The 288,358-nt window shown below is 44.2% G+C and overlaps 2 protein-coding genes across 2 annotated transcripts; both read right to left on the reverse strand.

Annotated features, from left to right (window-relative positions):
• Positions 1–44,445: 44,445 nt before the first annotated feature.
• EXOG (exo/endonuclease G) lies at positions 44,446–63,818 on the reverse strand. The gene is made up of 6 exons (XM_054274254.1): positions 63,662–63,818; positions 62,390–62,539; positions 60,660–60,799; positions 58,859–58,935; positions 55,718–55,832; positions 44,446–45,052 (listed from the first exon to the last, which is right to left on the reverse strand). The coding sequence occupies exons 1-6, from the start codon at positions 63,807–63,809 to the stop codon at positions 44,591–44,593; spliced, it is 1,092 nt and encodes a 363-aa protein (XP_054130229.1). The 5' UTR covers positions 63,810–63,818; the 3' UTR covers positions 44,446–44,590.
• A 9,464-nt stretch (positions 63,819–73,282) lies between these two features.
• ACVR2B (activin A receptor type 2B) lies at positions 73,283–179,810 on the reverse strand. Its single transcript, XM_054273800.1, has 11 exons — positions 179,418–179,810; positions 97,086–97,293; positions 92,962–93,071; positions 90,168–90,319; positions 87,842–87,985; positions 86,613–86,756; positions 85,653–85,801; positions 81,591–81,705; positions 79,836–79,974; positions 77,406–77,536; positions 73,283–74,912 (listed from the first exon to the last, which is right to left on the reverse strand). The coding sequence occupies exons 1-11, from the start codon at positions 179,467–179,469 to the stop codon at positions 74,718–74,720; spliced, it is 1,539 nt and encodes a 512-aa protein (XP_054129775.1). The 5' UTR covers positions 179,470–179,810; the 3' UTR covers positions 73,283–74,717.
• Positions 179,811–288,358: the final 108,548 nt, after the last annotated feature.

A 288,358-nucleotide genomic window follows, 5' to 3' on the forward strand; every position in this document is an offset into this window, starting at 1 on the left:
ATATTATATTATATTATATTATATTATATTATATTATATTATATTATATTATATTATATTATATTATATTATATTATATCATATCATATCATATCATATCATATCATGCTATACTAAAACTATACTAAAGAAAGAGAAAGGATACATCAGAAGTCTTAACAAGAATGAATAATAAAAACTTGTGACTGACTCAGTGAGTCTGACACAGCTGGCTGTGACTGGCCATTAAGAAAAAACAATTCACATGGAGCTAATCAAACATTCACCTGTTGGTCAACAATGTCCAAGCCACATTCTAAAGCAGCAAACACAGGAGCAGCAATGAGATAATTATTGTTTTCATTCCTCTCTGAGGTTTCTTAGCTTCCCAGGAGAAAATCCTGGGCAAAGAGGATTTTTTCAGAAAATATCATGGTGACAGTGAAGCATATCTCTTGCCAGGCTGGTGCCCAAAGTGCTGCTGAGGCATTGCTGAGCAGGCAGCTCTTGTGAGCTCCCACACATCCTCAGCCATGGGCCCACCACTCCCCTTGGCTTATCTCCAGCTCTGAATATCAGATTGGGTAAAGTCACTCCAGTGGAGGTATTTTCCTTTTTTTTTCACCAACACATAGAAGCAAGAAACATTTTACCCTCGAAAATGCTGTGTTTTTCAAGGTGCTGTCCTGAGGTGATTTGGGCATTCCTGGAGCCCTCCCAACAGGTGTGACCAGCAGTGTCCAACAATGTGAGTTGCTGCGAGCAGCCATGGCAGCCCCAGCACCACAGAGGTTGTGCTACAAATTCAGAGTTCCCCTGCCTGAAGCTTTGCTGAATTTTTGAAGAACACCTGAAGTGGAAGCTTGGCTGACCACAAATGCTGACCTAATTAAAGTAAGCACTTCATTAGGAAGTGGGTTTGTCCCTGGGCTTGTCAGATGTTGGGGAAGATGAAACAGGAAGGCCTTATAAATATGATTGTCTGGCAAAAGATTTTGAGAGTATGGAAACTAAGTGAGATTGAAATGAAAGCAAGCTTTGAGATCCCTTAGTTACTCAACAATGGGAAAACAATGGTGTGGCCGGCTGAAGGTAATCCCCTTTTGATGGAACAACACCCTCTGCTTGCAGACAGGCCTGAAGGTCCAAGCAAACCCTACTAGCTTGGCAGAAGGGGCCCAAAGAGGAGTTTTTAGGGTTTAAAATGTAACACAGTATGGTGATGTAATGATTCTTATAGGCTGTATGTAAGTGCTATAGGATTTGTATCTTGTACTAGATTGGTTAGTGAGAATTAGAATATTCAACACAGAAGAAGATTTATTGTATTGTAATGGGAACTTCATGGTCTTAGCTCTTACCCTAACCCTAACCCTTACCTCTTGCCTCTTAGCTCTTGCCTTTTACTCTCTTACCCTTTTACTCTCTTACCCTTTTACTCTCTTATGCTTTTACTCTCTCACCCTCTCACCCTCTCTCCCCCTCTCTTCTCTCGGGCCTGCTCTGAGCTGTGGCTGGCAGCTCCCAGCAGGGCCCTGCACCCAGGCCCTTGACAATAAACCCCAAATTCCAGACCTGGCTGCAGAGATCTCTCATCTCTGTCCATCCTGATGGTGCTACCCCCATCACTCCTACAGTCAGAGGAGTCTGGGACTTGTTCTTTGCTCGGTTCCTGCCTCTACAGTTGTCCACCATCCTCACTTCCCTCTGGCCTCCATATTCCCACTGTCGCAGCGGTTTCCCCATGGAAGGGAAAACAATTTGCCCCATAAAAGTACCACTGACCCCCTCCCCACCCTGCAGCCAAGCCCCACTAGTCTCTCCCAGTCATCATCATCACTCTCTGAAATTCATTCTTACCACTCTAGGGATTTTGAGAGATAGAAATTTTGCTAAAATAACTCCCTAGGCAAAAGGGTTTAGTTCATTTTCTAGAGGGAATGAGTTTAAATTGTGAAATGCTTAAAACCCGAGACTGCTTTTACTTCCACAACACTGAAGGAAAGCAAACTAGAAATCCTGAGATGGATTCACTGAAAAGATAATTTCTGTACAGGAGGTTACTGGGCTCAGATCTGCCTGTGAAGTTTTCCCTTTAAAAAACTCAAAAAGGCTTGAAAGGGGTCAAAGATTTGGACAGGATTTCACAGTGGAAACCTTCAAAACTACAAGGGTAATTAGGATGGCAAAGGCTGGGGTGGGTGCGAGGGTGATGGGGAAGATGTGTGCTGACATCTTTACAAACAATTCCATGGATGAGGGGGTGAGTGTTGACTCTGAAATGGATCTTAATCTTTGGTCTCTACCAACTTCAAGCCACAGGGTTGTTGCAGAACCCTGACAGTTTGACAAAAGGTCTGTAAAAGCCTGAGTTACTGAACTTTGGGGGAAAAGGACATGTTTAAAGGGGAGAATGTGTGGTAGGCTGTACCTTCCTGGTGCCTCAGCAATGGGGAAAGGAAGAGGGACACATGTGGCTGGGAGTTTGGGATAAAAGGAGGCTGCACCCGCCAAAACCCAAGAGAGAAACCCCCACAGATAATGTCTCCTTTTATTCAAATAAAGTAGCAGGACTCCTCTGTCTCCTTTGTGAACGCTGACTTTTCAAAGTGAGATTTTCCATACAAGGGCAAGGTTCCTCTTGAACAAGAAGGCTGGAGCTCCAGGAATCCATCATCCAGCACTAGGGCAGCAGTGGGCTTGTGCAGGGACATGGAGTGGCTGATGAGCTTTGGATAGGACCAAAATCAGCCTGTGTTGCAAAATGTCCCAAGAGAAACGCTCTATAAAAATAATTGCTTTCAATCTCTAACAAAACACATCCCATGTGGGGTGAACCTAAGAGTGCATTGTTCTCCCCCTGTGGGGACACCTGAGTGTTTAAGAGGTTTGGGACCTGGTCCCAGCTGTGCTCCATGAAGGTGGGACGGTCATTCTTTATTCAGGAGAGATGGAGGTGGAAAATAAGCTTTTTACAATGAAAAGAGCTGAGTTGCAAGACTGATCAGAGGAATGTGTGAGGGTGATGAGAATGATACCATGCAAGAAGAATTTGGCTTTAGGACTGGATCCAGAGCAGAAACCTGTGCACTGGTGCTGGAAGAGTGCTGTGTGTTTAGGAAAAATTGGGGGAGGAAAGAATTATTATTAAATTTATTATTTATTATATAGTATATACAATTAAATATTAATTATAATCTGACATAATTATAATATATTGTTAATTAGGCTCGCATATTGGTATATAATATGCAAGTATTTGTTGTAATATTTTATTTATTTGTTTGTTTGTTTATTTATTGTTTAAAATGTTTAGAACAAATTAGGAAAAATCATAGAGAAATGTTGAGGCACTGACTGGAGGAGAGAACCTGGAAGAGGAGACACATGATCTTATTTGGTTCCTGAAGCACTGAGGTACCAAACATGTGCAAGACGACAGAGAGTTCCCATCACTCCTGGAAGTATCCTGTGAACCCCTCAGCATTCAGTAACTTCTTGGCTCAAACTGGGGAACAGCAATTCCCACCCTTCAATGAGAGCAGTGCCATGACTCTGATGGGCAGAAAGGCTGTCTCAGAGATAATTTTGCATTTCTCAGGCCTGTGGCTTTGTCACAGATCCCTTTACACACCACCTGCTGCAGGGTTCTCCTCCCAGATCCTGCTCAGCTCAGAGCTGGGATGTTCAATCAGCTGTTTGAGCACAGCACAAGCAGGGAGTGCATTTCTCCTCTGCTGAAAGCTCAGGAGGACCTCCTAAACTATGTGGGGTAAATTAAACCTTGACTCAGCTCCAGTGGCACAATGAAGCCAAAGCAAGGATGGATTTAATCACAGGATGGTCAGTGTGGAGTGGCAGAAGGGTCTCCCTTTGCTGTCTTTGCCATAATGTGAAATGTGCTGGAGAGGGGAAGCTGCCTCTGGCAGGTTACACCAGAAAGATCCTTGGGGAAGATTTATGTACTCCCTGTTCAGATGGGCACAAACTGCAGCGCCTCTGTAGGCACACACCAACTCCTTTTGTAAGAACAGCAGTTCAGAGCTGTGATATTTTCCCCCTGAGGCTACCAGCAGGAAAGTGTGACGTTCACTGGTTTCCTAAAGCAGCCCTGTTTGTAAACACAAGAGTTTTACCTTGGGACCAGCTCTCCTTGCATTTGGCAGCACGTTTACCCTTGGAGGGCGTTTTGTCACAGGGAGCATCCGGATGAGGCGGATCTGACCCTGGCAAGGCTCGGCTCAGGAGGGCACCAGCAGGAGCAGGGGGCACAGGAAGCACAGGGTATTGGTTTCAGACCTGCAGGCTCCTGCCAAAGGGAGCTGTGAGTGCCCTGCCATGCCACGAGCCGCTGTCATTTCCCAGAAGCGAGGCCGTGCCGTGGGCTCCCCTCGCTAATCCGCGAGGCACATTGCCACGCTGTAGGTTTGTTTTGAGGTGGCGGGCAGGGGGGAGGCAGGGAGGAGATCAAATTATCCTCCTAGGCATGCACACAGGCACATTGCCCCCCTCCTGCCTCTCCAGGAGCAGCTGCCCGCTTTGGGCTCCCATTTAGAGAGCCTCACTAAATGCGACCAGCGGGAGAACGCAGTGGGCGCTTTTCCCCTCTCCAGATCCAGGAGTGCCCCAGGGACAGCACCAAAGAGCTGAACCTGTGAGCAGCTGCCTCTTGTGAAGCCTGCAACGTTTGTGACTCAGCTTCTGACTGCTCAATGCAGGGCAATTCCTCCAGATGGGGAAAAAACCTCCTGGGGCTCCCTGATGCAGGTATCCCATGAGAGGAGCTGTGACCATCAGTCCCAAGGGGCTCCATGGGGACTTGTGGCAGTTTTTCAGACCAGGTGGGCGCTACAACCACCCCCACAGCATTCCCCAGACACATCCAAGCTGACCTTTATCTCACTGAATCCACAGTGCGACCATCACCCTCACCTCAAAGAGAAACCCACCACCATCACCCCCAAAGAGAACCCCAGCACTCTCACCCCAAAGAGAGCCCCACCACCCTCATCCCAAGAGAACTCCACCACCCTCACCCCAAAGAGAACCTCTCCACCCTCATCTCATAGAGAACCCCAAAACCCTCACCCCAAAGAGAACTCCATCACCATCACCCTAAAGAGAACCCCATCACCCGCACCCCAAAGAGAACCCACCACCCTGACCCTAAAGAGAGCCCCACCACCATCACCCTAAATAAAATCCTGGGGAGAACACCAGGGATGTGAACTTGACCTGCTGGTGCTGCTAATGACTATGTGTGTGCAAACACTGCCCTCTGCCTCCTGCAGAAAGGCTTTATTGTTGGGCTGGGGAATCTGATGGGTTTTTAATTTTCATCTCCTATGATTACAGAGATTCCTCCAGCCTGGCTGCATGCCAGCACACAAAATGTTGAGAGCAAAATGCTGGCGTGCCCAGCTTGGCACTGGGAGTGCCAGCCCAAATACTCAGAGCCATGTGGTGAGTGGGCTGTACAATTCTTCAGCCCTACAATAAGGAAAACCTGGAGGTTTTCTCATATGTCTTGTGAAAGGGAGAAATTTGAGCTTGTCTCACCCTTTAGGTTCATATTTTCCAGCATTTTTCTCCTAGGGGAAAAGTTAGGAATGTTTTTGTTGGTTCTAACTAAGTTGAATCTCTAAGGGAAGGTGAAAATAAAATGCCATCAGACCTAAATGCCCAACCAGAGACACCTGACTCTGATTCCCAGAGCACTCCTGGAGGACCAGCAGTGTAGATAAGCACAGCAAAGCCAAAGTTGAGTAGGGGAATGTGGGAGCAGAGCAATGAAATGATGTCTCCCAAAGTGACAGCTGGCCCAGGGCATGTCCAGGAGTCAAATCTGTGCTTCTGTCTGGAGCACAGATGAATCCCCAAGCCTGCTTGGCTGGCAGGCTGTTCTCAGCTGGCCCCAGGAAGGTACATGAGTTGTGTCCCATTGTTGATGCCCCTGGACCTCTGGTGGGGTGCCCACAAATCACCCAAAAGTCATCTCTTCCCTTCACCCCAGGAAGGGCAGCACACACAGAACCTCCCAGGGACTCCCAGCAGAAGGGAAGTTTCACATTTTGGGGTTTCCTTTCGGTTGGCCTTTTATCTGCACCATGTATGGCCCCTGATAGTGTCAGGCTGGAAGAGAAGGCACAGAGGGCAGGGAGGAGCAAACCAAATCCTGAAGAGATGACAATACATGGAGGGTGCACACAAACAGCTCCCAAACCAGCCCATAAGAGGAGCTGGATGTCCCAGGCATGGCCTGTCCTTCCCAAGCCTTTGGTTTCTCCACTGAGGGGGCAGCTCTGCTTCCATTTAATTCTATTTTGTCATGGAGGATATTACAGGGAACTCTCCTCTAAAGAATGCATCCTTTTTTTTTCTTTTTCTTTTTCTTCCCCCCCCCAACCCCCCCCCCCCCCCCCCCCTTTCTGGTCAATAAAACTGCATTTTGACTTTAGGGTGAAGATTTGGATCAATTCTCATTTTCTACAAAATGATTCTCTCTTATACACCAAGGAATAGAATTGAAAATGTAATCTATCTTGTTGAGAGGTAGAGTCAGGGTCATGAAAATTAACCCCCAAGTGCCATTTAGTGTGTCTTTTCACATGCCAGCAAATAGCAAAGAACATCTTTGGATTGCTAAACAGTAATTTAGTAAAAAATACAATCAGTTTTGCCCAGGCCCCTGAAGGAATCCTGCCACCAAGTCACTTTTGCTCCACAGTGTAATAATAACTTAAAACAACCACTTTCAGCCATGATTTGCTAGCAAATACTCTTGCCAGGTGAAAATTGGGATTTGGGTGACTTCATCTCACAGCATTATATTCTAATATTTGGCCATATAAATTGAAGTAGAACTGGACTCGCTTAATTAAACAATTTCACTTTCAGAATCCATAGGATTCAAAATTGAAAAAAATATGGAATAAAATGCTATGAGTGTTCTCATTTAAGGCCAGGAAAATGTGACATTTTAAAATGACTCAGGCTGATGAAGAGAAAATGAGGTGTAGCTGGGCCAACAGAGAAAGCTTTGAGGAGACACTACCATGATATTGCCTTCAGATTTATAATTTAGACTTCATACTGCCAGCAAGGGTACTGGAGGCAGACATTTAATTCATCATGTCACTTGGACAGTTGTTTCTGCTGATCACCAGAGATAAAGCTCATAAAGGAGGCCTGGGCTGGATAAATGGGCAGTGTGATCCACCAGGGTGTGCAAGAAATGTTGGGGTTTGTGCACGAGGAAGGAGGATGCTGAAGTCTTTCTTCACTGAAAGGATGGCCAGGCATTGGAACAGGCTGCCAGGGAAATGGTGGAATCATCATCCCTGGAAATGTTCAGAAAATGTGCAGGTGTGATGCTTGGGGACATGGTTAATGGTGGACCTGGCTGGGCTGGTTTGATGGTTGGACTTGGTGATCTCAGAGGTGTTTTCCAACTTTATTATTCTATGAAACAGGAATGGCTCCTCCTGGTGCAAGGATTTTGTGTCAGCACCAAGACACACTAATGGATCAGCTCTGCAAAAAGCAGCTGGAATCTCATCTGGAATCTCATTTGCCCCCATCAGCCTGACACTCATCTGGGTGTCAGGCTGATGGGGGGAAATTCATTGTGAAATTCATTCTGTGAAATTCATTCAGCAATTGTCTGTCAGGGGTTTGACCCAGCCCTTTATTCTCTTTAAATCGAGGAGGGTCTGCTTTTCATTGCTTTGTGCTTTCCATTTGGACTGATTACTTGAAGCAAGGGGGAAAATGTTACTCAGGAGGTTTCTGGTGATGGATGGCAGCAGTTTATACTTTGTGAATCAGGCTGGTCATGTCTCAAAATGCTGTTTTCAGGATCTGCATGGTGACACAGGGACTGAGATGCACCACAGCAGTGATGTGGGGGACAGGCAGGAAAAAGATTTTTGTTAAAACCTCAAGGCTTCAATTTTCTGGGGAAAAAAAAAAGGAAACAAAAAATGAACAAACAAACAAAACTCAACAAAAGCAATCAAGCAAAAACAACAACAAAGCAAAGAAGCAAAGAAACAAATAAAAACCACCAAAAAACCCACCAGAAGGAAGGAATTTTCTGCAAACAAACTAGCCAAGCTGACAAAGAAAACAGCCTTTGGATTCCATTCAAATGAAGCATAAAGGAGAAAATTTTGAAAGCAGCTCAACCAATTTTTATCCTCAGCTCTGAACTACTTAGAAGGGGTCAGCTCTAAATGACTATTCTTTTATTTGGCACTTAAGTTCCAATAGCACTTGAGAAAGTCCAGGATACCTTTGTTCCAGAGTCTAAAAATGTCAAATAAAAAACCCTCACAAGAGTTTCCAGGCTGAAGGAAAGAAAACATTTAATAACAGGTGCAATGGATTACTGGGAAATAACGAAGTGGTATCTGTCAGCATCGTGGCCATGATACTCGTCCATCAAAGACTTAATTACTACCCAGGGCTCTCTTGCAGCAAGGCAAGTTCAAAGGAGGGCAATGACGGCACTTTACAGATATTTCTAGGTGCCTGTAGGAAAACACAAAATTGCTTGTTCAAAAATTGCATGAGTGACAAGGAGAAGGTGTGGGGCAGGTTAGAGCTGGGAATTAGAGGCAGAAAGAGACAGGAGAGGTCTTAGAAACACAATCTGACTGCTCTGTCTGATGCAAAAGGAAGACAAAAGCAGAGAGGTGTGCCAGCCAACGCAAAGGGATGGTGAAATGCAGAGTAAGACTCTGCTTGCTAAAGGCCAGGGAAAATACTGCTGCAAATTTGGACAATGTAAATTTGGAGAAAACTTTAGCCTTTTAGGTCTGTGGGAGCGTAGGAGAGGTTGTGTCTGCTGGATGGGAGGAAGAACAAACCAGAAAGAACAAGAAACAACCTGTATAGGGAGAGTCTGGAGGGTAGAATAAGTTTCTTATTAAGGGCATTGATAGGAACCCAGTTCATGCTGTCCACAGAGATTTGCCAGGGATGGAGTCAGCAGCTGAGTTTGGATGCCCAAATGCCAGTGAGATAGCTCAGCCCTGAGACTCAGAGGAACACATTTGAGCACCTCCCTGCCTTTTTCTGCCATCTCCACACTCAGCAAGTTCATCTCTGTGGAACCAAACCCAGCAGAGCCGCGAACATGCCCGGGGCAGAGGCACCCGTGGGTGGGAGATGTTTGCACAAAACCACTCACTGTGACACCCATGGGTGACAAGGAGAGGTGTCCCCAGCACAAAGACATCCCCCTCCCCAGGTCCCTGGTGGATGTGGTGTTTTCAGGGACTCTTGCAGGCAGTTTGCTCAGAGCTGGTGTCAGCTCCTCCGCTCCTGCAGCAGCTGCTCGAGTGCTGCTCCAGCACTTCAAAAGGGGCTCTTGGAGAGGCACTGCTGCAGCCACCGAGCAAGCCCTGCTATCTCCCTTCAGGGATAAGATAAGACATCAAAGTGATTGATTCCCAGCTCTCCACGTCAAAGCAGATTGTGGGGGCCGGTGACAGCCCACGCATCCCCCCATCCCGCAGGAGTGTGGCTGCATGTGGGGAAGGCTGTCAGATTCCCAATGGCTTTCCTTTTTTTGTTGGTTTTGTGGTTTTTTCCCCCAAAATTTATCTGTTTCCTGTTGGCAACCAAGCTTAATTTGTGCTTTTGAAAGTATTTTTTTACCTTTAAATAACAATAAGGAACGCCCACGGAAAAATGTCTTGGCGCCCTGACAAGCAGATTTTCAATGGGAAATTGTGACCACCCAGCAGCAAAAAATGATCATTACAGGCACATAATCCATTCTATCAGTCCACCAATCACCACAGCACGAAATGGCCCCATTAACACCCCCCAAGACCTAATCATTCACCTTCCTCTAATACCCTGTCAAATAAACAGCTCATGGAAATGCCTGTTATTTTTGCTGGATGCAAAAGCCTGCCTGCTAGCCAGTGGAAAAATGAAGGAAAGTTGTAGAAAAGAACCATTCCCTGATTTATTTTAAATTTCTTAGCAGATAGATGTTGATGGTCCACTTGAGAAGGAGCTGTCAGGCTGTTTTGCCCTCGCTCTCCACTCTCCTTGTTGCCTAATACCCATGGTATCATCCCTCCTCAGCAGCACTGGGACGAATACGTTTGTCACACTGCAAACCCGAAGAGAATGAGGACATCTCTTATCAGAGCTGAGCCACCCTGAGAAGGTGCTGGCTGATGGGAGATAGGAAGAGGCTTGTTTGAGGGACCTCTGAAAGCTCCTTATAGCCTGCTGTGAGGTATACAGCTCCAGGCTGCCACAGGGTGACTGAGACTCTGTTTAATATGTGAGTTTTTAACAGCAGAAAGGAAAATGCATTGTCCCTACTTCCCCCCAGAGTGACTTCTGGGCTGCCATAAGGACCCAGGTTTGTGGTTCTCCTGGCTGATGGGTATTCTTACCAGGGAGAACTCAGCTTGCTGGGTTGATATGGAGTTTTTAGGGACTCTTGCAGGCTGGTTTGTTCAGTCTGGAGAAGGGGAGACTGAGGGGAGATCTCATAATGGTCTGCAGCTTCCTCATGAGGAGAAGCAGAGGGGCAGGCACAGATCTCTTCTCTCTATGACCAGTGAAGGGACCCAAGGGAACAGCACAAAGTTGTGTCTGGGGGAGTTTAGGTTGGATATTAGGAAAAGATTCTTCACCCAGAGGGTGGTTGGGCACTGAACAGGCTCCCCAGGACAGCGATCACAGCACAAAACATGACAAAGCTCAAGAAGCATTTGAAAAATGCACTCAGGGCACAGGGTGTGAATCTTGGGGTGCCCTGTCAGGGTCAAGAGTTGGACTTGATGAGAGAGACCTTGTGGGTCTCTTCCAGTTCAGCTTATTCTGTAGTTCTGTGCTTGAGTGAAGGTCCCCAGCCAATGATTCTTCCACTTCCTTCACTTGTGAAGTCCCCATTCCTGGGCCCCACACACAGACACATATGAAGACACAAAATTAGGAAACTACTTGGGAAAAATGCAAGTCTTTGTGCAAAGCAGAATATGGAGGTGACTGGACTGGTCCTGGAAAGCTCCCCAGGACAGTGGTCACAGCACAAAACCAGACAGAGCTCAAGAAGCATTTGAAAAATGCTTTCAGGGCACAGGGTGTGAATCTTGGGGTGCCCAGTCAGGGCCAGGAGTTGAACTCAATGTTCCTTGTGGGTCCTTTCCAATTCAGCTTATTCTGTGATTCTGCTCCTTGAGTGAAGGTCTCCAGCCAATGTTTCTTTCACATCCTTCACTTGTGAAGCCCCCATTCCTGGGGCCCACACATAGACACATATGAAGCCACAAAATTTGGAAACTACTTGGGAAAATGCAAGTCTTTGTGCAAAACAGAGTATGGAGGTGAATAGAGTGGTCCTAGAAAGCCAGACTTGAATAAACCCCACTTGTTTTTCATTGAAGAAAAATGCTGTGCTGGGACAACATCAAGCTCCCTAACACATGGTGTGGAGGAACGAGGATGTGCTGCCTGCTGTCCTAAAATCACCTCCTAATGCACAGCAATGACCAAATAAATGTGAGAAATCCAGTCCTGAGGCTGCTGGACTGTCAGAAAAGGGAAGGGAAAATAAAAAAGAAAGAAAGAAGGGTTACAATCAGTTAAGCAGCAGAATTCCTCTCCAAGGAGGCAGTCAGTAAGGCAGGAACACGGGATACAAATAGCCTGGAGGAGCACGCTGGTGGCTTTAGCACTTTTCCATCAGCGCAGAGCCACAGCTCAGCCGCACATGCGGGGTCACTTTCCACTGGGGTTCCTGTGAGAGTCTGTCCAAAATATCCTTCATTTTGCCTCACGATTGTCATGGAGAGAGACCACCGAAAAATTAAAAACCCCTGTTTGCTGAACCAGTGGTGGGGAAAATCATGTGCCTCACTGCTAGCTCACTGTTTCCACAGGTGTTGTTTGCTATACGCCACACTGAGCTCAAAGGGGCTCCCTGCCATTTTTTGCACAATAGCCCTGGAACTTCTCCCCACCTCCCAGCCTGGCTGGTTTGAGCTTTGGGGTGGTCCCTCCTGCAAGAGAAGACCCTTCTCGCCTGTCCTGAACCATCATGACAGAGTAGAGATGGTTAAGTAGAGATGTAAGCCCCTTCATCAAGGGACTGAGACATGAAATCCCTGTGTGAGAAGGCCCCCTCTCACCTTCTTCCAGAGACTGAGACTGACACCCCCAACTTGGGGGAGATTTGCAGTGGGGAGGAAGGAAAACTGCCCAAAGCAAGCACAGATGCAGTTGGTGGGTGATGAAAACAATGGCTCTCACCTGTTGCCTAGCCCGAACTTTGTGTACCCCTAACCAAACACCATTCTTCCCCCTGAAGAACTTTGTTTCGGTTGTGAAATTCATTCCCCTTTCCCCAACGAGAAGAGTACAAATGGGGTCCAGATGAACTGTGCCTTTGAGATCTCCCCGGACGTGACCTGGCGGACTCCATCGGCTGGACCCTGAAGGATAACGCAGCACCACGTTTGGTAGCTGTAACCCACTCCTCTTCTTCCTCCCTCTTTCCCTTATTTTCTCCTTTTTTTCCCCAGTTCCCTCCCCAACGCATTTCTGTTGAGGGTATTTCAATAAAATTGCACTCGTTGATTGTTACTGCAAATCCCCTGTGCCGCATCTGTTTTTTGCACCCTGAGATCACCCTGACGAACCATCGTGACATCCGTTCACTGGGACGGATCGTGACAGCTCCTCCCAATCAACAGCTCAACCAACAGGTGCAGCCTGGTGTTTAAATCTGCTCAGGGCCCGTGGAGAGCTGCCAGGGCAGCAAGGAGAGGAGCGGCGTCGGGTGGCAGCGGAGATGAAAGCGGGGCCAGCGGCACACGGGCCCCAGGGAGGGACAGCGAGGAGCAGAGAGCTCCAGCCCAGCCCCAGCAACACGGGGCTGGATACCCCCTGTAACATGAGTGGGGCATCTGGACACAGCCACAAGAGGTCAAGTATCTGCATCAGAAAGCTGTGGAAACGACAGGAAGTGATTATTAATAGGCATAGCACAGAGCTGAGGACTTGGCAGGTGGTTTTTCACAAGAGGGATGTACCTGCTTTGCCCCTTGGTGCTGTCAGTCAGGCCCTTTCTCTCTGGCAGGAAAGGTCTCTGCTGCAGGAAAAACACAATGGCAGTGCTTGGATGTGTGTCCTGCTCTGCCCCAGCCTTTATGTGAAACCATGGGCAAAGCCTCCTCATGCCATCCCATTTCCCATCCTACATAAGCAAAGGATTGTCACCACATTTCGCGGAGAAAAGCAAGGCACAATTCTTCCCAAGAATATTTCTGGGTTCCATGTTTTCTGAACCTCAGGGAAAGGAAAAACAACTCTTACCTTATTTGCTGGGCCTGTGTTTGTGCCAAAGTAGAATGCAATGTGGAGATTGTTTACCCAGAATTATGGTGTTTTGTTCCTTGGCCTGTCAAGGCCAGGTCTGTGTGTGTGCGTGTGTGTGTGTGTGTGTGTGTGTGTGTGTGTGTGTGTGTCAGGACTGTGAGTGACAGTCACAAGATTCTGTGCAGTGTGTGCAGAGTTGAGTTCTTGGCAGGTTCAGTTTAGATGTAATGTAACATAAAGAATATAGCATAGAATAATATAGTATAATAAAGTAATTAATTAGCCTGCTGATATCGAGTCCTCCTCATCATCCTCTCCCCTTGTCAGTGGTTGCCTGCAAATTCCATAAATTATTATTGATTGTCTCCTCTCTTTCTCTTGTGGCCAAGCTTTGGACTGATGAGGCACATGGGAATCCTGAGGGAGATGGTTTTCAAAGAAGCCCAGGAGCCTTGGGTTATGCTTAAAGCCCTGCCTCACAAATTCTCAGCTGTGTGGGCAAAATCTAATTTTCTTAGCCCCAAAACTGCAGGTATGGGACATGCCTTGGGATAGAGAGGATCTTCCTTGAAGAACCAGACCTCCACTTTTCCAGCAGGCATGAGATCCAGCAGCAGCTTCTGCTTTGGGCTGGGTGTCACACATCACAGGATACACCGGGTCACAAACCAGAATTCTGGTCACCTGTGGAGGTATTTGCAGGGGTCTGAGGAGGAGGGAAGAGACAAGGATCTGACTCCATGTTTCAGAAGGCTTGATTTATTATTTTATGATATATATTATATTAAAACTATACTAAAAGAATAGAACAAAAGATTTAATCAGAAGGCTTGAAAGGAATAGGAAAGGAATGATAACAAAGGCTTGTGACTGAGACAGTCTGGACAGCTGGACTGTGATTGGCCATTAATTAGAAACAACCTGAAGAGACCAATGACAGATGCACCTGTTGCATTCCACAGCAGCAGATAATCAATGTTTGCATTTTGTTCCTGAGGCCTCTCAGCTTCTCAGGAGAAAAAATCCTAAGGAAAGGATTTTTCATAAAATGTGTCTGTGACAGTCACCAGTATCAGGAGTTTCAGAGATTTCATCCAAACCAGGGCAGGATCAAGGCCATTTTCTCTCTCTGGATGAGTGACTTCCCATGCAACAGCCTTGTTTCTGCCAATCCTGTCTTGGTTTGCCTCCCTAATTTGGGTTTCTGCATTTAATCTAGAATTCAGTTACCTGAAATACCCAATTTTACAGTAATTTCCTATCCTGGGAGACACCAGAATGTAACATGTTGGTGCAGAATTCTCCTCAGTAAACAACAATTTGTTTTCAAAATGGTTCAGCTTTCAGAGGAAAGAGGACATGGGACCAATCTCCATCCAGGAGCAGACCTGAGGATGATGCCAGATTTTGGGAAACCCCTGAGGATGATTCCAGATTTGGGCCAAGTTAGTTCTCTAGTCAGAAAAATTCTTTCTCTCTGGGTGTAAGGATGAGAAAGGTGCGGTGTGTGTTCCTTCAAGGGGGTTGGGTGGCAGATGCATCCCTGATGCTTTCTTTGAAACAACTCTTTCTCCTCCACTCTGGTGGAAAAAGAGCTCACAAAACCTGAATTCTCAGGGCACCTTATGTCTCTTGTAGTCTGAAGCCCAGAACTGTTATCCTGATGCACAAAATAATTTGTAGATGCAGAATTATCAGAAAATCCCCCATTTGCTAAGCAATAAATATCATCAGTGCTGCTTTGTTCACTCCAAGAGTCTGCAAAAAAAATAGGCCTAAAAATTTGAAAATGTAGATTACCAGCAAACCTTAAAGGTCATCTTGACACATAAGGTATTTAATGAATTCTGGATTGATCTTTTTCTTAGTTCTTCTGGAATTGGATTATAACGATTGTATTTGCACAGTCTTTTTTTTTTTTTTTTTTTTGGAAACAAAGTGTTTGGTTTCATTAAATAAACTGAGGGTTTTGCTTTGGAAAGTTTAATTGCAACTGAAATATGGATGTAAATGCTGCAATAATCCAGCTCCATTATTGTTTCAGTAATTCAAGTAGTCTGACATACAAGAAAAGAAAGTAAATTCAGCTTTGAATTGAAGGCTATGTAAATTTGGCATTTTTGACTTCAGGGGATATTTATCAGCAGATTATTTTGGGGGAAGTTTATGCAAGTATGACTAGGATTGCATTTTTAAAGAGCTTGTGTACAGACACCAAAATAAATGGTCAGTGCTTGTGATAGTCCAGCCTGAAGATTCTCTAATAGTGTAGGTCCAAGCACTTGAAAAAACTCAGACCCAGGGTTTCCTTATGCAGAGGGCATGGCATTTTAATAAATGCTTACATCTACACAGGAACTATCACTAATTCCAACTTCCAAGAGCTACATTGAAAATGTGCTTATTTAAAATTGCTATTCAGCAGTTCCTTAATTACAGTTTACAAAGCCTGAGTGTGCAGGAACTCCCACTGGAAGACCTGTAATTTTTTGGCAAAGGGCAGAATTGAAGACGTTGGCACTTTTTTTCATGCTCCTGTAAGACAGCCTGGGGAGCTCTCTGCCATTCAGCCTTCCTGGTCCTACACTAAGGCACCAAACCTCTCCAGATTCTGTGTGCAGCTCACTCATTCCCAGCTTAAGGCTGCAGATGTCAGGTAAATAAAAATTCAGGATGAATATTGTAGCGTTTAACCCAGGTTTCCAGGAGGATTTATGTCCTAGCCCAAATTTCAGCTGTTAGTCCTGTAACAAGAGTGAAGCTTCTGAGGCCTTATCTTCTGTTTATCAGTTGAATAATACAGGCTTCTGCATAGCCGGACTAAATGGGATTATAATTGAATGTTTCCTTTCAAAAAGGAAGCATTGAATTGAATGTTTCCTTTAAAAAGTCAATGGCATGGAAACAACAGGGTCAGTGCTCCATCCTCCCAAATGATGGCATGCACGCCCCAAACACATCCATGTGAGCAGTGCAGCTCTGGTGTAATTATCCTTATCATAATATCCTTCTGTAATCTGCATTCAGCTCTCTTTTTTGGGCTATGAGTAGGCACACACTTGGGGAGCAGGCAGGGAATTAGAAATGTTGCAGCTGGTGCCCATCACCTCACCCAAAAAGCCTGGGAACGCTGCAGGAATCACTGGGCACATCCTCATGACCTTCCCTCACCATACAGAGAGGCAAATCAGATGATCACTGTGGTGTCTTCTTGTTTGTGTCCTTGCTAAAATAAAAGTCACCCCGTGGATGGTTCCCAAAGGCAAGGGCTGGCTCCAAAAACCCATGTACTGCACTTTGGATGGGCTTTTGCCTGCCCTGATCTGATTGCAGGAGACAGCTGGCTGTGGATCTGCTTGGGATGGGGCTGTCTTTAAGGGCTGGCCTGGTCTTTGGTCTAAACAGAGGAAAAAATATCCCTCAGAATGAGTTTGAAGGGCTGGGACTGAATGTGAGCCCTGGGCTGGTTCAGAGCAAGCTTCACCCATCCACAAACAGAGCTGTGCCTCAGACTTGGCTCCAGGCACCCTTTGTCTCCCAGTTTCAGCCCTCCCTAGCAGAAGGGGTGGCCTGAGCAGTGGGTTCATGGTGTTGGGGTCCCAGCACAACCTGGATGACCCACCAGAAATGCTTCTGCTCCATCTCCCCTCCATGGATGGGATGGGTATTCCCTGCTCAGCTTCTGCAGGTGGTTCACCGTGGCACCTGCAGCTACAGGGCTCTGTTCCTGAATTTTTCTGCCCTTTTCCATGCCCACAACCCATGTCCCTCCATGTTCCCCTTCTCAGTAATTCCCTGTGCACTGCCCTGGGCCACAGGGCTAATTCTGAGCGTGTTCTGTGTGCTGTAATTCCTGCTGGTTTTCTTTCCTGAGCCCCAAAAGGGACACATCATGTTGTTTCCCCAACCAAAAATGAATTTGCTTTGCCATGCATGCTCTTGGCCCTTTGCTGGGTTTCCTGGCCCCTCTGATGCACTTCTGCAAATCTGTCCCCTTTTCCTACACATCCCCTGGGCTTTCCCCACATCATCCCCTTCACTGTGTCCTGACTTAACAAATTTTGAAGCTCTGCCTCAAACAGGGACATTTTTAAGCTGTGTGAGCACTCTGGAGTTAAATCCCTCTCCAGACTTCCCTTTTATTTTTTTTTCTTGACCCAAAATAAGGATGTCTTTTTCTGGTTAACTCTCAATGTCTGCATCCCTCTTTGCTCCCAGCTACAGCCCAGCCACAGTAACAGAGAGAGGAGAATTCTGTGCAGAGTGAGCAGGAGAGACCAGGGCTGCTGTGCAGCAGCATCTGCTTCTGGGGCCACTGCACACCTCCCCTGCCCCTTCTCACTTGAGCAGAGCTTGCATGGATGACTCAGAGCTAAAAGAGGCCTGTGTCCAGTTCTGTCTGCACAGCAGAAACCAAACCCTGTGTGAAAAATACATGTATTTTATGATTGGCTTTTTGCAAATATTAAAATGAATATAACATGTGTTGTGTTAGAAAGTAATGCTGTATTAATTCTCTTAAGTAGTGTGTTAAATATAGTTTTAAGTTACAAAAAATGTTAAAATAGAAACTATGCTATGTAGGATACTTTTTTTAAAGAAAGGACTCGCAGCGAGATAGCAGCCACAGGGCACCTGAATCTTTCAGAGAAAAAGAATTTATTGCCCCATTATCAGAAGAAATGAACTTCTTCCTGCCTTGAAGGCACTGTTAGGATTCAGAGGAAGTTGACACTGACCAGACAGAATCCTGTATTTGAATGGGATTTATGCATCATGTATGAGATGTATGAATGTGCAACGGGTTATTGTTTTTAATTGTTAGCCCTCTGTTCACATGGGTCCTTTTTGGGGCTCGTGATGCCCAGAAAAAGGTACCCGGACATCTGTAACTCTTTGTCTCTGTTGGCTCATATTGTCCTAATTCAAATTGTCCAAATTGTTATTACTCTAATTATGTTACTATTTTTTAACCATTTTATTACTATTAAACTTTTAAAAATTTTAAAAACAAGTGATTGGCATTTTTCACACCCTGTGCTTGTGGAGCTGGGAACTAAAGAATTCATACCAAGGTCAAAATGCAGTAATCCCTTTCAGATTTACTGCCAATTCAGTGAGGATGGATATCAGCCACTTTCCAGGTCATCAGAGCCTTCTCCAACCATTGCTTTCCAAGCTTTGCTTTCCCAACCTGAGGTCTCAGATATTTTCAAAATATTCCAGTAAGGCAGTTGCAGTTTCTGGGACATCGTTATGCCAGTTTAACCAATATAATGAAAAAAATCTTTAAAAATTATTTTCTTTTTTTTTAATTTTATTTTCCAGCTGAAAATTCTGCTTTTGCCTTTAAAAGAGCAGCAAGTATTAAAATCAGATGTCCTGTAGCCCTCATAGCTCTAGGATGGGCTATTATTGCCCTACCCATGTTACAGCACATCAACCTCAGCCGCATCAAGGCAATTTTTCTCCCTTTCACCTCCAGGCTTGTGCTACCCATGAGCTGATGGAGGGAAATGCAGAAGATGGGGTTTGATTTTGGGGGTTGACTTTGGGGTGAGCTTTTTGGGGGACCATGTGGCTCTTGCTTTTCCACTGAGCAAGGCAAAGCTGTCCCTCCCCATCCCCTCTGGAGCTTGGCTGGCTTGGTGCCCCGATAACCCCAGCAGCTGCCCAGGCTCCTTCAGACAGAGCCTTGGCCCAGCATCCCTCCCCTGGGCTCTCCAGGAAAAGGCTTTTAGAGAGAACATGCTTCCCTTCAACTTCCCCTGGCTCACTCAGCCTTGGAAATTCTCCATTCACAGCTGGCTGTAGCAAAGGTCAGGGTTTTCTGTCGGCTTTTTTTCCTTCCCTCTCTGCAGCCTGGGGAAAAGCAGCAGAACCACAGGTGATGCAATTTGATTAGAAGCTCCTGAGGCTTCAATTAAACGGAATTATTTATCAAATGTCCCAGACATTAGCCCTGGCTCTAGTAACAGCCATGCCAGCACCTCTCCCTCTCTCCTCCAACAGACATTTCCCTTCCCTTCCAAAGGTTCAGTGACATTAAAATAAAATAAAATAAAATAAAATAAAATAAAATTCAATTTTAAAAATTCAATAAATAAAAAACAAAAAATTTAAAAATAAAAAAAATAAACTAAAAAATTTAAAAAATAAAAAATAAAAATTAAAATAAATAAAATAAATAAAACAAAATAAAATAAACCAAAATAAAATGAAATAAAAATAAAATTTTAAAAATTGAAAAAAATTGAAAGTAAAATAAAAAATAAAATTAAAAAATTAAAAAAATTTAAAAATAAGAAATTTAGAAATAAAATAAAATAAAATAAAATAAAATAAAATAAAATAAAATAAATACCTGCCCTCCTTTTCAAAAAGAGGGAAATGGCAATGACAATAACAAACAAGTGAGAGCAGAGCTGGATGCTGGATGCTTTGCATGGCTCTGACTGTGCTGCATCCCTGGGGTGCTGTGATGTCCCCCAAGCCCCTCCAAGGACCATGTGAGACTTGTGAGAGTGGCAGTGCTGCCCACTGCCATTGACCTTTCCTTCATCCTCATCCTCAGCCTGCACAAGCCAGCCAAGCCTTCATCTCTATTAACAAATCAGAGACCCAGGGGGGTGTAAGCTCACTGCCAGGTAAATTTGGGGTGGTGCAGACTGCTCTTAGCACTCATACATTCCCTCAATCCCCTTCCAAGGACTGATGCTCCCTATGCCACCACCAATATCCACCCCATCCTCACTGAGGAGCACCCTGAAGAACCAAGATCTCATGGCTGAGACTGTGTGCACTTCATTTTTTTTTTCATTTTGAAATTTCTCTTTAGTTTTTTTGGTAATTTTTTTTGTTTGGCTGGGGTTTGGGTGTTTTTTTTTTGTTGTTGTTGTTTGGTTTTTTGGGGGTTCTTTTTTGTTTGGGTTTTTTTGGTTTTTTTGGTCTTTGGTTGATGAGAATTTAGGTTTCAGGAGAGCTGGACTCGTGCATATTTCACCTCTGTCACAGCAGCTGGGTTTTATCTGGGGTGAGACCTTGCAGTGAAAGTCAGACTCAGCTCTGCCTTGCTGCTGATGCTCGGAGCCCCAAGTCAATCATCAGGTTATTTTGCAATGTAAGGTAAATCTGCAGTGCCTGGTAATGTGGCAAATGATCTCTGTGTTGCTGAAAGGAAATCAATAAACTGGCTGAGCCTGGAAATTTGTACTTCTCTGGCTTTCACATTTTATCCCATAGGTTCTGTTTGTCTGGTCGAGTTTTTTCCTCTGGGACAAAGTCAGTGTGACAGACATGAAATTTCTGTTTACACTGAGAAACTTTGTTCTTTCCTGTTTTCCTGCCTAAGCAAACTAAACACTTTAAATGTTAGTCATCTCCAGCATGCCTGCCCTGCAGGAATGTTACTTGTGCTATTTGCAGAGAAATGATGCTGAATAAAAGAGCACAACTCATCCCTTGGTATTTTACACTTCCCCTACCCTTGGCTGATTATCAGAGATTTCAGTTCTATTTAGTGCTTCTTCCCAGCTTTGTCCAAATTATTTGTCTTGAGCAATTTTTGTCTTGAAAGCTCGTTGAGTTCAGTCTCCCCTGTGGGAATCCCAGGACTTCCACTCCAGCCAGGAAATGCTGTGAGTGCAGCCTGCTCCAAAGCAAATAAATCAGCCTGCACAAGGAAAAGTGGCAGGAAAAGTCTTCCCTCTAAAATATCATTCACCTCTTGGGCCAAAGTTTAGAACTGCTTCTGTTTGACTTGCAGCAATTTATCAGTTCCCAAATGAAATAACCACACAGTCAGATACAGTCCAAAGCTGTCAGAAAGTGTGGAAAACATGGGGATAAGAAACCCACAGAGTTTTTATGAAGCCTCTACACTTATTTATTTATTCATATGTATAAAGACAAATTTTACAAATATAAAGAAGGTATGGGTTTACCATCTTTAAACAAGAGAGGTCTGAATTTCATTTAATATTTAATTACAAATATCACCCATAAAAGTTCTTTCAAGCACTTGTTTACTAACTGGAGCCCTGTCATGATGCTTTGAAATGATATTCAAAGGGAACCTGTGTTGAAATAAATGAAGTAATACACATGATTAAGATAAACATAGCAATTGTCTGATTAGGTATACAAGTAATGCAATAAATCTCATTTGAAAGTATGTTCTGACTGCCTCCTGAGCTGGGAAGCAATTAAAAATTAAAAAGCAATGAAAAATGCAACTCAAAATGTATCAGGCCAGAATTGTTCTTTAGAAAAAGGGCAAATAAATGTCTCAAGGTTTAGTGGTCACTCCTAAAGAAAGGAGAAGTTCAGGCTTTCTGAGTGGACTCCACTTTTGACAAAACAAGTCATCCTATGTCTGCATTGAATCATAACCTGAAAATAAAGGGCATTTCAAATGTCACAGTGATGTAGCTCTCTGACATGGCTGCGTTTTGCTAAGAAACCTATCTTTAGCTAGATTTCTCTTTAAAGTTTGTACAGGACTCAGCATCCATTTGATGCTCTGCTGCAGCACCATAGAGATAACCTCGATTCTGGCCTTTTTCCACTTGTCTGAGCTGGGCTGCCCAGCCTTAAGTCCATTGTCTGTATGTGGCAATATTCACTTCAAGAAAGGCATTGAGGGGCTGGAGCATGTCCAGAGAAGGGCAGCAGAGCTGGAGAAAGGTCTGGGGATTGAATTCTTGTGAGCAGCAGCTGAGGGAGCTTGTCGGGATCTCCAGCTGCTCAGAGTGACCCCGAGAAGAGCTAGAAAGTCTCTTTTCCCAGCCTGGTGCTCAAAGAAGGAGTCAGAGCTCTTCATTTCTTGGTCTCAAGGTTGTTTATTGTATCTTATCCATAAAAAATTTTCACCTGTCCTGCTGAGGTCCATCCAGCAGGACAGTTCCAGGCACTCTGGGGTGGTGTTATGTCTTTATACTAAAAACTACGTGTACAATATTTACAATCACTTTCCAATACCTATCACGTATGTTAGACAGTGAGCTTCTACTCTAAACCAATCTAAAAGTGCCACTATCACAGCAGAAGATGGAGGCCAAGAAGAAGAAGGAGAAAGGCTGGACATGCCCAGATCCCTCCATCTTGCCTCCTGAACCCCCATACAAAAACCCCCAAAAATCTACTTTTTCACCCCATGATAACTTCACTCTTATTCTACATAAATTATTCTGTGAAATACAGATCCTATTTCTCCTTTTCCTTATTTTTTCTCTGGTCATTCAGACCCATGCAAAGGTCAGTGCAAAATATCACAACCGTGCCCATGCAAGGTCAGTCAATGCCAGCAATGCTGCCTCAAAGTTAATTACCCCCTACTTTTGGGAAGGGGGAGCAAAATTATGAATATAATCCTGAATTTAACAAACACAAAAGAGCATCTAATTATTTTGGTTACATTTTTATCCCCAGACACTTTCTACTTCTGGACAGGATCTGCTCCTCTAGGGCACGAGGTAATTGCTTATTTCCTTGCACACTTCAGTGATGGCTCTGGAGTAGTTAATGATTTATTAGGAGAGCTGGGAATGTTCAGCTGCTCTTGAAGGCAGCCAGCATCGCTGTGCCCAGCACCTCTGATGCTGATAACAGAAAATCCAACAGCCCAGAACCAGGGTCACTAATCAGGAGTGCTGCCAGGCGGTGACACAGTGATGACACAGGCTCTCTGCAGAGATTCCCCTCCTGCCATGAGTCAGGCTTTGGGAAGAAAAGATAATTCTGGTGTTCTGAGGGCTCTCCCACCCCTTGTTTACCTGCTGCAAAAACCTCCTCCAAGCCAGGGGAAGCCCAGCTGCACTGGCACAAAGCCTGTGGTCAGACTGGAGCTCTCCCCAGACTTACAGGTTGTCAAATGAACATTTGCATCAATTTAATTTTCAGTGACTCATGATTGAGTGATTCAGCCCCTCTCTGGACAGCCTTCAAATGGAGCTGACCTTTCTTTCAAAGCTTGACCTCAGGTGGGGGATTTAGGGGAGGAACAGGAGAGTGATTCAAGCACACACACCAGGGTCAGGAGATTTTACCCTGACAAGGTGCAGCTCACAGAGGAAGGGCTGTCACTGCACAGATACCCCCAATTCCTGCTTTCCTGCTGCCTTGGATCCACTAGCATGGACAGGGATACGACACTGCAAGGCAGAACAAGAGTATGGAGAATTAAATGTGGCTGTGAGGTGAGACATACCCCTTGTATGAGACTTACCCTGCTGAACCTCCTTGCCTTGGGGTGTCTGTTTTGCCCAGGACAAGCTGGGACACACTAGTGTTAAACATCAGTATAAGGGAGTCTGGAGAAGTATTTGTGGGGGACACATCAAATCCTCTGAAAGCACAAAGGTCCATCCCTTTTCAACCCCTCCCAGCTACCTGTGTTGCCTCCACACACCTCTCTAGTGCACAGAAATAATGATTTAATGCCCAGAAATAGTGATTTACCACCCAAGCAGTCAGTCAGGGGAGTTTGAAGACCAGTCCCTGTGCAGGGGACTGTGGACCCATCACTGCTGGGGAAGCAGAAGGACCTGCAGCACATGGTTTGAAGGATGCAGAAATCCAGTGTGGGGGTGATTTTTGTGCTTTGAGAGGTGGGGAAGGCAAAGTTCTGAGGGGAGACAAGCACCAGGGCAGGAATCCATTGATATCTGGGTAAGATTTGCCAACCCACCCCTCTGCAGGCATCTCCTGCTCTCACAAAACCAGCAAGGGAGCAAACATCTAAAGTAGGTGGTCAGTCAGTCTGAACTTTCTCTGTTGTCAATACTTGTCCAAAATTGTCAAAATGTGGTTGGACAAGGTTGGGCTCAGCCTGGCATACCCTCCTGAGTGCAGCATGTTACTCTTACCATCGCCAGATAATGGGCCACCAAAACAGATTTTTGAGGATGCCCTGAGCAAAGACTTGTGCAGGTCCAGGTCTACATTTAACCCACAGTGAACATCCTCCACACCCTTCCCTGCCTGTGTCACATATTTTATGTCTACAAAGCTGCAGTATTAAATGGTTTCTCTTTGGCCCCTACATCTTTACACCATCCCAAATGATTCAGAGGGAAACTCAGGTTGGACAGGACCTGCTCCAGTCTTCCTGTGCTCCCCCATTCTGTTTCTTGGAGGGAAATTCAAGGCTTTTAAGGAATAAGGAGGAACGGGTGGATTTAGGAAGTTCCCAGAAGAAGGACTGCCTTGAGCCCACCCCACCAAAGTCAGGTCTCCTGTGCTCCAAAGTGACCCCATTCCAAACACTTCCCTCCATTTCTTCTTGTGTGTTCTCATTCTTCAGCATCCTCCACATCAGAAATCCTCCTTGCTCCACTCAAAAAGTCTTTTGTCTCAGTTCTTTGACTTACACCAGTTTTGGGAGCCACCAACAGCCTCTGTGCTCTGCTGCAGTCAAGAGGGGCACGAGCCTGGTGTGGAACATTCTGTCCTCTCCTGAAGGCCTGTTTTTTGGGAACTCTCTGTTTTCAGAGGTTACTGGCTTGCTCTTATCATGAAAGCTGCCCCTGGCAACACTCGTCCTTCCTTTGTGAGGAAAACATCCCAGGCCTGAAGTTACATAAGTGTCACATGGGTTTAAGGCATTTTTTCCCCTCTCACTCATAAGTGTCAGCCAGAGCTTCTTATCCACAGGCTGGGAGTCCAGGAGCAGTTTGTGTCTCTTTGGCTCCCCTATCTCATCACAGGGCACTTCTCACTTCAGAAATCTCTCTTCCCTTCTCAGGCTGCTCCTCAAGGCAGGAGAAGGACAATCAAGTGATGACTGAAGGGGGGGTCAGCCCAGAAAGTGGCTTGTCAGGGGGTATTTGTGAGCTGGAAAGATGCAGGGTTCTGACCCCTTCACCTCACATTTCACTAGGAGGGGTTTGAACTGGCAGTTTTCCCAAGCATCATCCAAGGGGATACCAAAGAAAGTCCCTGAAAACTGCTGTAAAAACTACACAGCAAGAGCCCCTTTGCTTGGCAAGTGGCTGTGCTCACAAACATGTAGATAAGCATGAAAAACTCTGGAAAACAGAGACAAAAAGCAAGAGAAAGAAAAGTAATCCCAGGCTGCCCTCATATGTGGTATTTTTGGGTCCCCCATGGCAGGAAGGAAATGATGAATCTGATTCCAAGTTCTTAGAAGGCTAATTTATTATTTTATGATATGATGTTATGTTATGTTAATGTTACGATTATATTATATTATATTATATTATATTATATTATATTATATTATATTATATTACATCATATCATGTCATATCATATTATGCTATACTAAAACTATGCTAAAGAATAGAGAAAGGATACGGACAGAAGGCTTAATCAGATACTAATGAAACAACCCATGACTTTCTCCAGAGCCTTGACACAGCTGGCTGTGATTGGTCATTAAGTTAAAACAATTCACATGTTGGATAAACAATCTCCAACCAGATTCCAAAGCAGCAAAACAGGAGAAGCAAATGAGATAATGTTGTTTTCCTTTTTCTCTGAGGCTTCTCAGCTTCCCAGGAGAAGAAATCCTGGCAAAGGGATTTTTCCAGAAAGTATGATACCCATACTCAAGCACTGAGCCAGGCCCAAGCTGCAAAAACCAAGGACATCCTTGTCCTTTGCTCTATTGTGGGAATGTTCCTACAAAAGCATTGCCAGAATCTCCCAGAAACCACAACCTCTCTGGGTGGGAAGCTGTGGTTGGTTCCACACAAGAAGCACAAGACAATCACAAACAGGAGTTAGGCTCAAATGTCTCACAAATTGGACAAGATTGATAAGATGGGAACTGGTCATTCCATTATTTTCCTGACCAAGAATAATTCAATTTATAATGGTTGTGAGCAAGACACTTTTAGAGGGAAGCAAAGGATTTGGGTCAATGCTTCTTGTACCTCTGAAATTCTCCTTGCTGATCTGTAAAACTGTTCCCATGACTCAGCCACAAATTCCAGCCATGGTTTAATACAGGCCTCTTTTTCCTCCTGCCACATGTGCCTGATTCACCTCTTTTAACAGAATCACAGAATCGTTAAGGTTGGAAAAGACCTCCAAATCAAGCCAAATAAAATAAAATTCAGCTAAATACATGCAATGTCACAGAAACACACTTGCTGCCAAGCTAGGAAATACTTTCCAGAGCTGAGATTTTTGTTGTTCTCCCTTTCTCCTATGTGCTTACACATTATGGTTGGCAGAAAAGTTCAATATCTAAAATCAGAGTACCACTGTGGACACTGTGATGTTAATGATTCAGCCAATGCCCTTAATCCTTTAGAAGGGTGTAATGCATTACTTGGTTTTAATTTAAATAAATTTTGCCCTTTTTTTTCTGATCCTTTGATACTTTTCAGTATCTTTACAGCCCGCCACTGGGCTCTTTTGATGTGAACTGATCAGGACTGATGATACAGTCAAAGTATGACATGATGGGTTTCTTCACACCTCAGTCATCCTTATGCTGATAAGAGAAGTTCCAAATCAATTGTGTTACTGTGCATAAAACCCTGTGAAATAAAATATTTTGATAAATAGCTTGTTTTGAGGTTTTATTTGGTTGGGTATTTTTTTGTTGGTTGGTTGGGTTTCTCTACAGGGTACAGGAATATATCTTGTTTAATATAAACTCAAAATGAGGGAATAAATGTAGACCAAAAGCAATTTAGACCTTTGGGGCACCTATGAATAAGGGAGCAGCTGAGCTGAGGCTTTTAGAGCTTGGCTTATGCCAAAATGACTGTCTTTAATGTTTTTCTTTTGGTTTTTCAGTTAAAGTTTCAAGAGATTGAAATTCCCAATTAATTTTACTTCTCCAGAATGCTGTAATGGGTCATTAATACGTGCAGTTTATTAAGCAGGCGATAACAGCATTACAACAGGAAAAGAAGGGAAAAAATCAGTGCAGTAACTCAATCAAGTGGCTCAGCCTGCAAAATGGGGCAAGGGCTTCTGGGTTTCACTGACTCCAGGTTTGACCTTGAGACAGCCCTGTCCATCTGTTCATTCATCTTCAAAATGAGAGGAATCGTGGATTTGTCTTTACAAAGAAGCTGTGGGTCTGCTGGTAGGTAGAACTAGCACTGGGAGATAAAAGAAACAATGGGAAGGATTCCACTGATTGATGAATGGAAAAAGATATTTGCTTTTACAAATAAACTTTAAGTTTGCTGATAAATGAAATTAGACATTGAGAGATGAAAGAAACAATGGGGAAGAAAAACCCCTAAATTCCATAAGAATTAAAAATTAAAAGGGAGGGTTATACATATATATTAGAGGGTTATATAAATATATATATATATATATTATATTATATAAATATATATATTATGCATATATATTAGAGGGTTATATAAATATTAGAGGGAAATCTTTGGTATCAGTCATTTTGGGCAGTCTGTACCTCACAAGTACCTCAGTCAATGGGAAAAGAGAGATGGGAAATGTGGCCAGGAAATTGGGATAGAAGGAGGTTGCATCCTCCAAAAATTCAAGAGATTCCAGGGGAATGCCCCATGGCCTCTCCCTTTATTAGGAGCCAAAAAGGACTCCTCTGCCTCTTTTTTGGACACAAACCTCTGGTGTTTGTGGATTGATTTTCCTAACAATAATGATAAGCTGCATTTTGGACCTGCTGCAAGCTTCCAGTCCTGCCTAGGGAGACCTCAAGGAGGGTTGTACTTATATATTAGAGGGCTATATAAATATTAGAGGGAAATCTTTGGTATCAGGCCTATCAGGGATTCTGTACCTCTCAAGTACCTCAGCCAATGGGGAAAGAGAGAAGGGAAATGTGGCTGGGAAATTGGGATTAAAAGGGAGGCTGCACCTTCCCAAAATTTGAGAGATCCCAGAGCAATGCCCCACGTCCTCTCCGTTTATTAGAATAAAGCCAGATGTCTGTCTCCTTTTTGGACATGACCCTCTAAAATTTGTGGATTAATTTTCCTAACAAAAATGATAACCTGCATTACAGATGTGCTGTAAGCTTCCAGTCCTGCCTAGGGAGACCTGAAGGAGCAGGTAATGAGTGGCACCTTGATGCCCTTCACAAATCGAGTTTGCAGCACAGCTGGCAGGGAAATCCTGTCACCAGAGACACGGCAGCATGCCCATGAAACCACACAAGACCCGCTGTTCCCTCATTTCCATTTCTTTTAGTAAACTTTTCTCATCACCATTGATTGTTCTGCTGGTACGGGGGCAGCAGCCTACCGGCCCTCGATCAATTACCTGAGCAAGCATCACGCCCCATCAGCTGCCTAATTGCATCCCTGAAAGAAATGGTGCTCAGCCCTGTAATGCTCTGCTCAAAGGTAATACACTTGTTATGGGAAGATGCTAATGGTGCTGCACCGTGTTTGGAAACAACACAGCTGTTAAAAACTCATTTGGGAGGAAGACAGTGATGGTAGGTATTGAGAGGAGAAGTGATGGAAAGCCTCTGTGTTTGCTGTTCTAATTGTTTAATGCAGGAAAATGGGCCGAGGTTGTCATCTCTGCCTTTGTTTTAAAGACAGAGTCCACAATGAGAGGGCACACACGGGGAGGAAGGGGCACAGGGGCACTGGCAGGGGCTGGCACTGCCCCATCAGGGTCACCTCACAGCTTTCCCATCAGCAGCAAGTCTGGCTCCACATTTACACCTCTCCGAGGAGATAATTGCACGTTTCATGGCAGGCAGAGCAGTCCCTGATGCTGACTCCTAAATAAAAGTACATCTCAGAAGGCTTTGACACCAGAGGCTGCCAGCTCCATTTGGGTAATCTGCTGAGGGGATTGATGTGTGCACAGGGACAGCAGAAACACTGTGTGCATACTACTTTGGGGCGATCCAGACTGTCTAAATCATGTCTTTGTACATTGGGGTGATCCAAACTTCCTAAATCATGTCTTGCTGCATTGGGATGATCCAATCCCTAAATCAGGTCTTGCTACATTGGGATGATCCAGACTGCCTAAATCACGTCTTGCCATATTGGGATGATCCAGACTGTTGGAGAAGAAAAAACAGGAAAGCTTTATAAATATGATTGTCTGGCAAAAGATTTTGAGAATATGGAAACTATAAGCAAGATTGAAATGAAAGCAAGCTTTGAGATACCTCAGTTACTGAACAACTGGAAAACAATGGTGTAGCTGGCTGAATGTAATTCCCTTTTGATGGAACAACACCCTCTGCTTGCAGCCAGACCCAAGAGTCAGAGCAGACCCTGCCAGCTTGGCAGAAGGGGCCCAAAGAGGAGTTTTTAGGGTTTAAAATGTAACACAGTATGGTAATGTAATGATTCTTATGTTCTGTATGTAAATGCTGTAGGGTTTGTATCTTGTACTAGAATGGTTAGTGAGAATCAGAATATTCAACACAGAAGAAGATTTATTGTATTGTAACGGGAACCTCACACTCTTACCCTTCTACTCTTCCCCTCTTATCCTCTTTCCACCTCTCTTCTCTCAGGCCTGCTCTGAGCTGTGGCTGGCAGCTCCCAGCAGGGCCCTGCACCCAGGCCCTTGACAATAAACTCCAAGTTCCATGACCCAAAAAGATTTATTGTATCACAATGGGAACCTCACTCTCTCATCCTCTTTACCACTCTCTTTACCTCTGTCCCTCTCTCAGGCCTGCTCCGTGGCTGACAGCTCCCAGCAGGGCCCTGCACCCAGGCCCTTTGCAATAAACCCCAAGTTCCAAGCCCTGACTGCAGAGATCTCTCATTTCCATCTGTCCTGACTGTCCTACCCCCATTGCTCCTACACCAGACTGCCTAAATTCCTTGTGCCTTCAGCAGGAGGAGATCTCTGAGGGTTGAAGCCAGGAAGCTGAAGCTGAACCAGCAGAATAGGAGGCGCCAGGCAGAGACAGGTACCTGCATTCCTGCCTTTCCTGGAGCTTGGGTCTCCCGTCAGATATCTTCAGCCACTTTGAACTCCCTTGTGGAAATCAAACAGGAGCTCCTGCTCTCCAAAACACCAGTGAGAAGCCAGGCCCAGCCTGTGCAGGATGTGCCGGCTCTGTGCATCCTGAGGGGTTGTCAGATGGGAGGTTGAGTTTCTAAGCAGCAAGGACAGGGTCAAACCTGCAGCTCCTCAATTCCCTCCTCCCACAGGCTGTGGCTGTGCTAAGACTCAAGCTTTCTCCATGTGCAGCTCTGGAGTTGGAATAGCCAAGATAGATCACTGCCAGGCCAGAGAGATGGAAAATTAGACCATCACCCCATGGAGCAGGCCACACACAGGAGGACAGAGCTGAACCTTGGCCTCTCTTCTCATTGAAAAACTCATTGACTGAGTTTTTCAGTCAGTCTGTCACCTCCAAAGGGAATAAACCAAGCTTAAAGCAGGGATCAGCACCCTCAGAGAAGACTCAGCAGCGCCCAAGGATCACTTGAGCCAGTGTCACACCTCACTTCATACTCAGGATGACTTTCCCTGAAGCCTAAATTTGATTTTCTTTGATGACAAAATATGGCAATTTATTTCTGCTCTTCCTACATAGATATTCCCCACCATCCCAGATTAGAAATTCCTGGCACATTGTGTCTGCTCATTTCCACTTTCTGCTCACCATTTTCTTTAGTCACACCTCTGTAATATTTAGTAAGTCCTCACTGGATGTGACAGCAGTCATATGCCAGAAGCACAGACATGGCATTAGTCATATTTCCTCTGGGCTGGAGTAATGCAATCATGGCTGGGTAATTAAAACTTCCCCATACTAAGGTTTGGCTTCATGCTTTTCCATTTGTATATTTGAAATCTGGTCATTTTTCCCTGCTGATCAGCCCTGTCTGAAGTGGGCAACACCTTTTGAACTGCATGGTGAAGGCAGTGCCAGAACACCAAGGAACTGGGGAAGAACAAATGAAATAAAAACAAAACAAACAAACAAAAAAAAATCAAACCAAACAAAACAAAATAAAAATGTACTTGAAAACAATAAGATAGATGGAAAAATGAGTGAGGGACTATCTGCAAGCCACAAACATCTTGGGCCATTTTCAAGTACCTGTTCAAAGTCACCCCAAAAGTGAAGTGGCAACACAGCTCTACCTCCAGACAGAAAAATTCCCTTTTTTATGAAGAGTCCCCTTGGAAGTAATTGAGAATACTTGTGTGAATAAGGGTTTGTAGGATCACACCTGAAAACCTTTAAGCCATTTGGTAGGAACCTCATCTTATGCATACACAGGTGCAGGAAATAAACACCTAATTCCTGTTGAATTATATGTCACAGCCAAGACCATGTTGGATGTGTTCTGTGCTCCATTAAAAAGAGAGGATTTACTGAACAGCCACTGGAACTGAAAATCTCACCCTGTTTTTGCAGATACAATGTCAAAATCAGAGGGACCCCATGTTTAGGATGAACTCCTCAAGCAGGCCTGTCCTTTGGTGGCTTTAATGCATGGTCAGGTATGTACTAGTAAATTAAATAGTGTGAATACAGAATGGCTTGCATTAATTATTGTGTCTCTTCCTTCCCCCCAGACTGGCTGCACTTATCCACATTTCTCAGGAAGAAGAGCCCCCAGCCCTTGTCATCACCCCACCTATGCCCAGGTGTCCTACACAAGAGTGGCAGATGGCATGGGCCAAGCTTGTAATAGAAACTGTGCTGCCACTTTGCATGGTCCCAGCATGCTCCCTGCTGCCTTGGAGTTCCCAAAATCAGGATTTCCAGCTCAGGCAGCCCCATTGCCTGGGCACAACCCCCTCCAGGGATGCTGGGCACCCTTGGGCAGGGGGTGTCACCATGGGGGGATTTCATGTGCACCAGGTGAACTCTGGCATTTTTTGTCCTGTTTCCACTAAAATGTGGTGGACTTTTGCTGCCAGCTGCCCACAGGTGGCCTCAGGAGGGGCTGGGCAGCTGCTCCTGCTGTGTCCCAGCAGACTCGTGTTGGCAAGCCCTGCCAGGGTGAAAGCAGATCCTTTTGGAGTCTGAGCACACTGAAACCACATCTCTCCTGTCCCTCAGCTTAGAGACAATACCACACTTCCTTTTGTAAGCCCACTCCTTCTTTCCAGCTCCCACGGATCTCTGAAAGGTTGTGAAAGCTGCAATAACAGTCTTTAGCATTAGGTCTCTTTTCTCCTTGTGCTATGTGTTGGACACTGCTCAATAAAACATTTACCTGAAGGGCACACAAACACCCCCTCAGATGCACACACATATATCCTGTGGGTACAAGATCCTTCTAATTGCGGCAGGAAATGTGATGTTTCAGACTGGATGGATGAAGGCACAAACCATCCCTGGTGAGGAATGGTCCTGAGGGGATCAGGAGAGGGAGTGGGCAACGGAGCTGCTCCTTTCCAGCTCAGTGCCAACGTACTGTGGAGCATATTTTCTTAATTTAATTAACAGACCTTCCCTCCCTCACACTACCCACTGCTCAGGAAGCAAATCCAGAGTGGGGAGAGCCTGTGCTGCAGCACAGGTGGGAAGCTCTTGGGTAGCTGTTGATAATTGCTGCCCCGAGATGTGCAGGGTGTCTCTGCTTCGGCCCCCACAGCTGAAGAACGAGTCTGGACTCTTCACTTTTCGGTCTTGAGGTTGTTTATTAATTCTTATCTATAAAATTTTCTTTTTGCCCAGCAGAGGTCTGCTCAACAGGGCAGCCATGAGCACTCTGACCTCCCCTGAGGCAGTGTTGTCTTTTTATACTACAAATTACATATAACATATTTACTCTTAATTCCCAATACCTATCACCTATGTTAGACAGTGCACTTCTACTCTAAACGAATCCCAAAGTGCCAACATCACAGCAGAAAATGGAGAACAAGAAGAAGAAGAAGGAGAAAGGCTGGACACGCCCAGATTCCTCCATCTTGTCCCTATAACCCTCATACCAAAAATCCTAAAATCTACATTTTCACCCTGTGATCATTTTGTTATTACACCATTCAAACCTTTGTGACTTTCATGTCCTCATATAAAGTTGGCAACTTGCTCCAGGGGTCAAAATCAAATCCCCAGGTGTTCTGGGCAGCATGCCAGGGTCTCCGAGCCCCCCAGCAGGGTCCACAGCAACTCTGGACACCTGGAGGGATGCACTGAGTTCCAGCAGGAAGCTGGTTCTGGTTGTGAGAAAGTTCCTCCACTTGTTTGTGCCATGTGCAATTATCTCCTGATTCCAGGCTGTTAAAGAGGCAGGTGGTTCATTGCCACTGACAGACTTGGAGTTCTCATTTAATTCTTTTTTATCTCAAAAGGGAGGAAAACTGTTTCACATTTATTAGAATACAAACATACATCTTCAATACACCACACATAAAGCTGCTTTACTGCCTGTTGCTGTTCACTCCCCCAGGCTGTCACAGCTCCTGCAGGAAAGCTAAAAAATTATGGTGGATTCAGACCTTCACCTCAGTGTCAACCCACATAAAGGCAGTGGAACGCCACTAGTTGAGAGACTCTTCAAATGACACATAGACACACTGACACATGAGCACACAGACAATAAATTATCCATCTCTAATTAAAAAAAAAATCTCATCTCCCCTTTCCTCACAACCAATATTCCCTCTCAGGCACACATTTGCTGCATGGGTTATTTTTTCTGTTTTTCTTCCTTTTCCTGCCTCCTTTCACAGCCTCTGCCATGGGGTGGGAGGTGCTGGGAGCAAGGCTCAGCCCAGGGTGCCCGGTGCCCAGGGCCTGGAGACCCAGCACAGGCTCAGCACTGGTGAGGAGAGCACCAGGAAGGGCTGATTGCTGCCTGCTTAAGTCAGACTCCTCAAGGCTTGAATGTGCCAAAACTGGGACAGTGTTGCCATCACCAATGACACCTTCCTGCAGATAAGATGATTTTTAGAAAGTCTTTCAGGCTGGTGCACCTCCTGACCCTCCTTTGGCAGTGCAAAAAAGGTGAGATTCATCTTGGAGTCACAAATTTCATCCTTCCCTGCCAAGGCCTTGGCTCAGCACATAAAGGAGAGGAGGACTCCCCATGGGGAGGCTCTCCCCATGCAGAAGAAGCATTAGCAGAGTTTGCAATGAGCAAGCTGTGCAGGATCAGGCACCAGGCACAGATGGGCCTCCAGGCATCATTGGGGTGCTCACATGGAAAACAGGAGGCACCATTCCTTGCACTGAGGAAAAACTGAGCATTTCCTTCAGGGACAGCTCAGTGTGAAGTGGGTGTTTAACGCCCAGAGCTGGGAAATGTTTCATGGCTGGCACTGGTGGGCACCTTGTCCTGGGGCTCTCCTTGCCCCAGTGGTAACCATGGCCATCAGGGTGGAGGGGACAGTGTCAGGAGGGACAGGCACTGTGCTCCTCCCATCACCTCCCATTTGGTGACACTTTGGTGACAGCTGGCAGTTTGGTGACAAGATAGGGGGCATCCCATGCAGGGACACAGAGGGGAGTACTGGGATATGGTGCCTTCTTGGGGGTCACATTCACATTTTCTGGAAAAATCCCTTAGCCCAGGATTTTTCTCCTGGGAAGCTGAGAAGCCTCAGAGAAAAAGGAAAACAATTCTTATCTCATTTGTTTCTCCTGTGTTTTGCTCCTTTGGAATGTGGTTGCAGATGGTTTACCCACAGGTGATTGTTTCATTGGATTCTGCTGTGAGTTGTTTTCACTCATCGGCCAATCAGGGCCAAGCTGTGTCAGGACTCTGGAAAGAGTCACAAGTTTTCATTATATCTTTTTAGCATTCTGTAAGTATCCTTTCTGTATTCTTTAGCATAGTATAGTATTCTTTAATATAATATGGTATCATAAAATAATAAATTAGCCTTCTGAGAACATAGAGTCAGATTCATCATTCCTTCCTGCCATGGGGCTCCCAACAAATAGAATACTTGGGCTACCTAAAAACTGAGGCCAGAAAAAATTAAGAGAATTAAAAGTGGTTATATTTATTGAAGGGCCTTCAGGTACATTTTGAAGCCCCCCACCAGGGGCTACGCCCAAAATGGACAACAGGTCACAGGTTTTCATATTTTTATAAGTTTGGTCCATTTGCATATTGGGGGTTAATGTTACAATTACAGCTTCAGGTAATGAAGTCATTTACCCAAATTTTGCTCCCCTCCAATTCACTTTTTTTACATCTCTTGGGGCCTGAGGCAGTGAGGTGTCCTTGATTCCCAGGCCTGGAGAGGAATTGTGTCTGACCAAAATGGGAAAGCAGCAGCTCACACTGGATATGGAGATAGGATTATACATTTAAAAAAATCCTTTAAAGGACTTAAAAAGGACTACAAATAAATGAAAACATAAAAGCTAAAATCCTAAGGCGTCAGATATTTGCCCACAGGACACTGACCATGGCACAGACAAACCTGACTCAGTGGGAAGAGGTATCTGGGTGTGAGTGGCAGCATCATCCTGGAGCAGGTACCAGGCTTTGGGCTCAAGGGATGTCCCTTGGCAGGCTGCCACCACTGCCAGGTGCTTCCCAGCCCCTCCCCATCTTTGCTTCACTGGCATCATGCTTTTCTTTATCCTTGTCATTTCAGTATTACAGTACAGCTGTACTTGAGGTAAAAATTTGTTGTCTTGGCGGAAAGGAAAAAAAAAAGTAATTTACTGTGAAGCACTGGCTGAAAATCATTTTCTGAACCAGTGCACAATTTTAATCAGACGACCATACTGTATCCAATCAAGGGAGGATTTGTGAGGGGGGCAGAGGGGTGTTTCTCTGTGGCCTTCCCCAGAGGACAGTAAATCCAAGCTCTGCTCAGAAAGACGAGACATCTCAGGCTTCACAGCCTGCCCAAACCTAATTTGCACTAGAATTACATGGCCATTACTAATGTATACAGTGACTCAAATTGATTACCTTGCTATTAGTAAGAGCAACACTGCTGGCTTTGGTGATGGCAGCTTCCGACCGAGGGGGAGGACAAAGGGGTGAGAGAAAAGTGAAATTGTGCTTTGTACCTGGGGATGGGGGGATGAGGGGGTGAGGAAGGTCATGCTCCAGGGAGAGTTCAGCATGAAGAAGAATGTGCAAGTGCCTGGAGTTCACATCTTCTGTGCTTGCCACATGTTGCATTATAAAAATATTCACCTGGCCTAATCTTCAAGTCCCTGAAATCTCAGCACATGTAACAGGAGTGTCCCTAACTCAGGACTCCTAAAAACATGGGAAATCCCAGATCTCCCAGGCTTCTCCTGTCCATGTGTGCAGCACTGGGGGTGCTGCTGTGAGGGGGACCCCAGAAATGCCCCTGCACAGCCTCACCCACCTCCTCCCATCACTTACAGCCTCCGTGGGGCACAGACTCACCCCTTGCAGCACCCACAATACTGCATCCTCCCTTGTTGGCCCAGTGGTATCCAAGCATTATGAGCAGTTTAGGGACAGTAGATGCACTTTAGCAGGAGAGTTCCCATCCCTCTTCTTCCTACATCCCCACTAAGGATGTGACCTTCTGAAACTGGGAATGTGGAGTTCAAATCCTCAGTGCAAATCAGGCACAAGGGTGGTTGAATATTGGTATCTAGCCTGTCCTGGACACCAAACACCTGGCAAGGGCTCAGGACAAGTCCAGAAAAAGTGAAAATGTTGCTCTGCTCCCAGTGGGAATTACCCTGATGGCAGCAACAGCAATTTCTTTCCTGAAATCTCCCACACGCCACAGCACAGATCTCACATAACAAAAACACAACCCTGGAGCCAAAACTCCTCTCCCACACAGCCACACACCGATCCCAGCTCCGCACAAACACACATTTTACATCCCCACCCACGGGAATCTCCTCACACTTTAGAACACCTGAAGATTGGAGCAGAGACAAGAGAGGATGGGGAATTTTCCATGCAGGTTTTTGCTGCTTCTGTGCAGCTTTTTCCCTTTAAACTTGCTTGACGTTCCTGGATGCCTGTGACACAGGACAAGGAGTAAGGTGTTGCCTCCTGGGATAACACACACCAAACAATCTCTGCATTTGCTCTTTAACCCTGGCAGAATTTGCAGGGCTCCAAAAATCCCTACAAGCAGTGGGGAAAGGCAACCCTGTCACCAGTATGTCCCCCACCAGTGAGGTCCTGAACTCTCAGTGAGCACTGCTGGATTCTGTGATTAGATTTCCCTCACCTGGAAAGTCAATCTGATGTATTAATAATACAAAAATTCAAGGGCAGTATTGTATTTGTGGGGTCCCTCGTGGCAGAAAGGAATGATGGATCTGACTCCATGTTCTCAGAAGGTGAATTTATTATTTTAAGATACTATATTATATTAAAGAATATTATATTAAATTATACTAAAAGGATACAGAAAGGATATTTATAGAAGGCTAAAAAGATAATAATGAAAACTCCTGACTGTTTCCAGAGTTCTGACACAGCTTGGCACTGATTGGCCATTGAGTCAAAACAACTCACACTATGCAGGGAGATAGAATATAAGTAAATAAAGGTAGTATAGAAAGTAATCTTACCCCCCTAAAGAGTTGCAACTGGGTTAATTATTAAAGATTAGGGGCAGACAGGCCACAACTCTAACCAATGAGAAGAGTGTTACAAAAGAGTGGATTGGTTGGTTGAGGGAAACTGGAGTCAGTTGGCTGCTGTGAGAAGAAGAGTCAGTGCTTAGAGGAGTTGCCTACAAGAAACATCAAGGAGGGATGAAACTCTCGCACTAAGGACAAGACAATATGAAACTTTTGCAATATAATGACAACAATACCAGACACCAATGAAACAATCACCTGTGGGTAAACAACCACATTTCAAAGGAGCAAAACACAGGAGAAGCAAATCAGATAATTATTGCTTTTCTTTTCCTCTGAGGCTTCTCAGCTTCCCAGGAGAAAAATCCTGGGCAAAGGGATTTTTCCAGAAAATGTGAATGCCACAGGGTAGCAGTAGGAGTAGCAATACAGATGTCTTCAAAGTGCCGATAAACCTTTCTCTGGAGCTCCAGCACATCAGAGCTGGAGGTGAGCTGATGCCTGGTGTCAGGGTGATGCTCTGCAGTCCTGCACTTCCCACTGAAGCAACTCAGGTTCAGTCCAAGGGGCCTGCTGAGGGGCACAGTTTGGCCTCCTCCCCTCTAGCAATGCCATCAGTTAGGTCAGCTCTCTCACCACTTTCAAACCTCCCAGTTTTGGCTTACCTTGCACCTTACAATACCCTGTAACCAAATCCAAGCTTAAGCCAGGTTTTACAGCCAGGCTGCCTAATCCTGTGTCACACTGTGGCTCCCCAGGAGGTGACCATAGACACCAGAACAAAGAGTCATGTGGACAGGCATATTATTTTTCCTAATATAGGAAAGAAAAGGAGGCTGGCAGGGATATGGGATGGCCTTTCTCCATGTGGATGCATCCAAGGAAAGGTGGGACAGACTGAGGGCTGAACACCAGCAGCTCAGCATGTGATTCCCTCCCCTGCCCCATCAGAGAGCTTCTAGGGAAAACTTGCATGGCTTTTATTTGTTGTCTTAGGAAATATTTATTCTTGACACAAGCCAAATTTACTTCTGTGATCTGTTTCTTAAGCAGAGTTGGAAGCATTTCCTTCCAGACCTGTTTCCTGCCTCCCTCCCCACCCACTGATGGAGACACTGGGATGGCAGCCATGGTACTCCTCAAATCAACATTATCAGCCCCGTGTTTGTCTCTTGGGAGTGAGTATTTTGGAAATACCACATTGCCACAGCTGTTCATTTTTCTCACAGAAGGTGGGGAACCTGCCCTGTTCGAATGGCGCAATGGGAAGGGCCAGTTGCTCCATTGTAATTTACAATATGGCCAAGTGGGGGGTGTTCAGCACCAAAATCCATCCCAGAGCATCCACACACACGCTCTTCAGTTATTTTAAGCAAACACTCAAAACTCTGGTTCAGTCTTTTCCTCCAAAAGCCATTAATTGCACGGGCAGATGGTTATTAGGAAGTGTGTGAGATCTGGCTGTGCCACTGCTGTGTGGGTGGAGCTGATTAGATGGACCTGTATCAAAAAATAACCAAAAAAAAAAAGATAAAAGAAACATTTAAACATTTCCTACATTTCCTTTGCTGCATGGTGAGAAAAGCTTTTCCCATGTGACTGCAGAAGACAAATCAAAAATAACAGCAAAATTGTTCCTCACCTCTCCACTGAGCTGAGTTATATACAATTCCTTCCCAGCCTCGCTGTTGGGAAATAAATACATGGGCACCAGGATGGGCACAGGAGGTTTCCTTCACCAGGCTGGCAAAGGTTAAACACATAAAGAGACCCAGGTGATGCCAGAGGTGCCACTGTTCTGCAAACTGCCCCAAAAATCCCCTCCACCTGTTCCTCTGCTGTCCTCTGCCTTACCCACCTGGCTGGCCCAGCCTGGGGAAGCATCTTTAGAGCAGCCTCACCATGGAGACCTCCCACCAAAACCAGACAAAGCAAGGTTGCTGTACTTCCACAAGCCCACTGTACCCACCAGCACAGGTGACAAAGGCACCTGGCAGGCAGGAGATTTTCAAATCCTCTGAGGCTGACAGGGCTGTGTCTCCAGTGAGAGCCCCAGGGACAGCATCACTATAGGACATGAAACAACACGAGTGCACACACTGCTGCTCTCAAGGTGAAGAAAAAGGAAAGTTTATTTTCTGACTTCTACATTTATAGTTTTTTAAAAGTAATAGTAGATTGGAGGGTGGAAGTGCCACCTCCCCAATGACACTGGACAAACCAACAGTCCGTCAAATTTTTCTTCTTCTATAAAAGAATGCAAAACAATAAGTTATTTACAGAAAGTGTGTGAGAAAGTTCATTACAGAAATGTAAACATCAGAAAGCTTAGAAAATCTTAAAAAATCAAAGCAACAGGACAGCATGGCTCTAGCTGCCCAGTTTGGCAGGAATTGCACAAACTGGGAGTTTCCACCCAGAAAGGTCAGGGGATCCCAGTCCATGAACCAAATAAAACAAGGCTGTAAAAGCACATCTGCTTGGACTCCTCACTAAACCAGGGGGTGTACTGGAAGAAGCATGGAAACAGATTTCTTGAGGAAAGAAATACTCAGATTTCTTGTTATCTTGTTGTATCTTTTGCCCTTCCAATTGTTCTCAATTGACTGTGGAGTCTGGCATGGAGCAGAAAAAATGTGTTTTCTTTACAGTAGGAAATACAAGATGAGTAATAGCAAAGGGGTGAGGCTTTACACCAATATACATGAGGCTTTACATCCAATATTCATCACCTTATCAAGCAAGAAACTATTTCTCCATAGTTTAATGCAGCACTAGACACAATTAGCAAAAATCCATCTTTAAAACTACAGGACAAATTAAAAATTGCTCTAAATAAACTAACCACACAAAAAGAAAAATGAGAACTTTTAATTCCACCTCCCTCTCTCCCCACCCAATTGTCTTTATAGATGTAAATCAACAGCACTGCAAGACATCAGTGCAGGGTTAAATCCTCAGTTAAATCCTCACCTAGAATGAAATTCATGAAGAAGCATTTCTGGTTATCTTGTTATCTTGTTATCTTGTATCTTCTGCCCTCCCATTGTTGCCTGGTGTATCTAATATACATCACCTTATCAAGCAAGAAACTGTTTCTCTATAGTTTAGTGCAGCACTCGGCACAATTAGCAAAGATCCATCTTTAAAACTACAGGACAAATTGAAAATTTGATTGCTCTGAAATAAACCAACCACACAAAAATTATAAGGAGAACTTTTAATTCCACTCCCCCCGCCACCCAATTGTGTTTATAGAAGTAAATCAACAGCACTGCAAGACATCAGTGCAGGGTTAAATCCTCAGTTAAATCCTTACCCAGAATGAAATTCATGAAGAAGTTGGAGACAAAATTGTCTTTGTAGCAGATACCCAATTTGGTGGGTCAAAGTGAATGCACTCCCAGGCATTACTGTCAAAACCCTTATCTAGGAAAAATCATTAGCTTCATACTGCACTTGATATAATGCTTCAATAGAATGCCTGAACCAGCTCATTTTAAACGGGTATTTCAGTATCACAAAGAGAAATACAGTTATTATGGGCCAGAGACACTCGAGCCATGTCCCCCATCATTTTTGTCTGCCAGGGCTGACACTGTGGAAGGAGTCTGCCCTCAAAAGGCCAAACACTAAAGTGCACAGAGCACAACCCCAAGTCCATGAGCTCAGCAGCAGCTCACCCTGGCCAGCTCATTCCCTTCCCATCTGCCTCTTGTCTCTCATCAGCCCAGCAGGAACAATCAAGAGCAGCCAGCCAGGAGAACACCATGGGTCTGTGGACAGCCTAGCTGTCAACTTTCCCCTGTGATTTGGTTATTTATCTTCTAAAACAAGCATAGAAGAACAGTGGAAGTACAAAAAAACCAAATTTCTCCATTTCCAGGACTCCTGCTGTTCAGCTGCAGCACAGAGGTTTGTTCCCACTGTCACTGTAGATGCAGGTGATTAATTGTGTCACAGGAATGACAGATGGACACAGACACCAGCACAGTTCTCACAGACCTTCAATCAATTATTCAAACAAGTGTGTAAAGCCTCACCCTTTTGCTATTACTCATCTTGTATTTCCTACTGTAAAGAAAGCACATTTTTCTGCTCCATGCCAGACTCCAGAGTTAATTGAGATCAGGAAAGCAGCAGGAGGGGAGCAGGTGAATGTTCTCTTTGGCACAGAGCAGCTCTGGAAGAGGTTTCACGGTTCACCACCTGCTGCTGCCCTCTGAGGGGAGCTGAGGAACACCAACCACGCTCAAACAGGGCTGAAAACGATCCCAGGCCATGCTGTAAGCCACAAGGCATGGAAATTATGGTAACTGGGGCTCCCAGGAATGCAAGGGGGCATGTAAGGCCTGAAGAGGTTCTCTTAGGGAGCAGCTGTCTGCATAGCAGGGCTCCACAGGAATGCACTGAGCGCTTGTGCTGCTGTCACCGAGGTGAGCTGTCAGCAGCAAGGGATGGTACCTGCAGCTCCTCATATGCACCTGAAACTCCTCACGCACACACCTGGAGCTCCTGACACACATCTGGAGCTCCTCATGCACACTTAGAGCTCCTCACACACACCTGGAGCTCCTCACATGCACTTGAAGCTCTTCAGACACACCTGGAGCTCCTCACACATATCTGGAGCTCTTCATGCACACCTGGAGCACCTCATGCACACCTGGAGATCTTCACATGCACCTAAAGCTCTTCAGACACATCTGGAGCGCCTCACACACACTTGGAGCTCCCCACACACACCTGGAGCACCTCATGCACACCTGGAGCTCCTCACACACCCCCTGGAGCTCCTCACACACATCTGGAGCTCCTCACACACACCTGGAGCTCTTTGTGCACACCTGGAGCTTCTCATGCACACCTGGAGCTTCTCATGCACACCTGGAGCTCCTCACACACACCTGGAGCTCTTCAGACACACCTGGAGCTCCTCAGACACGTATGGAGCTCCTCACGCACATCTGGAGCTCCTCACCACACCTGGCACTGTCCCAAGTCAGGTTTTGCTATGGATGGACCCAGATCTGTAGCACTGAGATCTTCTTCAGCAATCCAAGGGCGTGTGAGCACCACAGGGGAGATGTGTACCTCTCACCTGAAGGGTGAGGAGGAAGGTGGAAAGTTGAATTAAAAAAACATAATTTAAATAATGTGGAAAAAGAAAATGCAAAGGGCAGTGGACAGGAACTGTTTCAAAGGGTGACACCATGGCAGTGCCCAAAGGCTGCCTGGACTCCAGTGAAGCACTCACTGGACCACCAAGAGACACATGAACAATTTGGCATTTTGTTATTCCAAGCAACCCCAGCCTTCCAACACCTCCCACATCTGCAAAGGGAAATGTTGCTTCTTGTTTTGTAATTTACTACTTTTGTTACATCTGATAGGATTTACAACCACAATTCTGGGCTAAAATTGAAATGAGCAAACATTTTGTCAGGATTTCACACAACTTCTCTCCAATTCATGTGAGCAGCAGGCTTTTATGATGTCCTTAGCTAGTGACATTTCTCTGGATTTAAATGTCTGGATTTTGAGTACATGCTCTTGGCAAACACAAAAGTGTCGTGGGAACCATGGCTTGCTTTATGAAGTGATCTGCTTTGGGATACTGCAACTGAGCAGAGAAGGAAACCAGAGTTCTGAGAACCTGCAGCTGATGATTCACAGCATCCAAATAATGCTCCTGACTCATCCTTTATGGAAACAGCCCCATTCAGCCAGGCACTACATGACCCTTCTTTCATGTGAAAACTACTGAAGGTGTCTTTATCCAAATGTCTATCAATTCTCACTATCAAAAAAAATTCTAAATATTTCCAGATTTTACTCTTTCTTTCCAGATGTAAGATTTCAGTAACAGTAAGTTGCACAAATAAAGCACGAAACAAATGAAAAAATTCATTTAATCTTCCAAGTAGATGCAAATCCAATAAACATCAGTTGCCACTGAAAAAGAACTGGAAATGCATTTTCAGTCAATATACAAGTTTTGTTGCACAGTTTATAGTCCAAAGGCAGATATCAAGAAAAAAGCCAGTGACTACAACAACCAAAAAGAAAGTAATGCTCACCTCTGAGATCAAACAATATGCAAGAAAACATGTTTATCCAAACTTAGTGGTGAAAATTAAAAATTAAGCTTACATTCATTTGTGAAAACCCAAACTACACTGGTAGGCACTTGATTAAACTTTAGTTCTATTGGAGTTTTCTTGCAAAAATTGCAGAATTATACATGATGAACTAAGTTTGATGCAAATGATACCAATTGTGAGCTCCTGACATGCTGAAGTATCCAAAGCACACAAGATCAGGAGAGGTTTTGGTTAATACAACTAAGGGAAGACCAGATTATGTCTTACATGTCTCTAATAAGAGAGTGTTAAATGAAATACTTTAAAATTAATTTTCAAAATATTCCAGAAAATACAATTGCTTCTACAGCACTGCAGTAGAGAGATTTGTGGGTGGAATTCCATTTAAACACGTTCCAGCTGTACTCCCAAGGTGTCTACTGTCTATTTCTGTGATATTCCTAGAAGGGATTCCACACAAATCCTAAGCCTGACGTGCCAGGTGGAAAATAGCACAAAGCCTTTCCTGGAGGTCCAGTGATCTACTCAGGCCAGAAAAGGCTCATTTACACTTCCCATGTCTAAGCAGTGCAGCAAACCATGTGTTTGCACAAGAATGAGCATTATTCCAAGCCCATCAGATTTCAAATATTTCTTTATTGTTCTCACAACTCCAAAAAGGATGATTCAAAGAGTCCTTGTCTTTGTGTCTGCCTTCAGTTCCCCTTTCCAAAAACCCAAACAACCTCCTGAATACTCAACCAGCTCTCCCCTCTCTAGCTGCTACTGGTTTTTCCTGCAGTAATTCTTCCTCCTTCTTCTTGTAAAGCTTGAGGAGATACTCATCAGGCTCAATTCCTGCCTCCTGCAGCTCTGCCATGGCTTTCTCCAGCCGGCGCAGCGTGCGGGCGCTCTGCACTTTGCGGGCGGTGATGTACAGAGTGAACTCCTTGAAGCCCATCAGTTTGCAGGTATCCACCTCACAGATGTTTTTAACATCTTTGGTCTTGTCCACCTGAGGGAAGAAAACTAAACCTGACATTTTTTCCAGGTCTTCAATGCTGACTTGGAAGTCAGTGAGCTGGTGGCTGAAGCCGATGGGATCGTTTGGCACCACGAAAGCGCCCAGCACCAGGGGCTCTGAGGATGTTCTGCTCCTCCTGGCCAGGATCACCTTGTACAGGTGGGATGGGACAGCCACATCATCCTTTCCAATCACCTGCCAAAAGAAAAGGACTGTTACAGATAAAAAATCACAGCATTGTTTTGCTTGGAAAAGATCGTTAAAATTATCAAGTGCAATCATGAATCCAGCACTGCCAAGCCCACCACTAAACCCTGCCCCTAAGCACCACATCTTCATGTTCCCTCTCTCTGGAGCTCCTCTCCTTTGGGTAACTACAATAACAATAAAAGTTCCTGACCTGACAGTTCCAAACCATGGAGGTTTTAATATACATTTCAAATCAACTCTAAGTTACCATCTGTCACGTATTTTTTTCTCTCTCTATGACCCTCACCCAGGCAGCATTTAAAAGCTACTTTACCTAAGTATGCATTTTTTTGAGGGGATCCAGATACAAAGTACATTCAGTGACTCAGTATCCTCTTGGAAGAGAAGCCTATCCAAAGAAAATGCACCTATTTCTTCCATAAATTACCACAATCCAGCCTCAGTGCTTGTACATGTTGGGTTTTCTCCTGTGTCACTCAGACCAGGATCCAGGGATTTAAGGGCAGCCCCAAGAGTGGAGGATCAGGACTGTTCAAGTCTCACACTTTAAAGTGTATAAAGTCTCTCAGTCTCACCCCACCCTGTGCCAGGGATAACTCTAAGAGAATACACCTATTAATGGCAAATGTAATCTCTCCAGGACTCAAAAACTTATGCTCATGCATGCACTGAATTAAGATTTTTTGTTTCTTTCCTATTGCTGAACTGAATCTGTCATCTTAAGAGAGTGTAACAGGCTCACACATGGAAAAATCTGAGTTTTGCATAACTCTTCTGTAAGTACCCTTCCCAAATCCTTGCTTTTATTCTAATTGCAAAGGAAAAGATCCCTTACAAAAACTACAAAGGCATTTTATTCTGTATATAAAATCCAGCAATTTGGTGCTGTTTCTAGGATTTGCAATACCTGCAAAAGCAAACACTGATTGTTTTGATTTTTTTTTGATAGTTTTTATTAGACACATTTAAAATACTATTTCAGGGAAAGCAGGTATTTACACATTAATTGAAAGTATCAACAGTTCAGACATGCCTTGTCCACTCATGTATTGAGTATAACTCAATCACATAATGAACACTTCCTATGCACACTTTTTTTCTGATTATTCAGCCCTTCTGCAAATGGAAATACATTTTTAAAATTAAATTTTGCCTGTGGCTATTGAACCAAGATTCATGTTGGTCTATTCCAATATTAATTAAATTTGAGTTACAAATTCTTTCAGTGATTTGTGTCCTTTACCTCTGTTGAGAGTTTTTTAAATTACTGGTCCTAAAGTGTTACTGGTTAGACGAAAACCAGAGAAAGTACCTTCAGAAAAAAGGGAAAACTCTGATAAATTTTTTTCATGTTTTGTGCAATAATGTAGTAGAAACATTACTCCTTTTTCTGGAAAACAGATGGTCTTAGATGTCTTTACTTTGTTCTAAAATACAAGGGAGCTCCCTTGCCCTAAATTAGGCTATTTAATAGTTTTGCTGTAGTTTAAACTTTTTTGATTGTTTGGGTTTTTTCAGGGGGTGGGATTTTGTCTGGTTTGTTGTTGTTGTGGGGTGTTTTGGTTTGGCTGGATTGGGTTTTGGTTTTTTGAGGGGGGTTTGGATTATTTGGTTTTTGTTTTCTTACAAAAATTGTCATGGTTATGCCACCAACCTTCTCCCAGGTAATACTCTGCCTAGACATCAGTCACTGAAACTGGTTAAGGAATAAATGCCTTATGCCAAATCTCCTCTCCCTTTCAATGATGACAGATGTGCTGATAAGGAAATGAGAGCTCTTGAGTGTCAAAGCACTTTGCATTTAGCATTCTGTGTATGTGAAACCAGAGCTACACCTCCCCAGGACCAGCACCATAAATAATCAAACCTGACTTGATGCACAGGTAATGCTCAAATGTACTAAAATCAGTGCAACAACACACTGTTGTATCTGGTGAGTTAACACTGAGTTACAAAATAAATGGTGCTGGGAGCTTTAGCCTACTTGAGATCAGTGGCACTGGAGCTGGGGAGTACCTGCAAAATACTGGGGGTGAGAGGGAGGGAGCCAAGAAAATCCCTGAAGGGGAGAGTGAGGAGTTCACATTTCCATATTCACCCAAGGGCACCCAGTGATGACACTGCCAAAGGCTGGGGCTCCTTCTCTGCCCTGGAGCAGGGAGCTTGTAGAGCCTGCACTGCAATCCCACATCCAGCACATTCCTAGGGCAGGGAGGAAGGTGAGGAAGAGGAGGAAGAGGCAGTAGCTTCCTGAGACACGGCAGCAGTGAGGCTAAACCCCAGTCCTCAGCATCTCCCTGGGCCAAAAATCTCCTGACCTGCAGCATCCCTGCCTTTTCCAGGCCTCTCTGCACACTTTTCCCACTACAAATCCATGGATATGCAGCAGGTCCTCCTTAGCTCAGCTCCCTCCTTCTCCACACCTCCCACACACATCCACATCCCAGCATCCTCACTCTGCTGCATAAAAGACCAGAGGAAGGGCGAGCACACAGATGGAGCTGCACAAGGATCTCCAATTAGTGGGGGTACATGGAATATGTAAAACAAACAGGTGAACGCATGTGGAGCGAGCTCAGGGAACTGGGGATTGAGGCTGAGGGCTGAGTGGGTGGATAAAGAGGCTGGGGAATGAATAGAGCTGCACACAAAACACTTAGGTATGAGATGGAAATGCTGAATGCCTCAAGTGGGTGTTAAGGGAAAACAGACCCGGTGCTTATGTAATATTATGCAAATATATATATTCTATGCAAAATCATGCACATTTATGCACAGTACGGGCACCTAGGAAGAGAGAGGAGAAGAAACAGAGAGGACTAGTTCAAAATGAAGGAAGGGCTGGCCTTTTGAGAAATGTAGATCTAAATTCAACTCTGTACCTGTAATAGGCAGGTATGTAATTTATGTACCTTTTCAATTCCATGAAAACTCACTTTTGAGAATTTAAATAATATTCAAGCAGTGCACAGACTTCATACCAACTTCTTTGAACAGCAGCAAACTACTACTGCAATAACTTCACTGAGTGTTCATACTGTTACAGCAGATAAAACCATCTTCAGCTGCCCTGTCAGAGTCCACAGGTGTCCCTTCCTTACTCAAAACAGGGCACAAAAGTTCTATCCCCAGCTAATTCTGCTGGAGAACACTATCAAAGGGCAGTGCCTGATTTCTCTGACAGACTAAATATGCATGACTAAGAATAAATGTCTTTTCCTGCACTTTAACACTTATGTGCACCATGCACAGGATGTATCACCAGTAATTTCTGCAGTGTGACCCAGTCATTTTTGTTAAAAAAGGAGGTAAATGCAGTTCTGGAGCATGGCACAGTATCTCCATCATGACTCCCTGTAATATCCCACACTTTGCTGTTTTATTGGAGTCAATAGAGAAACTGCAGAGAAAAGTTTCCATAGAGTTGCCCCCCCACCAGCTCAACTCCCAGAGAAAGAAGTGTGACACTGCAAAAGTGAAATTTGGAATAGAAGAAAGTGGTAGGAAAAACAAACTCCACAATTCTGTTTCTTATTGCCACCTAGAGGATTTTCCTCCTAAACTTCATCAGCCTCAGTTCCTACCCAGATCTGCACCATGCCATTTATCTCAGTGCTTTGCCTGGCAGAGGCAGAGAGCATATGCTCCTATTGCAACAGGATGGAAAATGGTTCAAGATTATCCATGCACAGATGTTGACTTTGATTTGTGCCTGTCTATCCACAGGCAGCAGATGATCTTTCAGAAATCAAGGCCTGAACCAGCTCTCTGTCCCAGCTGGAGAAGAACTGCAGTTTTTTAAGAGTATCTGTGATTCTAAAAGGGATTTTGTGCTCCAATACAAGCAAGAAAATACAGCAATTGCCTGTTGAAATCACTGCTGTCCCACATGCTTTCACACCATGCTGGTAACAGCCAACAAGGCAAATTTTTGTGCAATCCTTTGAAAATCCCATTTTGCTATTGCTATAAAATTTTGCTTAATCTTCTGAATTTTCAACAGGCTCGTGAAACATGGAAAAAAAAGGCACTCAAGCTAAAAGCCTTCTTTTTATAGCATTAAATGTATTTCTTTCCCATCATTTGGGAAACCAATGTAACATTTCAGATGCTTTGCTGTCTGTATCAGTTCAATGTAAAAATGCGCACTGCCCTAAATTTTTGCAGCTACTTAATCCTTTCATTTTTGTTTTGTTTCTTAAACTGAATTCATATCTCTTAATAATGTAACATTATCATACTGTCATTTTCAGAGCAGTGTTTATTATTTTTCTATCATTACTGACATTGTTACTGACATTCCACAAGTGTGTGTGAATTTGTTCTTGTTCTCAAAGCCCAATTAAATGTGGACAGCTGTCATGAGGGCAGGCCATTAAAATGTGTGCAATTCCTGACATTCAGAGATGTTTACATATCCCTAAAACAACAAATGTGTTTGGTAAGCAGTTGTAAAAGAAACCTAAAGAGCTCACAGGGACAGATAAGGGCAGAACATTTCTTAAACCTGAGAGAATTCAGAGCTTTGATAAATTCAGTCTCACAGCCAAGTCACTGGATGAGGATTTGTCTTAAGCTTGGCTCTCCTCTCAGTTTTGGCCAAATCCTGTTCTTGACTGCACAAAAAACAGAGGAAGCAAATTTGATAATACCTGTGGAGTCCTTAAATATCAAAATAATTAATGAAGACATTTGCTAATGGCATCTAGAGTAAGTTTAAACACCTGGCATTAACTAATGCCACCTTCATGGTGGTAATCAGATAAATTACAAGGCAGTCCCTAAAAATGTCACTTTGGAGTTTATGACATAGAAAACTCCAAGAGCAAGTGAAAAAAGAATATAAGTATACTGGCAGAACAGTTGAGATTATATGAGAAGAAAACAGAGTATTACTATTACTGGAAATTCTAAACACAAACCAATGTTATCAAATTTTAATTTTACACTGGACTTGTTACAACTTCCCAGACTGCCAAAAAATTATCCTCCTCTGCAAGGGTATTAATCATTTTAAAAAGAAAGGGCTCATGAATCCAAAAGTGATATTTTGCCACCTAGTGACTAAAACCTGAAAATCCACTGTGCAGAGAATCAGCAGAAGGGACTAAGGAGCCCTTCATCAGTGAGAACCAGCTCTGGATTGCCAGCTACCCGTGACCCCCTCAGAACCTGGCCAGCAGAAATCACTCTCAATCATGTCTTAACCACCAGCACACACTGCAGAGTCCTTGCATCAGATGGCACCACCATCAAATACTTTAAAATGTCAGCTCCAGAAACTCCCTTGATACTCCAGTAGCTGTTTCTTCACTCTCTGTGAAATTCTAACCTGAGTTTAGAAGTGAGCCACAACTGCAAACAGAACTGTCTGAAAAGAAGCACATCCAGCTCCTGCGACAGAGCCCTTCCCTCTCCACCTGGCAGTAGCAAAATAAACATCACATTAATTTAATCACATTTCATGGAGGACAGAATTCAAGGAATCATTCCTGTCCCCAAGCATGGCACTGACCAGGTCCATCAGATCTTTCACTGTAGATATAACATCATTCCTGCTGATGTGACCCCACCTTTGATAGCCCAGAGCTTTGTTATAATTTGATACTGAATTCTGTACAGAAACAGACTTTCTGGCAGTACAAAAGATTCCATTTACTATCAGTGTGGACTGATTTACTCCAGTGTGACTTTATTTACTCCATCATTGTGACAGCATTAACTGCCTTCACTCAAGTTCCTTCTGGGTTTGTTAGGCAGCACTGACTCTGCCAAGAGTGTTTTCCCCCAATATTTGAGAGAGCTCTGTCAGATGGCACTGAGAAGAACTGAGGGGTGTGAAGGCAGACCTAGCAACACACAGACCAGAAAACACCACAGATAAAAATCATAGTAACAATCTGCACAGCCAAGCACTCCAAAATGCAAATCTAAGTACTTCAGGAAAATTTAATTTGTTATGGCTGGTCTGATTGTTATTGCCAAATCATTTGGCAATCCTAAAAAGGGAAGGAAAAAAAGAAAAGAGATGGCAAAAAAAAAAAAAAAAGACAACTGTTCCTGAAGACAGAGTAATGACATTAAAAGACAGATGCCCCAATCCCTTTTTATTTTTCTACAATGAAGAGGTATGTATATATATCATGTATGTAATAAACTGTATTTACATGATGACAGACTACTGCTGCCACAGAACTCACTTAGATTAACTTAAAAAAGAATCCACCACAGTCCTCAACACCCCTTTTCCTACAACAGCATAACCTCCAGGATGGGTACAGTGCTAAATAAAAGCAATCCAAATTAATCTCTCCTGCACCTTCAGTGTCTGTTCTCCTCCCACCTTGTCCATTCCATTAGTTTGTACCTCACATCTAAATTTAGGGCTGACAGAGCTCGGGTGGTTTCCACCAGCTGATCTAAGACTGAACCCTTTGCATAAAGTTTATGGGACATCTGTGATGGACCCACATCCAGTAGGAACCTCTGCAGCCTTGGGACCACTTGGAGCAGCCAACAAACAAAGAACAGTTCCCAGGTTTATTTCCTCCTTTAACAAGCATTCCCTCCCCTATAGTGCCCTAGTAGGAGACAACCTCTACTAGTTCTGAAAGTTAATTGGGTAAAACCATAAAGTACCACCTCATATTTGAGAGTGCAATTTGTTTCCCAGTTATTTGTCAGACAGAGATGACAACTGTACCTTCTGGAATGGTTATTGTGCCTCTCTGGCCCAGCCTGGTGATCAAATTTAGAAAATTAAACAACAAACACGATGCCAGTATGAACCTCATGTACCAGTAACAAGTACATTAAAATGTCTTTTTCAAACCACAAACAAAATGTTATCTAAACTGTACTTTCATTTGCCAGCCACAGCTAATTCTTCTTAAATTAGCATTCACTAGGATGGCCTTGGGAATGGGGAGGGTGGAGCACTGAGCATGATGTAGTTAATTATTGCAAAATTTGTATTTGAAACTCCAAATCTGCTGACAGAGGAAAATCACTAAAGTGACAGTAACTGGATAGCAGTAATGTATAAAACAAGACAATGTCATTTTGATTTGATCTGGACAAAGATGAAAAACCTGCATCTGCCTCTCCAATGACACAGAACACATTTTTCCTGTTGGCATTCTATTCTACATACATTCTCAAAATATGTTTTTCAGATACCAAGCACCATCATCAATCTACTCTTTGCAAAAAAATCTCCACTGGAGACAGATGAAATGACAGAAAATATCTGAGGATATCACAAGTTAAGACAACAGACAGAACAATGCTGGCATCTAAGGAGTTCAAGGTTAATTCCCTTTCAGGAATTAAAGAGCAAATGGTACCAGAGTCCAAGCAGGAACTGGGAACATGACCAATGCTCTGTTCCTCCTCGACAGTGATCTAAAAATAACCTCTTTGGATGCCTGATGAGAAAAACACCAGCATGTAAAACCACAGATACATATTTCACCACTCTTTTAGCCAAAAACAAGGAAAGTAAGACTGAAGAGAAGATCTGAAACAAATCAATGCAGACACATTCACTGTAGCACTTCAGTGTTTCCTTTTTTTCCTTTTCACAGCTCTGTCTGAGAGAGCAAAACCATTAGAGAGGAGCTGAACCTTAAGAGTGGCACTGGCAGATTACAGGTTGTGAGTTTCAGCACTCTGGTGTTACTGCAGCACTTCTCCTTGAACAGCATGGACAAAAGAAAGGACATCTTCTCACATCAGCTCCTCTGCCCAAACAATGAGGGCTACAAGCCCTTTCAGTCTGAAGTCATTTGTGTGAACTCTACTGAGTTCACTCTGAAAGACAGCTAAGAGATGCCTTCCCTTCACAAGCATTCCTGTTCTTCCTTTAGGGGCAGAATCCCAGACTCCCAAAATCAATGGCAATGACTGCAATTATATCCAAGGTGTCTGTTTGAAAAGAACTTCCCTTCAGTGCTCTGACACTGTGTGTTTCCTCCTCTAAGTGAATGTGTTGATAAAAGAAAAAACAAACAAACAAATAAACCCAACACACTCCTCTATTCTGAAGTCTCTCTTCTCAAAGTACAACTGCAATGCAAAGCACAAAAATTTAAGCCATGAACAAATTTCAAAATAAAAGAACCCCAACATTCTCTGCCTGTATTTACTTAGAGGACTCAAATAATTTAATATTTTAAACAAACAAACAAAACCCCACAAAAACATTATTTTACTTTTCCCACCTGGAGACAGCATTATCTGTACTTAAATGAAAATAAATTTACATAATGAATCTCACTGTAGGAAGCTGAGTAAAAGGATTTATGAATGTGAACAAGGGGTGACACACTGACAGGAACACCATTACTTCACCATTTTCAATCCCACACTGAACTTCAGTTCATAGTAAGACCAAAACTGGTAAAACAATCCTAAAATATCCTAAAATTGTGTTATCATCAAACCCAAAGATGGTGAAGACAAAAGACAAGAACTGAATGAGATCACAAGCACAACACTGTGGGCATTTTGTGCCACTATTATTTCATCACTGTATCCAGGTATCAAGTTATTTTGAATAAAGTCCGTAAGATGAAGTGTCTGCTCTGATTTTTACCTGTGGAATACTAAAATTTACATTTCAAAACCAAGACTGAGAATGACAATCATTTTCCAGAAAATGCAATCTTCCCCTTCTAAGTAAACACTTTCTCTAGAGAAGAATGAGAGAAAGATGAGCAAGATTAAAGTGAAGCCATTGATAGATGCACTTGATAGATGATTTAACTTCTTCCTGGAAATGATTTCCCCTTACAAAATGTTCAAGTCAGCTCAGGATTTTTAATTCTTTGCTATGTAAGATGAATATATTTTGTAAGGATGAAAAATAAATGCAATATCCTGACAGCTACAAGGAAGCAAATCCCAGCAAGCTGTGTGCAAGCCTGGAGAACTCTGTACCATTCTGAGTGACAGGAAGCCAAATGCTCAGCTGAAATTGGTGAGAGGGAACATCTCCCTCCTGCTCCCAGCTGTGTGCTGCCTCAATCTTTCTACAGCAGTAGAAAACTAGCCCAGCAAACCCAGAATGGATGGTTTTGTATTGCACTGGGTTATCAAGCATTTTGTGGCAGGATCTGACAGTCATCAGGGCTGGCAGATAAAAGAAAGGCAGAGGAAGGCCTGGAAAGGAGAAAGGGCAATGGTGAAGTGAGCACCCGTGGGTGGCACAGGATGATTGCCAATCTAAAGCTGGCTTTGCCACAATTGATCATCTGGCACTGGTCATACCCATTAACCATGGCTTATTTATCCACTTGAAAAATGAGCACAGTCTGCACATCCCTCACAAAGATGTGGTGAGAGCTGAAGTTTGGAACTGCCACTAAACACGAAGAAGGTAATTTATTACTACTGCACTTTCATATGCATAACTGCCCCCCAAAAACAGCAAACCCAAATCCAAAGCTGTGATTTTGTGACAGTCAAGGTTTGACATGTTTGGCTGGGACATAAGGGACAGTTTCTCAAGAAGTATAAAGGGAAAAGCAAATGGGAAAAATCATATTCTATCATGACCAAGTTCCAAGTTTAATCAAAAGGAAATCACCTGAGTATTTATAAAGGAGAAACAGTGCCTAACTCTTACTGCTAAACAAGCCAGTGTTGGGAGCTGAACACCTCTCCCTTCTGTGCCTCTCACATCCCTGTGAAAAAAGGATTGTTTCAGCAAGCTCATCCATTGCTCCTCAGAGAACTGGTTGGAAGCTGCATTGCTCACAGGCTAAAGCTGCAGTTGATCCAACTCCTTATTTTCAAGGAAAAGTGCTTCTTTCAAGAGGTGCAAAATGCAGCATTTATTATTTGCATTATGCCAGCTTTCATCTGCAACTGCACATAGCAATAATACCTCACTGCAGTGGGGGCAGAGGATAAAACTCCCTTGAGTATCTTACCATGCTCAAACCTTACAGATGTTTAAACACAATCCTACTAAGAGTAAATTTGGGTGAGCAACAATAAATTCACCTCTCAACTTCATAGCCTGTCCCATCTGTCAGTGATGGTTTCTACAGATTGTGCATGATGAATCTTCAGAGCATTTTAAACAGGTAATAAAAATAGGGGGCTAAAAGAAGGGGAGTATCAGTACCATTGACACTACACAACTTTTAGTAAGAGTGAAGTCTTCCAAGTGACTCTGGCATGCTCAGAATCTCAGAATCTCAGAATCTCAGGCATCCAAGTGATGCCTAGGGTGTAGCAGCATCAACTGCTTGTGAAATTACCAGAGCACTGACACTCCAATATCCTGTAGAGTTTTGAGACCCATCCTACCCTTGCATTCCACAGTTTCTAAAGCACATGAAGAAATTGATTAAATAGATGCCTGTGCATTAGCAAACCCCACTGACTCTGACTGGATAAACAGTTCTACTGCTGACTGCGGACATGAAATAGATCTCTGTAAATAAACAAATTATTTTAAAATTCTGCTTTTTCATGTACAGGTAAGATGAACATTTCTGCTAATCTTGTCCCAACAAGTATTGCACATTTTATACATTTTGCCTATACTAAGATGCCCAACTTTTGTTTAATCAAGTTATGATATCTAATTTAAATAAATAATTACTACTGCCCTACTATCCCAACAACATATATACATACCTGATAAGTAACACTCTTCTTTCCATCACCGTCTGTTTGAGGCAAGGTAAGAGGTCCAGAAACAACCCAAACATCTTCAAATCTCTCCGTCAATTCCCGACAGTACATTTCCATTCTGGAACACATTTGTCAGACAGGGAAAAGTCAGCTGGGAAGATTTAATCTTTGAGACACACTATGAAGGGAAGGGTGAAACACTGACAGGGAGCATTTTTCCAGATTCATCTGAGTGATTCACAAGCCAAAGTAGGTAAAATGTAGGCCCAAGTCCTGCTTCCCATTTGTCCTCTGTAAATAAAGTTCATTTATTCACAGATAGACATGTGTTACTGCACACATCTGAAAATGGTTTCTGCAGCCTTAGCACATGTCTGAATAGCTGAGTTCTCTACTTACTCCCACACTTGACACTAGAAATACACTGTTGGTCGTCACTTGGGATTAGAGAAATAGAATTGTTCCAAGCAGCAAGCTGAAGCATTTTTACTTGGAAAGGTTTTATCATATTATTGGATTTGTGTGTTTATCCCCAAGGAATCAAAGTCCTGCAACACAGTTCTTTCTGAAGTTTCTGTTTGCCATTTCCCCTAACTCTACTGGTTTTCTTTATAGATATAAAACTGTTCCAAAAGAAAGTAGTAACTCCAGAAACACGACCATATTTTTGCTTTTTGAACTGATTCAGTTTACAGCATATAATATTTCTCAAATAAGGGGATTCCTGGATCACATCTGTTTTACAGGAAACAAAATATTAACAAGGCCAGGGTGGATGGGGCTTTGAGAATCTCATCTAGGGGAAGGTGTCTCTGTCCATGGCAATGGGGCTGGAAATAGGTGAAATTTAAGATTCCTTCCAATCCAAATAATTCTATAATTCTATGAATACAGCACATTTTTTATTTAACAGCCCAACTGTTACAGAAATAATATACAGTGAGCAAGCATTGGTCCTCTACAAAGGTAAGAGCTGCATTTCACACAAATGGACAGACAGAATACAAAACATTATCCCAGTTAATCTGGCTGCCTCTGACAGGGGGAGGTTTCACCTCCTTCTCTAATTCCTGTTCCTCACACCTCTCCCTTGGGCCTCTTGAACATTCCTTATCTGTCAACTCTGAACAAAACCAGTAGTTTGTTTATTTTTCTTTTGTGCTGGGTTAGTGAATTAAATCAGCAAGAACAAGCCACACAGATGAGAATGAGCAAGAATGAGCCTTTTCTTCATGCGCTACACTGAAGCACTGACTACAAATGAATTCTTTTCCTACTGTCACCAGGTTTGCTTCCAAGCAGCCCAGCTCCTCAGGCTGTCTCATGGCAGGGAAATACAAACTCCACCTGGAAAGAATAGGAATAAATGCAGCTAGGGAGCAAACTGCTTTTGGTGGTAAGAGGGACAGAGGTCAGATTACAGTGACCATGAAATCAAAACCATGACACTCAAAACAAGACAGGAACAGTTAAATATCAGTTGGAAGAGAATGAGGAATATTAAGGTGGAGATGGAGCACACCACAGAGCCAGTCCAGCAGTTTACTATTAACAGCTTGCTGGATTATAATCCTGCTCTTCCCTTTCCTACTGTTCCCCTTGTCCTACTTCCCCTTGTCTGTCCCAGCTGACCACTCCTAATCCATCTCCCATGCTGGTTCTAGAACTCATCTCATGAGCTGATCCAATTTTGCAATATGACAGAAACATAACCAAGCAAAACAAAATGAGAATCAGTTTTTAACTGGGCTGGCAAATGAAGCTGACTCACCACAGTCAGGCTACTACCAAAGCTGGAACTGGGAATCCAGAAAAAACACAAGGCAGGAGGGCAAACACCACTTTAGAAAACAACAGACACTTCTGACTAAGCTGCATTGTCTGCCTGCACCTCAGAAGAAAAGTCAAGAAGCAAGCAACTAATACAAAAGAAAGTAAGAGAATATTGAAGCTAGGAAACAATGTAACATATGAAATATGGTATCCTTAAAAATATTTATTATTTAAGAAATTACTTACCAAAAAAGAAGTGTCATTGTTGCCTTTTTCATCAATTTAAACTATGGGAACAGGGTGCTGGGGTTGGGGGAAAAGTGGCAATAATTGCTTAAATTGCAGGGTTGATAGTGCCAGAGGAAATTTTCAAACACTCCCCATGATTTCCTGATTAGGCAGAGACCCTGCTTAAGGGAAACAAAGAGGGTTTCCCTACCTTGAATTGATACAAATGCCTAGCTTTGGTATAAGGAAAATTTATGCTCAAATACTTGAGTTATTAAAATAAGAAAAAAACCCTCTAAAAATGTTATGGTCTTTTATTTGTCTATAAAACAGTATAACCTTACTGAATGGCTCATCTGATTTTACACACATTCTTGTAAAACAGGAAAGCAGTGTGCAGATGAATGATGATGCAGTTTTGATGGACTTTTATTATAACACTGTATATAATTTTGCTGACCTTCCCTTGAGTGAACCTTGAGAAATTTATCATTTTCCCCTCCTATTTCTGAGCCTTCACATCTCTAAGTCCTGTGCAAGAAGCACAGGATGAAGGCGACTTTTACTATCTTTGCTCAAAGGGAGGGAAGAATAAAACTCTTACGTGAAGCAAGTTTAAATTTATCAACCACTGCACCTCAAAGTCAATCCAGTCAGGACTCACAAGTGACAGAGCTCCTGCCTGAGTGCTCCTTGGGAGCCAGGGACACCTCAGACCTGAGGAGTGATGGCTCAGTGGGGAGCACTCAGTTCTGCAACTCAAAGGGAACCAACAGCCACACACAGACATGGGAATACTCTCACACTGCTGCTTTGAGGAAGATCTAAGCCCTCTCCTTGCTTCTGCTGGAACTTCCTTAAGGACAGTTAAGCCTGGGACTTTTTATCAGCCAGAAGAAATAATTTTGTCTATTTTAAATAAATGTCCTCAACAGTCTGACTGAATAAAGAACTAATATAGTTGTTATACTGTTCTTTGACTGAGAGGATTGAGCTACCTCTCATTTCAGAGAAATCTACTATGCCCTACAGATAAACTGCTCTAAAATACCTGGATGTGAAGAACCTTTAAAAATAAAGCATTTTTGATTTATGCTGTTGCCTGGTATTTTTCACTTAGTTTACTTACAAGTAATTCCTCACCTGTTCCAAAATCCAGCATTATTTTCATAATTCTGAGGCACAATGTTAGACAGATAAAACGTTTCAGCCATAGCTCTCTGCACAGAGAAAGAAAATAATGTAATGTCACTGAAACAATCATGAGCTGAAGACACATTTTAGCAGTTTGTGGATCAGAATCCCATTTCTAGTTTAGTTTTGACATCTATTAACATAGAAAAACCTAAGTCAGAACACCTACAAAATTATTTAGGATTAAGAAGTGCACAATTGAGGTGAAACCTTGCAAAGTTATCTATTTTTTTTCCTGGCAGAAACAGCATGAGAATGTCCAACTCTAGAGGCACAGGAATTACTATCACCCAGTGTCAGTTTGGTAATGTCTTTGAAAGCAACTAGACATTTTTCATTTTGAAAGGGAAGGACACTTTCAAGCATGCTTTTCATTTATTTGACTGTTTAATGGCTAACTTTTTCTTTCTTCTACAAGAAAAAGTTTTATTAGATATACTCAACAATATTTTACACATATATAATGTACAGGCAATAAAATGATTTATGAGACCATAATGGTCAAACATCCATATATCTGCTTAATTTCATCTTGTAGAAGTGTCATAAACATCTCTGAACAGAAGCTCACATACCTCCAGAGGTGAAGGACCTGGTGATAAATCACAAGACATACACAGGGAAATACAGAGAGAAAAAATTCCAAGATCTTAATCCAGAATTTTCACAGGTCCTGCATTTTTCAATATTTTTCACACACAACTATTGCAAAGTGATGGGACTGATAGGACTCTTTAGGATAATGAGCAAAGTACCTCCATTAATTAGACTGTGAAATTCAATTTTTGCAATCCTATATTTGCAAGACTCTATCACCTCACTGCATTTCAAACCAGGTCCAGGATCTCTGTGCACCAGCAAAAATACCCCAGAAATCACAAATAAATAACAACAAAGACATTTCCAATAGAAATAAAACTACTGATTCTTTCATTTACCACATGCCACTGTGCTGTCACTCCACCCCACTGAATGCTATCTGTCTGGAGAAATACAAATTCAAACTGCTTCTTAATTAACAAATTGCTGCATTAGGCACATTTCACAAGAGGATCCAATAAATTCAAAGCTGCTTTGTGAGTCAGCCAAGGCATTAAGGCATGCTTCTCTTACAGCCTGAATAAATGGCAGGTGAAGACATTTTACAGACTGAAAGAACTATGGCAAAAGGGTCTAATTTACCTCATACACATTGCAAGGAAGGAAAAAGCCTTTTAAATCATCCAGGCAATCCCCTTGCCAATACAGAACGGTGCTTAACAGCCTCTTTGCTTTGCTCAATCTAGCCTTAAATATCTCAGCAGCTGCTGGCCACAATGACATCATTGTCCCTGTCTCCCTTTAACTGAGCTTTGAAACCTTGCAGGGTTTTCTTGGTGAAGGTTATCATCTTCATTTTACAGGTAGACAATGTGACATGCAAGAGGCTGAGAAAATTTGCTTAACACCACACTGTTCAAGACATCACCTCTGCCAAACAAGCTGATGTAGGTGTGATTTAATGAAGAGAGCTATGGCACCAGAGCATGCACCTGATTTAGATGCCTGAAGCAGACTGTGAGAGCATCCCACACTGCTCAGCCAGGAACAGAGCTTGGAACTCCAAATCCAGCCCTGTGCATCAATAATGACATCATGCTCCACCTCAAAACAAAACTGCAAAAGGAACATTGCACATTACTTCTAAAGGGTCTTTTGACCCTTTCCAGCTGAGAAACACAAATTAAAAAGATGGGAGAAAAAGTCCTACTGTTGAAAATTTGTTATCTCCTGCTGGTGCCATGTGTCCTCGTGACCATCCACTGCCAAGGTAGTCCTCATTGACAGCACTGAACATCAGAGGGATGTTTGGGTCTGGTCTGAATTTGCAGTGCCTTCGGTCTGCATCACCTGAATAAAAACACATTAAATGGTCAGATTATCATGACATCATCAAAATCACAAGACAAAAAGTTCAAATTCTGTGATATCTTGCCAGATGATCCATGTTTAAGGATTTACATCCTTTGTAAATCCTTTACATGCTTAAGGATTCAGTACATTAATCTGAATTCTCATCTTACAGGTAATGTTAATCTCTTTCTGCCATGTGTTTTAAATATCTAAGTCCTTACTTACCAATAAAATAGATGGGGTTTTGCATCATGACTTTTCAGTCTTCCCCCAAACAGCTCAAACAAAACAGCTCTGCCTCAAATCTCAATTTGAGTAGCTACAGACATAAATCAGAACTGAATGCCTCAAGATGCTCAATTTCAACTTGAAGTTAGTTGTATCTGATTATTTGGAAAACATTTGAACAATTCAGCTGTTAAGGCCCACTTGAAAGTAAGCCTGAAATTACTGTTTTCTTCTCAGAAAGAAGTGGGATCAATGATGCTACTTAAGGGTTGGTCATAATGTTTTCAAGATCTTGCTTTTAATTTTCAAAGTAATTTGAAGACAGTGATTTAGGTACATTTAGAGAGCTATTGCTTTCATAAAGCATTTTACAATTACATGGTTACCTCCATTAGTAATAATCTGCCTTATAAAAACTGAACTAATGCTATAAACTTAATTTACAATGACTGTATACCACTCATATTTCATTCACCACTGACAGCAGAAAATCACTGAGCCTCTGTCTTGCATAAAGAACAGGGAGAGAGCATGAGAACTGTATCAGAGTAAATAATGGCTGCAGTGAGGAGCTAATGCCCAATCTAGCTCTGAACAATTGATGCCCTTTGCTCAGTTTTTATCTCACAAATGGACATTCTCCTGCCATTCTGAGCAAATCTCTAAGATCTGTACATGAAAAGCTCTGCCTACACTGAAATAAACTGGACCTCAGAACTAACTGCACTGCTAAGGAAGCAAAAGCCATTTTTATGCACTCTGCAGATCCAAATCAAGTAAGGAAAGGTTAATTTTCATTGCTTCATCTTCTCTCCATTCTCTTCCCTCCCTGAGATCACTATAGTACTTTTCTCCCTGACTGCTCCAGGGTCAACCTTCTGTGAGCAGCAAAGCCAATTCAGAGCATCACAAATTTAAGGAGATAAATGTTGCATACAGGTAGAGATATTATTAAAGAAAGCCCTTATAAAATATGGTTTAGGCCCTGCTACTCTAGCTAAGCTAGCAGTTAGCTTGTAACTTTCCATGTGAAAAAATCATAAGAATGAAAGTCAGTTAGCACAACAATCTATTCTGGTAACAGAACCCTTCACACCTGCAAAAACATAAAGTCTGTCCCATGGGAATCAGTGAACAAAATATGTAAACTATACAGGAATAGACAAATTTGATGGACATGTAAAATGCCATTTACTAACCAATGAACTGAGCGGCAAGAAAATTATGAACCAATTAAGAGTTATACACCAGGTCTTGAAAACTGTATAAAAATGAGCAGTAACATTAAAAAGTGGCTCTTCTGCATGAAGAAACTGAGTCCTGTCTGCTTATTACTGCAACAAATAAACACCTACATACCCAGCATCTTTTGTTTGGAAATGTGTTCAATCACCCATCTAGGCACCCGTTTTGCCTGGTCATAAGACAGTGCATGATTTGTGTAACATCTGGTCTCTGTTCCAGCCTCAGGAAATCCATATCTTTCCAGCAGAGCCTCTTCTACTGGTTCTAAGGAAAAAATAAACAGAAAACCATCCAAAGATGAAATGTGATCATAAAGAAGACAGTAAAAAAACCACATCTCAGTGGGTGTAAACTTGCTGTATAGGGAATTACTTGAGTTTAGAGCCATAATTAAGTCCTAAAATATATTAAGAGAGCTATCCAGTGAAACTCTCATCTGTCAAAATAGTTGTGGTTCTCATCATGTTTTAACACGAGAATCTCAGCTCTAGGACTAAGTCATCTATCTACTCTAATGCCTACAGAAGGCAGTAGAAAAGCTATGAGATATTTTCTTTCTACAGAAGGAAAGCTCTCAGATGTGCAGGGACAAATCAGGCAACAGGGAGTTACAGACACAGGAGATCAACACATACATTTCACCCTTTGGAGCTGAAAATCAAGTTCCTCACAAACTGAGATTTACAAGCTGGGCACAAGCAAGTCCTGCCCTCTCTGGGAACGCTTATACTCTGCTGAATAAATGAAAGTTTCACTGAATTTTCATTATTTTTTCAAGCAACAATTTTTTCTCAAGGAGGAATATTTACATCTATCTTACTGTCTTGTTCATTCTCCAGCCATCTGTCCAACAGCAACTCATGTTTTTAGAGCCATTCTTCCTCTGCTTTCCCACAATCCGGTACTTTTAAAGCCTTGAAGCTGCAGAGAAAACCATTCACTCCCTCAGATGCCCCAACCATCCCTCCCCACACCTGAACCCCACCAGACCCCAGACTTGATAAACAAGCCTCAGCTCAGGGCAGGAACAGCTGAAATTTAGTTATGATCTGACACAAAAGTGTGTTTAAAACTAAATATACAATCTTCTCCTGCCACCAGCACTGCCGTGAGCAGGTGTAAAGGGAAGCGCTGTTAATTACAAGCTGCAGCCCAGCATCCCCAGACAACCTCCTCCCACTCAGCCCGACGCAGGCACCAGGGGACCCCGCGATCTCCCGGCACTATTTGGGCATTCCGGGAATGGGGGAAAGAAGGAAAATGCGATTCTGAGGGGAAGGAGAGAGTTTAGGGAAAGTAGCGGCGGTGGGGAGCGCGGCTGCGGGACCCGGGACCGCGCTGAACCGGCCGCTCCCGCCTCGCGTCCCCACTGCCCGCGGCTCTTACCCTGCGCTGGGGCCCGCCCGGGGCCCGGCTCCGGCTGGCTCTGGCTGCGGAGGAGCCGCCATGTAGCCCAGCAGGACGCGGCGGCCCCGGCCGCGGCCCCGCAGACGAAGCCACCGAGGAAGCGGCGGTGGCGGGGCAAGGCCGCCATGGCGGCGGCGGGAAGGGAGGGGAGGGGAGGGAAGGGAAGGGGCGGGCGCGGCCCCGCAGCGCCCCCTCACGGCACAGCCCTGAGGGCGGCATGGCGGCGTTCCGTCGGTCAGGGGGCACCGCGTGAGGGGATGAGGCTGGCGGGGCTTCCCCGATTGCTGTGGAAAAATAAAGTGAGTTCCCTCATGGGGACTGCAGGGACTGTAGTGGCTAAACTGCAGCCGTCGAGCTTGGCTAGGGTTGACCAGCCCGAGCTCCAAGCGCAGAGGTTCACTGACTCATAGGATCATAGAATGGTTTGGGTCAGAAAGGAGCTTTAAAGTCTTTAGCTGGAGAAGAAAAGATCAGCTCCTTTATGAGGAGAGACTACGGGAGCTGGGTGTGTTCCGTCTAGAGAAGACCGAGAGAAGATCTCAATAATACATTTAAGTACTCAAACGTGGGTGCCAAGAGGACAGTGTAGACTCTTTCCTGTGGTGCCCAGCGACTGGATGAGGAGCAATGGCCACAAAGTAAAAGTTTCACCTCAAAGTGAGGAAGAACTTCTTTACACCAAGGGTGGCAGAGCACTGGAACAGGGAGGTCACAGTTTTCCCTCTCTGGAGACATTCCAAACCCACCTGGACACATTCCTGTGTCACCTGCTCCAGGTGATGCTGCCTTGGCAGGAGGGTTGGACTGGGTGATCTCCAGAGAATCCTTCCACCCCAAACAATTCAGTGATTCTGTGATAGTCCAACCCCTCAGCAATGATCAGGGACATTTTCAACCAGACCAGGTTGCTCAGAGCCCCGTCCAAGCTGACCTTGAATGTTTCCAGGGATGGGGCATCCACCACCTCTCTGGGCAACCTGTGCCAGTGCCTCACCACCCTCATTGTAAAATATTTCTTCCTTATATCTAATGTACATCAACCTTCTTTTGGTTTTAAACAATTCCTCCTTGTCCTATCTCAACAGGCCTTGTTAAAAAGTTTGTCTTCATATTTCTTACAAGTCCCCTTTAGGGACTGGAAGGTCACCAGAAGATCTTCTCAGGTCAGTATCTTCTCCAGGCTGAAGACTGTGGTATGGGGTTGGTATTAGTCAATATAGGGCAATGTTATACTGGGCTTCTTTTGAGGAAAACCACCAGCCTGATTATTACTATTTTTCCCTCCTAAATGCCTGATAATGTTCATATTTGCCTCATATCTGTTCAAACTAAGCACTTTCAACCCAGCACCAAGCCAGAGGCAATTTTCTGAAAAATAGGATCAGTTTAGCAACGGAAAACACCAGAATATAAGGATTTCATGGCCACACCATCACTTTACTGCAGGCAGCTTTCCTGGAGAGGTCTCAGTGTGTGGCTTATGGCATCTTCATACCTCATGTGAGGATTACAGACCTCAGTGTGGTGCTATGAGTACAGGGAACTCAGGCTTTTTTTTTAATTTTAATCTTTTTTCTGGTCAAGTTCCCCTGCCTTTGGCTTCTGGCAGTTGCAGCTACATTGCTGGACTGCCTTGATACAGCTTCACATACACATGTTAACCTATGTGAACAGTTCTTTGGTAGGAGTGATAAGCAGTGTCACCACAGTGCTACAAGAGGCAACACACTCAAAAGGGAAATTAAATAATAATAATAATAATAATAGTAGTAGTAGTAGTAGTAGTAGTAGTAGTAGTAGTAGTAGTAGGACAGAGATGTTGTGGATGTCTCATCTCTGGAGGTGTTCAAGGCCAGGTTGGATGGGGCTTGGAGCAACTGGTCTAGTGGAAGGTGTCCCTTAGCAGGGCAGTTGGAACTGGATGATCTTTAAAGTCTCTTCCAACCCAAACCATTCTATGGTTCTGTGAATTTGAGATAACTCCCACTTCTCTTTGGAACTGTTTGCAAGTGGTGGGTAGTAGGGGCAGGCCTCAGCTATGCCTCTGCAGGGACTTTTTAGGGATTTTGGATAGCAGAAATGCCACTGAAATACTAAAAACGCTCATCTATGAAGAAGGAAAACCTCCAGCTAGATGCCAAAGACAAATAACAATGATTTTTAATGTCACACCAACGAGGGAAACAGTTATTTGTAATTTACTGTTTATTTTCATATACAAAAAGATAAACTTGAAATAGTTCTTTCTAGGTTTTTTTTTCTCCTATCTGTTGGGGTGTAGCTGCTTCACACAGGGCAAATACTACATTCATACTGGTTTATTCAGACACCCAGTGCAAAGCTGAAGCAGCAAAACTCCAACTTGGCAGATCTAATTTCAAACTTGAGACTCTTTCTAAAATACCACAGTAAAAAGGAACAAAGATCCACTGCAAATTCATGAACTATGATACAATGTTCTTTCCAAAATGTCTTCATTTCATAACTGCAATACAATGGATGTCTGCATTAGGCCATTTTATACATACATTTTATATATGTATACTTCTGCAGAATATATATATATAAAATGTACATATATGAAAATCAGCACACTTCAATCCAAAAGGGGTTACAGCAACGAGCTTAACTCTCTATACTTTTTTCTTTAACAGGATACTTTAGTATAACTTTTTGTTAACTCAGTAGTACAAGCTATCTCTGTTCTACATTTTTATAGCTACAAGAGTGAAATATAACCTACAACATTTACATTTCACATATCTTGGTATACAAACAGTACTTAGTGAATTTGAGCCAAGGACCAAAAGACTCTTTAAAAATTATTTCACCATCTGATAGAGCTTCCTGTAATTTACACTCAGTCTATTCTGCAATCTTCTAAATCATTTAATCTCATAGTTTGAGTTTAAATCCATTCCAACTGGAAATCCTGGAGAAACAGGTTACTGCAAACTCTTATGTATACTCTATATATACAAGTTAAGTAACACAGCGTAATAAGACTTAGCTATTTTTCCTAAAACTGATATACACATATTCCACTACGCTAGACAAGTCTTAGGATTTTATTTTATTTCCTTAAATAAAGCACAAATTTAGAAGTAGCTGGTAAAACTTACAATAGGATGGTTATAAAATGACAAATGGTTAGGGTGAGATTTCTTCCTGCTGGTGCCAAAACATTTTCTTGTGAGTTTTTGTACTATGCTGTGTTGTTTAACTGTATGCATCTAATGTTACATGCAGAAAGCTCTTTCCACAAGAATTGACATCAAACTGTACTCAAGTCAACTTTACAGTACAAAATTTGCCAAACTTAAGGACGAATGTGAAAATATTAACAGGTGAAAGGTCAGGCTTTCAACTCTACCATGAGGATCATGCAGAATTCATAAGCAGATAGTTTGAACAGATTGACAATGGCATTGTGCAGGCTTATGGCATAGAATTGAGGCCAAAAATGTTACTTAGTTTGCAGTAACCACCTCCTTCAATCCTCACCCACTACGAGATTGATTTTTGCATCATAGTTATTCCATTGGAAGGCCAGCAGCATTGCAAAATACCTCCTCCTCCTCCTGGGAGATTTTAGTACTTTGATTTACCAGAGATAATAATCATCAACCATCAATAGCCATAGAAACATTAGGCAGTCAAGAAAAAAAATAGGGAAATATCATGTTCACTTCCTTTAGTAACAGTAAATTAATTACTATCCATTCATTACCAGTAATTAAATGAATTACTAGTAATGGTAAATTTATTAGTATTTGGAAAGCTACAGGAAAGCTACTATGCTGTCCAAGTAAAATACAGACTAATGTTGTATCAACTACCAGGATACATTTTTTTTAAAAAAACAGACTTTTGGGAGGGCAACACATAAAATAAAATGGTCATTTTAAAAATGGTCCCACTTTTATTTTTTCCTCCAAAAATATAGCCTGAACATAATTCTCTTCAGCAAAGTACCATTAAGAAGTTGCTGTAGTTGAAGGTCTGATTTTATGAGTTGGTATTTGGAAAAGGAAAAGGCCAGACAAGTTCTAGGTCTTGCAAACATATTTTTTGTTATCCACAAAGTTGCCAAGTCCACTTTCCAAAGCTGAGATGCTCCAATCTCCTCCTCCTCTATCATGGCTGGATTTTTGGTTTCAATTGTTTTTTATTTTGGAGTTTATTTTGTTGTTTTAACAGACGTGGCAATGCAGAGATGCCATTGACTACTGAATTAGGATTTTAATTGACTAGGATGGTTACTGGTTAAACTTCAGTTTCTCAAAACACTGGAAATTGAATGAAATATGGCCTTTCTTGTCACAAAAACAGAAGCTATGGAATTTTCCTAGAACATGTTTGAGTTTTGCAATACCAACCTTATTGGAATGTTATAAACTGAGTTTTTGTTTATTTTAACAACTGAAAAGACTAAGAGGCTTCTGCTTCAAAATAGGCCAAAAATGCAGAAGTGGTGTTTTATTCATATAATCTGCCCCTTAAAAATACTGAAATAAAAGGCTAATAAAGGAAGCACTTTTCAGAAAACACTTTTTCTTTGTAGATATCCAGCACAATGCCATTATAGAGCTTCAGAAAAGCCCTTTTGGTTTCAATGTTGGAGTACAAAATAAGTTTTGCTTTTTTCCTTCAGTCCTTGGGGATCACTTTCCATTTACATATATATATCATATATATTATGATACATATGTGTAAACACCCATATAGAGCAAGGTTCCTGTTTGTGTATGTTACAATATTGTAGTATCAAGGAGAATCCAGATAGCAACACTGTTTAACATGAGGTTTGAGGTAATTGGTTCTTGAAATACCTGGATCACAAACTGCATCCAGAAATGACAGCTGGGCAATGAATGAAAAGTGTTTTTTTTTCAGATAGAGATAAAAAAAAATTAAACTAGTAAAAGAAAAATAAAGCTTACAGCAGTTGCTTTTACATGGAAAAATAAAGGCACAACAGAATAGCATTACATTTCAGAACAGCTGGATGGACATAACACAAGTATGATCTCTTTCTGTGGAAGTGTCCTGACAAAAAGCATTGCTGCTTATTCCATAGGCTACTACTTCAGCCAGGGAACTGAGCATCACCCTAAAACGAGGCATGGAAAAGGAAGTCCCATGTAAATAAGGGACCAGGTGTGCTTAGAAAGTGTTCCAGGAACACACACACACACACTTGTGATCACACAGGGTTGGATGGAAACTCTGGTTTCCACAGGGCTGGGACTTCACCAGAACACAGCAGAGGGACTCAGTAGTTGCAGGAGTCTGCTTGAATTAGTGAGCACTAATTGCAAAAGGCACACTGTCAAACCAGCTCCAAGGCAGTGCCATGTGTTGTTTGGTTTAAAGCTTTTTTCAGTACCTCTCACCCACTGACACTGTGCTATCATGGCTGGGAGGACTAAAAAGACTGGAGTGAATTTTAAGTCCAATGGAAAATTAGGTTACATCCCCCTGGCTCCCCCCTTTTTAGAATACCTTGGATTGCTTACACAGATTTGGGAAGCTCTTTCTCTTAGTAGGACTTTAGACATGACAGTGTTCCCTTTCTTTAATGCCTCCAACACAGGCTATTAAATCTGATTTTGGGAGCGCAGAGCACATAGCTGTGTGTTCTGGTGAAGCCTGATTAGTTGTGTCACTTCAGAGAGAAGGAATTTCTAGGAACTGGTTTTATCAGGATTCCACTGGCAACAGCTCCTTACAGATCATACTGTCAGTGCAGCAGACACAGCTGCTGTGAGCGGATACGGCAGCGAGCGGGATCAGCCCGGCTATTTGGCCTCGGTAAATTCTCAACACCCTGACTTCACAACTCACTGCAGCACCACAGCATATGCCAAAAGACACTCTGCCCACACATGGCTACTCGCATGAACACGTGAAAAAACTCCTCCTGGGTTAACTGAAGATGGCCACAGAAAAGCAATAAGCATCTTTAGCAGAAGGGATGTGACATGCAAGATAACCTAAACATATACTCAGTGCTGTCCTCAAAGCATGTCCAAGTACATCCAAACTTGCTCCTCAAACTGTTTTCAGGCTACACTTGTTCTATCCTCTAGACTTTGATGTAGTGCACACTTAATTTAAACATTATATATATATTTCTTTATTTATTTGCTGTGCATACACAGACCTTTCTCCCTTTTCCCTGCAGAAACATATTAGACATTACAAAAATAATTTGTGGTATAAAAGAATTCTCACACAATGTAGAATTTTTGTTTGTATATGTAACTAAAATATATATATATATATTTCCAAAAGTAAAAAAGTCAAAATGTCCTTATTTTCCTCTATTATATAGTCTATTTTATTTACAATGTTACCAAACAATATCCTGTATGTAAAAGTGACAAAAGTTTGTGGGACACTTCCTGCTTAGCAACTTCCCAAGCAGAGTGTGGCTTGAAGAGGACTGCAACAACAGCACTGTCACACCTTATCCCCCAGCACCTTCCTCTGCAGTACAAGTTCCTTCCATGCTTAGTGAAACCAGAATTTTTCCCTGCAAAACAGGGCGAGCTCTGACACTCTGCCTAGGAAGTCTTACAAGAGGAATAAAACATCTCAGTGCTGCAATGTTGAGGGGATCAGGATTCCTAACAGCCAGGCCTGACCCAGCCAGCCTGGAAATGTATGCTTCCACTGAAACCACTGACTTCCAAGTGGGAACAGCAGGGAGTCAGGAGACCCAAGGAAAACATAGGGGAGTTACTGGGGGGCACTCACAGACCTTCTCTTCAAAACAAAGACCTCTGCACTTCCATAGGTGTAACTGTCTAGCACATAAAGATATCCTGTAGGAGAATTTCAGCAGAATAAAAAGTGAGTTACTTTTGTTTTAAATAGAGACTTCTTAATCATCAGGACCAGCTAAAATCCTTAATTATAATGAATAGGGCTGGTACTACTTAACTGATGGTTAGGCTGGTTTATAGCCATCTCTTATAAAATGCCTGTATATTTCAATATAAGCCATATACAATTTCCAACCTTGCTGTATTCATGAAATTTCATCAGTAAGTCACAGCTCTACTATCTCAAAAAAACACTCCAGTTTTAGTTCCTGTGGTATTTCCAGTTTAAAATGCAGAGTCAAATTTTCTGCACCTAGGAAACCATCCCAGCCAGTGCAATAAATTCAAGAAAGGGAGTTCCACCAGAGAGATGGAGAATCCTAGCTCTTAAAGTCAAGGAGAATTTTTACTCAGGATACTCAGTGTTAATATTCACCTATGAACTTCCATATGAGGGAGGGAGGTGACCAATAAAATTCTGCAGCCAAATTTTTGAAGAGCTGTTTCCTCTAAGTCTGAATGGGAAGTGAAATTCAGCACTTGGGAAGTAAAGTAAGAGGTGTTGTCACCATCTTATTCAAGGGAGTGTTAAAAGGAAAAGAGCTGCAGTTGCTTATGACAGCTACACCTATGGATGTGCCCAATTCCTGACTTGGAAAAAGCCTCTGCAGTACCAAACAGAACCAAAATCATGTTGTCAATGAGAGTTCAAATGGATTAGAGGTGAGGAAACTACTTGCTTGACAGCTCAACTGCTGAAAGACCAACAAGTTAATCAGAGCTAGTCTTTGTTAATAAAATAAATAAATACCAGTTTAAGAAACAGCTTTATCCAAATTGGTACACATTAAAAGTTCAGGATTTCCTTCTATGCTGCAATAGCAAGACACACGTACCTACACACATATAAAACTTGTTATCCAGCACACACCCAATTTGGAAATTCTTTTTCCAATCAGTTTCTGAATCCTGCTGACAAGATGATCTATAAGGAACCATTGCACCAGGAAGATGTAACACTTTACAATCAACATTCGGTCAAGGTTTGTACAGGGTCGTGCAGTTCCCCGCAGTAAGATAAGCTACATGTGAGAATTTGTGTTCATGCTTTCTCAAAAGAGAAGATTTCAGACACTGTTTAATAGGCTATTAAAATAATATGGCACTTTCAATAAATACTTTAAAGCTTTTTAAAGAAATCAGGATAAAAAAGCAACTGCTGTAATGAGCCTGTTTTAGCTATAATACGTAACGCTGAAGGAAAAAATCCAGAAGAGCAAACAGATATTAACAGTTAAAAGACAGTACAGCTTTTTTTCTTTCTGCAGCAATAGGAACTGGCCCCCATTCCCTGGGGAAAGGGAGCAAGCCCACCTCAAAACAAGTATTCACTCATTAACTGCTCTACGCTCCACCCCAACCCTTACATCACTTCACTTCTAAGACATAATCACATTTTCATATAAATCTCAGTGCAGAAATGTATTAAACATGAAAAATACCGATCCTGCAAACATTTACAACCACACTTAACATTAAGTGAGTGGCTAATGTCATGACACCAGAAGAGCTACCTACACCCTCAATGCTAAGCATAGGTTTGTTGCAGCATCAGGCCCAAAGGTGCCAATGGCCACCAGGGACATTGGCTGGGTCTAAATGGGATCGTTCTGTCTGGTTTTGTCAAGGTTTTCTCAACAGAAGCACATCAAGAAACAGAAACTTTCAAACCTACACACGGAAACACAGTTACATGTGTGTACATACTAATATGCAATATACATTCAGTAACTTGAAAGAATAGGTTAAGACTTTATTCAGATAGACAAATTAAGGCAATTCTCTTAATGTCTCTTCAAGATAAAGGACCATGTCCTCATTTGTGACCTCTAGGTTTTAAAGCTATACTTTTCAAGAAATATATTTCAATTTTTTTTAAATATTTTCTCCAATTAGCAGGTTTTTTTTCTTAATAAATTATATCTGTGCAAGGGTGCACACTGATAATTTGGCAGTGGAGAGAAGTCCAATTCATTTATATATAATACAGACTTTTTACATTTCCATTACAGGGTGATTAGTTTAGGACTGCATTTTGGCTTAACACAAAGAAAAATTTAGATCTGGCCATCCAATGGACATAACTTTGTCAGTCTAGCAAGACACAAAATTCATGTTATATTCAAAGTAAAAAAAAAAAGAAAAAAAAAAAAAAAAAGAAAAGAAAAAGAAAAAAAAAAAAAAAAAAAAAAAAAGATGTACTGTCCTTTCACTAAAACAGACCAAAAAAAAAAAACCAACATAGAATGGAAACAGCCTTCACAAATAAGAGTGAATAATGCCCAGGTACCTTATATAGGCAGTTATTCCACAACTGTATACAGTTATTTACAATGGTGCTTTATTAAACAAAACAACAAAAAAATGGTAGCACTTCCTAAAAGATTTTGGAACTTTTTTTCTTTTTTTAATTTTTTTAAAACTCCCTTGTCATAAAAGCCAACTTACATTAAAATATACTTACTACAAGACAACACAACTAACAAAATATATAATAAAACTCATACAAGTAGAAAATTCTGAGGTATTTCTGGTTTGAGGTGGTCTGTGGTCATGAAGTTTTTAATTTTTTTTCAGTTTAAACCTCGGAAGCCACATAACGTGTGTGTGTGTATGTTTTGTGTTTGGTTTTTTTTTTTAAGTTTTTTCTTTTTTAAAACATTGCATGTTTTGCAAATTAAAAAAATATTTCAATGTTGAATCAGCAGCATTAGGAACATTCACTGACTAGAGCGAGTTTATGGCATAATAAGAGTAACGGTATTTTTGAATATGCACCACTTTAAGACAAAAGATTTTCATCACAGAGTAAGGAGAAAGCAGCGTCAAAGAAACCAGTGGGAGAGGTGCTGTGGGAATCACTGCTGCTGCTGAGCTGCCTCAGCTCCCTGCAGCCAGGCAGCTCTCAGATGCTACAGGAGCCAGCTGCCACCATTCACTCCCCCAGTCCCAAATTAATAAAGAAAAAAAATTTATATAACCAGCGTTCACCCTTTTCCTCTTTCCACCATCTGCGCCATTAGCTTGGGCTGAAAGATAATCAACCCAAGGCCAAATTGTCTCAGCTGACTCACGCTTAAAATGAGATGCAAAAATTTTCTCATCTTCCAGTATTTTACCAAAGTGCTTCTGAAATCACACTTCCCCACCTGTCCTGATGGCATTGAAAGCATCCTTCCTACTACTACCTGGAACTGAAAAATAAAAGTTATAGTCCTGTTTTGTTCTTTTACCACCCAACCCCAGACTCTGGAGGAAGAAACAAGTGCCTGTCTTCCAACCACTGCCTCTTTAACTCCGCTTTCTCCATACGCTGCAGCCGTAAATACTCTGCCCAGAAATGTCCTTCCCCTCCTCTAATGGTTACCTGAGAAGTAGCTCCATAGCAAATGATGTTTCCCCAAATGCTGCCAAGTCCAACGTCACTCTCCCCACCCCTATTCTACGCTCCCCCCTTCAATTATACCATCAAGAATTAACATTCTCTGCCCAGTTACTTTTTTTTTCCCATGTTACAATGACACCCGTTAGATCCGTAAAAGACACATCTGCTGTTTTTTTCTGAAGCTCACTTCCAAAAAAAAAAAAAAATTAAAAAAATAAAAAAGGAACTGAACCCAAAACCAACATGGGGAAAAAATGCTTTTGAGGAAGGTGTATTCTTTACATAACAGTCTTAAGTTTCCTCCACAGTTTGCAGCATTGCGTTTTCGAAGGTGGTAGGTGGTTTTCCTTTATGTCACAGATGCTCTGCTCAGAAGACAAACTGATAAAGAGAAACCCAGAAAACTGAATAAAATAAAAACAACTGAAGTGAGTTTGTTGAGGTTCTGAGGTACCTGCACCTTTTCTGCATTCATTAGTCGGCACCTGAATGCTTGCTGAAATGTCCATTTTTTTTAATACAGTAGAGCAATGTGCTGGTAAAATTGATCCAATCCAAAAAAATAATAATAATAATAACAATAATAATAAAAAGTCAAGATAAAATAGCAGCTGCATTCATGGGTTTGTTGAATTTTTGTGATTTTGTTTTTTTTTTGTACTTTTTTTTTTCTTTAAACTCTTTTCCTTGTCGTTTTTTTGTTTGTTTGTTTTTAAATCCGCTGAGTCTGGAAAGACAAAAGTGAACCAGGACCCAGCACTCAGATACTAGACTCTTTGGGTGGCAAGTCCACGTTGGTGACGGACGTCACGATGGAGACGAGGCAGTCCGAGGTAGTGCCGTTGACGGATTTGCGGATCTGCGCGATGCGCTCCTCGACGCAGCCGGCCGAGAGCCGCGCCTCCGCGTCGTGGTCCCAGCACTCTTCAATGGTCACGCAGAGCTGCGCCAGGCCCTGCGGACACAACGGCCAGAAAACACCTTCAGTCACCTGCCCTGCCGTGAGCATCATGCAGAATTCAAGAGCAACATCACCTGCCCTACCATGAGCATCATGGAGAATTCAAGAGCAATGTCACCTGCCCTATCGTGAGCATCACACAGAATTCATAAACAACGTCACCTACCCTATCGTGAGCATCAGGCAAAATTCATGAGCAATGTCACCTGCCCTACCGTGGCAATCACGCAGAATTCATGAGCAATGTCACCTGCCCTACCATGAGCATCATGGAGAATTCATGAGCAAGGTCACCTGCCCTATTGTAAGAATCATGTAGAATTCATGAGCAAGGTCACCTGTCCTATCATGACAATCACGCAGAATTCATGAGCAATGTCACCTGCCCTACCATAAGGATCACACAGAATTCATAAACAACTCCACCTGCCCTATCATGAGCATCCTGCAGAATTCATAAGCAATGTCACTGTCCTATCGTGATGATCCTCCAGAATTCATAAGCAATGTCACCTGCCCTACCATGAGCATCATGCAGAATTCATAAACAATGTCACCTGCCCTATCATGAACATCACACAGAATCCATAACCAATGTCACCTGCCCTATCGTGAACATCACACAGAATCCATAACCAATGTCACCTGCCCTATCATGATGATCACGCAGAATTCATAAGCAATGTCACCTGCCCTATCGTGAGCCTCACGCAGAATTCATGAGCAATGTCACCTGCTCTTTCATGAGCATCATGCAGAATTCCTAAGCAGATAGTTGGAACAGATTGACAGTGGCAATGTTACGTGCAGAAGGCTCTTTCCACAAGAATTGACATCAAACTGTACTTGAGTCAACTTTACAGTACAAAATTTGTCAAACTTAAGGACGCATGTGAAAATATAAACAGGTGAAAGATCAGGCTTTCAACTCTACCATGAGGATCATGCAGAATTCATAAGCAGATAGTTTGAACAGATTGACAATGGCATTGTGCAGGCTTATGGCATAGAATTGAGGCCAAAAATGTTACTTATATGTAATTATATAGCTCCTAGCTAGCTCGCGCACTTTTCCTACCCTGATATGCAGAAAGACAAAACACATTCCAAAGGTTCCTGTCCTACCTTGTGTTTTCTTGAGAACCAAGGATGACCTACCCTCCCAAGACACTTTTTCATAAACAAAGTACAACTGTTACCAATGGGGGGCTCCAGAAAAGGTTGGGCCAAGAGGAGGAATTACCTCATCACCTGTGTTTCTAATTGGAGATTCTTGTTAATTATGTTAATCAGCTAAACTTATAAAGATATATTTGCCCTATGTGGGGTGGGCATTTTTCCACATCTGCCTCTGGAGGCCTCCAATCAAAGACCAATCAAAGTTTTTATATTACCTCCTGTGCTAATATTGTCTCAAAAGTGTGTAGTTTTATTTCTATATCTTTAAGGCATCATGGGCACCACCTTGTCAGTGGCTGGAGAAATCCACTCACACAGCCAATGCTCTAAAAAACCCCTACAAGTATTTTTTCCACAGTATGCCAATTACCATGAAATAAGCTTCAAAAATTACTTTAAACATGTGTTTTCATGGTTCTTTTTAAGCATCTGCTTTCTAAGGCTTGGTCACACTCCAGCCCAAAAGTGCTTTTTTTAATATCAAAATAAATCCCAAGATTCACCAGTTGAAGCTTCAAAAGACAACAAATATTAAGATTCCCATGATGAAACTGTGAGAGCTGGCAGCACTGTATCAGTTACTATGAAACCATTTGCTTTGTTTGCAATCACTTCTCTCAATATCCCCAAAAAACCTGAATTCAACAGTGCTTGAAGAACACAGCTCTTATTTGAACCCTCATTTGAAGTGGAACACTTTTTTTAACAATCCACAGCTCTCCCTAACTTCTGGGAAATGAGTTAGTACACCTGAGTCTAGCAAAATCTGTAGCAGTTTGGGAAAAACAGAGGTATTTGACTTCTTACTGAAGCCCAGTGAGATGTCATCATCTCTTATCTTCCCGATCTAAGGAAAATCAGCTCTTTTATTAAAAATGTGAGCCTGAAATGAACTACCTCTGGGAAACCCACACTGCATTTTGCTTCATTGTCTGCTTGCTTTCACATCTAATTAATTTTTCCTCCATAAACTGCTCCAAGTCTTGCATGGTATCTAGCTTGTGAGGAGTCTGTCTCCAGTGGTATGGATGGTTTTCTTTTTCTTAATGAAAGGACTTTATTTTCCATTCTTTCACCATACTAAAGGAGCCCTGCTAAAGCACCACACGCTCCACATTCAGCACTAGCTGATTATGCAGCTTGTTTAGTCTCTAAACACAAGAGATAAAAAGAAAAGGGAGCACAAAGATGTTGAGCAACCCCTCATTCCCCAGAGCTGACTCTGGCTAACACTGGGAATGCATAACCAATCCCTCATTCCCATCACACAGGAAAATGTTTTCCACTGTTAAACCAGGAGGGACGTACGGGATGTTTTAGCCAGTGATCCTTGAACGCGGGGCGCATCTTCTTGTGAACCACCACTTCTTGCAGGTCCTCCAGGGATGGGTGCTGACCTATTTCTTCTTCAAAAGGCAGCATGTATTCATCCACTGGACCTGCAGTGCACACAGAGAATCAGGTTAGGGCAGGAATGGCCTCTGCAGAGCCACGGTGTCCCCATGCATGAGTGAGCTGCAGCTCCGGAGCAACCTCAACCTACAGCAACAAAGGCTGACGTTCACATGTCACTGCAGACAAATGTGATTTACATTCCTCCTGCACAATGGTTTCTGCTGTCCCTGCTGCTTGTCTGGCCGTGCATTTTCCACCTCGCTGAGTTACAAATCCAAACCCTCAGCCAGGCCTCCAGATCTCACCCTTTCCTTGAGGAAGTTTGCCAGGTAATCCGTGATTTATTTAATATAAAGAGCAGATCAGCTCATCCTCCCTACATTTTAACACAACAATTCAACACACAATAACCTAGAGAAAGATTTCAGCATGAGCATAATTTCATTTTAGCGCTGACTAACAAGGTCAAGTATATACAACACATAATTTTTTGCTTTGTGATCTGGTTTGTTCACAGGTTTGACTCAGCCCTGACACACTGGAGCCAGATGCACTTGTCCCAAGTACTGGCTCCTAAGTGGAAAATGATTTCTGAATGCTTTACTTATACCAGTTATGGCTGTGAACTGCCCAGGGCCACGGGAATGAGACAACTGTTATGACAATCAGTGCAGATGCTGGATGATAGCAGCAACTTGTGCTTATTGAAACATCATTTGGCTTTTGGCAATGTGTAGATGCTCTCTCACAAAGAGCAGCCCAGCTTAACTGATGGGCTTCTCAGGGTGCTCCATGGCACCACTTATGGTTTCTCAGTAGCAAAAAATGACCTCTTTTCAGAGCAGAGATACCTCAAAAGGCTCTTTCCAGATTAAAATAAAAGAGCTGACCACTTCATCTGCTCATGAATTGTGACACCAACAGCACAATGTTTACTCTAAAGAATGAAATCATTTAAGTGGCTTATCATTATTCTTGTTCACTCAGTGGCAGTCACTAAACCAAACTGAAAGACTTGCTCCAATCAGGGTCACTTATGACTTTCCTTTTCCTCCAAGAGGAACCCAGGCTGTGGAGGAGCTGCACTGGTGATCTGCAAGCTAAATGTGCTGTTTACACAGCATCACTTCTGAGCTGAAGTGCTGATGAGGCTCAGTGTAACTCCCCATCACCCCAAAGGAAGCCTTCCCTCTGACTCAGTGGTGCTGTGTGTGGCACCTGGGCTATCTCAGCTGCCTGGACTGGCAGGAGATCACAATCATGACAGGAAAAAATGGAAGTGGATATTTGGGGCACCTCAACAGAGAAGGGCAGTTCCTATATGAATGATTTGTGTGCCACTGTTTTACCATACTGTGCTCCCGGCTCCCTGCATTTTACCTCTTAAGACTGTACATTTCTGAAGATGAGACCTTCTGTTACCACACACTTATGGAAGACATTTTAATTATAATCACACTCCTCAGTCCCACTGTAATGCTAACAAAAACATTTCAAGTCTAGGCAAGATGCTGTTGTTTAATGAACTTGATTTTCAGTTCAGAGCACCCATATTTATACAAGAAGAAAACAGTTGGAGGAAGCAGCCTTGCAGCTACTACAATGATGTGACTGCTTCCCTGCCCTGGACATGGCAAGGGTCACTAAAGGACAGATGTGCTGGTTGGACAGCAAAGATGGCCCACTTCACAGCATCATTTTAGGATTAAAAAAAAAGGAGAAAAGAGACACCATGAAATTCATACTTGTAAATCCTTCAGGAGAAAGTGAGATCTTCCAAAGCTGTGAATGAAACAACAAACCTAGCCCACTCCTGAGAGAGGGCTTGATCAGCAAAAATCAAAGATCAATAACTAATGACTTATGACAGCAGGGAAATGGGCTTGCTGACCCAGGAAGCTCCTTCCAGCCCTGTGTTCCTGCTATAAGGTGCTTTCCATGCAGGCTACCCCACTGCCCTGCACAAGCCAGGTGACAGCCAAGTTGGCTGTGTGGCTCTTCTCAGGAGCCCAAGGCATGCCCTGGTCACAGGCAGAAATGTGGAGTGCCACTGAGAGCAGCACAGGGCAGGCTCAGGAGTAAAGGACACCCACCCTAGGGATCTGAACTCTCAGCAATTTGCAAGGTAACCAACATAGTAAAAAGTACTTTGAGGTTGGAGCACTTACAAAGGTTATAATATACAGAGAATAACACCTTATGTTAAAAACAAAGGAAAAACAGGTTAGCTGCTTTTAATAAAAATATGCAATTTTTTTTTTTAAACAGAGATAGGTCCATTCTCTGGACAACTAAACCACATTGAAACAGAACCCTCCCTAGGGAATAAGTCTTTATTCTTACCATCAACTGCTCTACACCTGGAGACTAGCTCCCACAACACCAGTCCCATTGCATACATGTCTATCCTCAGGAAGGCGTCTCGTTGGAAGTTGATTGCTCCCTCCAACACTTCAGGAGCCATGTACCTCCTTGTTCCCACCTGGAGAGAAAAAGCACAGCTCAAGCCACATTGCATTTGGGCCCCTCAGCCTCTGCTGGGTGGAGGTGAGTGACAGCTGGTTTCATTAGCCTGGAGGCCACTGCTGCTAAAGGTGAACCTTGCTCAAAAAACAAGCAAAGGGGAGCTGTTTCTTCTGACACTGATTCTCATTAAGATCACTCCAGTCCAGATAAGCAACATAAAGGAGGGAGCCAAAGTGCAAGGCTACATGTGTGATACTCATTCAGTGCACACTGCAGGTCTGCATCCTGCTGCATGTTGCTCTGGCAGAACACCCTGCGTGAAATTATGTCTTTGGAGACACACAGAACACCCTGAGGTCAAGTCTGGCTTAGTTATCTCAATTGTTGAAAGCTCAATCCTCTTTCACTCAAAAAGTAAAAACTCTCAACAAAAAATTCCAAATCCAAACAAACAACCTCTCAAATAAACAAAAACAGAATCAAAAAAAAACCAGAAAAGGGAAAAAATTATATATCCTGAAATGGTAGGAAAAGGTGTTGTTTTCACAGCCCTAGATAAAACAAGTCTCCTGCATCCACAGAATAGGAAAACATGAACTCTAGCTTGCCATGGTTTGGAAAAGATCTGCTCTTGTTTTGAGGGAATAGGCTTGTAGTGCCTCCATTGTTATGGTTAGTATAGCTTATAAGGTAGGAGAGTAAACAGGACAGCAAAGAAAAAAGCAGCTTTCTTGAGAATTGAAACACTTTTAATAATTTTCTTTAAGGAAATTCTCTTTTTGCTGAGGCAGTGGGGATAGAGTGAAACCATGGAATGATATGCAAAATACTGGAAAAATCAAAAAAAAGGTGACAAAAATGAGGAAAACTGAGTAGGGCTAACCCAGAAGAGTGTTCATTCCTTCTGAGATAAAGGTAAGAAAGGGAGACTACACTGGAGATGGGAATTCAGAAAGCACTGGAGGCACAAAGAGGGGCTGATGGACTTGCTGTCCTGGCATTAGAGCAGAATGAGGGGCTGCTTGCTGCAACAAAAAGGCAGAAAATTAAGAACTCATAAAATTGTAGTATATTGTTTACACAGTGCACAGCCAGCTGTGCCAAAGGTCACCCAAGCAGCCAGCCTGAATTCTTAAAATTAAATCAATAATTTTAGGATTATTAATAGTAGATTTGTGGTATCAGTATTAATATTTAGGAGCTTTAATATTTGTGTTATGGTCTAGAGAAGTGGGATGTGCAGCTGACTCCAAAACTAAACACTTCTAACATTCAGCTGGGCTGTCTTGCCTTGCTTTGTCAAGAAAGGCTGGAGCAGATAATCCTTGAGTCCCTCCCAACATGGTATTCTGTGATTCTATGGATATTTATACCAAAACAATAAAGAGACAATGAGCCCTGTGTCTGAAGGAGGAAGCCACCTGACCCCAGAGCTGGAGAGACCTCACCTGCACAGCAATCAGAAAGTCTGAGCACCCTCCCCACTCACTCAGATTAAAGCAGCTCCCAGAATTTATGTCATGGAAAAAATACATATCTCAAAGAGAATTAAATGCATCTACACAAACCAGCCCTCACTCCAGAGAAGCTATGGCAAGGCCAACTTTTTAAAAAGTTAAAGGTAATGATTACCTGTCCATGAGTGTCCCCTGGAGGCTTTCCAGGTTCAAACCGTACAGCCAGTCCAAAATCAGCTAGCACAGCTGTCAGGTCATTCTTCAGCAAGACATTTTTACTCTTGAAGTCCCTATGGACAAGTCAAGAAGTAAGGGAAGGGTTTATCATGGCATGTGTGTAAATCACACTGCAACACACACATTGTCTATAGCTCAGCAGCTCCCAGTAAATCCCAGCTGCTTTCTTCCTTTCTCCCCTGAGTCCCAGCATGGCCAGTGCTGCAAACTTGGCTGTTCCTCACTGCCCTTGTCCCCAAAACATGACCAAGCAGCCCTGAGCTGACCAGCACAGTCAGGCCAAACTCCACAATGAATTAATCTCAAAATAAAATCTGGTCTGAAGGGGCTCTTTAAATTAGAACAAGCTGTGTAGAAGGGACCATTTCTTGTTCCAAGCACCAGCTCTGGACCCCCATCTTCGGGGCCCTTCTCATTCCCAAGAACAAAACCAAGGCAGGTTAAGGGAGCTCATTACTCTTTATCCTGGTAAGGACATTTGCCCCTATCTACAAAATCAGATCTTTCTGGAAATCAGCAGATGCTGGTGAGACTCCCTCCACCCTGACTACACGCTTCAACAGACTTTTGCCACAGTCATCCATCAGCCTTCTGCTGTAATTGCTGGATTGATCTTCCCTGGAGAATTCAGAGGGTTGGGAAGCAGGCAGGGAAGGGGGTGAGGCCACACAGACACGCTGTCAGGGTCAGAGCAGGCAGCTGACAGGCAGGTGTAAGAGTTTGCAGCAGAGATGGTGGCTCTGTGCTTGAAGGGGACATTTGTGTCAGTGCTGTGCTGCAGCAGGATCATTTCAGGGCAGCTCAGGTAAATCTGCAGGGGCTGGGAAGGATTGGGGGTGGAGGAAGATCACACTGAGATGCCAAACCAGTCGAGCTCTGTTTCCTGGGCTTCCTGCATTTTCATCTGAAAAGGAATGTTTGGCAATCTAATTAAATTACAGACCTTAGACAGCAGATGGCAATTGTCCTGTATGCTCAGCATTATAACTTCCCTATCATCAATTCACTCGGTGACCCTGCTGATTGCAGGACATTGCAGGCCTGCACAAAATAATTAATGAGGGCAGATACAATTGTTCTGCACTAGAGAGACCTGTCAAAATTCTTTGTGAAGAGAGAAGCTGCTGGACCATAGAGAAGGGGCTGCTCCCTGCAGCCTCACATGCCAGAGCATCAGCTCAAAGCACTGCAAGCAAAAATCACCCAGCCCCTGATTCTGAGCTTAAAATAACAGAAGAGAGGATTTATCCTCTCTAAGCTGAGCACAGTGTGATGGGCATTTCTGGCTTGAGGATTAAGATGGGGGAAGTGGGTGTGAAGTTGGAGGGCACTGTGCAGCCAGTGAACCCCAGCAGAAACCAGCCTCCATCAGCTCTAGGGACTGAGTACAGCTTTGCAGAGCCTCCCCAACATTGGTACCCCTCTATTACACAGAAAAACTGCATTTCCCTCTATCTGTCATCCCAGAGACTGCCTGCTTCCATGCCATGGCAGTTTCCCCACAGGCTTAGGAAGCAGCCATCATCTAATGACATGGATAAACGCCTTTGCTCGTTCAGCTTTAGGGGATTATGCCCTCGGGATGGTGCAGATTGTGCACGAGATTTTTGCAAAGCAGTGGCTCGATGAGGACCACACAGAAATCATCAGACAATCTGCCTGAACCATGTGGTTCCAAGGTGAAACAAGATGTAAACCAGCATTACTGTATGAGCATGTGGTGCTGCTCCTCACCTGCAGTGCCCTTCAGGCATGCAACAGTTAACTCCTACATCTTGATACACCATGCAGGGATTTCCCTTTGCAATTCCATTTTTTCCCCCCATTTCCATACATTTCCCCATTTTTCCACGCTTTCCTTCCTTCCTTTCACAAACCACCTCAAACTGGCAAGTCTGAGCTGCAATGCAAATGTACCCAGGCCAGGGAGAGGGACTTAATCCAAGCCATGCCAAGTAGATTTCCCATATGCATTAGACCATCCTAAAATGGTCACTGCCAAAGAAAAGCGGCGTGAAAAGAAGAATTTTTTTAATTTTTTTTCATATAGCACTTCAAACTAGGGAACACAGAACAAGCAGACTATGAATAATGGGTGAGTTAATTCGATTGAGACACTGGAGATTTTATTTGCAGCTTCCACGTGGGGGCACTTTTGCACCAACAAGTGATTCCATAACCTTAATCCTCCTTGTGGTGCCGGGGACCAGAGAGGAGTTGGCTGAACCCCTGCCCAGCAGTGACTGGGGAGTCCCACCTGGCAACCCCAGCATCTCCATCCATGTGCACTGTGGGAAGCCATTCAAAAACACCCCCCGCGGCCCCCTCCCCAGATTTAAAATGCATTTAGTGTTTTCTTTCAAAAATAAAATTTAAAGGATAATCCGAGGGAAATCCCTTGTGTCCTGAAACCCCCTCCTCCACTAGGTATGTGCTAAATTCACACAAATGCTGCATTCTACAGCTTTTATCACTAGCTAAATGGACAGGGACACTAATGAGCACGATCTGTTGCTTTAAAGCCGTTCTATAGCCTTCCTCTGTTCCCCACCCTCAGGAATTTTCATCTATAAACCACTGCCTTTATTCTACAGGGACAAATGTCAGGGACACAGGGGTCAGCTCCAGGAGCAGCACAAAGGCAGCTGCAGGTTCTTTCAAAAGCCTCCAGCTCTCCAAAACTTTCAGGTTTGGGGAGGTGGGGTGTTCTGGGGGCAGGGATACCCTTGCAAAAACAGGGATTATCTTGCCATACATGAAGCCAGGCCTGCTTGATCAGGTACAAATTGCTGCAGCTGGACGTGGGGTTTAAGTCCCTCCTAGATGAAATGCAGGAGTATGGCCATGGATTACAGCCTGTAAATCCCTTCTGGAAATCTCCCCCATCCTGCCCTGCCACAGCAAAGCACTCAGAAGAGATGCTTTAATCTAGGGCAAGCAGCGTGGGACTTTGGAGAAGGGCTGAAGCATGAGGATGGTTTAACCCAGCTGCTTTCTTGCTGTCCCCTCTGCACTGCCACCCAGGGGGGTTGAAGAGAGTGCCAGGAGGTCCCAGGGCAGGGTGGCACCTGCTGTGGTGTCTCTCATAAGCACCCTGGTACGATTTGGGCCTTATAAAACTACAGGGAAAAGTAACTAGGAGCCATTTTCTGCCTTTCCACAGTTTCTCCATTTTTTACCTAATCAAAGGTAAAAAATGATCAAAGGCTCTGTGGGAAGACATATGCTGGAGTTATCAATCCAAATCAGGGGAAAATAGGGTCCAGCTCCTGATACAGCCATTGTGATGGTGTTCACAGGAGTCTCAGGTTGAGGGAAGAGAGAGGATCTGACTCCATGTTTCAGAAGGCTTGATTTATTATTTTATGATATATATTACATTAAAACTATACTAAAAGAATAGAAGAAAGGATTTCTTCAGAAGGCTGGCTAAGAATAGAATAATAAGGAATGATAACAAAGGCTTGTGTCTCAGAGTCTCTGTCTGAGCCAGCTGATTGTGATTGGCCATTAATTACAAACAACCAGGAGACCAATCACAGATGCACCTGTTGCATTCCACAGCAGCAGATAATCAATGTTTACATTTTGTTCCTGAGGCCTCTCAGCTCCTCAGGAGGAAAATCCTAAGGAAAGGATTTTTCATAAAAGATGTCTGCAACACAGCCATAGAAATACACAGATCATAATGTGATGATATTATCAAGCCAAGTCCTTTCAAAGAGTGGTTCTGCAGCAGCAGAATTCCCTTTCCACCAGAAGGGAAGAGTTGATGGAAGAGGGAAGCCCCTACTCTTTGGACATTCACCATCAACCATTACCAACTGTGCTATTCCACAGGCAAGACACTTGCCCCTCAGCATTTTATATGTGGTTGAAAAAATTTCTTGTCTTAGCACAGGATTTGCTGGGTTAAAAGGCCTTTACTTCCTAAAAGCACAACCTCCTCCTCCGTTCAACAGCATCACTTCAAAGACAGTGTCAACAAAAGAGGCTTTACCTGTGTGCTATGGCAGGTTTGTGTCCTTCACCTTTGCACCAGGGGACATCTTCATGAAGGTAGGACAAGCCACGGGCCATTGTTTCTGCAACATGGCAGAGCTCATTCCAGCTGATGATGTTGCCCTTCAGGTAATCTGTCAGAGAACCCTGCAGAACAGGACATTGTCAGTTCTTAATCACAGACCCCTCTATGTGACAGATGTGCCAACTCATCAGTTTAGAGAATGCTTGAAAAATCTGAGCCTTGATTTAATGGTGGGGGGGAATCTCTAATGAAAGGAAAAATAAAAAATAAAAATCAGAAGTGTCCATGAGTTTTCAGCCCTTGACAGCACAGACCTCCTGATGTCTACTTATCTGCCAAGGAAAGGGAGGGAGGTAAAGAAGGGGAAAAATCACCTTTAACCAAAGCAATTCATCCAGCCTCAGCAAGGGGAAAGCCTTCCATGCAAGATGAAGCATTGTATCAGCTGGCTGTGGCAATGATTGACTCAAGAAGACCTTGGATTTACCAGGGGGATAACACTGCTGGCTCAACCCCAGATCTGCACGTTTGTTTTAAGTGTTAGTCATGGTTTATAACTAAAGCAATCCATGAAGGGGCAGATGTGCCCCAAGCCTCAAAAGCAAACATGGAGCCCATCTGCAAGGGCCAAGCTGGATCTGTGAAATCCCTCATGATGCTCATCTATGCACATCAAGAGATGGTGACCATTACAGATGTGAGCTGTGTCCTTTTGTGCCTCTCTCCCTTCCTAAATCCCACTTTTATTAATCCTTTATTTGTGTAGGAAAGCTCAGAAAACTAAAGGTGGGGCATTTGAAGCAGGGGAGCAGGAGCACTTTGCTACCAGAGAATCATGGCCCACCAGGAACACACTGGGGGAATTACAGGGATTATAATCCTGCTGTACCTCCCTCTCTGCCTTCCCAAAATGTACATGCAATGATACATTACCTTGTCATGGAAAGCTGTGATCAGCCAGAGCTCTGTCTCCAGGTTTGTCCCCCTTTTCTCTGCTGCGATAAATTGCAAAAGGTTTTCATGCTTCATGCCAGGAGTGTTGAAAATCTCCCTCTCACTCTGCCAAGATTGCTTATCCTGAAGCAGGGAGAAAGGCACCATCAAAGATCACGCTTCCCTTTAAAGCAAACAGCTCCTTCAGTGCAGTCAGAGCTGCTCACACTACTCTAAAAATCATGCTCCTGTGTTAGGATGTGATGCATCCCTGCAAAAAAAGGCTGTTTTCCCTAAAGAAGAAAGACAAGTTGCTGTCCTCAGTCTCCCCTCTCCAAAATTATCCTCAGCTGTTCCTAGAGAACATGTGTGGGGAGTGAAGAGGAAGCCAAACCCAACCTTACTGAGAAATAATATTTTTCAAGATTTCCTAAGGATACTTGCAAGAAGAAAGCCTGAGCACACAGCACCCAGGATCAGCCTTGCAGTGTAATTGCTGCAATTGCAAAATCTAATCTAGGCTCTATTGAATATTTACTAGTAGGTCACAGCTGGCTTGGACAGAAGATGTGCAGATCTCTTTTGACAACAAATATGAGGTGAAAAAGTAATGAAGGAGACAGCAGAGGAGCACAAAGATGTTTTCTGTAATTTTTGTTTCACTTGACTTTTGATTGCTTTACTCTTTTCATCTGCAGTTCCTAGAGAACCCGGTCAGGAATGTTCAAAGATTTCCTAGAGCAGAAGACAGGAGCTGACAAAAACACTGCAGCACAATCAGCTCTCACAGCACCAGGGCTCTGCCTTTGGAGGCTGTAAATGCTCACTAGGTTTGGATGCAGATTTACAACCCACCCAGGCACGACACACAAAGCCAGGGCTCTGGCCCTTTGTGTGCACTTTGGGCACTGCAGCTGCACCCTGCCTTGCTGGATTTAAACCACACTTTATTTGCATTTGCAGGGAAGTTAACATAGCCTGTAGATTTCAGAATGTGCTTGTTTTTGCCCTTCTTGCAACAAGCACTACTACAGGAAGCATTTGGCAATGAGATAACACAGGGAGAAGTGTAGGAAGGAAGGGTCCTTGAACTTTTTCCCCCAGCAGAAGAGCCCAAATGCATCTTTGTTATGGTCTCAAAATCCATAATCTCTACAGACGCTTAGAGCATCTCAGCACTGGTGGGGAAGCCCCTGGCAAGTAAGAACCTAATGCAGTGTCCCTGTTACCTGAATGGGGAAGATTTTCACTGCTACATAGTCGTTCATCAGCTGAGCCTTCCACACGCAGCCAAAGCGTCCCCTTGCCTTGATCTCCAAGAGCTGCAGGGGCTTTAGGCCAACCAGGGGAGAAGGGGGTGGTGGGCCAGGATCCTGCACAAGAGAAAAAAACACTGTCACCAGCTGAAGCTGGGCTGTAATATAAAGGAGGGAGGAATCGAGATACTGCACATGAGGAAAGAAGTGTGAAGAAATAACATTTATTTAATGAAAGTTATTTAGGTGCACTGTTTGCAGCAAGAACAGCCTGAAATTCCCTGTCTTGCTTGCTCTGTAGGGTATTGGTATAGAGCACATATAACAATCTATACCTCCAAGTGTCACTTTGTGACACTACTGCCTGCCATGCTCTGGGCGAAACCTGAATTCTCCTGTGTTTTCAAAGCAAAAGTTATTTTGAGTGTAAAGCACCAATGTCCTCAAGGCTACCTCCTGCCAAAAGTGGGAACCTTAAGATCTTTGTGACCAGAGAGCCAACTGCATCTAAAACCTCCCACTGCTCTTTATTAGCATGTTCCATGCCACCCCAGCCATGGGCAGTGAACAGGTCTGTCAGCATCACACAGATCACATCTGTTTAAACTCTGCATTGTCCAGGAGAACAATGTGACCCTGTAGGACCTGTGGGGTTGGAGCTCTGTCCTACCTGCTTTCAGATGGGAAAGCTTCACAGAATCATAGAATGGTTTGGGTTGGAAGGGAGCCTTAAAGATCACCCAGTTCCAACACCCCTGCTATGGGCAGGGACAGCTTCCACTAGGCCAGGCTGCTCAGAACCCCATCCAATCCAGCCTTGAACACTGCCAGGGATGGGACAGCCACAGCTTCTCTGGACACCCCGTGCCAGGGCCTCACCCCCTTCACAGGGAAGAATTTTTTCCTGATATCTAATCTAAACCTGTTCTCTTTCAATCTAAACCCATTCCCACTTGTCCTGTCACCATGTGCTCTTGTAAAAAGTCCCCCTTCCCTCCTTCTTGTGGGCTCCCTTCAGGTACTGGAAGGCTGCAATTAGGCCACCCCAAAGCCTCCTGCACCCATTCTCTGAGGGTTCATAAAAACTGAGCTTCATCAGGGAAAGCAGCTTCCCTCCTCTCATAGAGCTGGCAGGAACTTTATCATCTCTTAGATCTCTGAGGCTCTACAAAGTTGGCTGAAATCAGGCAATGGGTTTGGGAGTTTGGGAGGAAGGGCAGCCACCAAGCAGGGCTGCCTAATTCCCTCCCTCAGCTATCTCAGACATGGTGGTAACCCCACCTAAACTCATCAGTCTGACACTTCCATGGAGGCCAACTGTGCTACCAGCTCCAAAAAGCAGCGAAGTGTTGGAACCCAGGAAATTCCTCCAGCTCCCTGGAGGATGTGAGACCCTGTCAGGGGGCTAAGGGACCTTGGCACGGAGCCCAAGACCCCTGTGCCTTTGATTTAGCCCTTGGAAAAAACAATTACCAACCTTATATGAAGAATTACAAGTCAAGAAAGTTTAAGTAGAATGACAGTGAATTTATCACAGGGTGAAAAAAGATTTTTGAGGTTTTTAGAATGGAGGCTCGGGGTCCCAAGATGGAGGAATTTGGGTGTGCCTTATCCTTTTTCCTTCTTCTTCTTGGCCTCCATCTTCTGGGTGATGTTGGCATTTTTAGATTGGTTTAGAGTAGTGCTGTCATTACATTGCAAGGGTTCCATAGAGTTTTGTACCTCCTTGATGTTTCTTGTAGGCAACTCCTCCAGGCACTGACTCTTCCTTGCTCTCACAGCAGCCAACTGACTCCAGTTCCCCTCAACCAACCAATCCACTCTTTTATAACACTCTTCTGATTGGCTACAGCTGTGGCCTGTTAAAATCAGGCCTGCTCCTAATCTTTAATAATAAACCCAGCTGCAACTCTTTAGGCGGTAAGATTACTTTCTATACTACCTTTATTTACTTATATTCTATCCCCCTACAGAGTAGAAACTCACTGTGTAACAGGTGATAGGTATTGGGAAGTTATTGTAAATAATGTACACATAGTTTTTAGTATAAAAAGATAACACCAGTGTGCCTCAACCTGACCTGCCAGACAGACCTCGGCTGGTCGGAGAAAAAATTTTATAGATAAGAAACAATAAACAAGAACTGAAGAGTTCTGACTCCTTCAATCACTGGGCTGGGAAAAGACTTTCTAACGCATCTCAGGGTCACTCTGACCAGCAGAGACTCCGAGAAGAAGAAAAGTTAGGCCACCTGAGAAGAGTTTTGCAAGGCCCAAACCAAGGGGGGAGACTCCCTGACCTCAATGATGTCCACGTGGCCGTAGGGAGGCTTGCGGTGCCGGTACATCCAGAAGGCCAGCAGGATGGCCATGGACAGCACGGCGATGGGCAGCAGCGAGTACACCAGGATGTTCAGCAGCGACGGCGTCGGGGGCGGCGGCTCGTAGATGACTGTGGGAAAAGAGCAGGGTAAGAGAGGGAAAAGGAGCTTCAGGAACGCAGCAGCACTGTCAGCTGCACATCCAGAGGCGACCAAACCCCATGTGTCCCTCCGATCCAAAGATAACTGGCATGTCCCATGATGACAGCCACAAGGTTCGAAATCATCTTTACAGTCTGATTCATACTGATGGACTTGTCACAGACATCTTTTGTGAAAAATCATTTCTTTAGGATTTTTCCCTCTTCTGGGAAGCTGAGGCCCCAGAAGAAGAATGTAAACAATGGTTATCTGCTGCTGTGGAATGCAACAGGTGCACCTGTGATTGGCCCATGTTCCATGTGTACAATTAAGGGCCAATCAAGGACAAGCTCTCTCTGGGACAGAAGCGGAGAGAGCTCCGTTGTTGATTCATTCCTTTTTCTATTCTTAGCATAGCAGCTTCTGAACTTCTCTCTCGATTCCTTTTAGTATAGTCTTAATGTATTATATATCATAAATTAATAAATCCAGCCTTCTGATCATGAAGTCAAGATTCTTGTCTATCTCTTCACCCCTGAGGAACCCTTGCAAGTCTGGTAACAATGGACAAACCTTTTTCCTCTGTGTTTATGGTCTTTAGTCATATTTACACTGGGTGTCAGCAAAGTAAGGCTTCCAATGCTACATGGACCACCTTTGGTGTTGGATGGGATGGCTGGCCAAGCTCTGTCTCCACAGATGAAAAACATCCCCCATGGTAATTGTAAAGGGCTATGACTAGGTGCTAAAAACAGAACTGAGGTACAATTATACCAAGAATCCACCTCTTTGTACACAATGTGATAGGGAGTGACATCTGGAGTTTTGTCTTTGTTTTGTTCAAACCCAAAAATGTCGAATTTGATGCAAAAATCCATTTGTACAGAACCAAGAATTTCCAATTCTTGGGGTTCAAAAGATGCTTCAGGAAGGAATTTGGTCCAAACACCCCATCCATCAGAGGGATTTATAATAAATTGTGAAAGGTGTGGAGGAATGGTTTTCAGTATTGGCCAAGTGTCTACTGGCAAACTGACCAAAGAAGTTGAAAATGTTCAGGTCTTGAATGAGTTAAACAAATGGTATCTAAGCCTGATGCATTGGCTAAGGTTACCCAAATGTTGGGTTTTGGCTGATCAATGGGCAAAACTGCATTGTTGAGGGCAAACATGCCATAAACATGCCATCATTCAACTCTGTGTTCACAGTTCTTGTATGCAAAGCAACAGCATTCACAAGGCTCCATGGTTTTCTCCATAGAAGTAATGTTACTAATGGAGTTACAATGGCCCAAACCACACTTTACAAGCTGAGCCCCCATCTGACCTTTATTTAAGCTAGGTATTTCTTGTTGGGATACATAAAAGCAGAACATTTCCTTCTCTTAACCCTTCTAAATGTATTAAGACAGCACAAAATCCCTTGCAGCATTGCTTTACCTTTCACAGTGATTGACAAGTTGTCAGTTTTTAGTAAAATGCTGCAGGAGCCACAATCAAATGCACTATTCCCACAGTAGTTCTTGTTCCAAATTACATCAGTGCAGTTGAGACACAAACAATGGGAATACTAAATGGAGCCATGTTGCTATGTTGGAGACAGGGAAGGAAAAAATAGCAAGACTTGCCAAATTAAACAAAAAACTGTGAGAGAAAGAATATTTGCTACTAGGTTGCTACGGGTACGTTAATAACAGGAGATAATATAACCCATGTAAACAATTAAAAACCTATCAGGGCAGCCCAGGAAAATCTGATAAAAGTCTATTGGAACATCTCAGTAAATGCAGATAGTTCAAACCAACCTAAGGAAAAGATTCACCTGTTTTAATAGTTTTTATTGAATGATACTTTAAATATTATACGTCTAAAAGAATCGTTGTTTTCCTATTAGCCTCTGAAGAAGGTCCTGCTATTACTTTTCTTCCACGATGCATATCCACAGACTCTGAAAGCTGACACACACCCTTTCCCTTTCAATCCCCAGACCCACAAAACAGAATCAAATGCAAAAATCCCAGATGCTCAAGGTATCTGGAAACTCATGACCTGTGAATTTAATGAGGAAGGTGTTAAACACCTTTAAAGAGTTTGAGGCTCAATCCATGCTCCATAAATCAGTCTGCCCTCTTCCCCTGTGGGATTTTATTTTGTAACATCCCACAGTGAGCTGTCTACCATAAAGAAAACCTAACCTTACTGATGGTATCCAAAGTGTTGGTACAGCCTTAGCCATAGAGTGAAACAAGCAATTCTTAAAGAACTGTAGCAAAAGGATTTCTGACTTCATAACCAAAACATCCAACAACTCAATGTTGATTATGAAGATGAATCAGGGGAGGTTTAGGACACATATCAGGAGAAGGTTCTTCACACCCACAGGGTAGTTGGGCACTGGAACAGGCTCCCCATGGAAGTGGTGACAGCACCAAGCTCAGAGCTCAAGGAGCTTTTGGACAACACTCCCAGGCACAGGGTGTCAATCTTGGGGGTTTCCTATGCAGGGCCAGGAGTTGGACTCGATGATCCTTGTGAGTCCCTCTCAACTCAGGACATTCAATGTTTCTATTAAAGTCCTTGGGAAATGGCTCAAGAGGAAAATCCCCCAGTTCCCCATCCTCTCAATCACTCACCTTCTGGGCCGGTGACTTCAGGCAAGTGGGTAAATTTCTCATTGCAATAGTTGCCCTCGCAGCAGCAGAAAAACACCTGAGGGTTTTCTTCTGTGGCCACGCACTCCTGCCTGTACCAGGGAGGGACAGACATGGAATGAAGGAGAGAGAAAAACATTGTCAGCCAACTCCTGCCTTTGGGAGCCAACCTGCCCCAAATTGTCTTCTCCACACACCTTTTCCTGCAGCTGCACTGCACAGGCCAGCAGTCTCCACTTATGGAGAACAACTTGGCATTCAAAAACCCCAGTGGATAGCAAAGACCCTTGAAAACACTGCAAAGGAAACAAATGCTTCCATATGTACTGAGGGCATTAGATGGTGAGTAATAAATAACAGCTGCTGCTGCTAACAGAATGAGAAGGAGAAAAACGACAGAGAGACGCCTCAGTCCCTGAGCAGTGACTTTCCCACAGCCCATATGAACGCTGCCAGGGCAGAGAAGTATTTGATGATGCAATTAAAGATTGTGCCATAAAGCACACACGACGAGGGCTGAGCTAAGGCTGCTCCCACAGCCTTGAGCATCACCAGCCCTGCACACTCAAAGGGCACCAGAAGCAGCAGCCACAGCCCTGCTGCAGCAGGAGAGAGCTGCAGGTCTGAGGGCATGCAGTGACAGCTCAAGGTAATGGCTTTAACTTGAAGAGGGTCTCTCTTTCAGTTCAAAGCCATTAGGGTTGGATATTGTACCTAATATCCAACCTTAAATCCTCAGGTTTAGGTTGGATATTAGGTATAAATTCTTTATTGTGAGGGTTGTGAGGCACTGGAACAGGTTGTCCAGAGAAGCTGTGGATGCCTTATTCCTGGAAATGTTACAAGGTTAAGTTGGATGGGACTTGGATCATCCTCGGGCCTGTGGAATGTATCCCTTCCCATGGCAGGGGGCTGGAACTACATGATCTTTACAAGTCCCTTCCAACCCTAACCATTTGAGGCTCCTATGATTCTCATTTCATTTCTACAGTTTTTAAGTTTAATTTTCAAGTGCTGTCTCCTCCATAAAAAGCTTATTTCTGCATAAAAACCTTTAAGAAAATCAGGTTGCAGCTCTCATTTTCTGCCTCTGCCTCTTATCCAGGTACTGCTACAGCCTTCCCAGCACTGAGATTTCCTTCCACATTGTGCAAGGCCTTAGGGGACTTCCATGGATCAAACCAACTCCACTTCCCCACATCCTCCCTCTCCCCACAGATCAATGCCAAAGGAGATGTGCAGTGATTTTTGCAGTACTTCACCTGTCATTTCTTTCTGTTTCTTCGATGCTGCTTCCCTTCCCTGCCACCTTTTGCTGTGCTATGCTCTGGTTTTAGTTATTATGCTTGCAGAGCTGCTCTCCACAGAGAACTGTATCAAACTATTTCCTGAAGCCCAGCTAAATTATATGCATAACTTCCTTCCCTCGACCACTTGGAGGAAGTAGCAAAACAATCATAAGCGTTTGACATTATTACTCATTTCTGAACCCATGCCAAGCCTCCCTTTCTGTGTTATCACTGACATACTGCCACGAGAAGAATGGAAAGGGCTCCCTTCAATCCTAGCCCTGGATAGTTTTCAGTGCTTTTCTCCCTTTGTGGGGGAAAAAAATGGCTATAGCCAAACTGTCTTCTCCAAGGTCTCAGCTGGGAAGCACTTGGTTTGTTTTTCAGGCTCTCATTTTTTCAACTTCAAAGCAAAAAAGCAGCCATTTGACTTATTCAAATGAACAAAGATGTTTCAGCAAGTTAAACAGTGTTTCCAGATGCTTTTTTTTGTGAAATCAGATAACAAGCCCTTTGGATTTAACAGCATCAGTGTTGGAGCCTTCAATAGAAAACACATCCTTTGCTAAATCTGTTGGTTAAAAAAATCAAGCTAATGAGTGAAAACAGCCTGCTCCACATCTGCAGTTCATTATCCCTGTCTCTGAGTGAAGCCATCCAGGTATGTATGACATGTTACACTTAGCAAATATTACAGCTGAGGCAGAGGGAGAGAATGACACATTTTTCTGTGGCAGGGAGGGCACGTTTCAGAGAGGTTCACGTGCTCTGCAGGGGAATGTGAGCATGACCTCTCCAGCAGGGCTGTGTAAATAAAGGAGAGCGCACAAGTCGATTTTTAAACACTACTTTTTTCCTATAACCTTAAATGTACATGTGCCACGTTCTTGTTTCCTCAAGATAAAGAACAGAGTAAGGAGCTGTCACCCTCAACGTCCCAACCCTTGCACTCCAAAATTTTTCCACATTCTGGTGACAAAGGAGGCAGCACTTGGCACATCCCAGCACGTGCTGCTCCAAAAGCAGCTGCAGCAGCCAGAACAGGACCATGCCCTGCATCCAGGGACGCAGAACACAGGTGCATCTGCCAAGGATGCTTCCAGAAACTCAGCATTCAAAGGTGCCAGAGACACAAAGGGCACCAGCACAGCACAACTGATCGAAAAAATCATCTTCTTAGCCATTTTTGCCACCTTGGGATGCAGAACTGCCTGCATGGAAGTCTGCCAAGGGCACTCAAGGGAAGAGAAAAAATGAAAAGGACTGCATTTAAAGAGGGTTTGTTCCTTTATATAATTAAAGCTAACCTTTATTCCAAATGTTGCTTTTGATATTTGTACTGTTTTTTAATTCTCAGAAGGGCTTTTAGCTTTGCCCTGGAGCTTGTGGCTTTGAAAAGTCAGGCAATGGAATACTGGCTGCTCAATTCTAGGGCTGCAAAAGGCTGGTGAGGAGCCCTGGAAACTTTTTACCATTGTAACAGAGCAACACATTATGACAGAGTTTAAGAAACACTACATCCCTGCAGAGACACTCAGTGACAATACAAGTGTCACTGGATATGAGAGCAGGCACTGAAAGGAGAAATCTGTTTACAGTAAACACTTCTGCTTGCAAGTAGGAAACTCCAGTGACCTTCTATTCTCAGAAGAATCGGCATTAAGATGACTAATGGGCCAAGGAGGATTGATTTATTGGGAAAGAATAAAAATTTAACTATATATAGAGCCTGGCTACTCAATTGGCAAGGGAATAGGTGTGGTAGGAAAGTAACTTTGGAGCTAATAATAGAACAAAGATGAGGAACAACTTACAGCTGAGATAAGCCAAGACAGCAGGCACAGAAGCAGGGGAAGTGTACAGCACCAAAGGGAGAAAACACTGCAGCCATGGCACAAATCTAGCTCCAGCCTAACCCCACAGCTTAGCAGCTGATCTTCCTAAAACTTTCAGAACGAGACACTAGAAAGAGGCACGACTGAGAATTGCACAAAGGTGAGATCGACCCACATCAGTGTTATACCAAGGGAAATCCTTGAATTTTATGTAGCTAATCCTTATTGAAAAGGCTGGGCTTGGCTTGGTTGTTTGGTCATTGGTTTGGGGTTTTTTTAACAAAAACCCTGAGCTCACAGCTACTCAACATTGTCCTTTTCAACCACAAAACTTCATAGGGCTGTTTTCTTTAGCTGTAATTCTTTTCCCCTTTGTAGAATTGCATCAAGGGAAGTGAGAAAAGACTAGTTAATTTTCCCAGCTATTTAATGAGGCCGGAGCCTTCACACTACAAAACCTCACTCCTTTTCAGCTTGCAACAAGCAGTGACACACAAACTCACATTGCTTTTGCTCCCCACTCTTTCTCCTGGCCCTCCTCTTCACTCAGCCAAAGAACAGTGGAACTTTTTGCAACATCACAAACGTCAGAATATCTCAACCCCTAACCACCCCCAGATATCTGTGCTTTTCTAGACAGCTCCAAATGATTCCAAGTTTTCACTTCTATCACCAAATGCTCCTGGAAGAACATATTGCTCTTCATTTGATGGTACAGGACAGGTTTTTCAAAGAATGCCAGAATTATCAAAGCTTTGCTAGGGGAAAAAACAAACAAAACAAAACACAACACAAAACCCCCGAAAAAAGTGATTTCTGCAGCTTCTATTTAGAAAGTCAAAGCAGATAAGTGACAATTCCGAGAGCTGCTTTTGCCAATTAACTTGGGCTTGCCTTCTTTCCCTCTATGCAAAATATCACAAGCTTTAACACTTAGAGGGTCGATTAAACCTGTGTTTGGATAAACCAGCTGGGTAATTACCTGTCATAGCAGTTGAAGTCATCCAGCCAGCAGCCTTTCTTCACCAGCTCGATGGAGCCTGAGTTGTTTCTCCAGGAGGCGTAGCAGTGCAGCCGCTTGTCCTTCTCCCCCTCGCAGCGCTCCACGCCGCTCTGGTTGGTCTTCTCCAGCTCCCAGTTGGCATTGTAGTAGATGCACTCCCTTGTCTCTGCCTCCCCGTGGCCTGGCCCTGAAAAATCAAGCCCCAAGAACATCCAGGTAAAGTCAGAAATAGGGAATTGTATGGCTCTGTTTTAGGTGATGCATGCATTTGATTCCCTAGGAGCTTCAGCACAGTGTGGAGATTACTCTTCTCCTCTAGGGTGAGGTGGGAGATGGAGAGGTCAGGTTTGCCTAAGCTCATGGCAAAGTCAGGATCCAAGCTGAGACCTTCCCAGATCTCCTCTGGACAATGCTTCAACCCTAGGACCCTAAAACAAGGGATGCCCAAGGCAATGCATGCCCAGGAATGTTTAACCACAGAAACCTTGTTTAGCAAAGACAACGTGCCAGGGTGCTACTTGATGCTGCTGGGATGTCATGCAGTGGAGTTACTATCTCTCTGCACCATTACTTTGGGAAACACCACCTAAAAATGAACAGTTTCTTCCATGGATGTAACTGAGAACAGATAATATTCATCCTGCAGACAGGGCCAGACCAGTGGCCATTCCTCACTTAGATCCTGGTTCAGGCTGACTTGGGTAAGACCCCATATGATAAATGCCATGGTTTTAGCTGCATTTTACACAGCTCATGTTGCCTCTCCACCCAAGCAAGACCTTCAGCCACAGAAAATTCTGTTCCCCAAACAACACTGGCCACCCCAAATGCATCCTTGGCCACCACAAACAAAGGAGTCTCCATAGCCTGAGGGTCTTCTCTCCTTTGGAGCCTTGTACCAAAGGACTGTGGAACTCCTACTGCCCCCAAGGAAACAATTCCCCCATAGCCACTGTGTGGAAGAACTGAAATAGAACTGCAGACACATCCATTAAAACCAGAGTCAAATAAAGGAACACTGATATTTGCAGGTGACCTGTTCTGTCCTAAACCTTAGAAATCCTCTCTTCATCCAGAAATATTCTGCTTTGTGGCATTTTGAGGATTAGTTTAAAAGAAAATGAAGAATGAAACAAACACACGTCTTGTAAGCAGACAAACACAAAAGACACCATGAGCCCTGTACCATGATGATTCTGTAAATCCTGAAATGTCCTGCAGCCATCTCTCCTTGGGATTACCCAACCTAAGGTAAGGTCAGGCCTGGCCATTATTTTGATGGATTGCAATCATGGAAAATGTAGGTGTCTCAATAAAATGTGCTGACAGCTGGGTAGAAAACACAAATAGGTCCCGCAGGATGGTGAAACAAAAGTGCTGTGCTCCCAAAATAGCCAGACCTCTGTGAAGCCTAGAACTAAATTTCTAGCTAAAAAACCACAGTTCTGAATAAACTAGGGGTGGTGGGTCTAACCTGCTCCCAATCCCAACGCCTGGACTCAGCACTGGGTAATTTTCATGGCACAGAGCAAACTCATCACACCAGGAAGATCTCTTTGCAAGCTGCTGAGGTGTTCAATCCTTCAATAACACTTTTTAGGAAGACTGCTTGATCTGCATCGTGGGAGAGACTGCAAGGGAATAAGGGTATGAGAATGTCATAAAGCTGACTCCTGAAACTGGAAATTATATTCAAAGCACACACGAACAAGAGCTCAATTTCAATAGCACCTGTAGGTTTTATCAGCTCTTGCAAAGCTCCATCAGAGTTTTCCTCTGACAAGTTGCTTACAATAATGAAAACAACCTACCAATATCCCTCAACACAGAACAATGTCAATATTGACACTCCTTGTTAAAGCCTTGATATTTGTTCTCTTGATACTTACACCGTGCTTCTTTAGGGCAGATTAAGCATTTTTGCTAAATACTGGTTAAATCAGCGGGAAAACCAAAGAGCTTTCTCTTGTGTGTGGGGGTGGAGGGCAAAATTTTTTTGCTTTTAAAGAAAATAATAAATATCTTAACTGCATAGAATCATAGGATGGTTTGGGTTGGAAAGGATTTTTAAAGGTCATCTAGTCCGATGTCCCTGCAATGAGCAGGGACATCTTCAACTAGAACAGGTTGCTCAAAGCCCCATCCAAACTTGAATACTTCTAGAACCACCACCTCTGTGGACAACCTGGGCTAGAGTTTCACCACCCTCATTGTAATAAGTCATATGGCTTCTAGCTGGTACATGACACCTAATCCTCACTTATCATCTTCTGCTCCACTCCTGGAAATACACTTTGTAATATCATTTTTATCATCCCAAACTGAATATCGCTTTTGATCAAGACAGAAATTTCCTCTCCCTCCCCAACTCCGTCTCCCAGCAATCTGGAAGGTTTAATGAACAATTCCACTGGAAAGCAGCCCCAAAATCTAATCCTAGCTCAGCCACCATCATCTGCAACCTCAGGCAATATTGTGTAGCCTCTGTTTTCCCCACCATAAACGAAAGCCAATGTGATGCACAGAGCCGCAGTGAGATTTGATATTTCCACTGTGCTTTGGAAAGGGAATGTGGAAAAGATGTGAAGCAGGAGCTGTATCAGCTCTGGGACCAGCAAACCAAGGCTGCTAAATCCTGTGTTGAGCCCAGGCTCCCTTCCCCCAAGACAGTTGTCTTTTCTGGAACAAGTTTCAGCTGAAGAGTAAGAGCTGCTTGCAAACACGCAAACCCAACTCTGCAAACAGCGACCGCGCCAGGAAAAAGGCCTTTCCCAGTTTTCCCCCCGCTGTTAAAGTTTAGATGATTTGAATAAAAGCATGCATAAAGTTTGAGATGACTAAATAGATGTATGCTTTCTTTATAACAGCTCCTAAGGATGCTTGCATTAAGGAGACACTTTAAAAACCTGTGTGTTTGTTACCTGCTCTCAGATCTCTTTAAAAGCCATTTGGTAGGATCCTCGCCCCGCTGGGTGCTCACGACTGCAAGAAACCCTTCTGTTTGTACCCAAGATGGTCTCAGCAGGAAGGGGCACGGCTCCAGGTCTGGGTATTAATTTACCTGCTGCTTTAGCTCATCAAGAAACACTCACACCTTGCTCTGTAATGGATCACGCAGAGACCAAAGTTTGCAGCTAACTGCCTGCTCTGCACTCGCTGCGGTAAAACCCTCGCTCAACAGAGGGAGGGGGAGTCAAAACAGGGGCTTGTCCCTTTGAGAGAGAAAGGTGTTGACTAAGACAAGGAAATCTGAGCTTTGCTCATCCATCCCCAGCTGTGTAAATTTTTCTGCCTCCTCTTCCCCCACTGAGCAATGGATAGACCCAAGGCTACCGTAGGTCTGTAAAAAACACTGAGCTGGACATTAGGTAATGGTTTTAAATGAAAAAAATATATAGATTTGACATAAGGATGAAATATTTTTCTCAATGAGGGTGATAAAACACTGGAACAGGCTGCCCAGGGAGGTGGTAGATGCTTCGTCTCTGGAAACATTCATGGTCAGGTTGGACAGAGCTCTGAGCAACCTGGTGTTGTTGAAGATGTCTCAGCTGCAGGGGAGACGGACTAGATGCTCTTTAAAGGTTCCTCCCAGACCAAATCATATTCTATGATTCTACCAAGTGACAAAGGCATGGATAACCATGCCCTGCTTCTCATTTTAAGTTGCAAGAAGAATCAGAGGGTGTTCCCCCAAGATATGTGCAGGAAGCACTTGTCTCCCTCCACTGGACACAGCTGATGCATCAGCACAACAAAGATTTGACTGGGCTGCCCTCTGCCCCCAGCAGTACAACCTGGCTCAAGAGAAGTCTTGTACCAAACCTGAGCATCTGACAGGAGTGACACCATTTATTTTGGCCAAAAGGGCCTTTCCTGAAACAAAAGTCTTTCAGTGCAGTCATAAACCACAGCTTGAGACAGATTAAAGGGGTTGTGTCCCCACTATCCTGCTCTACCCCTCCTTACTCTTCATCTCTCTCATAGCAGCCTTGGTACATAGGAAAGCTCTTGAGTGCCTTCATTTGGTGGCACTGCCTGGTAACATCCTCCTCATGTGGGATGGCAAATAAACACCCCAGAGAACTGCTCAACTTTTGGCAGCGAATCAATGGGACTTGGGTGCAACGAGATATGAAACCTTTGCTAAGCAAGTGTTTGAAGATCGCTGTTGGAACCTGATCTCATTCATTGGGCCCTCATTCCTCTCCTGCCTAAGCCTCTTCCACCAGCCACATTGCAAAATTTGGGGGAAAAAAGTTGCAAAGCAGAAGCATGTATGTGGGGCAGGGGCATGGAAATGGGGCAGGGGCATGGACATGGGGCAGGAGCACAGCATCCCCAGCACTGCATCCCACTCTCAGCCCCAGCTCTCTCCATGGAAAAGAGCCTCGTGCCAGCAGCCAGGCAAAAACAATCAACTTTTTAATATCACCATCCACAAATAGTCATTTAAGCAATAAAGCCTGAAGTCCTGTTTGAAATCAAAGTCTAAGGAAGAATCAGGCTTTGCAGGAGCAGATGGGTTTCTGGCATCCCACTGCATCCACCCAGCGCTTCGGGGATGACGCAGCGCGGCTCGTCCCCGAACAAAAGCTGCACAGAAATACCTTTACACAAAATACCAAGCCCAAATAACTCCCATACATCACACAGGCAGAGGGAGGCTACCCACCATCACCCACTTTTGGGGTGGAAATCAACTTTTTGACCTCAGTCCTGAGGAGCTGTCATTATGCTGATTCCCCTGGGTCAATTTGCTGCTCCAAATGACTGCAGCATCACTGGGTTTCTGCCAAGCAAGACCCCCAACACCCATCTGAGGCACATAATGATGGGAAGAGCAGCTGAAGCACCATGCGACATGGAAAGACCTCTCGCCTCTACTTGGGAGTTACAAGGCACAGAGGGAGCTCATTAAAAAAGATCCTCGTGAACTGAAGGACTTCAGCCTGCTGAGACATGGGACCTCGCTGCTGATCTGAGACTAAACCCTGCTGTCCTAATTTGGAGTCGCTGACAGATCACTGAGGCTGTATCATTATCCAACAGCTTCTAAATTATAGCCAAGATCCAGTGTAGCAACTTCCAGGTCTAGGTGTTAGCAGTTGCCAGGCTCCTTACTCATAATTAGATACATAGGGAGTATCTTCCCCAAGGCTGAAGGCTGCTATAAATCTCAGCTCTTTATCTCTGCCTGTCCCCTTTTGAAAACCTAAAATGAAAGTATATAGGAAAAGATGGGATGTGTCAAAATAGTCTGCATAAACACTGAGTGATTTACCAGACAGTCTGTTTGCCTGACTGTCAAAACCACAGGGCTTTCTATATGAAGCAGTGTATGCAAGTGAAGTTATTTGCAAACACTTCGTTATGTCCCTATATAGCTATTTGTGCATGTAATTTTATAATATAAAACGGCAGAGATTGTGCACTGAATTGGGGTAATTGCCCTCTAATTTGGAGGGTAATTGCATGCAGCAATTAAGCAACTGCGGATGCATTCTTGCACGTGTCATTATGGAAGTCGGGCCCTTTGTTTGAGGTTTGGGTTTGCTTTCAAGAGCTCTCCCTCAAACCATGGCAGGATGAGCAGAGCTGGGGAATCAGGGGCAGCTGGGAGCTCACCTTGCAGGGCAGCATCTGCTGGGATGAGCCACTCACCCCCTTCCCTTTAGGGGATGCTGAACCAGCTGCCTCCAAACCCACAGCTGCATTTTGGCACAGCCTTCAGTGGGGGACCACAATCTCAGCATGTGTGGAGCATCCCAGAGGCACTGGTGGGGAGGGAGAGGCAGGGAAAGAGGGCTGCTGCCTCCCTCTGCCAGACACCTGCCCAGAAATCACGTGCAGGACTGCAAATGAAAGAATTTCAAATAGTTGTTGCTAGAAATTCGAAATCAAGCCAGAATGAAGAAGGCTTGCAACTGGGAATGTTTGGAGAGAGACCACCCAGTTGCATCTCTCCAAAACGAATGTGAGATTTCTAAGCCTTGCTCCAGCACTTATTCCCCAAGCAGGGTGATTTCATTCCTGCTGTACTTACATAATAGGGGCTAAATACATTTTTAGGCAAAGCATCAAACTCCTGATGACATCTGTGGTTAAGCACGTAACTGCACATGAGGATTTGGAGACTTGTTGCTTTTATCCTCCTGTTCTTTCACTCAAGCCTTTAAACAGCAGAGCAGAAACAAGTCCCTGTGACTCTGCAGAGCCTCTTTCTCCAGCCAAAACTTCACCCACCTTTGGGGACCTCAGTGGCAGAGATGCCCCATCCAAGCAGCTGGATGCAGGGATGGTTAATTAGAAGGATTTATTACTGCAAAATGTTTTGGTTCTTAAGCCAGATCAGGTAAATCTGGGCACAGGCAGCACAGAGGAAGCAAAGGTGTGATGCCAAGGGAAGATATTACTTGGAATTCTGTTTTCTGTCAATAGACTTGGCTTATCCCACAGTAAAAGAGCTCCAAGTTTTCGAGTCAATCAATGGCTGTTAATCTATTATCTCAGCATATATTGCCATGGAAACCTGCAATGATGCCATTGACAACTACTCTCGAAAGGACAGGAGGCTTTAAGACATTTTCTTTTAAAATTAAAAAAGGAACTTTAATATTAAGAAATACATCCTCCCTGCTCGCCAGGGATGACAACTCAGGGCTTCTATATTCACACCATGACTCACACTTCACAGCTTCCACGGACATCTGTGTAGCAACCCCTCCCCAAATATATCTCTTTTTTAACTTGGGTTTTCAGTCAGTAAACGATAACAAGAAAATTATTCCAAAGAATTAGATGTTCATTAGAATTTTCATCCCCAAACAGACTGCAAAACCTGTTTTATAAAATGTAAGGAGTGTGTTTTAGGAGTTATTGATACCAGCTCAGGGAAAGCATAGTTTCATTGGTTTCATTTCAATGGTTTCATTCTTCTGAATAATTTCCCTGGTATTTTAAGTCAAACTGAATGGGTAGGACAAGGACCTGGAGAAGGATATGGAGCATCCCAGCTCCTCACAAAGCCACAAAACCAGGCAGACCCTGCAGAGGGAGGATGGAGCTGAGTGAAATGACAGCAATACTCAGCTGAGTGAAATATTGAGTGTCCACACACACATGCATGCACACAGAGCTGATGAGAGTAATCTCCTGGCCCAGAGGGGAGGATCACTCAGGAAAAGGTTTAGTAAATCATTCCTCTGGCCAGGCAGAGGGATCCAACGAGGTTTGGCCAGGTTGCTGGCTGGCCTGGTGTGCAGCAGGACAGAAACATTGCCAGCAGTTAATCAATTTTTGGAAGCAGAGCATTTTTGACTTGAACTCAGAGGGTCACTTCTATATTTTATTTAAAGAAGAGATCATTTTAGTTATCCATTAGAAAAATCCTATTTTGTATCATCTCAGTTAAGGACAAAGCCAAAAATGTAATTACATTTCTCCCTTCACATCACTAACTGTATCTGTCTCCCCCAAAAAGGTTTTAGTTCTTTAATAAAACCATCAGGGAGATCAATCAAAAGCATTTAATGCCGTGGTGCTTTTGCAGTTCATGTTTAAATGCACTTTGGGTCACAAACGAGGCAATTTGGACAGCAGAGCTCAAACCGGATTAGTAATAACACACAAAAAAGGCCTAATTCCTAATTTATTTTTCTTTTTTCTTTTTGTACAGATACATACTCCTCCTCAGCTACACCCAAGAGAATGAAATCAAACTCAAGGCAGCCCTGACAAGCACGAAGTGACAGATCAAAAAGGGCAGTGCTGCTGCCTGTGCATGGCATGGGGTGCAGGAGAAGCTGCAGATCCCATCCAAGCCCCCAGAGCTGCTCCTCTCCAGGTGTGACCAGCCCTGAGGATGCCACCCCAGGCAGCATCTCTGGAATGATGCTCCTCCATCCCCCCTGTTCACTAGAAGACACCTCCAGGCCTCCTTTGCACAGCCTTGCTCCACAGAGGAATTCCATAAAGGAGAAATTATGTTTTCTCCCCCAGACCACGAGTTTCCAAACAGGTATAAAGTTATTAAAATTTTTATATATTTTTTTTCCTTGAGTTTGAGGTGGTGTGCATTTATAAAAGCATTAAGCAGGCCATTTATTTGGCTTGTAACAGCAGTGACTACTCTTTGGCATGAAAAATGGCCCCTTGTGGGCTGAGCACTCTGCACACACAAGCTACCAGCAAAGTGTCTCAGCAGCCAAACTTTGCAGCCTCTGAAACAGAAAATATTAGAGCTTAATTGCAAGATTAAGGTATTTCCAACTGCACTCCTGAAAATCAAACAGAGGACAAGTCTTGACCAGATTCCACAAATCACTAAGTAAAATATGCAGCAAGTTCAGAAATGACATTTAGAACACAATCATTTGTTCTCTCCCATTCTCCTTGGGAGCCAGCATGGGGTGTGCAAAGAGCATGGGAGGAGAAGTGAAATCACAAACGTTCATAAATGTTTTCCCCACACACAGTGAAGTTTTGAAAAGCTTTCAAAGCAAGCCTGGAAAATGAATTTCCTTCCAGGCAGAGGAACGAGAGTAAGGGAGCATTTCCTGGTGGAGTGCAGAGGTTTAAGGAACAGCAATAATCATGTGGTGATGCCTTTCCCAGCTTTGTCACGTGCATCTGCTCCATCCCACTGTCCTCACCATCCTGTGACACTGCCACCAGCAGAAATGCTTTTCAGAGCTCCTGATTTGTAGGGTCTTCTCCAGGGAGGGAGTGATGTGTGCCCAACACAGCACAGCACACCTGGCAAGCCACAGAGAGCTTTGGTACCAGAACAGCAGCACCTCAATTCATAATCTACACAGGGTCCTCTGAGATTTATCAGCAGGGACATTTCAAATATGCTTTAAAATGTGCTGAGTCTACTAAGATTGGGCCCCAAGTGCTTTTCTATTGATTCTGCTTGACATTTCCAAATACCACAATTCCAAATTTAATTCACTGGTAATTGGAAAAACTGTAATGCATGTAAATGGACAAGAAGATGTGGGAAGTCCAAAAGGTCAAGCATCAGGAAAACGTGTCCCCAAGAACTAAATGATGCTTGTTTGTGTTCCTGTCACCCTCTTCTACTTGAATAATCAAAGCTTGGAGCTGAGCAGTTTTCTCAGCAGGATGGAGGAAGAAAGGCAATGAAAACCACAACCAGTCTAAACCATGGAACCGGTTCAAAAATCCCTGTTTAAAACTCCATCACTGACCAGAATCCAAACACACCATAGAGATGAGTCACTTCATCAGCAGATTACATGAGCAAGTGGGAAACTCAAGGAAGAATTAATTTGAAATTGCTCTCCGTAGATAGAATAAGATTATCTCTACCTAGAAATCAGGTTTCTAAGATTTCTGCTACATCAGAGCTTCTCCTTGCCAGCCAGTTGAAGGGGAGGCAGTGACACAGAGAAAATCTTATAGATGTCTAAGTTCAAACCTCAGATCCAGCTTGATGATGGATGGTTGTTGGCAGGTCCAACTGGGGTCTCTTTTTTTCTGACCTGAGGAAACCAAACTTCTCCTTCAGAGGAACCAAGGGCTTCAGTGACAACAAATGGTGCAGGAGCATGCAGGGGATGCTTGCCCAGCCCTTTGCAAAGAGCCCTGAGCGGCAGCAAAGCTTGAGGGTTCACTGTGTTGATGGGGAATCTTTGCCCCTTTTGGGCAAAGACCATTCATACGCTATACAAAATACACTCTGACAAAATCCTCGTATTTCTTCATGTTCTAGAGGATAAACATGCACATTTTAGCTGCCACTCTCACCTGCATTCCCCCCCAGCATCTGAGCAATCACCAATGGTCAGACACCCTGGTGTGTTTCATCTCAAAGGTAAGAGCTGATGGAAGTGCAGTGCATAAAAAAAATCACAATTTATAGCCAGCCTTACACTGATGAAGGACAAGCATCCATTCCCACAACCCAAACAGAGATTCCTCCATCCAGCCCACAGCAGTACATGTGAAAATACTCGATAACTCCTTGGTGCAAGCAACATCTTTTGCATCACACTCTAGACCTTCAGACCATCCAAGGTTTGCAGAAGAAACCACTGATTTTTAAAATGCTCTTTCCCCAGTTTACACTGGTATATGAAGAGTTAACAAGCCAGCAGACTTGTCTCTTTCCCTAAAAGAGAAGGGAGGCAGGAAAAAAAGCAAGTCTCTGGCCCTTGCAATCACAAACTAGCCTTAAGCCCTCCAAAAGGAAGTGAAGACATTCCTAAAATTCTTCAAGGATGAGAAGCAAGTTGCCAGCTAAACCAGAAGTCCATTTCTCCAGTCTTTATGCTCTTAATGGCAAATCCCACATGAGCAATTTTAAGAGCCTCTTTTACAATGGAATTTTCTCCCAAGTGGCTACAGCACATCTAGGACCTGTCTCATGTTTACAGAAATGCACCTTTCTCCTCTGGGTCTACTGAAAAAAGTTGCTGTCAAACGACCTGAGGAAGGAATGCAGCACAACACAATAGCATCGTGCAATTTCCAGTGATTGTTTCTCTTACAATAATGAAAGGCATGCTAGAAATGTCTGGATAACTGCAGTGATTCTCCAAAGAAAAGTTATAAAAGAGACGCTGAAGAGATTTTATGTAAAGGGGCATGGGGGGGAAATAAAGTCACCTATTAACTTTCATTTTATTACATGCATTAAGCAGCATCTAGATCCCACTTTGAAACAAAAATGGTTTTGAGCAGATTGTCCCAGGTAAATGAAATCCTGCCTGTTTCACAGGTGGGAAGCAATAAAATAACTGTGTGCTGTGGGACAGGTCTTTTCCTTCCTGGTTTTCTCAAACCAGAGGAAGACTAAAACACTAAAACACTAAATAACAGCATGCACAGGGAGTGAAAGAATGACTTACCCTCCATCCACATCCAAGCTTTCTGCATGACCTGAGCTCAACAGCTCCAGCCCCAAAACTGGGTACATTCCCTTCCAGTTCAACTTTCTATTTGGATAGCTCCCATGGTCACCAGACCCCAATATTACATTAAAGAGCATAAAGTAATATTCCAAGATTCAGCACAGAACCCTCAATTTCCTGACCCTGGACAGGTGGGGATCTCCACTAGCACCATCTCTGATGCTGCTCCCACATATTTAGATGCTGATGTCTGTGAATAAGGAGATGAGGGTGTCCTTGTCTGGGCACTTTCAGAGACACCATGAATATTTAGAGGGATTTATCACTGGAAATACAATAAGAATCCAAGATAAGAGAAGACTCCAGGAGATCTTACTGCAGCCTTTCAGTGTACAAAGGAGGTTTACAAGAGAGGTGGGAGAAGACTTCTTATCGAGGGCTGTAGTCATAGGACAAGGAGAAATAGTTTTAAAATTAAAGATGTTGAGTATAAATTAAGTAGAAATTCTTTCCTGTGTGGGTGGTAAGGCACTGCAGAGAAAATGCCCCATCCCTGAAAGTGTTCAGGACCACTTTGGATGGGATATGGAACAACTTGGTCAATGGAAGGTGTCCCTACCCATGATGGGGGGTTGGAACAAAAGGATCTTTAAAGGTCCCTTCCAACCCAAATCTTTCAAATTCTCCTCCATAACCTGTTACGAAATCATTTTAGGCTGCAGTCAAACCCTTTCCTTTTGCCTCAAGAGCTTCATCAGCAAGATGCAATAATCACTTGTTTTGCTCCATGTGCTTCAGTTGAGAGATGGGAGAGGAATGTACACACAGAGGACTGGAAGCTGTAGAGACATGAGCAAACTACAGCCCTGAACACATCTTTTCACTGCCTCCCCTTGCTCAGATTTACCTGGAGACACAGGCATGCAAAGTGCCCAGTAAAAAGATACTTTCTGTGACATTACTGAACGCCCCTGCTAATCAGCAGGAACAGAAATGGAAGACATGCCACCAGTAAATTCCATTTTTCACTAAAGAAAATAAAAACTTCCAAGGCAATGTGAGAAGCTTCACAGTGACAGCAGCCAGTTGAGCAATAAAACCACTAATCTCCCCACTAGGTTGGGGCACATGGATCCCAGGGCTCTTCAGCCAATTTCCCTGAACTTTGGTAAGGCGTTGCAGCCATCTGGGAAGAGCAAACAGAACTTTTGATAACTTTTTTGGAAGGTGCAGGACCATCTGTTTCCACACCAACAAGCAGGTGAACACACCTGCCCCAGGCAAGGCAGCAGCACAGATAAAGGAACCCCTGCACCTTTATATCTCTCTTTGGGAACAAAGGAAAGACCAGAGGAAAGTGTCAGCCCAAGCTGTTTGTATGTATTTTCCATGGGGATCATGTCACAGTTCAAGCTTTTCAATATAAATACTTTAGTACAGGATTCACTTTCTTTAATACAATAAGCCCAGGAAAACATAACCTGCTGTTCTGGCTATAGCCTGGGAGCTCTGGTGAGCACTAAGAGATGCACTTTTCTTTGTGCTGAATGAAAACCAGAGGATAAATCTGCTGATCAACCTCCTCCATCTCTATATGGCTTTGCAAGAGTGAGGCAACTGCTGAAGAGTGAAACAAGTAATGAAGGATGGAACAAGTGATAAACAAGTGATGAAGGGTGAACCACTCACAGCTGGTGGATCAGGCTCAAAGCACACCTGGAGAAGGCAGTTCCTCACCCAAAGGGCAGCTGATGTGAGGAACCCCTTCTCAGAATATTTCCCATAATGTTTTAAGAAGAACCATGTTCATTTGCTTGTTCTGCTGTTCCTCCACTGTCACCTTTCAGCAAAAGGAGGAGTCAGACCACCAGGCTGGGTGAGCTTTTGTTCTGGCCTAGTCTGGCCACTGTCCAGCTCCTACACTAAATATCATCAACCTAAAAACATCATTTAAAAATAATTCAAATGCTGAAAGACCCAAGCAGCTACTGACCAACCAAATGCACTATGTCACTGACTGCAACTTTGCTCCTGATTTCCATCCCCACCCATCCAGCCAGCCTGCATTTCTTTTCATGTGGGGATTTGAGAAACCCAATCCCCCTGAACAACTGCCCTGAGCCCAGAAGTGCCATTTGGAGCTGACAGCTGCTGAGAGAAGAACACAAAGCCCTCTTCCTGCCAGAGTCCTTCCCTGATACCCTTGCAACCATTTCCCAATAGACAGAGATTTTGCACAGGCTTTTCATCTCTTTGCTGGTATTTTCCATCTTAACAAGTTTTTAATGTTTCATGTAGCAAGGATGCCCCTGCCATTTAAAGAGGGAAGCATGCAGTAGTAATTATTCATTAAAAACACATCTTAAGTGACCTTTACACTGAAGCAGAGGAAGCCACGTGCCTGCCTGGCTGTATTCTGGCAGGGCCAGGAGTTTCAAAGGGAGCAAATATTTTCATGCAGGATAGCCAGCCTAAGCTATCTTGAAAAGGTGCTTCATTCTTGAGAGAACAAAATCTGTTTAAAACATCTCAGATTAAGTATCCACAAGTCAATATACAGTTCTAAAAATCTAAGTGGAAAGGAGAAGTCACCATAGTGCTTGGTCCAAGCTGGCATCTCACAACCCCCTTTCAGTATAGTGAAAAATTAACATTTTGTTTTCCTTGCTATACAAAATACAATTACTAGACAGGGCAGCTAATGGGGACTAGCTGTCTCACCATGAAATATGAAGAATATTGGTGTTTCTACTGCAAAGTAGATCTACAGATTGAATCAAAATCCAAGGCACACCTACGAGCCTTGCAGCAAGAGCTGGAGCCCTTTGTTTGCAGCAGCTGTTTTAGTGGGATATGCAGGTTAGTTTTGCTCATACAAGCCACACATCCCTAATGCAGCAAAAATATAAAGCCTGGTTTTGCAGAAGGAGGTAATGTAGCTCTTTTATTCCTGGAAGGGGATGAGTCCCATCTCTGGGTTGTATTTCAGGCAGGCATGTAGGAAGCAGAGCATCATACAAGCAAGTGAGAAGCAGAGCCAACACACACACAGAATCCAGGCACCAGAATCATTTGCAAAGCAAAACTAACGTACATCACTTTATGCATGATTACATTTTCAAAAGCAAGAAGTGTTAGGAAATATTTTTGAAGACAGTCAGTAATGTTTGGCAGGAATCGCTGACTCAAGCCCTTGATCCGGCATTTAGCTGATGACTGGAAAACAGCCCTGGCTCTGTTTATTCTTTAGACAAAGTCCAGCTAAAAATGCATCCAGGCTTTAATAATCTGTGTAACAATGACCTCAAAACCCCAAATACAACACTGCATTGCATGCAGGTTTCCCAAGCATTGTCAGGGCTCACACCCAGCTCTCTGCTTTGGATGCACAGTCTCCCAACACAGCATTTTCATCTTCAGACCACTCTTGGAAGTAATGCACTATTTCATTTCCATTTGCATTTCAATATGGCCCCAAGGGCTTTACATACATCTGGTCCTCACTGTGTTAAGATTCTTCCCAAACACCATATTGCCTAAAGATGGTGAGACAAAGGATGTGCTGCATTTTGAGCAACCTCACGCACGGGCTCTCGGCCAGAACAGTGAACAGAGCATCCTGCATCCTACCCTGTTTCACTCTGCAGGTCTCCATGCCAGCTCTGCTTTACAAACAGCAGCAAATGTCACCATCCCAGTTATCTCAGGTGGGGAGAGCCAGAGGAGGAGGCACAGCTCCAAGCTCAAGGTTATGCATCGAGTCGGGAACGAGCCACCAGGAATATTTGACTCATCCATGTCAGAAGATCCCAAACTTTCCATGTTACCTAAACAACAGGAGCCTGAGGGAAAGGCACTATAACAGGACTGCTGTGCACAGCTTGGGAACTACAGATCTCACACACAGGCTGGGAGCTTTTTATCCATCACCTTGCTGTAAATGCTTCCCTCTTTTCCCCCCCACAGCCCAACCCAGCAGCAGTTTTGCTCCCATCACGCATGTCACCTTCAGTGGGAGAGAACTTCATATATTTTTAAGACATTCATATTTTGTACAGCATTATTATTTAGGGTCTGTGAGTTCTTCCAGAGGGTGAAATCCTGCTTTTTTTCTAGACTGAGGAGTATTTTTATCCATGCTTTCGGTGTCTCCCGCCCCAGCGCTGGCCCTAATTCCCCTGGCACACCCACCATCCTGGGGCTGAGCACAGGCAGGGATGATAAATGAGACCAAGTGCCTCAGACCAGCCACGAGGCTGATTAACCCTCTCTTCTCCTCAGAGAGCTCAGGTTGGACACACCAATTTTGCTTGTGGCAGTGGGGAGATTGTTCCTCCTGCCCAGAACAGGGTCAGCATCTGGCTGCTTGTAAGCAGAGAATGCAGACACAGGAGGATCCTCAGATCCATTTTAAAACCATCTCAAAATAGGGTGCTGCCTCTCAGTCGAGCCAGCAGCACCAGCCTTGCCAAGATGCTGAAGCTCTCACTCCTCACATGGGTGTTCACTCCTCCCCAAGCACCCAGCCCTTCCCAGCCTCCAGCTGCTGAGCATCCTTTTGGCACAGGTGTCTCCAGCAAGGAGCAGAACACTCTTACCTCTCCCTCTGGAAAATAAATATATAATTTTTTTTGAAGCAAGGACACATATCAAAGAGCACAGGATGCAGCACAGTGACTCATGCAAGCAGCAAAGTAGAAACTTGGCTGCATCCCTGCCCGCACAGGGCATTCTGCATCTCTTACTATAATTAGTCCTTCAAATGCTAGAGGGGAAAGGAACAAATTCAAAGAGGTTTTACTTCCCAATTATTCACATATTTCCAAATCAAATGGTTGTCTGTCAGAGAGCAACATGCCATTGCCCTAGGATATCAAAATGCAAACTGAAAAGTCTCTCTCCAGGAACAGGATTTGCTTTCATTACATTTATATCACCTAATTCATTTTAAGATTATATATAATTAGTCTCTCCCTCCCTTCCCCACCCCAATCCAATATACTCTCCCAAGCAATTTCAGAACATGCCACACATGCCAATGGCACTTCTAAGGCAGCAGTCTCTTGCCTTTCAAACAATACATGGAATTTTAATTTCTTTTCTTCTAGCATTTTCTTTCTTTGAATTGCCAAATCTTTCAGGTGTGCATCAGTATTTTTATTTTAACTTTTTTCTTTTTGAAGGAAACACCTCTAAGGAACTTTTTATCTTTCCTCATATGCCTTCTGACTGAGATTTCAGTCTGCCATCCCCAATGTTTCACAGCCATTTTCCATCACCATCAGACTCTGTGTGCTACCTTCATTTGAATGTCTCCATTTTCATTTTAAATCCTCCTGATTCCAGCAGGTAAACCTGCAGTAAGGTTTAATTGAGAGAAAGCCAAAGTGCCTGGATCACTTCCCCACCAACACATTATTACAGCATTGCTCCCAGCAAGGATGCAATTTCCCTGAATCATGGAATGGTTTGGGCTGGAAGGGACCTTAAAAATGTTCTCATTCCATTCCCCTGAAATGGGCAGAGACATCTTTCACTAGACAAGGCTGTTAGAGCCCAGTTCAGCCTGGCCTTGAGTACTTCCAGGGGTGTGAACTAGAAAAAAGTGAGAGTGGGTCCCCTGACCCTGTAAAAACTGCCAGCAAACACATGAGGAAAGTCTGGAGACAGGCAAGGGTATCCTGGCCAGCTGTGAATAGAAAATAATTATTTCATTATTGTTAATCTCCTAATAGGGACGGAGGAGGATCTTTCCCCATGAGGGACACAGAGATGGTGTTTGCTGCTGCTTCCTGCTCTGCTGAGATTTCCCTGAATTTAGGGGGAAAATCACAACAACCATCAACCACTTTAGCACAGATGATGTTGGGGCTGGATGAAAAGCATCCCATTTCTACCAGAGGTGAAACAGCACATTATCAAATGCAAGGAGTGTCACTGCTGTCATCCCCAAGCACTTGTTGGGTTTAAATGAGATGAAATCCAATGTTTCCCTACGGCAAGAAGATGCCACAGGGGTGTGATGAGTCCAGGATCCCACAGCATTTTACTGCTTTGCACTTTCAGCCACAGCCCTGTACCTCTTCTCTTCACTCTTCTGAAACAATGGATTTTTGATTTCTTAAGCAACAAAGCAGGGAAATCAGTTTTGAGAGCTTCTTCCATTTGCAAAAGTCAATTTACACAAAAACCCAAAAAGCCAAGGGGTGTTTCACCCAGTTTCCACACAAGTCCTTGACCCTGGGAGGCTGGAACTTGGATCAGCTGTTTGGCACCAGGGCTTTGAGCACCTCTAAATGACCAAGAGAAAAACACCAGAGTTGTTAACTAGGTTAACTCCCAGCTCTAAAGGTAACACCAGAGTGAAGATGAGCTCATTTTATCACAATAAAGGTGAGGACAACCTGAAAGGAAGGAGCTGCTCTGTGCTGAAATAGGGACCAGCACCAGCAGGCAGAGTTGTCTGGATGTATAAACACCCAAAGCAAAAAAAGCATCACAGCCCCCCATGAAAAGAGAGGGCAAGAAAGAAAATAAAAGGAAAAAAATAAAAATAAAAACATGATTATTTAACTTTATCAAGGAGAAAATGTAGCATCCTGCACTGCTGCCAAACAGAGGACCCAGGAGTCTAAAATAACAGTTCTGAGAGTGAGGACATTGGGGACAATGAGCCTGCCTGGCTGCAAAGGCAGGGAGAGGATGAGGAGGCAGCCTGGTGTGGAAACTTCTGCTGTGTGAAGGCCCCCGGAATGCACCTCAATCCCTGTGAGCTGGGAACTCCTCTCCCTGCCCCAGAGTCTGCCCAAGGGGGTCAGGGAGGGGCATTTCTGGTTTGGCATTGTCCACATGGGCAATGAGAGAGGAGGGGGTGATGGAGGGTGAGGCAGCCCAGCTTAGGCACATGAAAAGGGGAAAGTACAGTGATAGCCTACACCCACCATAGATTTATGTGGGGTTTTTAGCCTAATGAGTTCCCAGAAGCACTTTGAAAAATTCCTCATCTCCTCACACGACCCTCAGTGCCAACAAGTCCTGCAGAGCCACCTGTGACAGAGCTGCCTAAGTCAGAGCAGGCTCGTGCCACCACCCCAGAATATGCTGCTTTGCAAGGAATTTTGATTAATCTTGCTGCTTTTTAAACACTGATCAAGATCAGGAGCACCAGCTCCCATTTCTGTTTTTTCAACTGGTTTTACTTCTTATTCTCCAACACTAAAACCACTTGTTCCCCTCACTGCAATTCCCCACTAAGTCCCAGCATCTTATTTCCAGATTTACTCAAGTTTTTTAACAAGCTGCACACCTTTAACTGGGAAGCAATCGTGCTGTTTGTCATCCCTCCCTCCTGGCTGATCCTCAGGTATGACTGACGTATCATCTGCAAGGGATTTTCCACACCATGGGCTCCCTCTTACAGCTGCAGCTGCCTGCAATGGGTTTGTGGCTTGTGCACACATGGAGCTGTTCCAGCAGAGCTGCTCAGGCTCCTGTTCCTTCTCAATACCCACAGGAGAGTGTGTTTATCCTGGAATAACACTGCTTTGTTTCAATTTAACCTCGTGGATATGCTGCAGTGAAATAAATCAGATTAAAAATTAATCTCCACTCCAGATTAGGAATATCTAGATGGATGCAGCCATTTGGGACCGGCTATTTCACATTAAATCCATATCGTGTTTTAATTTCAACAGCTCATCTGACCACATCTGCAGCAGCCACTTCCTGAAAGCTGCAGTGCTGAAAAGCAGGGGAGCTGCTGCAGACAGCTCCTCCATTCAGGAATTAGTAACACTTTAAACCAGGTAGGCAAACAGGGGCTGTGATGAGCCAGAGCATTTCAGCAATGGTCCAAAGAGCTCTGCCCAGTGCAGCATCCACGGAGCTGCTGGCAGCAGCACCAGGCAGGTTTGTGCCACTGGAGGAAAGCCTCACGTGGATGGGATTTCACTGGTGATTTCCCACTGTTGGGGTCTCCAGCTGCTCAGAGTGACCCCAAGAAAAGTTCAAAAGTCTCTTTTCCCAGCCCAGTGCTTGAAGAAGGAGTCAGAGCTCTTCATTTCTCGGTCTCAAGGTTGTTTATTGTATCTTATCTGTAAAATTCCTTCTCCTGTCCTGTCGAGGTCCACTCAGCAAGACAGTCAGAGGCACTCTGCCTGCCCCAGGGGTGGTGTTATCTTTTTATACTAAAAACTATGTGTACAATATTTACAATCACTTTCCAATACCTATCACTTATGTCAGACAGTGAGCTTCTACTCTAAACCAGTCCAAAAGTGCCAACATCACAGCAGAAGATGGAGGCCAAGAAGAAGAAGGAGAAAGGCTGGACATGCCCAGTTCCCTCCATCTTGCCTCCTGAACCCCCATACCAAAAACCCCAAAATCTACTTTTCCACCCCGTGATAACTTCATTAATATTCTACTTAAACTGTCGTGGCTTGCTGATCTTCATACAAGGTTGGTAACTTGCTCCATGGGTCATAATCAAAACCACAGGGGCACCTTGGGCTCTGTGCCAGGGTCTCTGAGCCCCCTGGCAGAGGTCTTGGCTGCTCAGGACAGCCAGAGGGATGTCCTGGGTCCTGACCTGCCACCTTCCCAGAGACTCAAAGCCACTCAAGAACCCAAAGAGCACAGCACTCAGCACAGAGACACCTCCACTGCTTTTTTTTGTTTTAGCACCACAATTTGCTGGTTTGCATCCAAATTCCCATATTCCTGACCCGTCCCCTTCTGCAGAGCATTGCATTGCTCATCATCAAGGAGAGTTTGCAAACCAGAAAGCCACTGCCCTGATTTTATCTGTACTGGAAATCCCTCATGCAGCTCTGGGAATGCCCTCTGTGTCTCCCTGTGCTGGATCTGGATCTTCACTGCTAACAGAGATCACCACGAAGGCAAAACGTGCTGAGACCTGCTGCAGAGCAGGAATTAAAAGTCCTCAGGAATGCTGACTATCTGCTCCCCACAAAATCTTTGCTGCAAAAAAGCTTCAGACAAGAAAGATCAAAGCACATGTGGAAGTCCCCAACGACCTGAGCAGCTCCAGGAGGAGCTCCCAAGCGCCTCAGCAGATATTTCCCTTGGATTCTGGAAGCAGGGCTGAGTCAATATCATGTGCTTTTGGGAAATCCCTCCTCGAAAAGCATCTGCCTAAGGGGTGGCAAGGACAGAGCTCATTGCAGCAGTGCTGGAAATCCAGCAACTTTCTCTTGCTTTTTAGCACACAGGGAAGTCCAATGAATCTGCAAGATGTTTTCTGTTGCACAAGAGGAATCTCAAAGTCAGGGCATCCTCAGTAAGAGATTAAGAAATTACTTTTTTTTTTTCCTTTTCTCTTTTCAGAGGAATCATGTCCATCAGCCAAATGAGCATTTACAGGTATTTTCTTTGGTGCTCATCTCACTATCCTAGGATGGAAGATTCCTTCATTATCACAGAATGAAAGATTTCTATCCCCTAATTCTTATTTCCGTCTTCCGCTTAGAGAGGAAGGACACAACTTCTTCCCACACTATTTTCTCATGCTGGACTAGCAGGAGAGCTCAAGCAGATGGTTTTCAACTCAAGCTCCATGATGCTTTAGGTTTCTTGGTCCTATTCCTTCAGCAGAGCTTTCTGCCACATCATGGGCATCCCTTCAGGACTTGGAATTGATTTACCCATTATCATTTTGCTCCTCATCCAACTGTGCTGTTTCCAGCTCTACTGACTGCTAAGCAATCTTAAAGGCTTAAGTTGCCTCTTATCTTGAAATGGATTTTAAGTACCCAGCACAAAAAAGACAGGTTGTGGGTATCACTTGATCAGAAGATCAAGTTCCTCTGTCCATGCTATGTAGAAGGTTAAATTAGTGCATCACAAACCTTAACACTTACAAAATCTCAAGCCCATCACACTAAACTTCTGCTGGGTAATTCCTTTTGTCATCCCAACTCTTCCCTGAATGGTCAGCCTGTGGCTGAGTATCCCACAGCAAATTCCAAGCACACAGATGCATCATAAATCCTGCTGAAGACAGCATCCCTCCAGCCCTATTTGACCAGGACAGTGGAGTAGGTTTGACTGTTTGCAGTTTAGTCCTGTTTTTAGAATGTGCTTGTTGAAAAGAAAGTGAGAAATGCACATCCCACCCTCCAAAAATGAGATACTCTGAAAAGTGAAGTTCAGGGCTCATTAGAAACAAGCTTCACTTAATCACAAAGCATTCCTCCCAGCTGGCCCTGTAAAATGTCATGGTTAATCCAGCCTCATTGCAAGTGGGTATTTTGTGATAATGCATCAGGTGCAAAGCAGTAATTTCCCTGTGATGAGGCAGAGTTAGGAGGGGCTGCAGCAAAGGCAGCTCCAGCAGAGCAGACCAGGATTTCTTTCCAGTCTATCCCCTTCTGGGGAAGAGGGACACAAGCCACTGATTTCCCACATGGGCATTTCATGGGGCAAAGATCATTCCTTGACTGTTGGACAGGAATGGGCAGACCATGATGAGCCTCTTTGGAGCCCCTGCTCCTGCAGGAGGGATTTCCCAGAGCTGCCTCCTGTGGCACAGATCTGAGCCCACCTCTGCCCTCTCCCCCGGGTAAACCACACCCCACACTCCTGTGCGAACAAGGTAAGATAATGGTAAGATAATGGCACAGAAAGGGAGATGAATAGCTGAGCAATTACATGTATTTTATGTATTATGTGCATTTTTCCTCAACCAAAACAAACCACCTCCATTGTTGCTGGCGGGATGAGTGTGTGCTTTACATTCCCCACTGAACAATTGCTCTGTTTCAAGATGATGGGAGATTCAGAAGGTGAAAGAGATGTGGTCCTCCTGAAAGAGATACTGTCCTTGAAGCAGTGATTGCAATGATGTGTGCCCATGAGAAAACACCTCCCTTAAAAGCACGATCCCAGCTGTAATATACAGTGATAGAACAGGATTTCCATTATAGGGTCAGAGCCCATCTGAGGGTGACACCTCTGTAACTAAAGGCAGAGATTTTCATTTCAGTTTATGTAGGCAGAATCAACCCTCTATTTGAAGGATTTCCCTCCAAAAGCAAAAGATCTGCCAGGTTTCTGGGTGCCTTTAATTACTGCAGCATCTCTGTTCCAAAGCCAAACTGCTCACCCTTTTACCCTAACACACAACAAGAGATTTTCCTTTGTTAACATTAAAACATTCATGCCCATAAGTGTCCATTCTCCGTTTCATTTATAGCACAGTTAAATTGAGAGTCACTGGCCAAACAAAATCAGCAGCCCAGTGTTCAAAGCATGGCCAATCTTCCTGTGTAGTGTGAAATACAGGCAGATCACAAGCAGGTTTTTAAATGCAATCTCCTTCAACTTCCTTTTTTTTTTTTTTTTTTTTTTCCCCATGGAATTAAATCCCTGTGGCAGGTACTGTTAGAAACAAGTCACATTCAGCAATCAGTGGCTGGGTGATGCTCACCCTCAATCCCTAACACAGCTGGACAGGTTTGCCCATCCCAGCTGTGGCAGCTCTGCCAGTGGTGTGCAGGGTGTCTGTCCCACAGCATAAATCACAGAACAAAGAGATTCTCCACTGATTTTTCCTTCCACTGATATTTTCCACCTTTTTTATTGTTTTTTTATAGGATGGTGTCAATATAAAGCACCAAGTCTTTATCAGAAGACATTCTATATTTACAAAGGAACACAGACTGAGCCACAGCAGCCATGGGAGGAATTAATGCAATGGCAGCTCACATCTATCCATACCAGGGCCAAAATAAGCCCAAATAGAAGCAGCACATCTGCTCCCACTATCCTCAGTGTATTCTTCAAACAATGGGAAGAAAAGCCTGGAGAAGCACTGACCCTCACTTCATTCAAAGAGTGCCCCTGCTCAATTCATGAAAGTTTGCCTTTCCTTTTCAAGTGAAAAGGCCAGAAGAATACTTGGGAAACCAAAAGATTTCTTGGGAAGAAAAAAAAAATCATTTTAATTGAGGGATGCTTCAAACCATCAAACCCCATAAACTTGTGTTAAAAGATTTACAGCAAACTAATGTGCTGGAGATTTGATTTTTTTTCCTGGGTTTTTAACAGAGGAAAGCAAATCCAGTTTTTTAACCAATTTTCCACAAAGAGATTTACAACACTAATGTGCTGAAGCATAAACTGATACAGTGACAAACCCCCTTTCTCCTTGAATGTGCTAATAAGGTTGATCCTTTCTCCAAAGCTTTGTTCTTGGGAGGTTTCTGCAATGAGTTCACTTCTTTCACCAGCAGAGCCCTGCTCATGTGGAAATCATCGGGCTGAATGCATTCACTGCTTCATCTGGCCCTCAGCATCAGGTCTCAATTGGGATTTGGGGTGGTGGGCAAAGGACTGGACAGCAATGCAAAAAGGAAAAAAAAAGAAAAAAATAGATAAAGAAAAAGAAAAAAAGAGGGAGGGCTGCTTTTACAATGCAAAGTGGGGCATCATTTAAAATGAGCTGTCTGGGAGTGGGAGCAGCTATCACAGGGCATGGCAGTCCTGGAGTGCAGCTTCCCAGCACCTTTGTGTCAATGAGCAGCAGCATCCACCTGCAGAGTCACCCCAGCTGGCCAGGAGCCCCATCCCATGGCACCCACCTATCAAGGGAGCAATGACCCCACACCATGAGAGTTTAACAACAGAAACACTAATCTGAGGTTACCTGCAGGTGTAAAAGGCCCTACAGCAGAAATTTTAGCCAAATTTAAGAAATCCCACCCCACTGAGACACACAGGGGAGCGGTTTGACTTTTCAAGAGCAGTGAACTGATCAAAGGAAGACAGTGAATTCTCAGGGTCAATACCCATTTTGCCCATTAACACAGCAAACCAGGCACCTTGCTCAAAGAGGGAGTTTTGGTGCCACAGAGTGATTCCTGTAAAAAGCCAGGCTGAGACCCTTCTCCCCAGCCTCCACCTCTGTGCAGCAGCAGATTGCCACACTGAGGAGCGGCCTCAAAGGTGCTCCACCCTGCAGCTCCACCAAACTCATCTCAGCAACCTCCAGGTTTTTGCTTTTCCAGGTAACCTCAAGCAAAGCCAGCAGCCTCCTCCAACTCCTGTTGCAAATAGCTGCCAAGAAGTCCTGCTCCATGGCCACCAGTGGATGCAAACAAAGGTCAACAGGGACTTTGGCTCTTCTAACACCCCAGGACAGCATCACTTTGAAGACAGATGAAGTTTAAAAACAAACAAAATCCCTGCGACTCACAGCTGCTCTCCTCTATCGGGGCCCTGGCCAAGGAAGGATTCCTCCTGCAATATTTTTAGCTGAACACGTGCTGCATTTATTTCTTGAAGACAAGAAATCTCCTCAAGGCTGTGGCAATGAACACATGTGACAAGACATTTAACTCTTTCCCACTAAAGAGACAAATGTGAGGGTAAGTGCACTACCAACATGGGATAACGGGGATTTTCTTTAATACCCCCACAAGTTTCGAAACCTTTTTTTTCTACCCCAAACCAAGAGTACCCCAAACCATCTCCAAACCCCTTTTACTCATCTGAGTGCCCAAGAAGGAAAATGTATATTATACAGTACTTTCCAAGGACTTCACAAGTAGGATCACTGCCATATGAGCAGGACCAACACCTGCTAAAAAATTATCATATGCATGGAGCTGTGATTGCTCTGAGCCCAAGGTACCTGAAAATATTTCCAGTGTTGAAAATTAAGCTGCTCAGGGATGGAGAACAGAGGCTCTGCACCATCCAGCCCACTATTACCTCTGTAAGCTGCTGTAAGGTGCAGGATGTGGTCCATGGGAAGGGACTAAACCCCATTTAGATCCCCACTCCCAGCCAGACTCCTTTATCCAAACTGGACACTATGCCCTAGATATGGTCCTTGGGAAGGGACTAAACCCCATTTAAACCCCCCTGCCCAGCCAGACACCTCTGGCTGGTACCCAAACTAGATACAGTCATTGGGAAGGGACTAAATCCTATTTAAACCCCCCTTCCCAACCATATCCCTCCATCCATAGCTGGCCACTATGGCACCCTGCTCTTGCTGCTGACTGCTGGTTAGAGCAGTATTTATGGCCCAGGTCTTCCTCCATAAAATAAACATAAACGACTTAGCAGCACAAACACGAGCTGGACACGCAAGGCAGAGTATAAATAACCTGCTTACCCTTAAAACCTTTTTCCAGCTCACCTATGCCAAGTGTTTGTGCAGAATCCCTGTCCCAATTTAGAAACCAAATGTATTTCGGAGAGGAGCTGACACCGAGCGTCCCCCGCCTCCAGGCCACGCCGGCGCCGCTGCAGCGAGCCGGGAGCCAGATCCTCCCAGATCATGGTTTCACCTTCCCAGCAGGAAAATACTGCAGGGCAAGGGATGAAATGGAGATGGATGAGGAGTTTTCTGTTTAGACATGACTTCTCCTTCCTTTTAAAGGGGGCTCAGAGCAGGCTGGAAAGGCAAAGCCCAGCCGGAGGTGCTGCGATGCGCAGAAGGGGCAGTGCCAAGCTGCTGGCAGCACCCAGGTGAGCTGGCCAAGGGGGATTTCAGGCTTGGCCCTGAAGGCCGTGGTGTGCGTGCCAGCTGCCTCTCAAGCCCATCATGGGTTCAGATGTAAGCAAGGCTCTTAAGGACAGGAGTTCTGCTAATCTGGGCTCATCTCGCCCAGTGCCACCCTGCTGAACTCCAGGCGTCGACTCCTTGGCACCACAGTGACAGCCTCACCCTCACCTCTTAGCAGGGGCCTTTCAATCTTTTATTTTGTCAGAACCCAAAAAATTCCTCTGACTGCCCTAAACAACTCAAGACCCTGACAAAAAGCTCAAAGACCTTAGCACAGAGTCAAAAACACCTCTGCCTTCAATCTTAGCCCATAGAAGCAATTACCAACTTTGTGCAAAGGGTTACAAGCCACAAAAGTTTGAATCAAATGACATGAATTTATCACCGAGTGAAAAAGCAAAATTTTAAAGTTTCTAGAATGAGAGTTCAAGAAGCAAAATAGAACATCTCCAGTCTTTCTCCTTCTTCTTCTTGTCCTCCATCTTCTGCTGTAATAGTAGCACTTCTAAATTAGTTTAGAGTAGAAACAAACTGTCTAACATAAGTAATAAATATTAAAAAATTATTGTGAATAATGTGCATGTAGTTTTAATATAAAAAAATAACACTGTCCTAAAAGCAGTCAGTGTGCCTCAACTCAACCATCTAAACAGACCTCAGCAAGTCAAAGAAAAAATGTTATAGATAAGAAAAAAATAAACAACCTTAAGAACAAAAGCCAAAAATCCTGTCTTCTTCTTCAGCCTCAAAGCTAAGAAAAAGAGACTTTCTGACACCTCAAAGTTATCTCAACACCAAAAACTTCATCACCTTTCTGTTGTTAGAAGCTGAAAGCAGCAGTCTCTGGCCAGATGTCACAGAAAGAACAGTGCATGGAGTACAGCTGCAGCACCCACCTTCTCCCCACGTGGCTTTTTGGCTGTGAAACGTGGTTCCTGCTCATCTGAGTCAGGAACAGCTCACCCATGAGCTGGCACTGGGCTCCATCACAGAGCCAGCCCAGCTCATCCCCTCCCTGCGCCACCCCAGGGACACAGGGATGACTCCAGGCAGAGCTGATGGAGGGGCAGCACATCCTGGCCTGCCCGGATTTTCATCGCTGGTAGCAAAGGTGGAAGGCCAAACTCAAAGTTTACAGGCTGAAGCTGTGTTTACTCATGCAATAAGAGATGCAGGGGGCGAGATTATCGCAAGATAATCACTCCCTTGATTTGTTATAAAGCAAAGCCAGCTGCTTCTAATTCCTGCATGGTACCAGCTGCTTTCCAGGAACCCACCAGCACAGGAAAAGTTTCAATTGCTTTCCTGCTCAACTGTTTCATTCCAAACTTTGGAAAATTATCACACTGCAAACAGTCCTGTATCCATACCCCAAAAGCTCTCGCTGCTTAAAGGGAATGGATTGCTGCTTAAACATGAAAAAAACCACCCAGTCATACAAAAACTACCCATTCAAGATTCATCTGTGCTCAATTAAAGAACAGAGGAGCAGCTGATGAAAACATTTACAAGCTATTATTAAATTTTACCAGGTGGGGAAGCCAAGAGGAATCCAGATATTCAAATTTTTGCCAGGATTGATTTTTATTTCAGGCACACAAATAAAAAAAAGCAGTTGTAGAAGGCTGTTTTGCCTCAACAGAATTGGTACATGCAGCTATCAATAACCATTGCAAGAAATAAAATATTTGCAAGGAATAAAATACCTGCATAATCAGAAATTCAATGGAAGTCATCTTTCCTGGTACAGGGTGTGCTAAGCACAGGGTACATGGCCTGGCAGAAATTGTTCAAATGGCAAAGTACTCTGGGACTCAAAGTCCAGGGGGACAAATGGGAACAACAGTGGTAAAAGTGATGAAAATGGGGACATCCCAGATGGGTCCAGCATCATCCCCACCTCCCACAATATGGGCATCAGTGGGGAAATCACTGAACCTGCTGCATTCCTTCTCAGTGAGGGAGAATTGGCAATTCCCCAGAAGGAGCAAATCCCCATTTGCCTCATTCCTCAGAGCAGCCCTCAGCGACCAGCTGTGATGCCCATGGGTACCGTGTCCCCAGAGCACTCACGGGGCTGATTGTGTGTTCCCCAACTCTCTGGGGGGCTCCTGCTGGGCATCACTGCTGCCCTTTGAGCCTTGGGACAGTTCCAGCAGCTTTTTGTGGCTGTGGATTCACCCAGGAGGCCACATGAGATTGTGTGAAAGGGACCCTGCACTGCAGAGCTGCTGTGGCAGGGAGCAGGTGAGAGCCATGCCAGCATCCCTGCTCGTGTTTCCCTAGCAACTCCAGCTCCTGCTTCCCTGTGCGCATCCCCTTCCTCTCTCCCAAGTGGGACAAGATTGTCTCCATCATTCAGCCACACAAACCAGAGATGAGGGGAGTTCAGTGAGCCCTGTGTCCATTCAGTACAAATATTGATGGAGGATGAATTGGCACTCAATCTTCTCTCTGCAGGTGCACTAAAACTCCCCTAGAAACACAGGAGGAAGAGAAAAAGTATCTCAGCATCCCACCCAAAGCCTCTGAGCAATTGGTAAAAAAAGGATGAAGATGGAAGACCAAACTCCAGCACAGGCAAATTTGGATGTGCCTGGGCAGGTATCACCTAAACCCAACAATCACACAAGGGGTCCAACATCCTTTAAAAAAACAGATCTAAGGTTCTGACCTGGCCAGATATCAAGGTACTTTAGTATAATAAATATATAATAATAAATTCAAAATAATACTTTTTTTTTTTTTAGGCCTACTACATCTTTGCCAAGCTGGAGAACAGAGCACAGCCAAGGTAGGCACCCCAGACTCCCACCCACCCACCATGCCCTTCCTCTCATTTAACACCAACTCTTCACCAGTCAAACCAGCTCCTGACACTGCTTTTTTGCCTCTCCCTATCATGAAAATCACACTTGGAGTTCAGGCATGAATGCCCAAACTCAGTTGTGGGCATTAACCAGGCTCCATCCATTCAGACCTATCCCACAAGAGAGGAATTTGCTTGAAAAGCAGATATTTAATCACATTCTGCTTCCCCCAGCATTGGGGCTGAAGCAACCCTGGCTGAAGTAGCCAGAGCAATAAAAGCTCAAGTACAGGCACAGTGATATCAGTGGAAAAAAATACCAGATGGGTGGATGGTCTCACCCAAAATACCCCTGTTTGACCAATAAGGGTTTTTGATATAGTTTTGGAATGCATTTTGTCCTGTACAAAAGAACTGACCTGTTTATTTACTCATGCCACAGGTGCAGCTGAAAAAAGCTGGAGGTTTGTGACAATTCTTTTGGACAAATTCTCAGGGAAAGTGGCAGCTCAGGGCTTAATCCTAACCTAGCCAAGTGAGCACCTAAGCAGTTGTTTAAACTGAAACTAAAATATGCTCAGGCTGGTCTAGTGGGAAGTGTCTCTGTCCATGGCAGGGGTGTTGGAAATAGATGATCTTTTAGATCCCTTCCAACCCAAACCATTCTGTTATTCTATGAAGGCACACACTAAAAAAAAAAACCAAACAACAACAAAAACAGAGCAAGAATTGCTACAGGGGGGAGGAGGCTCCCAGTTTTCTCACAAGAAGATATATCAGATTGCAGCTAAAGCTAAACCCACACCACAGGAACACACCTTCATCCCCAATGAAACCAAAACTAATCTTTGATCCCTTGGATTAAAAGAAAAAAATACACCCCAAAAGCCCATCTCTCAATAAATTACTTGATCTCTGGTTATTGCTCCTGCTTTTAGAGAAGAAGAGGATCAAGTTAAATAATTTTGATTAGTTGGCATTAAAAGAAATGTGATTCCCACTGTGATGCTGGGCCATTCAGTGCTCTGTGCTTTGCTGACCAAAAAGCCTTGAGATGTGCTTGACAGTCCACACCCAAAACTCAGATGATTTAGGCTAAAAACCACATGTGATAGAATCCTGTGGCAGAGGAGAAGCTGACAATGAGGCACCTTTGAGTGGAGCTTCTCAGTCTATCTCCTCAATTGCACAAAATCCATTACAACCAGGGATGAAGTCGAAATGCTGTGAATAAACAAAGGTGGGGAAGGCAGCAGCTGTAGGAATCTCAGGATTGCAGCAGCTCTGGGTGCCCCAGCAGGCAGAGGTTTGCTGGAAGGTTTCTGGAGGGCTGGACCCTGGGGCATTGGGGCTTTGCACCCCAAAACCACAGATGGGAGAAAACACCTGGCCAAGATGATGGCAGAGCAAAGCTCTCACAAGCCAGCAGCAGGAACACACAACCTTCAAAATCTCCATCTGTTGAGATGGCACCAGTGTCAAAAGGCTGAGCCGGAAAACAGAGGGGGCAGATGTTGCAGACACATTTCATGAAAAGTCCTTTCCTTAGGATTTTTTCTCCTGAGAAGCTGGGAGGCCTCAGGAACAAAATGCAAACAATGGTTATCTGCTGCTGTGGAATGCAACAGGTGCATCTGTGATTGCTCTCATGTGGTTGTTTCTAATTAATGGCCAATCACAGTCAGCTGGCTCAGACTGTCTGTTATCATTCCTTTGTTATCATTCCTTTGTTATCAAGCCTTTGTTATCATTCCTTCTTTTCTATTCTTAGCCAGCCTTCTGGTGAAATCCTTTCTTCTATTCTTTTAGTATAGTTTTAATATAATATATATCATAAAATAATAAATCAAGCCTTCTGAAACATGGAGTCAGATCCTCTTCTCTTCCCTCATCCTCAGACCCCTGTGAACACGGTCACAGACAGAGATGCAATGCCATCACCAAACATCTCCTTTAGGAAACACCTGGGATAAGAAGAGCTCATGGAAGGAAAGCTCAAGATACAGCAAAGGAATTAGACCTTTTTTTAAAAAAAATAGCTAAAACCTGGAACATCTGTTTTCATCAGGATATAAAAACGTGGATGACAAAGAGCATGTCACTGTTCCATTCCATTTACACACATCCCCCCCAAAGGCTGCCTAACATCTGGTTAATGTCACTAAAAACAACCAATCCAGAACACTCAGACCACATGCTTTAACCCACCTATTCTATAAGCACAGGCCTGTTAGAAATTAATACATGCTGCAACAAGAATAACAAGATGTGCTCCATTGAACAGGGGCCAAAACTGGGACATAGGATGGCTTCAGCCAAAATTTCATGTTCTTGGAGTGAAGTGAGCAGCTTCAACAGCAGAATAAATGAAAAGAGAGGGAAGCTTTGCTTTAGAAGAATCAACATGCTCAACTCTACCCTGCACCCTGCTGCCCCATGGTGAGGGACTCCACTGTAGACAGTGCAACTCCAGCTGCAAGGGATGGCAGGCAAAACAAATTTAAATTGAATTAAAACACTAATGTACCATAACTAGCACTGGCAGTGAATATATGTTTATTTTGTATTCATGTATTCTATTTATGGGTGCGTGTGTGTATACGTGATATTTTAAAAATTCAATAGTAAACCTTTCACTGGCCACAAATCTTTTTTTTTTTTTTCCTTCCACAAAAATGAAGCATTGCCTGGATTAGCTGGCCACAAATCTCTGCAAAGTTTTTATATTTTTCCTTCCTTAAGAACAAAGTGTGGTGCAGGTTTGGAGATGAGCACCATGGATGCAGCACAGCTCCATCACAGTGAATCCAGGGAACACTCTGCATCAGCCTGGACAGATTATATGGGAATATAATTAATCAGGTGACACATCCCACATAAATAACTTATGAGGAGCCTTATGAGGAGAGATGGTAGCCAAAAGGTATCTTAATTCACTCTAATAACGGATTGGGGAGAAAATACAAACACCTGGATGAAGCATCCATCTTTGCACCTCAGCTTAGAGCAATCTGTGCATCTGCCTGGCAAATATTCTTTTGTTTTTCTCTTACCCCCTCAGTCCTTTTTGGAGGTGAAGGGTGGCATTTGCAGTAGTTTTGAGGTAGTACCAAAATGAGTGAGGCAGAATTTCTGGGCAAGATGGGCATTCTGCAATGAGCTGCTGGGATCACACACCCTTGTCCACCAAGGGTGACTCTACAGCACAGCCAAAATCAGGAGAGATGTCATCTACCAGGCAAGCAAAGGAGAAGAGTTTATGAGGAATTTCCAGGAGCAGCAGGTCAGCTATTGAAAGGCAGAATAATCCATAAATCACTCCTACAAAATTAATTGAATTAATGGAATGGCTTTTGAGCACAGTCATCTGACAGTTCTCTCAAAACAGAATATTACACCTTCAAATATTCTCAGCAGTGCACATTAAACAAATTTGAAGTAATTTAATTTATACTCATCAGGGACAGGGCATCAGGGACATCCGCTCAGAATCACAGAATTGTTAAGATTGGGAAGGACCTCTAAGATCAGTCCAGCCATGAACCCAGTCTAAGATCAGTCCAGCCATGAACCCAGCACTGCCAGGTCCACCCATGAGCTGCATCCCCAAGCACCACAACTGCACCTTCCCTTCCAGTGGAGCCTCTCCCTTTTCCCATCTGTGCTATGAGTGTAGAACTCCTTCATGTCTCCTTCCTCTCCCCCTGCAAACTTCTGCTTTGGAGCTGCCACCATGAAGCCACTGAAGTTTCCACCTTCCTGAGGTCACCAATAAGCCTTGAGATGTGCCAACATCCCAACCTTGAGATGTGCATGACACACTTTTATACATACACCATACCCTGGGTGTTTGCACCTCTTCTGCCCTCACTTTAAATAAAGCCAACTCCTTGTGTTGTTGTTTTTCTTCTGTGGAGAGGGTGAAGAGAAACCACCTTGAGGTGGCACATCACTCCTACAGCCCCTCATGGAGGGGCACAGAGCATTTCAGGAGATTCATTAAATCTTCAGCTATTCCATGCAGCAGCTCCAGATTATTTGGTATTTTATGTGACAGAGCACAGGACGCCCTGGCATTGCTCCCACTCTTGGAGCATAACTAACCTCCAAGACTGCTCACACTGTCAGGAGGCTGATTACACGAAATAAAACACTGCTTTTGACTATTAATTAATATTGACTTCACTGCTTGACCTCCGAACATGCTGAAATTTATAGGATCACTCTCCAGGTTTATTAGGGCACTATTAATAATCTGAGGAGTATTTGGAGTCAGGCACCTTAAGGAACTCAAAAGAGCCCTTTGGTATGATGCATAGACATCATCTCAGGCTACTTTTGGCTTGGAAAAAGCATTTGGCTAATTTTCAATTTGTCAAGCGAGCCCCTGACAAGTTGGAAACGTATCACAGAGCGGATCTTTGGGAATCTCCAGCGAGCTTTTTCCCAGCCCTGGCTGGCCACAGCAGCGTGGCACAGGGATATTACAGCAAGCAGGATAATAACCAGATGGAGCAGAGCTCTCATCTAGCCTATTTTGGTAGATCCACTGCAGATGAACCCCATACAAAAGCCAATTAACTCCAACATATCTGACATGTAAGATAGTTTCACACTGAAGTTCTATGTCTTTTTTTTCTTTCTTTTCTTCCATATTTTTCCTCCAATACTGGGCCTCCTTAATATACAACAGTCTGAATGAAACACAAAATTAGCCTTTAAAAATTTCAAAGCAAGCATTCAGGGGTGAAACATTTTTAAGTCCACAGAAAAGTGGAAAGAGTTAACAACTTCTCTGAAAAAAGTGGGTTTCTACAAAAAAACTAAAAACAAACCCAACTCAAACCACAAATCAAAACCATAACCCACCTTGCTATTTTCAAGCTTTTATTTGAAAACTAGAAAGCATATTGGTTTCTTACATGTGTCACGTATGAAATTGATAAGGACTATATTTTTGGGTAGTTTATTCAGTGACAGGGTAGAAACTCATGAGAATCTCCAGAAATCTTACTTCTAAGCCATCTCATTCTTTACAAAAGCCAACATGTTTTTTAGAAGGACCAAATATGTGAATATGAATCTCCAAACATTACAAAGGGTAAATTTAGTCAGCATGCTTTCTTCAAAAAAAAAAAAAAAATAAGCAAAGGATGTGCTGAGGGAACTAGTAGCATCCAGCATTTTATCTTCTAAATCTATTTGTGACTCAGGGATGCTTAAAAGCAGTGGTCCAAGGCCTGTGAGCTGTTAAAAGCACTTTAAATCCTTTAGGCTGCTTTGAAAAATCTCCACGTCTTTGCCACATGTGGATATTTTGCACTGCAGGGCCAGGAATCAATGCAAGCATTTAAACTTCCTTTTGTCAGGAACGACTTAAATGGGGGAGCAGGGAGGCTTGTAAACAAAAACTGCTGACACCTCCTGCCTTATTGCAGGAGAACCATGATGCAGCATTAATTGAAGGAGCACCTTCAATCTGTCAAGTCAAACAACACCCACAGGGGCTGTTCCTGGTTGATGCTGCAGCCGTGCCATTAAATCGGGAATTTTTCATGATACCTCAACGACTGTGACAGCACTCGGGTGTTGCAGACAACTTTTATGAAAAATCCTTTCCTTAGGATTTTCTTCTCCTGAGAAGCTGGGAGGCCTCAGGAACAAAATGTAAACATTGATTATCTGCTGCTGTGGAATGCAACAGGTGCATCTGTGATTGGTCTCATGGGGTTGTTTCTAATTAATGGCAAATCACAATCAGCTGGCTTGGACACAGAGCCTGAGCCACAAACCTTTGTTATCATTCTTTCCTATTCTATTCTTAGCCAGCCTTCTGATGAGAACCTTTTCTTCTATTATTTTAGTATAGTTTTAATATCTATTTTAAGTACTATATATCATAAAACAATAAATCAAGCCTTCTGAAACATGGAGTCAGATCTTTGTCTCTTCCCCAATCCAAGAACCCCTGAGAACACAGTCACACTCAGGTCATCTTGGAAAGATGGAAGGAGCAGCACAGCTGCTGAGCCTGACCATCAGTGACTGAGTGGCTCCTGGGAGTCTCAGTCCACTCGAAGGTTTCTTGCAGATTGGCTGATTGTCACCTCACTCGCAGATTGTCACCTCTGCTGAGCCTGCACGGAGCCTCCAGCCCATGGAAATGGGATTTTCCCCATGGAAATGGGGTTTTCCCCACTGAAATAGGTTTTTCCCCACTGAAACAGGTCCTCTGTCCCAAGAGTGGATGTTCTCCTCCATATCCTCACACCCACATTTGTGTTGGTTCCACCATGATGTTATAGATGGGTAATGAGATGATTGGCTCTCGCAATTAAAAGATAACTATTGTGTGAATATTAAGAGAAGCTTTAGTGATGTATGGTTATGTTATTGTAGTTTAGATGCCCTCTGTTCTCCCCACAGTTCCCTTTCCCCCTGTACTGTTGCCATCACACAGCCTGGGCTGTCCAGGACAGGTACAAAGAAGCTGCACAGGTGTCCCTTGCATGGGGCAGGTGGGAATGGAAAAGCTTTGGGGTGCCTAGGGGGTGAGGCATGGCAACAGCTGATCCCCAATCCAGTTATAAAGCAGTTTGCACTGAAAAATGGCAAAGAAGAGCTGACTGACAGACCTTGGGAAGGGCCAGGGCTGGCTGATGCAACCCCAGGGGTATAAAAGCCTGAGCATCCATCCTGAAGATGAACTGGCCATGGGGCAGTTCCCAGGGCTGCAGCTTTTTCCTTATGTAGCCCTTGTTGTATTTTTGTCAAGGTTTAATAAACCTTTTTAAATTTTCAAAGTGAGCAGTTGCAATGGGACAGCTCAGTTTGCTCACCAGGCACAGAGAAGAGCAGGAACTCAACACCTCATCCCAACACAAAAACCAAACCACTCCTTTCCAGCACTGCAGAGCCATCACAGCCAAAGTGATCAGTCCTGCACAGTGTGCTGAGATGACACCAAATAGCTACAGCAGAAGGGAATATAAGAAAATAAAAAATAGCATCATCAAAGGAACATAAAAACTGGGGAAGGTCTGGGCCACCATATCAGCATGACTGCCCCTGCAGAGCTCAGATCTGGAGGCTGCACTGGTCACCAGTAAACTTCATTGGTGTGAATGAACAATGATGCCAAAATACAAGCCAAAAATTAAATCTAGTTTAAATGGCTGAACTGCTTAAAATCATTTTTAACATGAGCAATCAAGCCTTCCAGCTGCCTCCATGTTGAAACAGGAGAGAAACAGGAAAGAGTAAGCAGCTGTTTGATTTTTCATCTCCTCCCATTCATGCCACCTCTGCTCAGAGGAGATCTCTATTACACTTCATTTAAATGCCAAGTTAGAGACAGGCATCTCCTCCTTCAGTGGAGAAAACAGAAAAACATGCCACAAAATAAAGACTAGCTCATTTAGAACCAAGTTTGCAACTAGCCAGCTCCAAACTGCTAGAAAGAGGCAGGCAGAAGAAAGGCAGGACCCAGCACAAAACCTGTTATCTCAAGGATGTTCTCTGATGGGGAAAACCAGAAACGGGTGGGGTCTGACCCTAAACCCATCAGATACAGCTAAAGCAACCATCAAGCAGCTCATCATCATTAACACCTCACTAATGAAAAGAGTGTTTTTACCTTTCCTTTCAACCCCCCATTCTTCTCCATTTCTTTAGACCATGGCATTTTGCAGCAGGAGCTCCTGCTTGGCATTAGAATTCATTCTCCCTGCTGGCTCATTTTTGGTAAAACCCTGTTAGCATGAACACCTGAATGTGACAGACATTTGCACTCTTCACTCTTGCAACTCAAGGCACAAGACCTCCCGGAACCCTCTCTCAGAGTAAAATTACTGTTTTTTCTTAATTACACCGGTGGCTAATGCAACCCCTGACAGAGAAAAGGTTGAACATTTAATTTGGCAAGGTTCAGTGCCAATCTGCATTAGGGCACAATGATTTAACCTCCACCTCGGTGTAAGTGTGCCTACATCGTTCTCCCAATATCACATAATATCCCTGCCCCACCTGTTTCACTGGGATCCCTCTGCCAGATTTCCCTGGGACCAGCAGCTCTCAGGGAGCCCCAGGGACTCTGTGCAACCCTGTCACAGCAACAGGTATTCTTCCTCACCACCAGTACGCTGTTCTGGATGTCAAAATCAAGACTTCCATTAATTAGAAGGCTAATTACACCTCTAATTAGACTGTACACACCAATACGCGCCTTTGTACAGAGTTGTGGTTTTGGGGTGCAATCTCACACTCCAAAGTTCAAACAGAGGAAGTATACAGTGATGCTTTTGCCGCTGAAATGACCCCACAAACTCCTCTCTATAATTTCCATGCACAGACACATTAGAAAACATAAGTACATAACAATAACTAAGTTGCAATAGAGAAAAGATCACTGGGCATGAAGCATCTTGTTCTTTGCATACTGAACTCACTTGAAATCCTTCAATCCAACCTGAACTCATGCAACCTCATCTCCTAAGACACTTTATACTCATCTAGGATTATCACAGTGGCAATTAATCCTGCACATAACCAGGAGACAATTTCATAAGGCACATGCTGGGTGAGTACATAACTGCTGCTTAAACTATTAAGTTTATTTGTGTGTTTATTTTTCTTATAATTATTCATTCATGCCTGTTATTTATTATTAATAAACCATTAATAATGCATTAGTTTTTAATTATTATTTCTAATTTTTGAGTACCCTGAAAACACTGATACATCACTTCCAGCCTCCCAGTGCAGCTGCAAAGTGTTTTCTGTGCTTACAGGCATGGGGTGGGGGCACTGGAAGACAAAGTGATTTAGGGAGAACCCCAGGGAAAATGAGCAAGAGGGGATCAACCCAAGCATTTCCACATGTCCAGCATGTCTGATGACTGCTTCAGGATGTAGCAAAAGTGGCCACCAATTATGGCTGTAACATCTATAAAACCAATGTGGGCATGGAGTCTTCTAAGAGGAACAAGTTTATTTTTTCATGCCCCTTTTTTCTGGCGTAGCAGAACAGCTGAAACATGAATTTTCTCAAGTCTCATACTTTGTTCTGCCTGTCATTCAAAGGAGCAGTGTGGTTTCAGGCTCTCACCATTGATGCACCCCCTTCCAAGCTGCACCAGGAGATGTGAATCCCTTCTGGGGTGGTGAAACTCAGGTGCATTGCCCCACCTAAAGCAGAAGGTTTTCAGCTCCTAACTATGAGCATTAGGTGCTTAGAGAAAAAATAAATACTCTTATGATGCCAGGTTTTAACTTAAAATACCTCAGTACTGTTAAAAAAAATAAATCAATGTAAAATATAAAATGCAGAGGCATAGTGTCATAATTAGCAAAAGAAGGCTTTGGCCCCAGAAACAACAGTAACTTCCTAACACCCTGATGTGGTGAATCCATGAACTGTGCAAGCCAGGAACGAACCAAAGTCCACAGAGGAAGGCAATCATTGCCAGCAGCCCCCAAAGTGCTCTGGCTGTTTGTTTCTCATGTGGCACCTCCTGCTCTCAACATCTCCTTGGTCGCTATCTCTCGTTTATTAGAGGACAACACTACCCTATCAGCTCCGGTTCCACAAACAAGCCAAGGCCACCCCGAGCAGAGGGAGCTCCCAGGGACCAGGCAGCAAAAAGCCTTGCTTGGCTCAGGCTCCCTAAAGCTGGATGATTTAACTCTGACAGAACTGTGACTATAATAAGGCTATTTGTCACAAAAAAACACCAAAACAACAATAACAAAAAAAAAACCAAAACAAAAAAAACCACCAACACAAAACAAAAACCACAAACAAACAAAAACAACAATAAAAGCCCCCACATAAATAGCATTTTATCACAGAGATAACAGTGTCCCTCTGGATAGCAAGCTCTTGTTGCCAGCAAAGGTGAGGAGCCCTTGGTGATGCCAGGAGCCCCTGGAGGGGTGGTCGGTCCCTCTGCACTCCCTCCTGTCCTGCAGACCTTCACACCAGGAAAGGGGAGAAAGGGCAGAACCACAAACTGATAATATCTATCGGCTTCAAACCATCTCTAAAGCAAAGGGGTGAAAAAAAGCAACATTCAGCATTTTAAATGGGTTATACCAAAGCAGAGCTGCTCAGCACGGGCAAAGCAGAGTGGGACTTCATGTTTCACTCCTGTATTAAGAGAGAGGGTGAGAGGATAAGCCAGGTGAGTAAGGGTTGGGTTTGAGGAATCACCCACCCCTTAGCACTGCCAGGGACATCCAGCTCCTGTGCCATTCCTGGGGGCTGAGCCACCCCACTGTCCTGGCACAGACACATTTGGCCAGGCAGCCACCAATTTCCAGCTACCAACGCACTGCCCTCACCCAAACCCTGTGTTTGCACAAATAAACACAGCAGCACCACTGAAATAGCTCCCCCAGCCCCAATAGGGAGAAAACAGCCCAGGAAAGGGGTCAGACCTGGTCGGGAAGGCGGTGTCCCCATGTCCACTTCTTTACAGACTCTCCACAGTGTCCCTTGCGAGCTCCCAGCTCGGGCTGGCGTTTGATCTCTGACCGGGCTGAGCAAACACCGCCGTGCAGAACAAACTGTTCCCTTCTCCAGAGGGGAAATCCAGCCCTGCACGTCTGGCTTCCATGGGGAGCCCCACAGAGGATCCTGCCCCACCAGGACCTGGGGGTCACAACCTTCACTTGGATCCAAGGAAGGGCTCTGGTGACCTGCTCTGCTCCAATCCCCCCAATGGCATTTCCAGCCAGCAGCTCCCACCCTATTCCATTCCCTCCAGAGGGTCTCACGCTCACTCAGATAAAAAGGCAGAAGAAACTCGAGTGATGCCAGAAGCAGGTGTAAAATGACACCCAAAACCCACCTGACTCCCAACCCAGCACCACTTCACTGGGGATCCTCCTGAGCATCCTTTTTTACTCAGGGATTAAAAGAACTTTTCTTAACCTAGATCCATGATATTTGTTAATTGTGAGGGTCAATCATCACATTACTCATCTATCACACGTGCAACACCCCAGTTCAAACACAGCATTTCCAGACCAGAGAAAAAGGATCTTGCCCCACCAGGACTTGGGGGTCACAACCTTCACTTGGGTCCAAGAAAGGGCTCTGGTGACCTTCTCTGCTCCAATTCCCCTAATGGCATTTCCAGCCAGCAGCTCCCACCCTATTCCTTTCCCTCCAGAGGGTCTCCCTCTGATCCAGCCACCTGAAGAATTTAAGGAGGGGGGGGAAAGCATCCCTGGGTCTCTCAATCCACCCTGCATTTTGCAGCATCTTGCATTTCACAGTGGGAATCAAAGCAGCCCTGACATCACAACAGCACAAAAGAAACTTCACGTTTCACTTCATGTTTCATCCTCCTGCTTGGAGCTCTCTGTCCTGCTCCAAAAGCAGAAATTACAAAATCCCAAACTAAACCTCTGTAAAAGAAATATCAGCAATTCAAATGAGGCTGATTTTTTTTTGTCCTTTTACTCTAGCCACATAAATCAGATAGTGAAAAATAAGACCATGCCACAAAAGACCAATCATAAAAATAGCCCTATTAATTTTCCTCTAAACAGTTCAAATAAATAGAGTGTCATTCCTGCATTTTGAGACTATTCAATTACAGAAGGAAAAGAAAAAATGACCCAGCAATACAATGCAGTTATAGCATTTGAACAGCTATGAAATCAGAAAGAGGGAGATTGATTTATTTTTTTTTAAATTAACACTGCATTACCCACATTGCAGGATGGTCAACACAATTAGCAGGAAGTTCCAAAAAAAAAGGGGGGGAGTGGAAAGGAAGTCCCCAAAATATTTAGGAGAGCAAACCCCACAGTGTATGGCTTTTCTGAGGTTCATTGGGGAAGATCTGAGTTTATTCTGGTGACAAAAACTGTTAAATCATATCAGGACACAGCACAGGGCACCATAAACATCTGATTCTATTGTCTTGCCACACAAGCAATCATTGACTCATCACCATCACTGCTAAAATCCACTGCTGCCATCATCAGCAGATCAGTTGATCCCTAATATCCTGCTCATTTTTTTGCTAATTCATCAGGTTGAAAGTTTTAAGGAAATCTTACCCACTTGAGTAAATCATTAACTGTACCTCTTAAACGTTGTATTGCTTTAGCAAAAATGTTTCTCACTGAGTTTGCAAACAAACTATCATAAGGAGAGGGAAAAGCGAAAAATTTCCTTAATTTCTACTTTTCTCACCTGGTTTTAGTATTTCATAACTCATTGAAATACTCAAGCTTCAGACTAAAATTTAGCAAATTCAAAAAAGGAAATTTTGTGGTAGTTTTATTGGTTTTAAATAGATCCCAAACTCTCCTCATCCTCTTTCCTTCCCACAAACCTGGCAGGCTCTCCCTAGAAAGCTTTTCAGTGGAGCTGAAAGAACTGGACAGAGGCAACTCAGGTTTTCCCCGTTCCAATTCAGTCTTTATTGAAAAAGCATCTCTAAGTGTTGTGATAAAAACTCATTTAATTCAATAGTAACTGCCATTTAATCCATGCTTCTATACAGCACTTAAAGGTGCTTTTTACTCGCCTCTTTAATATATACATAAAGAGAAAAGGAGATAAAAGTCTTCTTTAAAAAAGTCTGATTAAAAATCAGTTATCTAGGCACTGAGGGTAAAAATGTGTTTCTGAAGCATTGATTTTGAGTGTTTTCTTCTAGTTTGCACAGCCTCAGTTGCTACAGTAATCCAAGAAATCATCACCATCCCCTGGATAGGAAGAGCCTCAGGAGCAGGTTTGGGGTTGTGGGCGCTCTTTGGGGTACCCAACCAGCAGCTCAGCCCCAGAGATGATGGGGGACAAGGGAGCAATGTCCCATTCCTTCTGCTGCAGAGGGATCATTCCCAATTCTGAGCTTGGGAGTGCAAATCCACCAGGATCTGGAGCTGTTCGGAGCAGCCCTGGGGCTGGGTCACCCATCCATGTGTGTGGGAGAAACAGCCACTCACTTTTCATAAATTTGGAAAAGTTTATTAAACCTTTTCAAAAACACAACAGAAGACTGAATAGAGAAAATGTTATGGCTCAGGGAGCAAAGGATTTTCCCCACCATGGGCTCACCCACGCAATGGAGGTTTTGCCTTTTAACCCTTTAGCCCCTCCCAAAATTCTGTCCATCCACTCCTTCTTCACTGTGCAGTGGTGGAGATCACTGCCCAAAATCCTGATTGGAGGTCAGCTGTCACCATAGTGACAAAGCCAAACCTCCCAAATGTCCCAGGTGTCCCTTGATAACAACTCAGGGGGTAAAAATCTTTTCTTAACCTATATCCATGATATTTCTCTGTTATTTGTGAGAGTCAATCATTGTATTACTCATCTATCACATGTGCAGTGCCCCAATTCAAACACAGCATTTTCCAGACAAGAGAAAAACGATGTTGCCCCACGAGGACTTGGGGGTCACAACCTTCACTTGGTCCAAGAAAGGGCTCTGGTGACCTTCTCTGCTCAAATTCCCCCAATGGCATTTTCAGCCAGCAGCTCCCACCCTATTCCATTCCCTCCTGAGGGTCTCACTCACACTCAGAGAAAAAGGCAGAAGAAATTCAAGTGATGCCAGAAGCAGGTGTAAAATGACACCCAAAACCCACCTGACTCCCAACCCAGCACCATTTCACTGGGGATCCTCAGAGCATCCTTTTTTACTCAGGGAGTAAAAAAACTTTTCTTAACCTATATCCTTGATATCTGTTTGTTAATCGTGAGGGTCAATCATCATATTACTCATCTATCACACGTGCAACACCCCAGTTCAAATGCACCATTCCCAGACCAGAGAAAAAGCAGAAGAAACTCGAGTGATGACAGAATCACACCGAAAACCAACCTGACTCCCAACCCAGCACCACTTCACTGGGGATCCTCCAGAGCATCCTTTTTCACTCAGGGGGTAAAAAAACTTTTCTTAACCTATATCCATGATATTTGTCTCTTAATTGTGAGAGACAATAATCACATTACTCATCTATCACACGTGCAACACTCCAGTTCAAATGCAACATTTCCAGACCAGAGAAATAGGCAGAAGAAACTCGAGTGATGCTGGAAGCAGGTGTAAAATCACACCCAAAACCTATCTGACTCCCAACCCAGCACCACTTCAGCAGGGATCCTCAGACTTTTCTTAATCTATATCCATGATATTTGTCTGTTAATTGTGAGAGACAATAATCACATTACTCATCTATCATATGTGCAACACCCCACTTCAAATGCAGCATTTCCAGACCAGAGAAAAAGCAGAAGAAACTCAAGTGATGCCAGAAACAGGTGTAAAATCACACCCAAACCTATCTGACTCCCAACCCAGCACCACTTCAGCGGGGATCCTCAGAGCATTCTTTTTAATACGGGAGTAAAAAAACTTTTCTTAACCTATATCCATGATATTTGTTAATTGTGAGAGCCAATCATCACATTACTCATCTATCTCATGTGCAACACCCCAGTTCAAACGCAGCATTTCCAGACCAGAGAAAAAGGCAGAAGAAACTCAAGTCATGACAGACACAGGTGTAAAATCACATCCCAAACCTATCTGACTCCCAGCCCAGCACCACTTCAGCGGGGATCCTCAGAGCATCCTCACGTGCTTCCCAAGGCTCGAGGGACCACAGCTGCCCTCAGCATCCCCAGCCACCCTCTCTGCAGGCAGCCATTCACAAAACCAGAGCCCAACAAAAGACACACACACGCACACACAGAGACATCCACACACACCTCTAACCAGAGAAAGACCATCTTACTCACTGCTCTCTCCTTCCCACGCTACCTCCAAGCACTCATCTGCTGAAGCAATGCGCTGCTTGGCCGGCAGCCAGCTGGAAGCCAAAAGGGGCTTTTCCTTTCCTGCCGCTCAACCTCATTCAGGCACTTCTTGCTTGTACACAAGGCTATTTATAGCTGCTGGCGAGCACCCAGGAGCAACCCAACCGCAGAGCTCCAGCGGTTCCAGCAACAACAACAAAAAAAAATAAATAGGGAGAGAGAAAAAAGAAGAGCCCGAAAATAAATGCGAAAAAAAAAAAACCCAATAATAACAACAAGAAAATAAATTGAAGTGCAGCCGGCTCGCTGTGCCGCTCCTGTGGGTACTGAAGTGGGTGAGAGTGGTGTAAGGGAGAGGGAGAAGCTTGGATGGGCTGGTCTGAGTTAAAAATAAACCCAGCCAAAAAAGCCACGGCAGGGAAGCGTGACCTTTACTACTACTACAGGAGGGAAGCACGCTGCACCCTGCCTGCCTGCCCAGGGAGGGCTGCTGCACAACTTCCAAGGAAAAATGGTGGGGGGAGGAAGGGAGATGGAGAGAAAAAAAATACATGCAGCAAAAAAACCCCAGATACTAAATTAAAAAAAAAAAAAAAGGCATTTTTTTCCTTCAAAAATTATTTGTTTTTCTCACCTCCAAAAAGAAAAATTCTCATTCCTTTGCACACCTCTTTGGAGGGAGTGACTGAAATATGGTTTTGTCAGAGGAGAGAGTGACCCTGAAATATGGTTTTGTGATGGGACAGAGGAAGAACCAGCTTTGTTTCTTGGAGATTTTTATGATAATGACAATTATAGTATTAATAAAAATAATAAATAATATAAATAAAATATATCAATACATAAATATAAATATTTATATATAAGTATAAATAAGTATACTTATATAAGTATAATATATATATTATTTATACTTATATATACTTATATAAGTATATATAAGTATAAATAAAAATAATAAAATATATAATATAGATGCAATATATGCTAAACATTGTAACATATACTATATATATCCTTTATATAGTATATAAATATATATATAGTATATATATCCTATATATAACAAAATATCCTTTATTATTGTTATTGTTGTGGTTGATGCTGTTATTGTTGTTGTTGTTGTTATTACTACTATTACTATTATAAATATTATTATTGCTTTGGAAGGGAAAGGCAGTAGAGAGGCTGCAGTTTCACTCTGAGGCAGAGCAGCTTCTCCTGGGGTTTTGTTCCTCTCTGTTGTGACATCCCTGCAGACAAAACATGCATTGTACAGAGAACACAAAATTTCTTTGATTTTGGGGAAGAGAGGCAGGAACTGGCAATTGTGTGTGCTGAGCAAGTGTGTGCACATGAGAAAAATTAAACACATTATAAACCGGCCATTTAAAAAACATCACACCTCAATAAGGGTGGAAAATGGGGGAACGACCCTGCAGGTCAGCAAACATCAGACCCCCTTCTCCTCCCTCCCACTCCCCCATTTTTTCCTTCCCCCAGATGAAAACACTTTGATTTTGCCAAGACAGGTGTTTCAGATACAGCTTGAAAACTAATTAAATCATATCTGCAGCTTGAAAACTAATTAATCCTTTATTCCCTATTATAACAGATAATTACAATGCATGATAGGAAACAACTTGTCAGGTTTTCTCTTCTAAATCCTCGTATTTCATGGAAAATAAAATGGGGGAAATGGTTAGGGGACCTTCCCATTCTTCTGCAGGCCACCAAGGGAGGCTGCTAAAAGGGTGGATTCTTTTGGATATGGCATAAACAAAAATTAGTTATTGAAAACAGCTTGGAGAATGAAAGATTTTTGGGGTGATTCTTGTTCATATGAGTGTATGGTCAAGAGGCTACCATGAGAGTTGAACCCTCATGCAAACAAACAGCAAATTAAAACAGCTGTAATTAGAATAACAAGTAGGGTAGGGTTCAACATTTGAGATGGACAATACAGATGCTCCTCTCCAACACCTTTTTCTATTCCAGAATCACACAAAGCCAACAATCCAATGCCACCAGGAAGGTGGAAAAACACTCACATCCATCAGCAAAGGCCCCCAGAAACCACCTGTCCCCCCTCAATTTCTCTTAAATGCTCTGCCATCTTTACTCCCACAACGAGGTAAAAAACCCTGATTGTGCTCAAAGTTTCTGTAACCCCTTTGTAAAAAAATGAAGTTTTGCTCTGCCCTTAAAAAAAAAGAGAACTGAATGGATCAAAATCTATTTGATCTAAATTCTCAAAACCATGATTCAAGAAATGATGATTTTGAAGGTATTGATGCACAAACTGTCTATGAAGGGTCTAGGGAAGCAGCAAATAAAAACAAGTCTCTTGATCTATTGCCAATATTATTAAAAGGTGCTCCAAAGATCTGTAAATCCTTAGTAAAATTGTGGATGAGCCCAAAAAACCACATTGGATGAAACCAATGAGGCACTAAAAAAACAAAGTCATTCCAAAAGATGAATAAAATGTTGTGATGTGATTTGCACAGAAAGCAGCGTGCAACAAAAACATTATGGATGGTCATTTTCCACCAAAAACTGAACTAATTCCAGTCTTTTTGCTTCACTTTCGCCTTCTCTCCCACCTGGCTGCTATTCTGCAAAACTTCATGTCCTTGATGCAGCTCCATGTTGTCGTAACACCCCCATTTTGGGAAAGCCACAAAGAACCAATCCTGCTCATCACTCCTTTTGATTTACATCTTGGGTTTGCTTTTTAAATTTGTTTTAGAAACAGACTTTTCTAAGGAACCCAAAAGAGACAAGAACCTTCCAAACTCCCCAGCTCCCCACTAAGTCCCCATGGGCTTCCTCTCCAAACTTCTGCCACTTCCTCCAAGGTCCCCGAGCAGCACTGAAAACCAACTGCTGCCACTTAAAACAACCAGAAGTACAGTCAAGGTTGTTTGCTTTCCAAAGAAACCCTCTGCTGCTCAGGAAAACCTCCAGAACCTTGCATGGCTGGCAGCAGGGAGAGGAATGACACAGGCAATTAGCATCACAGACAAAGATCTTCAGCACGTTCTGGTGCCAAATGCTCTTATCAGAGAGTCCCCAAGCAAGACATCCTCGTCCAGAGATTGATTGAGGCCCTGTGCACCCCTTTTAATGAGGTTAATTAAAAGCTGTGTTACCAGCAGGAGGACTGAAGGGTGTGAAAACAACTCAAAAGGGCCATCTTCCCTCTTCCCTTCCCTTATCCAGCCTGGTTTGCCTCTTTCCACATGGGGATGACCAAAGGTCCCACATCCAACAGTGGTTTTAGACCACACCTCATCCCAGCAAAACATCCCCCACCACCAAGGCATCCAAACTCCTCCTAAAGCAGCCCTAACCATCCAAATCACAGCCTCCCAACCCAAAAAAGGTCAATACATCACCCAAGTTCACAAGTGATGATTTGTCACCAAGAGGATGAATATGTAAATATTCATTTACATGAATATTTGAGGAGGGGAAAGCAGAAAGAAAAGAGGGGAAATGGGTTTTAAATCAACACAATTAATGGGTTTGGTATTTGTTCATATGTTAGATCAGTAGACTCGGAGGCAATTAAGCATCCTTGATATGAGGATGCCCCATGGCAAATCTTACCCAGCTATTCCTGCCATATAAGAGCTTGGGATGGAAGGGAAAGAGGAAAATCCTCCATTTTTTTATTAGTTTTTTTATTATTTTGTGGTAGAAAAAGATATTTCCAAAGTTTGCACAACTCGTTAAGATACTAATTTCAAACTAATTCCTTGCATTTATCACTTTCCCTTAGAAAATGGAATTTTAAGTAACTAAGAAGAAACTAATAGCTGTGTATGAAAGAAGAATATTAGAGAGAAATTCAACTCTGCCTTATTTTGCCTACACTGATTTATTTCCTGTTTTTCACCCCAACCCAAACCAATACTCTTCTAACAATATTTAGTGAAGCCTATAATAGAAAGAAGTGTTTCTTCAAGCATTACATCATCTGAGGACACTTGAACTGACCTTTCATATATATCAGAGCCTATAAGAAAAAAATTCTCATCCCTCCACATACTACTGGCTTCGTTTTCATCACTATTGTCAGTATCTCATGGACCTTTCTACCCATGTGACAAAAACCCCTTCCAAAGCCACTGAAGCATGTCTTTGGGGATGGATTTTAAATATAGCTGAGGTTATCTCCCAGCTTTGATCACTTGAGCACAGCTTTCTCTCCATTTTGGTATTGCTTAATCCCCACCAAAATCCTAAAGCTGTTTTTCACCCAAACACTCATTTCCTACTCTTTCTGTAATTAAGGTTGTAATGGAACAGCCTGGCAGCACTTAATGCTGTTTTTATTAGTGCTGTAATGACTCAAGTTACAAGACAGTGAGCGATTTTCATATTTTTGCAGATGAGGGTGAGGGTCCCCCCCACTGCTGCAGGGTTTCTTGTTCCCCATATTCCTATTCAATGGATCATTTAGATTCCAGGGCAACAAAGGCATTCCTAAGGAAGGCACAGCCCTACAGACTTGCCAATTGAACTATATAGTCTGGGCACAGAGAAAGAATTTTTCAAAACTAATTGCATCACAGCCTTCATTTTTTCTGGTGTCCAATTGGGTCCTGACTCTTTAACAGAGCCCCAGCTCTTTATCCAGTGAATATAAACCCCTTTAAATTGATACCTCTGTTTTTCAGGCACTGACAATACTTGCAAGACACTGACCCAACATCCTGTTGTTATGCTGAAAGCTACTCAGTGGCATTTCTTCTGGTCAGTAGTAACAATATTTTCTTTAAGGAAACTTTGAAGTGGTTTCAGGCAAGTTATAAGACATATTAAAAATGACACGCCATCTGCTTCCCAATGTGATGTTTTGCATTGTGTAACTAAACCAATTTAAGAACTGAAGTCTATTTGACATCTAATTAGTGTGTTTGGTAGCCTGATCACTTGTAGATGTTCTGGAGGGAAAGAAGCACTCTAACAATCTTGATCTTTTTTTTAAAAAAAAAGACAACAATTAAAAATAATTAGTCACAGAACTGCTTTTCCTTCCTAAATATTTCCTTTTTTTCCCATTTAGGAATCAAGACATATGTTTCTGCCATGCTACCCTCTATTTTCGGTAGAATGTAAATCTAACCATCCTTTTTTTGGGCACCACAATCAAGGAGCTTTATCAGTCCTGGAAAAGGAAGAGGAACATTCCCTGGGCTGCAGAATGAAAGGATCAATCAGCACCCAGCACCACATGGTGCCATGCCAGGTCATCCCTTTGCTTGCTCAAGTTAATGGCATTCCCCAGGAAATGCGTGGCCACCTCAGGAGTGATTTATCCTGGCAGGGGAGGACTAGGGGATAGAAGTGGTAGGCACAATCCAAACAGAAACAAAACAGCTCATACCAGAGCATTTAAAATTCAAAGTCTACACTCCAGCTTCCAGGCTGCTGCAGCTTCCTCACAGGCCACTCCAGCACAAGGGGGAAGACTGCAGATAAAAAAATATCAAAGCAGGCCAAACTCAAAATCAGAACGTGTGCCCACCATGGATGGGATGGGGATGTTCTGATTCACCTATCCATTGGGAAGGCACAGGGAGAAATAATTAAAAAGCATTTTACAAGGGACAGCCTGTATGGTAGTCACACCAAGGAGAAATGATGCTTTTTCATGCACGAGTGAATGATGAAACACACACAGCATCTCCAGAAGTGTGTCAAACATGCCTTGCAGAAATCAAAGAAGACAGCTTCCAGTGCTGCAGACTCACTGCATGCTCCAAATGCAGACACACGCCAGAAGACCAGAGAGAAAATTGGATTCCAGCATCAGCCATGAGCAGCAGCACTGCAGAAGCACAGGGCATTGCTCCTCACACCATCCCTCCAAAAAAAAATCCAGAGGCTTTAACCCATGGCAATTGTGTCAGGTACACTCATACCTTGATGGATCAGCTGGGGAAGTTAATGACAACATCTCAAGCCTTTCCCAGGAGCAGCCACGTCCATCCCACCTCTCTTTGGAGACAATCCCATCTGCAGCAGTCTTTGCCCATAACCCACATCTCCTGCAAGACCCAAACCTGCTCGGAGCTATTTTGAACAGGGAGGGAAGATAAATGAGTGAGAATTACAATCAGGCATGGGTAACAGTTGGAGGGAGGTTCAGATCAGGTCACTCCCAGAGGATGTTGTTCCTGGAACAACAGCTTTGTAACCTTCATCACCTCCTACAGTGAAATACGACCACTCTTCTGGCCCATCTTGTTTTCCAAGTTTTATTTTCTATTGTTCTGTACTAAGCAACTGCCTGCCCTTATCAGCACTGCCCTGGTGCCACTTGTTTTCCTGTTACCTTCCCTTGTATCACTCCAGCTTTTCAGCCCTGCCTGGACATGCATTTGGAAGCTGTGATGAGTTCGGTAGCCTGATCTAATTACCGCCTTCCCAAAACCAGTCAGAAAGAAGAAAGAAGGGGAGGAAAAAAAGACCATTTCAGCTAGTTAAACATGCTGCTAACCAAAAAAAAAAAGACTTGGAAGGAGACAGGGGAATTTGCTAACTTTCACTCAGTGGCAGAGCAGGGCTGCTTTCAATGTGCCATATTGACTTACCGCTGCTGGAGGCACAATAAAGGCAGCCCTCGGAGTCAATGCGGGCTCCCGCGGCTCTGTGTAAACTCCGCTTAAAATGTATTTCAAGGAACTTGATCTATTGACATGGCAACTGTGAAAACTTGAGGCCATTTGAAATTTAAATAGCATTTCTACCCCTCTGTAAATGCCAGCCGTGCGGGGTGGGCCCCACGGCCCTTGTGTGGAAAATGCTTTCACTGGAAGACATCTCCCCCAACAGAATGCCTCCAGACACAACTGCTCTCCTCAAAAGCAGCCAGCACAACTGATGGGGACCCTTTTTTGATGCAAATTTATATTATTCTGTTGGGGAACAGCAGGTGTTCAGCCGTGCTTTCCTTTAGAAAAATTAGGACCTTGCTTGCCCCCCCTCCTTCTTGCACTTGGCTCTGGTTAGCTCTCACCTCGGCACACACTTGGGTGCCTCCTGCACTGGGAAGTGCAAATCAGCACTACTGAGGAATGGGACACTGTGTGCTCCCAATCTGTAAACATCACTTTCATCAAACATGGCAAAACCCTGCAGAAGAGCACTCCAAGCCTTCTCACTGTGGTGAGCACACGTCCTCTTCCCAATGGCGTGGCCATCGAGGCCCAGTGTGACACAACGTGAGGTGAAAATACAAGGGAAGCACTCCACAATCAGTATTTGGTTTGACTTATGGAGCTGGGTTACCTGGGGCCTTACCAGCAATTATACTCCATGAGTAACTTAACTCCAGCTTTAGGAAGGAAGGATGTCCTTGCTGAGTATCACAAAGTCATTGTGGTCCTTATAAAATTGCCTGCCCATGCAGAGAGCACAAAGTAGCTACAGGAAGGTGCCAGGAGATGCTTATGTTGTGGAATTAAAGTGGTATCCAAAGGTCTGGAACAGGACAAAGCTCTCAAAGTCATAGGGACCATAAAAATGTGTTGATGCTGTGCTTCAAGACATGGTGGGCCTGGCAATACTGGGTTAATGGTTGGACTCGATGATTTTGAAGGTATTTTCCAGCCTTAAGGATTCTATGATCCCATGGAGGGTTCCTGCCCTTGCCCTCTCTCTGTTCTGCCACCTTGTCATTTGCAATTTAATTTGAGAAGAAACAATGGAAACGGAGAGCAATAGAGATAAGAACAGAAATCCACCAGACACTCAGATAATGTGATCTTACACAGGCACCACCTAAAATTCATCGGGTTTGGAAAGATCCCTTATCATCCTGTGGAATTTTATCTCCAGGATTCTCTGAATTATCTGAGTATATCTAAAGGGCCTTTTTCCTATTGTGTGTGAATACCAACCCTCTGTAGGGTCCTTGGGGTCCCTAAAGAACGATTAGAAGAAAGAAAAGCATCTTCATGGAGCCATTTAAGGAGCACAGGAAAGAGCTGCTGTGGGCACCCACAGCAGAGCCAGATTAATGGATGATTAAGGGCAGAATCATCCAAGTGACATGACAAAGTACCAGGTTCACCTAAGTGACCAGGGATGGAGCTTGAAAGATGAGGAAAAGGCATTTAAAAACAGATTGTGTGATACTGGGGATAGAGGACACGTTGAAGGGGAAAAGGAAAGGCTGGGAGATGTTCAGAGATGTGAGGGATGGCTGGAGTGTTTGTGGGTGGAGAAGAAAGGCCAAAGGAACCTTGCCAAATGCCAAGAGCCTTGACATCAGAGAGTACATACCATTTGTCCATCACTACAACTTACTTTAAAAACTAAAAGTTAAGAAAAAACAACAAAAAAGGTAGAAAATTATGCCTGACATCTTCTAGTCAAGCTTCAACCCAAACCTATTATTTGCAGTTGAAGGCACCTATTAAAAAAGTTACACAACCAATATTTCATCTGACCACTTAGAAAATACTGCCACTTCTGTCTGCTTCAATAATAAAGGAGAAGAGTCATAAACCAAAGTGAACTTATTTCAGCTCTTCAAAGTCAAAACAAATCAGGAAACCTGTGGGAATATTAGGCTAACCTAAAATTCCTAATTTGAGACCCGTTTAGTTAAGCACAGTGCTAAGATAGACATCTGAAGTTATAAAATCACAAGACACCTCCAGCAAATTTGCCACTTTTTATTGGCAATAATGATCACTGTCTCTATTACAGGCTCCAGTTAGGACTCTATTATGCTGGGCTCTTTATAAAATACAATCCACACCATTAAAAATCTACCTGGCTCTCTTACAGCAGTTGGATGATACAAAGAAGAATAGCTAATAAAGATTTGAAAGAAGGTTTGAAAGTCTTCTCTATATTTCTTTCTGTGGAATATTTTAATCAAACAGACCATTACCCAGTGGTTACAGCTGCAATGCTTTTTTTGTATTTTTATATAAGTATATATATAGACATACACATGCACATATAGATATATATAATTTTTTTTCCTTCGTTTTTAAAAAGCTCAGGCAGGTCCTCTTTGGAGCAGAGGATGTAAATAGACAAGCAGAGCCCACAGAAGCAGTCCCAGCAGTTTAGCAGAGATGTAGAACACTGTGAGGAATTCATCCACCAAGAGCTGCTCACAGCACTGACACTGAAGTGACAATCAAACATTCAGTAGTGAGAGCTGAGATATTTTTCCTTTCTTCTCAGCCACAGAATCATAAAGCAAAAGCAGGAACATGCTGATGCAAACTAACTGGTTTTAAACTACACCAAACTTTTAGCTCTTATTTTGCACCAAGCAATCAATTTCCACTCATCCACAGCTCCTCTTGAAACTATTCTTATATCAGCAAGACCATCTCTGTAATGGCACAGCACTTCTCAAATGAGGAAAAAGAAAAGCAAAAAATCTAAGTAAAAAAAAAAAAAAAATTGAGGACATACAAAGGGTTATGCTGCTAATAAATACTCTTTGAGATGCACGGACAAACAGCATTTCCAGTAATACCCTGGCCTGCCAGGAGGATGGCTTCTCCTGTGACCAGCATGCATGCAAAGGATGCAGGAGGAAACCCAGATTGCCAAAGAGAAACCTGGGAAATAAATGCAATACTGAAAGAAGGGTCTTTACAATAAATGCAAGAAAACGTGGGAAAAATACTGGTGTTCCCATCATTTCATATGCCTGGCTAAATATCCTTTAACAAATTAAAAGGGACACGCTGAATCAAAGTCAATGTCAAAGCACAATGCCTGACATTTGTTTTTCAAAAATTAGTTATTGGCAGCATCTAAAATGCACTGTCACACCAGAATTACAGCCATATAATTCACTTTTTAGCTGCTAAGAAAGAAGGGTAACAAAATGTATTGGCCAGTCACACCATGGTTCATATTAACAACATTCCCGACATCTGAAGTTGCTTCATTCTGCCTTTGGCAGAAGTTTGGGGTTTCATTCTTGAAGTTGTATAATAGATACTTTTGATTTGTGACTGAATGGAAGATTATAATCAACCTTGGGACATTCACTCACTCATGGAATAAAGCCACTCATTCCACTATAAATATTTATAATTTTCCCCACATTTGTTAGTATAATTAAAGAGAACGAAATTCAATGCAACAGTTGGGGGAGGGAGGGAAGTAAAACCTGTTATTTACAGTGTCCTCTAAAATTAAATGTATAGACATTAATTGCTTATTACGCACACTGTTATTCAACCAGCACCACACAGAGAAAACCGAGCCAAAGAGAGGAGTCTGCTGCTTGGAAACACCCTGCAATAATTTGTCCCAACCGGTCATTCAGACAGCAACAGGCACAGGGCATCTTGTTCACTTCCATCTGTGCCAATCCACGAGGCCAGGGCAGCAGCACGGTGTCATTTCACACCCCCGTGAGTGGCTCTGCAGCGTCAGGTGCCACCAGCCCGATTTAGGAGTGTTTTGCACCTCTGCATCCCAAGATAAATGCAATTCGCCCTGTTATCGCTGCATTTAAACCACCTACGAGCACCTGGCAGAAGCACAAGGGCACAGAGGTAGGGAAGTGAGGGTTGTTCCAGCTCCATCCTTGCTGCTGCTCCTCTTGGTGGGAAATAAAATAAAGAAACCCAAAAAGTGCACCCATCACCTGGGTACTGGATTTGGGAAGGTAAACAAGCACCTCACCACAAGCCCAGAAATTCAAAGTTTACAGTGCAGTCCCCAAGGAGAAGCTCTGGTTTTCTAAAGGGTCAAATATTTTCACTTAGAGGTTTTTAAAGCTCCTCTTCAGTGAGAAGAAGGGAGATTTTATTCTGGTTCCATCGCCTATTCATTCCCTTCTTTAATAATACATGGTTCTGTTAAAAAGGGCAGAGCACTATTTTTAGACTGTCCCATAACATATAAGAAAGCATCAGCTAGGGGATTTTTATTTTTTTTTTTAAACCTGGCGCTGCAAAGGTTTGGGAGCCTGGAAAAATGGGGCACAGGTAGGAGTTGGTCTCAGGTTGCAGGGGAAGTTTGGCAGGTTGGGTGAGAAAACACAGAAAATGTGTCTAAGCTTTCTTCAACTCTCCTCAAACCTGAGATGTGCCGACAGAAAAGTAGGGAGAGAAAGAAAGAAAACAAAACCACTGAAGTGCTATTGCTTGGAAACCACCTTAATGAAAGCCACTGCAGAGTGCAAGATACTGAACATACCCTGACAGGGAAAACAGGTAAAGAGAATCCACACAGCCACTTCTACCTGCCCTCTGCTACAGAAATAGCTGGATAATAACAATTTCACAGCTCGAGACGTCTGCAGAATCCAACACCTCTCTGAGTCTAAAGACAGAAGGAAAACCCTTCTGGAAGCATCAGCTTTGAGGCAGGAAGATCCTTCTTTACTGCTACTGCAAAGGACAAAGAGCTTATTGGAATTAAGGGATGTCTTAGTCCCTTCTCAATGAAATACTGGCTCTTTTTATTTGCCTTGTTATAAATAGGCTTAGATTTCTTTTCTTTCTCTCCTCTCTTTCAACACGGGAACACTGTGCAGAGTTAGTTTCTAAAGGATGGTGCTTATGAAGAAAAGAAAAAAGGGGAGGAAGGGGAAGGGGAAAAAAGAAGAGATGGAGGGGAAAAAAGGAGGGGAAAAGGGAAAAAAATAAAAGGGAAAAAGTGAAAAAGTATTTTTGCCTTTTAGCAGTGAAACTGAACTCCTGCCTCGGGATTTGATAAGCAAGGCTGAGTTCAACTGATAAAGCCCTGACTCTGGGCACAAATGTAGGACATTCAGACACCAGGCTCCACAGCAGGATCACATCCTAAGCAATACACGTGGAAAAGGTCACTGATCCAACCTTTACTCATTAAATCCTTCCCAGAGCCCAGCAGAGTTTGCTTTCTGGATATAACAGCATCCCTCAAAAATGTGTGAGACCTGAGCCTTAAAGCAGATCTCTCAACCCAAAAAACAAATGCCAAGCCAGAGGCAGCTACATTTGTCAAGGAACATTTTGCTGATATAAACCCAAATGCATTTTAAACCTGCTCTGTTGGATAACTGTGTCCATACAGCACTCCAGGCCTACCTGGATGTATTCTTGTACCATCACACAGAATGTCACTTGTTTCTTGATCACAAAAAGAGTGAGAAGCTAAAAAACAGTCACAGACTGCTTTAAGCTGGAGATTATCTCATCTTTAGAAAGCCCAGTGGCAAATGTGTAAATCAAACAAGGGAAATAAAAACAAACCAAAACCAACCCATGCCTAAAACTTGAATTACTCTTCTCTAGCCCAAATATCTAAAAAAACCACCAACCTACTGTGCACTGTTCACACAGCCAAGCTATCATGAGATTTGTATCCTAATCCCACATTTACTCTTTTCAGGCCATCTTTGATTTTTTAAAGAAATCTCATTCAGTGGGCCCAGACTATATAAAGCATGAAGAGAAGGTTATCACTCACTTCCAGTAAAACCATGAAGTGACTCAACCATGTGCTACCTGTTTGGACCACCAAAGCCCTGTGACTGAGCATCCTGCCCTGTCAGCTGGAGCATTTGGAGGTGTCAGTGCAGTGTCTCTTCCAAGAGCTTGCACAGGTGTCTGCTGAGCCTCTAGCCCAGAAAAGCTCTTTTTAATGAGCTTTTATGAGCAACACCAGTATGTATGAATGAAAAAAAGAGGCTGCTGTGGTCGGCCTAAGATGGGAGTCCAGCTAACCACCAAATTCATGCACAAGGGTGACAGTCAGGGACAGGAGCTCAGCCTCCTGAATTTTTCTGCATCCTCTGCCCCCTCCTCCAGCGCCAGCTGCCGCAGCACAGGGGACGGGAATAGCCCCCCATTAATCACTGCTCGTTTCACAGAGAACAAATACTTCTGCCATGAGAGGCTCCTCTGCAGCCAAGAGAGCCCCACTGTGCCTGTGCTCACCTGCTGAAGAGCAGGAGGAGGGAGCTGTGCCTCTCCCCCTCTCCCAGAGCAGCGAGGGTTCCGTACCCTCGATCCGCTTAAGGGCCATGGGGCTCCTCACCCCCGGGCAGGCTTAGAGAGCCTCAGCAGGAATACGTGCAAAATCCTCATCAGCTGATCAAAAGCTTTGCTTACTACCAGCCCTTACGTAACCGGCAGCATCCTAATTATCCAGCTACACGTAATGAATTTGCCTTGGCTTCACACACTTTCACTGGATACAAAATAAGGAGCGGAGCGACCGACCCCATGGCACTCCACTGGAGGGGTTGGGGAGGGGGAAGTGCTGGGTGAAACCATCCAAATTCTGCAACTAAAACTTTAACCTAGATCAGGACCAGCAAAACCCGAGTATTCCCAGAGGAAAGCCCCATTTACTGCTTGGGGTGGGGTTTTCCAGCACTTTTTGCTCAGCCAGAGATGGAGAAGCAACAGAACAGCTGCAGCAGAGGAGTAGATGGGGCTTTTTTTTTTTTTTTTTTTTTGGTGCAGTTCCCTATTGCACTGTAAGTAATCTCTGCTTTCATCAGCAAGAATGCTTGCAATGACTGCAGAATGCACCCAAATTTTCTCTGTTGGGTCCCTCTACCCTGACTTAACATCTACATTAAACCTATTTTCTTCCCTCAGTTTTCAGCTTTGGTTGTTGTGTTAGGTTTGTTGGTTTTTTTTTTAACTGAAGCTCACTGTACTCTGAGCCTTGCACGTAATGAAGTAAACAGCACCACAATGCATTCCTCAGCACAAGCTGAAGCACTAAATAGCTGCCTGGAGTCTGAGGCCGAAGCAGCTGGGTGTTGGATTACAAACGCCAAACAAACGCCAAGGCATGGCCGTAATATGTGCGATACATCGATGACCTACTGTGCTTAAATAACTCCTTGGAAAGCACGCTGGACACTCAAAATGGCTTTTTACACCTGAGAGAGAGAGAGAGAGAGAGAAGAGAAAGCAATTTGTGCTGATCATGCAGATTTGAAAAGCACAAGGGAAAATTTTAGCAGGTGTAAAAGTTCCCCTGGTGAGAGAGGGGGCAGGGGGAAAATGCAGCCCAGGGAGGGACAGCATTTCATGCTCCTGAAACGTTTCCAAAGGGTGAAATCCCTCCCCAGCGACGCCAAGAGCCAGGCTTTCACTCAGCACAGCCAGGCAGAGGATTTCCGAGGTCGATCTCAGCAATTTGAGCCCCCTCAGGTCCTTGTTTTCCTGCCTGGAGCAGAGCAGGGCTTTCCAAAGCACGTGGAGTCCCCAGCAAAAGTCCCCATCCACGGTGCACATGGCATTTTGAAGCAGTGCAGCAGCATAGCACAGTCCCAGCATAGCACACTTTACCCAAGTCAAGCTCTCCTGGGAGTTTCCTGAGTGCCTTTGGGTTCCAGACAAGGAATGCAGGGTCTCTGACTCCGTGCACAGCACTATGAAATGAGGTGTTTCCATTCAAACAGCAAAATAAACAAAGATAAAGCAGCTAAAGAGTAAAATTTCCCCAAAAAATTTATTTTTATCACAAGGTAACAATTGCATGATAGCTCTACCCCTCTCAAATCATCAGAGAGGCAAAGCAGGAGGGTTCTCACCCACAGGGAGGTCACCTCACCATGTCACCACGAACAAACACTGTGTGTGTCTTATCTCCAGCAAACTTCACAGCACAGGAAGAAGATGAAATTTCTTGCCTTGTCAGCACAACACGCCTACTTGGATGCTGTCACAGCTCCACATCACCTGGCCCTCCCCAAAATCAGAGTATGGCCTAGTTTGAAGATGTTGTTGAAAGCCACGTGGTGTTAGACCATGAGCAGCACTTCAAAACCTGAGTTTGATGCTGCAGAGTCAGCTGTGGGAGTCTGCCCCTCACAGCTGCCACTCTGCAACAAGAAATGAGCTGCCAAATCCCCCAGTATCCCATTTCTGCTAAAGTGCATCAAAATGGAAGAAGTCTTTGGGCAAGCCTGCAAGGACCTGTAGCACTTCCAAGGTGTTCTGTGGAGGGGCAGAGGGGCTGGCATCCACCTCTTCTTTTGGTTTTAGATGCTATGTTCAGTGCAGACAGGAACCTCTCAAACTCCAAAGAGTATTTCAAAGTGGTTCTAAGGACTCAGAACTTCTTTAGTAGCTCAGCAGCAGATGGGATGCAGTCAGCAGCACTTCCCCAGCTCTGTCACCCTCTTGGTCAGCTGGTTGGAGGAAGTTCCAGACTCTTCAACACAACGCTTTAAAGCATTTGGAGATTTTCCCTTTAGGATAACCTGGGGAAAAGGTGCCCCTTTATGTTCAAATATCACAGAAATCCTGGAATGGTTTGGGTTGGAAAGGACCTTAAAGATAATCTATTTCCAATCCCCCCTGCCATGGGCAGGGATATCCTTCCATTAAATCAAGCTGCTCAGATCCCCACCCAAATTGGCCTTCTCTGGGCACCCTGTTCCAGTGCCTTGTCACCCACACAGTGAAGAATTTCTTCCCAATATCCAATCTAAACCTACTCTCTTTCATTTTGAAACCATCCCCCCTTCTCCCATCATTACATGTCCAAAGACCTTCTCCAGATTTCTTGCAGGCCACCTTCAGACACTGAAGGTCATCCAGAGCCTTCCCCAGGCTGAACAATCCCAAATCTCTCAGAATTCCATCAGAGAGATGGAATTGCATCCCTTGCAATCATCTTTGTGTCCCTAAAAGAGCATGGGAGCATGATTAAATCTGGATTCATTCAGCAGATCACCCCAGCAGTGGTGGCAAGGCTGTGTCTGGGCTTTGCTGATCCTGGGCAGAGCAGCTGCCTCCAGCTGAACCTGACAGCAGAAAACAAAGCAAGTGCAGCAAGAAAACAAGAACAAAATTCCTCTCTATGTGTGCCTGATTGAAAACCTGATGGATTAAGAGGCGACTTAAACTGGGAAGGAGAAATATTTAAGGAGTCAAAAAGGACATATGCTTCATAAACAAGAATTTGGCTCCCTCCATTTTTCTTGATGATAATATTCTTCCCAGTGAAAGATGTGAGAATGTAATATAGATGAATGTAATATAGCTAAAAACTAACAAACATCCTAGCCCAAAGAAGAAATACCATCTCATACATTTAATCCCTAGCAAAAAGAAGATAAAACTCCACAGCAGATGCTGCTGGGAGAATTTTTGACAATACATCCAAGAGAAGAGAAACTCAGAAACCTGTGTGGCTGTCCTGTGCTCAGCCCCCATCCAGCCCCCCAGCCCTGCTGGGCAGAGGAGGAGGAGGATGGAGAGCCCTCAGTGCTCAACCCTGCCCTAATTAAGGGTTCAGATAAACTCTTGGGAAGGCACAAAATCTCCAAGACACTGGGCTGGGCCTGAGAGCATTAGAGTGAGGCAGATGTGGAGAGACCACGAGGGGAAACAGAGATGCTCACAAGTGCCAGGATGGATTAGGATCAGCACGGCTGTGCCTGTCCCCAGTGGACCCCTCTGCTCCCCTCTGGGTGTTCTGCTGAGTTATCCCAATCACTGCAAACTTTTCCTCTATTCCCTCTGCTGCTGGGCCACCAGTTGAGTGCAGCAGAGGAAGAATCACCTCACCAGGGGGGTGGAAAAACAAGGAAAACTCTGCTATCAGAAGAGAAGCGGCTCTCTGTGACGGTGGTCACAAGGGTTTTCAGGTGAAGAGGCAAGAATGTTGACTTCATGTTCAGAAGGCTTGATTTATTATTTTATGATATATATATACTACATTATAACTATACTAAAAAGGAATAGAAAGAGAAGTTCTCAGAAGGCTAGCTAAGCTAAGAATAGAAAAGAATGAATAACAAAGCAGCTCTCTCCGACTCTGTCCCAGAGAGAGCTCGGTCCTTGATTGGCCATTAATTATACACATCTAACATGGGCCAATCACAGGTGCACCTGTTGCATTTCACAGCAGCAGATAACCATTGTTTACATTCTTTTTCTGGAGCCTCAGCTTCCCAGAAGGGAAAATCTTAAAGAAAAAAATTTTATGAAAAGATGTCTGCGACAGTTCTTCCCACTCAGTCCCCTCACACACGCCATTGTCTCAGGTCACCAAGTGCCTGATGGAGGCACAAGAACCAGCCATGGAGAAGGAAATCACTGCCCTTTCATGCTGCAGACTTACAGCCCTCTCCTGGTACTGACACAGCTCAAATTTTAATTAAAAAATGCAGGATTGTGCTTATAGCAGAATAAATAGAGGGGGGAAATCACTATGGCGAAATGCTCTTTCTTTTTTTGGGACCCACTATGCGCATGAAACCCTGGCTGGTTTTGCCAACAGCTGGTCCACAACCTGCACAGTATTTCCAGAAGTGTTTCCAGTCCAATCTACTCAATTTAGCTGGAATAACTCACTCATTTCATAACGGCAGCTGGAGAGGTTTGAGCACTGCTGCTTTTAAAGAGGAGAAAATGTCTGGATGATTTTTAGGAATGCAAACAAAACCAAAAAAAAAAAAAAGAAAAAAAAAAAAGAAAGATGCAAATCTTGATTCAGCTGTGATTTCACATTAGATGGCACTCTCAAATGTGATTCTACCAGGACAGCAGCAGCTTTTCCACAGAGGGATTTGTACTAAAAGTACAAAATTTCTTAGAAGGAAAATCCTGACTGCCTCTCCTAAATACACACAAGGGGTATGGGAGAACCACCATGTGCACCCTCCTGATGCATGCAATCCTCCTTGCTGCCCTGGGATGACTGCCCTGAAGATCCCCCATGTTCTTCACCTTCCTGCTGCTTGATTTGTGGAAGCAGACAAACTTCACAACAGCTGTGTTTGCAAGTTACAGGCTTCATTCAAAGATGCACATTTCACCTAAATCAAAATGGATTTCTACTCTGGAAAATTTCCACTCTGTCTCATGGTCCCCACAGCCCCTTGGCCCATCCTGATGTCCATTTGTGTCAGGGTCTCTCGCTGGTCAGAGTGACCCCAAGATGTGTTAGAAAGTCTCTTTTCCTAGCCCAGAAGTCAAAGAAGGAGTCAGAGCACTTCAGTTCTCGGTCTCAAGGTTGTTTATTGTTCCTTATGTATAAAATTCTTTCTCCTGACCTGCTGAGGTCTGTCCAGCAGGACAGTTCCAGGCACTCTGCCTGCCCCAGGGGTGGTGTTATCTTTTTACACTAAAAACTACATGTACAATATTTACAATCACTTTCCAATACCTATCACCTATGTCAGACAGTGAGCTTCTACTCTAAACCAATCTAAAAGTGCCACTATCACAGCAGAAGATGGAGGCCAAGAAGAAGAAGGAGAAAGGCTGGACATGCCCAGATCCCTCCATCTTGCCTCCTGAACCCCCATACCAAAACCCCAAAATCTACTTTTCCACCCCGTGATAACCTCACTGTCATTCTACTCAAACTGTTGTGGCTTGCTGATCTTCATACAAGGTTGGTAATTTGCTCCATGGGTCATAATCAAACCCACAGGTGTTTTGGGCTCCGTGCCAGGGTCTCTGATCCCCCTGGCAGGGGTCTTGGCAGTCCAGGACAGCCCGAGGGATGTTCTGGGTTCCCACACATCTGGTGGGGATGCCTGTGTGGGAGTCCCCCAGGCCACAGCGGTGCCATGGAGAGCTGCTCCTGTCCCACAGCTTGGCTGGTGTGGGCCCACAGACCACACAGAGCCAACGTCTGGGTTACAGTGTGGTTTAAAGGGCACTCAGGATGATCAGGAATGTTGGATGAGATGCAGCTGTAGAAGGGATGTGGGCAGAAAGTGCAATAGCAGAGCACCTGTGGCTGTAGAGCTCCCCTCCCTGAGTCCTCATGGGATGGGGACCATCAGATCTTTCTTCTGGCTGCACCCAGCAGAGAGCACAATGAGAAATGCAACCCCAGCACACCCAGGGGGTGTAGATGGGACAGGGGAGCAGCCAGCTCACCCAGCTGCTGGGTTCTGGGAAATGCAATGAACTGAGAAGCCGCTGCCTTTCCTCCTGGAGACACCGCACGTGCCAATGAAAACTGAGAAAAACACGATCTTTCAGCAGCTCCTGCTCCCAGAGACAGGCATTCCATTGCCTCAAACATCTCTGCACCTGCTCTGCCAGCCCAAGCACCAGGAGCTGGAACAAGGGCAGGGCACTCAACAGCTCCCACGCCAAGGTGGGGCCGCTGGGATGTGCTGCCTGCTGATGGCACAATCCAGACTGTACATCCATGGAAAGCTGGATGGCAGGCTCAGAAACCCTCACCCTGGCACAAACTCCACAGAAAGTTGCCTCAAAGCCAATGCTGTTACACAAAAGCCAAGCAGCAGTTGTAAAGTCCTACCCAGGCTTAAAAATACTAGACCCCATTAAAAAAATAAAAATATTACAGTATGGAGAGGTGATCTATTTTCTGTAACCTCTGGCTGAATGCTTCCTAGGGGAGGGGCTGTTGGAGCACAGGCAGGATGCTCTGGTATCTCCTTCCTCCTGGAAGCACACTGCAAACTTGCAGCTCCTCCATGACAGAGGGCTAAAAAGGGAGCAAGAATCTATTGGTCCCACTTACAAGGGAACATGCAGCACATCGTCCATAAAACCTCAGCAGATGGATCATTAGGGAGGTTTCTGTTTGACAGAATGGATGCACAAGTTTAAGTATACAACACCATCCCAACATGCTCCAAGTCAGGCACCAAACCTGTCAAGGAACCAAACAAACCTAGGAGACCCGTGGAAAAATAAATCTTCACCACAGAGTGAAAAACCCCTCATTTTACATGGCTGTAATTCAACCTGAACATTAATATGCTGTAAGGGTCTAAAGCAGCTCTGAACCAGTCCCGCCACTTCCATTTCAAACCTCCTCTTTTCAAATAAGCAACATGTCAGATGGCATCAGGTCAGCCTCAAATGGGATTTCTCTTCCCCTGCTCTGACTGCCAGCCACTTACCCAGCTCACCTGGAAGGACATGTGCTACAGATCAGCTGAGGTGAAGCCTGGAAGGACACAGGTTATGTTATCTGCAGATGGAAGGTTTGCACACACACACAGTCACCTGCATGTTTTGCAGAACATATTATCTTTGTATTTGAAAAATATTTATGTCAGCCACTGCAACCACTTCAGGAGGAGAAGTTGCAATGTGCTCTGGAGAGGCAAGAACCAAGAAACCACTGCTGGGTTTTGGAGAAATATCCTTGCTACAGAAACTCTCCACAACTGGGTTTTGTCTTTTCTTAGCCAGAGGCAAGGGGGCAAGATTTCCAAAGTTTGGAAAAACAAATATGGGGACAAATATGGGGAGTTAGTTCATCAGTCACTTCCAGAAAGTCTATCTCTTGCACCAAAATCTGATCTGCCTCAGCCCCAGCATCCAGGCCTGGCTAAATGCCACCACAGCTCACAAGAGGGCTGAGCCTCATGCCTTTACAGAGAAGGAAAATTTAGGTAGCTACATCTCATAAAAAGATATCAGCCTGAGACACTTACATAACTTACAAGCTGCTTTTCCCCCTGTATTTCCAGGGGATTTCCAGGTCTGCTCTGGTACCCACAAATGCCCCACTGCCCCTGCATGTTCTCAGCTACACGTCTGACAAGAAACATCAACATCTCCAGGGGACATTCAAAGGGGCATCGGTGCTGAGAATGCTCGGGAACACCTCCCTGTTACTTTATAATCACTGATTCACACCCCAGGGAACCTGCAGTGACCCCCTGGCATGTCCACACCCCAGTGTGTGCCCCCATCATAGTGCCTGAGTGTCCCTTGTCCAGCCCCAGGGGGTGAAAGCCAACATTTCAACAGGAAGGGTTTGGCAGAGGGATAAACAGATGGGTACGAGATGTACACACCATAAAATAATAGAATATAATTGTTTGAATAATAAAAGAATGGAATGGAATGGAATGGAATGGAACAGAACAGAACGGAACAGAACAAAATAGAATAGAATAGAATAGAATAGAATAGAATAGAATAGAATAGAATAGAATAGAATAGAATAGAATAGAATAGTTTGGGCTGGAAAGGACCTTAAAAATCATGCAGTTCCAGCCTCCCCCTTTCCACTGAACCAGGTTGCTCTAAATCACATCCAGCCTGGCCTTGGACACTTCCAGGGGTGGGATCCATGGAGAACCACAGCTTCTCTGGGAAACCTGTGCCAGGGCCTCACCACCCTCACAGTGAAGAGTTTGTTCCTAATATCTAACCTAAATTCCCCATCTTTCAGTTTGAAGCCATTATCCCTTGTCCAATCCCTTCATGCCCTCCCCAGAAGTCCCTCTCCAGCTCCCCTGCAGCCCCTTGAGGTACCCTAAGGTCACACCAAAGTCTTCTCTTTTCCAGGCTGAGCAATCCCAGCTCTCTCAGCCTTTCCCCATAGGAGAAGTGCTCCATCCTTAAATGTTAAGTGCTCCATTTGTCAATGTTAAGTCATGTGATATCAAGATCCGGAGGCAGAAGAGGACAAACAAAAAATAATGGAGGCACTGAGAGGCTGCCTTGTCTCTCTTCCTGCAAATCTTCCCGTTGCTCCACTCCTTCCTCTCCAAATCGTGTCAATGCTCCATGTTCCCCTTCCTTCTCTTCCCTGGGAACTGGACCCTCCAAAGCTCCAAAACTGTGATAACCCAAACAAAACCAACCAAACAAAAACACTAACAAAACCCAGCATTTCCTCCCCCGCCAAAAAAACCCCAACAAACAACAAAGCAAAGAAAAACATCCTTCACAGAACTATTCTTTTTATACATTATCTTTTTTAAACAAACTTTGTACGCCACTAAACCCAAGTATTATTTTAAACACTTATTTTCTGGTGCTACATCAGCTCTGACAAGAAAAAGGAAGTGCTGCTTTTTCCTTTCCTTTTCAGATTCATCTGTGGTAAATAAATAGCAAAAAGCCAGTGAAACAACCTATGAGGGTTTTCTTGCTTTGTTTTGGTTTTGGGGCTTTTTTTTAAGTGCCATTGAAGAAGAAACACCTAAACAAAACCATTACATTCGTGGTGCTGACCACAACACTTTAGGCCCATGAAACCTCAATAAATATTTTTACAATGAAGCCTGCAAGAAGAGATAATACATCAGACATTTATAGGACTTTTATTTCTCTATAAATGTATCATGAAAGTTGAAAATACTGAATTATTATTTCCATTCTAACTTTGAAAAAATTAGAGAAGAAAGGAAAAAAAGATGCCAGAATATTTTACTAAGAGGAGGCTTTTTTGGAAGATCTCTCTCAGGAGCTCCCATCAACTCATTCTTGCTGCTTCTTTGAAGCCACATCAACAATGATAATTTAATTTACAGTCCAGATAAAAGACATTTCCAAAGACACGAGGGGAGGGAGAAGGGGGTTAGTAGGGCATTCCCAGTTTAATTCAGTCCAGCTACCTGCTGCCTGTTTGGGATCTATCTCCTGACAGCTCATCCTCCACCAAGCAAGAGCTGCAGGAGATAACAGTGTCCCAGATACCCAGGGGATGGGGGAGGCAGGAGTGTCACACCAAGGACCCTGCAATGTCTATAAATTGCAGCCAAAATGGATCTAATCACAGCAGGCACTGCAAAAAAAAAAAATGTGGCAAGTGTGATCCTGCTGTGAAGAGGAGATGAGCCCGGGACAGGGGATGCTCCAGCCAGAGGGATCGATTCAGCTCCCCTCCAGGGCTCTTGGAAGACAAGGAAGGGGGAAAGAAACAAGCAAAAAGCATTGTAAGCATGTAAGAATCCACCCACAAACATTTACTGAGGAGACAGATAAATAAAAAGCTTTTATCAGACATGGTTTTAAGGAGAATAGACCAATTGCAAATTGTCACCAGCACCCCAATGGGAGACCCAGAAGATCCCTACATGGTTTGGGTTGAAAGGAACCTTACAGATCATCTCATCCCCAAATGTTTGGGTTGAAAGGAACCTTATAGATCATCCCATTCCAATCCCCTGCCATGGCTGGGACACCTCCCTGGTTACTCCAAGCCCTATCCAGCCTGGCCTTGGACACTTCCAGGGATCCAGGGGCAGCCCCAGCTGCTCTGGGCAATGGAGAGGATTTCAGTCTCAGTGGGGGAAAGAGCAGGGACAGGTTTCTCCAGTTCCAGGTTTCTCCAGTTCCAGGTTTCTCCAGTTCCAGGTAGGTTCCTCCAGCTGTGAGGAGCAACAGGCACTTGGGGAGGGGAAGGGAAGAGTTCATTGCAAACACAGAAGGATTGACAGGATCATCACAGCAGGATGATCTCTGCAGTGATGGAGAGAGGGTCCCTGCCCACAGCCCCCATCCCTCCTCTCCTCTCCTGAACTGTGAAGATTCACTTCAGGACACCCTTCCCTACAGATAAAAATCTGTAAAGATATCTAACCTGTGCCAGAGTCTGGCTTTCCTGTCCAGCACTGCTGATGAGCTCAGCAGCAGTGTCCATAAAAATACCCTGGCAAAATCCCTGCACACATACAAGCAAAAAAATCCACCAGGCTCAGCTGCTTTTGTTCTGGTAAGTGAGGAAACAATTACTGAAGCTGGAACAGACAACTTCTTGTAAAGAGAAAGAAAGGTGGAGAGGACACAAACAAAAAGCAAAACAACCCAAATAATGAGAGAAGGAGGCAAGTTGCACGAGAAGTGATAAAAGAAAAAGGTCAATAAAGGCTCACAAACCAAGCTCATGTGTCATTTGCTGCTGGCCATGTTTCCCATTAGGAGAAACCTGCTGTAAACAGTGTTTCCACCTGTAAACCCTGCATCTGAGCCCTGGGCAAACCAGGATGGACACAGGTGTGAAAAGGAGGTGACCAACATGAGGCAGAGACAACTCCAACACCTTATGCCTGATCCTGCAGGACCAAGAGAGCAGGGTGGTACCATAAAACAACAAAAACACCCATTGTTTGAAGAAAGCAAGCAATGACAGCAAACACTGCCTCTCTCCAGCTGACAAGAGCCAACCTGTCCCTGCAGATATGGTGGCATCAGCTCCTGCCCTGCTCTTCCTTCCCAGGATTTCTCACTACCCCATGAGGAGCTGGATTTTTGCTGCTACATCCCTCAGGGTCATTTAAAAGATGTAAAACATTACCTTTCATTTAAAGAAAAATATTTTCTACCCTCAAGGAAGGGGAAAAGAAATACAGAAAAGCACAAAAACATGATTAACGTGCATTCTTGCACCTGAAACCCCAGAAAACAAAAACAACCTCATTATATTTGTTGCTGTCAGCTTTCAAGTCCCAATATCTAATGCCAAGTCTGCAGGTTTTACTGGAGGGAGGGAGGGGACAGAACAATGAACTCATCACTTCTACCACACTGGAAACAATCTGCTCCTCGGACCTGTCTGTCCAGCGTGGTGATGGAAGGGGGTGAGCAGCAGTATTTCACACTCCCAGACCCATGGTCTACATCCATAATCAGCTCTCCAGCACCTCCACATGCTCCAGGAGAAGATCCAAGCAGATTTATAGGAGGTTGATTCTGGATTACTAGTCCCCAAGGAAATTTTCCTCCCAACGCCCACAAGTCAGAGGTTGATTTATGCCCAACCTATAATAGACTGTATTCCTCAGAGACAACTCCTTGTCTTCAACCCCTCTGCCATTGCTGAAATGGGAGATTTGGCTTGGTTTAACAGCTGTGGAGTTTATAAATACCAAGAGCAGCACTCAATTTAGGCTGGAGACAGTTAAACTGCCTTAGACCAACAGGATGCCACGCAGCAAGGAACAGCAATGAGATGATGGCACATCCATAACCTGAAGTTTTCATTAAAAACTGGCAGCCTGAGGAAGCTCACCCCTCCAGAGCAGAACCATTCAGTTCTCCTCATTACCCAAAGAGCAAATCTTTGCACCAACCAGGGAGTGCAGGGGAGAGCTCCTGAAGAGCACAGGGATCCATTAGGCAGCAACTGGGGAAGTGCCAGCCGGGGGGTTGTAAATGAGGAGGTGCACAGCCCATTCCTGATTCCACCTCAGCATGCATCACACAGTGAGCAGGGAGCCCCTGAAGCAGGTTCAGGGGAAAATAGGGCTCCTGAATAGAAGTTGCTAGATTTAAAAATCCCTGGATAGAGTTTTCTCCATCTGCCAGCACAGCACAGCCTTTTTTCCAGTTTTTGCTTGTTTTTAAAGGTGTAATGTGTTATCTGAGCAGTGCCATGGACTGACTGCAAAACTACTCAGTGTTTGTCACGTCATCATTCCAAACAGAGGTGATGGAAGCCACCAAATTCTACAGTCTCCAAAACCTTGAGAAGGAAGCCCTGCTGAAGCACAGATCTCACTACAATAGCTGACCAAAGTCAGATCTAACTGCAAGTAACAGGACTCCTGAATAGACGTTGCTAGATACCAAAGTCCCTGGATAGAGCTAACAGCACAACACGGCCTCTTTTCCAGTTTTTGCTTGTTTTTTAAAGGTGTAAATGTGTTATCTGAGCAGAGCCACAGCACATACACAGATTGAATGCAAAACAACTCAGTGTTTGTCACATCATCCTTCCAAACAGAGGAGATGGAAGCCACCAAATTCTACAGTCTCCAAAACCTTGAGAAGGAAGCTCTGCTGAAGCACAGATCTAACTATTATAGTTGTGCAAAGTCAGATCTGACTGCCAGTAACTGGGAAAAATCCATTTATCTACCCAACTAGAAAAATATCTGCTGGTTAAAGAAACAGCAGTCGAACAAAGAAATGGCAAGCGTTGGCTATGTTTTACAATGCACAAGTCAGAGCCACAAAAATACGTTCCTGGGAGTGCCAACATCCCAATGAAAACAAATCCCAGAACACAAAAAAAGGGATAAAAGCACAATGCAAACCTCTTTCTTTCCCCCACAATTCTGCCCCGTGATCGTGTGCCACAGAAACAAATCTGGCTTGGGTAGGAGGCTTTTTTCCCACCAAAAAACAATTAAAGCCCTTTTGTTTGTGTTTAAAGCAAAAGCAATGCCAACCAATAATAAATTTTGGTTTTGTGGAGTTTTATGGGGCTTTTTTTTATTGTTTAGGAGCACAAACCAAACTGAGTGGTTGCTGTTTCCAGAATGTCTCCTCACACGTCTCAATGCAAGATGAGGAGGTTGAACATCCTGCTCTCATAACCCTTGTCACAATCAGAAGTTTCAGGGAAAGAAACAGCCCAAAAAAGAGGAAAACCAGCAACTTTTCATTTTTCAGACCCTCTTCCTTCATGGGGTTCACGGAGCAGGAAAAGAAAGGGAAGCCATAACAGGAATGCAGAAAGAGAAGTACATTTAAGAAAAGAAAGCACCAAGATTGATTAGAGTGTTCCTCTGCTTTAATAAAGAGCCTAATGATGTCCAAATTATAGCAAAGCTCAATTGTGTAACCAAGGAGCCAAGATTTCATCCTTGATAAGGACATGGATTTCTGTCTCGCAGGAGAAGCCTGCAGTTCTCTAACAAAGATGACCTTTTATATTGTACCCTTCAAGGCCACAATTAGCTGGAGAAATACTGGACTAACTTGGCAACATGAGTTTTTATACACTGTGCTAATTTTTAGCAGAAACTTGCCAAGACCATTACCATCATCTAACAAGGCAAAAAAAAAAAAAAAAATATGAACCCCCCTGCTCTCCAGATCCAAATTACTTTCCACAATTCAATGTAGTTTTAATTAAGGTGATTAAATTACAGCAAAAAATGATTAAGATGATATCCCACAGCAAACCTCTAAAGGTATAACACCTTAATCCAGAAAAACCTGGCATGCACATACTCATGATAAAGTATTCATGAAAAGCTGGAATTTTACACATGAACCAATTCTACATCACTCAAACAATACCTTGGGAGATATTTGTCACAAGTAAAAAAACAGTGACATCCATCAACAGAGCACAGGTTTTTCTGAGACTGCACAGAAAGAAATCTACGCAGAAAAAAAATTGAAAAGGCTACAATTACTTTGACAATGTTTCTACAGCTCAGAGGAATTTGGGGGTTGAAATAAGTGGTTTCCTTCTCCTTCACAGGGCTCCCAAAATCAATTTTATATATAATTCTTTTCTTTTTTTTATCAGAAGTCAGATAAGATAAGAAGTGCATGTGAAATCAGGTCACTGCAATAATCATGCACATGGTACATTTCCACTATTGTCTGTTAACTATGAGGTTTAAATGAATGAAGCAAAGTCTCAGATCCATATTTCACCAGTAGAAATTATTAATATAAATATAGCGCAGCTCTGGCTTTAACCTTACCATCCAACTGGGCCTATTCTCCTTTGGAGAGGGGTAAACGGTATTAAATGAACAGACAGGGTTCAAAAGGCAGCTACATGGAGGCATGGATTCCATTAAAACCTGGGAAAGGATCCTGAGATGGGAGCCCTGGACATCAGGGAGCTGCTTGTGGTGCTTCAGCACTGGGTAAATTCTACCCTGTGATCTTCAAGGAATGGTAGCTTCAGCATGCCTCTTAAAAAAGCTGTGATGAAAAGAGTGAAAACCAGCAATTTCCAAGTGCAATCTTCTGGAAACCCTGCACGGGGGCAGTGACAGAACATGGTGGGAGAGTTCTGCAAAGAGGAGGCTGCAACCCCAAATTGTGTTAAATTTGTGGCTGAATACACAAGAAGGTACCAGGTAAGGAAATTTGCCTTCACTCTGCCACAAGGACTGACCCATACCAAGGGGTTCTGCAGGATTAACTGTATCAGAATAAAGCCACAAGAAATAGATCCATTCCCAAAATGCAGATCCATTCCCAAAGCACAGATCCATTCCCAAAGCACAGATCCATTCCCAAAATGCAGATCCATTCCCAAAGTGCAGATCCATTCCCAAAGCACAGATCCATTCCCAAAATGCAGATCCATTCCCAAAGTGTGGATGCATTCTCAAAATGCTGATCCATTCCCAAACCACAGATCCATTCCCAAAATGCAGATCCATTCCCAAAGCACAGATCCACTCCCAAAATGCGGATCCATTCCCAAAGCATAGATCCATTCCCAAAATGCAGATCCATTCCCAAAATGCAGATCCATTCCCAAAGCATAGATCCATTCCCAAAATGCAGATCCATTCCCAAAATGCAGATTCATTCCCAAAGCACAGATCAATTCCCAAAGCATAGATCCATTCCCAAAATGCAGATGCATTCTCAAAATGCAGATCCATTCCCAAAGCACAGATCCACTCCCAAAATGCAGATCCATTCCCAAAGCACAGATCAATTCCCAAAGCACAGATCCATTCCCAAAATGCAGACCCATTCCCAAAGTGCTGATCCATTCCCAAAGCATGGATCCATTCCCAAAATGCAGATCCGTTCCCAAAATGCAGATCCATTCCCAAAGCACAGATCCATTCCCAAAATGCAGATGCATTCTCAAAATGCTGATCCATTCCCAAACCACAGATCCATTCCCAAAATGCAGGTCCATTCCCAAAATGCAATCCATTCCCAAAGCACAGATCCATTCCCAAAATGCAGATCCATTCCCAAAGTACAGATCCATTCCCAAAGCACAGATCCATTCCCAAAATGCAGATCCATTCCCAAAATGCAGATTCATTCCCAAAATGCAGATCCATTCCCAAAGCACAGATCCATTCCCAAAGTGCTGCTACACTTTGCATCTGAGACTTCTCTGTGTCCCTTCTCTGAGTCAAGAGACCTCCTAGTTCTCAAGATGGGCAGGGGAGTGGAAATCATTAAAAAGTAAAAGGAAAGAGGAAAAGAAATCTGCATATTGCACTGAGTGGCCATACTAGGGAGCTACTAACACCTGAATCACACGTTCAGGACACAAAGCTCACAAAGAACAAGTGCAATAGAGAAGCCTAATTATTTTATTTCTTTTCTTTTTGGTTTGTTTAATTAATATAGCTCTGAGTGGCCCAGTCACCAGACAGCTGTAACAGATCTGATGAGGGCTGAGCCCCAGCCCAGGTGAGAGGTTTAACTTTATATTTTTCAGAATTAGACAAAGAAAAGTATAAATCTGAAAAAGATAAAATCCCAACATAAATCCTCCACCAAGGCTGCTATGAAATAACTCTTTTGTTTAATTATTATGAGTTGGATAGGCAAACACTGGATCCCGATGGACAGAGAGCAGCTGTTCCTATAACAGAAAGACATTCATCTCCCCTCCTCGGGACCCTGAAATCCCATCAACAATGCCTGCAAAACGACTCTCAGCTCCCCCCTCTCCCACTTTTTTTTGCCTTTCATATCCAGGCCTATTTTTAGCCAACTTTATTTTGTTGCGCCACACTTCAAAGCTGTGCATGTCAGCTCATTCCAAAATCATTTCCGCGTACAAAAAGCTTTGGGGATGTCATCGGAGCAGCTCTGGGTGCAGGAGAAGGGCACGTCCCTCTCCCAGGGTCTCTTCTTTCACCAGGGATTCATTGAGAAGGAGCCCACAGACACAGTTACCCAGACAGATACACTTGCATCTCATTTACCTCTGAGGCTCACAGTTACCTTGGAGGGTTTCTTTTTAGCTGCTACATAATAAGCAGTCGATCCCTACACGATTGCACGGGAAAGGAAATTCTATTACCAATTAAGAGAAGAAAAAAAAATTTTTTTCTCGTGTTTGCTTTTAGCAACACTAACTCTGTCCCATTAGATGACAGCAGAAGCTATGTATCTAGAGGAAACTTTCTACAGCAATAAAAATTAGCTGTTAAAGACTTCCACAGCTATCTAAGGCACAACATAAATGTTAAAATGTATAAAATACCCTCCAGGAACGGGCACATGCAGCCAATCTGCAGCCAATGTGAACAGGCAGAGTGTCAGGGCATCAGAGACAGCAGCCCTGGGGACAGCACATTTGAGTGGCTGGGTGTTTTTTCCTTTCCTTTTTTTTTGTTCTTTTTAGCATCCAGCAAAATCCAGGCTGAACGAGCTTTGTGCCACCAAGCTGCACCCAGGAGAGGGAACACCCAGGGACAGCAAGTGTGCTCATCAGAAGGCTCCATCAGGCATTGCTGGTCCTTATCACAGAGCCAAAGAAGGCTGGAAATTGGGACTGGAGGGACGCTGTGTTGTTTCAAACACTGTAAAAGGTGATTAAAACCTACACAGGAATTCCTTGCTATTACTGAGCCCTTCCACAGGGCCCAGCTTCGTGGTTTCACTTTACAAAGATGCTCCAGGATCTTGAGGAAGATCCTATGGCAGTAAAATAACAGCAATGAGATCAAAATGCTCATTTCCATGAGTTTTGGGTTGTTGGAGGGATTCTTTGGCTTTTTCTGAGTTTGCTGTTTTGAGGGGGGAGGAAGTTACGATTTGTGTTTTGGTTTGGGGTTTTTTAAGACATTTGTCTCTGAAATATTTAAAAGGAAGCCCAGGAGCAGGGATGAGGCAGCTCAGAGTGTCAGGGCACACCCCATGGAGCATTTCCACCTTAGCTTCCATTCAGAGATGGTGCTGCCATGGCTCCAGAACTCTCACCAGACCTGAATTCCACATCTCTGGCAGCAACCAGAGCCAGCACCCCAGGAAGGCAGCACCAAGCATCAAAAAGCACCATCCCATCCTGCTTCAGGCTGTGCTAAGCTTTATCTGCATCCCAGCTCCTTACATAAAAAGGAATTTCATAGCAGGGCACTGTTCCAGGTGTGTCAGCACCAGTGCCTATTGCCCACCACAAAATCTCACTTTTCTGTTGGGTGTTTTCCAGCACAACTACAATAGGTACTTGGAAAAATGCCTTGCCCCAGGTGTAAGAATGTGCTTTAACAGAAGCTTTCCTATAAAACTTAAAATGCCTGATAAGCTGTGGGCGCATGAGAAAGCAAAGGATTATGAGTTCAAACTTTTGTGCACCCAAGAGCTGCCCAATGGCTGCTGCTGGGCTGTAACTGGATACTCTCACCACAGAAACCCAAGGACAACTGAATTTCTCAGCCTGCAAATATACAGGGGAATTTGCATTCTTAACCCATTAATTACCCTCAGGAACTAAAGCGGCCAGAAAAATCCCACTGTTCCCCATACTGAGGAGAAATAAAACCCCAAAACATAAAGATTTGGAGAAAGAAGAGAGCTGGGAGCCTGGAGGTCACATTGCCATGGCTCTGTTGTCCCAAGAGTGAGGACAAGGCTACTGTCGAAGACATCTTCTATGAAAAATCCTTTCCTTAGGATTTTTCCCCCTGAGAAGCTGGGAGGCCTCAGGAACAAAATGTAAACATTGATTATCTGCCGCTGTGGAATGCAACAGGTGCATCTGTGATTGGTCTCATGTGGTTGTTTCTAATTCACGGCCAACCACAGTCAGCTGGCTTGGACAGAGAGCCGAGCCACAAACCTTTGTTATCATTCTTTGCTATTCTATTCTTAGCCAGCCTTATGATGAAATCATTTCTTCTATTCTTTTAGTATAGTTTTAATGTAATATATATAATAAAATAATAAATCAAGCCTTCTGAAACATGAAGTCAGATGCTCATCTCTTCCCCAATCTGAAAAACCCAGTGAGCACCATCACAGGCCACCACCGGGATCACCACAAATCTGCACTTTGCTGAGCAGATGCATCCCAAGCCAAATGCAGTTTCTCTCTGCTGAGCACGGAACTCCTGGAAATCCATGTGGCAATACCCAGGTCTGAAACAAAGCCAATGCCTTCCCATATTTGAGTGCCTACAAAGCTCACTGGCTCTTGCAGAAGCAGTGCCACGGCCTCCTCACAACTTTCCTGTTGCAAAGCTCAGCTTGCTGCCTCAGAGAAAGGCCTGGACATCAACTGTGCAAAGCTCAAATTCCCTCTTTTCCCAGAAGAAGAAAGTACCAGAAGCAAACTGGAGGGGGGAGTTTGCAGACAGCTCAGCCAAACTGCAGCAACAGCCACCAGCCCTCAGAAGCAATCCAGAGACTGCAAAACATAAGAAAAGCACTAAAAGGGCTTTAAAACCTTGCAATATTCTCATTTTCTGAAGTACTTCTTAAAAGTCACAAAAAAGAGATGAGTTTTGATTGAACATTTCTTCACTTCAGACCCATGGCTGCATTCCTCCCTCCCCAGGAATTCAAAGCAGTCAGCAGAGGTAAATTATGTATAAGCAAAATATTCCTAAAAGCCAAATTTCAAAGGTTGCACCCATTACACAAGGCATTTTTAAATAGCTAAATGTCGAAGAAAAGAACAGTTAGCGACCTAGATTGACCATTTGATAGATCAGGCACAAATGGAGCTAACTTTATCCCTCTCATCCACTCAAAGGCTTAGCATCTCACACCTTAGAGAAATAAATTAGGAAGAAGCATTGCATTAGCACTACTGGTACCACACAGAAAATTTCAAGTTCCGCTACCACTAAGAAAACAAGTTCTATAATGGGAAAAAGCTTTAAATAAGAACAAAAAAAAAAAAAACCCCAAAACTGCAGAGGCAGTCACAGCACCTAAGACCCTACAGTGTCAGCTACCATGGAATTTTTAAAATGACAGCCTTTGCTGCTGTGGTTTGGGACTCGTTCAGCACAGGTCTGGGATTTGGGGTTGGTCCAGAAAGTGCCAGACACACACTCATTTCCCCCAGGTTTTGTTTATTTCTCTATAAAACTGACAGCAATACATTCCATTTCCAGCTTTACTGGAGGAGGATTAACTCACCCCCTCTGCTCCCAGGGGCACCTTTTTCCTCTCCCTTTGTCACACAAAAGTACTTATTAGACAGGAGAAGTCCAGTTCAAAATCCACATCTAAATTTGCCTGAGTATCCACTTCAGTGAAAATTAATGGAGCTGAGATTGTAAAGCACTGCATCTTTTCATGTGCTTTATTCTCTTTATTTAAAGAGGAGGCATTCATACACTATACATTACTATGAGACTCAGACAGGAGAAAAAACACCCAAAATGATACTTCTGGTTTAATAAAATTACCAGAACACTCTATTTTTCCCAGCAAATTTAATTCCAGGTGGACAAAAAAGGATAATGAGGTGGAGGGAGCCCCAGTCATGGACCCCAGAGGATGGGGAGCAATTTCCTTGCCCTTGACTTCAAGATCTCAGAGAAGTCACTCCCACCAAGGAATAACTGGTAATTTTTTATATTCCCAGATTAAACAACTAGAGATACAAGTTTCTCTTCTAGAAAACACTTTTAAAGGTTTATTTCAGCTCCTTAATACACCCCAAACCCATCATGAAGGCAAAATTGGTGCTCCAGGCCCAGGCTGGCTCCTGCTCTGCAGCCAGGGCTGTGCCATCCCTGAGCAGAGCTCCCCCAAAGCCCGAAACTGAATCTGAGCTGAAACACACACCAAGGTGGAAATCGTGGAATTATTGATGAGAAACTCATCACTCACATGGGGCATTCACATCCTCCTCCAGCCAGGCACATCAGGCTGCTCCTCCCTCTGTGCTTCTCTTTGCACACCTGTATGAGCCAGTCCCTGCTTGCAGGCAGCCCAGCCTGAGAGAAAAGGATCTCTCCAAGAGTAAAAATGCACCAACCGCCTCCAGCACAGCCATCAGAAGAAAAGAAATTTCAAAAAATCACATAAAATGGACAGAGCACACTCAGGTTTAAGCCAAATTTTACCCCAGACAGAAACATTTCTTCATGCAGATTATTCTTTCAGTACAGGTACGAAATATTGGGTGTGACCTTGGCTGAGCCACTTGGTGATGCAGCAGGAAGAGGTTGCAGACAGAATTTTCTCTCTCTTGGCCCCTCTGCTCAAGGATTTTGGGGCAGGGACCTTCTCTCTACACTTTGCAAAAAGAGGAGCTGTATTTTTCTGAGGCACCTAGACACCAGCAACAGATTTTTTTCGTTAAGTAGCATGATGGACCAATGCCACATGCAATAACCTAACCAGAGTAAAAGATTCAAATAGTGGCAAAACAAGAGGCACTTGTGTGCTGGAGGGAAGCATATTATTATTTTACAGTGTACACTGACAATTGCTGCTCTTTAAGTTTGAATTGAAACTATACCATAGTAAAAGAGGAAGATGACAGAGAGAAAAGAACATGAAACTGGTGAAAAAGACCAACAGTTATATTCAAATCTAAGCATAAAATGTGCTGGGTCTGCAGAATACACAGGCAGAACGTTTCAGAATGTTTCATTTTTAATTTACTTCTTTGCCCCTCTGACTTCAGTGGCTCCAAGAAACCTTACAAAGAAGGCTGGGGGGAAGTGATGTATATTTTTCTAATATACCTTAAAGGAACAAATGACTAATGACATACAAAATCATTTCAGAATGAAGTAATAATGAAGAGAAGAGATTAGACATTAGCTGATCCTCAATGGTTAATGGAGGGGAAAGGGAAGGGGAAGAGTAGAGCTTATACTGGTGAACGCTTCGGCCACAAACACCTCTCTTAAACACATCCAATTTCACTGATGTGAAAATCTCCACATGAAGGAACAGGCGAAAAAGATCTTAAGTGGGAACAGGGTGCAGAATGCCAAGTGCTACACTGAATAATTCAGACCCAGGCAGTGCTATTGGCCAGGCAGGAAAATCACACTCCCCTGCTAGCTTTAAAATCAAAGGCCAAGGAGGGATAAAAGAGAAAGACAACACCTCTTTAAAGCAGAGATTACACTCCGTGGTTCCCATTTCCCGAGTTCCCGCAAGGTTAGGTTGCGGGGTGCTGTGGGGGTGCCAAGGCACAGCACCCCAGTGCCCACCCCACTGCCCACCTCAGGACCTGGGAAACTCAGCCACCTGCCTCGGTGACACTGCTCCTCCTGCCCACTTAGCAAGAAAATGCCAATTCTGCAGCAGGCACCGACCAACCCTGACTGCCCGAGCCGCCTCCATGAGACTTTCCCAGTGCACAAGCACTTCCCCAGTTGCCCGAGGGCACAACCCCATCAGGGCTTTCATTTGGGTCTCGATCACTGCTGGGCTCTAGAAGATTCTCTCCCCTGCCTGCACCCTTCCCAAATTTCAGCCACACTTCTCCAGTACCAGCAGACAGGGCTGGACACGTGGATTTCCAAGGAGACATCAGAGCATCAGTGTCCTTCCCTGCCTGTGTCCTGCAGAGCCTGGAGCAAGGGGTGAGCAAGACACTGTCACAACTTTTAGACGGCTGTCCTGGGTGTGTTTGATAGAAAGGTCATTTCTGTTTACATTTCATGGGGCTTGAAAGGTGCTGTGCTCCTGAAATCCCATTTAATTCTGACTATTCTAGTGCAGCACCACAAGGGCAACTACTTTAACACTAAATTTTAGAAATGTTCCTAAAAGCAGGTCCTGGGACATGACAGCCAAAACATCTTTTGCTAGAAGGCCCCAAAAACTGAGTAACTTTGACTTCTAGTTATTTTATTTTAAAGGTGGCATGGCTTTCTAGGAACAGGCAACTTTGCCTCTGGGCAGAGCACACAAACACAGCCCTGAGAGGTGCCCAGCCTCAAAAAATCTCTGCCATCCACCTCCTTCACCCTTGATAAATAAAGATTAGCATCCCTTAGTTCCTTTTACACCTGCAGGAGGACCCACACCGTGGATAGCACAGCAGCAGGATTTCTGGGCTGGTCCCATCATCCCATCACCAACATTTCAAAAGATTCTCTCTTCCATCTCTACCTATGCAGTGGAGACAGGGAGCTGATCTGCAAAGCAAGGAGTGTGTGCATGGGGAAGGGGAGAATGGTGGGAGGGAGAGAGGAGGATAAAAACAACAACAAAACAGAAAAGAAAAAAAAAAGGGGGGGGGAAGAAAAGCCAGTGAGGTTGGCCTGCTTCTTTCTTCCCTACCATCTATTCAGTGCCAGCAGGGGAGGTCCACAACTGTTGCGTCACAGGGAGCACAAAAAAGCCTGACAAGCGTGTTTTAGCTGATGGAGAGCAGAGTGGACAGGAGGCTGCTGACAGCTCCAGCTCCACCGGCACTGCGAGCCCTCGGCTTTAATCGGCTGCTCCTTCCCATAGCATGGGCTGCTCAAAGGCACCAGCAAAGGCAGAAATTCCAGCCTGTAAATACTTTACTCAACTCCCCAGCTCGGTTAGACCCTCACTCCGGTGCAGGGATCCAGGGTTTTTAATGCAGGAGCCAAAGGGAGGATGCAGGAGATGCTTCCAAACGGACACGGGGGAGCTAAACCACAGGTTGTGCAGGACCTGGAGAGGTGTTTATAAATAATGTCACTAAAAATAATGCACTGATCGCTGGCATCTCTAACACAGCATTTTCTTCTCCACAGAACTCTGACAGTGGCTATGTCGGTGGTGTAATTATCTAGATTTGATAGCGGATTAAAAAAATATATATCCGAAACACCTGTTCAAGAGTTTTTTGTTTTTAAAGGCCATTGCCATTAACCTTGGGCCACGCACTTCATTGTGTTTAATTAGCAAGCTAATGAAGCCAGTTTTATTCCCTTTCTCAAGCACAAGAGGATAAATACAAGACAGTGAAAGAGGAGACCAGATCCATTTCCAGCACAGTTCATTGCTGCATGGCATTACTTAAACTTGCACCAAAATAAAAGTAATGTAATGGCTTGGAAAACATGTTAGCAATGCATTCTGCAAGACAAATCCTTTTACACCTTCTGTTTTTTCTCAAGCTCATCGATTAAAACATGATTTCTGAACATTTGGGCTGCAGAGAATTTGCAAACAAAGGGCTAAAAATAAACATAATGTTTTCCTCAACGAATCCTCAATATTCCAAAAAACTGAGCGTGACAGATTTATTTTTTTTTTTTTAAAGAACAGCGGCCCGTGCTTGCTTTGTTACATCCAGCCAAGGTAGAGATGAGAAGCATCAACAATGGAGGTTAAGTGATTTTCGAAAAGCCCACCACTTTCACAGAGCCCTAACATGTACACACACAAAAGGCAGACTTTGAGCAAAGCCCAGTGCTCTGAATCCCAGCAACACATTCCAACTTTGGGTATCTCAGCTTGTTTTCCTTCTTTTTTTTTTTTTTTTTTGACTCAACAGCTTTAGGAAAAACTGGACAATAAAGATGACGTTGATAAATACTCATAAATATCACAAGAAAGGCTTTAAAAGAGGGAGGGATTTATAGAATGGTTCTAATGCACTGATTTAGTGATTCAAAAGGACCTTTACAAATAAACAGAAGTATATTCATTTTCTGGGGCTTCTTTATTGTATTTTCAGGGGGGGTGAGGAAAAATTCAGCATAGGTATGCCCTGTCAGATTATCTTTTTCATATCATGATACATTTAAGAAGCTTTCAGGGTGTTGTTTTTTATTAGAGCAATTGCTTTTCTCCCCTCCAGCTTAGATTCCAGCCACTCTGCGCACAGAGCCATAGGATCAGGTTAAAAACCAAAACCAAACCAAACAAAAACCCAACGCCATACCCAAAAACAAAACCAAAAACAAAAAAAAAAAAAGAGAAATCCGGAAGCCATCTCTTTTATTGAATCACCCGAGATAAAAGGATTCCAAGATATATGGAAAGAAAATACATTGACCATAAATCTTCTTTATGCACATAATAGAATTTTCCAGCCAGGAGAGCCGTTGTGATGATAGCATCGCCGAGCACCAGGAATGCTGCTGGCACACACACAGCCCCCCCCCCTTCGCTCCCTCCTTCCAAAATACCTGCTCTGCTCAGCGCTGCTATGTAGCACATCCCCCTTCCCAACACATGCAAACAAAGCTGCGTACAAGTGTCCCGGCCATCAGATAAAAAAATCCCGAGCTGCCTTTGCTCGCTAAGAAATTAATTTATTTTATTTTAATTTTTTATTGTCCGCTCCTTTTTTTTTTTTTATTGCCGCTCGCACTCACTTTTGGTGAGACTTAAAAAAAAAAATAAGGAAGCTGTGGCACGGCGGGTAATGGCAGAGGCAGGCGGTGGCAGCGCATATTTAATGGGCACTCGGAACAAAGGAAGCCCGGCTGCAGGAGCGCCCCGGGGCCGGCTCCGCGCCCGCTCCCCCCGCGGCCCCGCCGGGCAGCGCCTTCCCCGGGCCGGGGGATCCGCACCGGGACCCGCACCGGGACCCGCGGGGAAACCCCCCGGGCCCCCACCCGCACCGCGGCGATGCCAAAGCGCCGGGAACTCCGCGGCTGCCCATCGCGGGGCTGCAGCATCGCTGCCTCCCGCACCCTGAGCCCCCCGGCCGCACACAGCCCCCCAGCCCCGGCCCTGACCCTCCGCGTCCCCCCAGCCCCGGCCGGGGATGGAAGGGATTTAAGGATGTAACGAGGCACAGCCCAGAGCCGGGCGGGGGGCTCAGCCCCGGGGGGGTCCTGGTGGCCAGGCAAGAAGGGGGGAGGCAAAATTGCTGCCGCACTGCTTTCTCCTAAGGAAAACGCGGCGGCTATAAAAAAGAATAGGGGAAATATAACAATAACACAAAGAATAATTACAACAAGGAGGGAAAGTGGGGAGCGCGGGGATTTCCAGCGTGCCCGCGTGTTCAGGTGCTCGGGGGTAGCACAGCGGGCTGAGCGCTCCTGCCCCCCCATGGACCGCTCCTGCCCCCCATGGACCGCTCCCGCCGCCCCATGGAGAGCCCGACCCGCGTCCCCCAGCGCTGCCCGCCGTCCCCTCCAACTCCCCCGGCCGCGCTCGGGCTCTGGGCGAACTTCCACCCGCGTCCCCCGGCACGACGCGCACCCCGCGGGATGGAGATGATGAAGTTTGTAGCCCATGTCCGTAAAATAAAGGGGATGATTATTACAAAACAAACACCCTCCTCCGCCCGCAGAGCCTCCTCCGCAGGGATGCTCCCCAGGCACCCCCCGCCGCACACACCCCCTTTTCCCCAACTTTCTCCCCGTTCCCTATGGAGCAGCCAGCCCCCATAGGTTCGTTCTGTGCTAACCCTATGGGATCGCAGCGTCCCGGGGGGAAAAAGGGGGAACGGGGGGGGGGGGTCCCTTTGGGATGAAGGGGGGTCCCCCACACCCTCCCCGAGTTACACAAGCGCAGCCCGGCAGGAGCGGAGCGCACACATGGCCACTACCTGAGAGAGCCCGCAGCATTCCGGAGCGAGCCCGGGTCTCCTCCCGCTGCTCCCAACTTGTGCCCCCCTCCCGCATCATCCTCGGCTTGTCCCCCACGCCCCCGCCCCAGGAGCGAATGCCCATTTTTGCAAAGTTTCCTCGAGATCGCGCCGTGTTTACACTGCCATGAATTCCCACAGGCTGCCTGGAGGGAACAAAAAGCAGCACGGGAAGGCTCGTCCTGCGAGCAGGGAGAAAACGGAGAGGGAGGGAGTGAAAAGAAAAATAAAAATAATAGTAATAATAACAACAATAAAGGAAATGAAGGCGATGCAGCCGTGGGGGGATTCCCCAGCTCGGGTGCTGTGCTTCGGAGGGTGGCTGCAAAGAACCGCACGGCCCATTCAATTCTGCATTTGGAGACGCGACCGAGAGCCCGAGCGGGAGGTAAACACGCCGAGAGGCTCTTACCTGCACAGAAAGTTCCCCAGAGCACGGCGAAAGTCAGCCACGAAGCAAACATAGTCCTTTACTTTTTTTTTTTTTTCCTCCTCGCGTGCACCTCTACCCCAAGGGAAACAAAAATAAAAATAAAAAAGATCGAGCGCGTGAAAAGAGAGGGGGGAGAGAAGCGCGGCTCTGCCTTCCCTCTCGTTCTCAAAAAGAAAAAAAAGAAGAAAAAAAAAATCTTGGGGTAGGGGGTGGGAAAAAAAAAAAGAAAAATTAAAAAAAAAACAACAACAACAAGAAAATCGGATTTAATTCCTCCGCAGTTGCAAAATTTATCCAGTGGAGACGAACAGACCCGGACGGTTCGACCTGCTCCTGCCCGGCCCCACCGTTCGCTCCCAGCTTTCCAAGAGTTTCTTTCCCTGGGCTTTTGTGCTGGGAGCGCGGCGTGCACCACACACCGACTCCCCCTCCTCCTCCTCCTCTTCCCCTTCCCCCTCCTCCTCCTCCTCCTCCTCCCAACCCAGCCCCTCCGGCTCCCCCAGCAGCGCGGGGCGAGCGCGCACACGCCCCCCCCCCCCGCGCAGTTCCCGCGCAGTTCCCGCGCAGCCGCGCGCGGGTTGCGCGCTCCCCCCGTTCCCCCGCGCACACGCGCGCATCCCCCCCCCCCTCCTCCTCCTCCTCCTCCTCGCGCAACCCATGCCGGCAGCGAGCGGGGCGGCGGCGGCGGCAGCGGGACCGTGCGCGGTTCGTACGGACCCCGCATCGCGGGAGGCTGCGGAGCGGCAGGCAAGGGCCGGCGGAGGGGGCGCGGGGTCCGGAGGAGGAGGAGGAGGAGGAAGAGGCGGCGGGGGGCCGCAGCATCGCGGGGCTGCGCGGGGCGGCGGGCGCGGGGGCGCGGCGGGAGGTGCCATGTGCGGGATGGGTAGGAGGGAGAGGGAAATTAATAAAAAAACAAAACCCACAACGTGGAGGAGGAAGGGAAAGGGAGGTTTGATGGGGGTTTGGGGTTTTGTTGTTGTTGTTGTTTTGGGGTTTTGTTTTAATAATTAAAAAAAAAAAAAAAAAAAAAAAAACTGAACCGCGTCCAAAATGGCTTCTAAAAAAAGGGAGAAGCCAGCGCGGAGCCAGCGGGGAAACCCGGATGTTGGATACAAAGGGGCTGGAGGGGGCGGTGCGGCGCGGGGGCTCCGCGGGCTGAGCGGGGAGCGGCGCTGCCCGGCACGGCCGCGCCCGCGGGAGCCCCGGCTGGAGAGGGGATGGGCTCCGGGGATGGGCAGGGGCTGCAGAGGGCGTGTGTGGGTATAGGGCAGATTTAGGGGCATAAGGGGGCAGAGGAGATCAGTGTGGACATGGGCAGGTTTAGGGACAGGGGGAGGGTGTGTGTGGATATGGGCAGGGGGCTGCAGAGGGTGTCCGTGGATACGGACAGGTTTAGGGGCAGGGGGCTTGCGGAGGGTGTGTGTGTATTGGGCAGGTTTAGGGGCATAAGGGGGCAGATGAGATGAGTGTGGATATGGGCAGGTTTAGGGGCAAGGGGTTGCAGGGGGAGAGTGTGTGTGGAGATGGGCAGGTTTAGGGGCGTGGGAAGGGTGTCAGATATGGGCAGGTTTACGGGCAGGGGGCTGGAGAGGGGAGGTTTAGGGGCATAAAGGGGCAGAAGAGATCAGTGTGAATATGGGCAGGTTTAGGGGCATGAGGCAGAGGAGATGAGTGTGGATATGGGCAAGTTTAGGGGCAGGGGCACGGGGAGGGGGTGCATGGATATGGGCAGGTTTAGGGGCAAGGGGCTGCAGATGGTGTCCGTGGATATGGACAGGTTTAGGGGCAGGGGGCTTGCGGTGGGTGTGTGTGGGTATGGGGCAGGTTTAGGAGCAGGGGGCTCCCAAAGGTGTGTGTGGATATGGGCAGGTTTAGGCGCAGGGTGTGTGTTTATATGGGCAGGTTTAGGGCAGGGGGCTGCAGAGGGTGTCCATGGATATGGGCAGGTTTAGGGGCAAGGGGTTGCAGGGGGAGAGTGTGTGTGGAGATGGGCAGGTTTAGGGGCATGGGAAGGGTGTCTGATATGGGCAGGTTTACGGGCAGGGGGCTGGAGAGGAGAGGTTTAGGGGCATAAAGGGGCATAGGAGATCAGTGTGGATATAGGGCAGGTTTAGGGGCATAAAGGGGCAGAAGAGATCAGTGTGAATATGGGCAGGTTTAGGGGCAGGAGGCTGTGGAGGGTGTCCGTGGATATGGGCAGGTTTAGGGGCATAAGGAGGCAAAGGAGATCAGTGTGGATATGCGCAGGTAGGGCAGGGGGCTTCGGAAGAGAGATTTAAGGGCAGAGGATGGGAATGCAGATTTAGGAGCATAAAGAAGCAAAGAGGTGTGTGTGGAGAGGGGCAGAAGGTGGGAGTGCAGATTTAGGAGCATGGGGGGCAGAGGGGTGTGTGTGGAGAGGGGCAGGGCACTGCTGGGAGATGGTATAGGGGTTTGGGAGAGGGTGTAGAGGCAGGAGCTGGAGGGAGAGGTTTAGGGGAAAAGTGTGCAGAGGGTGTGTATAGATAGGGGCAGGTATAGGAACAGAGAGTTGTGAGGGGATGGAGGTTTAGGGGCAGAAGGTGGCTGTGGGGATGCGTGTATTGCAGCAGTTTTAGGGGCAGGGGCTGCAAGTGGAGATTTAGGGCCAGAAGGTGGCAGGGAGTGTGTGTGGATAGGGGCAGGTTTAGGGACATGGGGGTGGCAGGAAGAGACTATGGGGCAGGGAGTGGGGGAAATGCAAATAGTGCAGGGAATGGTGGAGCGGGCTGGTGGGAGAAATTTGGGGGCAGAAGATTTAGGGACAGGACAAGGTGGATGATAGGTGTGGATAGGGGCAGGTTTGCAGACAGGGTGCTGTGGGGAAAAGTTTAGGGGAAAGGGGAGATTCAGGGACAGAACTTGGCAGTGTGGATAGAAGCAGGTTTTGGGGCAAGGGGCTGCAGGGCAGGCGTTCAGGAGAAGGGGGGAGTTTTAGGGGCAGGGAGGACAGGAAGGGAGGTTTAGGGGTAGGGGAGTGGTTGTAGGGAGTGTCTGAAGAGGAAGGTTTAGGGGAACAGGGTGGTGGAAGGTGTGCGTCGATGGAGCAGGTTATGGGGCAGGGATGGCTTAGGGGGTTTAGGGGCAGGGGTTGCAGTGCAAATAGGGCAGGGAATGGTGGATGGGGCTGGGGAGTGAGATTTAGGGACGTGGATCAGGCCAGGGGGTGGCAGAGAGTGTGTGTGGATTGGGACAGGGGGCTGTGGTGAGGTTTAGGGGCAGGAGGCTGCAGGGGATGGGTTTAGGGGCAGGGATGGCAGGACAGAGGCTTTGAGGACAGGGAATGACTGGGGGCATTAGGAGCAGGGAGTGGGGAGAGTGCAAACAGGGGCGGGGGGTGCAGAGGGGGCTATTGGGGAAGGTTTTAAGGGCAGGGGGGATTGGGGTCAGGGAATGGTGGAGGGCAGGGCTGTGGATGGGGTGGAGGGTGGGGTAGCGCGGGGCAAAACCATCTCGTTGTCTTGGAGAAATTCTCTGGCCCCTTGCCTTCCCAGTGGAGAGGGCAGCACAGCCCCCACCAGGCCAGGAATAAACAGTGTCCTTGCAGAATAAACAATCCCCTGCTTCCAGGCAGTGGGAATGTGTGCTCCCTGCTCGTGTGCTGGAGCCCCCTGCACCCCAAGATCCAGCAGGAGCAATGGCTCAGTGTCCAGGGTCCCCAGGGCAGAAGGGACACCTCAGCAGAATCCTTTTTTAGGCCATTTCAGGGTTAATAAGGTTTTCTCCACTGCCAGGATTACAGGAATTGAACGCTCTCCACAATTTTATTTTAATTCTAACTCAATAGTATGGCTATAGGGAGCAGCAAAGGAATCTTAAGGGGAAGGAGGAGGAAGGGGGAGATGCTGAAGTCGGGTCATTCTCAAGACTTTGGGTCTGTGAGGTCCACTGACTCATCAGAGAGAGGAATGTGGCAGGGATGGATGCTGTGCACAGCAGTGAATCCCAGGTCAGCTCCCTCAAATTCACCCGATGGGGACTAAGGCTGAAAATATTCCTAAACTAATTTTCTTTTTCCTCTGGAGGGAGATAAGAGTAAACATGAATCATTCTTCTAAAAGTTTGAAAAGCATTTTGTTCCAAGAAGAAACATGTAATTTTTTTTCCTTCTTCTTCTTACAGTAACAAGTTCACAGAAAACTTCAGGAGGCTTTTACAAAGGCTTGTAAGCACTTTGAAGCTGGAGACTGTTTTTATATACGTACAGCACTTGCGTAACAAGGTCTCAACAGTGAATGGGATGCCAGGGTGCAGTTGCAATAAAGTGATTAATAGTATCATTCATGGTATCATACCTCATTCATAGGTTTCCTGTAAGTTAAGAGGAATACATTGGCAGGAGCACGGGGGTTGTGACTTTAAACACGATACTCTTGTGGGGAAAAGTTACAGCTAGCACATGCACTGAAGGGCAGTGCAATTAGTAAAGCGATGTGAAAGGCTCAAGAAAATAATTTTTAGAGCAAAAGCCCCCAAAGATCAAGTTCTATGGCACAGAAATAGCAAGGTGGATATTGCTACACAGCTGGTGAAACCAAGAACAGAAAATAAGATTGACAAAGGGATGGGTTAGGGGTGATCACTGTTTATTCAGAAACACACAAGTAGGGTTTGGGTTTGTTGCTTTTTAATATGTGCAAAGTGAGGACTGATTTTGTCACCAAAATGTTTGCCGCAAAAATGTTTGTCACCTGCTTGTGGCAAAAATCACTGAGAAGGCCAGGAAAAATGCAAAAGGGAATGGAAAACAGTTGTCAAATGAGAAGTAAATGTCCTGGCTGTGGGCTGCAGCAGCTCAAGATGCATTTGGAGCCTCAAGAGAAGTGACAAGTAATGTGTCAATATTTCCTATAAAACTGCTCATTTCATTTGAAAGCAAATAATGAATCAATATTTCTGTTTATTTCATTTGGGGAATAAGTTGTTAAACAGCTACCACGTGGCTGAAGTATGGAGAAATATGTAGGGTGATAAAATATGACCCAGTGTTTCACTGCACCAGCATCCCCATGGTCAGCTAAAACGAGACATTTAGCTCGGTCCTAGAAAACATCAGCCCTGGGGAGCAGGCAGGGTGAATAACACAGGATCGCTCCCTGCCCGGGCTCAGAGCGCTCCCTGGCCAGCTCTGCTCCTATTTTTAATCCTGGCTGTGCTAAGAAAAGCTCCATTGCACAGCACCTGAATGGCTGCTCTGCAGCAGGGGCTCGGCAGCGCGTCCATCACGCGCCTGTCGTCGCTTTTGAGGAAACGCGCCCAGGGCGTTTCGGATGTTGTCCTGAAGCCACCCGGTGGGACAGGCACAGCCTGGCTCTCCTGCACCAGGGCAGCTCCTGCTGCGTGGCACAGGCACACTGAGCCACCCACCAGAGCTGAAAATCGGGGGATTTTTGCCCAGGGGTTTAGGACACACTGAAGTTTCATTTATTAAACTCCCTCTTGTCGCAGACATCTTTTATGAAAAATCCTTTCCTTAAGATTTTTCCTCCTGAGAAGCTGAGAGGCCTCAAGAACAAAATGTAAACAACAATTATCTGCTGCTGTAGAATGCAACAAGTAGATCTGTAATTAGTCGCATAAAGTTGTTTCTAATTAATAACAAATCACAGTCAGCTGGCTCGGACTCTGTCCGCGACACAAGCCTTTGTTATTCATTCTTTCTTTTTCTATTCTTAGCTAGCCTTCTAATGAAATCCTTTCATCTATTCTTTTAGTATAATTTTAATATAATATATACCATAAAATAATAAATCAAACCTTCTAAAACATAGAATCAAATCCTCGTCTCTTCCCTCATCCTCAAACCCCTGTAAACACAGTCACACCCTCCCATCTCGTTTGCCATGGTGTTTGTGAGGGTCCCCAGGATGAGGTGAGAGTTGAGAATTTCAGAAGGTTGATTTATTATTTTATGATATTATGTTATATTAAAAGAAATTACATACTAAAACTATACTAAACTATAGAGAAAGGATACATCAGCGGGCTAGAAAAGAATGATAATGAAAGCTCATGACTCACTCTTCAGAGTCCGACACAACTGATGGTGATTGGTCATTAGTTAAAAACAATTCACATATTTGGATAAACAATCTCCAGACCACGTTCCAGAGCAGCAAAATATGGAGAATATGAGGCTTCTCATCTTCCCAGGAGAAGAAATCCTGGTGAAGGGATTTCTCAGAAAATATCACGGTGACAGTTTGCGGCGTTTCACAGGGAGGTGTTTACCGCCCAAAAAGCTAAAATTTTTTCTCATCTTGCAACACCAAAGCCCAGGAGTGAGTATTGTCACTGGAGATAATGTTACAGCCTTGGCAAGATGACACTTAAAAACTTCATCAGCCTTCCAAGAATTTCGGAAATAGTGGTGAATAAAGGCAGCAAGTGCTCAGAGCAGGCAGTGCTTGCGAGAAGTGCCCTTACCAGCAGCGCTTTCAAGAGCTGTTTTTTTGTTTTCACTTTTCATTAGAGCTGCACAGCTCAGACTGCTTTTAAATAATTACACTTAACAGTTAAAAAACTCTGCCGTGCTAAAATAAATTTTAGCTGAGGTGGTTTATGCTTTGCAGCCTCATATGACACTCAATCTTTCTCGTGTGACTCCTGTAACAAGTCAAATTCATGTATTTTGATACTGCGCACGTGATTAAGATACTTGGATCACTTAAGCCTGCAGAAAACTGCAGTGCTCGCATGTCATTTATCTTAAAATCCTATTGTAGCACTCATGAAGTGCAATTTCTTCAGTGAATGGAAATTTATACTGACAGAGGTGTTATAAAACATGGAAAATACTGGGAGGAGAGGAACCAGAATTTTCTTTATCTCTTCAAGTGTTCACTAACGGGGATTTATTTTTCAGCTCAGCATTGGTTCATTGCAGGTTACAGAGCCCTGGTGCAATTAAAGGGACCCATTTCCAGACTTCTTAAGCAATATTTACATTGCTTGCAACAGGTGGGAGCTGTGTGCTGTGGCCTCAAGGCAGCAAACTGGTTCACAGGTTTCACTTTCCACATTGGTCCCTAAAGCTACTTGCAGAAAATCACCCCCAGCCTAAAGAAACTCCTGGGATCCCAGCCTCTACCTCCCCATTTTAAAATGCATGGGTAGGAAAAACCAATTTACATTCATAACCTTGAGTAAATAAATTGTCACTTTAACTACACATTTTATTGTAATTAAGTGCTTCCCTGTAATAACCGACCCACACCACGGAGCTGTCTCTTTATATAACAGTAAGGCAAGTTCTCAGCTGTGAGCAGAATTAGCGAGCTTTTAAAAGCCCAGACCAGTTGATACAGCAGGGTGATGTTGCACAGTTCTCAACGTGGAGAAAATGTGGGTTTGCTAAAGAGCTTTGTCCTTATTTTCAACAAAGGCTGTTGCTCTGTGGTCAACAAAATCAAATCTCACTGGTCAAATTTCCCAGTAGGGTTTTTACCCAGTATCAGCCTGGGTAATATCCTCTCTTCCCAGAGGATTTGCCTAACTCCAAAGGGAACACGACTGAGGCAGATTTAGACCTTCCCCAGCTTTCTAAGGACTCGCTCTGTCACCTCTCCATAATGCAGCTACAATTAACTTTGCTGGAATTTCTATATTTGAAGCAGCTTGAAATGAGAGCCTGAACTTCCAGACGTGGATGCAGATAGTCTTTGCTGCTGTCTGTGTGAGCCCTTGGGCTTCACACTAAAAAAGCCCACCCTTGTTGACAAATTTGCCCCTTGCAGTCTGGCTTCAGTGCAGCTAGCAAAAATAGCAAGTGATGCAGCAGACAGAATGGGCCCTAAACTATATTTTTTTGATAGCTTTTCTTAGCTCCAGACTAAAGAGCAAGGCATCAGATGTTGACAAATTAGCAGGGAATATACAGAGCAAAGGGATTTGTTACTGAAATGCCCACAATCCAGCAGTTTCGCTGTCCCCCAGAATTTGAACTTTTTCCTTGGTTTTCAACTCTGTTTTGATTAGAGTGTAAATACCAGCCCCTGGCACATGTCAGCTGGCATCAGAGCCACGTGCCAAAGCTTTGTTCAGGTCGGAGCTTTAGTGTCATTTTACTCATCCATGGATTTTGTTAGGACTTCTGGGGCATAGCTCATTATTTTTACCACTGTAACCAGCAGTTGTTGTATAATTATTCCTCTTTAAATCCAGCAGAGATTGTCTGGCCTTTTGGGTGGGGAACTTAATTGCATGAAGGCTCTGGAGGATGGTTGGTGCTGTGTAGTGACTGTGCTATTGGCACGTTACCTGTCCGCAAAAAGGAGAATCCAGGCTCTAATCCATACCCCCAAGTCATGCCAGCTTGCTGGGTACCAAAGAACACCCACACTCAACTTAGAGACCCCTGTCTTCAGACAAGGAGGATAAGGGACAGCACATGACTAATTCTTCAATGACAGTGAATGTTTAATTGGTAAAGAACTGCATTTTCTATCCTTTTTTTAACACAGGTCACAGGGCCAAAGGACTGCCTGATGTTTGAGGTTCCTTTCAGGTATTTTCTTCATTGAGATACACTGTTCTTAAGGCTACTGTAGTTGCCAGCTTTGTCTTATGCCCTCAAGCACTACTCTGCCTTTTAGTGTTGAGAAACCAATATTCAAATTCCCCTGGAACACCAGGCTGTGCTGCTTTCACAGCTCACAGAGGGCCTTCCCTTAACATCAGGTACAAAAGCTCTGGCTGCTCCAAAGCCAGTGACCAGGAGTCAGGAAAAGCACAGTTTAGATATATATATGTATAGAGAGAGAGAGAGAGAAGCAAACTACAATCCTAAACTTTAGGCGTCTCAGGCTTTTAAGCTCTCTGCCTCAGATTCCCTGTAAAATAACAAATAACAGCATTGATGAGGTGTAGCTCATAAAAAAGTAAATATTTCTAACTTCCTAGAGCATGTTTTGCAGGCAGTTGAAGTCAGTGCAGGTTAAATTTAGTGGAAGGAAGGTATTTCTGCCAGCTGATGGTACGTCACCATTCAAACAGTTTACCGAGTGCCACAGCAGCAAAATTCCTTCTGTTTAAGACTGCCTGGTTGCCTGGCAGGAAAATGTGTTCTCAAATTGGTGTAGTAACACTGGAATCACTTCTTGGTGACAGCCCTGTTGACTGACAGCCTCCAGTAATGGCAATCTATTAATCTCTTGCTCTGTGGCCATAAAGCATTCTGTCCTCCTTCCATTAAAAGCCGAAGGTAAATAAATGCAGGTCCATCATTTTGCTGGCATTCTTGCTGTCTACAAAGCCTCTGCGTGAGAGGGACAAGCAGAAAGGCTGAAGAAAATGTCCCCATCGTTGGCAGGAGGCCAGCCAAGGTGTGACACTGCAGGTGTGGGGCTGCTGAGGTGCCCTGGTCGTTCTGCTTTGCTGCTGACACTGCCTGGGGCAGGGCGAGGTGTGAAACCTGCTCTGGGCTTGGAGAGTGTTTGAGCCAGGTCAGGGCAGCCTGAAGTGCTTTGTGCCTTTGGGTGTTTGCCAGCAGAACCTCTGGGGTTTTGCAGCACCTGAAAAAGAGCCTGGGAATAGAACAACCCTTGAGCCTGCAGGGTGAGGAGAGCCCTGGGACTGCCCCTCAACCTTTTCTGCTTAAATCACCATCCCCTGTGAAAGAGGATGGGAGTTATTCACCCACATAGTGTTCAGGTGTTGGTGTTTTACCTGGAAATGCAATGCAGATCTTTTAAAGCACATATGGTGGCTACAGCAGCCTAGAGCCAAAGCCTGTCATCTCTCCCTCCCTCGCCTTCCTCTCTCCCCAGGTGCTCAGTTGGCAGAAGAATATCTTTCAAATTCCACTGTTTTATTTAAAAAGCTCGACTCAGGCTTTTTAAGCTGGTTGCAATTAAGATTTAACGACAGGAAAGTTCTTACAGAGGTGCCATGTCCCTTTGAAATGGCTTTGCTGAAGAAAATCATCCATATCCCTGCTGCTGCCAGCTGGACTGCACTGCAGGGTTAACTTTCACTGTTACCTGTGGCCTTGTGCCTCCTGACACACTCAAGGCATGTGTGGAAGGACCAATAAAATATGTCCTGGAGTGTTTGGTGTATTTTTAGAGTTTGTCCCAGATTATTGGCCTTTGTCCCAGATTTCAGTGGTTAGGGTATAAGAATGCCCGGTGGGGCTGAGTGCTTCCTGCCTTGCTCTCAGGAAGGCTTTAATCAGGAAAAATACCCTCTCAGAGAAGGCAAATAATTAAGTTTTTGTGGCAAATCCTCTATTGCCATTAGCAGGAGATGATAAACACTCAAGACCACAGTATAAATGGAGCAAGGCAGATGCACCAAGATTGAAAGTGCAACATTATTGTGTTACATGGTATTGAGTAATGAATTGGACGTTATAACAAGGTAGTTTTCCTTTTTTTCCTTTATTGAGAGCAGAGTTGGCTTTTACACTGTGTAAAGTGCCTGTCTTGTGTGGAAATGCTGGAGTCCTGGACAAGGCTTATCCCACATCCTGGCAGTGTGCAGGCAGGGAGATAATGTTGGAAGGGATCTTCACATCCCATCCATCCTCCTCCCTTTGGCAGTGGTTAATTGACCTATGGTATTTCTGGTAAATGCTCATTCAGCCTCTTCCTGCAGTGCTCCAGCCTCCCAGGGCATTAAGAGTTTCACCTGCAGAACTTCTTTCCTCCTGTGTAACCTCAGCCTTTCCTGATGTAATTCAATCCTTACTGACCACATGGGGAACAATTCCTCCTTTTCTCTCTTCTTCAGCTTTTTTACATGGGAAGATTGTCTCTCTTCATCCTGCCAAAACCAAACCATCCAATTATTTTGTCCCTTCCTTGTATTTCTGGTTGTGCAGCATGACCCTCACTCCATCCCTTGGCTGCTTACCCAAATCTCAGGGTCTAAATTTCCTTGCTGAAGTCCTGGACTCCCCATGCCAACATCTCTGTCATCCACTCCTCAGCTCTGAGGGATTCTTCTGGATCCATCCCTCCCAGTTGCATTGCAGATCACTGGGGTGCTGAAGATCTCTCTGATGGACTCATCCAAGCCATTTCTGGCTTTCATGTTCTTCCACCTTGGTCTTGCCTCTTTGCCTGCCTACCAACTTTTTCTTGCCAGGCTGTGTCAGTGCACTTTCTGCATAGGATATACCATGGGTCATAACAAATATGAAGGGTAAAAACCATTCTGTTAAGATCCCAGTAACTGGTCCATCAGTTTGGTAGGGAGGTGAGAGTGACACATTGCCAGTACAGATGCAGAAAAAGTCCTGCTGCACCCAGCCATGCCTATGAGAGCTTGCTTTCCTTCCCAGGATTCAGCTCTTGGACATTTTGGCACGTTATCAGTGATAAATGTATTCACAAGTGAGAGCAGACAGCCCTGCAGGTTGTGATGCCAGGGTATTATTATGGGTTCTTGGCATCAGCACTGCCTCTCTGTGGATTTCAGACAAATGAAACAGAAATATTTTTATAGCCAGCCTCAAGTTTTTATCTATTTGTAGGTGTCTTGATGTTCCCTAAATAGGGATTAGGTCCTTTGGAAGGAAGAATGCATTTTATGTCTTGACTTTCCTGGGCCTTTATGCATCCAGGCCTCTCTTGCTCCCAAAGGCCATTGATATTGTCCTTTATTTTTGCCACTCATTTGTGTTGAGATACAGGCACTGGCAGCTGGGATGCAAACAATCTGTTTTCTATTCTTGTGGCCTATCCATGCTGTGGGATGGTGCACAGACCCTTAATTATTTACCTACATTTGTTCAAATGCTTGCAAGGGGCTGCTAATACCAGGTGAGAAAGGAATTCAATAAAAATGGATGGAGAAATAAGATTTTTTTAAGAAAAACAAGGATAGTTTGAGGCAAGGATGAGGAGGGTGAAGGACATATGGCAGTGGTACTGGTTGGGGTATTCTGCTATCCTGGGTTCCAGCTCAAGATTCTGCAGAATTTCTGAGAGGCTTTGCTTTACTTATCTCTTAAGTCCAGATCAGAATGGGCACAACAGACTTTATCCACAGAAGTAATTAAAATGTTGCACTCCCTGGCAGGGGGAGTTAAAATCAATTTCTCAAATGCAAGATGAAGAGCAATTGGCCAGGCTTCTGCCTTGGGGGAAAAAGATGCAGGACTGTGATGCTTGGGAGCACAGCACAAACCCAGTGCTGCAGAAATCCAGGAGCTCTCCTGGGATGCCTGCTCTGAGGGGCACATTGCAGAAGACATGGGGCAACCTGTCCATTTCACTTGGCAATGGTCCTGGCTCAAGGACAATTTCCACACCTCTAAGCTTATGGCTTAGCTGGGAAAAGCCCAAAGAGGTGCCTGAAGGGTGGCGGGAGGTGTAGAACATATGCCATTGAGGTAAAGCTGAGAGAGAAGTGTGTGGCCTGAAGAGGAGACTGAGCTGAGACAAAACAAGTTGCCAAATACTTGCAAGGCTGATGCAAAGGGGAGTGGCACAATGTGCCCTTGTACCTTCTGCGAATAGGGGAATGATGGGCTTCAGCTGCAGCAGGAGCAGCACAGGTAAAAGATCAGGAAAAATTCCCAGTGTTTTGGATAGTTCAGCTCAGGGATATTCCCAGAGGCTCTCCTGGAACTGGCACTGCAGGAAGTTGTTAGGCAAAGCTCTTGCAGGGATGGTTGAGGTGTTGTTGGTTGTACTGTGATCCCCTTAAAGGGATTTATCCATCTGGGTTTTTTTCCTATTTCTTCCAGTTGCCACTGAAATCATTGGAGTTCAGTTCTTCAGCGTTTGGGAAGTCCTGCCACAATAGCAATCCCCTGTTTGTAATCAAGAGGATTGCAAGAGCAATCAAATGCATATTGAGCTGATGTGCAGCTCCCAGGATTGTGGGGGCACAGAATCAAGCTGAGAAGTGCCTGTGCTATAACTGGAGAAGCTGGTTATTCTAAAGGATAGAAAATCCATCTTTTCTTTCGCAGGGAGATGCTCACGTGAGGAACATCACAGGTTATATTTAGTGTTACAGAGGCACAAGGGAAATCTCATTAGAGCCCAACAACAATGATCAGTTATAAAGGGAACAGGAGCAATTTGTAAGCCCTCAAAAAAATAGTGTGTCTGTGTTCTGCCCTGTCCTCACTGTCAGCTTTCCTGAGAGAAGGGTCTGTGCCTGCCTGCTCAGTTAGCCCTGATACATCACGTTTTATTTGCTGGGAGACTTCAACAATGAGCACCAAATACTCCTGCTCCTATTTTAAACACTTGGAGCTGCAGAACAGAGAAACAAAATGACTTGCACAGAGTCACAGAGCAATTTCATGGCAGGGCACAGACCAGAGTCCAGCTCCCTTGCTCCCAAACCCATGTGCCAGCCTTTCTTTTCACTGACCCTTATTTTAATCACCTTCCAATAAATTCTCTTGGCCCCTTCCAGTTGACTTCCATGGGAGTAATGCCAGGTATCAAATGAAGTCACCCAGAATATCAATGCAAAAGAAGGCAGTATTAGATGCAAAGAAAGAACTGATGGAAGGGGAAAAGCAAATTTTACAAAAAAAGAATAAGAAGGAGTAAGTTCTAGTGCCAGTTCCATAATATCATTCCCCTTTTAATTTGTGCCTGATCAAAATTAAAAAAAAATAGATTGCTAATATTAATAAGTGAAATGAATCTTGAATTTTATAATAGCGGAGGAAATGAAAGGACCAAAGTAATATTGTGTTGTTAACTGAGATTTTAATAATGATTCTGTCCTCAGTTGGTGCATTTATTCCACAGAAAGTAAATCATTAATGAAGAGGAGGGGAAAACAGTTTTGTGGTGATGGATTTTTGAAAGAAAAGTTTAATTTTGCTTAACTTGTAGAAACTCTGAAGTATGCTTGGAGCACTAAACCTAAATACCAACACATCAAAAACAGTTTGTAGAGGGGGGATTCAGCCAAGGGGCTGTCAGTGCCTGAAGTAGGATGGAGAGATGTCCAAGGCTCCATCCCAGGAGAGCTGGGGTGAGGGAAGAGGTGGCTTAGAGATGTTGGGGCTCATCCCACATTTTCTGTGGAGTCTTGCAAGATCTGCTTCCACCATGGACTCAAACCCCTCTCAGTTCTGTGAGAGTATTTGACTTCCCAGGTGAAGAACAAAGCCCTCCAAGGCTGATGTGGCCCCTGCCCACCACTACCTTCAACCACAGCCAAGCAGTCCCCAAAAAAGGGCTCCCTGGAGCAGCAGCCTGTCACTGTCATATTTTCTGAAAAATCCCTTCGCCAGGATTTCTTCTCCTTGGAAGCTGAGAAGCCTCAGAAAAGAATGAAAACAATAATTATCTCATTTGCTTCTCCTGTGTTTGCTGCTTTGGAATGTGGTCTGGAGATCGTTTACCTACAGGTGAATGTTTGATTGGTTTCATGTGAATTGTTATTACTTAATGACCAATCACAGCCAGCTGTGTCAGAATCTGAGGAGTCAGTCATGAGTTTTTTATTATTCATTCTTGTTAAGCCTTCTGTCTGTATCCTTCTTCTCTAGTATAGTTTTAGTATGGCATTGATATGATATGATATGATATGATATGATATGATATGATATGATATAATATAATATAATATAATATTAATATATAAATATATCAGCCTTCTGAGAACATGGAGTCAGATTCCTCATCTCTCACCTCGTCCTGGGGACCCTCACAAACTCAACAGCAGCCCATTTCACACTGAGCCCTCTGGTTTGGAATGTCAAACACAGGGAGGTTCATGGTCACACAATGGTGGAGAAGAAAAGCCCCTCTGTAGCTGAGCTTTGCTGCCTAAGAAAAAGCAAATACAGAACTTCCATCCCTGTGTGTGTGAAGGAGATGGGGGGAAATGCACAATTCCCCAGATTCCTTAATGAGCACAGCACCCCGACGATGAATGTAGAAATTTGCAAATTAAACCACATTTCTGTATCTAAATTATCAAATCAATAAAGAGATGTAAACATTAAACAACATTATATGAGAGCCTGGAGTGTCACCACAAAAAATTAAGACTATGTAATTAAAAGTACAATGCAATTTATTTTTATATTGTTCTTCATTCAAATCAACAAATCTTATTACTTACCCAAAAATGTAAAGCAGGCTGCAAACTAATTCAAAAGATGAAGACAAAGTGGTTATTGAAAAACCTATGTTTCTTGTTCCCTTGCATCTGGCAACAGTCATGATTTAATATTTTAACTACTGTAATAGGTTATACTGCTGAAGAAAAGTGCATTAATTACTATGGGAAACCTAAAGAAATCTAATTAAGAGCAATAAAATCACTCTTATTGACTGGGAAAAATAAAACTACGCAAAGGGAAATGAGGGATGAAAAAACTGACAACGCACAAATACTAATAAATGTCTGCACAGGGTAGGAAACACACTTGTGCTGTTACTGGGGGTGTGGATTTGAATTCTGGCTGGAGGTCACAGTTTGGCTGCAGCTCTCCTCTCACCCACTGGAAGCCCCTTCTAATTAGCTGCAGCTCAGGGAGCTGGGTTTGCTCTGAATGCAGCCCAACATGTCCGAGCAGAGTCAGCCCCACTGGCTGTGCCTGAAAAAACACGCCAGTGTAGGAGATACTGCATTTCTGGGTGTAGTGTGGAGAGATGGAATCATTATCTCAATGGGCGCCAGCCTCCCTGCAAACTCAGAGAGGACACTGTGAGGAAGCAGCCCTGAGTCCCAAATACTCAGCGTGTCCTGCCTGGGGACACCACAGGGAGGAATCAGCATAGGCAAATCAGGATCCATCTTTCAACCAGCCACAGCCCTTTGAAGTCATGTAAAAGGATCCTTTCTGTGTGAAATATCCATCACCTTGTGTGCTCAGCCCCAGTAAAGCCATCTGCTGTCTTCACCATAAGGAAGGTACAGCCCCATCCATGCATCCACAGGCTCCCCAGGGATGCAGGGCTGCTTTGGGAGCAGGTGCATCTTGCATCTTGCCAAACGTGTTAGGAGGTGTTTGTCTGTGTTTTCCAGATGTGAAACTGGATGGGACTGTCTGCTTTTGTCATTGTGAGGATTGGATTCTAGGATTGTGATTTTGAGATTTCATTTCTCATGGTCTCAAGCATTCTTGTGATGGCAAAACTTAATTTCTGCCCACCTTGACTGCTCTCATTCCTGAATCTCACCAATGTCAGAATGTCTCTGGATGTTAAGAAAGGAGAGGATGCCATAGGGTCAACACCTACACTAAACACTTAAACAAAAACATGTGGTTTAATTACTCCAGCTGATATTAGTAGTATTAATGCCTTTTTGATCATATATATTTATTTCATACATAAAATAGACTACAGCAGTTCTCTGGTTCTGGATTCAGTAGCTTGTACATCATTAATATCTGCAATTATGATAAATTAGTAGAATTAACTTTGCACAGTCCTTCCAGAATTGCAACTCTTCATCAAAGGCAAGAGGAATTGTCTGAGGAATAAGGATTTCTCCATTCAATGGGTGCACACTGTGTCAGAGAGGAAGAAACAGAGTGAAATCTTTGCGAGAGATGATGCTATTATGGATGTGTACTTGCACAGAAAGCCAGAAAAAGGGCACTGCAGCACCTCAGCTATATTTTGGAGGTATCACTGACACCCAAAGTTGCACAGTTTTGTGCTCAAAGGTAAGCACGTTCTCCTTTCCCACCTTCGCCCACAGGAAACAAGGTTGCAAAGCAAAAAGCATAGACAGGGGTTGTTTGAGGGAGTTTTGATTGACTGGGGGTTATTTTGCAACACAGAAACATCTGAGCAGCAATGCCTTTTGATTAGCAACGAGTTTTTATGTTGAACCTTGCAAGACACACAAGGATTACTCAGGAAGAGTGTCACACAGACCATGTGCAATTATCTACACAAGGGTTGCAGAAACAGCCTTTAGATGTAAAACAGGAATAAGCAAAGCTTAAATTCACTCTTTGAGAGGAAGATAGAAGGGGTTTTGATGTGGTAGCATCTGAAGGCCATTGTGTTAGGACTTGCCATGCTGTACATGCTCTACTAATCCAGGATCCTTAGTCATCAGGACTTTGTGTAGTCTGTGTGGAGCTCTGCACTGCCAGACACCCAGGGCTGTGCAATCTCAGCTCACACAGTGCTGTGCCTCTGGCCCATGCTTGGAACTGGGGTCTTGGGGTCTGAGGGGCACACAGGGGCTGTGAGCTGTTGCTCAAGGGTGGAATTTTTCAGCTACCTGAGTTTTGGGACTGCCTCTGTGCTGTGGCATCCTTCAGTCCAGCTGTAAATCTCTGTGCACTGTGGGGTACAGGGAGAGCAGCTCCACCAAATGCCTGAGGTGCACCAAGAGCACCAGGGCAAGGGAAGGTTGTGAGGGTGGTGGTGGGATGAGGCTCAACTCATTTTAGGTATTTACAGAGTAGACTTCTAAGTGGGAGCTGCAGCTCTGGGCTTTCCAGGCAGAAATAAGAAGGTTTATTAAGGAGAAATAGGTGGTTTTATTATGCCATTCATCTGCCCTGTTTTAAGCATCTCCTTTAAGAAGAGATGAATCACTGTGGATTCCATCAACAGTATTGACTGGCTCTCCACTGACTCACAAGGGAGCCACAGGTGACCTGCCCAAGGGCAGATTTCTGCTTTATTGGGGTGAACCTGCCGAGAGCTTCGTGCCCGTGGTGTAGGACTTGGCTGCTCTGAGCAGCTCAAACTGTGGCATTTCAGTCAATAACTGCTTCAGCAAGCTCAGTATTTTTGGAGAAACGACACCCCTCAGGAGGAGTTTGCAATGTTAAGTAGATAAAAGGAACAGCAGGTGGGAAACAGAGGTGGCCTGTTTTCAGTAGGAAATGAAGTCTGTGCTTCCTGCTCCTGCACCACATGCTTCAAAACCTGTGTCTCTTTTATAGCAGGTTTTCATATCTTCAAGGAGAGATTAGTTCAGGTGTGAACTCATCATAGTGATGATTAGTTCATGATGACTGCTGTCATCTCCCTCCCAGCTGAAGGGGTCCTGTTGTAGCCATATCTCATTCCCTGTGGCTATTGCTGCCCCTTATCCGCAGAGCATCAGCTGCCTCTGAGGAAGTCTTGGGCCATCAGGAAATAAACTATCTGGGTCACCAAGCAAGACTGTGCCTAAAAGAGAGGAAAACAAACCCATCAGACTGTAGGAGCAAGAAGCAGAAAGGCAGCCCACACGTGTAAGAGTGGCAGCCTCTACAGTGTGGTGTGTGTCCACACGTCGCCGCAGAAGCCATCTCCCTTCGGCTGTGATCGCTCTCGACTGTTTGCAGTCTATGTGCCGTGACGTGCATGGAATATTACTACAGAAATGTGCATTCTTGTTAATAGGTATGGTTTAGGATGATTGTTAGCAGAGCATAAGGCCTTATTGATTGAAAGTGGCATATGGCAAGGATGTATAATGATTCACTTTGGCTGCTAGTTCTAAATCCTATTCACGGGTGGAAAAAAAAAAAACCCCGCTCTCCTTTGCAGTCAGGCTTCATTCTTTCTGCAGCGTGTTTTTCAAACTGGGCTATTTTACAAGTGATCCCTAGGAGAGATTTCCTGCTCTCCTGGGTGTGTGCTCAAAGCTCTTTTCAGTCTTGCAAGGGCAGGTCACAAGAACAAAAGCTGAAGTTATCATATGCCTCCCTTTGAGCAAAAGGTTGTTGCAGTTCTCTCTCTAAAACTCTTTTTCTGGGTATTTTGTGTTTAGGAAAGGTGGTGGACTTGAAAGTCTGATCACAATAAATACCAGGGATAGGTACAAAGCTGGTTTCCAGCAGCATTGCTTGGTGCCTGGTGGGAAAGGGTGTAAATCCTCACCTGCAGCAACAGCCTTGTGGGAATGGTTTTGGTATTTTTTCCAACTGCATTTTTGAAAGCCAAAGATGCCAGTGCCCCAGCAAGCTGCAGGAAAAGTGAGCTCTTCTCTGGATCCAGCTACTCTTCACCAGGGGAAAAAAATGCGTGTTCCTACATGGCATTAGCAAACACGGAGTAATTAACCTGAGGTAAAATCCCAGTGAAGGCAAAGCAGACAAAGTATTAATAAATGTGAACTGACAGAGATAAGCCCTGAGGACCTCATCTATCTTCCCCATGTGCTAGCAGGTCCAAGTGAAGCTGAAGTTGTCTCACCTGGTTTCCTTGTGCAGACTGACAAGGTAAGCACAGACCTTGCACTGGGTAGAGGTGGCACCTTGTGAGTGCTGAGTGCCCCCACCTCCCATCACTGGTGCTTCTGAGGGATCTGTTTAGCCTCAAGAGAGTTGTCCTGAAGGATGACAGCTCAGAGTGGCACTGTCCTGGTGCTCTAGAGCAAACATGGCTGGAAGTGATCCCAGTGCTGACCCCAGCACTCTCACCCATCCCTGCTAGGTCAGTGCAGGTCAGGGTTTGGCCAGGTTGGCTGGGCATTGGAGGAGAAGGTGGTGCCAGCAACTCAGAGCTATCTGGCAACCTTCACTGAACAGGGAAAAGCTGCAGGGACTGATCCTAACGCATTTGGATCAGCTCATACAGGAAGATAACTTACTGACAGAGGAAAAGTGTGTGATCTGTGCCATTCCTACAGGCCTGCAAACCTCCTGACCTTTGTCTGGCTGATGTGCAGTGATATCTGGACACTTTTATTGGCAACAGCACTGAGAGCAATCCAAATGACATTCACTTCACTACTGGAGGCACAGCTCTTGTGTTTCCCCACCAGCAAATAAACAGCAGAGCCTTCATATATGTCTTTTCTGGGAACTGATGCTTTCTAGGAATTGCTTACAAAGAATTAAGTAATCTATTTGATTGTCATCCAGAAATCTTGGGCTTGCTAAATGATCTTGCACAATTCTTTTTATCCAGGAAGATACTCCTTCAAGATGGTCTCAAGGATTTGCCTGTGGTAGGCAAAACAGGGCTCCCTTGAATAAACTAGCTCTGAACAGGAAAATAAATGGAATGTCTTTCATTATACCTGTCACCAGTTTATTTACTCCGTGTCCTCTTTCTGCCATAAAAGTCTTGAGTGATTTCAGCACAGTGAAACATCTGCACTCATTTTCAGAAAATAACAACAACTGCCAATGTATGAAATCACTATTTTCTCAGAACTCCTATTGTTCAGTGTCCGGCCCTTATTGTTCCTCATCTCCTGTGAGTGGTTTACAATCAAATCCGCTTTATTTACAGTGGAAAGCAAAATATGTCAGAGCAAGACAATTGACTATGAGCCCTCAGTCAATAACAGCTTATTTTTGTGCATGCTAAAGTGTAGTCATTTCTTGTGCTCATTGAAACCAGTGGCAAAATTCCCATTTGGAGGTGTCAGTCCAGTCCTGTGCCAGGTGCTGGGCTCCTGCTAAGCTTAAGCTGGTACACCTCACCATGCACCTTCTAAACCTGGATCCAGCACACACAGACCACATTTCCATAGGCTCCATGAGCCATCCTGCACAATTAAAGACTTGTATCAAACAATACTTTAGCATTGTTCAACTGGTTTGCTGCTTAGGGACTTTTGTAAGATACTGAGCTGTCAGCAGACAAATCATCTCTATCCCACAGTGTCTCAGTCTTTACTTTTGGTTTGTGGCCAACATCAACTCCCACTGAAGGCCTTTCTTATACAGTTTTCCAGTGAATGCTTTCCATGGGGTCATCACATCTCAGAGATAAACACTGAAAAGCTGAAGCATGCTATTAAGCTTCTTAAAACATTAGAAAGACAATAATTTTGACAGAAGAGATGTTAATCACACTTCTGTGAAAGCTTTTCATCTTCAAAGCATTTAACCAACATTAATTACATGTAATTGGCTTTTCCAATGTACATCATGCAAAACACACCTTTCATGTCACTTGCTGCTATCTCACCCAGGATTTCTGAGATAAAGCTGTTCCTCTTCAGTGCAGCACAGCTTCCTGAAGCCACCTGAGGCCTCATCTTGCAACTCCCAAAGGGCAGCATTTAAAACAGCACTTGCACAGAATATAAACACCTCAGCTGAATGGTGAGATCTGGGAAGACAAATGAAGCCATCCCACTCAGGTGCTGCAAAGCTGTGTCTCCATTTCCCTGACAGAATCATCTGAGGATCAATGCTGTCCCCATGTCTGGGGATGTCCCTGTCTTCACCAGGCCCATCCAGGCCCCACAGCCACTCTGGTGTCTGCCCCAAACATCCAGGATGCCCTAGGCAGAGCAAGGTGCTCTCTGAACTCCAGCAGCACTGCATCTGGCAGGCCAGAGGGAAAAGAGAAGGGATCTCATTTCCCATGGATATCTTGTGTTCAATCACCTACCCAAAAAGCTGAGAACTTGGGTCCATTCCTTTCATCTCTCAGGGGATGTCTGAAACCCCCATCTCCACCACCCTACCTTGCTTTACTTCCTGACGTTTTCATCAGAACAACTGCTACATTCAGCCACAAACAACTTGAAAAACTTTAGATTTTTATTCCAATTTACAGTGTGTGTGAGACCAAAAAAAACCAACTTCCTTGCCCAATGAACTGTCAGGATTCAACTAGAAAATCCAAGTTCCATGTGTCCTTGGAAGAACTGACTAGTATTCAAGCACCCTGTAGCTCAGGGCTGAAAGAAAAGGATTTTGGAAGCATAAGTCAAAAAACAATAGATTTCACCAAAAAGGATAAATGAAAAAAAAATCCAAGAAAAGAAAAAAAATGTTTACAGGGACTAGATCACAGAGAATTTATTCTGGCTATGAGCACTGGTTCGAGGATAAGGTTCACAACAGGTGAGAAACCAAACCTAAGCACTACCTGGGATCAACAGCATCACTCAGGTCAGGAGATAGGTGAAGGTCTTGATAAGTGTCTTCCCTCTCTTTGGCTGCCTTTCAGAAGGCAATATTGAAGGTGATGTTATGCTTGTTTTCATATTGAGTGTGGAGCCATTTACAAGCTGATTAGCTCCATCACTGTTTATATATGTAGCTAATAGAGCTAAAAAATGTGCTGTTAGTTCAATGGCTCATGAAGGTATGAAAGCTCCACCTGGCAGCCTGGCATTCCTGCATTGCCTTGAAGCAAATAAATGTGCTTTCCCAAAAGTTCAGGACTTTCCTCACTTTTATTCTTAGCTCTCAACTTTTATTCTTAACCCTAGAATAAAGCCCAGAGAATAAAATCCTAGAATAAAACCCTACACAGCCCAGAGAATGAGTTTCCCATGGAGTTGTTTGGGTCTGGGATAATAAGTTACAAGAATTTTGAACTGTCTTGCACATTGAAGGGCACTTCATCCCTCATGAGCACCTGCCAGAGACAGGGAATCCTGCCTGGTGTGGTCAGGATGGACAGAAAATCAGTTGTGCTGTGCTGAGGATTCAAAATGCCCAGGGACCTGACCTCAGATCCCAGAGAGGGAGATTTTTAAAAAAAACATTGAAGTGGCAGGTTCCAGTGCAAGTCACAATTGTGCTCCTGAATCAACAAGATCCTCTAAAAATCCCACAGAGCATCACCTGTGGCTGTTTATTTTGCAGACTTCTTCAGCACCTCATTCTCAAGATTATAACTCAGTTATAGGCCACACAGCTCTGTCAGACTGCTCCCACCCTGGGAGTTAAGTAAATGGTTATATGTGTTATTGGTTCAGAGCTAGGACACTCTCCACCTTGCTGGATTGAGCCCTGTAATCTGTTCATATTTCCTTTTCAACTCCTGCGAGTAACCCCAAGCAGGCTGGCAACACTAAGTGCAAAGTTGCAGGAGACGGCTGTGGCAATTTCTGAATGACAAGAGCATTTAAAAGAAATGTCAAGAGTCCGTGGGCTGCGAGCTTTTATGTTTCAAGGAGAAACAAGAACAAAGGAGGGACAATAAATCAAACAGCAACAGCTTAGCATGCTCCATCTCTGAGAGTTAACCTCTTGAAAGCCACGGCCCGACACAGCCAGGGCCACAATCCTTTGATGGGGTCCATTATTTTGTACAAAGTGATGGGAGCAGCAGGGTGGGCTCCTCCATGCATGCCCAGGGGCCATGCACACTGTGCTTTGCTTGACATGTGCTATGCATTTATGGGTTAACATCAAACATGAGCTGATTTATAATTTTTAATCAAAAAAGGATTATAACCTAATAAATCCTAATAACGTATTCTGTCTGGAGGTTATGTGGTGTAGTCATATAATACACTGGTAGCTTTGCTCTCCTGAGCCTGGAAGATGGTGTAAAGTTTTGGATTTGTCTGCAAACTGTTCTTTGGAAATGCTTAAATGGACCAAGATCCTCCAAGCACCATGGAGTAAATGATGATCCCCTTGGGTGGAGCCTTTCCTGATCTCACAGGGTTTGTTGTACTTGAATGAGACACCCTTGGAAGCTTGCAGCATCTCTGTGTGGTGAGTATCTCCTCTCACTTTCAGAGGCCAAGTATTTATGGCTAAGTGCTAATTATTGGCAGTTAGCTGGTTGAATCTAAGCATTAAATATATCAAACACATCACTGATGTTAGCCAGAGCCCTAAGGAGTCCTCCAGAGGGTGAGGCCTGGTTTGTAAGGGCACAGAATGTTTTGAAGTTTAAAAATTATGACCACACTAGGAAAGACTTAACCCTCCCTACTGAATTTCCTGGGTTTTGGTTCTCCCACCCAGATAGACAGGTATTATCCTGGGGAATCTGTGAGTAAGCCAGACCTGTCAATTATCAGAGGGGATTTCTGAGCCTTCTGTTCCCAAAGAATGATCATCTTCCCTCCCATCCACACTCTGCCTCCCAGCAAAAGGCTGTCCTGGAAGAACATTTACTTCCCAGGAGACCTAATTAACATTACAAGACTAATGGAGACTAAGCATAAAGAATTTTTTAAAAGTCCTTTGACTGCAGAGCCATTTTTAAAGCTGCACCTCCCTTCTCTTTGTTTTCACATAATAGCTAAACCACCACAGTGGGGATAGGGCAGGGGTCAAGAGGTCCAAGGTATTTTCAAGTTAGTTTTAACTATCTTGCTGTTACCTCACGCTCTTCTTCTATGTTTGCACCCATCTGCTGCTTTTTCCAGCCTCCTCCTAAAGCTCCCCTCAGCCAGGGATGTTCTAATTGTGTGAGAGCAAGTGCACGTCCTGATAAACCTCCATGGGTGGTCAGGAGAGAGACCTCAACAGAAACCTTCAGTCTTGCCACATCTTCACCCCTGCTGAAGGATAATGTCACCAGGAGCCTGATCCCAGCCCATGGAAACTCCAAAGGGCTTTGGAGCTATTCCTTTAACACTGGTTTGCTAATTAAGGAAGGATTTCCAAGCCAATCAGATAAAGAAATCCATCAGGATCAACCAAGTCTATGTCCATAGAATTGCTCTCACAAAGGTGTCACAGAATCAGGTTGGGAAAAGACCTCTGAGACCACTGACTACAACTTTTGCCTGACCACCACTGTGTCAACACCCCCAAGGCACTGAGTGCCCTGTCCAGCCATTCCCTGAACAGCCCCAGGGATGTCACTCCACCACTTCCCTGGGCAGCCCATTCCAATGTTTAACAACCCTCACCAAGAAGGAATTTCTCCTCAAATCCAGCTTGAATCTCCCCTGGTGCAGCTTCTTGCTATGTCCTCTCACCCTGTCAAAAATGAGAATGTGGAGCAAGTGTCCTGCGCCAAGAGGAGAGGATATTTCTCAGAGGTGATCCACTCACAACCCTTTGGTTTGAAATCTTTTTCCAATACAGCTGCAGTCTTGCAGATATATATCTGGAAAAGGCAACTTTGTGAGATTTTTTTCCACTAGGCTGTAGTTGAAGCTTCTACTTTCTCCAGGGTTCAGCTAAAACCAGGACTGGGCTGACAGTCCTCAATTACAATCTTTTGTGAAATTCAACTAACAGTGCTTCCCAATAGGCCTTGGACATGGAATTCATACACTTTCATCCTAATTTTACCAAAGCATCCTAAAATACTGCTCCTGCCACACTTTCTGTGTAAAGAGGACACACAAAGAGCTCTTCTGTCTCCCTGGCTCAGAGGAAATGGTTGCCTTCAGTTTTTATTGTACCAGCATTGCCTGTATTCCTCTAATAAAAGCATCTGCCTGGTATTTTCAAAGTCTTCTTTTGGGAAATAACAGCTGTGCTTCCAGTGTTTCACTGAAATTCAGGATGGAAAGGGCTGTCTCTCTCCCCACCTAGGCCCAGGCATCCTCACCATTTTTTCCCTTGCACCGTTTGAAAACATCTCCTGCCCTTCACTTCTTAATGGTTCTGGTACCAAAGCAGTAAGCACAGCTCACAGTGCTGCTCCTGCCAGCCCAGGAGCCAACCAGGCTGTGCACAGATGAGGATGTTAGATCTGAACCCATTTCCTGGGAAAGGGGGATGCCTGTGTGAACAAACAAAAGCTCAGCCAAGTTCTCAAACCAGAAATTTTTCTGAAATCTCTGAGTGAGATTTATCCAAAACTGCATGAAACTCCAGATTTCCAAGAACAGGACTTTTTGGAGCTGGCAGAATCCAGCCCAAATTCCTCCAATTTAAAGATTGCTGCAGTTAGAAATTAAATTTTTTAAAAAATCTTAGTTTAAAGGAAAGTCCAACTGTAGACAAGGAAATGAAAAGCAGAAAAATGTGCCTAATTCAGACAAAGTACTACAGAGAGCAGCCTTGTTCATTGCAGGCGCTCCCCTTCACCAGCATCTTTCTGGGATGTAAAAACTGGAGTTTGGAGAGCAGGTAATTCACAGATCCAACTCAGCTTTTAATTCTGCTTTGCTCTCAGCACATCTTGACCCCAACCCTGGTCCAAAAGGATGGATGGATGTTACTAATGGCTGCATTCAACAGGCAGAGCTCTAATCTCCTCTCCCCTCCAGACAGTCTGGGCTGTATCTGCAGCATCTGACTGTGCCCTTAATAGGCAGCTGGATGAGCCCATCTATTACCACCACAACCCTGAAACCCACGGGCTTTCCAGCCTAAAATGGGGAGCTGCCACAGTTTGGATTACAGGGAGCAAAGGCTGTTTTGGTGGAGCTGCAATAGATTTTTTCTCTGAGGGTGAGATAGCAAGGGAGCCGTGCCACACACACCTATGGCTGCTGTCACCCAGAATGCACAGGCAGCATTTTGGGGAGCTGGAGATGCACTCCTGGGGTGCAAAACAATTCCTGCATTCCTGCTGGGAGAGACACAGAGAGCTGGGAATTCTCAGGGAGGTTCTTTACCTTGGCAAAAGCATCTGCAAGAACTCGTGCTGCAGTTTTGGGTTTACAAAGCCTGAGAGTCTATTGCAGGTCTTAAGGAATTGTTGCCATTTTTTTTTATGAAGGCAAAACACTCATTAAGGACTTCTTTAATTGCACATAAGCCCTGATCTTTGTAGCTCCAATTTTATAAAATTGTGTGCATCTCTCATTGCCTTAACCCATCGGAGGTTACAGAATTGTCCCCAGTTTTTTAAGACCTGATTTTTCAGTTGCGTTTTAGAGTGTCCTGGGACTGTGATGAAAAATGAGCCTTTAGCCTTGCTCATAAAGAAGTGATAATAATTAGAAAATCTCCTGGCCTGTGCAGATTTTATAACTCCATAGATACCACAGTATTAACATTCTGTTTGTCCACCTGTTAGAAGAAACAGATCTGAAGAGTCATAACTCTAAAACAGTGGGTGACAATTTAATGAAAAATTGAGCTCTGCATTTAATTTCCTTTTAAGTTCAGTTGAGCATTCTGTGAGATCAAAGGGGCTTTGTGGCTTGCAAATGATCTATGATATCAGAGAAACAGATTATAACCCAGGCACAGTTTGGTATTTAAGTAAGTATCTGCTTTTAATACCCATGTTTAAAGTAGGCTAATGGAACTAAAGCACAAGGATAATTTCCTATGATACAACTCTATAATCCAGTTTAATATATCAGTTGAACACTAAAAGCATATTTTGAATTTATTTCAGTGCTTTGCCCCCCCCCCCCCCCCCCTCTGGAAAGTATTCTGAGACACCATAAAACATTTTTAACACAACAAAAGGTCCTGCCTTGGTTTGTAAGATTTTGGAGCAGGGACTGCATTTAGGCACTTGTAGAAATTAATCTCTTGGGTTCAGTATATAAAGAACAGATAAACAACAGCAAAACTGCATGTCAGTGAGGAATTACTTTTAGTGTGAGTTCTGGAGTTCTGCTTAGAAGGATTCTATCTTCCCCCTTCACATCCATGCTACATAATTGTGGGCAGTGGGCCTGAAAAAAGATAATAAAAAGAAAGAAAGCTATTTAATGGTTACAGGTGTTTCTGTTTTATTTGGGTTCTTCCTTTTTTTGGTTTTTTTTTTTTTTTTTTGCTTTTTTTTAACAAATCCCTACAACAGCAGATATTCCATATTTTCCTTTTCAGAAATGATCATGCTCCAAATTAATCCTAGCCAGGGGTTTCCCTCCATGACCTAGAGAAGATGCTGCTGCAGACTCTCTTCTGCTGCTTGAACTCTTCTTCCTCCTTACTACCTTAAATTTATGGACAATTCACTCTTGTTTGCTCTCCTGATAGTGCTGTCCTTCAGGCTATCAGGTCTATTCCCCCTCAATATTTACCTTCCTGATGGGCCTGTGTGCCATCCTTATGTACATCTGTCTTTCCCAGGCAGGAGGAGTCACCCCTTGCAGAGCAGTTTGATGTTTCCCTGGTCAGTGGTCCTTCCTGTCTCCATCTGAATCCGTCAGATTTGAACACCAGGGATGAGAACTGTGCACACTGTTCCACAGGAGGCTGCACCAGCCATGTACAGAGGCATTAATGCAGCTGCAGCTTGGCTAGAAATGTCTCCTGATGCATCACAGCCTTGTGTGAGCCTGACATGATGTGGTGGGATGTTGGTAGCTCAGACATCTCATGACGAACCCATGGATCTGGCTCTGCCATCTCAGCAAATCCACAGGATCTTTGATTGTGTCAGGAATTAAAGCAAAGTGCATTCAGGGTTTACAGTTTCACCCCCTTTCTGCTGTTTTAATCTGTGAGGTCATCCAGACATTGCTGTAGGATATCTGGAGCCCCTTCAGGACTGATAATGCCTCTCAACTTGGTGTCACCAACAAATTTCTGTCTCTCCCTTCCACTTTTGGTGCCAAGATCTATCTGTATCTTTTGTCCCCTGAAGAAGTCACTGTTCCACTCAACTGATTAATATCTTTCCTTGCCCTTCTCATAGTCTACTGCTTATTCCTGTTTTTACCAACTAACTCATCATTTTTTATCTGCCGTTGCATAAAAAAAGAGATATTTAGGTGGATGGAGAATGATGATGAAAACTCCAGCCAAACTAGCACCAAATTTGAAGTTAGATCAATTTTACTAATGCCCACAAGGACTAATCTGCTGCACATCTTTGGTCTGGAATATCTCTTGTCCTTTCTCTGAAAACAGCCACAAACCCCCTCGTCTCCCTGATTAGAGGCACATTGGAGATTTTGATTTCCTTCTCAGTGATTTGTAGAGGTGATCATTTTGCTTCTCTTGTGATTAAAGCATCTCTTTGAGGTGGCTCTCAGGCAAGGCTATCATGGCCAGTTTGGGATGCTGTTGATGCTGTGTAGTTCTGCTACTTGCAAGGAACAGGGCTGGTATTTTCAAACCAATTCAGAGAATATGTGAAAAATCAACAGGACCTGAAACTTGGTTCCTCTGCTTTGAAAGTCCAAGTTTACAGCCATAATGCTTTCACATCCCAAATTCTGTTTTTCATATCCCCAGATGAAGGAGGAGGCATCTAATTAATCACAAAAATGCCTGATTTGGTTGTTAAAATAGGTATGTGGTAAATAGATGTAGGGATATTCAGGACACTTGGGGCAAGTCAGTACCATATAAAATCTACTTGTGCTCCTCTGCAGCAGCAAGTGGGAGAAGTTTGACCATTTCTGATGGCACTGGACAGATATCTCCGGGGAACTGAACATGCTTCTTGTGGCTAACTGAAAGAATTTGCCTTGAGGAGCATTATTGGACAAATGGATACAAACCTACTGCAAAACAAAGAATGAAGTTTTGGAAGAAGCTGAAGAATAATGATTTGAGGTCTGCAGAACAATGGGAAGAGATGGGTGCTGGGAACAGGGCAAGAAGGAGAACAAAGGCCTCAGATTGTGTCCCAAAGACTTCTTTAACATCATTGACCCTACTGACTCATTTTTAACTGAGTTCCCTGTTCTGAAACTGGACAGACTGAGGTCAGCATCTTTGCTTGGACAGGAGGAGCAGGAGAAGCACAAGGGAAAGTGTCTTAGGATAAATTAAAATATGGAAGTATCAAAGCTTGGCCATCAGTTGTAGAAGAATAGGATAGGTGCTTCAGTTTTCACCTTATTAACCCAGTTGTTCCACTGGAAAAACAACTCTGCCTTACAGTTAATCTTCAAATAAATATGCTCTTAAAATCCAGTGGGTATTTATCTAATATAGGATAACTGTCTTACTGAAGCTAAATTAAATGCTTTTGGATAAACTTAATTTGGCCTCCTGTTGAAATGGTTTTCTGAATGAGATGGAGAGGAAATGCTTAACTCTTGTTTGGAGTAAGGCTGGTGGCACTCACTGGTGGCCAAGTATTCAAATAGTCTGTTCATGGTCACTGGGGCAGAACTGGGTTTTAACTCCTCACAGGGATGGTCAATCCCTCCTTAAATCTCTTGAGAGACCCTGACCACTACAACACCTGGTGGAACTGAGCTCCACAAACCCGCCACATTTTCCATGGTGACATTTCATCTTGAATTTCCTGCCTTCTGCTCTTTTATTTTGCACTATGCAAAATAAGCCCTGAACATGAGCTCCCTTCCCTTTGGAACCCTCAATCCTCCAGCCCAGCAGGATTTCTGGCTCCCTCCTGCTCCTCCCAGCTCTGCCATCACTGCCTGATGCCTTCCCAGTGGGCCCAGCAGCCCCTCTGCCTGCAGGCTCAGCCACTTTCACACCTCCTGGCTTCCTCTCACCACTCCCCCTCGTTCCCTTGCCACAGGCCTGACAGCAGGAGCTTTTATCACAGCCCTTCTATTTAGCTCCCTTCCACGGTAAACACCACTTATCTTTTCAATCTCTCTCCATATAAGATTTTTTTCCCCCCCAAGTCTCAAATTATTCTTGTCATCCTTATCTGAACATCCTTTAATTCCCTTGGCAGTGACTTATAGCATTCCAGATGAGAGAGAAGCCTTGGTTTTATACCACACTGAAATTTACTCCATCCCATTTCTTACACATCCCAACCTTTTGTTTGCCTCTTTGACAGAAGCTGCACCCGAGCTGAAAACTCCAGTGAGAAGGGTGCAATAATGATTCAGAGATATTTCCTGTTGGTCAGTGCTCTTACTAAGATAATTCATTGTTTCTAAAGCTTTCTGCAAGGGCATCCCCCCTCTGAGCTCATATTTCCAATGCAATATCCCAAATAGCAAGCTGCAAACCATCTCCCATTGCTGTCAGCAGTTCAGGTCCTCCAGGGTGGAGAAGACACCTGAAATTAGTGGCTGCAGAGATAAACATTCATTAGCCCCCACAGAGGACAGGTATAAGTTAACATAGCTCAGGAATTTTTTCCCCTAATTAAAATCTTTGTGATTAGTAGAAGTTTTTGTAAACCTTTTGAAGTCCCTTTAAATTACCCTGCCATCTATCACTGCAGCAGTCTCATGATAGCGCTGCATCTGCAACTGATAAGCATTCTCATATTCCTTGCTGCCCCTTGTATATGGATTGTTTTCCATCCAACAGCAATGGTTTAACTGAAGGATAGCAGGGCAAGGTCTCTCACCTTGATGTGGGTTTATGTGGTGCCTAACAAAGTAAGACCTTGATCCACAGCTAAGCCCACAAAAATAGGGCTGCTAATACTGACTTGTCAGGTGCCTTCGCACTGTCCACTTGCCTATTTCAATTATGACCTTCAGAAATTCTTTATTGCCTATTGCGGACACAGGAGTGATGTTAGCCATAAATTTTACCGCCTTGCTTTCCCATCCTTTTCCTGTATCACTTTTTCTTCTCTTTTAGTTTGTGTCTTCTTGCCTGTCAGTCCTACATTTCAAGTTATTTTGGATTCAAGTGTTCCCTTGTTGAATATATGGTGTAACATGCTATGCACCCTTCCAAAAATAAATATAAATTAATAGTGCCTTTATCACACGAACCAGCCCACTGAAGTTAAGAGAACTCCTGATGGAAAAGCGCTCAAGGTAAATAACAGTAGTAGAATGTGTCCCTAAGAGTTTGTCTTAATTAAAAGTATAACTACACACATTAAAAATTTACAACTGAAAAGGTTATGAATGCGCAATGTTTAATAACAGTAATGCAAAAAGGTGATATTTAGTTTCCAGCACTCGCATGAATGCTCATCCTCTGAATTTAGAAATAACTGTGGCTGTGTGGTTTGATCTGTAATTAAGATTTAATTAATCCCTAAAGCTCAGTTCAACTTAGATTAGACCTATATTGATTTGAAATTCTTTACAGTTGCACTCCTGGTACAGCAAACTCACCTGCTCCTCACGGCGCTGCTCACAGCATCAGCAATGCAATGAAGGGGTCTGTCTGACCTTCAACAAGGGTGCCACCAAAAATCCTAGAGAGAAAGTGTCCACATCAAGGGAAAATCATCCAGCTCCCTTTGTTCTCTATGCCATAATCAGTGATTACTGATATCACTTCTTCCAGAACTTGCTTCTTAGCTCTTGGGGCTGCATGGTAAGAAACACAAACCAATGTTCATCAAAGTTGGTGAGAATTCCTTGATCACAAACACACAGCTGTGGGTCTGACCACGAGTTTATCTTCTCACAGAGGAGGCAAAATCCCCACAATGGCACAAGGCTTTCATTGCCGGTGGTTACCAGAACTGGAGGAGATAAGGGCACACCTGTATGAAGGTAAATTCAACTCTTTCCTGTGAGGGTGGTGAGGACCTGGCAGAGGTTTCCCAGAGAAGCTGTGATTGTGTCATTCCTAGAAATGTCCAAGGCCAGGCTGGACAGGGCTCTGAGTAACCTGGGACAGGGGAACCTGCCCATCCCAGGGGAGCTGGAACTCGATGGTCTTTAAGGTCTCTTCCAACCTAAGTCTTTTATGACCCTATGACTTCCCAAGGCAGAAACAGACCAAAAATCTCCATGCAACCTCTGTTGAAAATCTCACTGATGGAGGGTGAAATCCCCATGGGGACCCTTCACTTGACCATTACAAGAACAAGAAATCTTGAGCCTGTTTTGTGCAAATCCAACTTTTCTGTCTTGAGCAGAGCTGCAGATGACTGTAATATCTTTGCCCAATGGGAGTAAGTCGTTCAGAGCAAACACACCAAGCTGAAGATCTTGACTATGCTAAAAAGAAATGGGGAACAATAAAATGCCTCTCCTGACTTTACAGGAGTCATCCCACAATAAGATCAGGGAATCACAGAAAGGGACTTGTTACCCTGGCTGAGGAATTGGAGAGCAGCTCTCTCCTCAGAGTCTGCAAGAGTTTCTCATCTACCTGCTGGTGGCAGAATTTTGGCCTGAGTCCCTTCTCCCATGCCTAACCTTGCTGCTTCAGACAGAGATGTGCTGAGCTGAAAGGCCACCTGAACCCTCAAAAAATCCTCACACAGACGCTTGCCCTGTGCCTAACAAGCAGCTCTTCTTATCCAGCTTCTGGATGAAACCATCTGTTAAACAGCTCCCCTGATCCACATCAGCTCTACAGGGGCCCTGGAATTGCGACTGCAGTGAACCAAGGCAGCCAGGCTTAAAATGCATTATTAGGAGAATTCATGGAGACTCCATCATATCCAGAGAAATTCTGCTTTCTAGAATTATTTGGTTGAATATTTGTTTTCAGGACCTGCTGGCTACCTATTAGCAGTGCATTACCCTGAAGTGGCACTTCTAAAATAGCAAATTAACCTCCACAGGGCAGACAGCATCCTGCCCACAAGAGAATACCTGGAAAATGAGCAACATTTGTTTTCCATGTAAGACTGCCTGGTAATGAACGGCAGCTTGTTACAGCCGTTACAGACAGAGCAAAAGGGTGTTGGACTCAGGGCTGTTGCAGTGTGGGTTTTTTCCCCTGGGTGCCTCCATATTTTAAAGGAGGCTTCAGAACAAGGTGGGAAAAGTCAGACTCACTGTTCAGTGATGACAGCTGGTGGGTAGGGGTGGCCCAAAGGCAAAATCCTGAGCTCCATCCCCCAGTGTGTAAGGAGGGGAATTTCAAAGGCACCCACCTGAGAGTGTCCTGGCTTTGAAGATGTAGTAACATTCATGTGTCACTGCAATTGCAGGTACAAAACATGGAGTAAGAGTCATGATCCCTCCTGTTTAAATGTTGCTGGCACCCCTGCAGGTGGAGGTGATGGCTTTCTTTCAGTTCCTAGAAATGGGAAATGCTGTGTAAACAAGACTGGAGGCTGCACTGTGCAGGTTCCTGAGGTATGAGCTCTTTGTTTCTGTTCATAAGGAAGGGGCACATCTGCAGAGGTGAAGAACATGAAGACTTCAGCATCTTCCTTAATCCTGCTGGTGATTCTCACAGTGGCTCTGCCTCAGGGAGAACAGGAGAGATGGTTCTAGGGAAATCATACAGACAATATGTACTGCCTGAGTTATAAAAGGAAAATCCTGGTTACTGTAGACAAATGAAAGCAGTGTAGCTTTAGATCAAATGCAGTGTGCCATGCAGTCTGCTGCTGGAGGTACAGAGGGGAAGGTTGGTTGTGGGACAGGGCTGATCTCACCTTCCACCCCAGCACCTTAGCCTGGGCAGGCAGAGAACTACATCCCCAATAACAGGGCAAAATTATTTTTAGATTTATTTTTTTCCCCTTACATAATAAACAGAAGACATTGTTATGGAGGTATCAGCACACACTGCCTTTCAAACTCTCAATCTCAAAAGCCTGTTCAGTTTGGGAGGGTGATTTAATTGTTCACAGCTCAGGTTATCTGAAGTCCTGTAAGGATCAAAGCATTCAAATCTGAAGAGTTTCAGTTTGGGTTTCTTCTATTCCCATGCAGTGTGAAAAGGATGCTTTTACAGCATTTTCAGTTTATGGCTTTAGAGGTCTGTCTGAAACAAGCTGCCCTATTCACAGATATTGCATCTGTGGTAGCTTTCCCTTGATGAAGTGACCTGAAAGATTGGCAATTTCTGCCATGACTCAGGACAGGGGAAACTGGGGTCTGAAAGGGATAATTAGCCTGCAGAGAAGAGCAGGCAGTCTAGGCCTCTAGAAATCTCCAAATTTCTCTTGAAGACAATTGACAGAGCTTCCTTAAAAGCTGTTCAGCAAGATTAAACCCAAACTTTGGTCCCTCAGTTTTGGTACATTTGAGACTAAGATCCCATTAGCCACTGGCTCTGGATGTGGCCTTTAAGGTCTGTACCCCTTCCTGCACCATATGATTCCTGAAGGTCACCTGATATAAACTTTAAATCCAACAGGAACCTTCCCCCTCACCAAAACCACTTCCATACCATCAGCAGAACTCCTGGTTACCTTGAGAGTGTGAAAGCAGCTAAAGATCCCAACGTCACATTCTAATAGCACTCCTAAACCCTGTGCACACTTGACACAGACACTCCATCTTATTTACAGACCTTCAGGAACACACACCTGAAAATCTGGGTGACATCCTTCCAGAAAGATCCCAAAACTTCCACACCTTCCCCTTGATCCTTTGTTGTGCATTCAGTAATCCCATTAACTGGAAAGGGTTATACAGTAGTTCTCTTTGATTATCACAGTGCCCTTTGTCAGATACTGACCTGGGCTATTTCAAGGCCACCTTCCACTGGAAAGGGTTTTGATTCAGTGGAAAGGGTTTTGCTCATACAGTAGTTCTCTTTGATTATCACAGTGCCCTTTGTCAGATACTCATCTGGGCTGTTTTGAGGCCACCTTCGACCACAGAAGAAATCCAGCCTGGAAGAACAGCCTGGGGAGTAGCTGGATCTCCATCCACAGAGGCTTTCCTCTGAACAGATTGCCCTGAATGGACATGGATATTCACTTTCTGTCCTGTTCCAGGTGTTTTCTCTAACATTTCCTATCAAGTCCCCTGCACTTGCCAGAGCAGTTCAGATCAAGAGAGAGGAATTTGTGCAGAAGAGAAGGCACAGTGTCATTTGGCAACTAAAACAGCATTCACAAAAAGAGTCAGCTCCCAAGCACTTTCAGGTGCCACTACCACAAATATCTGTGCTGACCAAAATAGGCTCAGAGGGAACAGAAAAAAAAGGACATCATGGAAGTTCCATTCCCACTTCTGTCTCTGTGCCATTTAAGTCATCAAAACTTTCTCAAAGTGTAATGAAGCTGGGAAAGCAACGAGACAAAAAGCCATTTCTAGGAAAGGAAGACCAAAAAGCTTCCAAAATGACAAATCCCTCATTTTCTTAATTCATTTTCTCCCTGAGAATTTGGAGCTGCAGAACATGTACCCATCGGTGATGAGAGCAAAGGTAATAAACATTGCCATGTAACCTTGGCTGTTCCCTGCAAAATGCAGTTACCCAGAAGCCCAACCACCTAACATAAAAGGAAACTATCCACTTTAATTAGCAGAGCAATCAAAAGACTCTTACACAGGAAAGCATTTATCACCAAATAGAAAATGAATGATACTTTAAAATTAGAATATGCAGAATTCATAGCCAAAGGCACTCAGGGGAAAAAGAGCTTTGCACCAAACCAGACGGGGATTTTTTCTTTGGCTTCAGTCTAATGAACTTTAACAATAGATATCAAATTCTGTCTGGCAGCACATTTTAGCAACGGATCTGATTTTTCAGAACTACTAAGCAAACCTCACCAGTTACAGGAAGAGGAGACCAGCATTCAGAAAACCCTTATTAACCTGCATTCAGATCTCAAACCCAGATCCTTGGAAGTCCAGTTTGTAAAAAAATATTTGCCTATAAATATAGTACAAATAAACAGCACGGAAAATTAATTTTAATTTTTCATGTTGATGAAGATTTCTTTGTGTCCCACTTAAATGCTGTGCAGGAAGAAACCAGGCAACACCACATTTAATTATCAGGAGTTTGGGCAAATCTTGAATTGGAAAATGACAGCAACCTTCTCTTGGTCTTCCTGTACTTAAAAAAACAATTGAAATGCCCAAAAATCAGGGAAGGGCTAGATAAAAATACCTTCCTATCAGCTTGGAAGCTTATAGGGATATTGAAGTATAGAGGACTGGAGATGTTTTGAAAACAGTAGAAGATGCTGCCACTAAGAGGTCAGTCTTCCTAGAAATCATTAAAAAGCAAAAAGCAGACTTTTCCACTGGTTCCATAAATTTTGTCTTGCAAGGGATCTGAAAGCTGTGGGGACTGAGCTTTAGCTCAGCCAAAATGCAGTTCCATACCAAGGCATTTCCATAATTACTGCAAAAAGACGAGTAAGTCAGCCTGCTGCAGGCTTCCAAGTACAGATGGGATTATTTGATTGCAACATTTCAAAATGCACAAGCTTTGGTTCATATCAACACAATTCAGCCATGTTGCCTTAAGTCTGCAAAGTTAGAATCCCACAAATTGCATCCAACAGGAAACTTGGGTAAGGTCTTAATGACAGATTTACTCACAGTAGCTGTTTAGCCATTAAAGAACATAAAGAGATCAAGACAGGGTGTGGGTCCTGTTAAACAGAAGAGAGACAAATCAGGAAGTCAACCCATATTCAGCCTATTTGTTTTTGCTGTCTTCAAAGGCTCTTTAAGAAGGTCTGTGATTTTTACAGACCCACTGGAGTTTTCATGATCTGCGGACTGTAACTTTTAGAACTATGATATACAAAAATCACTTTGTCTAGGGAACGTAATTTTGGGTCCCCAATGTGTTGCTGCAGCTGCATATTCCTCAGTTCTGGCAGCGAGCACGGGATATCTGTGCTTTTGGTTACTGCTGAACTCCCAATTCTTTTTTACCAACCTTTATAAGCAGGCACACACGTGGCTTAGCTGCAGCAGATTTGCTGGATCAGAAAGTGCTAATGCAGAACTGTGTAAACAAGAAATTCACGATCCAACAAGAAGGTCCTTGTGTGAACCCAGCCTCTCTTCACATCTCCACACAACCAAGCCACCCTAATTCCATCTACTTCCAGTTGGTACTTGCCTTTTGCTTTTGGTAACCAGGATGTTCTGCGCTTCAAATACACAATAACCACCAAGATAATTCCTGAAGCTCTGTGCACTAAAGATGTACATTTGTCTGCAGAGATTTCAGAAGCACTTAAAAACCCCTGTATATTACCATGCTGTTTGTGCAAAAAGCCCTCTTAATGCCTAAGTGCCCATGGATGCCAAACTAGCATGGCCAGCACAGAGATGAACAGGATAACCTAAATCATCCCTTGTTACATCCTGGTGGAACAATGACTTCCTTGTGGCCCAGCAGAAGATTTGGAGAGCTTTGTTCAGCTTGCTTGAGAAAAGCGTCTCACCCAGTACCTGCCAGCAGTCATAAGCTATGGAATGGGGAGGATGGTGTCTGGGTAGAGCCTTGCAGAGCAGGTCTGGTGCCATCTGCCAGGAATGGCCTCAGAATTTCTCAGGATGGCAAATCCACCACCATTTTTCTGTTCATGATTTCAATGGAAGTGGAGTTTGGAGGTGGCCTTTTGGGTGGTCATAGCCTATGGCTGATTTCTATTGCTTCCAGATCTAGATTTAAATGCCACAAGCAATTGAGCTGCCACTGGAAATCATTCCATGGTGTAAGAGATTGTCTTGTGAAGAAATTATCTATTGGTATTCTAGGATGGCATTTCATTTGGACCAGACTTCGCCCTCTTTAGATTCTTATGAGCACAATAAAATGGACATGTGAGTAATGGGAGATGCCAGATCTACTTCTGAATGGTCTGGGTTGACTGTGCAGCACCACATTGGTTCTCTGGCTTGAATCAAGCCTCCAGTACCCACAGGAGCATGGAGATCTGCCCAAGCTCATTAGGCCTCCATCTCATTTAGCAATTGCAGTCACTGCTCCAGATTTGGTAGAGGCACTATTTCCAAATTTCTACTCTGCCTTAACAATGTCTCCAAGGTTATCTGTGTAGGACAGCACAAAGGACATCCCTTGCAGGAAAACTAAATGCAATTGTAGGTGCAATGATTCCTACCTCATTGAAAAGTGCTGCAATATCTCCATTGTGAGTTTGCAAGGGTTTGATAATGGCCTGAAATGAAGACAAGAGTCACCCATGAAAGAAATGCTGAAAATGTTGTACAGGACATGGAAGCTGCAGTCTGACTATTTACAGCATTAAAGGAAACATTGAGCTTCTGGTGATGGTTTGCAAACATGGGAAGGAAAAGAGAAAGACCCTTATCAGAGGGGGCTGGAGGCAGCTCTGCTGCAGGCAAGGCTTGAGCTGTCCCTATACAAAGCCAGCACAGCTCCTGCAGTTCTGTGGAGCTGTGGTCCAAGGAATTGGGCACCTTTTGGCAGCACCCACCCCTCAAGCTGGACCTGTGCAGATAAGGGGATAACCTGTATTTACCCTGAGCCCAAAAGTTTCTTGCCAGCCTTGGTTGAAGGAACTCATCTCTGGAAAAAGGGATTTGTACCACAAGGAAATAAATGGGATTTATGAAGTCACTCCCTCTGCAGGGAGATGCAGTTGGTTGAGAGCAGTGTGGAACATATTGTTCTTTGGCTTTGGCATCCTTAGGACCATTCTGCCCATTTGGTCTCACCTCCCTCACAATACAGACTGCAGATTCTCCCTATGGGAATCACGAATCAGGCTCTTGACTTTTAGCTAATTTAGTGTATTTTCTAGGAACTCATCCAGACTTGATTTAAAGCTGTCAGATGATGGGGAATTTAGGTAAGTTGTTCCAGGAGCTAAAAATGCCTATGGTTATGTGTGTGTGCTCATTTTTAGTTTGAATTTTGAGATATTCAACTTCCAGCTAGCATATTTCATCATGGATTTGATCTCTTCTGTTGGGGGGAAAACAACCCTATCCCAAATATAAGTTGTAAATATATAGCACATGGTACTAATGCTGCATGTGGTAATTCTACTCATGAGGAAAATTTACTCCACTTTGAAAGTGAAATGGGCCTCCTTGTAGTTACTGAGCCAGGAGAGATGCTGCACCCTTTACCTCACTGAGCAACAGCTTTCCCTGGTAGCCTTTAATCTGTGAGATGAAAGAGCCTTCTAATACTGTATCAGGAAATTTACTTGCACAGTGTGATTAAGTCTCAAGTAAATTTCTGTTTGCTAAGTTAAACAGAATAAACCTCTTTTCCCCTCCCTCCCCTTTTATGGCTGGTGCAGAAGCTATGGGATGTTCCAAATTCCAGAAAACCCTGATTATCTTCTGTCCAAAAGGCATTTAGTTCTTTCTTTCTCAAGTCAGAAATTGCTAAAGATGTACATTTTGAGATATGCCACAGACAGGGATTATTATTTTTTTTCTACACTACATAAAATAAGGAGACATGAACAGAATGTCTATTAGGAACACATATAATATGAAAGCATAAAAATCTTCTTGTTGTTAAAGACTTTTATAAGATGCTGTAGGATCGCAGGCTATTTACTCTGACATCTCTGCAAAAGTTGCTGAAGCTGCCAACATTAAAAAAAAAACCTTAGCAAAAACAGTGTCTTTAGGGATTTCTCCAGTGATAGTTCTTTATTTATGACTCCATTTAAAAAATTTAACTCAACACATTTGTTTACTTATGATGGGATTGGCTTCCTCCCCATCCCACATGCCTTTGTAGGGGAACAAAGGAGTGCCAAGAGCTAGCCCTATAGCAAGCAGCCTCTTGGGATGAGTTAGTGCTCTCTCTCTCCAGCATTTTCCCCATTATGCCCAGGGCAGGGGGAGAGTCACAGCCTGGCATGTAGGAAGGTAAGAGGAAATTAATCCCTCAGGCTCATTGCGGGGCTCATACCCAGTCCTTGTGACAAGTGAGCTGGATGGGCACAAGGTCAACTTCCAGCACTCGAGGTGGTGGGGAGAGTCCAGAGAAAATTTCAACAAGGGAAAAACAGTCACAACCTGAATCCACCATAGCCAGCAAACCCTGGCCCTTACAGTTGTTTCATCACCCTCAGAATTAACACTCCTTTTTCACCCCACAATGGATGCAAATCCCTACCACAGCCATAAAGAGAGGGATGTATCTGCTCCTTGCCCCCACTCTGAAAAACCTTAGGTGATTTGGGGGGAAATAGAGCCAAAATGTAGATGAGAAAGCAGAAACAAGCCAATATGGGACAGGGAATGGCAGAGATGTGCTCAGTCAGGTCACTAAAACCTGAACCCGCTCGGATTTCCGCAATAGCGATGCCATCATCATTCTGTGCTTCAAACATCCAGAAATGCCCAAACAGAGGCACCCCAAAGCCTGCTGCAAAAGCTTCCTGTACCTTAAATACCCTTGCAGTTTGCAGTAGTAAACGAGTGCACATTTTTTACATTAAAGATGGAATGAAAAGGTTTTGAACACGCTGGATTTCTGCCTGGCTGCAGGACTGGATTGTGTTAAAGAAACTTCACAGGGCTTTAAAAGGGATTGTGTAAGGGCAGCCATGCCCCTCCGAAAAATAAATGTCTCTCTGGCCTGAGTTTTGTTTCCCCATTGTCTCCCTTCAGCAGCCCAGTAATCCCAGTGCTTTGCTGTTTTGCTTTGTGCTATTCAGAAGGAAACCCCTTACACAATGGGACCCCTTTGGCACAGGCAGGACATCAGGGGTGTTGAGCTGTGAAGAGCTCTGTCAGTTGTAAGCCCGGCCAGAACCAGCACGGGGTGTGTTTTTGTCCCCAGAATTTGATTGAAACAGAGAGGGGAAAAAGGAAGGAGAAGGAGGAAGAAAAAGAATGCAAGGGACAGAAGAGGATGTGCAGAACTCTGAAGTCTCAATAGTTGTAGGAATGTCCCATTTCCAAGTGCCACTGGATGAGCAAAGGAAGCTGGAAATCCCAGTCCTCACTTCCACAGATGCCTCCCAGGCTTGCAAAACCCCTGGCCCCAGGGAGCAGAGGATGCTGAGCCCTTCCTGAACCTCCCACAGCCCTGGGCATGCCATCAGGGACAGCATCAGCACACAATGCTCATTTTCCATCCGTCCTCTCTGAGGATGTGTTTTTGCCATGAAAGGGCTGAATGTGGAGTTCGAATGTCTCCTCGGAGCAGTGATGATTTACCATGTTGGAATAAGTCTGTAAAGTGGCTTTTACAGAGCAGCAGGCCTCCAGCCAAGGGGCGGTTTTTTTTTTTTTGTACATACTTCTGAATGGCAGAAATTGGCATTCATCTCTCCAGGCAGGTTTCTGAAATGTATACTGTCCTTTAAATGTTTCCTTAATATTTAATATCATGGTAGGATGAAGTCTGATTTTATGGTTAAAAATGTCAATTTTCACAGCTGATTGAACTTGTTTAAATGGCAAGCAGTTTGCTTGTATTGAAAACCATATAAACAAATCAACTTATTTACTGACATTAAAAGAAGAGGGTACTTTATACACCAAAGCCTTTCAGTTTTTGAAACTGAAAATGAGCTCAGATGACTAAGTTCATTTTGCAGTTTCCCCCCCAATGGCAGATTGATTGTAGTTTATAAAACAAGCCCATGTATCTGGCAGCAAAAGGAATTGCTTAAGATGCTAAGCCATCCTTTCAAAAGTCCTCCGTAATTAATTATCAGCTGCTTGCAAGTCCATTCTGTTTTTCTTTTTGTTTGTATTACTTTAATGGTGACTATAACATACATATAATGAGAAAAGCTGTGTCTTATAAACATACAAATAAATCTTAAGACTTTAAGCAGGATTAGGCAAGCTAAAAAAAAAACCAAAACAACAAAACCCACCCTGAGATCCAGATGCGTGGAATCACAGAATCAGCTTTGTTAATGCATTCCTAACTCTGAAGCCAATTAAAGCATTCATGGACATGAAGGAACCAGAGTTCATAGTGGCACAGATTTCCTCTGCCTCTTCATAAAAATAGCTGGAAGATCTAGTCCAATGTCTGTGGTATTAAAAAAAAAGAAAAAAGAAAAAAGAAAAAAATAAAGGTATTCAAGGGATCAGGGAATATAAAGATATCTGGATGTGGCTAGCTAACCTCATTAATTGGTCTAAGGATTTTCCCAAAAGTTCTGGCGGATGGAGGAGTTTGAAATCTATCCATTAGAGGGCAATGCACTATCCATAGTGATGTCCTGGAGACAGAGCAGCAGCAGGAGCTTCAGGAGGGGGAAAAGAGGAGGGCAGAAGTGATAAAAAGGCAGGAGGACAAAGAGAAAATCCAAGAATAGGGGCTTGGGTGGTGCCTGGAAGATGTGCTGGATGATGTGAGCCAAAAGCAAACAAACAGAGGGTAACATGGAGCACCAGACCCCTGACAACATCTGGCTGATGGGACGTACAGCTGTGTCCCAAAGGAGGGTAATCCAAGAGGAGGCTTCTTCTCAGGACAGGTGTCATCACCAGCTGGGTGATCCTCATGCAGTATCCACAGGCAATGACCAGTGGGAATTCGGGGTTCCACTGATAACTGAGATCAGTCTTTGATATCTAAAAGGCCTTAAAATTTTGAGCTTGCTAAGGGAACAACCATCTGCCTCTGAAAGTTGAAAAAAGTGAAAAATGTTCATCTCTCCCAAAGTGTTCCCAGGGACATGATGTTTTTGAGGAGCTTGTTTACCTTCCAGTTCTTGCCCCCAGGGCAACTATTGAATTTGCTGTCTGAGGCAACCACTAAGGCTCCCCTTGAGAGTATCAATTCCCCATCACCTTCCCACAGTGCTGATGGATCTGCTTCTTTGGAGACTTTCCTGGAAGCAGCCCCAAAATGAGGAAACCAATCCAACCTGCAATGCCTGGAGATGTCCCCATCACCCACCCCAGGCTAGACACAGGTCCACAGCCTGGCTCAAACCCCTTCCAGGGGCCATCAGAGCTGTCTCCCCTCCCTGGCTGGGGCCTGCAGAGCTGCTCTCAGCAGGCAGATGGGATGTGGCCTCCTTTTCTTTTCAGAAGAGGGTTGGCCCATGTGGATGACAGACTTGGCAGGGAGATGGGAGGATATGTTGCAGACAACTTTTATGAAAAATCCTTTCCTTAGGATTTTTCCTCCTGAGAAGCTGAGAGGCCTCAGGAACAAAATGTAAACAATGACTATGTGCTGCTGTGGAATGCAACAGGTGGATCTGGGACTGGCCCATGTTGGATGTTTGTAATTAATGGCCAATCACAGTCAGCTGGCTTGGACAGACAGCTGAGCCACAAACCTTTGTTATCATTCCTTTCTATTCTCTTCTTAGCTAGCTTTCTGATGAAATCCTTTCTTCTATTCTTTTAGTATAGTTTTAATGTAATATATATCATAAAATAATAAATCAAGCCTTCTGAAACATGGAGTTAAATTCTCGTCCCTTCCCTCATCCTAAAACCCCTGTGAACACTGTCACAAGGTTGGATGGCAGCCTGCTGTGGTCCCTGGTCCAGGCACAGCCTCAGGAAGCACTGTCTGGGAGCTAAGGAGCAGCACTGTGAGCCTTGCTCACCAACCACTTTTTATATTGCACAGAGCTCTGAATGATGGGGCAGAAATTGTTCAGTGAAGAGAGAGCGAAGAAGGCGCTTGGATATCACTGAGACAGCTGCTTTCAAGAGAAGAGTAATTTGTCTAATACACAATCTGTCACCCTCCATTCGTGCTGGAAAAGTGAGGAGCTGCTGGAAACTAACCACACATATGGTGACATTGCTCCATCATTAGCTTGGGTAGGAGACAAATCTCCCTGCATGGCTTTGGCATGCTGCACTGCAAACACTTATCTCTTGGGCTCGTGTTAAAGACTGGCCAAGACGGACCCTTCCTTCCACCTGCTTTCCCTCACAGGCTGTGTTGTCACCACACAGCCTCCATCAGGAAATAAATGTTTCTCCTGACTCCAAGCAACTTGCCCCTGGAAAAGTTAACTGGTTACACTGAGGAGCTGTATGCCATGCATTTGATGAACCAAACCCAGTATATATACATACATATAAAACAGCAATTTTGGCTTCCAGTGTAATTCCTCCCCAAATCAAAAAACACCTCTGGAAGAGGCATCTTCTGTGGGATTTTAGAGTGTGCAGAAATCACCTTCTGGGTGGTTATGGATATTTCCTCTGCAGTGTTTTCCTAATAACTGTCTCCAAATGGAGCTCTTCCCACTCACTGGGATTTCCTCAGGCTTCATTTTGAAGGACCAAGGAGGGTGAGGAGTATTTATTACACTAATAATAATAATTAAATAACTACTAATTCCATTACCATGTCTAATAATGATGATAACTGCCTGCAAATTGTTCTTTCAGGGCTCTCCCTACAGCAACAGAAATTTTATGGTGGCTCTCCCGAAGACGCCTGAGGACCGCTGCATAAATATTAATGGGAAAGGGGGGTCTGGGTCCTCCTGACAGCACTGAAATACTCAACCTCACTGGACAGAGGCTCACGCACAGCAGTTTTGAGGTAGTATTAGCAGAGTTATTTCAGATTTACACCATGGCAAGCAGGAGCAGAGTCAGGCTCTGACCATTTAGCAGAGCCTATAAAACAGCGGCGCACCCACCTGGCTTCCCATGAGCTCCTCGACACCTCCACGTCAATATTTATTTCCAGCCCTTCTGACTTTCCTCTGGCATTCAGATGTACAGCCAGCCTCTGCTAAATATTTTATTTGTGTTGTATGTGGCTGGAGCAGGTTTGTGCTGGGTGAGGGGTGGGCTGTGTTTGAACATACACCGTCCACAAGGCCCTTCTGTGCGCGGCAGCTGCAGTCAGTCCCAGGTGTGCACAAACACCCTCACCTCGTGTTCATCTGCCAAAGACAGCAGCAAGGCTTCAAAAGGGCTGTGGGATGCAAATCCCAAAAGAGAAACCCCCTCAAAAGGAGGGCTAGCTGGCTCCTATCTCCTTTTGCAACTAGCAGAATTTGTTTATGAAGGTGCAAGGGCACGAAACCACTTTGGAAGCAAAATAAACTCCAGGACTAAATGAATGATGTTTTCTTGGAAAAAAGGACTGGGCACAATGAAGTAAAGCAACATAATCTTTCCATGCCACCAGTCTTCCCCAGCCTTGCTCCTTTCTCAAACCACAGGACTTGCTGTTTGCCTAGGAAAACCAGCTCCCAGGTCATTATTCTGATGCACAAACATGCTGCCAGCTCTACAGAGCTGGCTCAGCTGCCTGGATCGTGGATGAAATTTTATTCCAATAACACTGAGGCGGGTTTCTCTTTATGCTAATCCCCTGTGCTTCAGGGTGTCACAGTGCAGGGGAAGCAGAAAATCATGCTTTATGAGTGTGATCAGTCTGCAGACTCAGTATCACTTCCCTCCCAATCTCACCTGCCACAGTCAGCCAGAGATCATAAATACACCCCTAATGCCACGATTAGCATACGCTCTTGAAAGAAAATTGTGCTTGTAGCAAGAGTCCCCAAGGGCCAGTATCAACAGAGAGACATTACAGACAGAAACTGGAGATCAGGGCTGAGCTTTCAAGTCTGTGCTCCCTCGCTAGGCAATGGTCTCTGCAGAGATTATTCCTGCTTTTATCAGAAACAGACATTGCAAAAGGGCTGCACGTGGTAGCTCTGCTTTGACTTATGGTGCGACCGTCTTTTTTGATGGGGCAATAATCAATGCCAGGCTTCCAACTGAATAATTATAAAAACCCCCAAACCAACCACCCTATTATTTAGCTTAATATTTTTGCTCTTTTCCATTAGTTTTATAAACTGCTCCTGGCAAAGGAAACCAACTCTCCTGCCAGCTCTGACGAGAGAGATTGACAGGGCTCCTGCACAAAGCAAGAAGGACAGATGAAGGAGAGGAGAAAGCAAAGGTGAGGAACAAACCTGGTCTTCAATTTGGGTGTTTGCCATCTCAAAGCAAGGTCACATTTTGCACACCATTTTTTCTAGGAGTATCCTGGGCACCTGCTTAGGGGTTTGCAGCTGGGCTACAATGCGCTGTAAACCCTCCCTAGCAGCTTTGGAGGAGTGTGGGTTTGTCTATTGCCTGCTTTAACAAGCCTTTGATCTTCCTGAGACTCCTAATGGGATCCAATTGCGGCCATAATCATAAATAAGTGAAAAATATAAAATAGGTAACAAAAGCCGCATAAATGTGTTGCCACTTGAAGGTTTCAAATTCCTCCCTTACTCAGCGTGGTGCACCAAAATAAATGGAAACAGCAGACCTGCTGAGGAGGAATAGTGACATTTTGTGGTGCCTGATTTGTGATGCAAAGGGGATGCTGGGGGGCAGTGGGGACAAATTTTCACTTTATATTCTGCTCAAATGAGACAAAGATTACAGTTAGGAGTCAAGTACTATCAAATTATTTATTGAATTCTGTTGGGGTGGAGAAGGTATTTGCTCTTTTTTCCAGAAAAAAATATTGATTTTAAGGATGGCTTTGATATCAATTAGGCTCAACATGAGAGACAGGCAGTCACTTTGTATAGGGAATTTAATTAAAAGCTCTGTACTTAGTCAGAAGAGTGTTCTAAGGATAAAATTGTTTTCCCCCTTTGGGTCAATTTTCTGTTATGTTTGTATAATGCAATTAAAGGAGGACCCATGCCAAGCAATACTCATGCCTGGTATAAAGCTCTCCATGCATAATGAGTGACTTCTTGGACTTCCAGTCCACAATAGATTAAAGAGTGTTAGCTGCATTTAGATGTGGTTATCTTTTATTTTATTGCTACAAGAACAAATTCTCACAGGTGCACACATCTTATAAGGCCCTACAAGGACTGCTTAGGCACAAGCAAGGAAATTATGAGAAGGGTGGAATTCTACAAAACTCTTTTATTTTGAAAAATTAGAAGTAAAAACTGACTTGATCTGAAACAGTTGAAGTTCACTGTTATAGTTACTAATGAGGGCTCATCTCAGAGCTGGTAACTAAGATTTATATTTAATATAAAATAAGGGCACATAAATGGGCAGATTTTTGGCAAAAAGCTATAAGGAGCACAAACCTAATGTCTGTTAGTTGGCCTGCAGCTGAATCAGTTACACTGGGTACATGAAGGTCTTGCACAGAGCTGGTTTTCAGACCAAGACTCCCCATCACTCCAGTGAGTTTTGGAGCATCTGTTGCCTGGTTTTCCCTGCAAAAAGCTCAGGAAGGATCACAACAATCAACTGGCAAAACTCTGAACCAGAGCTGGCCTCAGAGAATCCTGCAGGCTGCAAATGCTGCAGTCCTGTGACCTCTCTGCAGACTCCTCTTGCCACTCTGAGTATGAACAAGGGGATTGTGCCCTTGACTTACACACATGGAAGTTTGGGGCTATGGAAATAGAATCAGAGAATCCCAGAATTGTTTGGGTTGGAAGAGACCTTAAAGATCACCCATTTCCAACCCCTGCCATGGCAGGGACACCTTCCACTATCCCAGGCTGCTCCAAGCCCTTCCAACCTGACCTTGAACCCTTCCAGGGATGGGATATCCACATCTTCTCTGGAAAACCAGTTCCAATGCCTCACCACCCTCACAGGGAAGAATTTCTTCCTAATATCTAAACTAAACCTACCCTCTTTTAGTTTAAAGCCACTCCTCCTGTTCCCATTGCTACATGCACTTGTCCAAAGTCCCTCTCCAGCTCTCCTGGAGCCCCTTTAGGCACTGAAAGGGAATCAAAGGTTTCCCCAGAGCCTTCTCTTCTCCAGGATGAAAAATCCCAATTTTTTCAGCCTAACTCTATAGGAGAAGTGAATATCCAGCTCTCTGATAATCTTTGTGGACTCTTCGGGATTAGTTCCAACAGGTCCATGTCTCTCTTGTGTTGAGGGCCCCAGAGCTAAACACAGCAGGTAGGATCTCATGAACAAAGGAGGAGAATCACCTCCCTTGACCTGCTGGCCACCCTTCTTTTGAGGAGAGAGTTGGATTTCTGGGCTGCAAGAACACATTGCCTTGATTCTGAATTTGTATGATTTTATATATGTGTGTGGATATATATATATGTATTTAAAAATACACAGGACTCTGATTCTACATCTATATATATGGTACTGAATGCATTTTGAATACAGCTCGTTTCCTTTTTGCATATGGTATCCTTTTCTTAAAAACTATTTCCATCTCCTCTATTTTAACTCCTTATTAGAGATGTAACAACTAACACTTAAGCCTGGACAGGGGGGAAAGGGTGTCCAAAGCCCTTCTGATTTTTTTGGGAAAGTCACAGACAACTACCTTTTGTTTGCTGGAGGATACACAGCAACTCCAGGCTGTTTCTGTTGCAGGATAAGGCAGGATAGCCAGGAAAACTCATGCCTGCTCTGAGTGAAGCTGGTGGGAGACCCTTCATCTCAGCAGAGTCAGAGCTACCCTGCAGAAGAGCTGAGAATCCCAGCCCCAACTTCAGAGGAAAAGTGCAAAGCCAGACACGCACAGGAAAGAAGCCAAAAGAAACTGGCATTGTGGAGGATGATTCCTGCCTGGTATACTGCAATGTTGGGTACCAGGGAAAATAAACACATCAGACAGACATGTAAACAGAGAGGAGAAGCACAGACAGACACGGGAACACACGGGGCTGCTGCCAAACCTGCTCGAGTCAATGAGAACCCAAGGATGGATGTACCAGATGAGTTCAGAACAGGTTCAGGTAACAGAAGGGGTAAGGGAAAAGACCCTGCTCATTAGAGTGTCTGCTCAGACAGCTCAAGCAGACACTGAGCCTCTCAGAACAATGCACAAACATCTCCTTTACCCCCCTGTGCTCTGCTGCAGTCCCCACAGGTCCTCCTGGAGAGGCAGAAAGCCCAAACAGCCTCCTGCAGCACTGGAACCCTCCCCACATGGCCTGCAGCATCCTCTGCAGATCCTCTGTGCTGGAGAGGGTTTCTCTCAGATGGAGTTTATTACACATTGCAAAGCTGGTGTATATTTGCTCTGATGCAATTATGGTTTTACAGCAAGAGGCTGCAAATCATTCAGGAGCCTGGCTCACCAGTGGGGCCTGGGATTTTTGGGAGCAGATAGGCAACAAAACACCTTGGGGGATGTTCTTCTCTCTTGCCTTCCCCTCTGTCAGGAATTTTCAGCCTGTGCTGCACCAGCCCCATCCCCTCACTGCTACAGCAGCAGCAAGGCTGCTATTCAAGTAAAAAAAATGCATTTATTTGGCAATCACATGAACAGTAGGAAGGACTGGGCTGCACTAGCGTCCTCTCCAGTCACTACACTACTTGACCTCTGCATTCTGCATTGTTTCATCTCAGTTTGAACACCATTTCTTGCAATTATTTACAAGACAAAAGAGATGAGAGGCTGCCTTGGTTTTTGTGGCTGTTGTGTTTGTCTTGCCTTCACTGCTAAGTCCAGCCTTTAGGAATCCCAGAACCCTTTATCAAAGCATGGAGCAGGGAGGATTGCCCTGAGTAGAGGAGGATCAGGTTAGGGAGCACCTGAAATATATCTGAAAATGTCTCTTGCCTTCCCCTCCATCTCTGTCAGGAGTGTTCAGCCTGTGCTGCACCAGCCCCATCCCCTCTCTGCTGCAGCAGCAACAAGTTCCAGGACCCTTTGCACCCGTCACAGAACGTATGGAGGCTGTGACCCCTCAGGAGGCCCCATGTTCCAAGTGATTTCTCACTTCAGTGCCATATGGATATGTCAGCACATGCAGCCTTTTTTTTCCCTCTTCCCCTCCAATTTCCATCTGCTGAGAGAGAGCTGGACTGCAGGGCTTTGCAAGCAGTAGATGAAAATGTTAAAAAACTGGAAAAAAATCCCACAGTGCTGTTCAGGGGACGTAAAAATAATGTTGTTTGTTGGATCTGGTTTTTCTGCTGTAGACAAGGAAAATGTCTTTTCTTCTCTCCTTGTGCCCTGTTCAGTAAATCCTTCAGTCTAGCAGAAGCATTGCCTCAGGGACATGCCCAGACACAGAGAATTCCTTCAATTTTAGTGGGGCCCTTCCAAACTTGGCCCTTTTGGGAGCTGAAATGTGGCTGGTTCACTGGCTTCCACTGATTTCCCCAGAACCAAAAGCCAGCCTGTTGCTCCAGCTACACAGAACAGCACCAACCTCTTAGTGATTAGAATTCTGATATTTCTTTTGGGTCCTATAATCATTATTTGCACTCACTTGGGTTATTACACAAAAAATGTGGACATCTTGGCATCAAACTTGATATGCTTTCCCATCATAACCTGGATCCTGAAGCAAACTTAAGCCATGGGTTGATGACACACCACTTCTGGTTTTAGGGTCAAAGTTTTGGATCTAAAAGACCACGTGGCAGAGAGATTTGGTTTGGTAGGGGCTTATTATCTGTTTAGAGCTATTCAGAGATTCATCCCATATGAGGAATTGTTCTATTAGTCTTCCCACAATTATCTCAAATCATTCCTGCAAGTTCATGGGAGGTATGGGAGGTATGGGGTTGCTCAGACGCAGGTCTGTAGATGTGTCTGATCTGGCCTGACACTAGAGACCATGGAAATGTGATTTTAAATTTGCAGCAGCAGGGTTCCCTTTCACAAGATGCCCTTCCAACATGTTAAGTTTCAAATATTTTGTAAAAGGAGAGGTGTGGGAGCAGGGGCAGCACCTGAAGTCATCTGCAGCCAAGTGCTCTTAACCAGCCTTAGAAATGAAGGAAAGATGAGCAGATTTCTGATGACAGGCAATATGCTGGGTGATGAAAGTGTGAGATGAGCCACTGCCACCCAGGCTGCACTAAAGAAAGATGCCCATTACTCCCCAGAAGGAAGAGACTCATTTATCCAATCATCACATGCAGGTAGAACAGCAAAGGAGGTTGCATAAGACAAAACAGACCAGCACAGAAGCCCTCCCTTGTGGAATAAAGTTCAACAACACAAATGGAGCTTTGTGTACCTGCTTTTAATGCATTTTAGCCGTGTCATCTCATCAGAGATCTGGCTAAAAGGGGAAACCTCTCACTACCAGCAGTCTTGGGAGCTTGAAATTCCCCATCATGGTCATTGAGTGTTATGTGTTAGGACTAACTGGTGGGAAGGAGCACTGTCGCAGACATCTTTTATGAAAAATCCTTTCCTTAGGATTTTTCCTCCTGAGAAGCTGAGAGACCTCAGGAACAAAATGTAGACATTGATTATCTGCTGCTGTGGAATGCAACAAGTGTATCTGTGGTTGGCCCATGTTGGATGTTTGTAATTACTGGCCAATCACAGTCAGCTGGCTCGGACAGAGAGTCTGAGACAGAGCCTTTGTTATCATTCTTTGCTATTCTGTTCTTAGCCAGCCTTCTGATGAAATCCTTTCTTCTTTTCTTTTAGTATATCTTTAATGTAATATATATCATAAAATAATAAATCAAGCCTTCTGAAACATGCAGTCAGATCCTCATCTCTTCCCTCATCCTGAGACCCCTGTGAACACGGTCACAAATCACCAACAGTGGGACCTGCCCTACCCTTCCCACTCCTCACTGCTGAGCTCAGCTGGAGCCCTGCTGCATGGAAATGCTCCCTAACACATCCAGTCCCCATCCTTTTTCCTATTTAATTCCTCCACACACAACTCATCCTGTCAGTGTGGGACTGGGGATGGAGCTGCTGACACACAGGTGCTTGCAGTGCCCAGGCTGTACCTCCTCATCCATTCCCCTAACACTCAGACCATTCCTGCTCCCTGAGCCTGGAGCAGCAAGAGCAGAGTTACCCTCCTTGGAATAACAGGGAAACCAACACTGAGCAGAAAGCCCTGTCGTGCTGTTTTATAAAGCACATTTCTAGCAGGCTCACATGCCAGCCTGTGTGTTGTGTTCCCTCTTTCTGCCATCCAGTAAGGAACCCTGCAGAGACAATGATGTTCCCTGTGTCTCCGAGTGGTGCAGGGCTGCATCCAGCACCCAGCAGAGCATCCTTGCTGCTCCCTGTACCCACCACCCATGGAGCCTCAGCCCGCCAGCCCTGCTGCCACCCCCCCCGGGGTCACAGCAGCTCCTCAGCCCTACACAGAGCTCCCTGCTCCTCATATGGCACCTCCCTTTCTCTGCCTTCCAAGCCTGCAAGGATCGTGTTGGGAAAAAACAGCAGGTCCCTACCCCAGCCCACGCAAGGCAATGGGAGTTCTCCCACTAAATTAGGTCCCCAAGGCATTTGCCTCAATGGCCAATAACCTTTTAAATGAATTATTTTCCTGTGCTGGTTTCAGGAGGCCCAGCTTGTACAGTTATTTCAAAAGACACTGCTACAGGCATGATCTTAACATTTAATTACATAACATTTTAATAAGTGCTCGAGAGAGCATTTGGAGATGTCTCCCACCCTTTCTGATTCTGCCAGGTTTGTTTCTCCTAAAATAAATTTGAGCAAACAGTGCAAATCAGGGTCTAGTTCTTTCCAGCTACTAAGATCTCCTTAAATTTCCCCGATGACTACAGACTCTCTGCAATAGACAGATCCTCATTCATTTTGGGAAGAAACTGGGATGGAGAGAGTGGAGGAGAAGAAAAGACAGAGAGAAAAAAAAGGAGGCTTATGTTTCAAAGATCACTACAGGCCAAATATTCTCAGGCACCCCGGCTTTTACAGAGAAATCCTTAACAGTATAAAAATGGAAACACTTCAAAGATAAAATAAATAATTTAATAACAGTCTGCTTCTCCAAAGGGTTTTGAACAAGTTTTAGATTTGCCAGTGAATGTTTCCCTTAGGCTGTAGGCCAGTGGAAGAAAAAAAGACACAGTGTGCCTCTTCTTTCATAAAATGTACTTTGTGTTATTTTATTTCTTGATAAGACTCAGAAACAATTCTTTCCCCTCTCACCCTGCCTTCACAGAAAAAAAAAAAAAGAAGTTTGTTTTTTCTTTTTAAGAAAAGCCAAGTATTGTACAGATGCAAATGATCCCTTACATACAACATACACTAAAATAATTGTTGAGGTAGATCTAAACCCATCCACATTGCATATTTTCCTTTCTGGTTGTCTCACTTACAATCACCCACTGAGAAGAACATCAGATTCTTCAGCCAGGTGCGTTTAAAGGGAAGCCATTTGAAGACCCAAGAGCCTTTTTGTGATTAAGATAGTATTTATAAGCAAGACTCTGCAGTATTTATAGGCTTGTAAGGAAAATTCACAGGAGTAAACTGTGGCATTAGTGGTTATAACATAGTTAAAAGGTCAAAGAGGCTGCTATTCAAGCAAAAAAAAGCATTTATTTGGCAATCACATGAACAGTAGGAAGGACTGGGCTGCATTAGTGTCCTCTCCAGTCACTACACTACTTGGCCTCTGCATTCTACATTGCTTCATCTCAGTTTGAACACAATTTCTTGCAACTATTTACAAGGTAAAAGAGATGAGAGGCTGCCTTGGTTTTTGTGGCTGCTGTGTTTTTCTTATCTTTATTGATAAGTTTAGCCTTTAGGAATCCCAGAACCCTGTATCAAAGTATGGAGCAGGGAGGGTTGCCCTCAGTAGAGTAGGATCAGGTTAGGGAACATCTGAAATATCTGAAAATACAGAAATGCCTGGAACCTTGTGGTGTGCACCCAGGAGCACTGAAGGACCTGGCCAAATGTCACTCTATATTATTTTTGGAAGGTCATGGCCACTGGGACTCGTTCCTGAGCACTGGAAGAAAGCAAATGTCACCAAGGTCTTCAACACAGTCCAGTCAGCCCTGCTTGATCCTTGGGATGATGATGGAGCAAATCTCCATGGGAGTGAGACTTTTCCAAACACTTAAAGAACAACAAGGGGGTGGATAAATATCTAATGTGGGGTGTACAGAAGATGGAACCAGATTCTTCTCAGTGCTGTCCAGGGACAGGGTAAGAGGCAACAGGCATACACTGAAATACATACAACTCCATTTAAATTAAATAAAAACTTTTTTACACTGAGGATGATCTGTTGTAATACGTCACAAAATGAACAAAACTCACATGCTGAGATGTCGAAGGCAAAAAGCACGTTTATTTTTGGACTTTGATATTTACAGAATTCCAAAAGTGACCATGGATTGGAGGATGAAATTGCCACCTCTCCAACCACACTGGTCAAACCAACAGTCCATCAATTCTTTCCTCCTCCAGAAAGGAATGCAAAACAATCATTATTTACATGAAAAGTGCGTGAGAAACTCCATTACAAAAATGTAAACACCAGAAGGCCTAGAAGAACTTTAGAAGAACAGGGTGAGAGTGGTCAAGCACTGAAACAGGCTGTGTGCCAGAGATGCCAAACCTCAGCTGGAACAGGTCCTGGCCAACCTGGGGCCCTTTTCTGGGTGGGTACCCTGTCCCCAGCCTTTGCAGAGCCATCCCCACCTCCCTGAGGGCAGGGAGTTCTCTCTCACCAGAAGTGGACCAGCTGCTTCTGTGGTTTTGGGCGTTACAGGCTGTGGTGCAGGCTCCAACAATGATGGCAATAAAACCAGTCCTTTCCAATGATTTCACCACCTCTTTCTTTTATTCTGTGGTTTTCCCATGTTATCTGAGCACAGATGCCTGTGATTTCTTTTCCTGATACATTCCTGATCCATCTCGGTTTTAACCTCTTCCTACTCAGTAGTTTTCCTTTACCAAGGTGTGCTTAGACATTTCTATGGAGTATAGATATAAATCTTAAGCCACATTAATATACATATACCCAAATTCAAGGGTGATAGTGAGGTCCATACTTAGTCCAGAAGAGAGGAAACCAGAGGAAGTGATGAATGATGAACAAAAGGTAAAATATCTCCCTTAAATATCTCCCTTGCACCATAGCCCTTTCTTCACTTTTCCATGGCTGCAGCCTTGCATTCAGCATTATGCAGATTGCCTTTGAACAAAGATTTTGCAAATGGGATGCTGACACAGGGCAGGAGGATCTTGCTGCAGATATCCAGTCCCTTGGTGGTAGACTTGTCAAAGCAGGAGACTCATGGGCTTTGTAATGGCAGATTTGGGAAAGAAGAGGTTGTATTATGGCAAAAGCAAATGAGAATGCTGGCCTAAGAATTTGGGTAATGGCTTGATCCTCTTGAACTAGCACAAATCAAGGATTATTCTGTTGCCATCCAGTGAGTGATGTGGCTGTAAAACTGGTACAAGTGGAGAAACAAGCTCTACATCTTCCTGACGCTGTGTCAGTAAAAAACATTTTGACTTATTTTGTCTGTGCCACCCTGATATTTACCATCATAACTGCTTCCTTTGACTTTTTTTTTATTACTGGTTCACTTTAAGCTGTTCTATATAGATACACAATATTACCTTTAATGTGCAAGAGCATCCTTCGGTCAACACATCATTCACCAGCGAGATGGCATTTGGGCAAAATGGGGAATTTTCACTTCTCCCTTTCCTGTCTCCTGCTCCCTACCAAGCATGGGATATACATGGAGATAACATACTGGACCTGATCCTTATCCTTGTTGCAGCCTTGACATTGATCTGGATTTACACAGATGTAGCAGAACAGAACTGAGCTTGCTGTCTGTCTCTTTTTCATGCGCACACATCACGATTTAGGATTTTGTTCTGACTTCAAAGCAAATGCAGGATGTAGATTAATATGCTCTACCTCAAAGGAAGTTGTCACCAGGCACACAAAGTGCTTCTTCTTTTGTGATAACTCATAATTTATCAAAGAAAATCAAATCAATTTGTTGGTAAAAGAAACATGTTTTTCATGAATTTAGACCACGAAGGAGGTTTCGATGACAAAGCAGGAGAAGGCTGAATTAATCAGACTTGGCATCTAACACTTAGTGGGGAAGAGCACAAAGCTCAGCTGGAACATTTACTCTCCTGGGAGCTCAGTCCTCAGATGGCAGCCTTGTCCCCTGGTATCACTTGCCCTCTCCTCCCATCTCCCAGATCAATAACTGCAGGGGGAGGATGTAAAACCCCAGCACACCCTGGTGCAAATATCTGCTGGGGGTACGGGTCGCTGGAGATGGAGCCAGCAGCTGATCCATGCAGAACAGCCCATGTGCCTGTGCTTCCAGGGCACTGTCCCCTGCCACAGGCACAAAATATGAAGGCCAATTTCATAGCATAGCCAGAAGCTGTCCCTCAAAGCTGGGCAGAGTTTTTCTCTCATCTCCCAGCATTTTAGACTCAGGGTTTCCATTAGTGACCTCTCCATTTAGTTCAGAATCAAGGAACTTTCTGCAAACACAAAACAAACAAAAAAAGCTGGGAGAAGAATAGGACAGATGATGGCATCAAATGAAAGGAAGAGCAGAGCAGCATCCTACAGCTTAAAGAGAAAGGTGATAGCTAAAATAGTCACGTCTAGCACACATCCAATCCCGGGGCTGGATCCCAAGGGACATTGTGTGCAGACAGACAATACAAAGATTGTTATGAACAAGGATTACTTCACCACCTCCTGCAGCCACTTCAGAAGACAGTTAAAGGTAAGGCTTGAAAAGTGCCTCAAAAAACTGCAGCATGTCTGAGGGCAAAAAGTGTTATATTTATAAACCAACAGAACTGAAAGCGCTGGTGCTGGAAGGAAGATACTGAGTCTCAGTCTCAGGGCAGGTTCGGGTAGAGCTTAACTATTCCTGGTGTTTTCTAACCTGTTTTCTTTCAACCTCTAGACTCTCCAGCAAGGAAGATGTTACACCTTCTCCAGGAGAGATCCAAGCAGGGATTTGTGACGGTGTTCACCGGGGCCTCAGGATGAGGGAAGAGACGAGGATCTGACTCCATGTTTCAGAAGGCTTGATTTATTATTTTATGATATATATTACATTAAACCTGTACTAAAAGAATAGAAGATAGGATTTCATCAGAAGGCTGGCAAAGAACAGAATAGCAAAGAATGATAACAAAGGTTTGTGGCTTGGACTCTCTGTCCGAGCCAGCTGACTGTGATTGGCCATTAATTACAAACATCCAACATGGGCCAATCACAGATGCACCTGTTGCATTCCACAGCAGCAGATAATCAATGTTTATATTTTGGTTTTGAGGCCTCTCAGCTTCTCAGGAGGGAAAATCCTAAGGAAAGGATTTTCTGTAGAAGATGTCTGTGACAGGGATTGGCAGGAGGCAGCAGGGAGCAGACCCTCCTGTTTTGTTGCAGAAGAAGGGTTTAGCTGTGCACAAGAAAACTGTGCTGGGCTACCTGTCCTCAGGTCCCTCAAGTCCCCAGACCATTTTATTTACTGGCACAGGTATAGCCCTCTTCTAATAAAGCCTTTTTATATTTGCAAGCAATCTCCTCACTTTTTTAGCAACATTTTTTTTGTAGTTCTAATGGATTTTCTCTGGCTTGGAGGACCAGAGCTGCACACTGCACAAAAGATGTGGGCACACCTTTAGTTCAGCATGAAATTTTTGGAAATGTTTCATTTTTCTGTTGAGACCACCCGATAAGTAGTTGGCAACACTGGGCAGTACTGCTGGAGTCTTGATAAGCTTAAATTTAATAAATGCACACATTCTTGGGATCTCAATAATTGAAAGAGTCTGGTTACAGCAATCCAAGAAAAGAAAGGATGATTTTCCCTGCTGGCATGGTTTTATGTAATTGTATTATTACTTGTTCCTTTTTGAAACCAAGTCAAATGAAATGTGCCCTCTCATGATGCATTTTTAACATGCTGATATAATTCCTTAAGTACAATATTCATGGCACCAAAATGCTCTTCAGTGTTAATTACTGTGACAGTGACACAGACTTTTTTTGTCAAATGCCTTTGGAGCTTAGCTGGTCAAGGCTCCTTTTCATCATTTATACTCTGCTCTCTCCACAGTAACTCCTGCTAAGCTTGTGATGCAGCCTGAACTCAGCAGATGGGCCAGGTTACATCATGGGAGAGCAGAAATACAAAACTCTGAATCTCCAAAGTCTGCTCTGGAGACAGACACGATGTAAGATCCTTGTCAGGGTGAGCATAAACCACATCCCCTCAAATTTGTTCTTATTAATAAGAAGTAACAAGACCAGCTGTAATTTATACACGCTGGTTGGTCATGATTTTCTTTGTACAAGCAGCCAACATATGCTTTCAGTCTAGCATCACCTAGTTCAAAGAAAACAATAAAAAAGGACAAATGTCAAAGGGCTGTGAACATCAGCTCAGCAAGTGTGCCTTGTCTGCAGCACACAGTGGCCGTGCCAAGGTTCAGTGACAGCCTCTTGCCACATAGGCAGAGATTGGAGCTGCAGAGGAGTGGCTTGTGGAAGACAAGATGCTGTAATTTCAGCCAGAGCCTGGAGCAGTTTCTCTCCCCTTTCCATGATGATAATCACTACTGTGCAGTTCTTAAACTTCAGGCAGCAATAATAAGGCCAAGATCGTTTTTGTGCCAAGATCAGTTTTGTTTGTTTTTAAATGGGAGTTCAAGTCTCCTCACTGTTTTCCTTCTGCAAGATCAAGCCTGCTGATTATCTTTCACTTGTCTGGGCTTGGGACTCCAGCCATTCACTTTTTTGTTCCCCAGTGCAAGTTTCTAGTCTGTGATTATTTGTGGCAAGTCTTGCTTCAAAAACATCCACATTTACACATAGTAATAATGTTTGTATTCTTCCACCTCCTCTCTGGGCTTCATTTCAATGCTCAAGTGTTGCTTAAAACAACAAACAACATGCAGATATGTTAAAAAAGTCTTGGGTGTTTTATTCTCCTCCTTTCCTTGTGCTGGTGTTGATTTGCCTTGTGCAAATATTCGCCTCCTGATTTTGTCTTTCAACATGTTTAGCAGTGTCTTCCAAATTGCCCTGTGTGAAGGTGAAAAGCATAATCTCTGTGTTATTAAGGCTCAGCTCTCTCAGAGGGGTCTCTTTCCCTCAGCTGAACTAGCTGATGCTTTCAGAGGCAGGCAGCACCCTGGGGCATAGCAGCAAGGAGAGTGAAATTTCAGCATTGATGTATCTAAGAAGTAAGTAAACAAAGCAGGGCCCAAATAACATGTCAGAACTCCATTTTCTTAGCCTTATCTTTGGCTGGACCTCTGCAAAGCACTGCAAATTCTGCAGTATAAATTCCAGGCAGTTCAGAAATAGTTCCCAAGCATTTCCAATGATGCCAGGGCCATCAATGTGAACAGCTTTAGGAAAAAATCTGAGTGTTACACATGTCCACCATGCCAGGTTCAGAAGTTCCACTGAATTAATCCTTCTGAATGTAGTCAGTCATGCCAAAATGCTTTCCAGACAGAGATGAAAAATCAGGAGAAAAAATTTAAATAAAAGCCATAGCATGCTAATCTTCTGCTCCTCAATCTCCACCCGCTGTTACATACATCCACCTTAAAATTTTTGTTCCTAAAATGCTTGCAAGTGACAAGAAGCTCCTGTTAAATGCACAATCTGATTCTATGTAATAAATACTAAAAGAAAAAAGCAAACCAAAGTAAAAATACCAACTTTGCTGACAGCAATGATTCTCACATACCTCTTACACCCCGTGTTCCTTGTACCCCTTTGCGCCATCCACCTTCTCCTCAAGAGGACAGACTAAGGAAGCACATCTATGACTCAGAGTGTAAAAGTCAAAACCGCCAAACAGCTTTTAAGCAGTGCACTCCTCTTTCCAATCTCAAATGCAAGAAGGTCATTTGCAGTCCTCAGGGTTCTGAGATTATTTATGAAGCAACAGCCACTACACTCATTGTACCTCCTGCTCTCAATGGGACTCATCGTTCAGAGCTGTTGAGCAGTTGGGAACAATTACAGAGGATAAACTGAATGAAATATGTGATGCTGTGAATGTGTCAAGATTTCAACCAGTGGAATTTACATACATGAATAAATATCGAACACTGTTTAGTAATGACACTCCTGCATAGCCTCTCTACTGAGCATCCTTGCAATGTAAAAATAATTGCTACCTTTATTATCAGTTACTAGCCCTAACAGCAAGCAAGAAGCAGCTTCAAATCTGTGAGACAAAGGGGGAATTAGGAGATGTATCTCCATTAGCTTGTGCAAATAGTAAAAGCTCCCTCTCAGCCTCTTTTTTCAGCAGGGAAAGTAAGTGGACTGTAGTTTTCTCTTTGCCTAAGTTTAGACTATGACAAACAGAAACATAAGCATGTTGTGGATTAAGACAAATTTCCCCAAGATGTTGTTGTAGATGTATTAGGACCAAACAGAGGGATTCTAAAAGTCAACTGAGCAAAGCTGTTATTCGCAAAAGGGGAGAGATCTCCAGACACACGGTGATTTCACAATCCTAGCTGGGGCCTCAATGTTCAGGGAGGTTAATTTCCACCATGACTCAAGCCCCAAATAACTCTTGTGCTCAGCCAAGCACTTCCTTGGCTTGCTGAACCTGGCTAAGAGTCCATCGGGTACGAACGCAACATCTGAACGGGAATCTCCCAGACACGTGCCAGGAAATGCACCCAAACTTTCCTTTACCCAAATATCACGTGGTTTGCAGGACAGAAAGCCTTGTGTGGGGTCTCAAAAGCCCATAGCTTTTCAGGGGATAGAATTTTGCCTCCAGCTCCTCATCCAGACTGAAGTGGCAATGGGTTGGTTTTCACTTCGGGCTTGGTCACAAATTTCCCTGACTCCTTGCATCACAAAGAGGGAAGGAGATGTATAACACAATATGAATGTGTTGAGTGTCCCAGGCCAGACTGCTTCCCAGCAGTGTAAGCTCAGCAATAAGGGAAATAAGGGTAACATGTAGAAGAAAAGGACAAAAATGAATCAGATTTTATGATAAAGATCACATGGTCCCAGTTCAGGGCAGTGCTGCTGTCCAGGGTAAGCTGGAGAACATTCCTGATACAAAAGCAGCCAGTCACTAGTGGCCAAGAAAGGACTTAAGCAAAATGCCCAGTGGGCTGAAGATGGCTTGAAATCAGCTTCTAAAAGAGGTGTGGCCCTTGAAAAGGCAGAGAAATGCATTTTCTGTTTCTGAGTTCTTGGATAGCTCTTGACCATTTTGGAGGGAACTTTAGCCCAAGTGTAAAGTTAAACACTCATCTTTGAGCTGTCCTAAATGCAGAGCTGTGGGTTTGGTCCAAGGCTTTGCTGTGTGTTTCCTGCACAAGGAACTCCAAGTTCATCCATCCAACTGGGGATTCAGGGTGTTCTGGCAAAAAATGATTCTGCCCTTCTCCCATCCTGTCCATCCCTGCTCTTTCACCTTCACAGGGTCTTCTGTACCAGGTTTGTTTCCTATAATGAGTCTTAGCTCTTCCAGGAACTCTTTTCCCAGGAGTCTCCTTTTTTTCTGGGAACAGGAAGGCAAAATGGGTGGATGGAAACATTTGTTCATTCCTGGTTTTTCTTCTCTTTCACATCCCAGTGTCAGTCCTAAGGCTCTAAAAGCCACATCATGTTCTCTTAATCATCTCTTGCTAGCTCATTAATTCATCAATTGCTATTGTTTGGTGCTGCTATTAAATGCAATTAATTGCAGGAGCTGATGGAGCAGCACAGTTGGGTTTCCCTCCCTGGCTGTGTTGGTGTGTGCAGACATCTCAGGAGAACACCAGCACCAACCTGGGCTGCACCAACCTCTGCTGAGGGGTTTCTGCCCTGGCACCAGCTCTTGTGGCAGACATAAATGGAATTTATTGCCTCCACAAAAGATTTTTCAGCCGCAGGTTGAAGTTCATTGCAAAACTCACCTAAATCTGACATGATATCTACTGGCTTTGAGCTGCAAAGTGAAAATCACCCATGGTGCTTCTTTGTCCATCAGATGTGTCGCCTGCAGGCTTAAACATGGAAACATTGGTTTATCTTACCCACCTTCTATTTCGAGAGGACATCCTCCTCAAACCTCTAAACAACAATTTTCCTTTGAGTCACACTCCCTCTCTGGTTAAACAAAGTAATTTTTGTCCTTTTTCTTCCCCCAGTGAGCATGGAGGTTAAGGAAATTTATCTTCTGTTTCCACTGGTAGCTATAATGTAAAGATACAAATATTTTATAGATTCGTACATGTACTTTGCTGTGCAACCTTCAGCTTCAGCAGGATGGGCTTGACCCTATATTTGTGCCAGAGTTACAAGATGGATCAGTGAAAAGCAATGAGGGTCTGAACAGTTTTAAATTCCCCAATTGTGACAAAACCAGGATCATGAAAAAAAGCACCTCTTCAGCTCCTGGGCTGGGAATACTTACAGGTCCCAGGTAATTATTCAAGTTTCCAAAGGACTTCTTAGCAACCTCTGGGTCTGGAGATTTCTTTCCATTCTAATGAATGCTTGGTTGGGTAGAATCCAAAGGCAGTGTACAGAGTGAAACTTCCTACTTGCCACAAGCTATTGGCATTTTCATGTCCTGTTTATATGTCAGCTGGGTACTCAGAAGTATTGTTTAGGTTTTGAGGGAGGGGTGTGCTGGTTTAGAAGCACCGTTTTCACAGAGGAGTGCTCTGTGATTTCTGAAAATCACCTCTCTGAGGTGTTTTAATGTGCACACACACAAATAATGGCATGAACCCCACTGAAATCACTGCATTTGTAAATCTTGGCCAAGTCTATGCTTAGTAAATATTTTAATGCTATTTTATTTTCTTTTTTCTTTTTTTTTTCTTCCTTCTGTATTCTGACACATGCAACCACCATCTATGCTAGACTACAGAGACAGACAAAGGATTTTATGGGCCACACACAGGATCTTTCACCCCTAACATTTTCTTTCATCTCAGTCGGGTCCAAAAAAGGCTTGGAACACATTTGCATGAGGGTGTCTCACCCTGCTTGGAGTCTATTCTGTCACTATTCTGGCAACAAGCAGAGTTGTCAATCTGGCACTTTATACCAGCTCGGGGTGCACTTAAAAAATGTGTAAACAACAGCAAGATAGAGAAACTTCCTTCAGCATTTATTTACCAGATAGAGAGGATGGGAGATGCCCTGCTCATTTCAGTGAGCAATATGCATTTTATGACCTTCTCATGATGCTTTTATGCCTATTATGATCAGTTTGGCTTTTTTTATCAAATAAAGAAGAGCTAATGTAAAGAGCTAACATTCAAATAACATTTAAAACTGAGATAAAGCGACAAAGCTCTGATGGGCTGACGTTATGACTGGCATTTTGTCCTTTGTTGGGAGTGGCAAAAGGATAGAAATGCAAGGGGAAAAAAAAAAAGAAAAGAATTTTCAACCTTCCATTTAATTATGGGAGACTCTGTCAATTAGTGTCACAATTCATAATTTTACTGTGCTGCTGTTGACAACCTCCACGTGCTACGTGGTGTCTGCATGGAAGATTTGAGCCCAGAGGCTCCCTGGGTGGAGGAAATGTTTTTTAATCATTGCACTGTCATACCCTGCAGTTCTGCGGAGTGGAAGAAGTTAACCTCAGTTTGAAAGTTCATTTTTATCCCTGGTTTCCTGGACAAGTGGATATTCCTGCCTTTAAAATGGAGGTGAGGATCCCTGGCTAAGAAAGGGTAAAAGAGTGATGACTCTAGAGATATTGATAACTCTGGAAAAAGTGATATTGATCCATGCATTTTCCCCTCCTCCCCTGCTTTCCTAATTGAACAGTTATGAAATAAAGTGTTCTTTTCCTCTTTCTCTACTTGGAACATGGTGATTTATCAACATAGACAGTCTGAGGCCCAGCAGATAAAATGCAAAGCGTGAACTGAAGTAAATAACTGAAGTTCACAGCATGAGCTAAATCACATTTTATTACCTTTAATATTTCAATTGCTTCTTAGCATGAGAAGCAGAGACCAGGATGCATTCAGGAGCTCTAAACCTCCCTCTCCTTTGCATGGCTTTAGCCATTCTCCTCCTCCTCCTGGGGACCCATCCATCTCTGCATGGAAAAGCAGGGATCTGAATCCATCCTCCTCAGGAACCAACTCTGGGATGTGGCAATTTCAGGATTCTCACAGAGCAGATCATTAGGGAATCAATTTCAGGATTCCTCACAGAGCAGGTCATTAGGGAATCTAAGTTGGAAATTTATTCTCCTCTGGCTGCTTCTGTAAAGGGAGTCAGGCATTCTGATCTCACACAACCCAAATTTTTCCCCAGTGGGTGCATTTTTCTCTCTGACATTTATGGAGAGCATCTAAGGCCCTTCAGCCATCCTACCAACAAACTGACATGCTTGGCAAGATCAAAAAATCATCTTTTCTCCTGCCATTCTCCCAGTGGTTCATTAACTAATATCAGCTGTGATTTCCATTTTGAATCTGGCTGACCCTGGCGATTCTCTCAGTGTTTCAGTGCATTCTTTCCTCTCCAGCAGACCATCTCTAATGTGTTCAATCCTCTTCAATAAATCAGTGTCTCCTGCATGGGTCAATTCAGACTGAAGCCTGCAGCTGCATGCAGGCTGGATGGCAGCAGAACTTCTCACCTGGCTCTTCCAAGGGGCCTCCAGAGAAGTGAAACACATGGGAATTAAAAGCACACTGGATGAAAAACTGAGGGCTGTAGCTCATTAGCAGAGACCATGACTAATTTACTTGCTGCAGGAATTTAAGCACTGAGCAGTTTGCTTACATTCTACTAATTCTCACTTCTGAGTCCTTCATTTTCGTGTTCTACCACCATCAAGTCAATTATTCCATCCACAGATCCACAGATAAATAACCACAGGAAATGTTTATGAAACTGATTTTCACATTTCAGCAACAGAGAGAATCACTACATTAAACTTTGATACATGACAGCTGAACATTTAAAGCATTTCTACTTCAAAAGTTTCCATTTTCAAGTTTAGGAATTGGTTTAATTCTTATTCCTAGAAAAACGGCTTTGGGAAAACAAATTACTTAAAATGACTGACTTTTGCACCAACAGGAAAAAAAGGAGGAAGAGGGTATAGCAAAATATATTTGGGAAAATGCTCTGTCTTACAAACCAAAACCTGCAAACTTTATTTCAACTGCTCTCTCAAAAGGTTTTGCAATTTCACACACGAGTTTATGGGCACTGTCTACTGAATGAATATGAGGATGATTCTTTTAAAAGAGTTTCCTGGAAAATGCCACCTTTGGTTGATATTTTTCTTTTCCAGGAATTCTGAGAGTTTACACAAAAGATTCAATGGAGCTGTACACACAGAGAAGTGAACGTGTTATTTTCAAACCACTCTGCTGCTGCTTTCTCACCATTTTATGCTTTTTACTCAGCCATTCCAATCATCTTTTCATTATCAGACAAATCCTTAAGAATTTCCTCTGGCGACCTATCCGCTGCAACAACAGAATGTTTTCCTAGAGCAAGGATGAATCAACATTAGGTAAAAGCTTCAGGATTTTGCAGAGGCTTTAAAAGGCTGGAGAGCACCAAGCTAAAGCACATGTGCCTTTTGAGCCTCATGCTCCTTTCACCCACCACACTCAATGCAGTCACCCTTGTTTTACATCCAGTCTTCCAAGAAGAAAGGCTTGTGGGGGTGCCAAGTGTTTGTAATTCCAGCTGAAGTCATTTGGCTGAAGGATTTCAGCAATTCTGAAACTCAGGTTGTGTCTTCCTTCCTTTTGCTTCCCAGATTGCTGTAAAGGAGATCTTCACACTTGCAGCAGCCTTATGCACATCTCCCAGCGCACAGACTGGCACCTGGGCACTGCTGCTATCCCAAACCTGGCGTCCCTAAAGCCATGTGGGTTTCTCTTCCCTTCCATGATGATAATCACTGCTGTGGTTATCACATCTCCCATCCCAAACCTGGTGTCCCTAAAGCCATGTGGGTTTCTCTCCCTAAAGCCATGATGATAATCACTGCTGTGGTTATCACATCTCCCATCCCAAACCAGGTGTCCCCAAAGCCAGTGCAATTGTTTGGGGTGTGCCTTCACCCATCAATCCTTTGTTTTCACGGGCTTGGGCAGCTCATCAGCAAAAGCCACGTCAAAGCTCTCCATGCCATCTGCCAAAATGTAGGCAAGGTTTTCCCTGCCATCTGCCAAAAGCAGGTCTCTGTGCAGGCTGGTCCTGTGCCTGGTGCCTGTGTCTCAGGGAGGAGCAAAGGAGCAGCCCTGGAGCTGCAGGAATTGCAGCAAGGAACAGGGGGACATGGGTCTCTCCATCCTCTCCTGCCCACCGAATTGCCAGCAACAGATGAATTCTTCCCTCTGAAGGTTTCTTTCCACTCACAGCAGTGGCACCTTTTTCCCTTCACAAAATCATTCATTATCCCAATCCTAATGTGTCTTCTCTTCCCCAGCTCACCTTCCTCCAAGGAGAAAATTATTGCCGTGATGAACAGATTTCCCAAGCAGGGGTATAGATGAAAAGCAGCATAGAGGCTGAAAAATTGCATTATGCATTAGGCATTATGATATTTTAACAGGGCTCAGTATCACTTTGCTTCCAATCACCCAGAGATCCAGCTATTCCTCTGCACTGGGAGCCCCAGTAAATATTTGATCTGTTCAATCTGCAGTCAGCCAACCAAACAAGGACTGACTGTTCCACCAGTCTCCTCATTTCCTTATCCCATGCTCTTTGGAGGGATTCTTAAATCAACAGACTGTCTCTCCCTCACTCCTGCTCTCTCAGATAATGGATCTCAGCCCTGATTTCACTGTTAAACTCCATGGCAGGATGGAAAATGCCAGCCACAGATGTTGCCTACACTTCATTATATTGTATGCGCATGACAAATTCCTCACCAAAAATGTCCAGGGTTGCATTACAACTTATCCCATAATGTAGGAGAGGAGTTAAAGCCTGGGGATGGGAGCTGAGGAATCCTCAGACACACCAATATCCCTGTGCACAAACCCTCTGAGCTGTTCCTTAGCATGCAGAAGAGTTTATACCCTTAAGTTGTGGTAGGAGTGGTAATAATTTCCCACAATACAAATCCCCCACAGTACAAATTTAGCAATTCATTCTCCTTTGAGTGGCCAAAAGAAGCTCAGCAACCATCAGATTTTATAATTAAAGAGCTGGAATAAGGCTTGAGAGAGAGGTAGGCTGATTTCTCTTCTTCAAACTTGCATATTCTCGAGAAACACTTCACTTCCCCAGACAATGCTGGCTGATGTGACTCGTGATTTTGAATGTTCCTCTTGACATACACAGCTTTTCAGAGAGCTTGAAAGCACCTGGAAAGTTAAATCTCTGCCTGGCATCTGCAGGAATCCACTAGGGTAAAAATGAAGAAATTCAAAGCATCTGGCCACTGGAAATGCCACAGCAGCACCACAGTCCAGCAAAGGATTAATTGTGCCGTTGAATTAGGACCAGCAAAGCATCCAGACTCCATGCGTACCCACAAATAAAATCACAGCTTCATGTCCTGGGCTGGTCTGCAGTGACCCACATGGCTGCCCTGCTCCTGGGGTGTCTTTGGGCTCATGATCTCTGTTCCTGACCCTGTCAGGGGTTTGTGCACCTGGCCATGGGCAGGAAGCAGTTTGGACACAGCCACTCCGAGGCTGGAAGGAGAAAAGAGGGAAAGAGAGGTTAGCAATACACACATAAAATGTGTCATTGCTGCTGGCTTCAGGTGGGGGAGCAGTCCCTTCTTGTTACCAGCTTCAGCCACAGCCACCATCCATGGGCTTGGGAGCCCAGGGAGTCCCACTGGGCATCCAGAGGTGCTGGATCAGGATGTTCTCCTTGGAATGCTCAAGCATGGCCAAGCAAGAGGTGGTGTGGTCAGAATGGCCAAGAAAGAGGTATTGAGAAAGTACATCTGGGCCCAGATCAAGGATTTTAGGTCTTTGCCTTCCTCAAAAAAAACCATTAAAATTCATACTTCTGCTGTCTCTCTGTTCTCTCTCTATGAAGGAACAACCTCCAAATAAATAAATAAATAAATAAATGAAGCTTCTGTTAGGTATACTTTCCATCAGGAGATAAAAAAGTTAAAAAGCTGGGAGATGTTACATGTACAGCTGGTACATTCTTTTGCTGTCAGTTCTCTCCAGCAATCAATATTATGAAATGTTATGATTATTATCAAATATAATTATGTTAATTTTGAAGCTGTTATGAGCCCCATCTACTGCCGTCATTACACTTCGAATAAATGATCTGAGTTTTTAAAAAATAACAAAAAAAAAAAAAGTGTTTAAGACAAAACTCCCTGCCTAGCTGTTAACTAGCAAGGAAGATTTAGGTAGGCAGACGGATCTGCTCCTTGTGGTGTTCAGCTTGATAAATCATGGCTTTCCTCCAAAGAGAGGCAGAGTTCAGTATTTCACACCATGACAGGTTCTCTCTGTACTTTGTGGGTAAGGTTGCTTGGATCAGAACCAAACTTGCAGCTATTCAGGGAAGGTGGTAGAGTTTCAAAAGAGGCATGGCTCTATGGTGGGAAGGGGCTGCTTGCTGCAGGCAAGCTGAGCCCCCAGCCCCACAGTGCCAGGCATGGCATAAACACAGGGGGAGACAAGGCAGATACAGATAAAAGCTGTGTGGAGAAGCTGGAGGAAGAGTGTAGCTGAGGTCTTGCTGGCCAGTCCTGTGCCCCCTGCCCAGCAGACCAGATGTTTCCCCACAAAGCTTCCCAGACCTCTAGCAGGCAAACATCGCAGTCATGGCAAGAGTGGTGAGAACATGCCAGGTTTTCTTCATGGATGCAGCTTTTGAGATCAGGAGTATCTGACCATGAGAAATTGCAGAGGGGAATTTTAGGACATCATCAAGAGAAAAGGCTGTTGTCCCAAAGCTGCACTTCTTCACCCCATGGGATCTGGAGCTTCGTGGTGCTGTTTCTGCTGCTCTCCAGCTCACCTGGATTTCGTTTCACACTTGAAGCTCAGCTGTGTTTTGTCAGGACGGTGGTGGAACCCAGGGGCTGCTGATGCTGATTTATGGCTCAGAGGTGCAGAAGCCAGGTGCAGACTTGCCAGGGGGTTCAGATCTGCTTTTCCCTCTGCTTTTCCCTCTGCTTTCCCTCCATCCAGGGCTCCCTGCAGCCGGCTCTGCCCTGGGCATGTGAGGCAGGAATGCTTGCACAGCCTCCTGGGGATCTGTTCTGCATCCACCTCTCATAAGCTGGATGAATCTCACAGTTTCCTGGTATTTGCATGCCAATGCAGAAAAAACACAGAGGGCAAGGCTGAGATTTGCTGCTGAGAGATTGGGATTTGCAAGAATGCCAGATTCAGAGACACTCCAAAGGGCAGACAGGGGGTGAAGAAAAACCACCCAGCTAACTTCAGCTCTGAGGTGCAAGCATGAGGCTTGCTTCCCAGGATTAATAAATATACATTCTGCTATTTCAGACCGAGAACTAAATAAAGCCACTCCTGCTCCTCTCATCTCCCATCCTAACAAAATTAATGGCAGCAGGTTTTTTGACCCAATCACTCATTAGCCCCTTTTCCCTGCTCCCTAAACCTCCATAAACACAAGCAGCAATCCTCTCTGAGAGACATCTCGGCTGCAGTCAGGTTTTGCTTCTCTCCGGGCCGGTGTGAGATTATAATGCTCCTCAAGGTGTTCACTTCCTCATAATGAAGCTCCATCTGTTCTACAGATGGTAAAGATCACAAGAACCAGCAGTAAATATCCCTCCCCCACCCAAGAGTTTTTACCTTATGGTAATGTTGCTCTTTGTTTTCCCTGCCTTTCCCCGGAGCACGGGGACACCTCGATAACCCCAGCCAGGCTCTGTGCTGGGGCTCCCTCTGCACAAGGAGGGGTTTCATAGATTTTGCTCAGGGGAAAAGGAACCTTTTCCATTGAATTTTCAGGAAACTGCACAGTGGCTACCTTTAAAGACTTTTCATCTCATCCCCTCTCCACTGCTGCTCACACCAGCCCCAGCTTGGCCCCCCAGCAGACACCTCCCTTTCAAGGGCAAACTGGAATATGTCATGGCAAGGACCTGACAGGTGAGACACAAAAGGAATTCAGGAGGTCAGATCCTCAAGGATGGGAAAGAAATTTATAGGTGTTAACTGCTAGTCTCTGCCCTACACATTTCTGCGTGCCTTTGGCTCAGGAAAATAATTTTTTTTTTTTTTTTTTGGATACCTGCATGAGCATTTGAGCCTGTAGAGAGGCCAACAGATCAGCACTCCTGGGTGTGCTACAAGTTTTGTCCTCTTGTGTAATCTTGCTGAGCACCCAGACATTGAAGTAGAGAAAATGGAGTCGTCCTTGATGATCTTGCCCCCCATACATAATCCAAATAATTAAATTCACTTAGCTAGATAAACAAGTTTTAGTTCTGAAACAGGATAACCACAGTGGATCCTTAGACAATCCTCTAAGGCAGCTGGCAATGGACTAACTTCATTTATGTGGTTTAACATTTGCCTAGCAGAAAATACTACTACTTTTCTCTTCTTGACAGGTAGATAATCCTAAGAGGTTTGACTACCACATTAACATCCAAACCACAAATGATGGGTAATCTGAAAAGCTGGATTTTCTGACACACATGCACCCTTTACATCTGCTTTCTACATCAGAGCCTGAATTAGTTCTAATGTTGTGTTTGTATTAAATATGTGGATTAATGGAGCTCAGCAAGAGTGCTGAATTAGCTCTTCCTGTCTCCAGTGGATTTGGACTGCAGCTCTCCATGCACAGACAGATGTGCTGCTTGTTACACTTTGTGTTTTGCACTTGGAAAAACTGTGGCTCACTACAAAATCAACAGTTGCCTGCCCAAAAGAAGCGATTCCAGACATCTCTTAGAGCTAAGTAAATTTGGAAGTGGCAGGGACAGAGTCCTACAGGGGAACATTTTGAGACTGTTGGCTCAGAGTGTGGCCCACCAGCAGCGCCACCGCTCAGGGAGAACCAACCCCTTTCATGCATAGCAAAAGACCAAAGTCCTGATCTGAGAGGATTTAATGGCACTGGGAAACCCAAACAATGAAGATATTTTGCTTCAATGTCCTGGCTCTGTCGCAGCTCAGGTAATTATTCCCACTTATCTAAATTTCTTCCTCCATTTTCCCTGCCATTTAGCAATTTTCTTCCTTTCCTGTCCAAAACAGCAGTTGAACAGCCCAGCTGTCTGCTGGATATTCACTGTCCTTTGAATCAAGTCTCCTCTGTGCAGTTTGAAAGGCACTTTGGGACCTTAGGAATTGGGCAAAGGAGAAAAGCAATGTGCGAGTGATGGGTTTTGTTTCCTTTGCTATCAGTCTTGCAACTGTGGCACAAGATCTTGGAAGCTGAGAACAGGTAAAGCAGCATTTCCCCAAGTTCAGAACTCTCTGAAAATAAAGGAAAAATCACAATGAAGTTTGCCATAACCATTTTCCCATGGCAAATAATTTGCTGAAATAATGGTGTTAGCAAACCTGTGACCCAGAGAGAACCCTCGTGCTCATGACTGAGGTGATGGTGACACCTCTGGCTACCTGGCCGTGGTGTGGAAGTCACACTTAGGCAGGAGCCAGAGGGACATCAAGCTCTGAACACAGAATGGGGCACCACAGGTCTGGAATTGCACTGGGCTGCAGATGCTGATGCTAGAATCAGGGCCATGGTCAAGGTGACAGCAATGCCATCCTGTAGCGTTGTGATTTCAGGGTTTACCTCAGAACCTCAGGTCCCTTCCCTGAAGATTTCCTCACAGATGTGTCAATCAGCTCTCCTTTTCCCTCCCTCACCCCTGCTGAGCGCTGTCTGTCCATCCTGGCATTCCAGAAGGGTGTTGAGTGATTGGCAGAATTCAAAGGATGCCTTCTACCTCTGGGGGGCATTGAGCCATCCTGGTGTCCTTTGTCCCTTCTGACCTACTTCCATGTACCTGGTTGGTGGCTTCCTACCCCTTCATCCCCTCTCCCCGGCGTTAAAGGAAGAGCAACCACACAGTTCAAGGTGTTCTGTTGGAGCTGTTGCTGGATTCTGAGGCCTGTGGGCCAGAATAAAGCTCTGGATCCAAACCCTCCATCAGAACCGACTCCTTTCCTTCACCATCACCTTAAAGCTTCTCTGGCAGAGGTAAATCTGAGCAGTGGACCCTCTTAAGGGAGGAGGCTACATCCCACCACCACCAGAGCTCCTGCAAGCCTGGAATTGCCTCCACGTGCTCAGCTGCAGCACCCAGCCAGCCAAAAGTGTCTGTGAGGTGAAACACCACACATCCAGCCAGAAGTGTCTGTGGAGTGAAACACCACACACCCAGCCAGCCAAAAGTGTCTGTGGGGTGAAACACCACACCTCCACCCAAAAGTGTCTCTGGGGTGAAACACCATCATTGCCGCTATTGGGTTCAGCACCAAGACCAGACAAGCACAAGCACGTCCCGTCCAGCTATATTGGTAAGTCCCAATGCCATCCCCTGCTCTGAAGGCCTGGAGCTGTCTGTAGGCACAGGCACTGAGCTGAAGAGCATCTGCAGATGGGGAATGGGGAAAGGGAAAACCTGCCTTCCAAGCCTCCTGCAAAATTGAGCCTGCAGCTCCCCGTTCTATAGGTTACAACGAGTCTGAGGTGACAGCCTCTCCTTCTCCTTCTTTTAAATATAGACCAGCACACAGGATTCACAGGATCAAGCAAGAGGGGCTTTGGCTTTGCAGCCCAGCAGTTGGGAGGGACAGATCTGCATTGGTGTGACTCATTCCCTAAAAATATCTGCGTCTCTCCATTGACTGTGCAGGGAGCCCAGGGTGACCAGCTTGGTGGAGATGTGTGCTGTGGAGATGTCTGAAATTAGACCAAGTAAATCCCGTCCCCAAAGCCAGCCTGGTAGGAGGCAGTGTGGGATGGTGTAATGCAAGAGTCTACATGTGAGCTGGAAGTCTGCACTCCCACTGCCAGCTCCGGGGATCTGCTGAACGTGGTCGGCGCAGCCGAGGAAGCGATTTGTCTCACTGCAAAGCAGACTCCTACGTCTGGTCAGTGAATCACTCTCTGCACACCCACATTTCTGCAAGATGGAGCCTATCCCTGAAGTTAGAGGAGATGAATCTCACCCCGATGTCTTGTTCCTCTTTTTTGTGTCTGCTGCTGAGTTTCCGACGTGCTGTAGCACTAAATGGGCTGCTCGAGTTGGGTGTTGCTTCACTTTTCCTCCATCTACAAGTGAACCACAATAAAAACATTTTGATGTTTATTTTTCAAATTCCATTTCCAAGCTGAAGTCAAGCTCCAAATCTTCCAACCCTTCCTCAGTTTGAGTGAAGCCCTTCAGTGTATACACACCCCAGCAGTGCACCAGGACCTTCTTCCCCCTCCAATTTCTATGTTAAGCTTTTAAAACTCTCCATTTTTACAGAGAGCTTAACCTGGCTGGCCCTTTGGACTGCAATTGAAATAACACACATTCAGAATTAACAGAAATAACACACATTTCAGAATTTCTTCTTTCCCATCTGGATACTACAGAACACTGCAAGGGGAAAGTTTCTGTTAGACAATTGCATGTCAGGTGCACAAATTACAGAACTAATACAGGCTGTGATTACATTTTGTGTATGAGTTTTCAAGGCATATGATAATGAATATTGATAGAAACTCTTTCTCCAGTAAATTATTATTTTCTCAATAGTTGGTGTAAATAAACCCACTTGGATATGAAACAGATTTTTTGATGTCTATATCAAACAAACACAGTGATGTATTTCCACAAGAAAAGGCACACCTGCCAGTATACAACAGTAGAAATGTAAATATTTGCAACTTTTGTGATAATTAAATCCAATCCTCCAGGCCCAGCTCTCAGCATCTGAAGACAGAATTTGGGTTAGTTAGGCAACAAAGAAGGAAGAGGCACAAAAGCAGAGAGATTGAAATGAAACTTGAGGAATCAGCCTGAATCAACCTTGACCACCTCCAGGTTCTTTTAAGCAGGTGTCACAGGTGAGTTGGTCACTCAGAAAATCACTGCCTCACAGTCATTGGAGACAAACAAGTACCTAAGGCAGGATTCTCTCACCCATTTTAAATGCCTAATTATGATGAAATGAATCATTGGCTCCCTGGGCTAGACCTCCACTGACCAGAGAGAGAGCTGAGGGTGACCAGCCAAGATCCAGGCAATTAGTCTGATGTACATGAGGTATAAGAGCCCATCTTTTTATCATGCCTTTTAGATTAAATGCAAATTTTGCCCATTTTAAAATAAGGGAAGAGTCCCCAAACTTTTCTTATTTATCTATTTGAGGGACTGTGTCCCCGTCAACTTCATCCTCCACTCCCTTTTATTGCATTGTAGTCAGAGTATCTGGAGCCCCCTCTGAATTGCTTCACTTAGCAAGTAACTCTTGTGTAAGGATGATGTTATAGAATTGGAGAATAGTAAAATGGTTTGGGCTGGAAGGGACCTAAAGACCACCTGGTTCCACTCCCTTGCCATGGTAGGGACACCTTCCACTAGCCCAGGCTCAGAGCCCCATAAAACCTGACCTCGACAGGTAATGGGTAACATCAACTTTAGGAGGATATCAAGAGAAAAATTCATAAAGGGAAGAGAAGGCAAGGCAGAGCAAGGGGGGAAAAGGAAAGAGAAAGGAAATTTGTGTGTAAATGCCAGTGCTTTTTTGCCAAAGTGGAAGTCTTCTTCAGGAAGCAGATGTTTTCCCTAAAGAGCTGTGTTTACTGAAACATTAAAAATAAAAAGGAGTTTTGACAGATTGTTTCTGGCCTCCTACTGTTTAGTTGCAGTCAAATCTGTCAGTAAGAAGTGGACAGGGGACTTGAGGGAATAGCTGCAGACATCTATTCTGAGGAGATCAAAGGGAGCTTCACTGATGAATTTGCTGTCCTACTGACTCATTTTTTCAGGATTTCTAGACACATGGAAGGGTGTTAAAAAGATGAAGGGGTAAAAAAAAGAACAACGTGCTGCTCTTCAAAAAATTACAAAACTTTGCCTATTACATCCTCCAAACCTGGCTTCAATATCTTTTAAAGGGAACAAATATTGGAAGAAGTGAAAAAGCTGTTACAGACCTAATAGCTCTTAAACTATGTGTGCTTGTGGGTTATGGCCTTTTTAAAGCATCTAATCACCCAACTAAGCCACTGTGTGCTGCTCTCATACTCTCAGTGTTGATTCTTTCCCTTTCCTCCTTTTCTCTGCTGCATCTTTACTGCATTACCTTCTATTAGGTCACAATCTCTTCAAGGCAGGAATCTTCTCTTAGCGTTTCTATAAGCAGGAGAGACATTTGGCATGACTGGAGCCCTGAGGTGCTGTCATGACACACAAGAAGGAGCAGGAGGAAAAGTGAGGTTAAAGAAGAGAAAATAAAAACCAGACAAACCAGGTTCATGAAGGTTTTTGTTTGATTACACTGTTAAAGTGTCTGACGTGCTGCTCTTGTATTCTGCATGGTCACTAATTCTCCGTGCCTGATTCCTTACCCAACTGAAAGAAATATAGGAAACAAAAAGCAAAGTACTCCAGAGCAGGCTGCTGTTTTCCAAATGGATTCAAGAAGCTCAGGTGAACTTTGCATTAAACCAATTTGTCTTCATGAGCAGAGAAGTGGATCACCAAGGTCCCGGTTTAGCACAATGCTCAGACTCGTGGTTCAATTTAAGAATGTGAGCAAGATCCTGAAGTTAATGGGATTAATCAGAGGTTGTGTACATTGGGTGATGGAAGGCATGCCTTGCTTGATATCACTGTAAAGTGTCACCAAGATGAGCCTTTCTGAGGGAAAACATTTTCATTCTCCATCACGTTCCTTTTCTTCTAAGTAAAGAGGGAGAACAATTACTCTTGACTTTCTCAGACCCTGAAGTGCCTTTCAATTAGTCATTATCTCCCTTTTAAGAAGTGCAAATGAGGCAAATAAAAGCAAAAATCCGACCCAAAAAAGACATTTTAATATCAGATGCCTGTCCCAAACCCACTCATGCCAACAAGACTGCTCTGTGCTGGGTGCTGGCCCTGGTTCATAAGCCTGAGTACTCCTAATTCACTACAAGACCCAAATTCTCAAAAATAAGGCAGTTTATAACTCTCTTTTCTCAGTGACAGCAGTGGGGTTAAGGATCTTTAGGAGGAGCCTTCCCTACACGAGGTGCTGAAATAACAAGTTCATCTGGTCCAGGTAAGTGGCCTAAAATTGGCCACTTTTCAGGAATATAAGTTCAATGAATCAAAAAAAAATTCTTATTCTGCAGCCTGATTTGGACACTTGGAAAGGGCTAAGGTGTTTTGGGGCCCTATTTGCTTTCAGTCCTGATTACAAAATTGATATTTAGTGGTATTTTTTAAAACAAATGACTCCCTGAATGCAAACCCAAGTTTCATTGGCATGATTCTATTTTTCTTGCTGAATAGTGCAAAAAGGATGAAAAGGAGAGGAGCAATATAAGTCAAAAGGAAAATTCGGACCCATTTCTCTGCTGTTGTAGATTATTTAAGGAATATGTTGCTTTTTTTGTTAGGAGAGGAATTCAGTGACAGATTAGCCCTGGTGTCAGTGAGACAAACACATGGCTCAGTTCTTAATTGCCAATACAAAAGATATTAACTCTACTAAGGCATGAACCCAAAGCTCTGATCTTCAGGAAACTGGTAGGCAAAGCTGTGGGAGGCTGAAAAAAAAAAAAAATTCCCATCTTGTTTGCTAAATCAGTTGGTGGATGTGGTAACATAGGGACTGAACCCACCAAAAGCCGTGCTGGAAATCCTACAGTCACTTTTCCTACAGTCACTTTTCCCCAGGCTGAGCTCAAGACTGTGTGGTCTGTCCTGTGAAAAGTAGATGAGAAATCCAAAAATAAACCAGCTGACAGTAAGTTGTGATCAGCAAATCATACATATGTAAATTGTCTGTGACCCTGAGAAGAGCTGCCTCCGCAATACGATAAGGTCTGAAACCTGACTGAAATTTTTCATAAAGGGCATTATTTTGGAGGTGATCCTTAAACAAGCAAAGCAGGCAGATCATCAGTCTCTTTCCTCAATAGGCGGCTAAATAGGTTACTGGTGAGAGGGACTTTGGCCAAATGAATTTATTTTGAATTCAGACACTGAATTTTTTGTATCTCGGAGGCCTTTTTAATGACAGCACAGTTCTGTGGCACAATTATATAATTATTATTGTACTATAATGCACAGGAATTTCCTTGTGCTATCACCACTGCCATTGCACTCTAGGTGATAAAGACCTCTCACAATGCAATAATAATAATATCAGAATATGCTGGATGCTGTATAGTGTCACTGTCCTTCATTGTGTTCTTTTAGCCTCAGTGAGGTGATGGAGCAGAATGACACAACCCATCCCCATGGCTAATGCATTTTGGCCATTAGTATTTTTACTTTTTAATAAAGAAAATTGAAACAACAGAAAGACTCAGAGTTTGTTCCCACATTTCTCAGCTACCAGAGCCTTTTTAATTTTTTTTTTCAAGAAGTCTGAGTGTTTTATACTCACTGAAAGCCAAAACTATTTCTGTTTTGCTGTGAACAAGACCAGGAGCTGGAAGGGCTTCCCCTCTGCTCCATGTGTGAACCATGCTCCTGTAGTTTGGAGGAGGAGGAGGAAATCTGGGTCTTCAAAGATCTTCTGTGTGAGCTGGTGCCTCCTCATTCAACAATATTCAGATCAGACCCATCTTCCTAATTTGTCTTTCCCCTGACTTCTATTGCTTCAAATCTCAGAGTCAACCACTTCCTTGCTGTTTTCCCAACTGCTGACCATCTGAGAGGCTGCAGATGTCTCAGCAGCAGCATGCTCCCTTGGAAGAAGGGTCACTGCAAGCTCCAAGGCTGCCCTTGCTGTGGCTGTGCCAAGATCCTCTCAGCTGCTGTGGATTTCACCTATTTCCTTTCAAATATCTTATATATACAGTTTGGATGGGAAAGACTGAGTCACAAAGGTCAGTCTGTCACCTCTAATAAATAAGTCTTAAAGCATGCACCTTCAGGGTCATCTGTGAAGCCAGGGAAAGCCCATTCTTCCCATCCTTCTGTGTGCCACCACTTCGCCTGTCTCCTTGCCCAGCAGCTGGACCTCATCTGCCTTGCTGCCATCCCTAGAACTAAATTGTATTTCACCTCTCATCGGTTGTGCCCCAAACTGCCTAAAGACCCCTCCCAAAGAGCATCACATTCCATGTCCCTCATGTGGGGCAGATGCAGAAATTTCATCCCTTTCCACCATCAGCCTCAAACCTTCTCAGTGTTGACTTATTGCTCTGAAAAGAGGGAATATCTTTTACCTGCCTGAACCATTCTAACTGTTACATCATTTTAATTTTTTTTCCTGACCCAACTTAACTCTTACCCTCAAAAACCCCCATGGGGGAGAAGGTGGAGGATGACTGCAAGGGAACTGCTCTGTGTGCAGAGGAAGAAGGACATCTCCATGTCCTCACTCACAGCCCTGCTCTGCAAATGCTCTTTTGTGTGAGCTCTCTCTCCCACCCCGGCATGGTGGGTGTTTCTGCACACTGTCCCTCTGAGTGTTTGCATGTTGTGCTAAGTAAGCCATCCTTCCTAAATTAGCCCTGTAGCTTTTCCCCACCCTGTCTCCAGGTACATCTTCTTCCTTCCCATTTCTTTCTCCCACCTACAAAAAGAGAGAACATTCCTGATTTAGTGCTTTCCATGCTTCTGCCTGTGGGGGTGTGTGTAGGGCTCGCAAATGGAAAGGACAACTCCAAGACACAAGTATTCCTCTGTTTTTGGGCCAAGGCTGACAGAGGAGAAGGAAGGAGGGTTGCTTTCAGGTTCAGCTGAGGCCAAGCAGCTCTCAATTAATCTCCTGTTCACGACAAGGGCTGCAGCATCTGTTGGATACACAGAGCTTCCCTTGGCTTTCCAGAGAAATGGGCTGCCCTGAGTCCCTTCTGTGCTCTGCCTTAGCTCCAAGCAGCCTTGCTTGCCCTCACAAGGCACAGAGCAAGAACCAGGGACCGTATAAACTCCAACCACCCTTGAACTGGTTGGATGCTCCAAAAAGACTCTCTTCAGCTGTGCCCAGCAAGCAAAGAGAGAGCTGGGAATGCCATTGGTGCTGCATCCAGCCACCAGAGTGACCACCCCAGATACACCTGCACAGAACTGTGCACCTCCGTTCTCCACCCCAGATACACCTGCACAGAACTGAGCACCTCTGTTCTCCACCCCACACACACCTGCACAGAACTGTGCCCCTCTGTTCTCCACCCCACACACACCTGCACAGAGCTGTGCATGTCTCTTCTCCATCTCACATACACCTGCACAGAGCTGTGCACGTCTCTTCTCCATCTCACATACACCTGCACAGAACTGAGCACCTCTGTTCTCCACCCCACACACACCTGCACAGAACTGTGCCCCTCTGTTCTCCACCCCACATACACCTGCACAGAGCTGTGCACGTCTCTTCTCCATCTCACATACACCTGCACAGAACTGTGCACCTCTGTTCTCCACCCCAAACACACCTGCACAGAACTGTGCACCTCTGTTCTCCACCCCAAACACACCTGCACAGAACTGAGCACCTCTGTTCTCCACCCCAATATTCACAAATTAACTCACACATACAGATCAGCTCCTCACCAGTGTCCATGACCACACAGTGCACTAAATGTTACCCAGATCTGCTCGATATTCTGGCTACCATTTAACTCCGTCTTTTATAAACTACAAAAATGTACATGAGAAGTCAGACTATGCACAGGTTATAGAACTTCCTCTGGCAACCCCAGTCCAAGGCTTAGCTGATGCTCTGCAGAATCAGTTCCAGGCACCTTCAGTGTAAGACCTGCCTTCAGACAGGAATTAGATTCACAGTCTATGAATTTATACAGGCAATGAAAAGGAAAAACTCTAAAATAACCTGCCCACTGTAAAAAGACTTGAAGAAATTTCCAATGAAAGCATTTCCAGGTGGAACATAGCTTGGAATCTGTTTTTATAACAACTAGCACTGGGGTAATAGACATTTAACACCCACAGGAATTTAAAGGAGTTGTTTTATCTGCTGGAAGAAAACGGTGCTATTCCACTAGTGTGATCAAACAGACTGAAATTTATAGGATGAGGGAAGAAAGCTATTTGAATTGCATCAAAATCACCTAAGCATTCAAAAGGGTTGGATGTACAAGACATATAGGAACAGGACATGCAAAGGTCTGAGTTTTGATGCTTTGTGTCATTGATGTGAGACTGGAATCTTGACATAAGTCCTTTTTCAATCTAACATTTTGTTCACAAGTGTATCTGTAGCTGGTGCCTATAATCCAGTAAGGTATTCAAGTAATGTTGGTGTAAGAAGTTTTATAAAAAAACACTCAACCACTAAAGCTCCATTGTCACTAGACAAATCTCCAAAATCCTTATCAAATTCAGTGCCTGTTATACAGCATATGTGAGAATATTACAGCTTCTTTCACCCTGGCTTCAGGTAACTACCCAGACTTTAAATCTGAGACTCATTTATTTATTACCTCTAGGTAGACATATTAAGCTCATTGCTATTCTCATTAACAAACAGTGGTTTTCCTGAACATTACTTCAACGGCCAACTATTTTTATAATTAGCTGCAAATTTTAGCTCAAAGTCCTGTCTTAAGCTGTTTTAAAAAATTCAGGCCCTTGGTCTTGATCCAAGTGAAAATCCAGTGAAATTGGTGGAATGGTTTGCATGGACTTCAAGGGGTTTTGGAGCAGCTCCTACGAACATGCCATAATTTGTTCTTAGAAATGTGGTTATTAGTAATCTCATCCATGGATAAGCAATACTGTTTCAACAGAAGCTAATACTGCCTATTACTAATCTAAACCAATGCTTTTCATTAAAATGTTCTGCTTTCCATTTCCTATAACTCCGCAAATTTTTGGCTGTATAAGAGAAGGTTTTCCACATGGAGTGTTTGCCTCAGGTGGATTCTTTTCAATCTAATCAAAAGCAGTCCAGGGTGCTTTCTAAGAACACTCTTGGGGAAAAAGGGTGGGTGAAAGTCCAGCTTACTATTATTAAATATCACTATATATATTTTTTTTCCCAAAACTTCCCATCATCATTTGTATTAGGATGAGAGACAATATTTGGGAGGGTGTCATTTTTCATAGAATCTTTTACACCCCATAATTCACTGTGATTTTTCAATGTAGTATTTTTTCTTGATGCGTTGTTCCAATCTCTGTCTAGAGGAGAGTAGATTTTGGGAGAGAAAGAATATTTTTTACTTCACACTATGTTCATTCAGCTGCCACTTTGTATTTTGGTCTAGGTGGATCACAGAGCTGGCAAACACTGTGATCCTCATGCCCTGGAGGGACAGCAGAGGCAAGAAAAGCCATCTTCCTGAAGAGCCTGTGAGTCCTCTGATCCCCTTCCCTTCCCAGAATGGGTTGAATGTTTTAAGAAACGCTCACTTTCTTACTATTTTGCCAAGTGTTTTTTCTACCAAATCCTGAGGCTGTCATTCCTCTGACTGCGCTCATCTGCCAGAAAACAAAATCTCTAGAGAGATGGATTTGACATCACTAAATAACACATCTCAAATCATATTTTGGTAGCAATTTATTGTTCTCTGGACATCAGGGGATGGATGTGGATACCTTTTTCCGTAGAGTTTCAAGGTAACTTGGTAGGGTTCCTTTCCCGTATCAGATTTTCACATCAGTAGGCTTGGCCTTGAATATATGTTGTCCTTTATGATATGGTGGCTGGACAGAGAGAAAATTTTGGAAGGCAAGAACACACAAACAAAAGGAGACACTTCCATCTTCACCTGGCATGAGCAGGAGGCACAGGGAAAACAAGGAGTGGCCAAAAGATGACATTTCACTTCTCCTGAATAAAGCAGAGAAAAACCAGGACCTTGCACAGACACTGTGCCACAGGGCTAAGATGGAGATTCAGGTGTTTATGGGTCTGTAGGAACCCTGGCATCACTCCAGCTAAAGTGAATCCAGTGTCTGAACAACCTTGTTGGGAATCCAGTTGTGTGTTCATTGCGCCACAGCCTCAGGAGCAGCGTTCAAATTCGAAGGATCACTAAAGCCCAGTGGGATTTTTGCAATTCATATTTTTATTTTCTGCTGGCAAATGATCCCTGCAAATCTTGAAGGAGGAGGAATTCTCTGCTGCCCCAACCATCACTCTACCTCCATACCTCCACCAGTGAGCCCTCATTGAGCTGGCAGCCCAACTGGCACAATGCATGGCTGCTACTACACCAATCCATTACTTTGCAAGGCACACAGTGAGCGCACAGCTCTAAAGAAAGCCAAACTATTCCCTGCTGTGTGGTGTTGGATATGTCAAAAACAAGGGAAAAAAAAAGAGGGAAAAAAAAAGAAAGAAAAAAAAGAGAGGAAAAAAAAAGCAAGGTAAGAGTATTCCACTACAAGCACAAAAATGTTTACTGTTGTTGCTGTTGCACAGCTCTGCACCCAACTTGAGACAATTCCTCTCTCATTAAGTCATGATGAATGATAGACATGGCCAGAGGCTAAAACTGGTTCTTAGATCAAGTGTTGTGAGAAATGCCTCTCTACCACCAGGCAGGTGAGATCATTTCTTTTTCCCATTATACCAGTTTCTTCTCTCTGTTCCTGAGTAACACAGCATGATTTGATAGTTTCTGCCTCTAAACTATTGACGTATATTTGCTTTGAGAGGGGCCTCCTAAAGCGTGAAGAATGGGCCAGAGAGCTCCTAACTACTCACAAAGAGTGTGGCTGTTAGGCTGGAGCCTTTGTAGTACTTAACTCTTTGCCAGGTGTTATAGAATTAGGGGACTCCAACTGGTCTTGTAGGATTTTCTCCAGTAGAAGGGAGAAAACAGCTTTTCCTGCATTCTCATTCCATCAGCTGCAGCCTCTCTTGAGCTCTAGATGTTCTTTATCTGCCTCTACCTCTTCAGACCCTGTGCTTGCACATTCCCAGGTGAGAAACCACCTGCAGCAGTGCTGCAAAGGGTCCTTCAGAGAGGACAGCAACAGCTTCTTCATTGAAGGAGCCACTCAGGAGGGTTTGGTGGACTGATGCTGAGGAGAACAGGATTTTGTTTCTGGTGCTATTTCCAGGTGATTTTGACCATAAGCAAACTGTTCCTTCCCTGCACTTCTCTCTCTCAATGCCTTGTTCACTGGGGCCCTGGCTCTGTAGATTTCCTCGTATATCAGGTTTCTGTGTGCAATATTAATCAGAGCTGTGTATTTTTGGAGGATTGAGGCCTGAAGACTGCAAAGGAATGTCTTTGCAATTAATCAGAATAGGTGTAGGGAGGAAGCCACATTGCTGATCCCCTAATCACCAGTGCTTGTCCCCTTCCTTCAATCCAATCAGACCTTTAAAGTTACAAGTACTAAGAATTTTAAATTTTTCATTCTTAGCTGAAAACTTATAGAGGATTAAAAGCTCTGTTTGTTAATAAAGTGCACATGAGATTTGACCTTTCTTTGAGACAAGGAGAGTTATGCAAAACTGTGTTTGTAAACCTTGGGTGCTTGACCTGGACATGTTAGAATGGATTGCACACCAGTGACAAAACAGACCTGGAGGTGAAAGGGAAATTCTAAACCTTGTGTTATTTGAAGAAAACAACAGTTCAATTAAAAAATACCTTGCAATCCCTTGGAGAGGAATGTGAGTTGCAGAATTTGGGTCTGGATCTCAGATTCTCCAAGAGTTCCAGGATATTTATTCCTGTCGAGAGTTTTGGCTTGGATTGTTGGCGGGAAGAGCCAGCCATGAATTTTGGATCTAACTGCAGAATATACTATCATAAGTTCCAAAGAACTGGATGTTCTCATCTAGGAATTCATTTTTTTTCTTTAAAAAGTGATTCACTCAGCATGACTAAGGGCATGTCTGCATGGATGGACGAACACCTCCTTCCCACTCATCCCACCAGCCAGCTCCTCTCCAGGGGTCATACATGGCCACCTTGGCATGGGCTGCATGTGGGTTAGCAGAAGTACCACCAAACACACAGATGCCTCAAGTAAATGCTGTGAAATAAAGAGCATTTGCCTCCTTTTAGATCTGACCTTAATATTCAGAAAATAGAGAATTTTCTTTTAGGTATTTAACAAGAAAAAGAAATTAATCTGAGATATCTGTGTGTATGCATACATATTCTCAGATACACACAAAAAATCCCTTTGATATACCCTTTGCTTCCCCTCCTATAAAATTCCTGACCATTTGAATGGAATCCTACATGTAAGTGCTTTGCTGGGTCAGGGCCACTGCCAGGAGAGTGGAAAGTATTTCCTATATTATTCTAATTACACAACAAAAGGGATTGCAATTAATATCTGCATTGCATTCCAGAATATTTGATCTGCAATACAAACAAAGCTGGGGAGAAAGTGCCTATATGCTTTTCTTTGGGTTTTTTTCCAGAGTGCCTTACCTATTAGAAGTTTAGTAAGTCTCTTGTTAACACCAGAAAGGTCAGAAATAAAGATAGAAGCAATGTATGTGCAGAAGACAGCACTGCTCATAACTGGAGCTTCACAGTTTCAAATAGAAACTTTTCAGTTTAAGGGTAGAGGACCCATCACCTAAGAAAAAATAGATCTTGCAAAGAAACACATAAAGGTCTTCATCTCTAATTCCGGTGTGCACAAGGCATACCAGAGGTGGTGACTGAGTGTCCTGAAGTAAACAGCAAAATCTCTGTGACTTGAAATAAAGCCATTGCATTCTCCTAGCCAGACATTTCAAAAGTATTTCATTTCCCAAAGCAATACTTGTGAATCCCATAGACCATCTATTAAGGCACAAACATACAAACAATTTTTGGTTATTTACAAAAGGATCTAGGTAGCTCAAATCCTGCTTCAAATGAGACCTAAACACTTGAAATTCATCAGAAGTCCCCAACAGGCTGTGTATATACCAAGATTGTGTTTTCCTGGATCTGTCTAAGGGCACCAAGCCTCAAAGTTTGCTGGCTGCACGGGTGTGGTGCCCCAGCATCACCAGACATTCCTGATTTCATACAGGATGGCTGTCTCTTATTTTGCTGGAGGTACAGAGATGTGATCAGGGCTGCAGCAAAGATGGTGACACGGGGTGGTGGATTCTATCTGTCAGTGTTTGTGGTGCTAAATTTTCTAGCAATTACATTCTCATCCTCAGTGGGATGCCTTGGATGCTTCCCAAGGACTGAGGAGAGGAGTGACTGGTGGTCAAAGGAAAAGTCCTGGGCTTGTGGTCCCTGCTGCAGACCTTTCCACTGTTCCTCCCTTGATGAGCTGAGGAAAATGACATGGGATTGCCAGGAAGCCAGGCCTGGAGCCCAGCTCTGATTTCCTCCAGCCCAGAGCCCTTACAGTCAGAATAAATTTAATTTTTTCCTTCCCCTCTGGCCAGCCCTGTGAGTCTGCCAGTCCTGGCCATTCTGCAGCCCCAGGAGAGCAGTGAAGGCAGAGATTGTCCCAGCATTGTTAGGTGTGACCGTGTTCACAGGGGTCTGAGGATGAGGGAAGCGACTGGGATCTGACTCCATGTTTCAGAAGGCTTGATTTATTATTTTATGATGTATATTATATTAAAACTATACTAAAAGAATAGAAGAAAGGATTTCATCAGAAGGCTAGCTAAGAATAGAAAAAGAATGATAACAAAGGCTTGTGACTGACTGAGACAGTCTGGACAGCTGGACTGTGATTGGCCACTAATTAGAAACAACCACATGAGACCAATCCCAGATGCACCTGTTGCATTCCACAGCAGCAGATAATCAATGTTTACATTTTGTTCCTGAGGCCTCCCAGCTTCTCAGGAGAAAAAGTCCCAAGGAAAGGATTTTTCATTAAACATGTCTGTGACAGGCACTAATTGGGGTGGACAAAAGGGATCCATGTGTTTCCTGCTGGGCTGACCAGGATGTTCCTCCTGGCTGGATGTGTTAAAGCTGGCTGGAGACACCCAGGGCTGAGGTGTTTTGGGAGAACTGGGCAATATCCCCTCCATTCTTCCCCAGGATGAGGCAGCTACAATTCCAATGAAACAGCATCATTAATAAACATCAAGCAGTGAAGTTTGGCCAGTGTCTTTCCAGTCTCATATTAAGAGTGGACAGGAGAAGCCCCTCTGGTTCCTGTGTGCTCCCCATGCAGGAACAGCTCAGGGAATGGATGCAGTGCCAGGGAAGAACTGCACACATCAGGGAAGCTGCTATGCCAGATTAGACTTACCTCTTTTACCACTCAAAATCAGGGAGCAGAGTCTCTGATTCCCAGATTCCAAGTGCCCCTGAACTTAAAGGGGAATTTGGTTTTCCCCTTTAATTCCCAATCAGGACAGTAATGTCTGCCAGGTTGCATGAAAGGACCAAAGTTCTTAGAACTCAGCCTAAACTGGTCAACCTCAACGGTAATTATGCACCATCAAGCATCTTCAAGGTGAGAGAACACCAGGTCCTAATGGGCTTTTTAGCAGAGAAATTTTGTCTAGTAGATTCAACATGTGAAGGTTCAATTTATTTTGACCAGAAAAATGCCCATGTTCCTTTCCTAAAAGTCAAGTAATGCAAAAATTTAGCGGAACATGAAGAAAAAAGGAAGATTCTCCATGGATGGTGTTATCCCAGACAAAATGAGATTTTTTTCAGGAAGAGAATACTTAGCTGGATGTACCACTAGGATATACCACTGGTAGAGTAACCATGGGATTTTTAGTTTTGTTTTCATGAGCTGTTCTAAAGGTTTTCTGGCCTTAAAAATGAATAAAATTTGTTCTCAGGTTCTATAGCTACTCAAAGTTCAATGATCTTGTGAAAATCAGGCAAATTTTATTTGATTATGTTTAGATTTTAGGTGTCTGCCAGTGAAAACAAACATTTGGAAACATTGGTCTTACATAGTAGCAAATCTCAGTGCATTCCTAGATTGGAAGGTCATGATTTGGGTGGGGTGGGCAGGTAATGCCTTCTAATATTAATTTCCATTCTAAATTGTAGCATGTGCAAATATTTCCACATTTCCTGAAGACCACTATTTGAAAGCTATTTTTGAGTATTTCGTTTAAGAAAATACATTCTCAATTGTTTCACAACAAAATTGCTATTTATAGGTTTATTCGGTTCCTTTCACATTATTTCTTGACAACTCATTAGTTGCTGTGGTTTATTCCTGTCATATAATGGGGTCACAGCAGCATTATCAAAGTGTGTATTTTTGTTCTCAGAGCCTGAGAAGCAGTTGTGATTTAATATTGATTGAGGCATCCTATTTAGCAGCCCATCCTCTCAGAGTTGTAATGAAATAGCTTTGTGCTTCGAACAAGGAGAAAAGATGAGATTTCTGTGTACTCTCAGAATTGTGACTGTTTTCAGTTTCTTGGAAGAGATTTCTGTGTATCACAATAAGTGGTACAGAAAAGGCATGTTTTTCTTAACCAATTGAAGGGCATAAATTGTGCTTTTCTCTTCTGAGTGTTCCGGTGGAGCTGTTCTGTTTTCCCTGTGGAATTTCACCAGGACAGTCCAAGCATGGGAGATGGCTCACCCCAGTGCAAAGACAGACAATAAATACTCAGGATATGCCCCTGTGGGTTCCATGCTGTAGAAATGGCTGGATTTTGGAATGGCTCTGCCCAACAATCTCACCACTGCAATTCAGCCAGCCCTGTTTTGACCACTCTGTAGAGAAATCCAGAAAAACACCTGGGTGGGGAATTTCTGAAGATTTCTGGACATTCGGATCGTTTAGCTGATGCCCACCCTTCAATTACCAGGTCAAATGAAATCCTCATCTCCTCAAATCCTTCCTTTAATTCAAGCTTCATTCCTGTTTCACATGATAACTATGACTTTTTATTTTCAGGAGGGGCAGAATTCCACCATTGAACTGAAATCCATCAAAGTCACTTCTCTGGGGTAATTAGTATGGTTCCTGAAACTGGATCTTATTTGAAACCTGGACAATCACTTACTTGAGTGGGAGAGATGAGATGCAGAATTTGGGCTTGGCCAACATCAGGGTGATTATTTTGGAGCTGATTAGCTCTGTTTAAGCTGAGTCCAGCTCTGGTCCTCCCAAAGGCCTGGAGTCCATTATTCTGCTTTGATTCTGCCTTAATTCACATCCATCTTGAGGAACATTAACTCAAATAATACCATCACAGTTCCCATACTGGCCATGAGCAGAAAGAGAGTGAATTTGTGGACCCTTAACCTTACCCAGCAGGTAAGGTTATATAATAACCTTATCTATTATAACTGGTTTCCATATTGTGTTGTAAACTGCATGCCTAACAACATACACTGAGAACACTAAAAGTATGCTGCTATTGAGCAAATACGGCATTTTCAGGATTCACCCTTCCCCCTTTCCCATAAAAATAAATTAAAAAAAAAAAGAAACCAAAAGGACAAGAATTGGCAACAGAATGAAAATCAAGATTAAGTGTTTATCTTCAGAATGCATATGTTTTAGGTAGCTCCAATGTGACCTTCTACTCAGACCTGACCTATGAAGAACACAGCTAAATTATGTATAATGGTTTTGTGATGAAATGCAATGCCAATTATAGGAGTGAGATGAGGCCATAAACATACTGCACATAAAAATCAGAGAAGGAACTTAAATCCCAGTCCCAGAACCAAAAGATTAGTGCTCTAACCACTGACTGTAGTCAAAGCTTCCTTCTGGAAATGAAGGTTACATTTCTTCTTGTATTCCTGCTGTGTGGCCATGAGAGTAATTTAAATGCTTTCAGTAATATGGAGGTTAGAGTTTTCATCCTTTTTCTTTAGGAAGTATTCTACTTTTAGTGCAATATTTTTCAATCAAAATTCAGGCAATTTACTTGTAAGGCTAAAAATGGATAATGACTTTTCGGTCAATTGCTTTTGACTGTCAATATGAAGCCTGCATTACCATTCCACAATATCATTAAACAATCAATAGCAATTAGTGTCTAGTCAAGCCTGGTGTTTTAATCATTTAAATCAAAATGCCCATAATTGTTATTGTATGTAAATATTTGAAGATGTTTATAGTGGAGATGAATTTTACCCATCTTGCCAAGAGAATTAGATTTAGAGAGAGCAAAGGGAGGCTTTAAGTCTCATTTCTCCTCTTGCTGAGACTGGGACAAAAAGGTTTGGGACTTTTCCATATCTTGGGCCTATCAAGGGCCATGCAAGTTTGCTGGTGAGTGACCACTGAGTTCTGGGGCTGTCAGAGCTTTGCTTTGCCTAATTTCACAGAGGCTCAGGAAACCCAGAGACTGCACAGTGCATTTGAGCCATGGGCTGAATTCATTCTCCATGTCACAGATTAGCACAGGCTTTTTGTACACAGGAGAGCTCCTGGCTCACAGAAGCCATTATGGATTATTTTGGGCTGAAATATCTCCAGGGCACCACACAAGGACCTGGAACTCAGGGCACTGGATCTGGAGTGCTCGGTGTCTCAGCTTACACAGGGGTATTTTCTGTAATCATTCTGCAGAACATGTGACAGGATTTCACATTTAGGGACATTTTGCTGATAGTGCTTTGTGCTTGTAGCGGTGATCCTTAAGCAAATGACAGAGCAGCTCTCCCCACTGCAGGCTTTAGCCAGAGTTGTCTCAGCTGAGCACAGGGAGTTACATCCAGGGCTGCTGTAAAACTCACCAAAATCAGGCAGACAATGAATTTGTCCTATTGAATAGACCAAGAATCTTTCCAAGTAGCAGCATGTGAACTGCTTTTTAATGGGGTGGACTAAAGCCTCACAAACCACAGTTGCAGGGGTCAGCTGTGTGTCCCCCAACCTGCCCCATCCATGTTTATAAATCCACATTTATTTGAACACTTCCAGGAATGGTGACTCTACCACTTTTCTGAGCTGTCTGTTCTAATGTTTTGCAAAAGCAAAGAATTTTTTGCTAATATCCAATTTAAACCTCCCCTGCACAACTTGAGGCTCTTCTCTCTCATCTTATTGCTTATTCCTTGGGAGAAGGGACTGATCTCCACCTGGCCACAACATCCTTCCAGGTAGTTGTAGAGTGATAAGATCCCCCCTGAGTCTCCCCCAGACAAAACAACTCCAGCTCCCTCAGCTGCTTCTCATCAGCCTTGTTCTCCAGACCCATCACCAGCTCCATCGCCCTTCTCTGGACTCACTGCAGTGCCTCAACATCTTTGTTGTCATGAGTGGCTCAAAAATATGAGTAACAAGTTCATCCAGCCTGATCCATCACCCCTTCTCCTGGACAGAACAGCTCCCTGTGATGTAGGGATGGTTTTCCATAGTCAGACACCACTAAGCTCATGGGTCCCATTTTGGAATCTTTATGGGAAACAACAGCAGGAGAAGGTGTTTGGAGTTGTGTTATTAATAGCTTCAGATGATTAAAAAGTCATTAAAAGGGTATTAACTGGATAAATAGAAGTTTGAAAGAAAGATACAAGAGTCATAATGTTCATGATTTTGGTGTAGCAGGACACATTAACAACTGCAGCATTTGATTAACAGGGTGATTTATATTGAAAGGATTTTAGGAAACACAGAATGGTCTATGAAATCTGCTGCAAATATGACCACTGCAATCATTAGAAGGCCCAAGAGATAGGCAAGAAAATCAGGAAACAGAACAGAAAGCAACACAGGGAAAGCATGGATCATCCCAGCCTATTGCTGGGGCTGCCATGCAGCCAGGGCTGTCCCATAGTGAACCAGGCTGCTACCATAGGCAGCGCCTTCATTTTCCAGTTTGTACAAGCAATAGAGATTAACAAAGTGCTGCAGGAACATAAAAAACAACCCCATGTCATGCACATCTGCTCAGAATCTGTTTTCTTCAGATTCAGGTCCCGGAAGCCTAAATATTTTAACCCTGCTTCTTGGCATTGTAAGCCACCAGTAGCAGTTTATTGTCCTGGTTACTAATCCAAGCTCCACCCTGGGAAAGGCTGGCATGTATGTTTAACAATAGGCTCAGGTATTCCCAATTAAGTCCATGTGTTCAGGGGGCAAAGTCCTTGCAGGATCAGGGCCTTAAACCTGGACTTTTTGCCTGTGTCAGAGCTCTACCTCAAATAAAGAGCAGGAGTTTCTTTGTTCTCACCTGGGTAAATGATAAGGCAAAGCCCAGAAAACAATTTGCACACATAACAAGAAAATGTTCAGCTCCATAGTGGACATTTTGTGTTTGACATTTCAGTTCAGCGGAGTCTCCATGGCTCAGATGTCCCTAATGTCACATGGATGCCTTCTAGGAGGACTCTCTGCTGCAATCTGAGCATCCCTCTAGATTAGGGATTAGACACAGCATTTCTGGGAGTAATTTAGTCCTGGCTGCCTAAGAAACCCAGTTTTGTTCTTCTGGGATGTCTGAAAAAATTATTCCCTGTGTGGTATGAATAACCAGTGACTACTTGGAAGCATAAAATTGCTGACCAGAAGGGAATCTCTGCGCAAGTGGGATTCCCAGTTCTCCCATTACACACAATTCCTCCTGGCTGTGGTAGTTCATGAACAATCAGGTTTTAAATGTTATTTTCCTCAGATTATTTTCTTGTGTAGACCATCAAACTGCAGCCTGAAATAGGTTCAGCAGAACCGATGCAAAATATCAAAGCCAGCCTCCTACACCCTCAAAGTGTTAAGAGCAGAGCCTGCCTTTGGAATCTGAGCCCAATTTCCAAAATACCACACCAAAGGAAGATGCAGCACCAGGATACAATGCCCCCAAAAGAGAGGTTCAGAAAATGAAACAGAAAAAGCCATTTTACATTTCAATAACAACAGGTTTTGTGTTCAAAGCACCTCTCAGAAGCTTAACATAGCTACAATTACGACCTTTATTCATTGAATATCATGATTATATTATGCTTAGTGACTAAACTAACAGTAGCATTCATGAGACCCCCGGACCAAAGAGAAATAAAGACCTGGTTAAAACGTTTCACCTCCCAGTGCTGCTAACACTTTTGCCACTTCATTTTTGCTCTCTCCTTCCCCACTCCTCTCCTTCTATTTCTCTGCAGCATGTGCAGTATCTCTTTACCATTTTGGCATCTGGGGGTATCAGAAATGAGCCTGAAAGTCTGGTGAATATCTCCCAGAATTAGTTTCCTAATAGACGTTTCAGCTAAAATTTTTCATCTGGTTCCAGTCAGCATCCAAGATTTTAAAAGACAAGCCAGCAGTACTGGACAATCAGTTCTCAAAGCTAAAGGCTCTCCAATAACATAGCAACAGAGGAAGAATTTTAATAGAACCCACAGGAATTTAGAGACTACATTTTTTTGCTTATATCCTTTTTTGCCTCTCTCTTTTTTTTTTCGTGTGTGTGTGTGTGTGTGTGTGTGTGTGTAAAGACAGACAGGTTTTCCCTTTTGGTGAACTCAAGCAACAGGCAATTTCCATTCATCTCTTGAGTTCAGCTATTCAGACTAATGGCCCAGATGCACATACATTGTTTGATTTTTCAGTGAAGTCACTGCCCAGTTTCAAGGCTGTCCATGGAGTTCCAGCAGTGCTATCACACTAAATTTTGGGGCACCCTACCTTAAAAACCAGCAGTGCAGCAGGACTGACCTGTGCAGCCACAACCAATTTCCCAGGTCACTCCACTAAAGGGTTTTGTCATTCCTACAAGTGAGCTGCTCCCATGTGAGTGATGTTAGGACCCCTAAAGGAGCTGCTTTCTTAAATCAGAGGGGGGATAAAAAGATGCAATGAAAGATTTTCAACAATTTTCTAATATAAAACAGCGCCGCAAAATGAGAAAAGTGGCTGTGGGAAGCAGTCAGAAATCTGCTCTTTATCCCATCTCAGCGCTGCTAAATGGTGAGAAACTTGGCAGAGGGCCCACACTTTTACTTATCTTCTAAGTCTAAAATCATGCTGCTTTATTCTCCCTTCTTATTTCTGCGCTAGGCGTTGTGCATAGAAGGGAAAACACTGCCTTAGGTTTGAATTCAGCAGCAGAGACTGTGGCATTTGGGTATTTTATTCCACCAAAATGAGCTTTTCTTCCAAGGTGAAGTGTACAATGTAACATTACTTAATTGCCCACACTGCTTGGTGGATGCTGACGCGTATTGTAGAAATGTTAACTGTTTTACATTTCAATGCGTTCCCTCTCCCAGCCCTGCTTTGCTGGGATGGATCTGGCCAGCTGCCAGATAGGAAGCTTATTTTTCACTGGTGATCATAACTCTGGCTGGTTGTAGCAAATAGCGTAACTGGCGGCATTGGGAGGTTTATACGGGGAGCCCCGCTGCGCTGCCTTAATTGGGATCACTCTGCGAGCGATGGAGTAAAAAGGCATTAAGTTAAGATAAATGAACTGCTTATTGGAAACTACGAGCATCAAGTTCACAGATAGGGAGAGGGAAGGCTCCTCTCCCTGCTCTCCCCAGCCTCTCCTTCCATCAGAGCAGCTCCCGGCCTGCATTCCTCTCCTCCAACCTAGCAATGCTGCTTTACAGCCCCGGCCGAGATTAGATGCATTTGTCTGCCTTAAAGGCTGGATGGCATCCTGGGGCTGACTCAATTTTCCCTTGTTCTCCGTGCCCTGCAGCCCCGATGGAGTCAAACTGCGGGGATTTTCTCTGGGCACACATCTGAGGGTGTTTGGTTGTCCCATGGAAGTGAATGGAGTTTGTCGTCCAAAAACATTGGTGAGTCTTTAGCTGCTTCCCAAATCTTGGTCCAAAGAAAATCACTGAGATCTCTCCTGCATTCAGCTGGGTGAAGATTCAGGCTGAGGAACTTTTCTGCCCAGGTCTAGTTCTGCAGAGGGTGCTTGATTGTCCCATGGAAGTGGAAGAAGAGTGGTCACTTGTAGGAAAGCCTTCTGGTGCTGCATCTTTCCTTGGAGCTGATGTTCCTGCAGAGGGGAGCAAATTCCTGTGAGAAACAGAGTGGAGGATTTGCACCCATATTGCTGAAGATGTGATTTACCTGCCCTAGTGTAACTGTGTTCACAGGGGTCTCAGGATGAGGGAAGAGATGAGGATCTGACTCCATGTTTCAGAAGGTTTGATTTGTCATTTTATGATATATATTATATTAAAACTATACTAAAAGAATAGAAGAAATGATTTCATCAGAAGGCTAGCTAAAAATAGCAAAAGAAGGAATGATAACAAAGGCTTGTGGCTCGGACTTTTTGTCCAGGACAGCTGACTGTGATTGGCCATTAATTAGCAACAACCACATGAGACCAATCACAGATGCACCTGTTGCATTCCACAGCAGCAGATAATCAATGTTTACATTTTGTTCCTGAGGCCATTCAGCTCCTCAGGAGCAAAAAGCCTAAGGAAAGGATTTTTCATAAAAGATGTCTGTGACACCCTAGTTTATGTAAACCCTAGTTTATGCATGTACAAGATAGTTTTAATTGCAAGCTCAGAGAGAGTTTGAGTTTGAAGCAGTTCAGGGCATCCTTTCTAGCCAAGTGAAGAGGGAAAGAGAATTCAACTCCTCCAGGAAGTTCCCACAGAGTTCTTGTATTGTTTGAACTTGTTTTACCATCAAAAAGAGAAACTCTGTCCCAAATGCTTAATTTACATAAAGAAGCCTAAGGAATTTGTGATCAGACCAAATTATCTGAATCAGGTCTTCCATCCTTTTGCCCTAATGGTTCATATCTGAGGACAAAGCAGGGTGCTGCTGCAGGAATAATGTCAGCAGGATTTCCTAATCTCCTTGTTTCCTAGCTCCAGAGGGAGACAATAATCTGCATGGGTGATGAGTCAAGGTTTCTGATGTCACCTCCTGTGTTGGTGTGGACTCTGCCAAGTGCAGGTTCAGATCATCTTGATAGAAGGGTGAGAGGGACCTGAATTGAATTGAATGACCCTGGGGTAAATCAGCACCTAGAAGATTCTTCAATTTTTATTTTTTTAACCTAATTCTGACCATTTGGAAACATTGACTCATTGCAAGTAGAGCCTGTCTCTTTGAGCAGTGCAGCTCAGCTGGTCCTTCTCAGAGCTCTCAGCACCTCTTGTGGGCACTGGTTGCTGGACCAATGCACTGATGTGAAGTTTTGGTCTCTGTAGGATTGTGTAAATGTGTCTTTCCTAAGTTCCCCCCAAAACTGGACAGATCCCTGGATTCAATTTGCCTGGACCTAAGAAGACAATGGGATGGCAGCAGGAAGGATCTGTGGGATGTGTTCCTGCATTTCTCTGGAGTCAGCATCCTCAACAGAGGGACAAGATTTGGTCTTGGCTGTAGGAACCTCGAGCTTGACACTGTCTCAGAGCCACAAAATGTAAATGTTTATTGCCTTCTTCCTGTGGGCCTGTGGCTTGTGCTTTGTGCTTTGAGTCCCATGCCATGCAGTGGGGAGGCCCCTGGAGAGCAAAGGAGGCTTCTTTCTGTAAATTAAGCATTTGGGACAGAGCTTTCTCTTTTTGATGGTGAAACAAGCTCAAACAATGCAAGGACTCTGTGGGAACTTCCTGGAGGAGCTGAATTCTCTTTCCCTCTTCACTTGGCTAGAAAGGATGCCCTGAACTGGTTCAAACTCAAACTCTATCTGAGCTTGCAACTAAAACTGTCTTGTAGGTGCATAAACTAGGGCAGCTAAATCGCATCTCAAACAATATAGGTGCAAATACTCCACCCTGTTTCTCACAGGAATTTGGTCCCCTCTGCAGGAACATCAGCTCCAAAGAAAGATGCAGCACCAGAAGGCTTTCCTACAAGTGACCACTCTTCTTTCACTTCCATGGGACAATCAAACACCCTCTGTAGAGCTAGACCTCGGCAGAAGAGTTCCTCAGCCTGAATCTTCACCCAGTTGAATTGAAATGTTGGTCCAGTGATTTTCCTTGGACTAAGATTTGGGAAGAAGATAAAGACTCACCAATGTTCTTGGAGGACAAACAGCATGCATCAGAGTGTACAAATCACCCACTGCTGCACCAATAGCTCAGTTCTTTCCAGGCTGGCTCTGCTAGTCACACTTCAATAGGAAATGAACCCATTCTTCAAGCAAGACATAGGTCTGACATTATCCTTCAGTTTTAAAAACACTTAGGGGGCAGGCAAGGGAGTGGTTTAAATAATAGTAAGTACTCTCACCTTTAAGTGTAGTATTTTGGTGTGTGCTCTATGTTCAAGGAGGATAACTGAGACCTGGGTGATCCAGCCCCCCATCCAGCCTCCTCTGCCTCATTTCCTGGAGGCCAGGGTAGAGATCACTCCATTCAAAGCCCTCACAGCCATAAACTGGTGTTTCACTCATGCTATTGTCCTTTGAGACTTGATGGCAATCCAGCAATAGCTTGTTTACAGCCAGACCCACCAGCAATCTGAGTAATTTGATGAGAGCTGCTCCTCCTCATATAAATACCTACAGCTCAGTGCTGCTCCACCTTCCAGAGCTCATCATCAATGTCCTCCCTGCTCACACGATTTGGATGTAACATCAAGTTTGATCCCATCGTAGCCATGATATTTTATGAAAAATTCTTTCCTTGGGATTTTTCCTCCTGAGAAGCTGGGAGGCCTCAGGAACAAAATGTAAACATTGATTATCTGCTGCTGTGAAATGCAACAGGTGCATCTGTGATTGGTCTCATGTGGTTGTTTCTAATTAATGGCCAATCACAGTCAGCTGGCTCAGACTCTCTGTCCAATACACAAGCCTTTTTATTTATTCTTTCTTTTTCTATTCTTAGCTAGCCTTATGATGAAATCCTTTCTTCTATTCTTTTTAGTATAGTTTTAATATAATATATATCATAAAATAATAAATCAAGCCTTCTGAAACATAGAGCCACATTCTTGTCTCTTCCCTCATTCTAAGACCCCTGTGAACACCGTGACACATCATAGCCAAGAAGTCTGCCAGGCTTTGGTCAAGTGATGTTGATCCACAAATATTGTGTGGAGCTGTCCATGGGCTCATCCCACCTCAGGCTGTGTCTGAAGACTCCTAAAGGAGGAATTCCCTGGATTTGGCCATGCTGAGCCAAGGATTTATGCTGGTGAAATGAAGGTTTTAAAAAGAGACAAAAAGACCAGCTGTTTGTGCTTTAGAGCTTTTTAAGAGAATGGGGATGCCTGTTCATTGCCTCTACTGTGTGACAGCGGTCACAGGGGTTCTTGGATGAGGGAAGAGATGAGGATCTGACTCCATGTTCAGAAGGCTTGATTTATTATTTTATGATATATATCTATTACATTATAACTATACTAAAAAGAATAGAAGGAAAAGGTTCATCTCAGAAGGCTAGCTAAGAATAGAATAGAAAAGAATGACAACAAAAGCAGCTCTCTCGGACTCTGTCCAAGATAGCTCAGCTTTTATTGGCCATTAATTATAAACATCCAAGATGGGCCAATCAAAAATCCACCTGTTGCATTCCACAGCAGCAGATAACCATTGTTTACATTTTGTTTCTGAGGCCTCAGCTTCTCAGAAGGGAAAAAAATCCTAAGAAAGGATTTTCACAAAAAGATGTCTATAACACTACTGCATTTAGAGGAGCGGGATTTTGTTGACATTCTTTGGTGAATAGATGAAATCATTTTAATTTGGTACCTGGCCCAACTTGCTGCTTCCTCATCCTGAAAAAAACAACCTTACAAAGCCCAAACACTGACCTGCCATGAGGGCAGCAGTTGTATTTTTTTCTTTTAGCTGGATTATGCACTTGGACATGATGGCAGAGAATGAGACTGTGAATGAAGATTTTTTTTTTCTCCTCTTTTTTCACTGGAGCAATCAGCTCCCATATCCACAGTGGGTGGGTATGGGTGGATAGAGGGTGCTCCCTCTAGCACCCACAGCAGGGACCAGGCACCCTCCAGTGCCACTGCCCTGGGATTCCCACTACTGTTGGGAATTACAGTGACATGATAGGAAAAACTGAACTCCATCCTCCAGCCCACGAGAGAGAGCCCTGGGAGATGCTCCCAGTCACATCCACCTTCTGCAAGGGGTGATGAAGAGCTGGAAGGAGTCGTGCTGGTGCTGCCATGAGCAGCAGAGCAGGGAGGAGGAGGCAGGGAAGAAGAACCTGCATGTCAGTACTGCCTTCTTCAGCTTGGATGGCAGGTGACAAACTGCACAGTGACATCCCCTGCACTGTCTTGACAACCTATCAGCAAGCTGCAAACAGCAAAGTGTGGCATTGTAAGGGGCCTGGCATAAGGGCTCAGGCAAAATGCAGGTAGGCTGGAGGAAAGCCAGAAGTTCCCATGTAAACATGACAAGGGTGTTATGTCCAAAAGGCTCAGAGATCTCCATTTTGGCCAAATAAGAGATGCTAATTGTTTTTTCCTTTTCAAGGACAGTAATGCCACAGCAATATTTATCCAGAATACATCGGCACCCTCAGTTCAATGTCTGTGAGTGAGCTCTGACCCATCCACACAATCCCTCAGCACTCCCTTGTTTGCTCCCCTCAGCCCTGTGCATGGCACAGTGCCCTCCTGTGTGTGATCCCATAGATCCCACCATGGTCTGCATCCCTCATATCCCCCCAGAAACCCATCCTCAGCCCTGTGCATGGCACAGTGGCCTCCTGTGTGTGATCCCATAGATCCCACCATGGTCTGCATCCCTCATATCCCCCCAGAAACCCATCCTCAGCCCTGTGCATGGCACAGTGCCCTCCTGCGTGTGATCCCATGGATCCCACCATGGTCTGCATCCCTCACATCCCCCCATACACCCAACAGTTTAACATCACCTCCCTCCTCCTCCCTGAGCCGCAAACTGCTCCACAAACTTCACCCACCAGGCCTGGACTGGGATTCACCAGGAAAGAGGGATGCTCAGCTGCTCCCCATGGGTACCTCCAGGCTGCCTCTGCGTGGTCTCACCCTACCACAGCCTCTAATCCCTGCCAGGCAGCTGGGACCAAGCTGACTGGCCTAACCGTCCCACCCATGGGGTTTCTTGAAGGCATCACATTGTAGATTCATGCCATGAGTTTAGGAACCTACCTCCATCAGCAGGGGGATATAATGGTGCTTCAGGGAGGACACACTTTGAGTTTATGAGATCTGGAGACACTGAAATCTCCCCAGCAGAGAGAAGTAGCAGACAGTGAGGAAGGCTTAGCAAAGAGATTTGTTGCACCAAATCCCATGTACTTCAGGCATGGGAATGGAGTACTTGTGGCCCCCTCCACAAGCCTCAATTCCATCTCATACAGCTCAGGAACACAATGTTTCTTGGCATTGATAGGGATTGACGTTCATTTCTGGTCCATCAAACGAGTCTGAAAGGCTGATCCAGGCCTTGGAAAAGTTTTCTAATTCCTGCTTCAAAACGCTGAATAAAAAGCACCTGCCCTGCCCAAAACACTTCACCCCATGCTGGCAGTAAATCCTTCCAGAGCAGATATCAGCTCCAGGCTCCATCTCTGTGTGATTTTCTCCTCCCTGCACAGAACTGCTCCAGAGATGCTTCTGTGGAGTTGTTTTCCTTGTGCCTCTCCATCGAGGTTTGATCTGGTTGTTTATTGAACTTTGTACAGTGTTGGTTATTTAAGGAATTCACAAGATAGAGGTGAACACTTCCAGCCTGGCTGTGCTTTGAGTTACCAGGACAATCATTTAACATGTCCCAGGCTCCATGGGGCTATTTGCCAATTTAAAGTGTTCCAGCAGGCTCCTGTTAACCTCCCTGTATACTAAAGTGAAGTAATTTTCGTCCTTGGTTCCTAAATTTCCACAGAAGTTCTTCAGTCATGCCCAGAGCCAGGCAACCTGCTGGTTGGGAGCAGCCTCAGAAAGTCAGCTTCTTTTCCTGTTTGTGCCTCCTTTGCCACTAATAGATGCTGATCTTTCCCAAATCTGCACCTACTCGCACTTAATACACAAACCTGTGCTGACATCAGGATTGCTCACACATTGATCATCGCAGCTATGAATAAGAAGATCCTGGCTCTTCATCTGCTCCTCCTGCTGCTGGGACCATGCATCCCATCCCATCCTTTAACTGCATGAACTGAGTCACATAATTGTACAATGGTTTGGGTTGGAAGAGACCTTAAAGACCACTCAGTTTCAACCCCCCTGCCATGGTAAGGGACACCTCCCAGTAGACCAAATTTCTCAGAGCAATCCAAACCCATTGCTGTCACGTGCTGATAGAATGGTTCCCAAGCCTTCTATAAGGTTATTTTCTGAGAGGCCCCTGTATCCCCGCTGAATTAAATCTTAAATTTATACAGTGAAGACATCCCATGGATTGCCACCCAAACTAGTCTAATTTTTTGCTGCTGTTCCTTTTCCTTTGGGGTCCCCATGGATGTGGGATTTCACACAGACCACATGCCTCAGTCCCACAAAGGAAATTTCTTGCCCATACCTTTATATGGCTTTTATGATCTAGCAAGGGTGGGGAGACACCTAAATTTTGCCCACACAAGAGCTCATTCCCGCTTACATGATGAAGGAAAAAGATCAGGGAGCACAGCCACTGTCAGATCCATCTGGGGCCAACCTCAAAAGCTGGACCTCGGTGGTCTATTCACTTTCCTTCTACTTTTCCAAGTGAGCCAATCTTCTATATCTTCATTTCTCAACCCATTCTAAGCAAGGTCCGTGACAGCAGTGAAGACAGGCTGAGGAAATACCCAACACAGCTGTCACCAAGGTGGCAGTGTCCTCCAGGCAGTGACAGGGAGATGTCCTGCACGTGACGAGAACCGAACTCAGGTGTGTGCACAGGGACATGGGGAGCCCTGGGTGCATTTTGGTCACCCTTAGGTGGCTCTCCAGCACTCTTGGGATCTCACATGGTAGACTTCCAGAGTCAGCCACACAGCCCACAGCTTTCCCAAGGAATAAGAATGTATGGGAGAAGGGAAAGGGAAATGAGCTGGCCAAGCTCACCCATGGGCCATGGCAGGAGCAGCACCATGGAAAAATCACAAGTTCTAGAGCATCAGTGTTTTGTGTGAGTGATGGGATGGCAGTCTCATGGATACTTCCAGCCCTGCCTTCCTGTACATCCAGCTGCAATCAGTATGTCACAAGAATCCGGAGACAGTCGAAAAAATTACAAAAACATGGTGTGGGTTTTTTTTCCTTTCTACAAACCACCTGCTCCCAGTCAATGTGGAGCACAACCCTTTGTGTAGAAAATCCAATAAACAAAACTGTAAAGCATCTGTCCTGCAACTGGATCCCAGCCCATGGCAAGGAGTGAATCTGAGCCGTGGCAAACAGCTGGGAATAGCATTTCATTCTTGTACTGTGCCTCACAGCCTGTACACAGCTTCCAATCAAAATCAAAAAATATGGGGGGAAAGAGAAAGGTAAAGGAATTCTGCACCATGGGAGGCTCAGGAAGTAAAAGAGGGTGTTTGCCACAGTTTTATCATGACTTCATAGTACAGGTGAGCAGCCCAGCTCTCTGCTCCTATTAATTTAAAATGTAAAATTTCTGAGGGGTTTTAGGCTATTAGGAGAAAAAACCTATAGGTCAACTTCACCTACATGATAAAGCATCATCCTCAGCAGACAGAAAGCCTTGACTTAGTCTATCAAGAAGAGTTCTGAGTCCTGGTAGGCCAGGAGCTCAGCTTACAGCATTCAGGGCTAGATTTAGGGAGTTGCCATGTCAACACACCTCCACCGTTAGCAAGAACACCTCAGAGACTGGGATGTGAACTAGAAGCCCTATTTTTAAGTCTCCATATTCAAATTCAGTGCAACACAAACCTCGGACTAAATTTCCCCTGTAACTGGAGAAATGTTTTCTGCTTCACCCAAGGTGAAATTTGTTCCATGACCACCTTGGGCCAATAAAGTAAAAAAAAAAATAATGTCCCTTCTGCTGAGCAGTGGCTGGAACATCCTTCTTCCTTAGAGGAATATCAGCCTATGGAAAAGTAAATTCACTCGGATATAACATTTCCAAGGTGGTTATTCTTCTCCCTCGCTCTCAAAATGGGGGAAAGCACTTTGCCAGTATGTAATTTCTTTCCTAATCACATTGCAGTGTCACATACCAGTGAGCTAAGGGCTCCCACAGCAGCGTTATTCTCCAGCATATGTGACTTTGTATAACATGTGCTTCACTCAGCAGTCATCAGCAACAGAGAGCAGGGGCATACTTCTTCCTCTATGACATTATTAGGCATTAAGAGCACTACATGGCAGTGCATTTCAGCTTCTTTATTTTCTCCCAGTAAAAGCAGCTTGGCCACCTGGTGTGCTGCACACACAGTTAAATTCCAAATGTAATGTATTTTGTAGCGAAAGAGATTAGAAAGCTGCTGTAATGAATCTCATTACCAGTGTCTTTATATCCTCATCTAGTTGGAAGCAGAGATCATCCAGACCTAGGTGCTGTACATATTTAAAAGAATATCATCTACCCCTCAGCCTTGTCATTACAAGACAAATTGTTTCCTTTGGCCTGATGTTCCAGCCATGTTTTTCTCACTTTTAAAATATGTTAGCAGCCAGATTTTCTCAACAACTGAAGGCCATATTTCTAAGTGCTCAGCACCCACAACTGGGCTAGATTGTTTTACAAGTGTTTGATTCCCATTTAGACACCTAAAATGGGAGCCAGATTTTTGGATACGCTCAAAAGCCTCTAAGATCTTCCAAAAATCTGGACTTAGAGTTTACTTCAGTAACTTGCCAAATTAGTGGAAATTAAAGTAGACAGCATCTCATCATGTTACTCTGTGCAATGATAAACAAGCGACTTTACTCTTGTATCCATTTCAAAGCCCCATCCCCCCTTTTAAAGGCAGCTATTTGCTGGTCTTATTCAAAGCAGGACAACATTTACAACTGTGATTTCTGTGTTAAAAAAAAAAAATCCATATTTTCATATGACTCTTCATATGTTCTCAGAAGAACAGAAATATATAATTTAAGCTATATCTGATCAACATTTCCAAGGCAGTTCATTACATACAGAGGGATATGGCCAGGAAAATTCAACTCAGAAAATGAATATTGGGAACAAAACTTCAGCTGGTGGGTTTGAGGGCAGAGTCCTCTGCTTGTTTCAAAGCTGAATGCACAGATCCTCCCCTGGACCCCACCTGGGTTATGGCAGACAGGTCTCTCTCTTCCTGACTTTTAAGTATATGACTGCTCAAATATGTGTAATTACATCACTTTTTCATGCTGGAAGTGCTTCATAACACTGCAACTGAAACACAAAGACCACTCCTCCCTTTCCATCCCATCCCCCTGCCCTTCCCTGACCTTGCACTTCAAGAAAAGATGTGGGCCAAAACTGATTATCCTCCCTCCAAAATGTTTCCAAAATTCCAAGAATTTTCATATGAGCCTGACAGAAAGCCTCCAGACTGAAAATTATGGAGAGATTCAACCACCAAGGAGTAGTTATGCAGAAGAATTCTTTAACCAGCTCCAGCTAGGGTGAGGATTGCTCTGAGCTAAGCCTCAAATTCTGCTGGAGCTGCTCCTCTTCTGCACAAGTAACTTAATGTTTATTAGGCAAGCAAATAAGATTTACAGGCCATCATCTGGGTGGTTGTAATAAACAGAACATTTCAGTTTCAGTGAGACACATTCCCTTCTACTCCTTCCTTGGATGAACCTTCACATTTGCTGATTTATAAGCATTGAGATTTTTAGATCAGCCAACTTCTGACTCGTGCTTCTATTTATCTATTTATTTACATAGGCTTGTCTGATATGACTGTTCTTGCATGTGCTGTACCACATCTCAATACAGATTAACTCCATCTATTCCAAACTTCAGTGCAAAAACTATTTCTTTATTTATCTATTTATTTACATAGACTTGTCTGATATGACTGTTCTTGCATGTGCTGTACCACATCTCAATACAGATTAACTCCTTCATCTATTCCAAACACTTCAGTGCAAATACACAAATTGCAGAAGAGCATTTGAACTTATCCACAGTGGATCTTCTGACTGGGTGGGAAGATATTGTAAACATCCTTTGTAAGCAAGTTTTGCACGTTCTAGAGGTAAGTAATATATTTCAGTGTGAAAATATAGCAGATTTGGATGACAAAACTTGTCCTATAATCAAAACTCTGAAAAAAGACCTGGTTTTAGTTCCCTGATCTGATGATGCAGATTTTCTGTATGACCTTGGGCCAATTGTTTAATGTTGGTTCCTCTGATGAAGATAAAGTCACCTCTTTCCTCCCACTCTGTCTGATGGTATGGCGTGGTCTCTTCCTATTTGTTACCATGCCAAAAAATTAAATTTAGGACTTCGGCTCCACAGTGTTTAATAACAAACATATTTTAAGGAGAGCAAAGGGCGCAGGCAAATGTGCATGCACCATTAAGAAAATCTCAGTCATTTCAGGTGACAGATTCAGTGCCAAACAGTAACAATGCTCACATACATATTCTAAAGAGAGCTTTCAGGTTTCCTCAATAGCCTGTTCTACCAAGGCTGGTTCTGGAGCACCACCCTGCAAACCCTGAGGGCAAAGATATGCTTTGCAGATTATTTAGAGTCAGCAAATAGGGAGGAGATCTGCTGGAAGAGGCAAGGAGAAAACCAGGCGAATGCAAATGCAAATCATTTACAGATAAACACAGAGCACATTTTATTTTTGAATCCATGAGGTTTGTTAGGCACAACAAGTTCCAGTCCCTGCTGCTATCCTTCATCTCTTGCTCCAGTCTATCAGCATTGTAAGTCAGAGTATCTGGATGTGAAGCACTCCCCATCTGAATGGGCCATTCATCTCCAGACACCACACAGAGCATGTGAAATGTCCAGAGATTACACACTGCCAGAGTGAGAGATTCCTTGATGCAACTAAAGCCTGGAGAGCACTTAAATCCCAAATTTAAATTATTCCATCCAAAGAGCCACCACACACAGCCCCTTCCACCAACAGGGTGGGCTCAGCATCCCTGAAACCAGCCCTGAATCCGATGGAGTAGATGGTGTTGGACGATGGGAATGGAGGTTTCCTGAGTGCAGCCTTTCCTAATGGTCTGTGCTTGAGGAGACAGTGATGGGTTGTTCTGACAGGTGAGGCAAACCCGGTGAAGCAGCCCAGGGAAGCAGAGTGAGGAGCAGGGACGAGATGAAACAGCAGCATCTGAATAAAACCCATGTCAGGGAGGCGGTCATGCTGATATAATATCAGCAATGAGAGGGAGAATGTAAGAAAAAGTACATGGTAAATTAAGCACCAAGGCTGTTAAAGGTCCAGTTATTTTCCAGCCAGTTGCCTTCTGATTGTTCGTTAAAGTACAATATCCAGCCCTGAAAAACAGCCAGTGAAAGTTCACTCATTTTTCCTGTAGGCAAGTGGGCACAGGATCTGGAGACAACCTGCCTCCCCGGATCTTGACTCACTGCAGCACTGTGGTTGGCCATTAATATTCATATAGAAGCTAATGGTGCAGAGTTGGGTGTTTGCATTTGTCCTTCCTGGTTTTTCCTACACTTGAATGTGGGCAGCCCTCCCATTTTTCATGGGGCAGGCACATAACTTGGTACTGTGCTCAAGCCCTCCCAGAGACAAGATGGGAACTCCTATATTCCATTTAAAAAACAAACCAAATAAAATCATGCATTCCTCAGAGCTGAGAACTGAAGCATGTCGTCCACACCAAAAACACTAGAGGACAAGGGAGAAGAATTGATTTCTGTTTGGTAGAAATCTTATGATTTTTAAGCCAGGCTCCTGATCATGGCAGCACTGAGCGTGATGTTTTTAGCAATTTCTGAGTCATCAATCCTGGTTCTCCCGGCAGGAGAGGAAAGGAGATGCACAAACAGCAGTGTCCTTAAACACCATGTTTACAGAAAAATGGAAGGAAAAAGAAGGTCTGGGGTGGCTTAGGGGGATGGTCATAAAGGCAGACATCTCTTCCTCAGTGCTTAACCCCTCAATGCCTGTGGAGCCCCAGGATTAGCAGGAATCAGGAAGCAGGGTATTGACCCTGCCATGGGCCTGCAGGAAGGGAGATGTCCATTCCAGCAGGCTCAGCAGGGCACTGCTGAGCCTCTTGTGCTGCCCACATCTGGCACAGGGACTGGCCAAAATCCTGGCACTCAAAACCCTGCCGGACTGAGTGCAACCCGGGGCCTTACAGGGATGGCTAAAATCCCTGACTCCACTCCCATCCATAAACTTGTGACCGTAGCAAAGGTGACTCTCCTGAGCGTGCCAAACTCCTGCAACTCCCACCTTGCTCTGTGGGAGCTGCCAGAGGTGCAGATGCTTCACAGCTGGATGCTCAGAGAGGTGCTGAGAGTGCAAGATGCTCCCCATGCAGGAGGGGAGTGCAGGATGCTCCCCATCCTTCTGGACCCACAGTGTGGTGGTTGGTGTTCACAGAGGTCCCAGGATGAGGGAAGAGATGAGAATCTTGACTGCATGTTTCAGAAGGCTGATTTATTATTTTATGATATATATTATATTAAAAGAAAATTATATACTAAAACTGTACTAAAAGAACAGAGAGAAAAGGATTTCATCAGAAGGCTAGCAAGGAAAAGGAAAGGAATGAATAATAAAATCTCACAGCCTCGACACAGGTGGCTGTCATTGGCCATCAAGTAAAAACAACTTCACACGCTGGGTAAACAATTCTCCAGATCACATTCCAAAGTAGCAAAACACGGAGAAGCTGAGAAAAGCAGAGAAAAGGTCCTAATGAAAGGATTTTTTCAGAAAACATGTCTGTGACACCCACAGCTGGGCTCCGTCCTGGAAGGGACCCGCCGTGGCTGCAGCCATCACCCTGTCCCTTTTTCAGTGGCACCTCTGAAGGGCTGTGACATCCTCCCTGCCTCAGGGATAGAGGGGAAGGCCATCACTGAAGGGCCGTGACATCCTCCCTGCCGCAGGGATGGAGGGATGGAGGGAAAGACCGTCACTGAAGGGCTGTGACATCCTCCCTGCCGCAGGGATGGAGGGATGGAGGGAAAGACCATCACTGAAGGGCTGTGGCATCCTCCCTGCCGCAGGGATGGAGGGATGGAGGGAAAGACCGTCACTGAAGGGCTGTGACATCCTCCCTGCCGCAGGGATGGAGGGATGGAGGGAAAGACCGTCACTGAAGGGCTGTGGCATCCTCCCTGCCGCAGGGATGGAGGGATGGAAGCCCCGCTCCCGCACCCCGCCGCGTGGGCACGGCCAGACGGGCTCTTCCCTCATTCTGCAGATCCCGCTCCACCTCCGAGGACGCTGAGGGGGAGAAACAAGCAGCTAGAGACGCCGGCTGGCTGGAGGCAGGCTGCCGGTGCCCCGCGCTGGCCTTGCAAAGCGGGGCAGCGCGTTCCCCGTTCGTGCCTGGCAGCGCATCCCCAGCCCCTGCCCGCCGCTCTCGCACGGGGAACTCCCGGGGCACGGAGCCGCTCCCGGGTTGGCGTTGATTCATCTGCCGAGCAGCGCTGCGGGGCTGCGGGAGCTGGCAGGAAGCTCCCACACTGATTTTTGTCAAGAGAGCCGGGCAATAATGGAAACGACACCTCGCCGTGTTTGCAAACAAACACTGCCTCCTTTCCTGTTTAACACCATCTGCCACCCAACCCAATTTCCCTGCCCCCATCCCTTCCCCAAAAAAAATGACAGCCAGAGACAACTCCAAAAAGCAGCTGCTAAGCCAAAGCGTGCTCCTTTGTCTCAGTTTTGAGAGGTGCTGGCAAGGAGGCTGCGGTCCCACGCACAGCGCGCACCTCGCTGCGCGCTCGCGGCTGAGGAGACGGCTGACGACTGCCATGAGAGCTCATTTATCTCTTTTTGCAGACACAAACTAGTTCAGTGTGGGTTTGCCTTTGGGCTCTTCCACTTTCGGGCCTTCCTGACCTCTCTGCTCTGTGGTAGGAGCCTTGCTGCACACTCATGGCTGAGACGCCGACTGCCATGAGAGCTTATTTATCTCTTTACTGCAGACACAAACTAGTCCAATGTGGGTTTGATTTTGGGCTCTCCCACTGTTGGAACTCAGCACATCCCTCTGGGTGTCCAGAGTTGCCAGGGCCTCTGTCGGGGGGCTCAGAGACCCTGGCACACAGCCCAGAACACCCGTGGGTTTGATTATGACCCGTGGAGCAAATTGCCAGCTTTGTATGAGGACCTGAAAGACACATAAGTTTAAATTATGTAATAATACTGAGTGAAAAGGTAGATTTTAGGATTCTTGGAATAGGGGTTTTGAGGACAAGATGGAGGGACTTGGGCGTGTCCAGGTCTTCTTCTTCTTCTTCTTCTTCTTCTTCTTCTTCTTCTTCTTCTTCTTCTCCTTCTCCTTCTCCTTCTCCTTCTCCTTCTTCTTCTTCCTCTTCTTAATCTTCTTCCTCTTCTTCTTCCTCTTCCTCTTCTTCTCTACCTCCATCTTCTGCTGTGATGTTGGCACTTTGGGATTGGTTTAGAATAGAAGTTCACTGTCTAACACAGGTAATAGGTATTGTAAAGTGATTGTAAACATGTTATATGTAGTTTGTAGTATAAAAAGACAACACCACCCCAAGGGCGGTCAGAGTGCCTGTGGCTGCCCTGCTGAGCAGACCTCAGACGAGCAGAAAGAAAATTTTATAGATAAGATTTAATAAACAACTTCAAGACTGAAAACTGAAGAGTTCTGACTCGTTCTTCGGACGCGCGGGCCGAAACAGAGACTTTTCTCATATCTTGGGGCAGTAATTAACAACTAAGCTCACGAGATCCCACTTTTCGGCCCTCCTGACCTCTCTGCTCTGTGGTAGGAGCTGGTGTGGACATGGAGATGAAAGGAAGAGGCTACACTTCACTCCCCATCTCCATCAGCAGATGCTTATGCCTTCTCGGGTCCTTGTATCTTTCCCTAAGAGCATTTGTAGGCTCCAGACCTGGGCTGATCGGGTTAGGACAAGTATCTGGCACCCACGCAATCACAAACACTTCCCCAGGGCTGCAGCACTGACTGATGTGCCTCCAGGGAGCAGATAAAAGTCTTCCAGACTAGCCCAGCTTTTCTGATATGCTCTCCTTGAAACAAAGAAAAGGGAGTAAAAGGAAATAACTTCATATTATTGGGTATTTGGGTAAACATGTTTACCCAAAAAGGATCAAGCTCCTCAGGGCTTCAACTAAGGTGGGGGGAAAAAATGATTCCTTGAGCAAAGAGACTGTTTGGTTGAAACAAACCAAACACTGCTCACAGCGCTGCAGGTGGGAACCTGCTGCCTTATTCAGCACAGAGCTGCAGAAAAGAGACAATGAGGGTGCTGCATTCCATAGTGGCTGGTTAAGATATTAACACTTCTGTGACATCTATCATCAATTGCATTAACAACCAAGATGGTTAGC

This window comes from Melozone crissalis, unplaced genomic scaffold, assembly GCF_028551555.1.
Source record: "Melozone crissalis strain CALT ecotype California unplaced genomic scaffold, PUWL_Pcris_2 ptg000016l_1, whole genome shotgun sequence".
Taxonomy (NCBI): domain Eukaryota; kingdom Metazoa; phylum Chordata; class Aves; order Passeriformes; family Passerellidae; genus Melozone; species Melozone crissalis.

What these genes read in the sequence shown, in the direction of transcription:
- EXOG (XM_054274254.1), bottom strand. Translation starts at nt 63,809, where the DNA reads ATGGCGGCCTTGCCCCGCCACCGCCGCTTCCTCGGTGGCTTCGTCTGC. An exon ending in CGGGCGGGCCCCAGCGCAGG is followed by an intron (nt 62,540 to 63,661) that starts GTAAGAGCCGCG and finishes TTTTTTCCTTAG; the next exon opens with AACCAGTAGAAGAGGCTCTG. An exon ending in AATGCTGGATTTTGGAACAG is followed by an intron (nt 55,833 to 58,858) that starts GTGAGGAATTAC and finishes AATGTGTTCCAG; the next exon opens with AATGGAAATGTACTGTCGGG.
- ACVR2B (XM_054273800.1), bottom strand. Translation starts at nt 179,469, where the DNA reads ATGTTTGCTTCGTGGCTGACTTTCGCCGTGCTCTGGGGAACTTTCTGT. An exon ending in GCCACGTGGACATCATTGAG is followed by an intron (nt 87,986 to 90,167) that starts GTCAGGGAGTCT and finishes TCTCTTGTGCAG; the next exon opens with GATCCTGGCCCACCACCCCC. An exon ending in TCACAGCTTTCCATGACAAG is followed by an intron (nt 85,802 to 86,612) that starts GTAATGTATCAT and finishes CCTGTTCTGCAG; the next exon opens with GGTTCTCTGACAGATTACCT.